The following is a 287,708-nucleotide window of genomic DNA, read 5'->3' as shown; positions in this document are numbered from 1 at the left end:
ACACAGGGGCTATTAAGTTTTTAATGACCTTACTTAGGCTGCAAAGTGATTTGTCATTGGAACAACTCGAACAGTATAAGAACACTACAAATGCCAGACCTGAACATTGCTGCGTTTATTGCCTCACCCGACATCTTGGCAGATTGTACAGCAATCTTTATTGCATGGCACAGCCTGTAATGCACAACGTGTCCTTTATAGAAGCACAAGGACCATATGTGTAAGGGCTAAAATACTGTATACAGTTCACTGCTGCTGTTCTTTAAGGCTGAAGAGACTCCCAGCATCATGTATCACTATGAAGCATGGAGTCATTTCCTTAGCACTGCCCTCTGGTCTTTGTACAACATTCAAGTGAATCCCACAAGTGTGGTGGGCGGATTTCAAACTTACCAAAGCCTATTCACTGTATAGATGTTATGTTTTACTTCATTGCAGTGTAAAGTGCGTCACCACAAGACACAAGCGTGGCACATGGATGCCCAATGGCGTCAAAAGTTAGTTTTCCATCATGTAGTCAGACTAAAGCCTCAAATGTAATGTGAACAGAGAATAAGCGGTTGATTCCAAATCTTTTTTTCTTTTAATTTGGGGAAGTAACTAAAAAAAAAGATGACTTTATGCAACCAATTTACACCTCACTTCAAAGCCAAGGATTGGGAGAGTTTGGTGCTGAAGTGAAGCTCAAGGTGATTGATATCATGGATAAAGGACAGGGAATGACTTTCTGACCACTGTGACATTATACAACTAATTTCATCTCATTTCAATGTTGATTTTTCTGGATAATACCACATTGAAACATGAGCTGTAAGGTGTTAGTCTGCTTGACCACATACTGGTAGTGGTTTATTAGGCAAGTTTCTGCTGACAGCTTCCTGATAAAAGAAAAGAGCTCTTCTTGTGCCTGTTACTTTCTTTACCCAGCAGGTTATTTTCTATCCTCCTCAGTTTAGACTGTCCCTGCCGTTATGCCGATTAGCTCTGTGAGACTGTAGATTATATAAACAAGAAATTTTTTACGGATTCTAACTACCGGAGGGGCTCCTGTTCGCTGCATAATCTGGAGGGAGGGAAGATCATGTGATGTTGTTCTGTGTAACCATCAGGGGAGTTCTGTCTGGGCAGATCTTGGGTTATTCTGTAGAAGTTTTTCTCACTGTTACACCTCAGGCTTGTGTCTTATACTCCTCTGACGCCGCTCATCACAGCCTCTATTCTCCAGACACTTTCTACACAGCATGGAAGCTGTTAACCCTTAGTGCTAAATACTTCATGCAACAATTTCACTGCTGGTTTCTACTACTCCTTAGTGACCACCCATACGGATTTCTCAGTCAGCCGCTAAGGTGCCTTTGGCTAGGCTGATTGGTTTCTCCGTCGGCCTAACCTAAGTTCTGCAAGAGCAGTGCCCCGGCTGTCATAACAGCTTGGACCAAAACTCATTCTGTTTAACCTGCTCGATCCCACGGTCAATGCTGTGACCCACCGGCTCCATGTACCTGCCGGAGACCTAATGTAGGTCTATTAACCCCTTAAGGACGCAGGGTTTTTCGGCTCATTTCTCGCTCTCCAACTTCAAAAATCCATAACTTTTTCATTTTTACGTGTACAGACCTGTGTGAGGGCTTATTTTGTGCGTAACAAATTTTCTTTCCCGTAATGTTATTTATTTTAACATGCCGTGTACTGCGAAGCTGGAAAAAAAATTCCAAATGTGGAAAAAAAAACACACGTCACATTCTTGTGGGCTCAGTTTTTACGACTTTCACTCTTCGCTCCAAATAACACGCCTACTTTATTCTTTGGTTTGGTGCGATCGCGGTGATACCAAATTTATATAGGTTTTATTGTGTTTTAATACATTTTCAAAAATTAAACGAATGTGTACGAAAAAGAAAAATTTTTTTTTACCATCTTCTGACGCTAATAACTTTTTCATACTTTGGCGCACGGAGATGTGTGAGGTGTCATTTTTTGCGAAATGAGCCGACGTTTTCATTGCTACCATTTTGAGGTCTGTGCGACATTTTGATCATTTTTTATTTCATTTTTTTATGTCGTGTAAAAGTCGCATTTTGGACATTTGGGCGCCATTTCCCGCCTCGGAGGTCACCGCCGCCCGTAACCGTTCTTATATTTTGATAGATCGGATATTTTGGGACGTGGCGATACCTAATATGTTTTTTTACTGTTTATTATGTTTTATATCCGTTCTAGGGAAATGGGGGTGATTTGAATTTTTTATATTTTATTAATTTTTTTTATTTTTAAAACTTTTTTTTCCCACTATTTCTTAGACCATCTAGGGTACATTAACCCTAGATAGTCAGATTGCTCCTACCATATACTGCAATACTTCTGTATTGCAATATATGGCATTTTTGCAGCACATTCATTACAATGAGCCACTGGCTCATTGTAACGAATCTGCGGATGCCAGATAGTCTCGGGTCAAACGAAGACCCGAGGCTACCATGGCAACCGATCGCCGTCTTTTAAGGCGTTGAAAGGGTTAATAGCCGCGGTCTGTGCAAGCACCGACCGCGGTTATTAGCGGTGGGGGTTTGCTGCAATATGCAACAACCCCCACCTCTGTATGAAGAGGACTCAGCCCGTGAGCCCTCTTCATACATCCCTTATACCTCTGCGCCGTAGAGCTATGGCGCAGAGCGTTAAGGGGTTAAACAGTACGTCCAAAACCCCTATAGAAATAAAATGGTCCCTAAAATAATTGAAATTTTCCATGGCGTCCCCCATGATGGCCCCAACTGGAGGATGGCCCTTGACCTCTGTAGGGACAGGAAGCAGAGAGGTTAAATGCCCCTCCCCCGCATACACACTTCAGTGGCTTCCTGTCCCTACACAGGGCAGGGAGTAGAGAGAAGTTTCTCTCCTCGCTTCCCATTAGTTGGGACAGTGAGGGGGGACACCATGGCGCGGGACCTATCCCTTACCCAAGCACAGTTCCGGGCCTCGATCGGGTTGCGGCCCTTTCTTCTGCCCATCGGGAACTGCGTCCTCTCCGGCTCTGCCCGCAGCTCCTGGAGCCTAGGACACCCGGAACGCGCGATCCTCGTGCTCCCACGCTCTTCCGGAAGTGACGTCAAAGCCACGCGACCCGGAAGCAGGATCGTGGGGCGGTAAGTTTAAATTGCTCCAGCGTGGTAATCGCGTTGATCTGAGGTCTAATCTTCATACCGGAGCACACCTCTAACCTGCTGCTTGCGAGCTTAAAGGTTCCTTTTGGCGCTGATTAAGGTCAGGTTTTTACCTCACATCTTTCTGAGCTATATACTCCTGTATATTATGTTTGTACATACTATGTTTGTTATACTATGTATACTACATTCTGACATGGGCCACATTTACCTTATAGACCCTGGTGGATCTCTCCTGGCTTACCCGTACCAGGTAAAATCCTACCCTTTAACCATTGCAGTGCTGATCTCCAGGCCTTCAATTGTTATTATTACATTCTAGGCTGGCTGGTTACTGTAGTTCCTCTAGGAGCATGGAACCCTGCAATTTGGAGGCCTCAGGTTTGGACCTCATATCCCCACCTCCTGTGAGTAGGGGTTAAAGGGATAGGGTGGTGCGTTGATTGGATCCCAAGGAAAAGGAAAAAGGCCGTGCTAAGGAGCAATCCTCCTCTGAGAGGAAGAAAACGGCTCATAAAAAATGCAGCATGTGTTTTGAGTGCATATAAAAAACCTGTTTGCAAAAAATGCCTGGATAATTTGATTCGTGAGGAGAGGACCTCCTTCATGGATGAGATGCGCAGCTTTATCCAGGAGGAAGTTCGATCATCTGTGTCATCATCATTGGCTGCCTTTACCCCCCAGGAACCTCCTCAAAAGCGATAGAGAATAGTGGGCTCATCTTCTGACCCCGCTTCAGACTCTGAAGGAGCTACGGTCAAGGACTCTTTGGAGTTTGATACGTCCCGCTCCACCTCTGCAAACAGGATGGAGTCAAGATATCTGCTGGCCTCTGAAGACCTAGAGCCCCTCTTAAAGGCTGTAAGAGATACCCTAAAAATAGAGGAGGTAGAAGAGACGCAGTCCATTCAGGATGAACGCTTCGGTCTGCTCAAAGTCAAGAAGAGGCGTGTGTTCCCAGTGAACAATACACTCAGAGATCTGATTCTGGAAGAATGGAGGGATCCGGAAAACAAAATTTCTCTTTCTAAAGAATTTAGGAACCGCCTTTCATTTGATGAAGAGGAAGCCAGGCTATGGAACTCAGCTCCTAAGATGGACATCCAGGTCACCAAGATGACCAAGAAGACCGACTTGCCTTTTGAGGATGCTACCCAGTTGAAGGACCCGCTAGATCCGGCAAGTCTGGGAAAAGGAGTACCTTGGCATCCTTGGCCAGTTGCAACTATACAGACGGACGCAAGTCAGTCAGCATGGGGAGCGATTGTCGCAGGTCATCCTGTTCAGGGTCTGTGGCCAGATTCAGTGAGATCCCGTTCCTCAAATTATTGGGAATTAGGAGCTGTACTGGAAACCTTGAAGTCCAGCACACAAATGCTGAGGGGTAAGCACGTCAGGATATTCTCGGACAACATCACTACGGTGGCATACTTACATCACCAAGATGGAAGCAAAAATCCGGGTCTCCTGGCACTCTCAAACAAAATCTTTGCCTGGGCAGAAGACAATCTTCAATCCCTCTCCTCCATTCACCTCAAGGGGGAAGAAAATTAGGCAGCAGACTTCCTCAGTCGGAAGAAGATCGATCAGAACGAGTGGTGTCTGCACGAGGATGTCTTCCTTCAGTTAACAAGGAGGTGTGGACATCCGTCAATAGACCTGTTTGCCTCCAGCAAGAACACGAAGCTCCCGCGTTTCTTCTCTCTGGAACCCACAGTGCCCTTCAACCAAAGGGACGCATTCAGCCAGTCCTGGGGGAGCTGTTACTGTATGCCTTTCCTCCAATACCTCTCATGTCCCGAGTCATACAAAAGATCAGGGAAGACCAGGCGGAAGTTATACTCGTAGTGCCTTGGTGGCCAAAAAGGAACTGGTTCCCTTGGCTAAAAAAGATGGCAATGGCGGATCCATTCCTGCTACCACCTCGTCCAGATCTCCTGTTCCAGGGTCCAGTCCTTCATCCCAATCCGCAGGCTCTCCAGCTCGCTGCATGGATCCTGAAAGGAAGATACTAACAGCCCAGGGGCTATCTGACAAGGTAATCTCCACGATGAAGGCCAGTCGCAAGGGGGTCACCCACAGAATTTACTCCAGAATATGGACGAAATTCGTGTCCTTTTGCGGCTCAGTTCCGCCTAACCAGTTGTCTCCCAACATCTCGCAGATACTGTATTTCCTGCAAGCAGGTTTTGATAAAGGGCTGAAGACGAGTACACTCAAGGTCCAGGTGTCAGCCCTTAGTGCATTCTTTGATACTTCCTTGGCGGAGCACAAGTGGATCCAGAGGTTCGTGAAAGCTACCTCCAGATTAAGGCCTCGCTTAAAACAAAACATCCCAAACTGGGATCTGTCTCTGGTGTTGAATCACCTGACTGGTCCTCCATTTGAGCCCTTAGAGAATACTAACCTTAGAAGCCTAACCCTTAAGCTGACCTTCCTTATAGCCATAACCTCAGCTAGACGGCTAAGGGAGATTCAGGCTCTCTCCCTTAGAGAACCTTACCTTAGAGTTCTGGAAGATAGAGTAATTCTAACTCTAGATAAAACCTTCGCTCCCAAAGTGTCTTCCAGTTTTCACCGCAATCAAGAAATTGTGTTACCTTCTTTTTGCCAGAACCCAAAGAACAGTAAGGAGTCAGCATGGCATACTCTGGATGTGAGGAGATGTCTTCTCCACTACCTGGACATCTCTAAACCTTGGAGAAAGGATGACAACATCCTCCTGCAGTACACGGGATAGAACAAAGGGAAAAAAGCTTCCAAAGCGTCTATTGCCCGTTGGATCCGAACTACCATCAAAGAGGCATACGATGCCGAAAAAATGGACATTCCTGGGACTGTCAGGGCCCACTCAACCAGGGGGGTGGCAGCCTCATGGGCTGAAAAACGTGGGGCCTCTCTAGTGGATATCTGTAAAGCAGCTACCTGGTCTAGCCAGTTAACGTTCGCTAGACACTACAGACTAGATGTCCAAGACGCCAGGGACCAGACCTTCGTTAGGAGGGTCTTGCAGGCAGTTGTCCCCCCCCTAGAAGTACTGGTAATCTGGTACATCTCCAGTTGGGGCCGTCATGGGGTACGCCATGGAAAAGGATAATTATTCACACCGTTAATTCGGTTTCCATTTGTCCACCATGACGGCCCATATATTTTCCCGTCCCCTTTTGCTTTATAAGACAGAATAGTCTTAGTATTGTTATTATTTAACCTGTTGTATCTGTGTGTGACTATAACATACAAAAAATGGGTTGCATCCACAGCCGGTGTAGTTATTTGGTAGCCACTGGAGTGTGGATGCGGGGGAGGGGCATTTACCCTCTCTGCTTCCTGTCCCTACAGAGGTCAAGGGCCATCCTCCAGTTGGGGCCGGCATGGTGGACTAATGGAAACCGAATTAACGGTGAGAATAATTCTCCTTTTTTGAAAATTTGAGAGAACTTTTTAGTGTCTTAATAAAACATAAGGACGCTTCTAAAATGGCACTGACACAAAGCTGAGATGTGGTAAATGTAAGTTAGTAGCTAATTTGGGTTGTAAACTATCAGTTTGAAAAACAGAACATTTTGAAAATAGCTAATTTTTCAAAATGTTTACCAAATTCAGCTTTTTTTCATAAATAACAAAAATTTCCCACAATTTTGAAGTACAAACTGTCGCGGAAAAACAGACTCAAAAAACACTTGGGTAAGTTAAACCCTTCTAAAGTTATAAATGGATCAAGTGACACCTGCTGGCTTTCCAAAATAGGCCTTGGTCATCGAGGAGCAAATGAGCTTGGTCACTAAGGGGTTAATCTGTGCTCCTTCATGTTAGGAAAGCTGTAGGGCTTGTCACTATAGAACCTGTATGTGTACGCTGTGCTGTGCTCAGTATATTTACTTGTCGGTTTTGCTGCTACGTGACTCTATTATTTATTCTCCCCCCAATTCACTTCTTATGAGGAAGTGAGAATCACAATGCGGTCAATGGTTCTGTTATAGCTGTCGCAACTCTTAAGTCCTTAATCACATTGTGCAGGTTTCATCTGTAGAGAAGTTAATTCCGGGGGATAACAAACTTTGAATTAACTAATGGTACAAGAATCTTCATCCAGAGGTGACCTACTACATAGAAGTCTATGGAGAGGGGAGGCAGTCTCCTCACAGCAGCTCGACCACAGGGACAACCGGGCCTATAGAGGTGAAAACTGGATAATGTTGAGTTTTTTCTCATGCACAGGACGCTGGATGATGCATTGATACAAACTTTGTTCATAAACAAGGTTCAAATTTGCTCTACAGAAAGTGGCAAAACAAAGAAACGATCTGTCTATCTAGAACGATACATTTAGGAACACTGCAACAGACACAACCACGTGCAAACTTCGTGACACGTGTCCCCTGATGGTCCCCGGATCATCAGGGGACACCCCTCTCCCCCGGTGACATCACAGGACCCATTTGATCATGTGATGTTGACCCCGGGCATTGGCAGGGCTCAGAACAGTGAACTTTAAGGGCATCTACCAGCAGGATGTAGGACTGTATGCAAATGAACCTGATGGCCTCCAGGCTCGATAGGTGTTAATGGAACCTAGAGCCCCTCAGGCTCATTTGCATATACAGTCTTTCATCCTGGTAGTAGATGTTATTTAAATTTTTCTTTTTTTTTGTGAGGACCTAATTGGTCCCTGCTTGTATCCAAACCAATCTCTATGTTGCACAACATTTTTATATACAACCCCACAGGTGAACCCCTGTCAATGCAGCAGAGATTGGGAAATATTTGGGCACAGTACTTCTTTTGGGACTGGTAAAAAAAAAAGCCAAAAATCTATGACTATTGGTGCAGAGACGTACTGTATCTCACCCCAATGTTCTGCATGACGATAAACAGGATGCCCTTTGAAGCCACACTTTTCAGTGCCGCCAGTACCTGCCCAATAGGAGGTCAAGGTCAGGGTACACTTTTAGGTTCAGGGTATATGAAGGGAAGGACTCTAGAATAATGCCCCCAGAATGCCTCTCCCTTCATGGGAATTGCTGGAAAGATAGTCTTGGATTTTGTGCACCCACTACTGGACCAGGGCTACCACCTCTATGTAGACAACTTTTACACCAGCACAACCCTGTACAAGAGCTTTGCTTCCAGAAATACTGCGGCATGCGGGACTGTACACAGAAATCAGAGAGGTCTCCTGAAGTCGATGCTAGGGGAAAAGCTCAGAAGGCACGAGAGCCAAGAACTATGCAGCGACTCTATACAGGAGAGCCAAGCACTATGCAGCGACTCTATACAGGAGAGCTGAGCACTAAGTAGCGACTCTATACAGGAGAGCCAAGAACTATGCAGCGACTCTATACAGGAGAGCTGAGCACTAAGTAGCGACTCTATACAGGAGAGCCGAGCACTAAGCAGCGACTCTATACAGGAGAGCCGAGCACTAAGCAGCGACTCTATACAGGAGAGCCGAACACTAAGCAGCGACTCTATACAGGAGAGCCGAGCACTAAGCAGCGACTCTATACAGGAGAGCTGAGCACTAAGCAGCGACTCTATACAGGAGATCAGAGCACTAAGCAGCGACTCTATACAGGAGAGCCAAGAACTATGCAGCGACTCTATACAGGAGAGCCGAGCACTAAGCAGCGACTCTATACAGGAGAGCCAAGAACTATGCAGCGACTCTATACTGGAGATCAGAGCACTAAGCAGCGACTCTATACAGGAGAGCCAAGAACTATGCAGCGACTCTATACAGGAGAGCCGAGCACTAAGCAGCGACTCTATACAGGAGAGCCGAGCACTAAGCAGCGACTCTATACAGGAGAGCCGAGCACTAAGCAGCGACTCTATACAGGAGAGCCGAGCACTAAGCAGCGACTCTATACAGGAGAGCCGAGCACTAAGCAGCGACTCTATACAGGAGAGCCGAGCACTAAGCAGCGACTCTATACAGGAGAGCCGAGCACTAAGCAGCGACTCTATACAGGAGAGCCGAGCACTAAGCAGCGACTCTATACAGGAGAGCCGAGCACTAAGCAGCGACTCTATACAGGAGAGCCGAGCACTAAGCAGCGACTCTATACAGGAGAGCCGAGCACTAAGCAGCGACTCTATACAGGAGAGCCGAGCACTAAGCAGCGACTCTATACAGGAGAGCCGAGCACTAAGCAGCGACTCTATACAGGAGAGCCGAGCACTAAGCAGCGACTCTATACAGGAGAGCGGAGCACTAAGCAGCGACTCTATACAGGAGAGCGGAGCACTAAGCAGCGACCCTATACAGGAGAGCCGAGCACTAAGCAGCGACCCTATACAGGAGAGCCGAGCACTAAGCAGCGACTCTATACAGGAGAGCCGAGCACTAAGCAGCGACCCTATACAGGAGAGCCGAGCACTAATCAGCGACTCTATACAGGAGAGCCGAGCACTAAGCAGCGACTCTATACAGGAGAGCCGAGCACTAAGCAGCGACTCTATACAGGAGAGCCGAGCACTAAGCAGCGACTCTATACAGGAGAGCCGAGCACTAAGCAGCGACTCTATACAGGAGAGCGGAGCACTAAGCAGCGACCCTATACAGGAGAGCCGAGCACTAAGCAGCGACTCTATACAGGAGAGCCGAGCACTAAGCAGCGACTCTATACAGGAGAGCCGAGCACTAAGCAGCGACTCTATACAGGAGAGCCGAGCACTAAGCAGCGACTCTATACAGGAGAGCCGAGCACTAAGCAGCGACTCTATACAGGAGAGCCGAGCACTAAGCAGCGACTCTATACAGGAGAGCCGAGCACTAAGCAGCGACTCTATACAGGAGAGCCGAGCACTAAGCAGCGACTCTATACAGGAGAGCGGAGCACTAAGCAGCGACTCTATACAGGAGAGCCGAGCACTAAGCAGCGACTCTATACAGGAGAGCCGAGCACTAAGCAGCGACTCTATACAGGAGAGCCGAGCACTAAGCAGCGACTCTATACAGGAGAGCCGAGCACTAAGCAGCGACTCTATACAGGAGAGCAGAACACTAAGCAGCGACTCTATACAGGAGAGCCGAGCACTAAGCAGCGACTCTATACAGGAGAACCGAGCAGTAAGCAGCGACTATACAGGAGAGCCGAGCACTATGCAGCGATTCTTTACAGGAGAGCCGAGCACTATGCAGCGACTCTATACAGGAGAGCTGAGCACTATGCAGCGATTCTTTACAGGAGAGCCGAGCACTAAGCAGCGACTCTATACAGGAGAGCCGAGCACTAAGCAGCGACTCTATACAGGAGAGCCGAGCACTAAGCAGCGACTCTATACAGGAGAACCGAGCACTAAGCAGCGACTCTATACAGGAGAGCCGAGCACTAAGCAGCGACTCTATACAGGAGAACCAAGCACTAAGCAGCGACTCTATACAGGAGAGCCGAGCACAAAGCAGCGACTCTATACAGGAGAGCCGAGCACTAAGCAGCGACTCTATACAGGAGAGCCGAGCACTAAGCAGCGACTCTATACAGGAGAGCCGAGCACTAAGCAGTGACTCTATACAGGAGAGCCGAGCACTAAGCAGCGACTCTATACAGGAGAACCGAGCACTAAGCAGCGACTCTATACAGGAGAACCGAGCACTAAGCAGCGACTCTATACAGGAGAGCCGAGCACTAAGCAGCGACTCTATACATTAGAGCCGAGCACTATGCAGCGACTCTATACAGGAGAGCCGAGCACTAAGCAGCGACTCTATACAGGAGAGCTGAGCACTAAGCAGCGACTCTATACAGGAGAGCCGAGCACTAAGCAGCGACTCTATACAGGAGAGCCGAGCACTAAGCAGCGACTCTATACAGGAGAGCCGAGCACTAAGCAGCGACTCTATACAGGAGAGACGAGTACTTTGCAGTGATTCTTTATAGGAGAGCCGGGCACTAAGCAGCGACTCTATACAGGAGAGCCGAGCACTATGCAGCGATTCTTTATAGGAGAGACGAGCACTAAGCAGCGACTCTATACAGGAGAGCCGAGCACTAAGCAGCGACTCTATACAGGAGAGCCGAGCACTAAGCAGCGACTCTTTACAGGAGAGCTGAGCACTAAGCAGCGACTCTATACAGGAGAGCCGAGCACTAAGCAGCGACTCTATACAGGAGAGCCGAGCACTAAGCAGCGACTCTATACAGGAGAGCCGAGCACTAAGCAGCGATTCTTTACAGGAGAGCCGAGCACTATGCAGCGATTTTTTACAGGAGAGCTGAGCACTAAGCAACGACTCTATACAGGAGAGCTGAGCACTAAGCAGCGACTCTATACAGGAGAGACGAGTACTTTGCAGTGATTCTTTATAGGAGAGCCGGGCACTATGCAGCGACTCTATACAGGAGAGCCGAGCACTATGCAGCGATTCTTTACAGGAGAGCCGAGCACTATGCAGCGACTCTATACAGGAGAGCCGAGCACTAAGCAGCGACTCTATACAGGAGAGCCGAGCACTAAGCAGCGACTCTATACAGGAGAGCCGAGCACTAAGCAGCGACTCTATACAGGAGAGCCGAGCACTAAGCAGCGACTCTATACAGGAGAGCCGAGCACTAAGCAGCGACTCTATACAGGAGAGCCGAGCACTAAGCAGCGACTCTATACAGGAGAGCCGAGCACTAAGCAGCGACTCTATACAGGAGAGCGGAGCACTAAGCAGCGACTCTATACAGGAGAGCGGAGCACTAAGCAGCGACCCTATACAGGAGAGCCGAGCACTAAGCAGCGACTCTATACAGGAGAGCCGAGCACTAAGCAGCGACTCTATACAGGAGAGCCGAGCACTAAGCAGCGACCCTATACAGAAGAGCCGAGCACTAAGCAGCGACTCTATACAGGAGAGCCGAGCACTAAGCAGCGACTCTATACAGGAGAGCCGAGCACTAAGCAGCGACTCTATACAGGAGAGCCGAGCACTAAGCAGCGACTCTATACAGGAGAGCCGAGCACTAAGCAGCGACTCTATACAGGAGAGCGGAGCACTAAGCAGCGACCCTATACAGGAGAGCCGAGCACTAAGCAGCGACTCTATACAGGAGAGCCGAGCACTAAGCAGCGACTCTATACAGGAGAGCCGAGCACTAAGCAGCGACTCTATACAGGAGAGCCGAGCACTAAGCAGCGACTCTATACAGGAGAGCCGAGCACTAAGCAGCGACTCTATACAGGAGAGCCGAGCACTAAGCAGCGACTCTATACAGGAGAGCCGAGCACTAAGCAGCGACTCTATACAGGAGAGCCGAGCACTAAGCAGCGACTCTATACAGGAGAGCCGAGCACTAAGCAGCGACTCTATACAGGAGAGCCGAGCACTAAGCAGCGACTCTATACAGGAGAGCCGAGCACTAAGCAGCGACTCTATACAGGAGAGCAGAGCACTAAGCAGCGACTCTATACAGGAGAGCCGAGCACTAAGCAGCGACTCTATACAGGAGAACCGAGCACTAAGCAGCGACTATACAGGAGAGCCGAGCACTATGCAGCGATTCTATACAGGAGAGCCGAGCACTATGCAGCGACTCTATACAGGAGAGCCGAGCACTATGCAGCGATTCTTTACAGGAGAGCCGAGCACTAAGCAGCGACTCTATACAGGAGAGCCGAGCACTAAGCAGCGACTCTATACAGGAGAACCAAGCACTAAGCAGCGACTCTATACAGGAGAGCCGAGCACAAAGCAGCGACTCTATACAGGAGAGCCGAGCACTAAGCAGCGACTCTATACAGGAGAGCCGAGCACTAAGCAGCGACTCTATACAGGAGAGCCGAGCACTAAGCAGTGACTCTATACAGGAGAGCCGAGCACTAAGCAGCGACTCTATACAGGAGAACCGAGCACTAAGCAGCGACTCTATACAGGAGAACCGAGCACTAAGCAGCGACTCTATACAGGAGAGCCGAGCACTAAGCAGCGACTCTATACAGGAGAGCCGAGCACTAAGCAGCGACTCTATACAGGAGAGCCGAGCACTAAGCAGCGACTCTATACAGGAGAGCTGAGCACTAAGCAGCGACTCTATACAGGAGAGCCGAGCACTAAGCAGCGACTCTATACAGGAGAGCCGAGCACTAAGCAGCGACTCTATACAGGAGAGCCGAGCACTAAGCAGCGACTCTATACAGGAGAGACGAGTACTTTGCAGTGATTCTTTATAGGAGAGCCGGGCACTAAGCAGCGACTCTATACAGGAGAGCCGAGCACTATGCAGCGATTCTTTATAGGAGAGACGAGCACTAAGCAGCGATTCTATACAGGAGAGCCGAGCACTAAGCAGCGACTCTATACAGGAGAGCCGAGCACTAAGCAGCGACTCTTTACAGGAGAGCTGAGCACTAAGCAGCGACTCTATACAGGAGAGCCGAGCACTAAGCAGCGACTGTATACAGGAGAGCCGAGCACTAAGCAGCGACTCTATACAGGAGAGCTGAGCACTAAGCAGCGACTCTTTACAGGAGAGCCGAGCACTATGCAGCGATTCTTTACAGGAGAGCTGAGCACTAAGCAACGACTCTATACAGGAGAGCTGAGCACTAAGCAGCGACTCTATACAGGAGAGACGAGTACTTTGCAGTGATTCTTTATAAGAGAGCCGGGCACTATGCAGCGACTCTATACAGGAGAGCCGAGCACTATGCAGCGATTCTTTACAGGAGAGCCGAGCACTATGCAGCGACTCTATACAGGAGAGCCGAGCACTAAGCAGCGACTCTATACAGGAGAGCCGAGCACTAAGCAGCGACTCTATACAGGAGAGCCGAGCACTAAGCAGCGACTCTATACAGGAGAGCCGAGCACTAAGCAGCGACTCTATACATGAGATCAGAGCACTAAGCAGCGACTCTATACAGGAGAGCCAAGAACTATGCAGCGACTCTATACAGGAGAGCCGAGCACTAAGCAGCGACTCTATACAGGAGAGCCAAGAACTCTGCAGCGACTCTATACAGGAGAGCCGAGCACTAAGCAGCGACTCTATACAGGAGAGCCGAGCACTAAGCAGCGACTCTATACAGGAGAGCCGAGCACTAAGCAGCGACTCTATACAGGAGAGCCGAGCACTAAGCAGCGACTCTATACAGGAGAGCCGAGCACTAAGCAGCGACTCTATACAGGAGAGCCGAGCACTAAGCAGCGACTCTACACAGGAGAGCCGAGCACTAAGCAGCGACTCTATACAGGAGAGCCGAGCACTAAGCAGCGACTCTATACAGAAGAGCAGAGCACTATGCAGCGATTCTTTACAGGAGAGCCGAGCACTATGCAGCGACTCTATACAGGAGAGCCGAGCACTATGCAGCGATTCTTTACAGGAGAGCCGAGCACTATGCAGCGACTCTATACAGGAGAGCCGAGCACTAAGCAGCGACTCTATACAGGAGAGCCGAGCACTAAGCAGCGACTCTATACAGGAGAGCTGAGCACAAAGCAGCGACTCTATACAGGAGAGCCGAGCACTAAGCAGCGACTCTATACAGGAGAGCCGAGCACTAAGCAGCGACTCTATACAGGAGAGCCGAGCACTAAGCAGCGACTCTATACAGGAGAGCCGAGCACTAAGCAGCGACTCTATACAGGAGAGCCGAGCACTAAGCAGCGACTCTATACAGGAGAACCGAGCACTAAGCAGCGACTCTATACAGGAGAACTGAGCACTAAGCAGCGACTCTATACAGGAGAGCCGAGCACTAAGCAGCGACTCTATACAGGAGAGCCGAGCACTAAGCAGCGACTCTATACAGGAGAGACGAGTACTATGCAGTGATTCTTTATAGGAGAGCCGGGCACTAAGCAGCGACTCTATTTAGGAGAGCCGAGCACTATGCAGCGATTCTTTATAGGAGAGACGAGCACTAAGCAGCGACTCTATACAGGAGAGCCAAGCACTATGCAGCGACTCTATACAGGAGAGCCAAGCACTAAGCAGCGACTCTATACAGGAGAGCTGAGCACTAAGCAGCGACTCTATACAGGAGATCAGAGCACTAAGCAGCGACTCTATACAGGAGAGCCGAGCACTAAGCAGCGACTCTATACAGGAGAGCCGAGCACTAAGCAGCGACTCTTTACAGGAGAGCCGAGCACTAAGCAGCGACTCTATATAGGAGAGCCGAGCACTAAGCAGCGACTCTTTACAGGAGAGCCGAGCACTAAGCAGCGACTCTTTACAGGAGAGCTGAGCACTAAGCAACGACTCTATACAGGAGAGCTGAGCACTAAGCAGCGACTCTATACAGGAGAGCCGAGCACTATGCAGCGATTCTTTACAGGAGAGCCGAGCACTATGCAGCGACTCTATACAGGAGAGCCGAGCACTAAGCAGCGACTCTATACAGGAGAGCCGAGCACTAAGCAGCGACTCTATACAGGAGAGCCGAGCACTAAGCAGCGACTCTATACAGGAGAACCGAGCACTAAGCAGCGACTCTATACAGGAGAGCCGAGCACAAAGCAGCGACTCTATACAGGAGAGCCGAGCACTAATCAGCGACTCTATACAGGAGAGCTGAGCACTAAGCAGCGACTCTATACAGGAGAGCCGAGCACTATGCAGCGACTCTATACAGGAGAGCCGAGCACTAAGCAGCGACTCTATACAGGAGAGCCGAGCACTAATCAGCGACTCTATACAGGAGAGCCGAGCACTAAGCAGCGACTCTATACAGGAGAGCTGAGCACTAAGCAGCGACTCTATACAGGAGAGCCGAGCACTAAGCAGCGACTCTATACAGGAGAGCCGAGCACTAAGCAGCGACTCTATACAGGAGAGCCGAGCACTAAGCAGCGACTCTATACAGGAGAGACGAGTACTTTGCAGTGATTCTTTATAGGAGAGCCGGGCACTAAGCAGCGACTCTATACAGGAGAGCCGAGCACTATGCAGCGATTCTTTATAGGAGAGACGAGCACTAAGCAGCGACTCTATACAGGAGAGCCGAGCACTATGCAGCGACTCTATACAGGAGAGCCGAGCACTAAGCAGCGACTCTTTACAGGAGAGCTGAGCACTAAGCAGCGACTCTATACAGGAGAGCCGAGCACTAAGCAGCGACTCTATACAGGAGAGCTGAGCACTAAGCAGCGACTCTATACAGGAGAGCCGAGCACTAAGCAGCGACTCTATACAGGAGAGCCGAGCACTAAGCAGCGACTCTATACAGGAGAGCCGAGCACTAAGCAGCGACTCTTTACAGGAGAGCCGAGCACTATGCAGCGATTCTTTACAGGAGAGCTGAGCACTAAGCAACGACTCTATACAGGAGAGCTGAGCACTAAGCAGCGACTCTATACAGGAGAGACGAGTACTTTGCAGTGATTCTTTATAGGAGAGCCGGGCACTATGCAGCGACTCTATACAGGAGAGCCGAGCACTATGCAGCGATTCTTTACAGGAGAGCCGAGCACTATGCAGCGACTCTATACAGGAGAGCCGAGCACTAAGCAGCGACTGTATACAGGAGAGCCGAGCACTAAGCAGCGACTCTATACAGGAGAGCCGAGCACTAAGCAGCGACTCTATACAGGAGAGCCGAGCACTAAGCAGCGACTCTATACATGAGATCAGAGCACTAAGCAGCGACTCTATACAGGAGAGCCAAGAACTATGCAGCGACTCTATACAGGAGAGCCGAGCACTAAGCAGCGACTCTATACAGGAGAGCCAAGAACTATGCAGCGACTCTATACAGGAGAGCCGAGCACTAAGCAGCGACTCTATACAGGAGAGCCGAGCACTAAGCAGCGACTCTATACAGGAGAGCCGAGCACTAAGCAGCGACTCTACACAGGAGAGCCGAGCACTAAGCAGCGACTCTATACAGGAGAGCCGAGCACTAAGCAGCGACTCTATACAGAAGAGCAGAGCACTATGCAGCGATTCTTTACAGGAGAGCCGAGCACTATGCAGCGACTCTATACAGGAGAGCCGAGCACTAAGCAGCGACTCTATACAGGAGAGCCGAGCACTAAGCAGCGACTCTATACAGGAGAGCTGAGCACAAAGCAGCGACTCTATACAGGAGAGCCGAGCACTAAGCAGCGACTCTATACAGGAGAACCGAGCACTAAGCAGCGACTCTATACAGGAGAGCCGAGCACAAAGCAGCGACTCTATACAGGAGAGCCGAGCACTAAGCAGCGACTCTATACAGGAGAGCCGAGCACTAAGCAGCGACTCTATACAGGAGAGCCGAGCACTAAGCAGCGACTCTATACAGGAGAGCCGAGCACTAAGCAGCGACTCTATACAGGAGAACCGAGCACTAAGCAGCGACTCTATACAGGAGAACCGAGCACTAAGCAGCGACTCTATACAGGAGAGCCGAGCACTAAGCAGCGACTCTATACAGGAGAGCCGAGCACTAAGCAGCGACTCTATACAGGAGAGACGAGTACTATGCAGTGATTCTTTATAGGAGAGCCGGGCACTAAGCAGCGACTCTATTTAGGAGAGCCGAGCACTATGCAGCGATTCTTTATAGGAGAGACGAGCACTAAGCAGCGACTCTATACAGGAGAGCCAAGCACTATGCAGCGACTCAATACAGGAGAGCCAAGCACTAAGCAGCGACTCTATACAGGAGAGCTGAGCACTAAGCAGCGACTCTATACAGGAGATCAGAGCACTAAGCAGCGACTCTATACAGGAGAGCCGAGCACAAAGCAGCGACTCTATACAGGAGAGCCGAGCACTAAGCAGCGACTCTATACAGGAGAGCCGAGCACTAAGCAGCGACTCTTTACAGGAGAGCCGAGCATTAAGCAGCGACTCTATACAGGAGAGCCGAGCACTAAGCAGCGACTCTTTACAGGAGAGCCGAGCACTAAGCAGCGACTCTTTACAGGAGAGCTGAGCACTAAGCAACGACTCTATACAGGAGAGCTGAGCACTAAGCAGCGACTCTATACAGGAGAGACGAGTACTTTGCAGTGATTCTTTATAGGAGAGCCGGGCACTATGCAGCGACTCTATACAGGAGAGCCGAGCACTATGCAGCGATTCTTTACAGGAGAGCCGAGCACTATGCAGCGACTCTATACAGGAGAGCCGAGCACTAAGCAGCGACTCTATACAGGAGAGCCGAGCACTAAGCAGCGACTCTATACAGGAGAGCCGAGCACTAAGCAGCGACTCTATACAGGAGAACCGAGCACTAAGCAGCGACTCTATACAGGAGAGCCGAGCACAAAGCAGCGACTCTATACAGGAGAGCCGAGCACTAAGCAGCGACTCTATACAGGAGAGCCGAGCACTAAGCAGCGACTCTATACAGGAGAGCCGAGCACTATGCAGCGACTCTATACAGGAGAGCCGAGCACTAAGCAGCGACTCTATACAGGAGAGCCGAGCACTAAGCAGCGACTCTATACAGGAGAGCCGAGCACTAAGCAGCGACTCTATACTGGAGAACCGAGCACTAAGCAGCGACTCTATACAGGAGAGCCGAGCACAAAGCAGCGACTCTATACAGGAGAGCCGAGCACTAAGCAGCGACTCTATACAGGAGAGCCGAGCACTAAGCAGCGACTCTATACAGGAGAGCCGAGCACTAAGCAGCGACTCTATACAGGAGAGCTGAGCACTAAGCAGCGACTCTATACAGGAGAGCCGAGCACTAAGCAGCGACTCTATACAGGAGAGCCGAGCACTAAGCAGCGACTCTATACAGGAGAGCCGAGCACTATGCAGCGACTCTATACAGGAGAGCCGAGCACTAAGCAGCGACTCTATACAGGAGAGCCGAGCACTAAGCAGCGACTCTATACAGGAGAGCCGAGCACTAAGCAGCGACTCTATACAGGAGAACCGAGCACTAAGCAGCGACTCTATACAGGAGAACCGAGCACTAAGCAGCGACTCTATACAGGAGAGCCGAGCACTAATCAGCGACTCTATACAGGAGAGCCGAGCACTAAGCAGCGACTCTATACAGGAGAGCCGAGTACTTTGCAGTGATTCTTTATAGGAGAGCCGGGCACTAAGCAGCGACTCTATACAGGAGAGACGAGTACTATGCAGTGATTCTTTATAGGAGAGCCGGGCACTAAGCAGCGACTCTATACAGGAGAGCCAAGCACTATGCAGCGACTCTATACAGGAGAGCCGAGCACTAATCAGCGACTCTATACAGGAGAGCTGAGCACTAAGCAGCGACTCTATACAGGAGATCAGAGCACTAAGCAGCGACTCTATACAGGAGAGCCGAGCACTAAGCAGCGACTCTATACAGGAGAGCTGAGCACTAAGCAGCGACTCTATACAGGAGAGCCGAGCACTAAGCAGCGACTCTATACAGGAGTGCCGAGCACTAAGCAGCGACTATATACAGGAGAGCCGAGCACTAAGCAGCGACTCTTTACAGGAGAGCTGAGCACTAAGCAGCGACTCTATACAGGAGAGCCGAGCACTAAGCAGCGACTCTATACAGGAGAGCCGAGCACTAAGCAGCGACTCTATACAGGAGAGCCGAGCACTATGCAGCGACTCTATACAGGAGAGCCGAGCACTAAGCAGCGACTCTATACAGGAGAGCCGAGCACTATGCAGCGACTCTATACAGGAGAGCCGAGCACTGAGCAGCGACTCTATACAGGAGAGCCGAGCACTAAGCAGCGACTCTATACAGGAGAGCCGAGCACTAAGCAGCGACTCTATACAGGAGAGCCGAGCACTAAGCAGCGACTCTATACAGGAGAACCGAGCACTAAGCAGCGACTCTATACAGGAGAGCCGAGCACAAAGCAGCGACTCTATACAGGAGAGCCGAGCACTAAGCAGCGACTCTATATAGGAGAGCCGAGCAATAAGCAGCGACTCTATACAGGAGAGCCGAGCACTATGCAGCGACTCTATACAGGAGAGCCGAGCACTAAGCAGCGACTCTATACAGGAGAGCCGAGCACTAAGCAGCGACTCTATACAGGAGAACCGAGCACTAAGCAGCGACTCTATACAGGAGAGCCGAGCACAAAGCAGCGACTCTATACAGGAGAGCCGAGCACTAAGCAGCGACTCTATACAGGAGAGCCGAGCACTAAGCAGCGACTCTATACAGGAGAGCCTAGCACTAAGCAGCGACTCTATACAGGAGAGCCGAGCACTAAGCAGCGACTCTATACAGGAGAGCCGAGCACTAAGCAGCGACTCTATACAGGAGAACCGAGCACTAAGCAGCGACTCTATACAAGAGAACCGAGCACTAAGCAGCGACTCTATACAGGAGAGCCGAGCACTAAGCAGCGACTCTATACAGGAGAGCCGAGCACTAAGCAGCGACTCTATACAGGAGAGCAGAGTACTTTGCAGTGATTCTTTACAGGAGAGCCGGGCACTAAGCAGCGACTCTATACAGGAGAGCCGAGCACTATGCAGCGATTCTTTATAGGAGAGACGAGCACTAAGCAGCGACTCTATACAGGAGAGCCGAGCACTATGCAGCGACTCTATACAGGAGAGCCGAGCACTAAGCAGCGACTCTATACAGGAGAGCTGAGCACTATGCAGCGACTCTATACAGGAGAGCCGAGCACTAAGCAGCGACTCTATACAGGAGAGCTGAGCACTAAGCAGCGACTCTATACAGGAGAGCTGAGCACTAAGCAGCGACTCTATACAGGAGAGCCGAGCACTAAGCAGCGACTCTATACAGGAGAGCTGAGCACTAAGCAGCGACTCTATACAGGAGAGCCGAGCACTAAGCAGCGACTCTATACAGGAGAGCCGAGCACTAAGCAGCGACTCTATACAGGAGAGCCGAGCACTAAGCAGCGACTCTTTACAGGAGAGCCGAGCACTAAGCAGCGACTCTATACAGGAGAGCCGAGCACTAAGCAGCGACTCTATACAGGAGAGCCGAGCACTAAGCAGCGACTCTATACAGGAGAGCGGAGCACTAAGCAGCGACTCTATACAGGAGAGCCGAGCACTAAGCAGCGACTCTATACAGGAGAGCCGAGCACTAAGCAGCGACTCTATACAGGAGAGCCGAGCACTATGCAGCGACTCTATACAGGAGAGCCGAGCACTAAGCAGCGACTCTATACAGGAGAGCCGAGCACTAAGCAGCGACTCTATACAGGAGAGCCGAGCACTAAGCAGCGACTCTATACAGGAGAGCCGAGCACTAAGCAGCGACTCTATACAGGAGAACCGAGCACTAAGCAGCGGCTCTATACAGGAGAGCCGAGCAGAAAGCAGCGACTCTATACAGGAGAGCCGAGCACTAAGCAGCGACTCTATACAGGAGAGCCGAGCACTAAGCAGCGACTCTATACAGGAGAGCCGAGCTCTATGCAGCGACTCTATACAGGAGAGCCGAGCACTAAGCAGCGACTCTATACAGTAGAGCCGAGCACTAAGCAGCGACTCTATACAGGAGAACCGAGCACTAAGCAGCGACTCTATACAGGAGAGCCGAGCACAAAGCAGCGACTCTATACAGGAGAGCCGAGCACTAAGCAGCGACTCTATACAGGATAGCCGAGCACTAAGCAGCGACTCTATACAGGAGAGCCGAGCTCTAAGCAGCGACTCTATACAGGAGAGCCGAGCACTAAGCAGCGACTCTATACAGGAGAGCCGAGCACTAAGCAGCGACTCTATACAGGAGAACCGAGCACTAAGCAGCGACTCTATACAGGAGAACCGAGCACTAAGCAGCGACTCTATACAGGAGAGCCGAGCACTAAGCAGCGACTCTATACAGGAGAGCCGAGCACTAAGCAGCGACTCTATACAGGAGAGCCGAGTACTTTGCAGTGATTCTTTATAGGAGAGACGAGCACTAAGCAGCGACTCTATACAGGAGAGCCGGGCACTAAGCAGCGACTCTATACAGGAGAGCCGAGCACTATGCAGCGATACTTTGTAGGAGAGACGAGCACTAAGCAGCGACTCTATACAGGAGAGCCAAGCACTATGCAGCGACTCTATACAGGAGAGCCGAGCACTAAGCAGCGACTCTATACAGGAGAGCCGAGCACTAAGCAGCGACTCTATACAGGAGATCAGAGCACTAAGCAGCGACTCTATACGGGAGAGCCGAGCACTAAGCAGCGACTCTATACAGGAGAGCTGAGCACTAAGCAGCGACTCTATACAGGAGAGCCGAGCACTAAGCAGCGACTCTATACAGGAGAGCCGAGCACTAAGCAGCGACTCTATACAGGAGAACCGAGCACTAAGCAGCGACTCTATACAGGAGAGCCGAGCACAAAGCAGCGACTCTATACAGGAGAGCCGAGCACTAAGCAGCGACTGTATACAGGAGAGCCGAGCACTAAGCAGCGACTCTATACAGGAGAGCCGAGCACTAAGCAGCGACTCTATACAGGAGAGCCGAGCACTAAGCAGCGACTCTATACAGGAGAGCCGAGCACTAAGCAGCGACTCTATACAGGAGAACCGAGCACTAAGCTGCGACTCTATACCGGAGAACCGAGCACTAAGCAGCGACTCTATACAGGAGAGCCGAGCACTAAGCAGCGACTCTATACAGGAGAGCCGAGCACTAAGCAGCGACTCTATACAGGAGAGCCGAGTACTTTGCAGTGATTCTTTATAGGAGAGCCGGGCACTATGCAGCGACTCTATACAGGAGAGACGAGTACTATGCAGTGATTCTTTATAGGAGAGACGAGCACTAAGCAGCGACTCTATACAGGAGAGCTGGGCACTAAGCAGCGACTCTATACAGGAGAGCCGAGCACTATGCAGCGATTCTTTATAGGAGAGACGAGCACTAAGCAGCGACTCTATACAGGAGAGCCAAGCACTATGCAGCGACTCTATACAGGAGAGCCAAGCACTAAGCAGCGACTCTATACAGGAGAGCCGAGCACTAAGCAGCGACTCTATACAGGAGATCAGAGCACTAAGCAGCGACTCTATACAGGAGAGCCGAGCACTAAGCAGCGACTCTATACAGGAGAGCTGAGCACTAAGCAGCGACTCTATACAGGAGAGCCGAGCACTAAGCAGCGACTCTATACAGGAGAGCCGAGCACTAAGCAGCGACTCTATACAGGAGAGCCGAGCACTAATCAGCGACTCTATACAGGAGAGCCGAGCACTAAGCAGCGACTCTATACAGGAGAACCGAGCACTAAGCAGCGACTCTATACAGGAGAACCGAGCACTAAGCAGCGACTCTATACAGGAGAGCCGAGCACTAAGCAGCGACTCTATACAGGAGAGCCGAGCACTAAGCAGCGACTCTATACAGGAGAGCCGAGCACTAAGCAGCGACCCTATACAGGAGAGCCGAGTACTTTGCAGTGATTCTTTATAGGAGAGCCGGGCACTATGCAGCGACTCTATACAGGAGAGACGTGTACTATGCAGTGATTCTTTATAGGAGAGACGAGCACTAAGCAGCGACTCTATACAGGAGAGCCGGGCACTAAGCAGCGACTCTATACAGGAGAGCCGAGCACTATGCAGCGATTCTTTAAAGGAGAGACGAGCACTAAGCAGCGACTCTATACAGGAGAGCCAAGCACTATGCAGCGACTCTATACAGGAGAGCCGAGCACTAAGCAGCGACACTATACAGGAGAGCCGAGCACTAAGCAGCGACTCTATACAGGAGATCAGAGCACTAAGCAGCGACTCTATACAGGAGAGCCGAGCACTAAGCAGCGACTCTATACAGGAGAGCTGAGCACTAAGCAGCGACTCTATACAGGAGAGCCGAGCACTAAGCAGCGACTCTATACAGGAGAGCCGAGCACTAAGCAGCGACTCTATACAGGAGAACCGAGCACTAAGCAGCGACTCTATACAGGAGAGCCGAGCACTAAGCAGCGACTCTTTACAGGAGAGCTGAGCACTAAGCAGCGACTCTATACAGGAGAGCTGAGCACTAAGCAGCGACTCTATACAGGAGAGCCGAGCACAAAGCAGCGACTCTATACAGGAGAGCCGAGCACTAAGCAGCGACCCTATACAGGAGAGCCGAGCACTAAGCAGCGACTCTATACAGGAGAGCCGAGCACTAAGCAGCGACTCTATACAGGAGAGCCGAGCACTAAGCAGCGACTCTATACAGGAGAACCGAGCACTAAGCAGCGACTCTATACAGGAGAGCCGAGCACTAAGCAGCGACTCTATACAGGAGAGCCGAGCACTAAGTAGCGACTCTATACAGGAGAGCCGAGCACTAAGCAGCGACTCTATACAGGAGAGCCGAGCACTAAGCAGCGACTCTATACAGGAGAGCCGAGCACTAAGCAGCGACTCTATACAGGAGAGCCGAGCACTAAGCAGCGACTCTATACAGGAGAGCCGAGCACTAAGCAGCGACTCTATACAGGAGAGCTGAGCACTAAGCAGCGACTCTATACAGGAGAGCCGAGCACTAAGCAGCGACTCTATACAGGAGAGCCGAGCACTAAGCAGCGACTCTTTACAGGAGAGCTGAGCACTAAGCAGCGACTCTATACAGGAGAGCCGAGCACTAAGCAGCGACTCTATACAGGAGAGCCGAGCACTAAGCAGCGACTCTATACAGGAGAGCTGAGCACTAAGCAGCGACTCTATACAGGAGAGCTGAGCACTAAGCAGCGACTCTATACAGGAGAGAAGAGCACTAATCAGCGACTCTATACAGGAGAACCGAGCACTAAGCAGCGACTCTATACAGGAGAACCGAGCACTAAGCAGCGACTCTATACAGGAGAACCGAGCACTAAGCAGCGACTCTATACAGGAGAACCGAGCACTAAGCAGCGACTCTATACAGGAGAGCCGAGCACTAAGCAGCGACTCTATACAGGAGATCAGAGCACTAAGCAGCGACTCTATACAGGAGAGCCGAGCACTAAGCAGCGACTCTATACAGGAGAGCTGAGCACTAAGCAGCGACTCTATACAGGAGAGCCGAGCACTAAGCAGCGACTCTATACAGGAGATCAGAGCACTAAGCAGCGACTCTATACAGGAGAGCTGAGCACTAAGCAGCGACTCTATACAGGAGAGCCGAGCACTAAGCAGCGACTCTATACAGGAGAGCCGTGCACTAAGCAGCGACTCTATACAGGAGAGCTGAGCACTAAGCAGCGACTCTATACAGGAGAGCCGAGCACTAAGCAGCGACTCTATACAGGAGAGCTGAGCACTAAGCAGCGACTCTATACAGGAGAGCCGAGCACTAAGCAGCGACTCTATACAGGAGAGCCGAGCACTATGCAGTGACTCTGTACAGGAGAGCCGAGCACTAAGCAGCAACTCAGTATTGTGTGTAAAGTACAAGGATAAGAGAGAAGTCCTTGTATTAACCACATTACATGGGCACACCACCACCCCTGTACCAGTACAGAAACCCCAAGCTGGACTGTATATTGGATTACAAAAGGTACATGGGAGGGGTGGATTTGTCGGACCAGGTATTTCAGCCATATAACGCATTGCAGAAGTCAATGGTGTAGTACAAGAAGCTGGTTGTGCACATCATGCAGATAGCACTATATAATGCTTACATGTTACGTGTTCCCAGAGGGGAACTTTCCTGGAATTTCAAGAGGTTGTAGTCAAGCAGTTGATGTTTAGAGACCAGGAAGGGGGGAGTGCTAGTATGTCTGGAAGCGATGCCACATCACGCATTGTACCAGGGCAGGGCCGGCGCTATGGGTAGGCAAAGTGGGCCCCCTGAAAGAGGAGAATCTCTTATTTCAAATGAATCTTGAATTTTGTCTCTAGGTGCCCTGGATCCAGATATATACAGGTTTAAAGTGAGAATATCAGGTGCGATTTTTATATATAAAAATCACTCCCGATGGCAGTTTAACAGTTAATATCTCAGTTTTCCTGAAACTTAGAAACACAAGTTTAGATTCATATAAAAGAGGAGACTCTCCTCTTTCATAGGAAAAAAGAAGTGGGGTTCTATGTGTCACAGAGCCAGAGATACAGGCCCCTGAAATGCCCCCCCCCCCCTCCAGATTCTTAACCATCAGTCTACAGGGAGAATTTGCTGCACACAGGAGCTGCTGCACCTTGCAGATAATGGAAATATTCACTTTATATGTAACTACATTTTGATAAGGAATAATATCAACTAATGTTTATGTTTTTAACCCTTCCCTATGAAGAACTACCTAAGAACACACTTTCTCTCTTATTGTCTTTTATTTTTTTTGCGAAAAGTGACTGATACAATGAACATTCGATCCTCTTTGTCTAATGTCGCTATTATATATTAACACCACGACCCAGAACATGTCCATAAAGCCATATGTAACACCAAAAACACTCACATGTTCTGGAATAAAGTTTTTATTTCCCACCATCCTCCATTATTTACACCTATGTTATGATGTTCTCACTCTCATTCTTACAAAGGGTTCTGTTATTGTGCGGATAATACAATGGTGCACATCTAAACGTGACTTTTATTATCTCATTAGCTGGGTTTATGGATATATAGTTATTTATTTGGGTCACCATTGTGTAAGGGATCATACAATGATACATCTGTGTGAAGCTCAGTGCAATTTTCTGCAAAAAATAGTTTGGTGTTCCCTGTGGATTTAACGTTCCCTTTGCTGCATATTTTGGTGAATATACTCAAGTGAGGTCTGTATGATCTCCTCACATCTTACTGTTTTAGGAAAGTATGTTTTCTTTATATAAGTATTCTGGATTTGTACATATTTTAGTGGATTTGTAGTAATTTTAATGTTAATTGCTAAATGCATCGCCTGGTTGTCTGCTTTCAAAATTCTATAGGTTTCATGACGCCTTTACTCGGTTTTTTTTGCAATATTTTGCAGGTTGGGACGGTCTTAAACTTTCTAGGTGAAAAGCAGATATCTAGTTATTACAGTTTTAGTGATGATATGATCATTTATTCTAGAACTAACGCTGTTTTGGACATGTGCTGTGCGGCAAAACAGCAGTTGACATCCACATGTCAGGTATTGCCGTACTCGGAAGAAGCACGCCCAAAATTTTGGTATTTATATTTACAGTTTAGCAGAGGTATGCACTGAGACTATACAAATCTGCACTGCAAAAATCCTACTGTTTATTGGTATAGGAGACGTGTGGGGTTATTAGGTCTTTTGAACTGTCCTGCTCCAACCGATATAGCAGGATTTCTTGAGAGATTTTTTTTCACTATTTGAATACGTTGTTTTGTGGCTTTTTGTGGAGCTCTGGATTTTAAGAAACATAGTAAAAGTTAAGTTTTAACATTTTTCACTTGTGCTGTTAATATATGTATATTTACCTCAAATTCTTTCTAAATATGTACATTTTAGGGGTAAATGAGAATATTCTTTTGAAATTTAAAAATTTCCAATCCATTTTGTTTGATTCCTGAGAAAGAATTAAAGGGTTAACAGACTTTCCAGAACGTTGATTTGAATAGTTTGAGATGTTATGTTCTCCTGCTCCTCCACGGGTTCCACCGGCTCCTCTTTGGGTCCCCCCCATGCGGCCGGCATCACAAAGGAACCCAAAGAGGAACCTGAAGACACGGAGATGGACCCGGAGCAGCCAAAGCGAGAAGAGAAGGGGGCGTTGGAAAGGTCAGTACAGTGTTAATTTTTTATAGACCTGAGTATAAGCGGAATTAGGGTTTTTCAGCAAACTCGGCTTATACTCGAGTCTACACGGTAAAACTAATTGTGGACATACATAGAAGACAAATGGCAAAAGGTTTCTACAAAAATTTGTGGTATAGCTGTGTAATTGAAAATTGTAATTTAAAAAAAAAAATTCCTAAAATATTGGACTTTTACCCCCCCCCCCCAAAAAAAATAAAAGATCAGTGAAAATATACTACTAACATAAACTACAATGTCTCACGAGAAAACAAACAATCTCAAAATCACAGGGATATGTTAAAGTGTTGATAAGTTATTAACACAGGAATACAAACTGGCTGTGTCCTTAAGGGGTTAAAAAAAAATCTACCATCAAAATCTATCATGACCAAACAGGGACGCTTACTCATAGATCCAGGCACCTTGATGGTGGTAATCTTCTTATCTGTGTCATCCAAGGCCTGCTGCTAATGGGCCAGAAGGGCTCTGGGGTGCGTTACCCTCTGTGCTCCGGCTTTTAAACTGTCCTACCCCCCTCCGCTTCTGCTCCCTCTGCCTGATGTAATCTCACGGCAGAAGAGGATGTTTCAGCACACAGTGGGAGGGGCAAGTGCTCATGTACAGTGTAACAGCCTGTGAAGCTACAGCACAAAGGGGCTCTGGTAACACCCCTGAGCGCTTATGTCTCATTAGCATAATTTTACAAGTTGATTTTAGGAAGGAGGCGGCCATGGATAACAAATATAAGTTTACCACACTCACGTGCCTGATGGTAGATTTCCTTTGAGTATTACAGTGTTATGTATTGTGTAATCATGTCTTTGAGTTATGTAGTTGCAGCAGGACTGTGAAATATGAATTTATATTCAACAATTGTAGTGTGACCTCACAATTCTGAGCTTTCTGTGGCCAATGTTAAGTATGGTCTCTGTAGATCTGTGTAGTCAGACCTTTGTGGATCTAGTTGCAGCAGGACTGGGAAATATGGATTTATATTCCAGGATTGTATAAAGGGGGGGGGGGGGTTACCTCACACTGCTTTTCTCTTAGTTCTCTGCATTGAAGTGCTGTAATGCTCCTCCCCTCTGATCTCAGTAAAATCTGCAGCAGGCTTCAGGTTGAATAGAGCTTTTTCTTAGGAGAGGGGAGGGTTAATGGAGCTGTTCAGAGCACAGCAGTGTGAGGACTTGTTTAGGTACAGTCCTGGAATAAAGATACATTTTTCACAGTCCTGCTGCTACTAACAACATGCATAAGATTACACAGATCTCCAATTACAATACCTAACACAAAAACTGCAGCGACAGGAAGCCTCCTCCATCTGGGTATGAAATGTATCTACATTTTTTTATATTTTAATCTTATCTTTTTATGTATGAAAACAAATCTTCAAGTTCATGAGAAAATGGGCAGAGAAGAGCAAGGATAGAGGCTGCAGGGGGAAGAGGCAGCACTTGAGGCTGGTGTCATATTACAGATAATAAAAGATACATTTTTCACAGTCCTGCTGCTACTAACAACATACATAAAAGGTAAGATTACACAGATCTCCAGGGACAATACCTAACACTGCTGACAGTACTGCATGCTCACACCCGCTGGCACAATCCCTTTAAATGAGATCCAGGCAATGGCTGAGAACAGAAATCAAACCTGCGCATTGTAAAAGAGACAAGAGGCCACCATCATCATCCTCTCTATGTACATTGTGGCCGCTCTTCTTACACACACATTAAAAAATAATATTTATTGAATGCATACATCGGGCGCTGGTACAGGCCATAAGTTATCACAAAGTACAGCTCAAATGTCAAAATCCTGTGAAATGCAGTGGGAGCTCCTTGGCCGAGTTCAATCCATGGGCCGAGGCTGCACGTCTGTCCCATCTCGCTGGCGAAAGAGAAGCTCGTTGGATTGGACCACCTGCTCGGCGTGCCACGTGGTCTGTGCATTGTACTGCTGATAAAGGTCTGTGTCTGCCTGAAACATGACCAGCGCCTGCGCCGTGTGCATCCGGACGTGCTCCGCCAGGCTGTTGGCATCCAGGAACTTTTCTCCGCAGGAATCACAGGCGTACAGGATCTGTGTGTTCGGGTCTGGAAGAGAGAGACTGGAGTTAGGACACAAATCACAAGGAAGGGGTTCGCTGCCCGCCAATGAGGACATCTGATATGTGGAGACTTTCAGTAACAATTTCTGCCCCCACATGACAAGTGCACCCCCTGCTGGTGGTAGTTACCTGCTTCCTGCACCTGCTTCACAGCTTTGGAGATCTCCGCTTTTAACGCTTCTGTTTCATCAGCTGTGACCGAGGCCGAGATGGGAACCACTGGAAGAAAAGGAGCAAAGCTTAGACATCAAGTCCTCCTTCTCTGACAGCTCAAATGAACCAAATTAAGGGTTCCTCGGGCTCTATGGTTTTAAAAGGGATTCCTTAGTTTACATTGGCGCGTGGCAAGGGGTGTATGGAGAGGGCTCTTGGGCTAAGCCCTCTCCATACATAATGGTGTTTGTTGCATATTGCAGCAAACACCCACCGTTAACAACCGCGATTGGTGCTGGCATCAATAGTCTGTGTTAACCCCTTACATACTGATGGCGTCTGAAGTGACACTCCACCTGCAGCATCACACCTGACTCAAAAGGTAAAATTTGACTCTTCTCTGAACATTTGCAAACAACTTTGGAGGAGATTTTTTTTCACATATATAAGGGATTTCATTCCCTACCTGGGAGCTGGTAGTTTAATGGAGTAAAATCTGATGTCAAGTTGGGGAGTAATTTAGAAAGCCGCTTGTCCTCTTCCCTTTGAAATGTATGTGCATTTGAGGCCGAGCTTAATTCATGTTTCTAGGACTGTAATCTTTCTTATGTGTCTGGGAGCATAAGTCATGGTGGCATTACAGCCCCTGGCACATACTTATAGCTGGCATCAGAATAAGCAGTCAGGAAAGCCTAATACTTCCATCATACACATCCTATCACTTCTGTATAAAATCTATATGTAATGGGTGACTCACCTGTCAGCTCTGTAACTCCTGTATTGTCAATGTCCTCTGTAGCCAGTGTCACCATCTCATCAGGTGCTACGGTTACAATGTTGATCTCTTCTTCGTCTATTTCCCCTTCTTCTCTGTCCACCATTTTCATGCCGGCTCTGCCCTTGTGAACGGTTTTCACATGAGAACGCAGGTTGTCGACGCGATTGAACCCGCGGCCACACTTGTCGCACAGGTAAGGCTTCTCCCCTGTACAATATGATAATGTTACTGCCACCGTGTTCATCAAGTGCTTATATACCCGTCAAGCAGAGAAGGTCCTCACCCGTATGGATAATGACGTGTTTTGTCAGGTCTCCCACGTTCACAAAAGCCTTGTTACAGACGTTACACTTGTGCGGCCGGATGTTATCGTGGTGACGGATGTGATTGGCCAGCTGGCTGGACTGAACAAACCTAATGGAGAGAAGACTGGTTAGATCAGCAGGTGAGGTAGCCAGGACCACCACACGTTCTCTTCCAAGACTCACCTCTTTCCACAGCGCTCACAGACATACGGCTTCTCCCCCGTGTGCTGGCGGACATGCGCTATCAAGGAGCTGGCCTGCGTGAACGCCTTTCCGCATATTACACACAGACACGGCTTCTCTCCTGCACAACACAGTGTTACGTTACAGTAGCAAAACAAGCACACAGTAATGTACAGATTGTAAACAGCGAGGGTGTAGCATTACCGGTGTGGGTCCGCACGTGCCGCTGCAATGCCCCAGGATCCGCAAATTTCCTCTTGCAATGGACACAGACATAGGGTTTCTCCCCACTGTGGATGCGCAGATGTCTCTTCAGGTTTCCTGTGGGATAGAAGTAACAATTGGGGGGTCAGATCACCCTGATGTGGGTGGGCAGATCTTAGTAACATAACCCTTCACCACTCAGCTCCTTACCTGAGGTGGTAAACTGCTTCCCGCACTCTCTGCACTTCAGGGGTCCGTCAGCAATGTGGATTTTAAGGTGAGCTTTCAGATTCCCGAGCTGTAGAGAAAGCCAAAGAACAGGGGACATGGTATCTGCTCCCCTGCCCCACACACCAGGCTCATTTACTCACTGACAACATCGCTCCCACCTGGTTAAACTTCTTGTCGCAGTGTGGACACTTGTGCTCCTTGTTGGTGTCGTGAGTCTCCAGGTGCCGCATCTTGGAGGTGGGATCAGAGAACGGCCGGTTGCAGTACTCGCACATATAGGGCTTCTCTCCGCTGTGGACCAGTTGGTGCCTCTTGAGGTTGCCCGATGTTGTGAAGAGTTTGCTGCACACCTTGCAGTAGTAGTTGGTCTCTCCGATGTGACGCTTCTTGTGGAGATTGAGCAGGCTGACCAGACGGTAACTCTTCCCACAGTCGTCACAGCCGTGGGGCTTTAATGGGCTAAATACAAGAGAAGAGGTAACACTTATACAATCATCCTACCACCTTCCATCCACAGGAGGACATCCCATGCCACCCACCTGTGCGTCTTCTCATGCGCTTTGCAGGCCGCAGGGTCAGAGAATGCTTTGTCGCACTCGTGACAGCGATACGGTTTCTCACCCGTGTGGATCCGAACGTGTCGCGTGTAGTTCCCTGTGTGGGTAAATTCCTTGCTGCAATACTGGAACAAAAGACACGTCCATAAATGACAAAAAGAGCACATCTTCAGGAGCATACAGCTTAAAGGGGTTGTCCATTTTCATTATTGATATTGTGCGAGTAATGAAGAGTTTGCCAACTTTTCAATCTAATTTATGAATAAATTCCGTTCTAGATCTATGTTTACTTTCTATGTCTAGAAACCGGTCCTTAGTCATGTGATGTCACACAAATGCATGGCTCTGTTCATGTGATGTCACATAGGTACACGGCTCATTATATATCCCTAGTCATGTGATGTCACCCAGGCGCACATCTCGTTATATCCCTGGTCATGTGACGTCACACAGGTGCACAATATTTCACCTCTAATTAGGCTCTGGTATAACGAGCCGTACACCTGTGTGACATCACATGACCAGGGACAGGTTTCTATCCATAGGAAATAAGAATTGATGCTCGCGAAAAGTATATTGGAAATTTGTAGAACTTTTCTTGACCCAAACTACATCAATTATTTGCTAAAAGTGGACAACCACTCAAATATTATTGCTGCTGAATTGACATGAAGCTCCTGTGTTTGCTTTAAAAAAAAGAGAGGTTCTGCAGCAGCTGAGGTTTTTATTATAGGGTATAGTGTTAGAAAATATTCTACCTCATGCAGCAGACTAATAAATGGAGTAGCAGTGCTGTACGGTGCACCCTCACTCACCTCACACACATGAGTTGTTGAGCTGTACGGTCGGGACTCGGTACGGTCTGTGTAGTTTGTGGCTCCTGAGCGCAGTTGTCTCTGGGGTCCTGGCATGTCGTCGGAAGATTTTGCTGCACTCTCATCACTGTCGTCTCCATTATCTTCCTGATCATCATCTGCAGTCTCATGCTCTGGCCCCTGAATCGGGGGACACAGGTCCTCGCTAACTTCTTCTGGGAGTGGAGTAGTGGTCTGTTCTAGTGAAGAGTCACTACCAGCAGCCTGGTCACTGGGCAGCTCCTCATCCGGGGCCTGAGACTCCTCCATCGGGACATCTTCAGTCTTCTCCTGAGCAGTTGGGGACCAGGCAGCAGAAGATAATAAATCGCCCAACTTCACTGCTCTGTCATCAGCATCTGTTGCCGTGGAGAGAAGCCCTCTTATAAAGATGTCATGGGAAGGGAGCACTATGGATCTACTGCGGTAGGTTAGTTAAACTGTCTCCCTAAAAAGAGCGCCACCCTTCTCTCTGACGGAGTGTGTGGCAACCTTGTGGTTGGATGGATTTTCAGGATAGGCACAGAATTTAGCACCAACACATGACAGCCCTCACCTGCCTCTGTGTTCATCAGCGATGGCTCCTCCTCAGGCTGCGGCTCCGCTCCACTCACCTCCTCAGATCGCACTTTACCAATTTCACCCCCTGCAAGTACAATTGAAAATAAACTTTCCGCAGCTTTTCTAAGAGGGTATCCACTTATCTGAATACTCTGTGGTCTTACCCTCTTGACGGGCTCCATCTGCTGCTTCACCCAGCGGGTACACAGTGGTGGTGGCGTTGCTCGTCTCCAGCTCACTCTCCCCCTCTACGGCCGGAGGGGAGTAAGTGGCAATATCTACAGGAGAGGAGGGCAAGACTGATGAGTACACGCACAATCTACCCACAGGCTGGACGCCGGCAGCCCACAGCTACCCACTACCTTGTCCGGATGTGAGGGGTCCTATGCTGTGTGGTCCCGGGGTGGAGGTTATACTCAGAGACTTCAGGGCTGTGCACGCATTCACAATCTCCTGCATCTGCAGAAATCCGGCCACAGCCAAGACGTCTTCCACATTCTCCCGAGTCAGATTCAGCCGCGCCGTGTACATGAATTCCAGCACCTGACCCAGACCTGAGACAGAAGAGACGACCTTAGAGAAGATCTACACTGCACCAGGCAAGATCCTAATACGCAGATGACTAACACATAACATTTACCAAATCTCTGCTTACTGACAGTGAATGTAAACATTCACAATTTACTTTCAAAGACTGACCTGGTGCTTCTCAGAGCTGAGGGTTTGTTACTCTTTGCACTATATTAACACATCAGCCCACATGTCTCTCTCTTGTCCTTGGTATGATAGCTCTCAACAGCACTAATACAGTGTAACAAACCCTCAGCTGTGTAAACCTACAAGGCAGATTATCAGCAGTACTGACAGAAAGCATCAGAATTAAAAGACAGAGGTGCAGCTTTTAACCCTGCGCGCTCCACACTTTGTATTTATGACACAGTGGGATGGTGAGACAGGTGAGCTGCGCTTTCATTTAACAGAATTCTGGAGTATAAACAAGATTTTGGTACATTTACATTTGGTGCCGCTAGGTGATATTACGGATTGCATTTTGCAACATTCACTGTATTGGAGAAGTTTGTGCTACTTTAAGGCCGTGGGTTTTGTTACAATGTTTCTATTTGTTTATGTGTGTAAATAATAAGATTTCTGATTACTGGTGAACCTGGTGCTGTGTGCGTCACATGTAGCCGCAGTGTGTTTGTCACCAGCCGCGTAGCAGCGATGCGTTCCTTACCTGCTGCGTTGCTGATGTCCAGGTGAACCACGTCTTTCTGCTCCACGAACAGCATGCGGAAGTACTGGCTGCAGGCCGCGAGCACTGCCTTGTGCGCTTTAAAATCTATGCCGTCCACCACAAAGGTGCAGTCACACAGGAGGCCCAGCTGTCGCTGCTGGTTCAGCTGCTCCAGGACGAGCTGACTGTGCTGAGGGAAATCCATGGCTGAACACAACAGAGATATAGGTCATGTGGGGGAGGGGCACAAAATAGAGTGTAAGCTTATATGTATGAGACAATATACACCGTATGTTACATGACACAGGCTGACGGGCATCATATACACTGGGGATCACATGACACAAGGGGGAGGGGCACCCCATACACCTCAGATCACATGACACAAGGGGGAGGGGCACCCCATACACCTCAGATCACATGACACAAGGGGGAGGGGCACCCCATACACCTCAGATCACATGACACAAGGGGGAGGGGCACCCCATACACCTCAGATCACATGACACAAGGGGGAGGGGCACCCCATACACCTCAGATCACATGACACAAGGGGGAGGGGCACCATATACAATTGGGATCACATTACACGAGGGGGAGGGGCACCATATACAATTGGGATCACATTACACGAGGGGGAGGAGCATCCTATACACCTGAGATCACATGACACATAAGGAGGTGCATCCTATACACCTGAGATCACATGACACATAAGGAGGTGCATCCTATACACCTGAGATCACATGACACATAAGGAGGTGCATTATATACACCTGAGATCACATGACACATAAGGAGGTGCATTATATACACCTGAGATCACATGACACATAAGGAGGTGCATTATATACACCTGAGATCACATGACACATAAGGAGGTGCATTATATACACCTGAGATCACATGACACATAAGGAGGTGCATTATATACACCTGAGATCACATGACACATAAGGAGGTGCATTATATACACCTGAGATCACATGACACATAAGGAGGTGCATTATATACACCTGAGATCACATGACACATAAGGAGGTGCATTATATACACCTGAGATCACATGACACATAAGGAGGTGCATTATATACACCTGAGATCACATGACACATAAGGAGGTGCATTATATACACCTGAGATCACATGACACAAGGGGGAGGAGCACCCTATACACCACAGATCACATGACACAAGGGGGAGGAGCACCCTATACACCTCAGATCACATGACACAAGGGGGAGGAGCACCCTATACACCTCAGATACATGACACAAGGGGGAGGGGCACCCTATACACCTGAGGTCACATGACACAAGGGGGAGGGGCATCCTATACTCCTGAGATCACATGACAAAGGGGGAGGTTAGCTCTGACATCACAGAATGGATGAGGTATATGACATACAGGTGATGTGACGTTATATATAAAGACGAGGCAGATGAGACACAAATGACGTCATGGCCGTGGCTCTGCTCTCACACATGGCCGTTCACACTGACATGTCCGCCGCAGTCACACACCTGGAGGCAGGACGAGGCACAGAGATGCGCCGTCACCACACACACCGACCCTCCCGGTACCTGCCATCCCTGAGCCGCGGAGAAATCACATCCTATAGCGGAGACTACAGCCGGACAAAGGGCGCCGCCATCTTGGAGAAGGTCGGAAGTCAAAAGCTTAAAGCTCGGCGCACTTCCGTATACGTCATCGTACGTCATCACCGGGATGTTACCTTACCTCGCCGCCATATTTGTTCTTGGATTGCCCTTATCCTCCTGAAGAATAAAGGATTCTTAATGGCGATTATTGGTGGAACAGATAACTAATGCACCTAACAAGTCATCTACAATATAATGCATGATACTGTACCCTTGTATCTAATCCCATCATGTGTGATACTGTCTGCTGAACCGAGTATCTAATAATCTCATCATGTGTGATACTGTCTGCAGAACCGAGTATCTAATATCATCATGTGTGATACTGTCTGCTGAACCGAGTATCTAATATCATCATGTGTGATACTGTCTGCTGAACCGAGTATCTAATATCATCATGTGTGATACTGTCTGCTGAACCGAGTATCTAATCCTATCACGTGTGATACTGTCTGCTTAACCGAGTATCTAATCCCATCATGTGTGATACTGTCTGCAGAACCGAGTATCTAATATCATCATGTGTGATACTGTCTGCTGAACCGAGTATCTAATATCATCATGTGTGATACTGTCTGCTGAACCGAGTATCTAATCCCATCACGTGTGATACTGTCTGCTGAACCGAGTATCTAATCCTATCACGTGTGATACTGTCTGCTTAACCGAGTATCTAATCCCATCACGTGTGATACTGTCTGCTTAACCGAGTATCTAATCCCATCACGTGTGATACTGTCTGCTGAACTGAGTATCTAATCCCATCACGTGTGATACTGTCTGCTGAACTGAGTATCTAATCCCATCATTTGTGATACTGTCTGCTGAACCGAGTATCTAATCCCATCATTTGTGATACTGTCTGCTGAACCGAGTATCTAATCCCATCATGTGTGATACTGTCTGCTGAACCGAGTATCTAATCCCATCATGTGTGATACTGTCTGCTGAATCTTTTTATCTAATCCTATCACACTTCTTTTGAGCTGTGTATCCAATCATATAATGTGTGATACAGTCTGTTGAACCTTTGTAACTAATCCTATCATGTGTAATATGGTTTGCTGGACCAATGTATCTAATTCTATCACGTGTGATACTGTCTGCTGAACCGAGTATCTAATCCTATCATGTGTGATACTGTCTGCTGAACCGAGTATCTAATCCCATCACGTGTGATACTGTCTGCTGAACCGAGTATCTAATCCCATCACGTGTGATACTGTCTGCTGAACCGAGTATCTAATCCCATCACGTGTGATACTGTCTGCTGAACCGAGTATCTAATCCCATCACGTGTGATACTGTCTGCTGAACCGAGTATCTAATCCCATCACGTGTGATACTGTCTGCTGAACCGAGTATCTAATCCCATCACGTGTGATACTGTCTGCTGAACCGAGTATCTAATCCCATCACGTGTGATACTGTCTGCTGAACCGAGTATCTAATCCCATCACGTGTGATACTGTCTGCTGAACCGAGTATCTAATCCCATCACGTGTGATACTGCCTGCTGAACCGAGTATCTAATCCCATCACGTGTGATACTGTCTGCTGAACCGAGTATCTAATCCCATCACGTGTGATACTGTCTGCTGAACCGAGTATCTAATCCCATCACGTGTGATACTGTCTGCTGAACCGAGTATCTAATCCCATCACGTGTGATACTGTCTGCTGAACCGAGTATCTAATCCCATCACGTGTGATACTGTCTGCTGAACCGAGTATCTAATCCCATCACGTGTGATACTGTCTGCTGAACCGAGTATCTAATCCCATCACGTGTGATACTGTCTGCAGAACCGAGTATCTAATATCATCATGTGTGATACTGTCTGCAGAACCGAGTATCTAATATCATCATGTGTGATACTGTCTGCTGAACTGAGTATCTAATCCTATCATGTGTGATACTGTCTGCTGAACCGAGTATCTAATCCCATCACGTGTGATACTGTCTGCTGAACCGAGTATCTAATCCCATCACGTGTGATACTGTCTGCTGAACCGAGTATCTAATCCCATCACGTGTGATACTGTCTGCTGAACCGAGTATCTAATCCCATCACGTGTGATACTGTCTGCTGAACCGAGTATCTAATCCCATCACGTGTGATACTGTCTGCTGAACCGAGTATCTAATCCCATCACGTGTGATACTGTCTGCTGAACCGAGTATCTAATCCCATCACGTGTGATACTGTCTGCTGAACCGAGTATCTAATCCCATCACGTGTGATACTGTCTGCTGAACCGAGTATCTAATCCCATCACGTGTGATACTGTCTGCTGAACCGAGTATCTAATCCCATCACGTGTGATACTGTCTGCTGAATCTTTTTATCTAATCCTATCACACTTCTTTTGAGCTGTGTATCCAAACATATAATGTGTGATACTGTCTGTTGAACCTTTGTAACTAATCCTATCATGTGTAATATGGTTTGCTGGACCAATGTGTCTAATTCTATCACGTGTGATACTGTCTGCTGAACCGAGTATCTAATCCTATCATGTGTGATACTGTCTGCTGAACCGAGTATCTAATCCCATCACGTGTGATACTGTCTGCTGAACCGAGTATCTAATCCCATCACGTGTGATACTGTCTGCTGAACCGAGTATCTAATCCCATCACGTGTGATACTGTCTGCTGAATCTTTTTATCTAATCCTATCACACTTCTTTTGAGCTGTGTATCCAAACATATAATGTGTGATACTGTCTGTTGAACCTTTGTAACTAATCCTATCATGTGTAATATGGTTTGCTGGACCAATGTGTCTAATTCTATCACGTTTGATGTATTTAAGGGTGATTTTGATTCCATATTGAATCGGAATTGAAGCAAACAGGGGTGGGCCACAAACGTTCGCCTATGCATTTGTATGCAAACGTATGCAATCTGCATTCATCACCCAGTGTCCTACATTTGGACAATACAAGACCCCGGGTGCTGATCGCATGCGTCTGAATACAAATGCATATGTGATCAGCCGTGACCCAACCCTGTGCGTTTTGAGGCCGTTTGACATCTATAGAACCAAAAGACCCATGGTGCCATGTTACCCTCTTGTCCTGAGCATATGAGGTCCTCTCACCTGCCAGTAAAAAAAGACAGCGGCAGGACCAGGACCTGTTTCAAAATTTTTTGCTCTGTGCGTTGCGTTTTTGATGCATTCCACTGGCTTCAGCTTTGATCACATGCTGAGGTTACATTAAGTTTCCACTGCATCTTCTAAATGTGACGCGCAACGCATCGTGTGAATGTGCCCCCAGCATTCTACCATGTGTGACTGCTCAGCTGCTGTATCTAATCCAATCATGTGCAATACCCTCTACTGAGCCGCTGTATGTAGTCCATCATGTGTGATACTGTCTGTTCAGCCACTGTATCTAATTCTATCATGTTTAAAGCTGACTGCTCAGCTAATGTATCTAATCCTATCGTGTGATACTGACTGCATAGCCACTATCTAATTCTGTCATGTGTGATACTGACTGCTCAGCTAATGTATCTAATCCTATCGTGTGATACTGACTGCATAGCCACTATCTAATTCTGTCATGTGTGATACTGACTGCTCAGGTAATGTATCTAATCCTATCGTGTGATACTGACTGCTCAGCTAATGTATCTAATCCTATCGTGTGATACTGACTGCTCAGCTAATGTATCTAATCCTATCGTGTGATACTGACTGCATAGCCACTATCTAATTCTGTCATGTGTGATACTGACTGCTCAGGTAATGTATCTAATCCTATTGTATGATACTGACTGCATAGCCACTGTATCTACCCCTATGTTGTGTGATATTGTCTGCTAAGCTGCAGTATCTAATCCTTACATGTGTGATACAGCCTCCTGAGCTAGTGTATCTACTTCTTTCATGTGTGATACAGTCTCTGGCTCATTGTTCTGTTGTGAACTTTGACAGGAGTCCTCTCCGGATCAGAATGTCACCCGGCAGCCTCCCTCCCTCCTGTAGCTTCTCTTTCTGTTTATGATACAAATAAACCCATTGAGGCCCAGAGTTTACCTGGGAGATTACCTGTGCAGAGGTGAAGGACATCAATTAACCCTTGCAATACTGAAAGCGTGTCACTAGTGGAACAGGAGAGCGTCACATTTATCTTATTATCCTGTTTCTCCATTGTATAGATTCATGACATTTTTTCACCGTGATCAGAAATGTCGTTATCTGGAAGAACCTGCTCATCCTGAGAGTCCTGATTCACAAACAGAATTTTAGACGTCAAAGGAAGACTGACACATAAGTAACAGTAAGAAGGGGTGAATTATTGATTATAGATTTTTAATGTGGCGGTTACACCCTGCCATATATATACATATGTGTGTGTATATATAATATATATATATATATATATGTGTGTGTATATATATATATATATATATATATATATATATATTACACAGAATCTTGGCACACTACTTTGGATACAATGTTTTGGTGGATTTCTTCATATTCTGCAGCATATGAAGCGCATACATCCTCATTTTATAGACCCAAATGGTCTTGCATCAATGACCATGTACAGAGGATATGTTCACACACGGCAGATTTGTTGCATGGAGATGGGGGAGGGGCAGCTGCTGCTGGAGCTTACTCTCTAATGTCACGGAGCAGCTGTACACGGGGGAGGTGACTTGCTCCATTGTCACATTCTGTTGTCATTTCAAACACAAATGTTTCATTTTTAGGTAGAAAGAAGAACTGTCTGCCTGCGACCGGCTGCGGTGACAACAAGGCCTGTACCATCCTGGGAGACCCCCATCCCCCCTCCCATCCTCATCCGCCTGCTGATTGGAGCAATCCCTGGGAGCTGGTGGATAAAAGACAGGATAACCTGGGAAAATACAGACAATGTGCCTGAAATACAACCTGCAGGACACCGCCGGTAAGAGGGGATGGGCTGTGCTATTTGTTATAGCTCTGTATGTATATAATATGGGGAGGGGGTATGTACAAGTATATATTATAGTCCTGTATATACGATTATGGGGAGGGGCTCTGCACAGGTATATATTATAGTCCTCTATATATAATATGGGGAGGGGCTATGTACAGGTATATATTAAAGTTCTGTATATATGATTATGGGGAGGGGCTATGTACAGGTATATATTATAGTCCTGTATATATGATTATGGGGAGGAACTATGTGTATGTATATGTTATAGTCCTGTATATATGTGATTATGGAGAGGCACAAAGTGGAAGTATAATATAATAATACTGTATATGTTCTTATAAGAAAGTGACTATGTATAGATTATAGTCCTGTGTAGTGTGGGGAAGGGCCATGTGTAGGTATATATTGTAGTCTTGTATATATTATTATGGGGAGGGGCAATGTGTAGGTATATATTTGATTATGGGGAAGGGTATGTAAGGACTAATTTGCCATGCTTTGTGCAGTGCTGCGTAATCTGTAGGCGCTATATAAAAGAATTATTATTATATATTACAATCTTGTGATTATGTGGGAAGGAGCTCTGCATGCAGGCCTATATACTTGGTCATGGGGATGGGTGTGTGATGTATATTGTACATGATGTATATTATACATTATAATTCTATATGTGATTATGGGGATGGTGCTGTGTGAGCAAAATAATACAGCACGCAAACAGAAACCTGGATTCTCTGCAGAGCTCAGCATGCAGTTATTTCCCAGACAGAACTGTAAATGATGAATACACAGGTGCGGCCGTCTAGACCTCCTCTCCTTTGTATAGTTAAAAAGACATCTTAGACTTCACATTTACAATCCAATGTAAATCATAAACAGACCCTGTAGTAGTTCCTTAGTCATGGTCTGAATAGACACTGAGTGTTGCCACAAGAGGGCATAGAAGTACTTCTCACCACCCGCTGTTTTATAACAATGCCGTCGGAGGCTACTTTTGGGTATTGTATCTCTTGGAGGGAGATTCTGCACCTCTATTACACATTGAAAGACATTTTCCCAGTTGGGTGCATCAGACAGTCTGGCTGTGCCCACACTTGCACTTGAATTGAATTGAGGCCTCAATGGCCCCTGTACAAAAGCAGTGCCCAAGCCTATTGTTATCCCTTATCTTATCATAGAGTCCCATTCTTATCCTTAACAGGCTATTCCTTATTGTTATCTATTAATCTATTATCATTCGCTCAGGGACATTTAATAGACAATAGGAAGATAACCACTTGCACCAATCTTGTTTCCGCCCCTGGGATACATTCCTGTAAACGGACATTTTTGTAAAAAAATGAAATAACATAAATTTAACTTTGTGCAATGAACCAGAAATTAGATCAAAATTGGACAAAAGGCTCCAGACTAATTTCTTCACTCATCCATTTGGTTTCAAACCACAAAGGCAAATGGGATCAAATAAAAGCAAATTGTGATGTCACAGACACATATAGAATGGGAAATATATATATTTTTTTAAATTTAGAATTATCTAAAATAAAAGGAGGAAATTCTACATTCATGAAGCCAATATAAGGAAACTAGTCAAAAACCGAGGCTGATTCTGTAACAGAATATAATATGGGGGAGCAGGTTGGCTTAGTGGGTAGCACTCCCGCCTTGCAGCGCTGTGGTTCTGGGTTCTAGTCCCAGGTCAACATCTGCAAAGCGTTTGTATGTTCTCTCCGTTCTTGCGTGGCTTTCCTCTGGGTCCTCCGGTTTCCTCCCACACTTCAAAACATGCGGACAGGGACCAATTTGTCATGATTTGCGCAGCGCTGCGTAATCTGTAGGCGCCATATAAATAAAGAATTATTATAATAGGGTAGTGTGAGATGGCACTGAACACAGTAACACATAAACCAACATATATACTGTATTGTGTCTTAATTTAATTACATCATAAAAGCAAAAACCTCAAACAAGTGTTACCTGTCCACACAGTGAAACTCACGTCTAGGCTGAATACAAACCAGAGATCACATATTTACTAAAAACAAAGTATTAGGTCGCCCTTCTTATAGCAGATTATTGTACAGGTGCTCTGGTTTAATCTTTTAGCCCCAGCAATCCTTCCTCCCATAATATTTGTTCATCAGTGAGCGACCTATCGCCCCCTACTGGTGTGGTGATCTGAGGAGCCATCGCATATATGATAATCCGTTACCCCTAGTTGTGATAGCATCATTGATGGGATGAGCTGGGACATTAGATTCTGCAACCTATGAGGATCAAGGGCCCCCAAAACACCATATAGACCCTGTATCCTTCATCCCCAATCATATCTTATCTTGTATGCTGGTGGAGGTGTGTATTGTGGACACTGCGGGTGGAGGTTCTGTTTGTGTATATATATTATAGTCCATTGTGATTAGAGGAGTGACTGTGCACAGGACTCGGGGTGACCCTCCCTCATTGCTTTTTCTCTTTCTCTTGTAGATTGTGTAAGCAGACAGCGTGAAGCAGCCATGTCTCTCTACCACCACACCTTCCTCATAGACTGTGATACAGGGGTGTGCGTCTGTCTTACTGGAGCCCCACAACCTCGCTATGTGCGCACATCACCTCCCCCCTCGTCCCAGACCCCTACGGCTGCCCCTAGCAGACGCCTCTTCAGGACCTGCCTCACCAGCTGTATGAAGGAGCAGAGACCCGACGCACCCTCCCAGGACCTTGGTGCCAGCCCTCAGATGGATAAGATCTATGTAAAACAGGAGACCTCAACAGGGCACCTGCCCAAGACAATGCAGAAGGCAGGGGGCAGATTTCTGCAGGACAGGTTGAAACGATGGATTCGAAGGTTGGCGTCCTGTGTGCGTTCAAATAAACCATAACGGACTGGTTATCCACGTAAACAAACGGACATCATTGGTGACAAGGACCCTAAAATGGTGCAGGACACTTAGAGCAACCTATCAGATTGCTGCTTTTATTCTCTTAGCTGCACTCAGCCTTTACCCAGTGCTGCATCATAGCAAGTAAACGCCTGCACAGAGAGACCTTACATCCCACTTGAGACCCAATCACAGCGGGATTATAACTCTGGAGTTTCAGCAAATAAAATGTAAATGATAAAAAAATTGTCTCCTTTTTTTTTTAATTGATATTGAGTGTGAGGGCAAGACAGCGGGAAACTTGTCCATCTACTCCTCACCATGTTCTCTGTCTCCTCTCAGCATGTCATGTGACCAGGGCAAAATCGCCACAGGTCCATTAGTCTTCTAACATTGGCTAATTATACATCATGCATATATCTGATCACATGAAATCACAGCAGCCTCCATGGACTTCTATTCCTCGCCACCCTTCATGGAAGCTGCTGTGATTTCATATGATCAGATGTATTCATGGGGTGGACGTTCTAGTTGTAACATGACCTTAGAGGATGTCATCCTGGGTATATGACTTTAACTTCCCAATGGGCCCAAATTCAAGGATTGTAGTTTTTTTTTATCACATAATGTATTCTCACACAGCTTATAGAGCACCTTGGCTTTGCTCTGTGTAAAAGTGGTAGCAGTCTTCTAGCTGAAAACCCTAATAAACCCTATTAAAAAAATTTTTATTAGCCCAACTTATAAGCATTAAAAATAATAAGAAAGAAATCTTAGAAGCCAATCACTTTTTCAACATTCACACTGAAGTCAGTGTAGCAAATATATACCAGCATTAAATATACCAAACACATAAATGTATACCAGCATTAGATTTACTGAACAGGTAAATATATACTAGCAATGAATAAACTGCATATTAATATATACCTGCAATTAATAAGCCACACATGTAAATGTATATATTAATGATTAATAATATTGTACACACAATTATATACAACCAATGTATATACCTCCTGCAAAAATATATACCAGAAAGTTATATATCACACATATATATATATATATATATATATATATATATATATATATATATATACCAGAATTGAACACAACATATTACCAGTAATTAATATACTGCTTCCATAAATATATAACAGCAATGAATACTCTGCACCAGTAAATGTATTTCCTTAATATGTTTTCAGATTTTGCCTATTTTGCATGCTTTTGTTGGTTTTTAGTCAGGAATTCGCAACATCTTAGGTGTATATACTGTAAACCTGAAACAAAGTAATAATACAAACATCATAAATGTTATGAGCAACATTGCACACTCCCTGAGATGTAAGAGACACCAAAATTCAATATTGGCTAACGCTTCTGCCCCCTAGTGTCAAGATGTAATGAACTGCAGCTTGTCATCTCTCATTTGAGATGCAAGGTAGAATTAATTCTATTATTCTCTGTTATCAACCATGTCAGGTAGCAGTGAGTCTGACTGCAGAATTGGTAAGGTAGTCAGTTATGTCCAGACAGAGAAAGGCTAAATTGTAGGATCCTTGCTCTCTGTTATCAGCCATTGTGGTGTGTAAAGAGGCTCCAATGTCATTCACTGGGATGAAGTAGTGTAGAAAGCTCCAGGGGAACTACTATATATCTAATATATCTTCCCAAGACATCTTATTTCATGTGTGTGCCTGGTATCAGCAACCCCTCTGATAATGTAAGAGTTTGCAGCAGCCAGTGGTAGGTATTGTCCTTGGAGATCTGTGTAATCATACATCTGTGTAAGTTGTTGGTAGCAGCAGGACTGTGAAAAAATGCTTTTATATTCCAGGATTGTAGATTCTCCAAGGGCAATGGGGGTGCATCCTCACACTGCTGTGCACTTAACGCTCTGCACGGAAGTGCTCCACAGCCCTTTATCTCTGATCTAAGTAAAAAGCTGCAGCAGGATTCTTGTTGAATGCTGCAGCAGACACTCATAGGGGAGGTAATGTAAAGCAGCTCAATGTAGAGAGCAAAGAGCACAGCAGTGTGAGGTTTCTTATACGGTCACATGAACCTTATCCAACATAAATGTTTTATGTCCTCAACGTGTTCCATCTCATCACTGTCACAAAGTGTCCCTGAACCCCCAAAATAACTCAGGAGCGGGGGCAGGGGATCAGCACTAACAGTGTCTGGATCCAGGGAAAGTTCCTAATTTGGGGTGTGAATCATCCTCTGTTCTCTCATCGCCCCTTGTGAAATGAGATCTGGATGTCCAGGGACAGCTGGGCACCGCACAAAACCTTCTATGTTAGGTCTGCAGTCTCCAATATGGGAGCAAACTGATAATATCACAATGATAGTCACTAACTGCCCCAAATATTCCCAGACTTCCCAGGTGGTTCTCAGAGACTGTATCCAACATTATAAGCTTAGATACACACAGCTGTATTAAGCAACTAAGCATATAATATTAGACATGACAAATTTATTTGCACCTTTTATCACATATAGGGATTAGATACAGTATCTCAGCAGACAGTATCCCACAGAAAGGCTTAGCTATAGCAGACGGCATTGCACATGATGGTGTTAGATTCGGTATCTCAGCAGACAGTATCACACGTGACAGGTTCAGATACAGCAGTCCGCAAGGCTTTTATACAGTAGCTTAGCAGGTTAGTATCACATATGTATAAATTATTTACAGCGGCTCAGAGGACTGTATCACACATAAAGGCTTAGATACTTGGTGGGTTTCGATGAAATAAAAATCATATCATACATGGACGGCCTAGATATAGGAGATTGCAAGATAATAGCATTAGATATAATATCACACAAAATAGGATTAGATACATGACTTTGCTGGTTGTATCAGACGTGTAAGCATTAGATACACATAATAGGACTGCATACATGACACAGCAGGCTGTATCACACATGATAGGGTTAGATACATGATGCAAACAGGCGGTATCACACATAACAGGATTCAATACATGACTCTTCAGACAGTACGTAACAAAATAGAATTAGATACATAACTCAGTACACTCTATCAAACATGGTAGGATAAGATGCATCACTCAGCAGAGAATATTATCAATGATAGGATTGGATACATAGTTCAGCAGACAGTATCACACACGATGGGATTAGATACACAGCTCAGCAGACAGTATCACGCATCATGATAGGATTTGGTAGATGAAACATAAAACAGTATCACACATAATAGGATTAGATACATGACTTGACAGACTGTATAACACATGGTAGGATTATACACATCTCAACAGAGAGTATCCTACGTGATAAGATTAGATACAGACAGTATCACATATAAAAGGCTCAGATATTAATCTTATAAGATTTTACACTTAAATTACTATAATTTAAAGTTTTTCATATGTGTTTGTTCATTGCTGTCACTTTAAGTTAAGCCCTGTCATCCCTATAGATAATTTCATAGCGGGATTATTCTGGGATGATATAAATGTGATATTATTGTGACTTCTCCCGGTTTCTTGCCGCCCTGTGAAGGTGACTTTGGTCATTTGCTGCAGGATCAGGTTTCATATCTGGGATTTTATCGCTCCCCTCTGTTTCTGTCTATTGTCTCTAAAAATAGCAGTTTCCACTGCAGGAAAGGGGAGTGATAATGACCAATATGGAGGGAGGGAGGGGGGGATATGCTTCTGCCTCCTACTGGTAGAAGGGGAAATAACACGCATACACAACTTTACACTTTCAGGAATTGCTGAGGATTTAGCACTACTTTATATTCTGCATAGACAAGTGCCATAGAGTAATCATGTAGATCTTTAGGAAGTATTAGCTTTGTCCTAGGATTTCTCCTGGAGATGTTTCCAGCCACACTCAGGATTTCAGCATTTCTGGACGATGTCTGTGGAATCTTGAATATTTGGTCAAAAATTCTTTATACATCTAAATATGCACTTCCTTACTGTATAAGGGGCATGAAGGATTATGTTATATCTATGTTATATCTGCAAAAGGCCTCCAGAGAGTGGGTCCATTCTTTGTTGGTTTCATTTCTTACCTTACTGGGATATTGGAACCTGTGGAATGATCCCTTCTCTTTCAGTAATGATCCAGTGAAAATCACATTACATGGCAGAGTGTGCATGTGTCCTTAATGTGGAGAGGGTAATAAGTCTGTGAGAGGACAAGAGAATTCGACATCTGACCCTTATATTGTTATTCTTCTGATATGAATTTGGAGGCCTTCATAGACATTATGTAGTTAAACAAAATGTATTCCTTTTATCCCCTTCCTCTCCATTGATCCCATGTTGCTACCCCAAACCCCAAAGTGCCGGGGCCCCGGGGTACTGGAGGGGCCCACTCGGGCCCTCGGATCAATTGTACCAGTGTTGCTATAAGACACTGGTACAATTGATCACCATCCGGATCGATCACGTTTCTGCCTCTATGCTGCGTTGGTCGGGAGCGCAGCATAGAGGCAGAATCTAAAACTCACCTGTCCCGGTTCCCACCATGCGGCGCTCCGCAGGGTATGCGATAGCTCTGAAGCTGGCGCACATGGTGAAGTCATCGGATCACGTGTGCCGGCTTCAGAGCCGGCGCGTACTGGAGGCCCAGGCCGAAGACAGCTGCAGGCGCTGCTCCGGGGAACCAGGAAAGGTAAATTATTTTTTCTTTTCCGGCGGGGAGTCAGTGTGTCTGCCGGGGGCGGGGGGTCAGTGTGTATACAGGGGGAGAGGGGGGGGGGGGTTAGTGTGTCAGCAGGGGGGGGGTCATTGTGTCCACAGGGGGAGGGGGGGTTCAATGTGTCTGGAGGGGATCAGTCTGTCCGCAGGGGAGAGGGGGGGGGGGTCAGTGTGTCCGCAGGGGGGGGGGGGGGGGATCAGTGTGTCCCCGGGAGGTGGGGGGGGGGGATCAGTGTGTCCCCCGGGTCAGTCTGTCTGCAGGGGGAGGGGGCGCAGTGTGGCCACTGGAGGGCGGCCCATGGAGGGGCCCACTAAGGCTCTGTCGCCCAGGGGCCCACTAAAACCTGGAGTCGGCCCTGCCCGGACTATCAGACTAATACCCAACCCCCAAAGTTTCCAACGTCCTCTTAAGCAGCTCTTGGGCAGCCGATCACACTCACTTACTGCATGAAATGTCAACTCTCTCTTTACTAATCCACCCAGTGTCCTCTTTCCGTCTGTTTCCAGATATCAAGCTCCAGGCTTCTGTGCAGTGCCATTGACTTTGGATTTTGTATATAAGATGGCGTCTGATGGCTGTTTAAGCAGCTGCCTCTTTATTTATTAAATTATTTTTTGTGTTCCCTTATAAAGAAAGGCTGGACCATTATACAAGCTCTTATACCTCTTGTGTCAAACCTCCATCATAGATTGTAAGCTCTTCTGTCACCCCCTCATAGACTGTAAGCTCTTGTGTCAACCCCTCATAGACTGTAAGCTCTTGTGTCACCCCCTCATAGACTGTAAACTCTTGTGTCACCCCCTCATAGACTGTAAGCTCTTGTGTCAACCCCTCATAGACTGTAAGCTCTTGTGTCAACCCCTCATAGACTGTAAGCTCTTGTGTCAACCCCTCATAGACTGTAAGCTCTTGTGTCACCCCCTCATAGACTGTAAGCTCTTGTGTCAACCCCTCATCCTCATAGACTGTAAGCTCTTGTGTCACCCCCTCATCCTCATAGACTGTAAGCTCTTGTGTCACCCCCTCATCCTCATAGATTGTAAGCTCTCTGTCACCCCCTCATCCTCATAGACTGTAACCTCTTGTGTCCTCCCTTCATCCTCATAGACGGTAAGCTCTTGTGTCACCCCCTCATCCTCATAGACTGTAAGCTCTTGTGTCACCCCCTCATCCTCATAGACTGTAAGCTCTTGTGTCACCCCCTCATCCTCATAGATTGTAAGCTCTTCTGTCACCCCCTCATCCTCATAGACTGTAACCTCTTGTGTCCTCCCTTCATCCTCATAGACGGTAAGCTCTTGTGTCACCTCCTCATCTTCATAGACTGTAAGCTCTTGTGTCACCCCTCATCCTCATAGACTGTAAGCTCTTGTGCCAACCCCTCATCCTCATAGACTGTAAGCTCTTGTGTCACCTACTCATCCTCATAGACTGTAAGCTCTTGTGTCACCCCCTCATCCTCATAGACTGTAAGCTCTTGTGTCACCCCCTCATCCTCATAGACAGTAAGCTCTTGTGTCACCCCCTCATCCTCATAGACTGTAAGCTCTTGTGTCACCCTCTCCTCCTCATAGACTGTAAGCTCTTGTGTCACACCCTCATCCTCATAGACTGTAAGCTCTTGTGTCACCCCCTCATCCTCATAGATTGTAAGCTCTTCTGTCACCCCCTCATCCTCATAGATTGTAAGCTCTTCTGTCACCCCCTCATCCTCATAGACTGTAACCTCTTGTGTCCTCCCTTCATCCTCATAGACGGTAAGCTCTTGTGTCACCCCCTCATCCTCATAGACTGTAAGCTCTTGTGTCACCTCCTCATCTTCATAGACTGTAAGCTCTTGTGTCACCCCTCATCCTCATAGACTGTAAGCTCTTGTATCACTCCCTCATCCTCATAGACTGTAAGCTCTTGTTTCACCCTCTCCTCCTCATAGACTGTAAGCTCTTGTGTCACCCCTTCATCCGCATAGACTGTAAGCTCTTGTGTCACCTCCTAATCCTCATAGACTGTAAGCTCTTGTGTCACCCCCTCATCCTCATAGACTGTAAGCTCTTGTGTCCACCCTCATCCCCATAGACTGTAAGCTCTTGTGTCACCCCTTATCCTCATAGACTGTAAGCTCTTGTGTCACCCCCTCATCTTCATAGACTGTAAGCTCTTGTGTCACCCCCTCATCCTCATAGACTGTAAGCTCTTGTGTCACCCCCTCATCTTCATAGACTGTAAGCTCTTGTGTCACCCCATCATCCTCATAGAATGTAAGCTCTTGTGTCACCTCCTCATCTTCATAGACTGTAAGCTCTTGTGTCAACCCCTCATCCTCATAGACTGTAAGCTCTTGTGTCACCCCCTCATCCTCATAGACTGTAAGCTCTTGTGTCACCTCCTCATCTTCATAGACTGGAAGCTCTTGTGTCAACCCCTCATCCTCATAGACTGTAAGCTCTTGTCTCACCCCCTCATCCTCATAGACTGTAAGCTCTTGTGTCCCCCCTCATCTTCATAGACTGTAAGGTCTTGTGTCATCCCCTCATCCTCATAGAATGTAAGCTCTTGTGTCACCTCCTCATCTTCATAGACTGTAAGCTCTTGTGTCACCCCCTTTATCCTCATAGACTCTAAGCTCTTGTGTCACCCTCTCATCCTCATAGACTGTAAGTTCTTGTGTCACCCCCTCATCCTCATAGACTGTAAGCTCTTGTGTCACCTCCTCATCCTCATAGACTGTAAGCTCTAGTGTCACCCCCTCATCCTCATAGACTGTAAGCTCTTGTGTCACCCCCTCATCCTCATAGACTGTAAGTTCTTGTGTCACCCCCTCATCCTCATAGACTGTAAGCTCTTGTGTCACCCCCTTATCCTCATAGACTGTAAGCTCTTTTGTCAACCCTCATCCTCATAGACTGTAAGTTCTTGTGTCACCCCCTCATCCTCATAGACTGTAAGCTCTTGTGTCACCCCTCATCCTCATAGACTGTAAGCTCTTGTGTCACCCCCTCATCCTTATAGACTGTAAGCTCTTGTGTCAAACCCTCATCCTCATAGACTGTAAGCTCTTGTGTCACCTCCTCATCCTCATAGACTGTAAGCTCTTGTGTCACCTCCTCATCCTCATAGACTGTAAGCTCTTGTGTCACCCCCTCATCCTCATAGACTCTAAGCTCTTGTGTCACCCCCTCATCCTCATAGGCCCTAAGCTCTTGTGTCACCCCCTTATCCTCATAGACTGTAAGCTCTTTTGTCAACCCCTCACCCTCATAGACTGTAAGCTCTTGTCTCACCCCCTCATCCTCATTTACTGTAAGCTCTTGTGTCACCCCCTCATCCTCATAGACTGTAAGCTCTTGTGTCACCCCCTCATCCTCATAGACTGTAAGCTCTTGTGTCACCCCCTCATCCTCGTAGACTGTAAGCTCTTGTGTCACCCCCTCATCCTCATAGACTGTAAGCTCTTGTGTCACCCCCTCATCCTCATAGACTGTAAGCTCTTGTGTCACCCCCTCATCCTCATAGACTGTTAGCTCTTGTGTCACCCCCTCATCCTCGTAGACTGTAAGCTCTTGGAACACTCCTATTGTTCCATATGACTATTTGCTACTCTATAATGTAGTATTTTATTTGTATATGTCTCCAATGAATTGTAAAGCGCTATGGAATATGATGGCGCTATAGAAATAAATATTATTATTATTGTTATTACATACACACACACACAGACAGGAAAGCATTTTGCAACGGCAACCACCAGGGGGCGCCCCATTCACACCTAGCAATAAATTAGTCCTCAGACTTGTCAGTGATACAAAGTATTTAAAATGTAACAACAAATACAATATAAATATATACAAGGCAGCGCAATGCAGGTGGGGAGGGGGCGCACAGCTCCATCACTGTGAATGTAGTCCTCCTGAGTGAAGCTGATGGGACACTAACGTGTAATTATTGGGAACTCATCTGTGTCACAAGTTACCTGATAAGGGAACCCCAATATCCTTCAATAATCTATCATAATCAAACAGACATATACCCCTAAAATTTCCATAAACTGTCAATAGCAAAAGAAATTCGGGAGGCCCCATATATACATTGTCAGGTCATCTTATCCATCCCCCTACTGCAGATCACCCCCCTGTGATGGTTGCTGAGGGTCCTGATGTAAGAAGCTGCAACTACTCTCTATGGAAATGCATCACTCAATCACTTTCAAAACTCCACAACTGTATAAAGAACACCCCGATACCAAAGATAGTGACCATCGCTATAATATATCAGGACCTCATTTATGGCCCCCAGAACCATTTTTATCTCATTCATGTCACTGATGTTTAGGAGTCTCACCAGCTTCACTCATGACAATCCCATGATCAGCTTATTGTTGGGGGACCCCTTTCCTGAACCCCATCATCTTCACTCTGTGCTCCCTATTTATGTGTCCGTAACCTACAAATTAACAATCTCCTGGAATGTCCACAGCAGAAATAGATGCTCAGTGCCCTCTACAGACTCACTACTGCCCCCTATCTGTGCATCATCACCGCTGGTGCTCTTACACTAATCATGAAATCAGGACTAATTCAGGACTGTGCTTGGGGTGCAGTGATGAGGCCATGAGCCTGGCGACCCCTCCTCCTCCTCACATGTTTCTAGATTTTAATCTCAGTCCGGAACGTTTGGTGGTCTGTGTGCTTGCTGGGGCTTCTCTCCGCCTTGACGGTCAAAATGCCATTTTCACCCAGGGCAGAGGTCACTGTAGTGGGGTCCACGTCCTCAGGCAGCTGGCATTTGTGTGTGAAGGTGTTCATGATGGTCCCGTCAGCAGCCAACTAAAGAACAAGGAGACTGAGTGTTAGGAGGAGTCTGGCTGACTACAGGATTCTCTACAGTTAGAGCAGTAAAATAACACAGTAGAACATGATATCTCACCACTGCCCCCTGCTGGATCGTTCACAGAATATATTATAAAACATTGGGGGAGATGTATCAATCTGTCTATGCCAGAAAACTGGAGTCATTTGCACATGCGCCACATTTACTGATGGTTTTAGACCATTTTTAGGATTTTTTCCAACTCAAAAACTTCTATATTGTGATGGAGCAAACTAGAGCAACTAATAGAAGGTGCAAAGTATCACTCGCCAGTCTTATACTGCACCAGATTAATTATCCAGCAGAGGACTGTCTAGTTTTACTCTGCCCTGTTTTTTTTTATTATGCAGTTGTTATAACATGGACATTTACACCACTAAGTGTAGATGACAGGACCAGGATTTCCAGGAGGTCACTTACTTTCTCAGCATGTACTTCGATCTGGTTGTTGGATGTGGTGACAATGATGTCCTCTGGGGAGAAATCTCTGACATCAACTTCAAACTGATAAGTGTTTCCTAAAGTTTTCATGTTCTGAGCAGCACCAGCTACAAAACAAAATATACATATTAGGTAAGAGAAAAGAACCTTAGATTTGTGGACTTCCTTTATTGTAAAAAGCCCCCCTTGGCCAGCTATATACTACAGAGCTGCACTCACTATTCTGCTCAGAGTCACTGTTTACATGCAGAGTAATGTAATGCATGCAAGTGTAGCAGAATAGTGAGTGTAGCTCTGGAGTATAATACAGGATGTGATTCAGGATCAGTAAAAGATAAGTAATGTCATGTATGTACACAGTGACTGCACCAGCAGCAGAATAGTGAGTGCAGCTCTGGAGTATAATACAGGATGTAACTCAGGATCAGTACAGGATCAGTAATGTCATGTATGAACACAGTGACTGCACCAGCAGCAGAATAGTGAGTGCAGCTCTGGAGTATAATACAGGATGTAACTCAGGATCAGTACAGGATCAGTAATGTCATGTATGTACACAGTGACTGCACCAGCAGCAGAATAGTGAGTGCAGCTCTGGGGTATAATACAGGATGTAACTCAGGATCAGTACAGGATAAGTAATGTCATGTATGTACACAGTGACTGCACCAGCAGCAGAATAGTGAGTGCAGGTCTGGAGTATAATACAGGATGTAACTCAGGATCAGTACAGCATAAGTAATGTCATGTATGTACACAGTGACCCCACTAGCAGAATAGTGAGTACAGGTCTAGAGTATAATTATAAGAACACCATTATGTTGAAAATACAATGCAATTAAAACTAAGAAAGGAAGAAAGGGACCCCAGATGTGTATCACGACTACAATATGATCAGAATATTGTATGTACATATTTCACATCATAGGGTAACCAGCATATTAAGCCCGCATTTCACATTTTATCTTTTATGCCATGACTAAGTTTGTTTGTTACACTTGAAGTGCAAAGGCTTGCATCCTACTGAGATACATGGAGATATCTGTTTTTATTATGTAACATTTGGATGATGAGAAAATAAAGATTTGAAGCAGAAGATTTTCAGTGCCGGAGTGATCTAGAGTATAATTCAGGATGTAGCTCAGGATCAGTACAGGATAAGTAATGTCATGTATGCACACAGTGACTGCACCAGTAGAATAGTGAGTGCAGCTCTGGAGTATAATACAGGATGTAACTCAGGATGAGTACAGGATAAGTAATGTCATGTATGTACACAGTGACTGCACCAGCAGCAGAATAGTGAGTGCAGCTCTGGGGTACAATACTGGATATAACTCAGGGTCAGTACAGGATAAGTAATGTCATGTATGTACACAGTGACTGCACCAGCAGCAGAATAGTGAGTGCAGCTCTGGGGTATAATACAGGATGTAACTCAGGATCAGTACAGGATAAGTAATGTCATGTATGTACACAGTGACTGCTCCAGCAGAATAGTGAGTGCAGCACTGGAGTATAATACAGGATGTAACTCAGGATCTGTACAGGATAAGTAATGTCATGTATGTACACAGTGACTGCACCAGCAGCAGAATAGTGAGTGCAGCTCTGGGGTATAATACAGGATGTAACTCAGGATCAGTACAGGATAAGTAATGTCATGTATGTACACAGTGACTGTACCACCAGTAGAATAGTGAGTGCAGCTCTGGGGTATAATACAGGATGTAACTCAGGATCAGTACAGGATAAGTAATGTCATGTATGTACACAGTGACTGCACCAGCAGAATAGTGAGTGCAGCTCTGGAGTATAATACAGCATGTAACTCAGGATCAGTACAAGATAAGTAATGTCATGTATGTACACAGTGACTGCACCAGCAGAATAGTGAGTGCAGCTCTAGAGTATAATGCAGACGTATGTACATAGTGACTGCACCAGCAGCAGAATAGTTAGTGCAGCTCTGGAGTCTCAATTATAAATTTGCTATTTTGTTTTTTTTTTTTTCTAGTTTATAGGTTCAGAAGTTTTTGTGGCACATTTACCTGCATTAGGCAGAGTATTCTATATTTTTTTTTCTCATAATAAAGTTCCTTAAATGTAGAATTAAAATATGTGCATCTACTCGGTTTAATATCTTTCCCATGTTCTGCTTGCTGTCAGTGAATGTAATGGTTCACTGTGTACATCCAGACACTATAAATTCATTATAACCAGATACATTTATTACAATGTATCAGTATAGACAGAGCAGGATGCCCAGGATGAAAGCTTTTGCCTACACTAGTACATTGTTACATATCCTCAGTCACAGAAAGAACCTGAAATACTAAACTTTTCAAGACAACTAGAAGAAGCAGAAATCCCAGATAAGATGCAGCAATGGAGCAATCGCTGCTCTAGATAACACTCCAACTCCTAAATAAAGGAATGTCAGGCTCTGTGTTATAACAGTCGATTATAGGATTTAGATCTGTTTTAGGTTGTTGGTACTACAACTCCCAGCAGGTCGACTGAACATTACTTTACTCGTATGATTTGCACCAATACTTTGGACACCGTTGGGGTTGAATTGTGTGACCTGATGCCATTGACTTTCTGTAATCTCTATAATCCTGGTGGCTTGAGGAGCATCACCCCATCACACAATAATATCCTCAGCTTCTTGAGGAATGACATCATGGTCACCTCCATTACCTATAATCCAACTTCCTGACAACTACTTCCCATGAATCCAACTTGCCTGTAAAGCCCAAGGGTTCATGGGGTCTCCTGAACTTGCCAAAATCCTCAGTGAAGATGCCCAATGTCTTGTCCATGAATGGTTCCCGGGGCTGCCCGCCAGTGGTGGAGGATGAAGATGATGATGTCTGTTTAAAGCTGTGCTCCGAGCGGAAGGCCGATGATGATTGCAGGTTCATTGAATTTATCCAAAAGGAAACCGAATTCCGGGACGGGTCGATACACAGAGCGGAGACAATGTGACGCTGCGACTGGAGGCTGCTCTGTTACTATTGTACATCGCTTTCATCCAGGGCTTATATAGTGACATCCCAACATATCACAGCTCCCCAGGACCCCCCCTTCACCCTTATGGCTATATTTAGCCGCCTGCAGCATCTCTCCGGCAGCTGTGGAAAGTTTCAGTGCTGAGAGGTGACGGCGTCCTGTGATCATGTGACCTCATACCTCAGCTAGTCCATAATATTCCCTCCCTGGACCTGCGCCTGCTCCAGGGGGATTTCCAGCATCACTAGATTTTATAAATCTAGGGTCATGGTGTTGATGGAAATCATAGGGCGCCACGTGCCGTGGATCTATAAACAGTGTGATAGTGACATATGCACCTAAATACAGGAAGGGAGTAGATACATTTGCAAATTGATGAAGAGGAAAATATGCAAACATTATGTTAATAGACGTGGTGCAGATGTTGCAGTTATAGGGGCACATAAAAAGACCCCCTAGTATAGGTTTGCACTGGATATGTGGACACAAGCAGTATATTGGTGACAAATTCGGTCGCTGACCTTGCGCTGACCTCTTGGGTCACTCCTCACAACTCTTTAGCCTCCTACTATTTCAGGAAGGACAATAAGCGTCTCCAGTTCTGGAATACCAGGGATACTCCGTGCATGGAAATAGTCCCAGCCGCCGCTGCCCAATGAATGTCTTGTTTTGGAAACATAAATCCTGTAATCTGGAGATCGGGAGCTTCTATTGTATAAATAGGAAATTGTATGGGATTAATGAGATCGTCGCCAAGCAACAGTGGAAAACTTCTCATCATTGCCAACCAGGATTTAGTGCACTCACCTAGAACCTGGTGCCAACCAGGATTCAGTGCATTCAACCAGAACCTGGTGCCAGGAAAGATTCAGTGCACTCACCTAGAACCTGGTGCCAGGAAAGATTCAGTGCACTCACCTAGAATCTGGTGCCAGGAAAGATTCAGTGCACTCACCCAGAACCTGGTGCCAACCAGGATTCAGTGCACTCAGCCAGAACCTGGTGCCAGGAAAGATTCAGTGCACTCACCCAGAACCTGGTGCCAAGAAAGATTCAGTGCACTCACACAGAACCTGGTGCCAACCAGGATTCAGTTCACTCACCTAGAACCTGGTGCCAGGAAAAATTCAGTGCACTCACCCAGAACCTGGTGCCAAGAAAGATTCAGTGCACTCACCCAGAACCTGGTGCCAACCAGAATTCAGTTCACTCACCTAGAACCTGGTGTCAGGAAAGATTCAGTGCACTCACCTAGAACCTGGTGTCAGGAAAGATTCAGTGCACTCACCTAAAACCTGGTGTCAGGAAAGATTCAGTGCACTCACCCAGAACCTGGTGTCAGGAAAGATTCAGTGCACGCACCTAGAACCTGGTGTCAGGAAAGATTCAGTGCACTCACCTAAAACCTGGTGTCAGGAAAGATTCAGTGCACTCACCCAGAACCTGGTGTCAGGAAAGATTCAGTGCACGCACCTAGAACCTGGTGTCAGGAAAGATTCAGTGCACTCACCTAGAACCTGGTGTCAGGAAAGATTCAGTGCACTCACCTAAAACCTGGTGTCAGGAAAGATTCAGTGCACTCACCCAGAACCTGGTGTCAGGAAAGATTCAGTGCACGCACCTAGAACCTGGTGTCAGGAAAGATTCAGTGCACTCACCTAGAACCTGGTGTCAGGAAAGATTCAGTGCACTCACCTAAAACCTGGTGTCAGGAAAGATTCAGTGCACTCACCCAGAACCTGGTGCCAGGAAAGATTCAGTGCACTCACCCAGAACCTGGTGTCAGGAAAGATTCAGTGCACGCACCTAGAACCTGGTGTCAGGAAAGATTCAGTGCACTCACCTAAAACCTGGTGTCAGGAAAGATTCAGTGCACTCACCCAGAACCTGGTGTCAGGAAAGATTCAGTGCACGCACCTAGAACCTGGTGTCAGGAAAGATTCAGTGCACTCACCTAGAACCTGGTGTCAGGAAAGATTCAGTGCACTCACCTAAAACCTGGTGTCAGGAAAGATTCAGTGCACTCACCCAGAACCTGGTGCCAGGAAAAATTTAGTGCACTCACCCAGAACCTGGTGCCAACCAGGATTCAGTGCACTCACCCAGAACCTGGTGTCAGGAAAGATTTAGTGCACTCACCTAGAACCTGGTGCCAGGAAAGATTCAGTATTGGTATCTAGAACATGGTGTCAACCAGTAGTGTATTCACCTGGAACCTGGTGCCAAACAGGACTCAATGTGGTCACCAAAAACTTGCAGCAGCAAAGATTCAGTATGCTCAAGAAAAACCAAGTGCCGGCAAAGATTCTGTACACCTGCCTAGAACCTAGCACCGATGCAAATTCAGTGCATTTAACCAAAATTCAGTCAGATTTCAGTGTACTCAGCCAGACCGTAGGGCAAACCTGGATTCAATGTGGTCACCAAAAACTTGCAGCTGCAAAGATTCAGTATGCTCAAGCAAAACCAAGTGCCGGCAAAGATTCTGTACACCTGCCTAGAACCTAGTGCCGGTGCAAATTCAGCGCATTTAACCGAAATTCAGTCAGATTTCAGTGTACTCAGCCAGACCGTAGGGCAAACCTGGATTCAGTGTACTCAAACAGAGCCTAGTGTCAGCCTGAACTACTCATTTACTCATCCAGAATTTGGCGGCAACCTGACTTAAGTCTACTCACCCAGAACCTGGTGCCCACCTAGATTTACCTATAATAATTTGTGACACAGTAATTATTTGTGTTGCATGGTCAGTTCTTTTGTCACAAAAATTGGCCTACAATTATTATAGTGTTTGCACCAGTTTTCTCTCTGACTTTGCAGCATAAACAAAGTGCACCACAAAAAAAAAAAACAAAGATGCACACATCCAGAGCAGTGCAGGTGCTTAAAGAGGACTGGTCACCCGACCAAAAGACCCCCACTAACTATGCCCCCATAATCCTCCCCCAGCCCCTTTCTATTTATGCCATTTTTAAAAAAATTTATGTTGGTGAAATTGGTTTACCAAATAAGAGGTCAGATCCTTGTATCCTGTGTGCGAGGATCCGACCTCTTATTTGGTAAGAGGTCCAATCGATTAAAACCAAGTTCACCAACATAACTGGCGCCTAAGCAAAAAATTAATAAATGCCCCTCATTGCTCTTACTGAGGACTTGGTGCCAGCCTAGATTCAGAGTTTACACCTAGCCAGGATTTTTGGTTAATAGACCTAGATGTAGTGCTGTGAATTTCTCAAATTCTTGTGTGTGTCCGGTTTAATATGGTATATGGTAAAAATAAAAATTTGAGAAAAAAAAGTAAAAAAAAAAAAGTACTGCATTAACTCTAGGGAAACCACGCAATGTTTGTGTTAGTTATCTGTCACCATAATAATAAGAGAAGCCTCCACCGGCCTGGAGGCGCCAGGGGCACATTACTGGGGATGGATATTACTACTGAAGAGCCGAGGAATCCCGGGAATGTGATTGGCCTAATCTCTGCACTAGCGACATATTCTACAGAGACTAAAGCTGCAGGCGGTTATGTGCCTGCATTACACAGGCTCCTTGTCTACATTTCTCATATTAGGGAATTGCACTAAAAGCCATTGGGGCACATTTACTAAGAACAGTGCAGTGTGTACTATGTGCAGTGTCCTGTGTAGTGTGCAGGGGGCGCCAGATTCAGGATTTCTGGCGCACTTTCTTCATGAATCTGGTGCCCGCTGCACTACCCCGACCGAGAGCACCAGTTTTTTTTTGGTGCACCTTTAACATGGCCAAACAGTCCGATTGAGCACCGGATGCCCCCTTCAGTGCAGAAATTTGTGTCATGTGATGACTTGTGCAGCTGCAACACAAATCAGTCTCATGCGACACAAATTTTGTGCAGACAATTCTTAAATACCTGTGCAAGCAGTTTGCACCTTAAAAAACGTGCAAAGTCCGACAGAAAACTGGCGCACGGCCCTTAGTGAATGTGCCCCATTGCCTAATGCTGTAAAATGTTGCTGTAAAATGTTGCAGCCAATCATCTGGATGCACGGCTGATCTCACAACAGCAATATCCCTTATCTGAGATTTGCACACAAGACAATTGCTTGTAATACAACTCCTCAATAATGACTCTTTCATCTTGCCTAAAGTTTATGTGATATCTTAGTGGACTGGCAGCTGAAGGGTTAATGCAGGGTGAGATACTATGGAAAGGCACAAGTAGCGGAGCCCCCTCCCCTGTCCCATCCTCTGTGTTAGATTGTTACCTATTATGGAAACTGTGAAATGACTGATCCCGGCTCATCCTGAGACCATGAGGAAAAGTGACCGGAAAGACTGGATGTCCGGAGAAGGGGGCTGAGTCACAGGCTCAAAACTATCTACAGGGGGCACATATTTATCTGACACAAACAGCAACCGTGGTAACATAATATAAACAACCTGGATATAATGGGCCAGATATATTAACCCCTTAAGGATGCAGCCATTTTATAGCTCAGCCCCATTTTCTGTATGCTGACTTGAGTCGCTTTATATGGTTATAACTTTTGAACTCTGTTACTTATCAAAGTGATAATGAGATTTTTTTTTCTCACATGTTGTGCTTCATTTTAGTGGTAAATTTTGGTTGATGAGTTTTGCGTTTATTTACAGAAAAAAAGAAAAAATTAGGAATTTTTAAAAAAATTTGCCATTTTCGAAATTTAAAATCATCACGTTTTCAGGAAGATAGATTTACCACCTAAATAAGTTGTTGAGTAACATTTCGCATACAACTTCTTTACATTTTCATGATTTTGGAAATGTTTGGATAATTTATTTTGATGTTGCGCAGCTTACAAATCGAATATCGCTTTTCCGTATTTTCAGAATTAACTATTTTGGGGATAAATACTGTTTTGAATCAACTTTTAAATATTTAGCATTAAAACCACCTATATAATCAACCCATTTTCAAATCTGCACCCCTCAAACTATCAGAAACAGCTTTTACGAAGATTGTTAACCCCTTGAGATTTTCATAGTAATTACATCAAAATGGAAGTGAAATTTAGAAAATGGAGGTCAAATTTTGGAGGTCAAGTTTTTTGGTTATACATTCATTCAGCTCTAAAATTTACACATTTACAAAAGAGAAAAAGAGAAAACCCACCATACAATTTGTTCTGCAATTTCTCCCAAGTGCAGAGACCCCACATGTGGCCGTTACCTGTTTTATAGGGGCACAGCGAGGCACAGAAGGGAAAGAGGGACCTGCAGCTGCCAGGATTTTAGTTTCCTCATTGGCCCCCTTTGCAGATTATACAATTTTACCTTTTTCGTTATTGGGACCATGTGACGGCATTTTTTTTGTGGGATTAGAAGCTTTTTCCAATGTTACCATTTTGGGGTTGGTATCACCTATTATTGAAAATTTATGAATTTTTTTTTTGAGGGCCGGAGTAGAAAAGCATCAATTCTGTACTGGATTTTTAACTTTTTTTTTTTGGTGTTCACTGTATAGCCGAACAATCATGTTATCTTTATTCTAGTACGATTGCCAAATAAAACCCTAATGTGGGAAAAAATGTATAATTTTTGCATCACCGTCTTCCAAGTGGTATAACATTTTTATTTTTTTGGCTACGGAGCTGGTTGATGGCTTGTTTTTTGCGGGACAAGTTGGACTTTGCAACAGTATCATTCTGGAGTAAATAAAATTTCTTGCTCACTTTTTATTGCATTTTTTGTGGGATTTAATAGGTAAAAATCATAATTTTTGGACTTTTTTAATGTTTTTTTTATGGCGTTCATCATACGGGTTCAATAAATATTTACTTTTATTCTACGGGTTGTTATGGACATGGTGATACTATATATGTGGGGTTTGTGTTATTATTTAGACTTTTTTGGGGTTATATTTTGGGGCTTTTTTATTGATTTATTAATTTATTTTTTATTAAAAAACCTTTTTTTTTACTTTTTTACTTCTTCCACCATGGGAAATGAACAAACAATCATTTGATTGCTTTTTCTTGATAATATTCTGCAATACTGATGTAGTACTTTAGTATTTTATAATTAGGTGTACTTTATTATTTTCAGCTCAACAAATTTTTGGTCTGTTACTTCATTATCTGACATATGCTCACGATCATATACAGTACACATATTGGGGCAGATTTACTTACCCGGTCCATTCGCGATCCAGCGGCACGTTCTGTGTGGAGGATTTGGGTCTTCCGGCGATTCACTAAGGCAGTTCCCCCGATGTCCACTAGGTGTCGCTGCTGTGCTGAAGTTCGTCGAAGTGCACTGAACTTCACCGTCCTACGCTGGGTGCAGGTAAGCGCGTGTCCAGCGACACTTTTTTTTTTTATATGCTGTTTTTTTCTGAATCTGTTGTTTTTTTGTAGGCCCCCCGATTTCCGTCACGTGCATGCCGGCGCTGATGCGCCACAATCCGATCGCGTGCGCCAAAATCCTGGGGCAATTCAGGGAAAATCTACGCAAATCGGCAATATTCGGATAACCTGTCGGAAAAACGCAATTCGGGCAATTTATGACCATCTAGTTTGCTTTCAACTTCTAGCATACTTACCTGTATTCCTCGTATATGTATCTGTTGCCCATACCTGTTGCCAGCACCTAAGATGGACGGGTGGCGCGCATCTCTACGGGCCCGTACTTCCGGTTTGTGGTGACGCGCTGGTATGCGTGCCACCTGCTTTCCCGGGAACTCTGGCCCGGCCCCCTGAGGCGAGTGCGATGACCGGGGCGATGCGACACTAAGCACACTTGCACTTTTTTTTACATCTTAAGTAAGATTTGTCTTATTGGCCAATTCCGGTCAACTGGCCATGTGTGTATGGGCTTATATATCCTCCACCCACCACACCACAGCACACCCCCTTGAGGAAGCAACGGGGAAACGTGCGTTGGGGTGTTGTGGTGGTGGTCTGGGGCTTATCCACTGATTGCAAGGTACTTGGTATTTGTGGTAATACCTGGACAGGTAGATACTATATTTGCACATTTTGCACAGCCCTATCCTGTATTAACTTATACGGTTACATTGTTATACATTTGGATACTCGGTGTTGTATACTATGGATTGACCACCACCATATTGTTTGTTTTTGTGGATTTTAACGTGTGTTCTTAATGTCCATTTTGATTTCCTTATGTGTATTAATAAAGATTTATATTGCATTACTTTGTGTATATTGATTATATGGTTCTATACGGTCCTGTATGCTTATGTTGGTATTTATTGTTTGATCAGTGTAGGGATCAGATACAGTAGAAGTGGGTACGGCTATTGGTATTCATTATTAGCTGTGTCAGCCTATGGCGCCATCTTAATGGCACTGCCTGATCGGACCTCAGGGCTGCCAGGGGAAAAGATTGAATGCCGTGGTTAACGCAACTGCAGCATTTAACTCGCCTGCCAGGGGTCTCTGCCCCGCGATCCCCCCCCACACTGTCGTCATCGGAGCCCACTCTGACTGCGGGTGTTACTCGGGGATGTGAGCGGTAGATTAGTGCTGACACCCCGCGACTCCCGATGCTGGGTTGGCCCCGGTGCAGAGCCAAACTGGCATCGGCTCAGCACCGTACTAGTATAAAAACCCCTGCTGGGTGAGAGCACAGGGTTCAGTCTACAGGTTCAGTCAGTAAGTCAGGAGACAGAGTGAGCAGCACACCTTCAGTACTGCTACAGCCACTAATCACAGGAACTTCTAGTGCCTTAGGCCTACTGCCTAGCACTCAGGGCGAGACTTAAGCCCAGAACTGCAGCTTCCATCAATCGGCCTCAGTTCCCCTCAGTATACAGCCAGCCTGCCCCCATGTAGTTTACAGCCAGCCTGCCCCCTCCGTATACAGCCTGCCCCCCTCAGTATACAGCCAGCCCCCTCGCTATACAGCCAGCCCCCCTCAATATGTAGTCTGCCCTCCCCATCAGTATACAGCCTGCCCTCCCCCTCAGTATACAGCCTGCCCTCCCCCTCAGTATACAGCCTGCCCTCCCCCTCAGTATACAGCCTCCCCTCTCCCTCAGTAAACAGCCCCCCCCCCCGTACACAGCCAGCCAGTCCCCTGCCCAGCACAAACATAATAAACCATGTACTCACCTTTCCAATACTCCCCTGACATCTTCGTGTGCACCGGCTGCACGCAGAATATGACATCAGCAAGCGTCCAAAAGCTGCCCCGTGTATTCATGAGGGGGAGGTCCGAGGAGGCAGTCGCCGGCAGCTTATGGAGTGGGAGGGGCTGTCCGGAGAAGAAGTAGCGCCCCCCTCATGAATATGCCGGACCGTGGTGAGCTTGGTCTGGCATTCTGAGGCTATGGCGCTGCAGTGTCTGCTAGTGTTATTGGAGGGTTTTGATAAAGTCAGTAGTTTATCACTGCTAAAAATAGGGTAGCGCTAGGAGCTGCTTACTTCAGTTAGTAGCTCCTAGTGCCTTTTTTATGGATGACAGGTCCTCATAACTATTGAGTGTAGGTTGCATTATTACATGTTAGGCCACATTTGGGGATTATTATTTGCCTTGTTTTCTGTAGCCAGAAAATGATAAGTACAGTTGTTTTTGTTGCAAGCAAAGGGGGGAAATGTACAGGAGTAGACACTAATGAAAACTGGTTCATATCCACTGGGGGACCGTGCCCTGGATCTTTTACACCCCTCGCAATGCCCCTGGTGAAGATGTCAGGAAACATGCAAAAAACAGTCAATAAATTCAACATGAAGATTCTGATATGAAGAGTCATAAAAGTTACAAGGAGAATGGAAAGCCGGAATGTAACAACCTGTTGTCATATAAACAGAGTTATCATCAGAGGACAGGTTATACAGGAGGGCAGGAGGACTACCCCCAACCACAGGGCATAGTGCCACGTCACTGGGCACACCCCACAGTGCACCACAGAATGAGCCGAGGAACCCCCCCACAGGCCTCTCATTTATTTATTTGTATTTTTTAGAATACTGATGCAAAATCCATTAAAATAAGATGGTGAGGCCTTTCTCTCCTTCAAGGGGCAGCAAGCTGGGCAGGACGTGTAACTTGTAGTGATTGAGTGTGATACAGCATCACTGTTGTCTGGACATACATGGCGCTGTCTGCCGGCAGAGCGGAACAGCTGCGAACGCTAGAGCTTAGTAATGATGAGTCACTGGCCGTCCCAACTCATGACATCAGCCATGGGCCCAAGTATCATATCTACTATCAGAGGTCAGCGGAGTAATAGTCTGCTGTATATATCACTATGTATCTGTCCGGAGGAAACAGAAGAAGAGCAATGTGCTGCATAGTTATACAGAAATATATATACAGGACAGGAGAAGTGGTACTGTGCACTGTCCATATATATACAGGACAGGAGAAGTGGTACTGTGTACTGTCCATATATATATACAGGACAGGAGAAGTGGTACTGTGCACTGTCCATATATATACAGGACAGGAGAAGTGGTACTGTGCACTGTCCATATATACAGGACAGGAGAAGTGGTACTGTGCACTGTCCATATATATACAGGACAGGAGAAGTGGTACTGTGCACTGTCCATATATACAGGACAGGAGAAGTGGTACTGTGCACTGTCCATATATATACAGGACAGGAGAAGTGGTACTGTGCACTGTCCATATATATACAGGACAGGAGAAGTGGTACTGTGCACTGTCCATATATATACAGGACAAGAGAAGTGGTACTGTGCACTGTCCATATATATACAGGACAGGAGAAGTGGTACTGTGCACTGTCCATATATATACAGGACAAGAGAAGTGGTACTGTGCACTGTCCATATATATACAGGACAGGAGAAGTGGTACTGTGCACTGTCCATATATATACAGGACAAGAGAAGTGGTACTGTGCACTGTCCATATATATACAGGACAGAAGAAGTGGTACTGTGCACTGTCCATATATACAGGACAGGAGAAGTGGTACTGTGCACTGTCCATATATATACAGGACAGGAGAAGTGGTACTGTGCACTGTCCATATATATACAGGACAGGAGAAGTGGTACTGTGCACTGTCCATATATATACAGGACAAGAGAAGTGGTACTGTGCACTGTCCATATATATACAGGACAGGAGAAGTGGTACTGTGCACTGTCCATATATATACAGGACAAGAGAAGTGGTACTGTGCACTGTCCATATATATACAGGACAGGAGAAGTGGTACTGTGCACTGTCCATATATATACAGGACAAGAGAAGTGGTACTGTGCACTGTCCATATATATACAGGACAGAAGAAGTGGTACTGTGCACTGTCCATATATATACAGGACAGGAGAAGTAGTACTGTGCACTGTGCATGTATATACAGGACAGGAGAAGTGGTACTGTGCACTGTCCATATACACTCACCGGCCACTTTATTAGGTACACCATGCTAGTAACGGGTTGGACCCCCTTTTGCCTTCAGAACTGCCTCAATTCTTCGTGGCATAGATACAACAAGGTGCTGGAAGCTCCTCAGAGATTTGGTCCATATTGACATGATGGCATCACACAGTTGCCGCAGATTTGTCGGCTGCACATCCATGATGCGAATCTCCCGTTCCACCACATCCCAAAGATGCTCTATTGGATTGAGATCTGGTGACTGTGGAGGCCATTTGAGTCCAGTGACCTCATTGTCATGTTCAAGAAACCAGTCTGAGATGATTCCAGCTTTATGACATGGTGCATTATCCTGCTGAAAGTAGCCATCAGATGTTACTGGGTACATTGTGCTCATAAAGGGATGGACATGGTCAGCAACAATACTCAGGTAGGCTGTGGAGTTGCAACGATGCTCAATTGGTACCAAGGGGCCCAAAGAGTGCCAAGAAAATATTCCCCACACCATGACACCACCACCACCAGCCTGAACCGTTGATACAAGGCAGGATGGATCCATGCTTTCATGTTGTTGACGCCAAATTCTGACCCTACCATCCGAATGTCGCAGCAGAAATCGAGACTCATCAGACCAGGCAACGTTTTTCCAATCTTCTACTGTCCAATTTCGATGAGCTTGTGCAAATTGTAGCCTCAGTTTCCTGTTCTTAGCTGAAAGGAGTGGCACCCGGTGTGGTCTTCTGCTGCTGTAGCCCATCTGCCTCAAAGTTCGACGTACTGTGCATTCAGAGATGCTCTTCTGCCTACCTTGGTTGTAACGGGTGGCGATTTGAGTCACTGTTGCCTTTCTATCAGCTCAAACCAGTCTGCCCATTCTCCTCTGACCTCTGGCATCAACAAGGCATTTCCGCCCACAGAACTGCCGCTCACTGGATGTTTTTTCTTTTTCGGACCATTCTCTGTAAACCCTAGAGATGGTTGTGCGTGAAAATCCCAGTAGATCAGCAGTTTCTGAAATACTCAGACCAGCCCTTCTGGCACCAACAACCATGCCACGTTCAAAGGCATCAAATCACCTTTCTTCCCCATTCTTATGCTCGGTTTGAACTGCAGGAGATTGTCTTGACCATGTCTACATGCCTAAATGCACTGAGTTGCCGCCATGTGATTGGCTGATTAGAAATTAAGTGTTAACGAGCAGTTGGACAGTTGTACCTAATAAAGTGGCCGGTGAGTGTATATACAGGACAGGAGAAGTGGTACTGTGCACTGTCCATATATATACAGGACAGGAGAAGTGGTACTGTGCACTGTCCATATATATACAGGACAGGAGAAGTAGTACTGTGCACTGTGCATGCATATACAGGACAGGAGAAGTGGTACTGTGCACTGTCCATATATATACAGCACAGGAGAAGTGGTACTGTGCACTATCCATATATATACAGGACAGGAGAAGTGGTACTGTGCACTGTCCATATATATACAGGACAGGAGAAGTGGTACTGTACACTGTCCCCATATACAGGACAGGAGAAGTGGTACTGTGCACTGTCCATATATATACAGGACAGGAGAAGTGGTACTGTGAACTGTCCATATATATACAGGACAGGAGAAGTGGTACTGTGCACTGTCCATATATATACAGGACAGGAGAAGTGGTACTGTGCACTGTCCATATATATACAGGACAGGAGAAGTGGTACTGTGCACTGTCCATATATATACAGGACAGGAGAAGTGGTACTGTGCACTGTCCCCATATACAGGACAGGAGAAGTGGTACTGTGCACTGTCCATATATATACAGGACAGGAGAAGTGGTACTGTGAACTGTCCATATATATACAGGACAGGAGAAGTGGTACTGTGCACTGTCCATATATATACAGGACAGGAGAAGTGGTACTGTGCACTGTCCATATATATACAGGACAGGAGAAGTGGTACTGTGCACTGTCCATATATATATACAGGACAGGAGAAGTGGTACTGTGCACTGTCCATATATATACAGGACAGGAGAAGTGGTACTGTGCACTGTCCATATATATACAGGACAGGAGAAGTGGTACTGTGAACTGTCCATATATATACAGGACAGGAGAAGTGGTACTGTGCACTGTCCATATATATACAGGACAGGAGAAGTGGTACTGTGCACTGTCCATATATATACAGGACAGGAGAAGTGGTACTGTGCACTGTCCATATATACACAGGACAGGAGAAGTGGTACTGTGCACTGTCCATATATATACAGGACAGGAGAAGTGGTACTGTGCACTGTCCAAATAGATACAGGACAGGAGAAGTGGTACTGTGCTCTGTCCATATATATACAGGACAGGAGAAGTGGTACTGTGCACTGTCCATATATATACAGGACAGGAGAAGTGGTACTGTGTACTGTCCAAATATATACAGGACAGGAGAAGTGGTACTGTGCACTGTCCATATATATATACAGGACAGGAGAAGTGGTACTGTGCACTGTCCATATATATATACAGGACAGGAGAAGTGGTACTGTGCACTGTCCATATATATATACAGGACAGGAGAAGTGGTACTGTGCACTGTCCATATATATACAGGACAGGAGAAGTGGTACTGTGCACTGTCCATATATATACAGGACAGGAGAAGTGGTACTGTGCACTGTCCATATATATATATACAGGACAGGAGAAGTGGTACTGTGCACTGTCCACATATATATACAGGACAGGAGAAGTGGTACTGTGCACTGCCCATATATATACAGGACAGGAGAAGTGGTACTGTGCACTGTCCATATATATACAGGACAGGAGAAGTGGTACTGTGCACTGTCCCCATATACAGGACAGGAGAAGTGGTACTGTGCACTGTCCATATATATACAGGACAGGAGAAGTGGTACTGTGCACTGTCCATATATATACAGGACAGGAGAAGTGGTACTGTGCACTGTCCATATATACAGGACAGGAGAAGTGGTACTGTGCACTGTCCATATATATACAGGACAGGAGAAGTGGTACTGTGCACTGTCCATATATATACAGGACAGGAGAAGTGGTACTGTGCACTGTCCATATATATACAGGACAAGAGAAGTGGTACTGTGCACTGTCCATATATATACAGGACAGGAGAAGTGGTACTGTGCACTGTCCATATATATACAGGACAAGAGAAGTGGTACTGTGCACTGTCCATATATATACAGGACAGGAGAAGTGGTACTGTGCACTGTCCATATATATACAGGACAAGAGAAGTGGTACTGTGCACTGTCCATATATATACAGGACAGAAGAAGTGGTACTGTGCACTGTCCATATATATACAGGACAGGAGAAGTAGTACTGTGCACTGTGCATGTATATACAGGACAGGAGAAGTGGTACTGTGCACTGTCCATATACACTCACCGGCCACTTTATTAGGTACACCATGCTAGTAACGGGTTGGACCCCCTTTTGCCTTCAGAACTGCCTCAATTCTTCGTGGCATAGATACAACAAGGTGCTGGAAGCTCCTCAGAGATTTGGTCCATATTGACATGATGGCATCACACAGTTGCCGCAGATTTGTCGGCTGCACATCCATGATGCGAATCTCCCGTTCCACCACATCCCAAAGATGCTCTATTGGATTGAGATCTGGTGACTGTGGAGGCCATTTGAGTCCAGTGACCTCATTGTCATGTTCAAGAAACCAGTCTGAGATGATTCCAGCTTTATGACATGGTGCATTATCCTGCTGAAAGTAGCCATCAGATGTTACTGGGTACATTGTGCTCATAAAGGGATGGACATGGTCAGCAACAATACTCAGGTAGGCTGTGGAGTTGCAACGATGCTCAATTGGTACCAAGGGGCCCAAAGAGTGCCAAGAAAATATTCCCCACACCATGACACCACCACCACCAGCCTGAACCGTTGATACAAGGCAGGATGGATCCATGCTTTCATGTTGTTGACGCCAAATTCTGACCCTACCATCCGAATGTCGCAGCAGAAATCGAGACTCATCAGACCAGGCAACGTTTTTCCAATCTTCTACTGTCCAATTTCGATGAGCTTGTGCAAATTGTAGCCTCAGTTTCCTGTTCTTAGCTGAAAGGAGTGGCACCCGGTGTGGTCTTCTGCTGCTGTAGCCCATCTGCCTCAAAGTTCGACGTACTGTGCATTCAGAGATGCTCTTCTGCCTACCTTGGTTGTAACGGGTGGCGATTTGAGTCACTGTTGCCTTTCTATCAGCTCGAACCAGTCTGCCCATTCTCCTCTGACCTCTGGCATCAACAAGGCATTTCCGCCCACAGAACTGCCGCTCACTGGATGTTTTTTCTTTTTCGGACCATTCTCTGTAAACCCTAGAGATGGTTGTGCGTGAAAATCCCAGTAGATCAGCAGTTTCTGAAATACTCAGACCAGCCCTTCTGGCACCAACAACCATGCCACGTTCAAAGGCATCAAATCACCTTTCTTCCCCATTCTTATGCTCGGTTTGAACTGCAGGAGATTGTCTTGACCATGTCTACATGCCTAAATGCACTGAGTTGCCGCCATGTGATTGGCTGATTAGAAATTAAGTGTTAACGAGCAGTTGGACAGTTGTACCTAATAAAGTGGCCGGTGAGTGTATATACAGGACAGGAGAAGTGGTACTGTGCACTGTCCATATATATACAGGACAGGAGAAGTGGTACTGTGCACTGTCCATATATATACAGGACAGGAGAAGTAGTACTGTGCACTGTGCATGCATATACAGGACAGGAGAAGTGGTACTGTGCACTGTCCATATATATACAGCACAGGAGAAGTGGTACTGTGCACTATCCATATATATACAGGACAGGAGAAGTGGTACTGTGCACTGTCCATATATATACAGGACAGGAGAAGTGGTACTGTGCACTGTCCCCATATACAGGACAGGAGAAGTGGTACTGTGCACTGTCCATATATATACAGGACAGGAGAAGTGGTACTGTGCACTGTCCATATATATACAGGACAGGAGAAGTGGTACTGTGCACTGTCCATATATATACAGGACAGGAGAAGTGGTACTGTGCACTGTCCAAATAGATACAGGACAGGAGAAGTGGTACTGTGCTCTGTCCATATATATACAGGACAGGAGAAGTGGTACTGTGCACTGTCCATATATATACAGGACAGGAGAAGTGGTACTGTGTACTGTCCAAATATATACAGGACAGGAGAAGTGGTACTGTGCACTGTCCATATATATATACAGGACAGGAGAAGTGGTACTGTGCACTGTCCATATATATATACAGGACAGGAGAAGTGGTACTGTGCACTGTCCATATATATACAGGACAGGAGAAGTGGTACTGTGCACTGTCCATATATATACAGGACAGGAGAAGTGGTACTGTGCACTGTCCATATATATATACAGGACAGGAGAAGTGGTACTGTGCACTGTCCACATATATATACAGGACAGGAGAAGTGGTACTGTGCACTGCCCATATATATACAGGACAGGAGAAGTGGTACTGTGCACTGTCCATATATATACAGGACAGGAGAAGTGGTACTGTGCACTGTCCCCATATACAGGACAGGAGAAGTGGTACTGTGCACTGTCCATATATATACAGGACAGGAGAAGTGGTACTGTGCACTGTCCATATATATACAGGACAGGAGAAGTGGTACTGTGCACTGTCCATATATACAGGACAGGAGAAGTGGTACTGTGCACTGTCCATATATATACAGGACAGGAGAAGTGGTACTGTGCACTGTCCATATATATACAGGACAGGAGAAGTGGTACTGTGCACTGTCCATATATATACAGGACAAGAGAAGTGGTACTGTGCACTGTCCATATATATACAGGACAGGAGAAGTGGTACTGTGCACTGTCCATATATATACAGGACAAGAGAAGTGGTACTGTGCACTGTCCATATATATACAGGACAGGAGAAGTGGTACTGTGCACTGTCCATATATATACAGGACAAGAGAAGTGGTACTGTGCACTGTCCATATATATACAGGACAGAAGAAGTGGTACTGTGCACTGTCCATATATATACAGGACAGGAGAAGTAGTACTGTGCACTGTGCATGTATATACAGGACAGGAGAAGTGGTACTGTGCACTGTCCATATACACTCACCGGCCACTTTATTAGGTACACCATGCTAGTAACGGGTTGGACCCCCTTTTGCCTTCAGAACTGCCTCAATTCTTCGTGGCATAGATACAACAAGGTGCTGGAAGCTCCTCAGAGATTTGGTCCATATTGACATGATGGCATCACACAGTTGCCGCAGATTTGTCGGCTGCACATCCATGATGCGAATCTCCCGTTCCACCACATCCCAAAGATGCTCTATTGGATTGAGATCTGGTGACTGTGGAGGCCATTTGAGTCCAGTGACCTCATTGTCATGTTCAAGAAACCAGTCTGAGATGATTCCAGCTTTATGACATGGTGCATTATCCTGCTGAAAGTAGCCATCAGATGTTACTGGGTACATTGTGCTCATAAAGGGATGGACATGGTCAGCAACAATACTCAGGTAGGCTGTGGAGTTGCAACGATGCTCAATTGGTACCAAGGGGCCCAAAGAGTGCCAAGAAAATATTCCCCACACCATGACACCACCACCACCAGCCTGAACCGTTGATACAAGGCAGGATGGATCCATGCTTTCATGTTGTTGACGCCAAATTCTGACCCTACCATCCGAATGTCGCAGCAGAAATCGAGACTCATCAGACCAGGCAACGTTTTTCCAATCTTCTACTGTCCAATTTCGATGAGCTTGTGCAAATTGTAGCCTCAGTTTCCTGTTCTTAGCTGAAAGGAGTGGCACCCGGTGTGGTCTTCTGCTGCTGTAGCCCATCTGCCTCAAAGTTCGACGTACTGTGCATTCAGAGATGCTCTTCTGCCTACCTTGGTTGTAACGGGTGGCGATTTGAGTCACTGTTGCCTTTCTATCAGCTCGAACCAGTCTGCCCATTCTCCTCTGACCTCTGGCATCAACAAGGCATTTCCGCCCACAGAACTGCCGCTCACTGGATGTTTTTTCTTTTTCGGACCATTCTCTGTAAACCCTAGAGATGGTTGTGCGTGAAAATCCCAGTAGATCAGCAGTTTCTGAAATACTCAGACCAGCCCTTCTGGCACCAACAACCATGCCACGTTCAAAGGCATCAAATCACCTTTCTTCCCCATTCTTATGCTCGGTTTGAACTGCAGGAGATTGTCTTGACCATGTCTACATGCCTAAATGCACTGAGTTGCCGCCATGTGATTGGCTGATTAGAAATTAAGTGTTAACGAGCAGTTGGACAGTTGTACCTAATAAAGTGGCCGGTGAGTGTATATACAGGACAGGAGAAGTGGTACTGTGCACTGTCCATATATATACAGGACAGGAGAAGTGGTACTGTGCACTGTCCATATATATACAGGACAGGAGAAGTAGTACTGTGCACTGTGCATGCATATACAGGACAGGAGAAGTGGTACTGTGCACTGTCCATATATATACAGCACAGGAGAAGTGGTACTGTGCACTATCCATATATATACAGGACAGGAGAAGTGGTACTGTGCACTGTCCATATATATACAGGACAGGAGAAGTGGTACTGTGCACTGTCCCCATATACAGGACAGGAGAAGTGGTACTGTGCACTGTCCATATATATACAGGACAGGAGAAGTGGTACTGTGAACTGTCCATATATATACAGGACAGGAGAAGTGGTACTGTGCACTGTCCATATATATACAGGACAGGAGAAGTGGTACTGTGCACTGTCCATATATATACAGGACAGGAGAAGTGGTACTGTGCACTGTCCATATATATACAGGACAGGAGAAGTGGTACTGTGCACTGTCCCCATATACAGGACAGGAGAAGTGGTACTGTGCACTGTCCATATATATACAGGACAGGAGAAGTGGTACTGTGAACTGTCCATATATATACAGGACAGGAGAAGTGGTACTGTGCACTGTCCATATATATACAGGACAGGAGAAGTGGTACTGTGCACTGTCCATATATATACAGGACAGGAGAAGTGGTACTGTGCACTGTCCATATATATACAGGACAGGAGAAGTGGTACTGTGCACTGTCCATATATATACAGGACAGGAGAAGTGGTACTGTGCACTGTCCATATATATACAGGACAGGAGAAGTGGTACTGTGAACTGTCCATATATATACAGGACAGGAGAAGTGGTACTGTGCACTGTCCATATATATACAGGACAGGAGAAGTGGTACTGTGCACTGTCCATATATATACAGGACAGGAGAAGTGGTACTGTGCACTGTCCATATATATATACAGGACAGGAGAAGTGGTACTGTGCACTGTCCATATATATACAGGACAGGAGAAGTGGTACTGTGCACTGTCCATATATATACAGGACAGGAGAAGTGGTACTGTGCACTGTCCATATATATACAGGACAGGAGAAGTGGTACTGTGCACTGTCCATATATACACAGGACAGGAGAAGTGGTACTGTGCACTGTCCATATATATACAGGACAGGAGAAGTGGTACTGTGCACTGTCCAAATAGATACAGGACAGGAGAAGTGGTACTGTGCTCTGTCCATATATATACAGGACAGGAGAAGTGGTACTGTGCACTGTCCATATATATACAGGACAGGAGAAGTGGTACTGTGTACTGTCCAAATATATACAGGACAGGAGAAGTGGTACTGTGCACTGTCCATATATATATACAGGACAGGAGAAGTGGTACTGTGCACTGTCCATATATATATACAGGACAGGAGAAGTGGTACTGTGCACTGTCCATATATATATACAGGACAGGAGAAGTGGTACTGTGCACTGTCCATATATATACAGGACAGGAGAAGTGGTACTGTGCACTGTCCATATATATACAGGACAGGAGAAGTGGTACTGTGCACTGTCCATATATATATACAGGACAGGAGAAGTGGTACTGTGCACTGTCCACATATATATACAGGACAGGAGAAGTGGTACTGTGCACTGCCCATATATATACAGGACAGGAGAAGTGGTACTGTGCACTGTCCATATATATACAGGACAGGAGAAGTGGTACTGTGCACTGTCCATATATATACAGGACAGGAGAAGTGGTACTGTGCACTGTCCATATATATACAGGACAGGAGAAGTGGTACTGTGCACTGTCCATATATATATACAGGACAGGAGAAGTGGTATTGTGCACTGCCCATATATATACAGGACAGGAGAAGTGGTACTGTGCACTGTCCATATATATACAGGACAAGAGAAGTGGTACTGTGCACTGTCCATATATACAGGACAGGAGAAGTGGTACTGTGCACTGTCCATATATATACAGGACAGGTGAAGTGGTACTGTGCACTGTACATATATACAGGACAGGAGAAGTGGTACTGTGCACTGTCCATATATATATACAGGACAGGAGAAGTGGTATTGTGCACTGCCCATATATATACAGGACAGGAGAAGTGGTACTGTGCACTGTCCATATATATACAGGACAAGAGAAGTGGTACTGTGCACTGTCCATATATACAGGACAGGAGAAGTGGTACTGTGCACTGTCCATATATATACAGGACAGGAGAAGTGGTACTGTGCACTGTACATATATACAGGACAGGAGAAGTGGTACTGTGCACTGTCCATATATACAGGACAGGAGAAGTGGTACTTTAGCTGTGAGCTTAGGGTCATTGTTGGAAGGTGAACCTTCAGCCCAGTTTTTCATACATCTTGCAGGAGAGGCTTCCACACTCTGCCATAAAGCCCCAACCATCATAAGGAATATCAGCAAAGGCTGAATACTTATGACCATGTGATAAGTATGTGTGTAAATAATTACATTACATTTTTTTTCTGCCAGGATGTGTGTGTGTGGGGGGGGGGGGGGGGGTAGAGTGCACTTTAATGAGAAAAGAAAAGAACTTTTTCAATCTTACGAATTGGCTCCAATGAAACAGAGAGTGAAACATTTCTGGACTCACTTTATAGGGATTGTGATACATTGTGACATTGTTGTTGTCTATTTTTCATCAATGTGTGTAAATAGAACCCAGCAGCAAATTTGCAATGAACAATAATGGCCAATTATTGTATATTGTGCAGTGTTAAAGATTAAAGGTAAAAGATTCAAAGGAATTGGGGCGCCTGAGGCCCAAAGTGCTTTTATTCAGTCAAAATAGAGCTTTACTTCCGCCCCTGTCCTGCGTCACCTAGTTTGTAAAGGTTAAAATCTTTATTGCAGGCATCACTTTAGTAGGTATATTAGTTGGCTGGTTCGTTTAAAAAAATAGCTTTTATTTTTATGTAAAATCGATTAAGTGCTCTGGCAGGGGCGTTACCAGAGCACTTCTACAACAACTGTTGCCTCCTCCACCTCCTGCTGTGTTCTACTCACTGCAGCTGTGCAAATCGGCGCAGGCCCTGCACCGCTTCCCAGGTGCGCCACGCATGCACCAAGCTAGCCGTCCTCTGACATGCATGAGCATGACCCGCTAGATGATGGGAGCTCCCACTGTGCACACTGTCTTGGCACATACATAAGTACTCAGGACCAAAAGTGGATGATGGGAGGAGGGGTAGCTTGACTGTACGCCGTAGCTCTCCAGCCTCCTTGACTTTATCAAGGTAGTAAGTAAAAGAACTTTTTAGAAGAAATGAATGTATAAAGACACGAATGGAAAACACTTACAGAGAGCTATATAGTACTGTGTGCGGTTTGTAGGAGTTATGGCTGATGACAGGTTCCCTTTAAGTCATAGATTCACTTTAAATGATAGTCCTTTTATTGGAATATGTGAGGAGAGACTCCTTTTGCCTTTTGGACTGTGCACCTGTGTGTCTAGAAAGATAGAGAAGGATAGGGTTAAACAATGTTCTGTAGATCTTGGGATAGGTCAGTGGTGCAATAATCTGCAGAATATATCACTGTATTTGTCATTTGGTAGACTTTGCATTGTTCTGAGGATTTGGTTATCTGCAGATCTCTTCTCTCTTCTGTCGCTGTCATGTCGCAGAGCTCTCCTCTCCTGCGGATGTCGGATGTCGGATGTCGCTTCCTTCTCACTTTGTTGTCAGTTCACTTTTATTAAATGTTGTCACAACATGAGACTTATTGCCATAACAGCCAGGGCTGGGGGCAGGTGTGTGAGGGGTGGGTGTGCATTGCATTGTGTTAGTAGAGATTTAACGTAAATTGCCTCAATTGTCTCCTCAGCTTCGGATAATGATGACAATTAATCGCTGATTCCACTTGTCTCTCTGGAGGGAAGTTTCCGCTGATGTTCATGGTCATTGTCATTGCCGTTATTGTCTCATTCTAGGAATGAGGAATGGGGGAAGTCCTAGGAACATGAACCAAAAGTATGAGATTGTAACGGGTCAGGGTCACGTCTACTGTAGAATAATTCAGAAGGTCATTGTCCACCTCCCATTTAATAATAATGACGAGGGTTGGTGCCCCCCATCTATCACAGAATAATGTAGGGTGGGTGCCTTACCTTCTCTCTATGATGAAATGTAAGGTGCGTTATTGTTAAGCTCCCCTCTTACCAATACTAAGACCCCCCACCTTCCCATTAGTGGGCTGGGTGGTGCCTGTGCCCCCTCCTGCTGCTGGGATGAAGGTGACTGAGCAGGAATTCTTGCCCAGGGCCGGTTCTGCTTGACTTGTCAAGGACGTTGTAATATTGTCTATAAACCTGGGAAAAGGGAGGGAGCACCTGGGGGGTGACAGCAGGTAGTGCCAGTCCCAGGAGGAGGAGGGGGCACCTGTAGAGCAGCGCAGGACTGTGCAGTCCCACAGAGGGCTGTGCCAATCATCACCTGGACAGATCCAGCACCCCGGTAAGTCCTGATTAAAGGGATCTACCCTAAATTACTGAAGGATGGGCTGTGACATCACATTCTGGAGTCTGGGAAAGTTGGGTGAAAACTCTTGCAAGTCCTATGATGATGTTAAGGACAGAGGGGGCTACAAATCTAGGTGGACCGGGAGATATTTCTTGATAAATACAATTTTTAATCTGGAAATGGTGATGAGATTTTGCAGCCTGGACAGAAAATCAAAACAACTGTGACCGCAGCTTTGGATGTGACTGGAGTATTACGGTATGTTCTCCATGTTTGGCTCTGATGCTTCGTTTCCCATGGGAGGCAGTGATGGGCGCTGCTGATTTTTAGGGCAAGTTTTCTATATATGTGTGTAGCGCTAGGGTCACTGTTATAACGTTCTATATTGTGCGTCTCCTATAGTGTCTGTGGAGAGAGGTAAATGGGGGGCAGATATTTGTATTCATATCTGTAGCTTCCCCTCTACAAGTGCCGCTCATCTCAGGCGCTTGTTACATTATCAGTGTCCGACGATTATTTATAGCTCTAAGCAAAGTATGTGTCAGATTAATCACAGAGCGGCGATAAAACAGGCGATGACGAAGTGCAGATCAGATACACAGACTGTGACACAAAGTCTGAGCCCCAGAACAAAGTGACCTTCACAAGTCACTGCATGTCCCACCACTATTCCTATTCTGTATATATGGGCAGTGCACAGTACCACTTCTCCTGTCCTGTATATATGGACAGTGCACAGTACCACTTCTCCTGTCCTGTATATATGGACAGTGCACAGTACCACTTCTCCTGTCCTGTATATATATGGACAGTGCACAGTACCACTTCTCCTGTCCTGTATATATATGGACAGTGCACAGTACCACTTCTCCTGTCCTGTATATATATGGACAGTGCACAGTACCACTTCTCCTGTCCTGTATATATATGGACAGTGCACAGTACCACTTCTCCTGTCCTGTATATATATATGGACAGTGCACAGTACCACTTCTCCTGTCCTGTATATATATATGGACAGTGCACAGTACCACTTCTCCTGTCCTGTATATATATATATATATATGGACAGTGCACAGTACCACTTCTCCTGTCCTGTATATATATATGGACAGTGCACAGTACCACTTCTCCTGTCCTGTATATATATGGACAGTGCACAGTACCACTTCTCATATATATATATATATATATATATATATATATATATATATATATATATATATATATGGACAGTGGACAGTACCACTTCTCCTGTCCTGTATATATATATATGGACAGTGCACAGTACCACTTCTCCTGTCCTGTATATATATATGGACAGTGCACAGTACCACTTCTCCTGTCCTGTATATATATATGGACAGTGCACAGTACCACTTCTCCTGTCCTGTATATATATATATGGACAGTGCACAGTACCACTTCTCCTGTATATATATATATATATATATATATATATATATATATATATATATATATATGGACAGTGGACAGTACCACTTCTCCTGTCCTGTATATATATATGGACAGTGTACAGTACCACTTCTCCTGTCCTGTATATATATATGGACAGTGCACAGTACCACTTCTCCTGTCCTGTATATATATGGACAGTGCACAGTACCACTTCTCCTGTCCTGTATATATATGGGCAGTGCACAGTACCACTTCTCCTGTCCTGTATATATATATATATATATATATATATATATATATATATACATATATATATATATATGTATATATATATATATGGACAGTGCACAGTATCACTTCTCCTTTCCTGTATATATATATATATGGGCAGTGCACAGTACCACTTCTCCTGTCCTGTATATATATGGACAGTGCACAGTACCACTTCTCCTGTCCTGTATATATATGGACAGTGCACAGTACCACTTCTCCTGTCCTGTATATATATGGACAGTGCACAGTATCACTTCTCCTGTCCTGTATATATATATGGACAGTGCACAGTACCACTTCTCCTGTCCTGTATATATATGGACAGTGCACAGTACCACTTCTCCTGTCCTGTATATATATATGGGCAGTGCACAGTACCACTTCCCCTGTCCTGTATATATATGGACAGTGCACAGTACCACTTCTCCTGTCCTGTGTATATATGTACAGTGCACAGTACCACTTCTCCTGTCCTGTATATATATATGGGCAGTGCACAGTACCACTTCTTCTGTCCTGTATATATATGGGCAGTGCACAGTACCACTTCTCCTGTCCTGTATATATATGGACAGTGCACAGTACCACTTCTCCTGTCCTGTGTATATATGGACAGTGCACAGTACCACTTCTCCTGTCCTGTATATTTATGGACAGTGCACAGTACCACTTCTCCTGTTCTGTATATATATGGACAGTGCACAGTACCACTTCTCCTGTCCTGTATATATATTGACAGTGCACAGTACCACTTCTCCTGTATATATGTACAGTACACAGTACCACTTCTCCTGTCCTGTATATATATGGGCAGTGCACAGTACCACTTCTCCTGTCCTGTATATCTATATGGACAGTGCACAGTACCACTTCTCCTGTCCTGTATATATATGAGCAGTGCACAGTACCACTTCTCCTGTCCTGTATATATATGTACAGTGCACAGTACCACTTCTCCTGTCCTGTATATATAAGGACAGTGCACAGTACCACTTCTCCTGTCCTGTATATATATGGGCAGTGCACAGTACCACTTCTCCTGTCCTGTATATATATGGACAGTGCACAGTACCACTTCTCCTGTCCTGTATATATATGGACAGTGCACAGTACCACTTCTCCTGTCCTGTATATATATGGGCAGTGCACAGTACCACTTCTCCTGTCCTGTATATATATGTACAGTGCACAGTACCACTTCTCCTGTCCTGTATATATAAGGACAGTACACAGTACCACTTCTCCTGTCCTGTATATATAAGGACAGTGCACAGTACCACTTCTTCTGTCCTGTGTATATATGGACAGCGCACAGTACCACTTCTCCTGTCCTGTATATATGGACAGTGCACAGTACCACTTCTCCTGTATATATGGGCAGTGCACAGTACCACTTCTCCTGCCCTGTATATATATGGACAGTGCACAGTACCACTTCTCCTGTCCTGTATATATGGACAGTGCACAGTACCACTTCTCCTGTCCTGTATATATATGGACAGTGCACAGTACCACTTCTCCTGCCCTGTATATATATGGACAGTGCACAGTACCACTTCTCCTGTCCTGTATATATATGGGCAGTGCACAGTACCACTTCTCCTGTCCTGTATATATGGACAGTGCACAGTACCACTTTTCCTGTCCTGTATATATGAACAGTGCACAGTACCACTTCTCCTGCCCTGTATATATATGGACAGTGCACAGTACCACTTCTCCTGTCCTGTATATATATGGGCAGTGCACAGTACCACTTCTCCTGTCCTGTATATATATGGACAGTGCACAGTACCGCTTCTCCTGTCCTCTGTATATATGGACAGTGCACAGTACCACTTCTCCTGTCCTGTATATATGGGCAGTGCACAGTACCACTTCTCCTGTCCTGTATATATATGGACAGTGCACAGTACCACTTCTCCTGTCCTGTATATATATGGACAGTGCACAGTACCACTTCTCCTGTCCTATATATATATGTACAGTGCACAGTACCACTTCTCCTGTCCTGTATATATGGACAGTGCACAGTACCACTTCTCCTGTATATACTGTATGGACAGTGCACAGTACCACTTCTCCTGTATATACTGTATGGACAGTGCACAGTACCACTTCTCCTGTATATATGGACAGTGCACAGTACCACTTCTCCTGTATATATGGACAGTGCACAGTACCACTTTTCCTGTCCTGTATATATGTGGACAGTGCACAGTACTATTTCTCCTGTCCTGTATATATGGACAGTGCACAGTACCACTTCTCCTGTCCTGTATATATATATATGGGCAGTGCACAGTACCACTTCTCCTGTCCTGTATATATATATGGACAGTGCACAGTACCACTTCTCCTGTCCTGTATATATACATGGACAGTGCACAGTATCACTTCTCCTGTCCTGTATATATGGGCAGTGCACAGTACCACTTCTGCTGTCCTGTATATATATATGGACAGTGCACAGTACCACTTCTCCTGTCCTGTATATATATATGGACAGTGCACAGTATCACTTCTCCTGTCCTGTATATATGGGCAGTGCACAGTACCACTTCTCCTGTCCTGTATATATATGGACAGTGCACAGTACCACTTCTCCTGTCCTGTATATATATATGGACAGTGCAAAGTACCACTTCTCCTGTCCTGTATATATATGGACAGCGCACAGTACTACTTCTCCTGTATATATGGACAGTGCACAGTACCACTTCTCCTGTATATACTGTATGGACAGTGCACAGTACCACTTCTCCTGTATATATGGACAGTGCACAGTATCACTTCTCCTGTATATACTGTATGGACAGTGCACAGTACCACTTCTCCTGTCCTGTATATATATGGGCAGTGCACAGTACCACTTCTCCTGTCCTGTATATATATGGACAGTGCACAGTACCACTTCTCCTGTCCTGTATATCTATATGGACAGTGCACAGTATCACTTCTCCTGTCCTGTATATATATGGACAGTGCACAGTACCACTTCTCCTGTCCTGTATATATATGGACAGTGCACAGTACCACTTCTCCTGTCCTGTATATATATGGACAGTGCACAGTACCACTTCTCCTGTCCTGTATATCTATATGGACAGTGCACAGTATCACTTCTCCTGTCCTGTATATATATGGACAGTGCACAGTACCACTTCTCCTGTCCTATATATATATGGACAGTGCACAGTACCACTTCTCCTGTCCTGTATATATATGGGCAGTGCACAGTACCACTTCTCCTGTCCTGTATATATATGGGCAGTGCACAGTACCACTTCTCCTGTCCTGTATATATATGGACAGTGCACAGTACCGCTTCTCCTGTCCTCTGTATATATGGACAGTGCACAGTACCACTTCTCCTGTCCTGTATATATGGGCAGTGCACAGTACCACTTCTCCTGTCCTGTATATATATGGACAGTGCACAGTACCACTTCTCCTGTCCTGTATATATATGGACAGTGCACAGTACCACTTCTCCTGTCCTATATATATATGTACAGTGCACAGTACCACTTCTCCTGTCCTGTATATATGGACAGTGCACAGTACCACTTCTCCTGTATATACTGTATGGACAGTGCACAGTACCACTTCTCCTGTATATACTGTATGGACAGTGCACAGTACCACTTCTCCTGTATATATGGACAGTGCACAGTACCACTTCTCCTGTATATATGGACAGTGCACAGTACCACTTTTCCTGTCCTGTATATATGTGGACAGTGCACAGTACTATTTCTCCTGTCCTGTATATATGGACAGTGCACAGTACCACTTCTCCTGTCCTGTATATATATATATGGGCAGTGCACAGTACCACTTCTCCTGTCCTGTATATATATATGGACAGTGCACAGTACCACTTCTCCTGTCCTGTATATATACATGGACAGTGCACAGTATCACTTCTCCTGTCCTGTATATATGGGCAGTGCACAGTACCACTTCTGCTGTCCTGTATATATATATGGACAGTGCACAGTACCACTTCTCCTGTCCTGTATATATATATATGGACAGTGCACAGTATCACTTCTCCTGTCCTGTATATATGGGCAGTGCACAGTACCACTTCTCCTGTCCTGTATATATATGGACAGTGCACAGTACCACTTCTCCTGTCCTGTATATATATATGGACAGTGCAAAGTACCACTTCTCCTGTCCTGTATATATATGGACAGCGCACAGTACTACTTCTCCTGTATATATGGACAGTGCACAGTACCACTTCTCCTGTATATACTGTATGGACAGTGCACAGTACCACTTCTCCTGTATATATGGACAGTGCACAGTATCACTTCTCCTGTATATACTGTATGGACAGTGCACAGTACCACTTCTCCTGTCCTGTATATATATGGGCAGTGCACAGTACCACTTCTCCTGTCCTGTATATATATGGACAGTGCACAGTACCACTTCTCCTGTCCTGTATATCTATATGGACAGTGCACAGTATCACTTCTCCTGTCCTGTATATATATGGACAGTGCACAGTACCACTTCTCCTGTCCTGTATATATATGGACAGTGCACAGTACCACTTCTCCTGTCCTATATATATATGGACAGTGCACAGTACCACTTCTCCTGTCCTGTATATCTATATGGACAGTGCACAGTATCACTTCTCCTGTCCTGTATATATATGGGCAGTGCACAGTACCACTTCTCCTGTCCTGTATATATATGGACAGTGCACAGTACCACTTCTCCTGTCCTGTATATCTATATGGACAGTGCACAGTATCACTTCTCCTGTCCTGTATATATATGGACAGTGCACAGTACCACTTCTCCTGTCCTGTATATATATGGACAGTGCACAGTACCACTTCTCCTCTCCTATATATATATGGACAGTGCACAGTACCACTTCTCCTGTCCTGTATATATATGGGCAGTGCACAGTACCACTTCTCCTGTCCTGTATATATATGGACAGTGCACAGTACCACTTCTCCTGTCCTGTATATATATGGACAGTGCACAGTATCACTTCTCCTGTCCTGTATATATATGGATAGTGCACAGTACCACTTCTCCTGTCCTGTATATATATGGACAGTGCACAGTACCACTTCTCCTGTCCTGTATATATATGGACAGTGCACAGTACCACTTCTCCTGTCCTGTATATATATGGACAGTGCACAGTACCACTTCTCCTGTACTGTATATATATGGATAGTGCACAGTACCACTTCTCCTGTCCTGTATATATATGGACAGTGCACAGTACCACTTCTTTTGTCCTATATATATATGGACAGTGCACAGTACCACTTCTCCTGTCCTGTATATATATGGACAGTGCACAGTACCACTTCTCCTGTATATATGGACAGTGCACAGTACCACTCCTCCTGTCCTGTATATATATGGACAGTGCACAGTACCACTTCTCCTGTCCTGTGTATATATGGACAGTGCACAGTACCACTTCTCCTGTCCTGTGTATATATGGACAGTGCACAGTACCACTTCTCCTGTCCTGTATATATATGGACAGTGCACAGTACCACTTCTCCTGTCCTATATATATATGGACAGTGCACAGTACCACTTCTCCTGTCCTGTATATATATGGACAGTGCACAGTACCACTTCTCCTGTATATATGGACAGTGCACAGTACCACTCCTCCTGTATATATGGACAGTGCACAGTACCACTCCTCCTGTATATATGGACAGTGCACAGTACCACTCCTCCTGTATATATGGAAAGTGCACAGTACCAGAGTAAAGCATTGGATGCCCAGTATCAGACACTTTCCAGCCTTTATCCTTTAGGCTCTATTGGGGTTTGTAGATCTTGTTGCTTCATCTGGTGGTAGCTTTTAGGTATTACACAATACATGACTTGTTCTATTGTGTTGTTCCTTTGGAAGAAATGATGTAAGATAAACATTTTTTTGTATTAGAACAGACTTATAGTTTGGTGATTGGCTGAATATGGTGGGACATATGGTCTCCCCCCTCTTGTCTTTCACATTTGCCTTACAACCATTTGTCAGTCATATTGAATTCTTTTTGGTGCAATGATCTCTATACAAAAGATACAGAAGACATAAGTAAATGCTGGTCCAAAGAGCTTACAATCTACATTATATTCTATTATTTTGCCACTAAACCTGTTTTTCTGTTATGTATTATACCTCACGTTAGTAACCTGTGGCCCCTGGAGGTCTCTTGCTGGGCCCAGAATTATGGACTCTCAGGTGATTGAACAGGGGGAAGCGGGGGACAAACTACTGGCACAGAAAGATGTTCTTAGGCCTTTTCCGAAGACGCGGAGGACAATGAAAGGTGAGGATGAAAGGTTCTGTGGTGACCACTAAGGGACAGCAGAATCCTCTGTAACTTCTTAAAGGTACAGAGACCATAAACATAGGGATAGAGGTTATGGGCAGAGATCCCCTTTATATAAAACAGTTGTTACCATATATTGCAGCATTCCTCCTGGGGGTTAAAGGAATCCTCTTCCGTGTGGGTGATGACTGGTACTTCCTCTTTGCACTGGGGGTCATCATGGCTCTGATCAGCTTCACCATGGACTTCACTGTCTCCAAGTTATTGAATGGTAAGTATTTTACTTTATTCCTCTACCTCTCATTGTAGGAGTAAGTTCCTCATATGCTTATCCAATATCCCCCATCGGGACATAGCCTTTTCTTCGTGGCCTTGAAGTTCCAGTCCTGGGCTTGAGTCTCTTGGGTGCCAGGCAGTAGGTCTGGGGCACTAGAAGTTCCCCTAACAGCTCTTGACCTGGAGAGGGCACTATTCGCAACTACCAGTCTACCTATGCATTGGCAGGGATGTTGCACTTGACATAAAAGCTTTCCCATGCGTCGTGTATCAAGTCTTCCTTTATACTTCTGCATTCTTCTCCTTCATGTGTCCACAGCTCATCGGTGGCTCCAGCAGGAACTGGGGAACAACACTTTTCTCCGATACCTCTCCTGGATCGTCTATCCCATTGCCCTGGTTGCCTTCTCTACTGGATTTGCTCAGAGCATCACCCCTCACTCCGGAGGTAAGATCCCACTACTGCCCCCCTTACCCCACTATCAAGATAGGTTCTGAGAATTAATAACAGGAGTCTCAACAAGGACATTGCAGAATAGGTGAGGTTTATCATGGGGTCCACTATTTCCCTTCTCCCGCATATTAAGTACCTCAGGTCACTTTTCTTAAAGGATACCTCCATGACGTCCCCTCTTAGGAACAGAGAGTTGATACCGAGGCCTGAATTTATTTTATAAACCTCTTATAAACCTCTTATTATCACAATTATCTCATGTGAAGCTTCATTTCACACAAACATTTTATAACTTATTCCCCTCCTGGGTGGAGCCTAATTATCAAATGATCTGATTTACATACAGGGAGGAGCATAGACATACTCCTGAGGTAGAGGAGGAACTATATATGATTTATACTGAATACTTCAAAATGCACAATACTAGGAGTTCTTTTATAGAACCCTCCAGTAACTGGATGTTATTAGATAGGGGTTTGGTCCTTTACAGCCTGACACTTTTTTCAAGAGGAAATTGACACTCACATGTTAATGTATTCTAGGAGGGACAGCAGGAGGGTATAGGGCAGGGCCATTGTCATCTTTACTAAATATTCTGTGTCTGGTTCATCTTTTTCCGTAGGCTCAGGAATCCCAGAGCTGAAGACAATTCTCACCGGTGTCATCCTAGAGGAATATTTAACCATCAAAAACTTTGGGGCCAAGGTAGTGGGTCTGACTTGTACCCTGTCAGCGGGTAGCACCATGTTTCTGGGTAAAGTGGTGAGTATGGGATCTGATGGGATCCTTATGGGATCTGTAAATGATAATCTGTCTATGGGGTAATTATTCTGTTAAGACTATGTCTATGCACATCTGAGGTGGCCTTTTCTATTGTTACAGGGCCCCTTTGTCCATTTGTCCAGTATGATTGCAGCTTACCTAGGTCGGATGAGGACCTCAGTCACCGGACACTATGAGGTGAGTATTACCATAAAATCAGAAAGAAATCTTCTGTAAAGTGCAACTTCAGAGTTATAAAGACTTTTACTAAATCATCAAATGCCTTTCAGAACAAATGATGCTCATATTGAGCTGCTCGCCTTTCCCTCCCTTGTATTTTTCTATTCTGAAGCTGCTTGTAAAACATCTTCCTCAGCAGCAGTGTTTTGGCCGGAGACTAACCTCTTTCTAACTTTGTCCTAAAGCTGAGTCAATCATATCCTGCCCGTAGTTCCTATGATACTTTGTGTTCTCTTTTGAAGTAAATTTACTGAGCAAAGCACATTGGGTCCCCTTATAAAAGCTTTTGCGCCAGTTTTCTGTCTGACTTTGCACTGAAAAGAATGTGCAAACTGCTTGTACATGTATTTTTAAAGTGTTGCGGCTGTGTCTGACAAGAGAGAAAAAATGTGCACCTAAAGGGCGAGTTACTACTTAGTTGCATCAAATTTATTACTGACATGCGCCATACATCTGGAGCAGTGCAGGGGGCGCCAAAATAATGGAAACTGGGCACCAGTTTTGATGAATGTGACGCACTTTACACAATCAACTGCACATAGTACTGACTGCACTAGTGTTGATTAATGTGACCCAATGTGTATATACAGGATCTGTATTTAGTAAGATAGCCTGCATGGAGTAGGGAATATGTAGACACTAACATGTTGTGAAGTCTCTGCTGTGTGAGCACTATGGGTTAACAGCTTCCCTTCTGTGAAGATGGTGTCAGGGTGACCCAGCTTGAGGTGCCGAAAGAGAGACAGAAAAAGTCATGCACAATCACAGATTGGGAATATGGGGCTGATAGGGATCAGGGGATCTTGCTTACTTCTTTGCATAAAACATCTCCATAGTGCTGCACAGACACAGAGCAGCATCACATGACCTCCCCCTCACTCCAAAGTGAGCAGGGAGCAGCAGCATAGTCTATAAAATCTACTACAGAGAGGTGACAGCAACTGCATGAACAGGAAAAACTGAGGAGGATAGCAAAGAAAACAGTGACACTTTAGCACTGGTCGTAAACTGGGTGTCCTGCTACTATAATGAGCTCAGCTGCTGGACAGCCAAAAACAAGAGGTCACTCTAGAGTAAACTGATGACCACTGGACATCTTTTTCCAGTCTGACCCATAATTATACGGCCCTGTATATTATACAGGTTCACACTCCAGGAATTTTAACCATTTATTTCCGCAGAACAAAAGTAAGGAACATGAGATGCTGGTGGCGGCTGCTGCTGTTGGCGTCTCCACTGTGTTTGGCGCACCGATTAGCGGTAGGTGGCTCCACCTTTTACTGTATAAAGTATCTCAGTCTATCGTTCATATTGATGAGTAATGTGTCATCTCCACAGGCGTCCTGTTCAGCGTGGAGGTCATGTCATCACATTTTGCTGTGAGGAATTATTGGCGCGGATTCTTTGCGGCCACTTGTGGAGCGTTCATGTTCCGTCTTTTAGCCGTCTTCAACAGTGAGCAGGGTAAATCTAAGGCCACTCTCATATACATATTTCTGGATATTATGGGGGGACTCAAAAGCTTAACGCAATACTCCAGTCAGAACTAAAAATACCAAGAGGGCGTCCTTTATATCTAGATAAAAGAGGATAGTTATAGATGGGGATTCTTCACTGTAAGAAGTGATAATATGGGACATTGTAATGGCCGATACATTGTATCAGTATGAAGGGGGCTTGGATGTCTACTTTAAAGGCTAAATATTAACATGTTATGTGAACTTGATTTTTGGAGGGGGTGTTGATCCTAGAACTTATTAAGAGGGCACCAGGTATGCCTGACTATACAGGTGTCATGAACAGGTGTATTTTTAGTTTTTATTGGAGGGTTGCTTTTACCATGTGTGAGTACAGTGTGTTGGCACAGTTTAGGGTTTGTGAGTAGAGTCTGGGGTTAGATGAGGCTAGCAGTACTATAGGAACATTTTTGGTGGAGACCAAGGGGGGCAGTTTTTTGGCAGATTTTTTTGTTACACCTAGTGCACCATATTAATGAAGTGTTGGCTCCACAATATTTCTCCTTTTCCTACACTCATGCCTTTTTTACGGCACTCAATTTTAGGTCATGCGCCAATTAACCCCTGGCGCCACAATTTAAAATTCCAGTGTAAATTACTGCACAAGTTATGTGCCAAAAACACAGACCCATTGATGAATGCCTTGGTATATGTAGAGTTCTGGATAATTGGAGGTGAATAAAGTGCAGGGTTAGTGGAGTCTGTGTGTAGAGTATAAGGTCGGAAAAGGGGATTGAGTTATAATGTGAATGTTCTCTCGTCTTAGAGACAATCTCTGCCATCTTCAAAACCAACTTTAAGATAACCTTCCCCTTCGACCTCCCAGAGACCTTCTTCTACATGATCCTGGGGTAAGTGCATCCTTCAACATCCAACACTTTTCGTACATTAGACTGACAATAATACACATATAATGCAGTAATTAATGAAGAAATAATGGAAATCTATTTCGACTTCCTCCACAGGGTGATCTGTGGGACTATAAGCTGCGCCTATTTGTTCTGCCAGCGCTGGCTCTTAGGTTACGTCAAGAGGAATCCTTACACCACTAAGTTAATGGCGAATGAGTAAGTGCAACTGGATGTGAATGGAGTATAACACAAGAAGTAACAGCAAAACTGCAGCTTTGGGGGTGTGTGGAGTATAAGACATAATCTAAATCTAGATGTTAGTTCTTTGATCTAAATGTACCCCTTTTACCTTGTTTCTAGCAAACCTGTGTACTCAGCAATACTGGCACTGCTTATGGCAACTATAACATTTCCGGATTTCCTTGGGCAGTACTTGGCATCACGGGTCAGTCTGTGCTGTAGGTCTGATATTCTGTTCATGAACCTGGAAGCTCATAATGAACACTTGTGTCCTGGGAAGGAGGTCATGGACCTTAGAGGTCCTGGGAAGGGGGCTGGGTTTATTGGAATCTATAGGAGGGATAGTCTGTAATCTGCTTGGGGTTCGGCATTAGGGGGTTTATATTCAATGCAGATTCTCGGAGTTGCTATAAACTTTGGGGGGTCTAAGGGGGAGGTGTATTATGATTTAATGTGATCCATGACTTTTAGGATCTAGAGAGGGGGCAGAGGAAGTTCTGGACAAATCTCCTTTCCTCTAACCTTGTCCATTAATGTTGCCATGTGTAGCTCAGCATGAAGGAGCTTCTCGTCTCTCTCTTTGATAACCGCACATGGTGGACGCTTTCCCAGAATATGTCTTCTCCGAGCCCCGTTGGAGTGGACCCCCAAAATCTGTGGATGGAATGGGCGAACCCACAAATCACCATCTTCGGGACGCTGTTGTTTTTCCTCATCATGAAGGTGAATTTCTGTTACATTGTATCCTGTCCTCTATGAATACCATATGAGTCAGGGGGATATGGCAGTATTATATCCGTCTTTCTCCTTTTTTTTTTAATTAGTTTTGGATGTTCACCCTCGCCACTACACTTCCCTTACCCGCCGGATACTTTATGCCAGTCTTCATATATGGTGAGAGCAATTAAAGAATGATATAATAAAGTAAAAAATATAAAGTAATAAGAAATATTATCTATCATCCCTCATTCATCATCCACAGGAGCTGCCATTGGACGATTGGTAGGAGAGACAGTAGCCTATATATTCCCAGATGGTATAACTTCTGATGGCGTAGTTAACCCCATCATTCCTGGTGGATATGCTCTGGCAGGTGAGTCTGTATTGATATTGTATATAGTAAATGCGTCTTATATAAAGTCCCTGTACCATGAATGAACCAATCCTCACCATGGTATATGATAAAGCCAGTGACTGCACTGGGAGCATATCCTCACACTGCTGTGCTCTGTGGATTAGAAATCTCCACAGCCCCTACCCTCTGCTCTGAAGGATTGCGGTAATATTCAATCTTATCACCGGATGTCTCTATTATTAGGGGCAGCAGCATATTCTGGGGCGGTGACGCACACGCTTTCTACAGCTCTCCTTGCGTTTGAAGCCACCGGTCAGATAGCGCACATCCTTCCGGTGATCTTGTCGGTGCTGATCGCCAACGCCATTGCCCAGAAATTCCAGCCGTCATTCTATGATGGAACAATCATTGTGAAGAAGCTGCCGTACCTGCCAAGGATCCGCAGCCGTCAGATAAAGTAAGGTGACGCTTACACCCTCACGTGTTGAGAGACGATCACGCTGCGTTATTACATCCTGATCACTGTTCGGCCTCCACAGCTCCTATAAGGTGAAGGTAAATGAGTTTATGAAGACGGACATCGAGGTGCTGCCCCGGGATGCCAAGTTCGACCAGATTCTTCAGGTCATTACGTCTTCTGATGACACAGAGTTCCCAGTGGTGGATAATACAGGTGTGAGAGCATATGTACTTTATGAATAGGGGAAGTATAGTCTTTGTTCATCCTGAGCTACCTGGTTCATGAGTAGATAATTCAAATAATTTCTAGGTTACTGGGAAGGTCGTGATGTCTTCTAGATCATTCGATATTGATGGTGGGGACCAGTGGCCTCAAACCTGTAGCACCTAAACTTTTACAGCTTTTATTAGAGCTCCCATCATGTGCCACCAGTCACAGGTTTTTGTTACATGCTGAGAGTTGTAGTATGTAGAGTCACAGTTAAAAGGTGTCTGGTTTAGACCCCTCATCATCATGAGCAGACATCCTATGGAGATATTTTGAATTCCCACAGAGACCCGTGTTTTGGTCGGCATAGTAAAGAGAAGTCACCTGGTCAGTTTTCTGGAGACACATGAGCACAACCAAGAGCCAAGGAGCCCAGGGCATAAGGTAAGATGCATCACAAGCATCCTTTTAGTTAGGGAATCACCCTATCAACTTTGCCCTGTGCAGACACTTTGCCAGCAGGGGGTAGTTATGTGATGGAGTTATGCAACTTGAAAGCTAATAGGAAACTGGTAGAATTGTCGATGCAGCCTTGGATGTGACTAGAGCATGATGTAAAATAGTTTTCTGGATCTGTTTACTCTGTAGACTGATGGAAGTCTAAGCGATGGATGCATTGAGCCGGTCAATTTCCAGTTGTCATCATGGACGTCCTTACACGAGGTGACATTTAGTGACTTTAAGTGATTACCAGTCATAGCAGGACTCCTATGGTGTACATTATAACTCTCATCATCTCTCCACCTCAGGCTCATCATCTCTTTGTACTGCTCAATCTTCAGCATGCCTTTGTCACAGAATATGGGAAGATTGTTGGCTGCGTCACCCGGAAGGAGGTAAGCGGCCCCATATTTGCTTGTGTAGGCTATCTACCTCCATTACCTTATGTGATGTTACCTGACCTGGCAGCAAAGTGTGATGCACCATATGGATTCAATTAATATCTGTGTCTTATTTCAGATGAGAAAGGCTATTGAGAACCTTGCAAACCCAAAATGAAGCAGATCTGGAGTCAGGAAAATGTCACTGCAACTGCCTGAAGCTTCCAGAGCACCGATCCTGCTGGACCAAAGATGTTCCCTGTCTATTTAAAGTGCATCATGGCCCCTGAGATAGTATGGAAAGTACTACAAATTTCTAATGGACTTCATGGTTAAATTTTTCACGATTTTACTTCTCTCTTCTTGCTGTCAGTGAATAGGAACATGATTTCCTATGAAAGGCTGAAAATACATCTCTATCCTGCTTTCCCAGTTGTTACATATTTACTGCTTTTGTATCAGTAAAATGTATCAGTCTGAATTCAGACTAGTGGTCTAAGCTGGATACAAGTGAAACAAACCTTCAGCTGTGACAAGTTCTGGATGTTCAAAAAGTTTCTGTATGTACAAAAAGGTTCTGGATATACAAAAAGTCACTGACATCAAGCAGAATTCCTAAAAATGGCCAGAAAGTCAGAAGTCTTCCAGGAAGTTACAGAAGCAGCAATGAGTGTGTTTATACTATGTATCATCTGATCTATGGCTAAAGATGCACAGAAGATTCTGCAGAAGCCGCTCCACCACTATAGGACTCATGGACGTCTCATGTTTAAATGTATTCATGTAAATACAATATTTTCTTGTCTATGGTAGATATAGCAATGATCGAAATAGAAATTATTTAAATGACAACGATCCTCCATACCTCACACTGCAGACGGCATAACGGTTCATATAAGAAAGCTTCTTCTTATATTTAAAATGCACTTGATTCTTCTCCTTCCCTGTGCACATTGTGTGGCCTCGTATGTCTGTGTGAGTATAGCTAGACCCCTGTCACCTGTAATTATTGACTCCTTACATTTCACGCTGATTCATGCATGTTGCAGAGATAAAGCTTTTGTATTACTTCTTGTATTGTGTTGTGGATTATCATTGTGCTGGGATGACGGTATTATATTAGGCACAGCTGCAGCTGGTGACACCTCTCTGTTACATTGCCTGAGCTGTCTCGGGTTATTGTAGCTGACAGGTTATTATCACATGGCAGAGAATCCAATTCGTTTCCGTGTCACTGAACATTTACCATGGGGAGAGTGCAGCACCAGTGACAGGTGTAATCTTCTGTCTCTGCAGTACCTATTAAAGCCACAAGATGTCAATAGTTCCCTTTGTCTTCTTCTTTGCCAAAATAAAGTGGATTTATTATACACATTGGGGGTCATTTACTAAGGGCCCGATTCACGTTTTCCCGACGTGTTACTTGAATATTTCCGATTTGCGCCGATTTCCCCTGAATTGCCCCGGGATTTTGGCGCACGCGATCGGATTGTGGCGCATCAGCGCTGGCATGCATGCAACGGAAATGGGGGGGGGGCATGGCCGAACGAAAACCCGGCGGATTCGGAAAAAACGCCGCATTTTTTTAAAAAAATGTGTCGCGAAAATTGCACTTACCTTCACTCAGCCCGGCTTGGTGTATTTCAGTGCGTTCCGATGCTCTTCAGCGCAAGGAACTACCTTAATAAATCCCGTCCGGACCCGAATCCAGTGCAGAGAACGCACCGCTGGTTCGCGAATGGGTAAGTAAATCTGCCCCATTCTCCTATCCCATGAGAATACCTGTGCAACAAAAATACTTTGCCTGTGCCGGTCCAGCAGAGCCACTCCACCTCTGCCCCTTCTGTTCCCAACACAAACCATCCAGGACCAGAAGTGACAGCGAACAGAGTGCAGTCTTCATTAATCAGGTTCCCCTCTGCATTGCTCTGGAATTGGGCACCTTTTTCCCCCTCTCACCACGACAGCACCCAACCAGAGAGAGAGGGATCCGCCCCCAGGGACAGGAAACCCAGACTTCAAATTCTGCGGTACGCCCCATCTCCTTCAGTGGTTTCCTGTCCCTGACGGGGGATCCAGTGAGTCTCGGTGAGGCTCAGGAGTCGCGGTGAAAGGGGGGAATGGGAGTCCCAGGTACCCCCAGGTGGCTGCACAGGTCCCCCGCCGAGGCTTACCGGAGGGTGGTCACTCGGCGGCGGTGGAGAGGTGAATGCTGCGAGGTGCAGCGCAGTCTGTGGGTGCGGGCGGACTCCGGCACGCCTCCGATCCGGAGTGGAGGCGTGTGTGTGGAAGGGCGGCTGAGCGCTGGCCTCTTCCTCTGCGATGGTCTTCCCCAAAATGGCGCCGGCTCCACTTCCGGTGAGGACCGGAAGTGACGCGCCGCCCAGCGTCCACATGGGAGATGACGTCAGACGCGGTAATTTTAAAAGGAGATCCCACACAGGAGTCCTGTGTGTTGTTTCTAGCACCCACAGCCAGCCACAGGAGTTGCTCCAGTCGTGGATGAAAACGGAGCTGTATCCTCACCACTGAATAAGATGAGTTCTAATGAAGGTGGTAGAGAGTCGGTGGACACCGCTACGAGGGAAGAATCTCGTAAGGGGAAAGCCACTGTAAAGTCTAAGCATCATGCATGTAGAATCTGTGGAGATAATCTGCCTGACTCTTATTTAAAACCTAACTGTGACCAGTGTGTTCAGCGCCTGTTAGCACAAGAGCAGTCGACCTTGTTTGAATCCATGCGTATGCTAATCCAGCAGGAAGTGCGTAGTTCTGTGCAAGAAATAAGGAGATCCCTCAGGTCAGAGAATTCCCCAGGCACTTCCAGGCAACTTGAAGATTCTGGCCCTAGTTCGGGAGAATCATCTGAGTCAGAGGAGGAGGACAGGTCAGGCAGACCCCTGTTTCCTATAGAGGATATTGATCATCTAGTAAAATTAGTAAGATCAACTATGGAGTTAGAAGATGAAAAAGAAGAACGCTCTGTAACAGACGTTATGTTCCAGGGTCTAGGAGAAAAGAAGAGAAAGGTTTTTCCTATCCATGAGAATATTTCCTCCCTTATCCAGGCAGAATGGCGCAAGGCAGACAAGAAGGTTTTTATCCCTAGAGCTATGAAGCGGAAGTATCCCTTTCCTGAGAAGGAGACAGAGATTTGGGACAAGGCGCCAAAAGTAGATGTTGCCGTGTCTAAAGTGTCTAGAAAGAGTGCGCTTCCAGTTGAGGATTCAGGTGTGCTTAAAGATCCTATGGATAAGAAGGCAGATGGCTTCTTAAGGCGTTCCTGGGAGGCAGCAGCGGGCGCATTCAAACCCAATGTCGCGGCTACATGCGTTTCTAGGTCTCTTTTTGTTTGGCTTTCCCAGCTGGAGGAGAAGATTAAGGCTGGTGCATCCAGGTCACATCTCATCTCGGAGGTTACCACTGCACAGAAGGCCTCTGCCTTCTTAGCCGATGCCTCGGTGGACGCCTTAAGGTTATCGGCAAGATCGGTAGCCTTATCTAATTCTGCCAGAAGGGCCTTATGGCTGAAAAACTGGACAGGTGACCTCCCATCTAAAAGTCATCTGTGTAGTATTCCCTGTGAAGGGGAATTCTTGTTTGGGTCTGCACTAGACAACATCTTGGAAAAGGCAGCTGACAGGAAGAGAGGTTTTCCTAGTACAAGGCCTCAAGAGAGGAAGTTTTTTCGCCCCTCACGGCGATTTAGATCTCCTCAGAGATCCGGAGACAAGAAGGAGGGGTGGCGACCCTCTAGGAGGTCTAAGGGATTCATGTTTTCCCGGCCTCAGGATTCCAGTAAACGTCCCGGTCAGCAATGACGCCAGGGGTCCTGTGGGGGGAAGGCTCTCCCTGTTCAAGGCGGAGTGGAGCAAGATTTCAGGGAGCAAGTGGATTTTGGGGATCATACAAGATGGCCTAAAATTACCTTTTCTATCCCCTCCCCCACAGCGTTTCAAGATAACCTCAGTGGCCGGAAGAGCAGAAAGACAGGCTCTAGAGACCGAAGTAAGATCCCTATTGGAAAAGGAGGTGCTACGGCAGGTGCCACTGCAGGATCGAGGGACAGGATTTTATTCAACCCTGTTCCTTATAAAGAAACCGGACGGAACATTCCGGACCATTATAAATTTAAAACCACTAAACTGCTACCTAAAAGTGGAAAAGTTCAAGATGGAATCGATAAAGTCAACCGTAAACCTGCTCTTTCAGGATTGTTTTATGGCTTCCATAGACTTAGCGGATGCTTATTACCACGTCCCTATTCATCCGGACAGTCAGAGATTCCTGAGAGTGGCGGTGAGGATGGACGGCAAGATAGAGCACTTCCAATTCAGAGCTCTGCCCTTTGGAGTGGCGATAGCACCGAGAGTTTTCACAAAACTAATATCGGAGGTGGGAGCCTACATACGGAAATATCAGGGCACCTTTGTGCCATATCTGGACGACTTCCTGCTGATAGCAGGTTCGGCAGAAGAGTTGCAGATCTTAATAAAGGTGGTGATGAAGATCCTACATCGCCTGGGCTGGATGGTAAATCTGAAGAAGTCCTCCCTCACTCCGGCCAGATCAAAGATATTTCTCGGCATCACATTAGATTCCACTCAGCAGAGATCTTTCCTTCCTCAGGACAAGGTGGTGAAGATAGTAGCCTCGGTGGAGAGGCTGTACAGACAGCCATCCCCTACCATAAGGGACATTATGAGGACTCTGGGTCTCTTTACAGCGGCAATCCCAGCGGTGTCTTGGGCGATGTATCACGCAAGGCCCTTACAGCTCTTCATGTTGGAGAACTGGAGGGGGGACCAGTCCTCCTTGGACCAGAGGATTACACTTCCTCAACAGATCCTGGATTCCCTGAGATGGTGGCTAAGAGAGGAGAACCTCCAGGCAGGCCGGCCTTGGAGAGAGGAGAACCCTCTATCCATGATTACGGATGCAAGCTCTACGGGTTGGGGAGCCCAGGTCAGGGGCCTCTTATTCCAGGGATCATGGAACGAAGAATCCAGGAAAAAGTCCTCAAATCACAGAGAACTAGAGGCCATCCTGCAGGCGATCAGACAAGCTCTGCCGATGATTCGGGGGACAGACCTGAAGATTGCCTCGGACAATGTCACAGCGGTGGCGTTCGTGAATCGCCAGGGAGGTACCCGAAGCGGGTCCTTAATGAACCTCTCGCATCAGATTCTAGAACTAGCGGAAGCCAATCTAAGATCAATATCGGCGGTTCATATAAGGGGCAAGGACAATCTGCAGGCAGACTTCCTAAGCCGTCATCTCTTACGTCAAGGAGAGTGGTCCCTGAATCGGAGGGTGTTCTCCAAGATAACCAGGCTTTGGGGTCAACCAGAAGTGGATTTATTCGCCACAAGAAAGAACAGACAGGTCAGGCTCTTCTGCTCCCTAGACCCGAGAGACCGATCTTTAAGTCTGGATGCCTTCTCAATCAGGTGGAACTTCAGCCTAGCATATGCATTTCCACCCCTGTCTATTCTTCCAAGGGTTCTGAAGAAGATACGGCAAGACCAAGCCAGAGTTATTCTTATAGCCCCCTTCTGGCCCAGGAGGGCATGGTTCTCAGTATTGAGAGAGCTATCGATATCAGACCCTTGGATCCTCCCAGAGAGTCACGATCTCCTCTCCCAGGGCCCAGTATTCCACCCGCAGATTACGAACCTCCATCTGACGGCCTGGAATTTGAGAGGCGCATCTTGAGGGAAAAAGGCCTCTCGGACAAGGTAATTACAACCCTGCAGAAGAGTAGAAAAGTAGTTACCTCTAAAATCTATTTCAGGGTCTGGAGAGTATTCTCAGATTTTTGTTCCCCAGATAAAATAGACTTAGCTCATCCAAATATAGCTAAGATATTAGATTTCCTGCAAGCAGGATTAGATAAGGGCCTAAAACCTGCCACCCTTAAAGTTCAGATCTCTGCCCTTAGCTCCCTGTTTGAGTCTCCTTTAGCCTCTCATCCCTGGATATCTCGGTTCATAAAAGCGGCATCTCGTATGACCCCCTTTAGGAGATGTACGGTGCCCCCCTGGGACCTCACTCTGGTATTAAATTATCTGATAAGAGATCCTTTTGAGCCCCTGGAGTCTTGTTCACTAAGATGGCTGACCATTAAAGTTGTATTTTTGGTAGCTATCACTTCAGCCCGTAGGGTTGGAGAGATATCGTCTCTGTCATGTAGAGCGCCTTTTCTCAAGATCTTGGATGACAGAGTAGTTCTGATGACAGACCCGGCCTTTTTACCAAAGGTAGTCTCTAGATTCCATAGATCCCAGGAGATCAGGCTCCCATCCTTCTGCAGTAACCCTTCTACAGATAGGGAGAGGGAGTTTAACAAATTAGATGTTAAAAGGGCCATTGAGCTATATTTGGATAGGACTAAAGATTGGAGAAAATCTGATAGTCTTTTTGTTCTTTTTGGTGGCAAGAATAGGGGGCAGAAGGCCTCAGCGGTAGTTATAGCTAGATGGATTAGGCAAGCCATTAGCTCCGCTTATTTAGCAGCCGGTCAGCCGATACCAGAAGGTCTAAAAGCCCATTCCACTAGAGCAGTTTCTTCCTCATGGGCAGAATTTAGAGAGGTGTCGGTTAATCAGATTTGTCAGGCTGCCACCTGGTCTTCTCCACATACTTTCTATAGGCACTATAGGCTAAATGTAGCAGGTGCACAGGAACTTTCCTTTGGGCGAAGGGTTCTTTCTTCGGTTATCCCTCCCTAAGGATTTCATCTATGTTATTCTCTCTGGTTGGGTGCTGTCGTGGTGAGAGGGGGAAACCGGTAATTACTCACCGGTAATTGTGTTTCCTTGAACCACGACAGCACCCTGGTTATTCCCTCCCTTGTAAATTCTTTTTCACACTTGGGTGTTCAGTGTTGTGTGTGTGTCACAGAGGTGTGAGATTCTCTCATTGAAAGTGATACTGAATGACACGGTGGTCAGAATTAATCAAGAACATTAAGTCCCATACAGTCTCTGTAATCCACTGAAGGAGATGGGGCGTACCGCAGAATTTGAAGTCTGGGTTTCCTGTCCCTGGGGGCGGATCCCTCTCTCTCTGGTTGGGTGCTGTCGTGGTTCAAGGAAACACAATTACCGGTGAGTAATTACCGGTTTTTTGGTGCACTTTGTTCATGCTGCAGAAAAGTAATAAATGTGACTCTGACTAAGCAGTAACAGCCCCTTTAGGTGCATATTTTTTTCCTGTCTTGTGCAGCCGTGACACAAAAGTGGCGCAGGAACTTTATAAATACATGTGTAAGCAGTTTGCACATTCTTTTCAGTGCAAAGTCAGATAGAAAACTGGACTTCCTAATTCTGGTGCAAGCACAACTGTCAGCATCGGAGATCAGTCTCCGGGAAGCACAGCTCGATGCTTTAAAGTGGCGCACGGCTGTAGGTAAATAATGGGTAGACTGTATTAATCAGTCTTGCGCCATAAAAATGAGATGTGCGCCAAAATCTTACATGGACTGCGCCGTAATTTTGCTCTCTCACCATTTTTTTCCTGCTCTATTGTGCGCCAAAATTTGCGCCAAAAAATGCTGACAAAATACACATAAATGTGACGGATAATGTGGAAAAGTTAAGCCACGCCCACTCCCCCCCCCAAAAAAAAAGACGGAGGAGTTGGGATAGTCGGGATAGTGTCATTATAAATGACACAATACACTTTTGCGGCAAAAAACTCACGAAACCGACAATTTTTGGGCGCAAGTACGATAAGACATGTGCCCCATTATTTTACACTTTTTAGGGGTTTGTTTAATTTTTAAAGCCTCCTTTAAAATCGAAAATTTTCCAATAGGTTTTGTGCTTGATTTCCTTTTTATGTTTAAGATCTCTGCTTGCTATCAATGAATGGGAATGTTCATTCTTTATATCTCGGTTTAAATTCATTTTAACTATACAAAACATTTAAGCTTGTGCTTGTGAATTTATATGACCATTGTTTCAGTTTTTATCTGTGTGACAGGCTCAACAACATAGGGGGACTATGGGGCATACTATTGGTTGGTGCGGTAATAGTACATTGTAGGGATCCCGTGATCACTGTGTATATTAGCACATCAGATATAACAGAAGAGGCCAATACATTCACTTACACGTCACAGACATGGACGAAACACAGCGCTGACACCCAGCGACCAACACAGAACCCACGCAACAAGTTCCTGTGTAGTAAGGCTCAAGGCCGGACCCTGGAAGGGAGCCGAACCTTTCATAGTGACAAACATATTGCTGAAAAGAGAGTTTGAGACCAGGTTCTCCTCTTTGGTCTCCTCATCTGACCAGTTCTGTCCAGTGCTGCTCAGTAATGACCATCCCATGTTATCTTCAACCTGGAGGCCAAAAGCTCTGATCTCCAACAGGTCACAGATTCGGAGCTTAGTGGACTACCCTGGGTCACCACAGGCAAAGTCTCCTCTGAGTGACAGTCCTGAAATAATGTGAGCCCAGAAGCTGACATTCACCAGTCCGTTGAGGGTCAGTAAACTCTGACCAGTGAGGCTCCGGTGTCCTGTTCAGTTGTAGAAAACCTCATCCTCGGATAATGAGCTACTGTCCACATAATGGAGAGAGCTGTTGAGTCGGGGTTTGCAGGTTCCTGGGGCGCTCTCACCCTCTGGCAGCACCGCTGCCTTGGAGTTGTCTGAGCTGCTGCTTCTCCCACCATTCAGTAAGGGGCAGGGGAACATGGACTGGTGGGATCGGGGCTCGCTCATGTCCCATCTCTCCATGGGCAACACTGGTTGGGATGCTGCGGCCAATGATACAGCAGAGGAATAGGATAGTCCAGGGAGGCTTCCCCCCAGATCGGAGCTGCAGGCCCCCTGTGCATAGCTCAACAGTCGGCTCTGCAGGTAGAGACTTTCCAGATCTGCAAGAAAAAGAGAATTATAGATAAGTTCAAGGCCAAAATACGACACTAAATCAGCAACAAAAAATGAGCTTCTCCAGCTTGAAGATTAGCAGAACTATGATCGCAGCTCTGAAGTATCATGATCTGGTGTGGGACTCCTACTAGATGTGTTCCCATTATTTCTCAGTTTTATGTATTATATCTCTGCCCTATCACAAAGGGACAGTCCCTACAGTCTAAAGAAATGCTAGACAGGGACGGTCCACGAGACCCCCAATCTGTACTCCTCTGTAGAGTGAGCAGCTGGGGGGACACATGTCCCGGATTGATGTGACCCAGATTACGCAGCCAGTGCTCAGCGTCACATATGAACTGGGTCGTTTCCATTAATCAAAGCTGCAGACCCAGAAATAGAAGCCACTCAGCCTGTTACCAGGAGGAGGCAGAGAGCTCGGGGCCCCAGGGAGATCTGCTCAGCAGATGGGGCCCTGCCATTAACCTCTGAACTAGAAGATGTCTCAGTGTATAACATGATGGTGACCAGACGTTGCAAGATCAGACAGCGACCTGAATGTCGTCTACAGCACACATCATGATGTCAATCATGACAACAGGTTAAGGTGCCACTTAGTCCCAGGGATATAAAGATTAGTACTGTAAGATGATAAGATGTGTAAGGCTTAGTCAAAAATTCCAAGATAAAACTTGCTGTCATGAAATGGAATTACTCTTTTTTAATATGTAGGTCAGCAGCGTAACTACAGCAGTAGCAGCGGCTGCTATGGGGCCCGCCGTGTCATGGGGCCCGGCGTCTGACGTGCCACACTAAAGAATGGCTAATTTGCATCATTATATACATATTATGCTGCACATTGTTCATCATATGTATATAACAGTGAAAATTTTCTACAGTACACTGGTAGGTAGGAGATGGCAGGACTAGGAATTTCTCCTCTTTAGATTCCTGCCATCGATGTCCCCAATGTGGTATGCATCTACTGGGTCAGATATGTGCCCTCAACTCCCCTGGGGTAAGAATGCTGCCTGGAGAAGGGGGCCCCAATCAGTAATGTGCTTTGGGGCCCAGCCGCTCGTATGTTATGCCCCTGATGCAGGTCCTGGCAATATTGTGCTGCTGGGGCTGTTACAATGTATCATTGCAAAAATCCAGGATATTTGAGAGATTTATGACAGAGGATACATAGTAACAAACAGTGGACTAAGTTTATTAAAAAAGTAGCAGAACATTTCCATTACCCAGTACCAACCTTCTGTAAACGGGGCTATAAGATGAGGGTAGTGGGCTCAAGGCTTTCAGTGCTCAGGATAGAGGACATCTTACATGGTATACCTGGCTGCATAGAGTTCCACAGATAAGATGCTGGAACTTACCTTGAAGCTGTCGAACCTCCTGGGAGCCGAGACCATAATGCATCTCTTCATCATCCAAGGAGGACCAGGCGCTGAGAGTGGCTTCAGTTATGGCAAACTGCTCTGCAACCCCTGAGAAGAAGACATCAGGGATCATCAGATAACAAGCAGCAGATTCACTGACAGCCATTTATATGGAGACAACTCTATATCTGGACCACAACAACTCATAGTAATGTCTGCAATGTAGAAACTGACATTCAAAGAGAAGGAAGCGATCTCATCTTTTCATATATCTGGGAAAGCTGGGTGGCAATTACCAAACCCCCTCACCCCTTACCTGCAGCAAAACGTGCTTCCTTTAACTCATCTGTCAAATCTGAATAGTGATCCTCATCGGTTAGGGAAGGGTCCCAGCCAGATTGGGGGGCACTCCAGCCTTTCCACTCGATTAGATGGGCTACACGGCCCCGGGCCATTGCTGTAGGCTTGGTGATGTGGTCTTTGATTGTTTGTACCAGACCTAAGGACGGACACAGAGGTTATAGGTCATAAGGAATGGCCACATCATACTAGAATCAAGAGGAGATTCTAGAAAGTGTATGCAGCAGGAGCTGAGCCCCCCCTATGACTGCACGGTGGTCCCATGGCTCCGTGCCCCTAACTAATGTAATCATTGAGTGTCTTCACTGGTCACATAATTGTAGGGGAGGGGGATACGGCCTCCATATACACTGACTAAATTCTACCTGGAATCGTCCTCATGAACATTCTCAGAAGTGTCAGATCCATGTGGTTTCCACAGAAACGCTCATCACGCTAATCTCAAGATCACAGTAATTACTGAACAGCGAGAGAACCTGAACCTCAGCGGTACAAAGACACGGCGCATTACAACACGACCGGATCAAATGGGGTCACCATAAATGGGAGTGATGAAAGGAGCGGGGTAGGCTGCTTACAAGCCCCCTACTTATCAGTGACTGTATTTATTGCAACTTCAGCCCCAATGTGACCCATCAGGAACTTCTATACTATTAAGGGGGGGATTTACTAATTCCGGCGCAAGTACGTCTATCGGCATCGGAGATCAGACTTCGGAAAGCACAGCCCAATGTTTTAAAGTGGCGCTCGGCTGTAAAGTAAATAATGGGTAGATGGTAATAATCAGTCGTGCGCCATAAAAATGCTGACATCAATGAGATGTGCTCCAAAATCTTACATGGACTGCGCCTTAATTTTGCCCTCTGACCAATTTTTTCCTGGCCTATTGTGCGCCAAAAATTGCACCTAAAAATGCTGACATAATACACATAGTGGGTCATTTACTAAGGGCCCGATTCGCGTTTTCCCGACGTGTTACCCGAATATTTCCGATTTGCGCCGATTGTACCTGAATTGCCCCGGGATTGTGGCGCACGCAATCGGATTGTGGCGCATCGGCGCCGGCATGCGCGCGACGGAAATCGGGGGGCGTGGCCGAACGAAAACCCGACGGATTCGGAAAAACCGCCGCATTTAAAAACCGAAAAAGTGTCGCTTGGGGAGCGCTTACCTTCACCTGGTCCGAGGTGGTGCATTCCGGCGCGATGAAATGACTTTCAGCACAGCAGCGCCACCTGGTGGACGGTGGAGGAACTACCTTCTTAAATCCCGGCCGGACCCGAATCCAGAGCAGAGAACGCGCCGCTGGATCGCGAATGGGCCGGGTAAGTAAATCTGCCCCATAATGTGGAAAAGTTAGGCCACGCCCACTTGCGTCAAAAAAAGCCAGAGGAGTCGGGATAGACGGAAACATCTGTTGTTTCTGGCGCAAACTCATTATAAATGAGCTGCAACAATTCTGCGCCCAAAAAAACGAAAGATCCCGGCATTTCTTAGGCGCACATACGATAATACATGTCCCCCTAAGTGTCAGAATAATACGGTACTTATAACCACAAATGCTCCAATAAGGTGCCACAGTTATACCGACATATGATTCCCATAATGTGTAAGGATGATACTGATAATGGTGCTGCTATATCAACGTTTAATTCCAGACACCGCCCACATAATACTGTCATAAATTGCCTAAATAATGCTAATAATAACAATAACTAAATAATATTGCCTAGCAAAGCCGACATAGCTGCCATGTAATGACCAAATGATACTGCCAGGCACAGCCAATATAATACTGCCATACATTTACCTAATAATACTGCTAAGCACTGCATTCATAATACTTCCACATAATAGCTACATTATACTGCCAGGCCCAGCCTTCATTATACTGCCATATAATGACCAAATCATGCGTCCAGGCACAGCCCACAGAATACTGCCATGAAATGACCAAATAATACTGTCAGACACAGCCAATAAAATACTGCCATGTAATGGCCTAATAATACAGGCAAGAGCTGCCTACATAACACTACTGTATAATGGCTAAATGATATTCCCTGGAACAGCCCACATAATACTGCCATATTCTGACCAAATCATACTGCCAGACATATAATAATGCCAAATAGCGACCTAATAATACTTCCAGACACAGTCCACATAAAACTGCCTAATATAATAGGCCATATAATACAACCATATAATGACCCAATCATACTGCCAGGCGCAGCCTACATAGAATACCGTAAAGTCCCATAATAATTCCGTGTATAGTACAGCTATATCACAGCCAAATTTTAGACGCAGCCCATTAATACTGACACGATGAGCAGATAATATTGCCAGATACAGCCCATCTAATACTGCCATATAATGAGCCAATTATACTTCCAAGCACAGCCTGCATGATACTGCCAGGACCAGCCTACATAACACTACCATACAATGACAAAATAATACTGCCAGGCCCAGCCTACATAACACTGCCATACAATGACAAAATAATACTGCTAGACACAGCCTACATCAGTGATGGCTAACCTATGGCACTGGTGCCAGAGGTGGCACTCCGAGCCCTTTCTGTGGGCACTCAGGCCATCACCAGAGATGACTCCAGGTATCTTCCTGCAGTCCCAGACAGCCCAGGACTTGCTGAGCACAGAGCTATTTTAAAGTGACAGCTCTACCTGGGACTAATTCTGCTTTATTGGTGTCCTCAGGAGCTGGTATCAATGAAAACTGTGACAGAGAAGGGAGTATAAATCACAAATTAAATTTCTGTGTTGGCACTTTGCGATAAATAAGCGGCCCTTTGTTGTAGTTTGGGCACTCGGTATCTAAAAGGTTTGCCATCACTGGCCTACATAATAACAACATATGTAAAATGTGGGTTTTTAACAAAAACACAAGGGACCCCCATGGTTACAGAAATGGCTCCTCTTGGTGTACTGATAATCTAATTACAGTAAATAATAAAAAATATTTCTAATAAGCTACCAAACGTTGAAGCACAGCAACAGCAACAGCTACTCACCGATCAGCGAGGAGGTCGCCAGCTCTGTAATTTCGTAACTTACTGAATTGGCCTTGGATTCACACATGAAGCCATTGGGCGACTTAAAGCATTTCTGCAGAGAGATGGCAGATAGTAGAACTGCATCATGTAATGGGGTTACTGTCCCTAACAATAAGATGAACCTTATCCACTTACCTGCCCCAACATATCATCCTCCTCCTCCTCATCTTCCTCGGGGCTGTCGGTGGGGGCAGTGCCCTCTGCTGGTGGTGGTGGTATTTCTGCAGATACTGCTGGGGGGCAGCTTGGCTTGGTATTGTTGGAAATGTGAAATTCTTTGTGTCCGCTGAAGAAAAATTCTGTAAGAAGAGAAAAAGTATAAGACAGAGACTTTGGTCTTTATGGGTCACTGGACCGTATGTCTGTACTTTTAATATGAAATGAAATAAATGTTATGATTTTTTAAGAAAAATAAGACAAAAATTGAATTTGAAAAGACAGAGACCCCAAAATTTCCAATAAAAGTAAGTTTACCACACCTCCAAGATCTGCATCCAAGATACAGGAGACAACAGATCCAGTGATGACCACCAGGTTCTATCTACTGGTCAGACTGGACTGAAAATTGTCTGTTATATGTTACACCAATCAGGAATCAGATATAGTGTGCCATAAGATTTATTGTAGTATTACATACTGTACTAGTCTAACTTTTCAATAAACTTCATTAGTGCTAATGAACTCTCCACTTTGACTCATAACCCTATCGCCAATCAGTTTAATTCTATCTTGTAAGCAAGACAGAGCAGCCTATGGAGAGGGGAGGGGGAGGAATGAGCCACAGCAGCTAGGTCTCCACCAAAATCAGAGATACCACATTTGTAAAGGTTTCTGTTCTTAAAAAATCGTATTTGCCATGTTGTGACCCTTAAGCTTTGCAGAGCAGAGCTGTGTAAGGGGCCATTTTTTGCAGGGTGAGCTATCATTGTCATTGATACCTTTTTGGGTACTGTAAAACCTTTTGCTAAAATTTTTATAGGTGTATTTTTCTGTTTGCCACATGGGATAAATATTTTCATTTTACTAGAATTAGGACACCTAATATGTTTATGTTACTTTTGTTGATTTATTTTTTTTGTATACCTCCTAGTCAGGGGGAGGTGATAACAATTTTTCAATGCTTGAAATTTTTTGTTTCATTTTCATTTGTATATCAGCAGTGACAAGCCAATGATAACCACACGTCTGCTTTAGGCGGAGTTTCAGGCTGTATGAGGTGTGTGACTGTCTAGGTGACATCACTGCCAGCCACTGCTTGTATAGACCAGACAACCCCTTTAACAGCAGGGGCTGTTACACTGAGTGTGCCTGATGTATAATACAGCTATTACAACTATTACATTGCGCCGTAATAGTATGGCACGTGCAGGTAATAAAGTATGAATTGACATGCAGATGATTTACAATCCACCTGGGAATAAGCGAGGAGAAATGTAACCGGCATATACAGGACACCCATAATCCAGCACAAGAGAGGTTATACTATCTTGTACGCTCTGGTCTGGTATATCAGGTCGTCTATAGGCTCTGGGTAGACTCCCGCAGGTTTCTTTTGCTCCTGTGCACAGTACATGGAGGAGGTGTCGGGGATGAAGGCCGGGGGTTTCCATGACAACACAGACACGCACGATGCAGAAAAACACATCAAGTACACAAACAGCTTCACATGACGAGACCCCCGAACACGTCATCAGGAGGGCATACACAGCATGGGCTGAACCTGAATTAACCCTCAGAATATACAATACATTGCCGTGGATTACACTGCTCAGCACATTGTATGAGGTCTCTCCATCCTACATTATACAAACATAAAGCAGATCAAACATAAAATATCAATTCATACTTTATATAACGCATTACAATAGACCTTCAGCATCACATCCTAAATATTACATATAAATCATATATTATACACCATAATATTATACACGACTCCACTGTACACCATACATATTACATCCACTGAAAAATATAGGGGCACATTTACTTACCCGTCCCGTTGACGCCGCCGATCCAGAATGTCCAACGAGGATTCGGGTCTGCCGTGATTCACTAAGATCGCGCGTCCAATTTCCAATGTGTTCCTTCCCCGCTGAGGTCCGCCGGAGTTCACCATCTTCTTCTCGGTGCTGATCTTGCAACACAATTTCATTCTTAAATTCCGCAGTTTGGCCAATCAGGCGGGTTGTCCGACGGCCACGCCCCCCGATTTGTGTCGCATGAAATCCGATCGCGTGTGACAAAAACCCCTGTGCAATTCAGCGCAAAACGGCCAAATTCGGGAAACCCGAAGGAAATGCGTCCGGCGGACCCTTAGTAAATGTGCCCCATAGACTACACTGTGCAGACGAGGGCTACATTCATATCTTGCTTTTATGTATATGCTCAGTATATACGCCAGGAAAGTTCAAGGCATATATATTGTATTCTGTGAAAAGCAATATGTCCACGTATACGTCCACATCCTGCTCCATCCTGCTTAGCAATGTTTGGTGAAGGCCATTGGTGGAAATGGGGGACAGATGCAACATATTGGAACCCTTCCCCCAGCCTCTGCTGAGAATACACTGTGGGCGGTCCCTGGGAAATGACTTGAACATGGACAGCCAATCACTGGCTTTTGCTGATGTTCACTCCTCCTCCCACTTTCAAGTAGGAGGGAAGGACACGACCATGTATCCCACTGTATGTACGTAGTGAAATATATCCTAGCCCTCTGTTGTTCATCAGTAATCCATGCACCATATCCTTTAATAGACTTAGCATGATGTGAACCCATTACACATAACTGTACATTTTACACCACAATTAAACACTTTTTACACTACAATATACCTCCCAACTTCCAGATGATGAAAAGTGGGGAAAAACTTGCAAACCCTTAGAAATTAACTTATGCCAAACTGACTTTGTCCCTTCAGTGTTCCCACATAATAAAGTACACAAAATTACCATAATATCAGATTTTCTTACAGAAAAATGTCATGATTCTTAGTGCCTAAAGATGCCACTAGAGGGCGCTCACTGTATATGCATGTATACAGACAGTACTGAATGCAATAGGTACTGTATAAATCAGGATGTAATTAGCACCCCCTAGTGGCAGCTGCAGAACACTGTGATATTATCACAACATGCTGAGAGTTTGTATCAGTGTCACATTCACAGTCCCTGGAGCTAAATTCCAACACGGATCAATGTTGTCATGGGAATGGTATTATTAAAGTCATCTGGATGCTCGCATGCAGAGCATTCCACAAACTACAGGGATCCAGAAACAGGTATTAAAATATATGGGTGAACCATGAATAGGGATTACCTAACTACTCCATAGGCAGAAATACCTGACTAATTTACTTTATAGGAAAACTGCACAAAATACCATATTGAAGTACTAGTTCTACGAAAGAGAGCTACTAAATACATGTATGTGGGGAAGAAGAAGATGTAGAAAATAGTAACTACTTCATTGGTTTATTCATTTTCACATTTACTGTAAAAGCCCAAAGAAGTTGTCATGGAAGTCTGGGCCTGATGAAGAAGAAAAAGTAAACTATAGCATGATACTGGATCGTACATAGAACTGTGTTGGGTGATGTGGGGGTTGTTTGGTCTCCATTTTTACTTAACTATCAATATGTTTTCTATCAACCCAAGTATTCAGTCCTGGATGGCCCTTGATCTCAAAAACTGCACCAAAAACTGATTCAAAATGGCACATGTGAAAGCATCCTAATTCCAAAGCAATTATCGTCTCCTGCGCTCACTCGCTGTTTATCACGCCATCAGCAAAACAACAGCTGCCACTCAGCAGCCGCGAACGTGGGAGGCGCTGCAGCTGCCATATGAGTGGACCACCACATTGCTTTATATTTCCTGTCCAAGCACATCGTCCCACAAGAGTTGTCTCAGAAATAGATGGAAACATGAAGGGATTCCAGCGGGAGGCTGAGCCAAGTACAGATCATGTAGTAGATGTGTCCTGCAGTCCTATGTAACACCGCAGATAACACAGTGATAAATTCCTGAGTACAGATCATGTAGTAGATGTTACCTGCAGTCCTATGTAACACCACTGATAACACAGTGATATCTCTGAGTACAGATCATGTAGAAGATGTGTCCTGCAGTCCTATGTAACAGCACAGAGAACACAGTGATATCTCTGAGTACAGATCATGTAGTAGATGTGTCCTGCAGTCCTATGTAACAGCACAGAGAACACAGTGATATCTCTGAGTACAGATCATGTAGTAGATGTGTCCCGCAGTCCTATGTAACACCGCAGATAACACAGTGATAAATTCCTGAGTACAGATCATGTAGTAGATGTTACCTGCAGTCCTATGTAACACCACTGATAACACAGTGATAAATTCCTGAGTACAAATCATGTAGTAGATGTTACCTGCAGTCCTATGTAACACCACAGATAACAGTAATAACTCTCTGTGTACAGATCATGTAGTGGATGTGCCCTGCAGTCCTATGTAACACCACAGATAACACAGTGATATCTCTCTCAGTACAGATCATGTAGTAGATGTGTCCTGCAGTCCTATGTAACACCACTGATAACACAGTGATAAATTCCTGAGTACAAATCATGTAGTAGATGTTACCTGCAGTCCTATGTAACAGCACACATAACACAGTGATATCTCTGAGTACAGATCATGTAGTAGATGTGTCCTGCAGTCCTATGTAACACCACAGATAACAGTAATAACTCTCTGTGTACAGATCATGTAGTGGATGTGCCCTGCAGTCCTATGTAACACCACAGATAAAACAGTGATATCTCAAAGTGTCAAAGTGAGTCAAAGTGGAAGAAATATTCACGGTCCAGCCAGTATCCGATGCACACTGCTTTATTAGGTAAATCACCGATACAAAGAGAGTTGGCAAGTCAACGCGTTATCCAGCGGATCAACCGCTCTCAATCATGACCAGTATATAATAAAATGCCGTTTTTCTTCACACATGGCATTGTGTTTGGAAGGTGAGCTCTATCCTTTCCTGTGTGAGATATCTCTCTGAGTACATATCATGTAGTAGATGTGACCTGCAGTCCCATGTAACACTACAGATAACAGTGATAACTCTTAAGTAGAGATAATGTAGTAGATGAAACCTGCAGTCCTATGTAACACTGCAGATAACTCCCTATGGGTCATTTACCTTTAGCCTGTAAATTTTGCATCTGTCTTTTTTTGGAGGGTTGTTGGGATTGTTTGATTTAACTTGGATGGTGATAAACCTGGCACCTGAGTCTGACTTTCAAGTGTCAAAAAAGTCAAAATTTTGAGGCAAATGGGTGGGACATTAATCATAGCGGGTCTCAGGTTCGCCTATTTTTGCGCCTGGTTTGTTCTATTTCTTGGCTTGTGATTTATGATGGATCTAGTTCTGCCTTAGTAAATGCGTTTTGGAATTGACGCATGTCCGATTCATTAGCGCCTAATTTTGCGCCAAATTTGTCTAAAATTTTTACCCTACAAAGTAGATCTCATTTGAGACTAATATTGGAATGAGATTCAAAAAAAGTGGCAGAATATTCAGGGCTTCATTTTTACACAAAACAGTCTCATTGTGATGCAAATGCAGGAACTAAAAGTTACAGATATTTAAAAAATATATAAATTCTTGCTCAAATGAGTCTTTGCCTTTTTTATTATAATGTACAGGAAATGGAGACTGATAATATTCTCAGATCTGTACAATAAGACAATAATCACTATAGAACATGATGACGTCGTTACTGGTGAAATTTTACATTTTAAAACTGCTCTGAAGTATTTTCCATGTTGCCTAGAGGTTATTTTTCATTTGGCAAACGAAAACCAATGTTTTTAGTAATGAAAAGGTTTTTTTTAAGTGCACCTGCTCAGAGTAGGTGCATTTTTGCAAAAAAAGCGCCAAATTAACTAACTCCACCAGATTATTGCGCAAAAAAAAGCTAGAAACAGTAAAATAGTAAAAAACTATGATTAATGTCCGCCATGGAGTTTGTTTCCTGCAAAGATATGCACCTTTTTTAAAAAATCAACATCTGGATTCCAAAGATGAATCAGGTGCAACACTAGAAAACTTGGTGGCCGCAAACTCTGCTGGGCAGGTGAAAAAGTTGCAGAAAAGACACAAATCCACCAATGTGCTCACAACATTGGAAGATGAAGCGCAAAAAAGAAATGTGATAAATCACCTATTCTGAGTACAGATCATGTAGTAGATGTGTCCAGCAGTCCTATGTAACACCACAGATAACACAGTGATATCTCTCTGAGTACAGATCATGTAGTAGATGTGTCCTGCAGTCCTATGTAACACAGTCATAACTCTCTTAGTACAGCTCATGCAGTAGATGTGACCTTCAGTTCTATGTAACAACACAGATAACACAGTGCTGACTGAGGGGAGATCATGTAGTAGATGTGACCTGCAGTCCTATGTAACACCATGGTGACAGACCATACAGTAGAAGTAAGCCGCAGTCCTGTGCTACATAGCACTCAGTTCTGCTACATCCATAGCCTGACATCCCTGTCCTCCATACAACAGGTTGTGTTCTCACTTTCCTGCTGCCTCGTCTTCCTCCTCCCTGACATCAAGGTTACAGTCACTTTGACTTTTCTCGGCACATTTAACCCATCTCCAGCAGTGAAAGTGTTAAATTCTCCACGTCGCTGCATTAACCCTCTGTTCCCTTCACTTACCTTTAGAGATACATGAGCCCATGGTTTTGACCTGCGTGCCATGAAACCCCCCCCTTAGATGATGAAAGTCAGCTCTGTGGGGTCACTTTTCCCCCCTGAGATCCATATCCCAACATTGTGAAAGGGTAAAGAGATTCCAGGGATTCTTCGGATCTTGATCTGGAGCGTCCGCCTCCTTCACCTGGTTAATCCACAGTGGTCTCCTGGAGGGAGCTGGCAGGGGGGTAGTTTTGGAGGGCAGACAGACATGGCAGTGCCAGGGAGCCTCTGTCTGCATACGCCTCTCCGTGTTCAGATTAGACTGGGAATAGCGAGCGAGGAAGGAGCGTCACGTTGAGGAGCGCTGTTGCTCAGCTGCAGATTCCGCCCCTCACTCCTCTTTGGGAGGGTTTGTCGTGTAACAGGGGACAGGAAGGATCTGGCCTCGTCTCTTATCTGTGGAGGTGACAGTGGCCGGTGCTCCTCCGGGAATTAACGCTACCTCTGCTGGAGAGAAAGCTCCCTGCTCCCGGCAGCAACAGGCGGCACGCTTCCATCGGCGTGATAAGATACCAAACCTCACCTGATGCATCTCACAGCGGAGAAACGTATGAGCAAGAACGGATATAAGCATGATACAACCAACGTCACTGCCTGGGGCCCGGGGATCTAGGAGCCTTATATACAGGTGATATGAAGCCGATTCTCCCAGTTTGGGAGCCAGGAAGAAGCATAAAACTGTATCAGCGTCCACAAGACCCCTCGCCCTGCTATGAACTTCTCCAAATCTGCGATCATGATGTGATCATTCAATAATGGAACACCCCGGACCACCGCGTCACAGCTAAACTCCACAATATCATTCCCCTTAGACCAAGAGATTCCCAATACAGAAGCGTCAATAGATTCAGCAGCTTTCTACGGAATCTGGGGAAAAGAGGGACAATAATAATACAATGAATGTAACTCTGGTCATGGTCTCCTTCTGAGATCATAACTGAGGCGTTGCCAAAATGCTTACATCCGATACTGATGGCGTTTCCAACAAAGACTTGGATTGTCTTTTCACCTGGATGAGTGCTGAATACTTCTTTTCTATTACTATAATACTGCCCCATATGTACAAGAATATAACTACTATAATACTGCCTCCTATGTACAGGAATATAACTACTATAATACTGCCCCTATGTACAAGAATATAACTACTATAATACTGCCCCCTATGTACAAGAATATAACTGCTATAATACTGCCCCCTATGTATAAGACTATAACTACTAAAATACTGCCCCCTATGTACAAGAATATAACTACTATAATACTGCCCCCTATATACAGGAATATAACTACTATAATACTGCCCCCTATGTACAAGAATATAACTACTATAATACTGCCCTCTATGTACAAGAATATAACTACTGCAATACTGCCCCTATGTACAAGAATGTAACTACTATAATACTGCCCCCTTTGTACAAGAATATAACTACTATACTACTGCCCCTATGTACAAGAATATAACTACTATAATACTGCTCCCATGTACAAGAATATAACTACTATAATACTGCCCCCTATGTACAAGAATATAACTACTATAATACTGCCCCCTATGTATAAGAATATAACTACTATAATACTGCCCCCTATGTACAAGAATATAACTACTATAATACTGCCCTCTATGTACAAGAATATAACTACTGTAATACTGCCCCCTATGTACAAGAATATAACTACTATAATACTGCCCCCTATGTACAAGAATATAACTACTGTAATACTGCCCCCTATGTACAAGAATATAACTACTATAATACTGCCCCCTATGTACAAGAATATAACTACTATAATACTGCCCCCTATGTACAAGAATATAACTACTATAATACTGCCCCCTATGTACAAGAATATAACTACTATAATAGTGCCTCCTATGTACAAGAATATAACTACTATAATACTGCCCCCTATGTACAAGAATATAACTACTATAATAGTGCCTCCTATGTACAAGAATATAACTACTATAATACTGCCCCCTATGTACAAGAATTTAACTACTATAATACTACCCCCTTTGTACAAGAATATAACTACTATAATACTGCCCCTATGTACAAGAATATAACTACTATAATACTGCTCCATGTACAAGAATATAACTACTATAATACTGCCCCCTATGTACAAGAATATAACTATTATAATACTGCCCCCTATGTACAAGAATATAACTACTATAATACTGCCCCCTATGTATAAGAATATAACTGCTATAATACTGCCCCCTATGTACAAGACTATAACTACTATAATACTGCCCCCTATGTACAAGACTATAACTACTATAATACTGCCCCCTATGTACAAGAATATAACTACTATAATACTGCCTCCTATGTACAAGAATATAACTACTATAATACTGCCCCTTATGTACAAGAATATAACTACTATAATACTGCCCCCTATGTACAAGAATATAACTACTATAATACTGCCTCCTATGTACAAGAATATAACTACTATAATACTGCCTCCTATGTACAAGAATATAACTACTATAATACTGACCTATATGTACAAGAATATAACTACTATAGTACTGCCTCCTATGTACAAGAATATAACTACTATAATACTGCCCCCTATGTACAAGAATATAACTACTATAATACTGCCCCCTATATACAAGAATATAACTACTATAATACTGCTCTCTATGTACAAGAATATAACTACTATAATACAGCCCCCTATGTACAGGAATATAACTACTATAATACTGCCCCCTATGTACAGGAATATAACTACTATAATACTGCCCCTATGTACAAGAATATAACTACTATAATACTGCCCCCTATGTACAGGAATATAACTACTATAATACTGCCCCGAGGGTCGAGGGGGAAAAACAATAGAAAAAAAATTATTCTGAACTTGTCCAGGTGAAGAGATGATCCATTGATTGGATGGAGGAGCCGTTATATTGACAATCTGGTGTGGGCACAGAATCGGAATTTCATGCTTCATGTCTTAAAGGGAATCTATGTATGCAAATGAGCCCGAGGGGCTCCAGGTTTGATAGTTGATAAATGAGCCTGGAGCCCCTTAGGCTAATTTGCCTACAGTCCACTCATTTGGTGGTAGATGCCCTTTAATGTAATAACAACAATTGGAACTTAAAATTGACTTATATTTTGGAGGACATGATGTTTTTTTACTAAATCTGAGGAAAATTTAGCTATAATACCATACCATAAAGATATTACAGGTAATAAATGTCTGATTAATAATTTAATCCCAGACATGCAGTCCATAATCTACCATACAGAGAATTCATTCATTCATACGGCGTAACTGCAGAGTGGACAGTGTATTCGAACGAGAAGCACATTTTCTTAAGGAAAGATTGTTGAATAGAAATGATTCCCTTTCACATAACAATAAAGCGCACAACATGTTGAAACAAATCAAACGCACAACATTGTTAGAAGATCGAGGATCATAAGAAAAAGAACAATGCAAGCATTCAAAATTGACACACATTTATACACTCATACACACACATATAGAGCAGACATATAGAGCATATACACATACAGGGTCATATACAGATGTACAGGATATATACACACATACAGTATCTATACATGCCATACACCATATACACACACATATGCAACAACCCTGCCAATGCAGTGTGTTTAGAGACCTTAATTTGCCATAGATTTAATAGGAATCTTTGAGCCAGATCAGCTCAGGGAGACCTCCAGTGCCTATAAATGGTAATGCAGCTGTATAATATCTGCCTGGGAAGGAATGCTAATTATTGTAACCAAATGAAATGTTATTCTGGTACTGTACAAAGGTGCTGGTTGGATAATAAGCTTGATAAAAGGAGGATACAAGGGGAGTTGATAAAACCCCTAGTGGTGGAAAGTTCGGGGTCTTTCTGCCTAAGATTATAAGAAGCACATGTGTCTTAGGCCTCCTGCCCAGACACACAGGGGCTCATTTACTAAGGGTCGCGGTCGGACAATCCGACTGATTCGGATTGAGCGCGGGATTTAACTTTCAAATAGTGTCGCAAGCCCAAGCACTTACATGCACCACTAAAAAGATGGTGAACTCCGGTGGACCTGAGCGGGGAAGTGACACATGCAGGACATCGGCACACGACCTCAGTGAATCCCGCCAGAACCCGAATCAGTGTCGGAGAACGCGCCACTGGATCACGACAGGACCGGGTAAGTCCTGCAGAGCAGCTCCTCACCTCCAGCCTGAAGATACCTATACCAGACTGTGAGCTACCTCTGCACCTCACCATCCAACCAGCCACCCTGAACCAGCTGAATTGTTTACTGATGTTGTGGCCGTTTCTGTGTTCCAGAATAAATGAAATGTGAGTTTTATAGTTGACATCATGGGGCTCATTTACTAAGGGTCCGAACGCCGCACTTTCGTCGGGATTGCCGAATATTTCTGTTTTGCGCCGAATTGCCCTGGGTTTTGTCGCACGCGATCGGATTGTGGTGCACGGAATTTAAAAAACGAATTGTGTCCCAAGACCAAGCACTTACATGCACCAGGAAGAAGAAGGTGAACTCCAGCGGACCTCGGCGCAGCAGCGACACCTGCAGGAACTCGGGCGCACAATCTTAGTGAATCCCGGCAGCTCCGAATCCTCGTAGGACAACACACCGCGGGATCGCGACAGGACCGGGTAAGTAAATCGGCCCCCATAAGTGGATCTGGACTCATAAGACATGTGGCGTTTTGAACCTGTTTTTAGGCCGTTTTTAAGCAGTCCGTTAAAAAACCCATGCGTTTTTTTAAAACTCATCTGTTTTTTTTTTGAAAAACATCAGTTTTTTCTGTTTGTGTCCGTTTTTTCCCAATGATCATAATTAGGGAAAAATTTACAAAACTGAAAAAAAACAGATGTATTTTTAAAATGCATGCCTTTTTTAACAGATTGCTTAAAAACGGCCCAAAAACGGGTTTAAAAACGCCACGTGTGCCACCACCCTAAGACTGACAGCATACAACACTCTTAGTGGAGTATAAGACACATGGGGGCATAGGCGCCGGCTTGCATGCGATATAAATCGGGGGTGTGGACGTCGGACAACCCGACTGATTCGGACAAACCGCGGAATTTAAAAAACAAAATTGTGTCGCAAGATCAGCACTCACATGCACCAGGAAGAAGATGCTGAACTCCGGCGGACCTCGGCGGGGGAAGCGACACATGCAGGAAATTGGACTCACGACCTTAGTGAATCGCGGCAGACCCGAATCCTCATCGGACAACGCACTTCGGGGATCACGACGGAACGGTTAAGTAAATGTGCTCCATGGGGCTCATTTACAAACAACAGTGCAGTGTGTACTATGTGCAGTTACCAGTGTAGTGTGCAGGGGCGCCAGATTCAGAATTTCTGGCGCACGTTGTTCATGAATCTGGAGCCCTTTGTACAGCTCTTACGTAGTGCACCACTTTATTTTGGTTGCACCTTTAACATGAGTCGTGCAACACACTTCTGTCAGACTTTACGAGTTAATTGTTGCGCAGGGTCTGACTGAACCCTGATACACCCCCTAATTTGTAATGGTGCCTAGTGCAGCTGCACAACAAAAGGGTTGCGTGTGAGCAGTGTAAGGGTGATACCACACATGGCGTTTTGAACACGTTTTTGGTCAGTTTTTAAGCAGTTTGTTAAAAGCGCATCAGTTTTTGTCTATTTTTAATCATGATAATTTGTAAAACCTGTCAAAAATTGATGCATTTTAAAAAAAAGGATGCGTTTTTTAAAAAACAGATGCGTTTTTAACATAGAAACGCCGATGCGATCGGGCCGAGGCCCGCCCCGGTGGGCACGACTTTGTCTGCGTTTGCATGCGCAGACAAAGCGCTACGTGTGGCACCAGCCTAAGCAGTTTGCACTAAAAAGAGCGTGAAAATCTCGTCTTCTCAGCACAAGCTAATCCACAACACCTGTGCACACCTGCCCATTAACCCCTGAGAGCCGGGGGTGCAGGTTACTGACACAAAGGGGCTCATTTACTTACCCGGTCCTGACGCGATCCCGCGGCGCGTTGTCCGTCAGGGGTTCGGGTTCTGCCGGGATTCACTAAGGCCGTGCGCCCAATATCCAGTAGATGTCGCTGCTGCGCCGAGGTCCGCCACAGTCCACCTGCTTCTCCCTGGTGCATGTAAGTGCTGATCTTGCGGCACATTTCGTTTTTTAAATTCCGCAGTTTTTCCGAATCCATCGGGTCGTCCGAAGGCCACGCCCCTGATTTCTGTCGCGTGAAAGCCTGTGCGATTGCGGCAAAATCCGATCGCGTGGGGCAAAATCCCGGTGGAATTTGGCGCAAAACGGAAAAATTTGGTAAACGCGATGAAAGTGTGGTCGCGGAGTCCTTAGTAAATGAGCCCCAAACAGTGTACACCTGAACTGACTCCATGGCTATTAACCCCTGCAGGTTATTTAGCTGCATCATTCACAGCAGCAATACAGATAAAAGGCAGCAGATAAATATGAGCTCCTTACCATGACTAGCAGAGGGGTCTCCTCTCCTGCATGTGCAACACCTTTGCAAAGGGTTAGTAGATGTTGTGGACTTACCCCTCTCCATGCTGTCTGGTGAGCCTGCGCAACTCACTAGGAAGTCTCTAGAGAGACTCATGAGAAACTTGGAAATTGCAGCTGGAAGATTCTGCCTGGGAGATCATGAGTTAACTGTACTGTCCAATTAAATGCTCTGTACGTGCTGTAAGGAAGCAGTAAGCTGGTTGGTCAAGTGCTTGCTACCTCACCAGTGGAGTTTATAAAACCCCATGTGGGTGGGAGCACATGGTCCAGTTTTAAGTTTGAAGTCTGTCTTTGGCACATGTCTTTGCCAGGAGGTTTTTGACCAAAGTGGAGTTTGACTTAGCCCTGGAAGCAGAGATGTCTTGGGAAAGATGCCTGACACCTTGGCCAGTAGGAAGAGACAAGGTCCAGAACAGAGGTCCACATCAGGTCTCTGTTCCATCTCTAACAGCCCAGCCTGTAGCTATTTTCAAGGCTGCGTTCACTCCTTCCTGAGGGCCCGCTCCAGCTAGCTACCTCCATCTAGCTGAACCGTTGCTGCTGTTAAGGACCGTTGCCTGTTTGCTGAAGGACTAAACCCCGCCCTTTCGCCCGAAGACTTCCTGCTCGAACTTGGCGCAGAAAGGAAACTCCAGTGTGCCTGGTGGAGCAAAGAAGCAGTGCTCACTATGGTGAGACCGTGTTTTTTTCCCTTGGTGAGGCGCCAGGATTCCTAGAGGCGGTGATTGTTGTGGAAGCGCACGTGAGAAGGTTCCAAGATGTACCACGAAGAGGCCCCAAGATATACGGCCGCTCCTGCAACAGAGCCCATGGCTGTTCCAGACGTGCTGTCTCCTCCCGTGGTCCCAGCCCAGGCTCCCGCTGTGATCCCACTCTGTCAAGCGACCCAATCTCCTGGAGTGACGTTAGTGCCCCGTCCATGGTGATCATGAGCGGGGTCCCCGTCGCTATCCACGTGGTCCTAGGGAACACCCCTGCCGCCTCTCCACCAGCCAGTGCTACCAGGTCCCAGGGGTCCTCTGTGGCTGAGGAAGTACCATTGGAAGAACCACCTCCAGGTTCTCCACTGAGAAGGTCCCGAACAGCAGCGCACTACGAATGGGAGATGTCCCGTCCCCAGATGAGCTAGAAGCTGCCAAAGGGTCTACAGTGCTAGCGCAGACACCCATCTTCCTATTCATGATCCCTCTGGAGACCGGAGACACCTTGGAGGAACCTGCAGTTTCAGTTGCTACCACTGGGTGTCCCCAGCCGGCTGCTGTGCTCACCGCACCCCCCAGCGGATGCGCTTCCACAAAGAGATCCTGCTGATTCTACACAAGTGGAATCATTTTCCAGCACAACGCCTGCAACCCTTTAAACAGGTACTTTTGATCTTTGTACATAAATATGACCATGCTATTTCTTTGCTATCCTTAGTTGGGCTGAGCCACGCTAGCCAGAGACTAGCGTGGACTCTTTCATTATTCCTAAGCCAGAAACTGTCTTGGACTTATCCCTAGTTGTGCTTGAGCGCACCCATCTCTGCTGAAAGCAGAGGCAACTACATCTTCAAAGAACTGTGCCTTCATAGCAGAGGAGATCCTTCACTCTTTTCCCATTATCAAGGACTGTGCCCAGAAAAAACGAATTGAGAGAAAAACGAATTGTGAACTTAAAAAAGAAGCAGGTGAACTCCGGCGGACCTCAGCGCAGCAGCGGCACCTGCAGGAACTCGGGCGCACGATCTTAGTGAATCGCGGCAGACCCGAATCCTTGTCGGACAAAGCACCGCGGGATTGCGACAGGACCGGGTAAGTATGCACTAATGCTTTTATAGGCTTTGCAGCAATTTGGAAAGGCTGTGTCAGACTGTCTCTAACTATATTAATGTGGCCTCTGTAAACCGAGGTTATTTTAGGGGCCGGGGGTGTCTAAGCAGTGACACCTTGACATCATACACAAAGGGTAAGATAGCAAGACGGCAGGTATATTGTACATTGTATGGTGACATGTCCTCATGTCCTCAGACAAAGTACATAATACCATGCCTTACCTAAGTAAACGGTTGGTTTAACCCCTTAACGACCTGCCCCTTTTTTGTTTTTTCATTTCCATTTTTCACTCCCCACCTTCAAATGTCTATGACTTTTTTATTTTTACACATAAAGAGCTCTGTGATGGCTTGTTTTCTGCATAACAAATTGCACTTGACGCTATTAACTATCCCATGCCATTTACTGGGAAGCGGGAAAAAAAATCCAAATGCTTTATAAATGGTGAAAAAACGCATTTGAGCCTTTTTCTTGTGGGCTTGGATTTTACGGCTTTCACTGTGTGATCCAAATGACATGTCTACTTGGGTCGGTGCGATCAAAAAATTTGTATAGGTTTTATAATGTTTTGATGCATTTACAAAAATTAAAACCTCCTTTTTTTTTATTTTTACCATTTCCTGGTGTAATAATAACTTTTTAATACTTCAGTGTACGCAGCTGTGGGTGATGTCCTTTTGTGCAACTTTTGATGATGTTTTCAATGCTTCCATTTTTAAGACTGTACGACCTTTTGATCACTTTTTATTGAATTTTTAAATATTTTTCGAAATGGCAAAAAAGTGCCATTTACAACTTAGGTGCTATTTTCTGTTACATGGTTAAAAAACATTATTATAATTTGATCCTAATGTGTTTAGGATTTTTGCTGTTTATTTATATGAGTTCTAGGGAAAGGGAGTGGTTTGAATTTTATGTTTTTTTATTATAATTTTTAAAGGTTTTTTTTTATTTTTACCATTTTTCAGACCCCCTAGGATACTTTAACCCTAGGTTGTCTGATTGATCCTACCATATACTGCCATACTACAGCCTCCGCTTCTGATACCAAACCCCATGATCATCGCTGGCCACAAGGCCGCTTGCCAGCCACTCCGGTAGTCAGGACCCCGGAGAAAGGTCAGGCCCCGATGGGGGATGTTGCACATCTGGCTCCCATGTTCAAGGTGCACACCCATTACACCTTCCCTGATGTGTCATACATGTACCAGAAGAGAGAGGGGGAAGAAGGTACATGTCAGATGGGGAGAGGTTAAACCTCTATAACATGTCTCATGTAAAGATTCTATTTGGGTAGAGCTGGTCCCTCTCACCCCAAAAAGGTAGGAAAACACTCACCTTACCCACCGTAGTGCCGGCATTATTCCCCTTATATTAGGAAATGTTGTTTGTTAATGGTTATGTGCACTTCCTTGTACTAGTTTTTTATTCCCTGCAACTACATGTTTTTTGTTTGTTTTTTGCATGTACACTCTATACAAACAGTGGAATATAAATACATATTTATTTAATTTATTAATTTACAAAAATATTAATATAACAGTATAAATAAATAGTATAAATACATACCACTTTTGAAGCTCTTATTGTCGTGTCTGAGTCTAGATCAGATATAACTGTGACTCAACACTGACACTTTAAGGTCTATGGGCCAATGAATGTATCTGCTTTAATTTCCTATTTGATTTTACAGAGCTCCCAATGCCTGAAGCCACCACAAGGGGGCACTCTTTGCACAGGTAGTGATACAGCTTTCCCTGTGTTGGGTCTTCTGTGCTCTCCTATTGCTGATGGCCATCACAAAGTATGACACATGATAGGATTAGATACACCTTCTCAGCAGATGGCCTCATACCTGATAAGGCGGCTCACAATGCAGTATCACAGATGAGAGGCTTGGATACAGCTACTTGTATTATACAGATTATTTATTTAGTTTATAAACCAGTTTAGCAGACTGTATCACACAGCAAACTCTTGGATACATGATCTCAGAGGGCTACTCCTACATTCTGCTTTCCACGTTTCCTCGCTGCAGGGGTTAATCCCTCGCCGTCACATGCACTTGTTTCCTCTCAGCATGCGCTGGTGACAGCACCGTCACGGATTCTTCAGGGAAGCGGACCCTGTGTCCTTGGGCAAAGTCATCTCAGTCGTACGTGTGTCAGATGCCAATTACCCGCACAGAACAGCGCCTCCGCCGGTGACCATGCTGAATACAGAACTAAAAAAAACGAATTGTGTAACCAAAAAATGTATTGTAGGACGGAATGAAAAAAAAATTTGTTTCATTTTGTTCTACAATAATTATCTCCTTGGCAAAAGACAACAAACACATTGGGGCTCATTTACTAAGGGTCCGTGTAACGCATTTTTGTCGGGTTTCCTGCCGATTTTCATTTTGCGCCGAATTGTCCCGGGATTTTGCTGCACCCGATCGGATTTTGGCGCATCAGCGGCGGCTTGCAGGCGACAGAAATCGGGGGCCGTGGCTATTTGGCAACCCGCGGATTTGGACAACTCGCGGGATTTAACATTTAGAAATGTATTGCAAGACACGCACTTACATGCACCAGGAAGAAGAAGGTGAACTCCGGCCGACCTCGGCGCAGAAGCGACGGATGCAGGAACTCGGGCGCACGACCTTAGTGAATTGGGGCAGACCCGAATCCTCGTCGGACAACGCAATGCGAGAACGCTACAGGACCGGCTAAGTAAATCTGCCCCATTCTGTGCCATCTCATTTTTTTTTTTTCACCCAAACTTTGTATTAATATGTATTTGTTGGCTTCACATACAGACAACTTCTCCATGTCTCATATTAAGTGGGTAGAGGTCATATAGAAGGAAATATGACTGCACGATTCAACCAGACTGTTTGTGGTTTATTTCCACATAGACAGATGTTCTGCATGGGAGCTGTGGACACAAAACATGTATTATAAAGTTGTTTAATTGGTATATAATCTTGTTCTGAACAATGAAGTAACTCCTATAATAATATTTATTTATTTAGCGCCATCAAATTCCGTATTGCTTTACAAATCAATGAATTCATTGTAGTTCAGTTCATGAAACAGGGAGCTCAGGATGAGCTAAGCTATATATTAGGCTGTGAGTCTAGATGCTTTGATTTTTATTACCCTTAGAAAGCTATGGGGGATAAGAGAGAGAGAGAGTATATATACATATATATATATATATATATATATATATATATATATATATATATGTATATATATATATTCACCACATATTAGATTGTTCGTATAAATTTGATCCAGTGAATAGAAAAAGTTGCGGTCCCTGAATCAACTGTGGCCAACAACAATACATTCCTATAGTCATTCCCTGGACGTGTTCTCGGGTGTTAGTTCTGTACTCCGGCCACTAGGGGGCGCACAATCATTATAGATCAGGGATAGGGAACCTTGGTGAGGGGAGACCTAACATTGTCATACAGAATTGCTACAGATCTAGCATAATAGAAATGTACATATTGATTCAAAATAAATATATAAAATACATCATAAGGTCCCAACAAGTATAATAAAGTAACATAGAAATCACAACTATCAAGAAATGCTTTTTTTCATCCTCCCACAGAAAGGGTTAATTTAAAAAAAGGAATACGTTTTATAAAACCCAAACGTGGTACCATTCAAAAACACAAGTAAAAAAAAAATCAAACCCTCATAGAGCAAAGCCAAAAGAAAAATGTAAAAGTTATTGGTTTAGGTCAAATACACAATTCATATCATAAAGACATTGCATATCACTATGGCGCTATGGAGTCCAGTTTTCTGCACTGTGCTTGGTCTGTTCTTTGGCCGACTACTGATCCAGGTCTCATGGGCCGAACACAGTAGTGGTAGCAGCTGCACCAGAGAATGTAAGGGAGAAGATTTTTAATTTTGCCGGTGTCCGTGCAGCTCATGACAGGCCCCCCTTTATAATGTTTCTATTTACTACAACAATAATGTCTCAGTACAAGGATAATGCAAACAGTGATGTCACAGTAAAGAGATATTACACACAGTGATGTCACAGTACAAAGATAATATACACATTGATGTCACAGCACAAGGATAATACACACAGTGATGTCACTGTACAGGGATAATACACACAGTGATGTCACAGTACAGGGATAATACACACAGTGATGTCACAGTACAGTGATAATACACACAGTGATGTCACAGTACAGGGATAATACACACAGTGATGTCACAGTACAAGGATAATACACACAGTGATGTCACAGTACAGGGATAATACACACAGTAATGTGACAGTACAGTGATAATACACACAGTGATGTGACAGTACAAGGATAATACACACAGTGATGTCACAGTACATGGATAATACACACAGTGATGTCACAGTACAAGGATAATACACATAGTGATGTCACAGTACAAGGATAATACACACAGTGATGTCACAGCACAGAGATAATACACAAAGTGATGTCACAGTACAGGGATAATACACAGTGATGTCACAGTACAGGGATAGTACACACAGTGATGTCACAGTACAGGGATAATACACACAGTGATGTCACAGTACAGGGATAATACACACAGTGATGTCACAGTACAAGGATAATACACACAGTGATGTCACAGTACAGGGATAATACACACAGTGATGTCACAGTGTACATGGATAATACACACAGTGATGTCACAGTACAGGTATAATACACACAGAAATGTCACAGTACAACCATAATACACAGTGATGTCACAGTACAGAGATAATACACACAGTGATGTCACAGTACAGGGATTACACACACAGTGATGTCACAGTACAGGGATTACACACACAGTGATGTCACAGTACAGGGATAACACACACAGTGACGTCACAGTACAGGGATAATACACACAGTGATGTCACAGTACAGGGATAATACATTGACGTCACAGTACAGAGATAATACACACAGTGATTTCACAGTACAGGGATAATACACACAGTGATGTCACAGTACAGGGATTACACACACAGTGATGTCACAGTACAGGAGTAATACACACAGTGATGTCAAAACACAGGGATAATACACACAGTGATGTCACAGTAAAGGGATAATACACACAGTGATGTCACAGTAAAGGGATAATACACACAGTGATGTCACAGTAAAGGGATAATACACACAGTGATGTCACAGTAAAGGGATAATACACACAGTGATGTCACAGTACAGGGATAATACACACAGTGATGACACAGTACTGGGATAATACACACAGTGATGTCACAGTACTGGGATAATACACACAGTGATGACACAGTACTGGGATAATACACACAGTGATGTCACAGTACTGGGATAATACACACAGTGATGTCACAGTACTGGGATAATACACACAGTGATGTCACTGTACAGGGATAATACACACAGTGATGTCACAGTACAGGGATAATACACACAGTGATGTCACAGTACAGTGATAATACACACAGTGATGTCACAGTACAGGGATAATACACACAGTGATGTCACAGTACAAGGATAATACACACAGTGATGTCACAGTACAGGGATAATACACACAGTAATGTGACAGTACAGTGATAATACACACAGTGATGTGACAGTACAAGGATAATACACACAGTGATGTCACAGTACATGGATAATACACACAGTGATGTCACAGTACAAGGATAATACACACAGTGATGTCACAGTACAAGGATAATACACACAGTGATGTCACAGTACAGGGATAATACACAGTGATGTCACAGTACAGGGATAGTACACACAGTGATGTCACAGTACAGGGATAATACACACAGTGATGTCACAGTACAGGGATAATACACACAGTGATGTCACAGTACAAGGATAATACACACAGTGATGTCACAGTACAGGGATAATACACACAGTGATGTCACAGTGTACATGGATAATACACACAGTGATGTCACAGTACAGGTATAATACACACAGAAATGTCACAGTACAACCATAATACACAGTGATGTCACAGTACAGAGATAATACACACAGTGATGTCACAGTACAGGGATTACACACACAGTGATGTCACAGTACAGGGATTACACACACAGTGATGTCACAGTACAGGGATAACACACACAGTGACGTCACAGTACAGGGATAATACACACAGTGATGTCACAGTACAGGGATAATACAGTGACGTCACAGTACAGAGATAATACACACAGTGATTTCACAGTACAGGGATAATACACACAGTGATGTCACAGTACAGGGATTACACACACAGTGATGTCACAGTACAGGGATAATACACACAGTGATGTCACAGTACAGGGATTACACACACAGTGATGTCACAGTACAGGAGTAATACACACAGTGATGTCAAAACACAGGGATAATACACACAGTGATGTCACAGTAAAGGGATAATACACACAGTGATGTCACAGTAAAGGGATAATACACACAGTGATGTCACAGCACAGGGATAATACCCACAGTGATGTCATAGCAGAGGGATAATACACACAGTGATATCACAGTAAAGGGATAATACACACAGTGATGTCACAGTACAGGGATAATGCACACAGTGATGTCACAGTACAGGGATAATACACACAGTGATGTCACAGTAAAGAGATATTAAACACAGCACAAGGATAATACACACAGTGATGTGACAGTACAGGGATAATACACACAGTGATGTCACAGTACAGGGATAATGCACACAGTGATGTCACAGTACAGGGATAATACACACAGTGATGTCACAGTAAAGAGATATTAAACACAGCACAAGGATAATACACACAGTGATGTGACAGTACAGGGATAATACACACAGTGATGTCACAGTACAGGGATAATACACACAGTGATGTGACAGTACAAGGATAATACACACAGTGATGTGACAGTACAAGGATAATACACACAGTGATGTCACAGTACAGGGATAAAACACAGTGATGTCACAATACAGGGATAGTACACACAGTGATGTCACAGTACAGGGATAATACACACAGTGATGTCACAGTACAGGGATACTACACACAGCGATGTCACAGTGCAGGGATAATACACACAGTGATGTCACAGTACAAGGATAATACACACAGTGATGTCACAGTACAGGGATAATACACACAGTGATGTCACAGTACAGGGATAATACACACAGTGATGTCACAGTGTACATGGATAATACACACAGTGATGTCACAGTACAGGTATAATACACACAGAAATGTCACAGTACAAACATAATACACAGTGATGTCACAGTACAGAGATAATACACACAGTAATGTCACAGTACAGGAATAATACACACAGTGATGTCACAGTACAGGGATTACACACACAGTGATGTCACAGTACAGGGATAATACACACAGTGATGTTACAGTACAGGGATAACACACACAGTGATGTCACAGTACAGGGATAATACACACAGTGATTTCACAGTACAGGGATAATACACACAGTGATGTCACAGTACAGGGATTACACACACAGTGATGTCACAGTACAGGAGTAATACACACAGTGATGTCAAAGCACAGGGATAATACACACAGTGATGTCACAGTAAAGGGATAATACACACAGTGATGTCACAGTAAAGGGATAATACACACAGTGATGTCACAGCACAGGGATAATACCCACAGTGATGTCATAGCAGAGGGATAATACACACAGTGATATCACAGTAAAGGGATAATACATACAGTGATGTCACAGTACAGGGATAATGCACACAGTGATGTCACAGTACAGGGATAATACACACAGTGATGTCACAGTAAAGAGATATTAAACACAGCACAAGGATAATACACACAGTGATGTGACAGTACAGGGATAATACACACAGTGATGTCACAGTACAAGGATAATACACACAGTGTTGTCACAGTACAGGGATAAAACACACAGTAATGTCACAGTACAGGAATAATACACACAGTGATGTCACAGTACAGGGATTACACACACAGTGATGTCACAGTAAAGGGATAACACACACAGTGATGTCACAGTACAGGGATAACACACACAGTGATGTCACAGTACAGGGATAATACACACAGTGATGTCACAGTACAGAGATAATACACACAGTGATGTTACAGTACAGGGATAATACAGTGACGTCACAGTACAGAGATAATACACACAGTGATGTCACAGTACAGATATTACACACACAGTGATGTCACAGTACAGGAGTAATACACACAGTGATGTCACAGTACAGGGATTACACACACAGTGATGTCACAGTACAGGGATAACACACACAGTGATGTCACAGTACAGGGATAACACACACAGTGATGTCACAGTACAGGGATAATACACACAGTGATGTCACAGTACAGAGATAATACACACAGTGATGTCACAGTACAGGGATAATACAGTGACGTCACAGTACAGAGATAATACACACAGTGATGTCACAGTACAGGGATTACACACACAGTGATGTCACAGTACAGGAGTAATACACACAGTGATGTCAAAGCACAGGGATAATACACACAGTGATGTCACAGTAAAGGGATAATACACACAGTGATGTCACAGTAAAGGGATAATACACACAGTGATGTCACAGTACAGGGATAAAACACAGTGATGTCACAGTACAGGGATAGTACACACAGTGATGTCACAGTACAGGGATAATACACACAGCGATGTCACAGTACAGGGATACTACACACAGCGATGTCACAGTACAGGGATAATACACACAGTGATGTCACAGTACAAGGATAATACACACAGTGATGTCACAGTACAGGGATAATACACACAGTGATGTCACAGTACAGGGATAATACACAGAGTGATGTCACAGTGTACATGGATAATACACACAGTGATGTCACAGTACAGGTATAATACACACAGAAATGTCACAGTACAACCATAATACACAGTGATGTCACAGTACAGAGATAATACACACAGTAATGTCACAGTACAGGAATAATACACACAGTGATGTCACAGTACAGGGATTACACACACAGTGATGTCACAGTACAGGAGTAATACACACAGTGATGTCACAGTACAGGGATTACACACACAGTGATGTCACAGTACAGGGATAACACACACAGTGATGTCACAATACAGGGATAACACACACAGTGATGTCACAGTACAGGGATAATACACACAGTGATGTCACAGTACAGAGATAATACACACAGTGATGTCACAGTACAGGGATAATACAGTGACGTCACAGTACAGAGATAATACACACAGTAATGTCACAGTACAGGGATTACACACACAGTGATGTCACAGTACAGGAGTAATACACACAGTGATGTCAAAGCACAGGGATAATACACACAGTGATGTCACAGTAAAGGGATAATACACACAGTGATGTCACAGTAAAGGGATAATACACACAGTGATGTCACAGTACAGGGATAAAACACAGTGATGTCACAGTAGAGGGATAGTACACACAGTGATGTCACAGTACAGGGATAATACACACAGTGATGTCACAGTACAGGGATACTACACACAGCGATGTCACAGTACAGGGATAATACACACAGTGATGTCACAGTACAAGGATAATACACACAGTGATGTCACAGTATAGGGATAATACACACAGTGATGTCACAGTACAGGGATAATACACACAGTGATGTCACAGTACAGGGATAATACAGTGACGTCACAGTACAGAGATAATACACACAGTGATGTCACAGTACAGGGATTACACACACAGTGATGTCACAGAACAGGAGTAATACACACAGTGATGTCACAGTACAGGGATTACACACACAGTGATGTCACAGTACAGGGATAACACACACAGTGATGTCACAGTACAGGGATAACACACACAGTGATGTCACAGTACAGGGATAATACACACAGTGATGTCACAGTACAGAGATAATACACACAGTAATGTCACAGTACAGGGATAATACAGTGACGTCACAGTACAGAGATAATACACACAGTGATGTCACAGTACAGGGATTACACACACAGTGATGTCACAGTACAGGAGTAATACACACAGTGATTTCAAAGCACAGGGATAATACACACAGTGATGTCACAGTAAAGGGATAATACACACAGTGATGTCACAGTAAAGGGATAATACACACAGTGATGTCACAGCACAGGGATAATACCCACAGTGATGTCATAGCACAGGGATAATACACACAGTGATATCACAGTAAAGGGATAATACATACAGTGATGTCACAGTACAGGGATAATGCACACAGTGATGTCACAGTACAGGGATAATGCACACAGTGATGTCACAGTACAGGGATAATACACACAGTGATGTCACAGTAAAGGGATAATACACACAGTGATGTCACAGTACAGGAGTAATACACACAGTGATGTCAAAGCACAGGGATAATACACACAGTGATGTCACAGTAAAGGGATAATACACACAGTGATGTCACAGTAAAGGGATAATACACACAGTGATGTCACAGCACAGGGATAATACCCACAGTGATGTCATAGCACAGGGATAATACACACAGTGATATCACAGTAAAGGGATAATACACACAGTGATGTCACAGTACAAGGATAATACACACAGTGATCTCACAGTACAGGGATAATACACAGTGATGTCACAGTAAAGGGATAATACACACAGTGATGTCACAGTAAAGGGATAATACACACAGTGATGTCACAGTACAGGGATAAAACACAGTGATGTCACAGTACAGGGATAGTACACACAGTGATGTCACAGTACAGGGATAATACACACAGTGAAGGGATAATACATACAGTGATGTCACAGTACAGGGATAATACACACAGTGATGTCACAGTAAAGAGAAATTAAACACAGCACAAGGATAATACACACAGTGATGTCACAGTACAGGGATAATGCACACAGTGATGTCACAGTACAGGGATAATACACACAGTGATGTCACAGTACAGGGATAATACACACAGTGATGTCACAGCACAGGGATAATACACACAGTGATGTCACAGTGAAGGGATAATACACACAGTGATGTCACAGTAAAGGGATAATACACACAGTGATGTCACAGTGAAGGGATAATACACACAGTGATGTCACAGTGAAGGGATAATACACACAGTGATGTCACAGCACAGGGATAATACACACAGTGATGTCACAGTACAGGGATAATACACACAGTGATGTCATAGCACAGGGATAATACACACAGTGATGTCACAGTAAAGGGATAATACACACAGTGATGTCACAGTAAAGGGATAATACACACAGTGATGTCACAGCACAGGGATAATACACACAGTGATGTCACAGCACAGGGATAATACACACAGTGATGTCACAGTAAAGGGATAATACACACAGTGATGTCACATTACAGGGATAATACACACAGTGATGTCACAGTGAAGGGATAATACACACAGTGATGTCACAGCACAGGGATAATACACACAGTGATGTCACAGTACAGGGATAATACACACAGTGATGTCATAGCACAGGGATAATACACACAGTGATGTCACAGTAAAGGGATAATACACACAGTGATGTCACAGTAAAGGGATAATACACACAGTGATGTCACAGTACAGAGATAATACACACAGTGATGTCACAGTAAAGGGATAATACACACAGTGATGTCACAGCACAGGGATAATACACACAGTGATGTCACAGTACAGGGATAATACACATAGTGATGTCACAGTACAGGGATAATACACACAGTGATGTCACAGTACAGAGATAATACACACAGTGATATCACAGTACATGGATAATACACACAGTGATGTCACAGTACAGGGATAATACACACAGTGATGTCACAGTACAAGGATAATACACACAGTGATGTCACAGTACAGAGATAATACACACAGTGATGTCGGGCTAGGGATCTAGAGTTGTTTCTTCATCCAAAGTTTATCCCAAATCCAGATGTTTTCCCTTATCCCAAACTCACCCCATAGTGAGAGATGATCCCACATACAAAGATGATTCAATAAATATAACTAATCCTCTATCCAGAACTGGAATCTACAATTTAAGATAATCCGCTACCCAGAGCTAATCTCACATACTGCATGGATTCAACACCCAAGGCAGATGCCATATCCAGCCAGCATAATATTATATGATCCCATATCCAGAGCTATGTATATATACAATTTGGTATCACCAATTCACAAAACTATTATTTTGTCAGAGTATTATCTCTACTGAGGTTTGCAGAAAGACCTGAATGAGACTGGGCTGTAACGATACTCAGGTATATAAATACCCAGCTTTTCTAGAGCCCTGACCATTGTTCAGTATAGCAGGTGGAGTAAACTAGGGCCTGGACTTTACATTATGGATGTGGAGCCTGGGCGTTCCTGGCCACAGCTGGAATGTGTCTGAGTCACATCCTGGAGAAGAAGTAGAACATTCCAGACATACCGTCCTATAATTATACCGAAGCTGCTCTACCTGACCATCAAATCCACAGCGCCCAATACTGTACAGTCTCCTATATACAGTATACACCAGGCACCTGCTCCACTAACACTAACAATCCAGGCCCCAGTGATAGATACCTAAGAATAAAATCTGCAGATTATCACACCAATGACATCTATAGGAATTTGCTCTGTCTCCTAAAAGATAAATAGTGATATATTCTGCAGATTATTACACCACTGACCTCTTTAAAAATCACATTGCTCCGTGCTCTCGAACCTCCAAAAGGTCGTAATATATTTTGCAGATTATTACACTGCTCCGTTCTATAGATCTGCAGAATGTTGCCCCATGCCCTCTGACATACAGCAATATATTCCTGCAGATTATTACACCATGGACTAGTTATAGACATGAAGCATATTGCACTATGTTGTCCACCTCCTAAAAGACGATAAGAAGGTTTTTTGGGGGTTAGTAACCTTGTACAAGAATCCACTTGAGGCACTACTTCTCACAATTAATTAATTAATTAATTAATAATAATTCCTTTATTTATATGGCGCACACAGATTACACAGCGCTGCACAGAGTTTGACAAATTAGTCCCTGTCCCCATGGGGCTTACAATCTAATCAACCTACCAGTATGTTTTGGAGTGTGGGAGGAAACTGGAGGATCCGGAGGAAACTCACAAAAACAGAATATTCCTTTATTTGCTTGTCCTTTTTCTTTCCACACTTTTTCTCCTTCTTATACTAAAAGTTGGTGGTATAATCTACAGATTATTACACTACTGACCTCTCTAGAGATCTGCAGAACATTGCTCTGTGCCCCTTACCTCCAGACAGTTACAAAGTGATATATATTCTGCAGATTATTACACCATTTACCTCTCAAGAGATATGCAGAACATTGCGTTATCCCTTGTACATTCTGAAAGATGCACAGTTATATGTTCTGCAGATTATTCCATCGCTGACCTGCAGAACATTGCTCTCTCTCTATGCAGTTAGCTCTGGTGTGTACACAGTGTATAATCCTTTTTTTGTGAGAACGCTTTTGATGTGTCTATGATCAGTACAGTATGTGGGAGTCATTATTGGGTTGGAGCATGGGTATTTGTGGTCGGGGAGTGGACCTTAATTTTGTCATCCGGTTGTCATGGAGATGAGATAAGGACCGCACTGATTGTATTGTCCCTGAACACGTAATATCGACATTTTACTCCTTGCTCTGTAAATATTCTCTATACAATGGGAGGCTGCATTACATGGCTGCTTTGTACCTATCCCTGGAGGTCAGGGGTCATTTTACCAGCCTAAACCTCACATTTTTTTCTTACTTAGCCTTTCCCCTGCTGTACCAGGACTCGCCTCATCCTGAAGAACTGTGGCCCTCTAAATTAGAAATTACTTAGTCTTTTGCTTTTGTTTGTTAATGTTCAATCTGTTTTTGCTAAAAGTGGCCAGAATGGATGTGGGGGAGATATGTCACCTAATGGAGACCATTTGCAGGTGTATGGACACCTGTAGGCCATGCTTGTTACACTATGAATTCTGGGGAAAAAAATATGCAAATACATGGAAAAATTAAAACATTTCATCCAATGCCACAGTTTAGAAAGTTACTCCCTATAATTCAACCCTACTCCTCGTCCTCCCCTATTCATGATTTCTGTAGGATTACAGAGGTTTTCTATTAAGGTCTTGGTGTGAGCCATGTGTTACTCCTCACATGTTTCATGGCTGGTTCTGCTGGGGGTTCACAAGTCGGTTGCGATGGAGACAGAGGTGTCATGACCGTCACATTTTGCTTTCACACTTTAAAAAATAGAAAGTGATGAGAAGCAACAAACATGGAGGGAGGCTTCAAGGTTTTTACCTCCAGACTTTGATCCCTCGAATCTTGTATACTGAAACCTAATCATATCATGTGTGATACTGGGGCACATTTACTAAGGGCCCAGCGGACCGCACTTTTGTCGGACATCCCAATGATTTCCATTTTGCGCTGCTGGGACAGGGATTTAAAAGGGTTTTTTTGCGCATGCGATCGGATTTTGGTGCAATCGCGCTGGCTTTCATGTGACAGAAATCAGGGGGTGGGCCGTCGGAAGATCCGACAGATTCAGACAAACCGCCGGTTTTTACTTCAAAATTGTGTCGCAAGCCAAGCACCAGGAAGAAGATGGTGAACTCTGGCAGACCTGAGCGGGGAAGCGACACATGCGGGAAATCGGGCGCACAACGCACTTTCGGGAACTCCGAGAGACCGGGTAAGTAAATGTGCACCACTGTCTGCCATGGTCTTCTCATATACTTGCAAGCTCTTCAGTAATTAGGGCTCCCAAAAATTAGGGCAAACCTCCTGGGCTAGTGGGAGAGTTGGCAAACTCCTGTCTCCCCGGCTAATGAAGCAATACTTCTTGGCCAGCAAGATCAGAAAAGGATGTCTGCCATTTCACTGGTTTCCTGCAGATGGCGTTGTGAGGACTTAGTTGGGGCATTAGGCTCCTGGGCCAAATGAGAAGGAAATGTGGCTAATTGCCCATGGAGCATAGCCTAGAGTAGACCATGTATAGTTTAAGACTGTGTTTTAAAACAGCACCATTAGCCTAACACAGGAGTATTAGGAGATAAGCAGGGCCCCACATAGACATCCTCAAAAGTGCCAATACATTTTAATGCAACGGTGGAGTAGGGAGAAGTATACCGTATGAGGTCTCTTTGCATCTTTTTGCCACCAAGTTTATCCAGTACATATGTTTGTAATTTAGGCATAAATGTGACCCCACATTGAATAATGCCGTGCCCTGAGGTTCCACAATGTATCATTTCCCCACTTCTGTTGCCCACACACTTTATAACACCCTCTACAAATGGTCACTACACCTTCCTCTTGTGCCCCCAACATTGTATAAGGCCCCTCCTGTGGTCCTCGTATTATACAATACCCCTTTTTGAGCCAATTTCCATGTAATACCCCACTCCTGCCGCCACACATAGTATAATGCTCCTATCTAATGACATCCATACTGTATAATGTCTCACTAATATAGAACTGTATATTCTACCCTTGTATTGTGCTCCACACTTTTATACTCTTAATGTGCCAAACCCCCCACCCCTTCACTATATAGTGGCAGTAATATCACCCGTCTGCGTCTACAGAGTTGGGTCCTATTCGATAAATGTATCCATACTCCATAAAAGAGGCATACCGCTGTGTGAGGGGAGACTATATTTTCTGAGGGCCACTATATTTCCTATATTTCGATGTGGGCACTTTTATACTGTGAGGGTTTCATCTACCACCATCAGACATATGGGCCCCATACAGACAGTGTGTAGGGCCCATTATGCCTGTAGACCCAGGGCATTGAGTCCAACACATAGGAGAAGTTTCTAGGTTCCAGCCAAGTGGATAATACGACACCTCCTCTGATGTCTAGTGGTGATAATCCTTTCTTACTTTTACTGTTTAGCCCAGACCCCTGTACCCTTGGCTTGTACCCTGTATACCAGATTTCTACTGCCAAGAAACAAGTTTTATAAATCCACTCCTCATGTAAAAAATTGTAATGAAGTAGGATCATGAATGCTTTTAGGTCTGACTCATTCTATTTCTATCTGTGTTCACCCGCCAGGCAGTGTCAGCTCTGGCAATTACTGCCAATTAACCTGGATTACGATCAGGTCGTTAGTGGGGCACCCTATGTTCCTGTGCGTAGTCCCCACCACCCACCATTGATCTGCAGACGTGCCAGCGCATATAAATCCTGCAGCCTGGATTGTTGGACTTGTCAGGGCATAGTCCCTGGCGCTCTCTTCACATCACTAACTTTCTCCTCCATGGGAACCCGCTCAGTCATGGAATCCTGCAGTTGATAATAATCAAAGTGGCCAGTAGATGGCACAGTCAGCTCTTCAGTGAAACCCCCTCGTGGAGGGGTCTTAGGGGTATTAGTAGATTTTGGCTGGGATCAGAGCTCTGGGTGCAGCCGCACCTGGAGGAACCATCTGCACCTTGTAATTGGCACGGAAAAGAAGGGGCTTACACTGCGGCACCTAAAAATCTCAGTTTGTGGGATCCTTTTACACACTAATAGGCACAGGATGGTTATGAATGGGTAATGTCTATATCAGATGTATGGCAAAAGTTTACAACCCTTATTCCGCATCTAAACAATTCCGCCAATGCCCCAGACTGATATCCGTCCTGTCATACAAAACCAAACACAACCCTTTTGCCTTCATATAGCATCAGCTAGCCTGTACCCCTCCAAAATATGATGCCCACTAGGAAATTCCACCATATTTAGCTGTTGGGTTGATATAGAAGGTGACATATAGAGTTTGCAGGAGCGGTAAGATCCATAGACTTCTAAAGGTGCTATAATCCAGTCATATAATGCAGAGATGGGATCCAACAACAGCAACCTCATATAATAGAGTGTGAGGACAGAGATGATGAGGTGCTACCAATCACCCCACTACATCTGCTCCTGGTATCCGTCATACATGGATCATGCAGGGCAAACATGTCTCACGCCTGTAAATCCATAGCAGAGAAGTGCACATTCCTGCTCCAGATGTGATCCCCTCCCTTCATGATTATATATGAGCTGCTGCTTCTCCACAAATCTCTTCCAGAATTGTAAACAATGGGCCTAAAGAAAGTGTTTTATCAGTAGTGGTGCCCCCCCATTCCCAACATTACAGGGCAAGACCCCCGCATAACTACACAGAAATATTATAGATCAACAGGACCACATACTGAGAAATGCTTGTGATCTTGCAACTTAGTGTCCAGAATGAATGATGTCTCACAGTATCACAGGTTTAGATGCAGCAGCTAAGCGGGCAGTATGACATATATCAGGCTTAGATACGACAGCTTACAAATGATATGATATCTCTGAGGTTCTGATTCTGACATTCTACACGCACAATGGGAAAGATTTATCATTAGACTTCTTGGGATAGTTCTATGTCTGTTTTCAGAACTCCACTGCTTTTCGGATTCATGCATTCAATGCATTTTTTTTTCAGATTATTTTTAAAAAAATCACAAGTCATAAATCTGGCTCTATATGGTGTTGCTCTTGCAGTGGTTATTACCGAATTTTTCGGACTGTAAGGCACACAAAAAATCCTTTGATTTTCTCAGAAATCAAAGGTGTGCCTTATAATCCGGTGCGCCTTACATATGAATCGTACTTACAGACAACAGCTGCCTTGAACTGTTCACAGGTCTGCCACCTGCTGGTCATTCACCCTAATAATCAGGTGCGCCTTATAATCCGGTGCGCCTTATATATGAACCTAAACGTTTTAGCAGGCATTTATTGATGGTGCGCCTTATACTCCGGTTCGCCTTATAGTCCGAAAAATGCATGTTTAATCCAGTATTTTTGAGTGGCGGGAAAAGGTCCTTGAATTTTTTTTAATTCCAAAAAATCATAAAAGAAGCTGAATTTTATTTGCCACTTTTTTGCCCCAAAATAGTCAATGATAAATAACACCCCAATAAGTTTAGGTACACATTCAAGTAAACAGTATCAAATATGACAGGCTTTTATACACAGTTTTATTGGAAATATCGCTCATTATAGGCTAAAAAACAACTGTTTAGCTGGTGGGCAGTATATACCTTATATACAGGACCCCTATAGGGTCAGGTATACGTGCGGTTTTTCACTTTCTTCAGTGCTGTAAGTCATCACGTGGATCTGTCATGTTTGGCTCTGATGTGTCGGTACAGGCTTCATATCCAGCAGGCAGGTCCTCAGGTATATCTTTCACCAACCAAATTTGTCACTGTCCTCAGTGTCGGCCCTAGACTTCTCCAGTTTCAGTAGACATTTCCGAGCTAGATCCTGCTGTCCATTTCCGGTCCTGAGAGGGGTCATTATCTTTGGATATCCTTAGATAATGAGAGTTGCTATTTTACTTCATTATTGGATATTAGGATGAGCTCAGAAGGGACAGTGACAGATGGGAATTATCATCCAGCACAGGTGGAAAGGGGTAATTGTAGTTTGATTAGGATTTGCAGGTTTACACAGAAATAATGAGTTGGTTGGCATACTTAGGCCATCATGCGGCCGCATGTAAGTCCCCATAGATGCCAATGTCAGCACAGTGGCGGTACCGATGCATGCTCTATCTATCCCCGTGTCTGCGGTTTTGCGTTCCTGTTTTCTTTGGAGGGAGGAGTGGTGTGTGAACGTTCCCCTCATGTGCACGGCTCTCTGAAGTACGGCTCTTAGTAATGAAAGGGCAGATCATGCGACTGCAGAGAGATAGGGTTTTGTGCATGTAGATGCTATAAAGAATGCAGGGGCATAATTTGAGGGTGCCCAAAAACCTTGAGGGGCCAATGAGGTGTCTCTTTCCCATACAAAAAAAAACAAATACCAGCTATGTGGTTCCTAGGGCCTGCTACAGCTATGGGCACGTTCTAGGGCCTGCTACAGCTATGGGTTCCCTTGAGAGTCTGGTACAGCTATGTGCCCTGTTTAGGGCCTGGTACAACTATAGGTGCCTTTTATGACCTACAGGTTGTTTTCTAGGCCCTGGTACAGCTTCAAGCCCATCTACAGGTACAGCTATGAGTTCCCTCTGGGGCCTGGTACAGCTATGGGCACTTTCTGGTACAACTCTGGGATCCCTGTAGGGCCAAGTAAGACTAAGGACTTCTTATAGGGCCTTCTATAGCCATCAGCTCCCTGTAGGGGCTTGTACAGCTATGGGTTGTCTCTTTTACCTGGTGCAAGTATGGACCTATTCTAGTAGCTGGTACAGCAACAGGTCCTCCTTTTGGGCCTGGTTCCGCTATAGACCTCTCCAGGGCCTGGTACAAAATAGGCTCCCTTTAGTGCTTGGTACATCTATGTACTTTTTCTAGGGCCTGGTACAGCTATGGGTTACCTCTAGGGCCTAGTGTAGCTATGGGTTACCTCTAGGACCTAGTAAAACTAAAGTCTTCTTTTAGGGCCTGGATAATCTAAGCCCCCCTGCCCCCTTGAGTCTGGTATAGCTATGAGCCCCTCTATGGACTAGCACAGCTATGGGCCCCCTTTGAGGACCTGGTACAGCTAAAGGTCCCTTCCAGGGCCTGGTACAGATATGGGCACTTTCTGGTATAACTCTGTGTCCCTGTATGGCCTAGGAAGACTAAGGTCTTCTCTAGGGCCTTCAATAACTAAGGGCTCCCTCTGAGAGCCTGTACAGCTATTGGCTGCCTCCAGTACCTGGTACAGCTTTTGTTACTTCGAGGACTTGGTATAGGTATGGGCCCCTTCTAGGTATTGGTACATCCACAAGCTCTCCTTTTGGTCCTGATATGGACCTCTTTAGAGCCTTGTTAAACTAAAGGCTCCCTCTAGGACCCGGTACAGCTATGGTCCCCTCTAGGACCCGGTACAGTTATGGTCCCCTCTAGGACTTAGTACAGGTATGGGCCCCTCCTAGGGCTACACGTCCTCCTTTTGGCCTGGTACAGCTATGGACATCTCTATGGCCTGGTACATCTATAGGCTACCTTTCGTGCCTGGTACAGCTATGGGCTTCCTCTAGGGCCTGGTACAGCTATGGGCTTTCTCTTGGGCCTGGGACAGCTATGGGCTTCCTCTAGGGCCTGGGACAGCTATGGGCTTCCTCTAGGGCCAGGGACAGCTATGGGCTTCCTCTAGGGCCTGGGACAGCTATGGGCTTCCTCTAGGGCCTGGGACAGCTATGGGCTTCCTCTAGGGCCTGGTACAGCTATGGGCTTCCTCTAGGGCCTGGTACAGCTATGGGCTTCCTCTAGGGCCTGGTACAGCTATGGGCTTCCTCTAGGGCCTGGTACAGCTATGGGCTTCCTCTAGGGCCTGGTACAGCTATGGGCTTCCTCTAGGGCCTGGTACAGCTATGGGCTTCCTCTAGGGCCTGGTACAGCTATGGGCTTCCTCTAGGGCCTGGTACAGCTATGGGCTTCCTCTAGGGCCTGGTACAGCTATGGGCTTCCTCTAGGGCCTGGGACAGCTATGGGCTTCCTCTAGGGCCTGGGACAGCTATGGGCTTCCTCTAGGGCAGTGATGGCGAACCATTTAGCGGCCGAGTGCCCAAAACGTAACCCAAAAACCCATTATTTATTGCGAGGTGCCAACCAAAAATGAAAGCCGTAACTTATTGCTCCCTGTTCTTCAACAATCATATTGGCCTTCTGAGGACAGAAACACAGTAGAGAGATGGAAAATATGCATAATTTTAGCTTCTTTCCAGTGTCCCTCTGTACACAGAGAATCGTGGGGCCAGCAGGAGGTCCTACATAGGTAATTCAGCTCTGTTTATTCATTCTCCCTCTTCCTACAGTCCCAAGTAGTGAAGTAAGTATTAAAATATAACTGGAAGCAGCATCTTTTAAGTTGCTTGGAACTGCAGGAAGATTCTTTGAGTCCTGTCTGGTGTGCTGCGGCGATGGCCCGGGTGCCCACAGAAAGGGCTCTGAGTGCCGCCTCTGGCACCCGTGCCATAGGTTCGCCACCACTGCTCTAGGGCCTGGTACAGCTATGGGCTTCCTCTAGGGCCTGGTACAGCTATGGGCTTCCTATAGGGCCTGGTACAGCTATGGGCTTCCTCTAGGGCCTGGGACAGCTATGGGCTTCCTCTAGGGCCTGGTACAGCTATGGGCTTCCTCTAGGGCCTGGTACAGCTATGGGCTTCCTCTAGGGCCTGGTACAGCTATGGGCTTCCTCTAGGGCCTGGTACAGCTATGGGCTTCCACTAGGTCCTGGTACAGCTATGGGTTCCCTCTAGGTCCTGGTACAGCTATGGATCCTCTATAGGGCTTGGTAGCACTCTGGTATCACTATAGATCTGACTCTTGTCATCAAGTGGTATGTGAACTCACCCTGTACACATGAAAAAAGCAGAGGAATTCAAGGGTTGACTTGACATCATGTAGTGAGGGAAGAGAGTGCCCCCTAGCATGTGACACAGACAGTGCCCATGTCTCCCAATCCTACAGACATTGTTCCACTTGTAGTTCTACAGGCAGAGATCAGCAGCAGGGTCCTCCAGCAGTACAGAGTATTTAAGGAGAGGAATGTGCTGATCTGTATACTTGTGATTTCAGAGGACAGAACATGTCATTAGAGCTTTACCAGCTCATCCCTTGCGCTCTCATGGTGACGGGGCCCCATGTTTTTGGCTCAGATCAGAGTTTAAATTCCTGAAGTACAAAGAGATAGCTTCTGTTACCAGTAATTGTGTGCGGTGCGAGCGGGTGGGGGTCGGAGTATGGAGCCGGTTTTATCTACATTGGGTCATTTTTGAGCTAATTGCAGTTTGTTTCGGGTTCTACTTTCCAGAAATGAGCCCTAATCACCGCTCTGGGTCCAATGAGTGACAGGATTATATTCAATTCTTTGTCATTTCTCGCAGGCAAAACTTTCTCCTCCTGACAATTTACGTTTTTTTAAATCTCCTTGGAAGCCTGCATTTTGTGGCCAGAAGATTCAGGGGCCTTGGATGGGAGAGCAGGCAGCAGAAATACACAGATTGATGCAGCCTCTTAAAGGGATATTGTCAATCACATAGGAACAACCTGAAGCTTCTAGGCCCAAATGCAAAATCTGTAACAAGACCCCCATTGTGTTTTTTACATAGTATGGGAAGAGACAACTTATGGGGTCTGGATTGAGTGGGACAGACCATGATTGTGGGGTCTGCCCCGCCAGTCTTCTAGGGGAAAAGTAAGGATAGCTATATCTGGAGCTATAGAGGTGGGGGTAATATAACTAGGGTGCTACAGAAAAGAGGGCATTATAAGGAGGGGGCTTCAGAAGTGGAAGTGATGTTATTACATGCTGGCTGTATGGAAGAATGCAAGACCACCGCAAAGGACGCCTTCCGACATGGCGTTATTCTTGCGTTTTTAAACGCATCCAAAACGAAAGTGGGAGGGGGTTTGACCAAAACGCACACGTGTTTCATTGGAAAAGCATGCGTTTCAGGCAAACCGCCCTCCCACTTGCTTTTGGATGCGTTTAAAAATGCGAGGAAAACGCCACATGGGAAGGTACCCAAAGCAGAGTAAGCCCTGTAGACTAGTTTTTGCCCCCTTGCCCTCTGCCCCCTTGCAGTGGGATTCCTGATAAACCCCTTGAAGCTATTGCTGTGTTACTCGTTGTCATAGCTGGTATTTTACAGGTGCCAATTCTAAATCCCCAAGTCACTGAATAGATTTGTCATTTAGGAATCCCAAAAAGTCGAAAGTCATATGGGTGTCTCTCTGTTTTGGCTGGTGGTCTTTGCAGCTGGTCCCATTGAGTGACTGTCACTCAGCGAATATTGGTGTGGTCTTCTTTATGGTCCGATCAGGAATGTCTGGCAGTCACTGGTATGAATGCTGTGTCCTCTAATTTTCTGGTCACATTCCTTTCAGTGATCTATACATAGCGGGCACCACCTTCTGCCATGTATACTACCAATGCCCATCCCGAGATACAGTATACCCAAGGCAGCACAGATATAACGTGCAAATACAACAAAGTGATTCGTAACATAGTAATGTACACACTTGATGCAGTTCCTGCCATCTTTACTGCCATTGTAAGATGAATAACCCTAATCCATCCGTGACACATGTGACTATGAGTGACAGGATGTACGAGCTGGTAAGTCATGAGTTAATGAAGAGTTGCTCGTCAGGTCTGGTGCCCATATGCGTCTATGTGAGGGGGAAATGTTCTTGACAACTTGTCCAAACCTTCTCAAGGACCTGTTTAGACACGACGAGGCTCTGATAGGGGAAGGATCTAGGAATGCAGGAAGGTCATGGCTGGACCTGAGCGCTGTGGTCGGGGGTGTCCGCCTGTGAGATGCAGGTGGTGGCGCAGTACTCGCCCTCACGTTTCACATGTACAGATATATGACCTTGGTTTTTAGTAACCCAGAGCCAAATACCAATTATAATTTAAATTAGAATCTTTCACCTCATTGATTGTAAGCTCTTGTGAGCAGAGCCCCGACTCTTATTGTGTCACATGACTATGTCTTATTTTATTTGTACCGAGTGTGACAAAAAAAGGTCAGGATGGCGGAATATCTAGCAATACCGGATCAAAAAACTAAAAATAGACGTGTCAAATATTTTTCAAAAATGTATCCAATCTACCAAACTCTGGCCTCTGGGGGTCGGGCGGGGAGCAACTTTAAAATCTTAAATGGAAATCCCCATTTCTACTTGCAGATTCGGATTCCTAAGGAAAAACAACATTGATTCAATCTACAATTCAAGTCATTTTCATTGACAGATAGAAAGTGGAGAAATCTCAAGAAATACACATTGAATTGGAAAAAAAATGTTTCTAAAAAAAATCTATCCAATGATACTAAAGTTGACCCTGCATTTTTCAATCCCTGGTTCATTAAGGTTCTTTAGCATAATTTCTAAAGAAGATTACCACACAGTAATAGTGCCTGTATCTGTGAGTAAATGTACCTGGTTTATCATGATGGATTTTGATGGTAGATTTTCTTTTAGTGCTCGCATTTGGTAACATTGGATAGATTTTTAAAAATATTGCATACGTATAATTTCATATTTTGAATCTGACGAGTATTAATTGAAATTTAATTTAATCGATGTAATTTTTCCTGGGAAAACCCAATCTGCAATAAAAAAAAATGGGGATTCCATTTAAGATTTTTAAATTGCTCACCATAACTAAGGGGCTGAGTTTGTTATCTTTGCAGAGTTTTTAAGAATATTTGACATGTATATTTTTCATTTTTCACCATCTCACTCTTTTTGTTACATCCTGTTACATCCCTCACAATCTGTAAACCGTGATGGAATATGATGGCCAGAGCAGAATTGGTACCCTTACAGCCACAGAGGGCTTATTCACACAGTGATGTCACAGTACAGGGATAATACACACAGTGATGTCACAGTACAGAGATAATACACATAGTGATGTCATACGGTAGTACGGGGCTAATACAGACAGTCATGTGGGATTTCTAAAACCCTGCAATTCCATAATTTTCAAATCAAAAAGAAAATCCCAAACCAAAAGTTTTTGATACTTTTAAGTTTGTTTTAAGAAAACTTTTTGACTCTTAAAGTGGGTGTGGTTTTGTTTATGTGTTTTTGTACAGCACATTAATTGAATGTGAAAATATAATTTGAGGCCAGGTAAGTGTGGATCTTTGTGTAGAGATGGGCCCCTTATATACTCTGATTACTCTTTTACCTGTCTTATTCCCTGCATGCAGTCATGTTAGCGGCCGCACGTCCCCCATCGCCCTGGGGTGCCTGTGGGCTGGACGTTGGCTGCTGAGATCAGAAGAAAGAGTCTGTCTTGTAATTTACATTCCTTGTGTTTGTGTCAGGAAGCTGCAGATTCTCTATCCTGTAATTACCCCACAATGAGGTCTCCTTCATGTACTCAGAGATGGGGTTTCCTTCTGACTGCTACATGGGGCAGTTGTAACCAGCATGAGTGTCAGCTCCTGAGCCCAGACTTATGTCCCCCTATGGCGTGCTCTCCGTACTAGGGTGCAGGTCGTGAGTCTTGTGTCAGTGGAGGAGAGATAAGGGTTATGTGGGTGCCTTGTACCAGGGCGCAGGTCATACCTCCTTAGCATCTGTCTGGCATGAGCCCTGGCATGCAGGTGGAGTAGACTAAGTGCTGCAGTAGTCAGGAAATGATCTATAATCAGATTATAGCCGGAGCGGATCAGAAACATCCGACCTCTGGAGAATGCTCACTCTAGAGTTTTCACCTAAGAGGCGCCAGAGTGAAAATACTTCAGCCTCTGCTCTCTGTTATCAGCCACATTCCGAAACTGATATCAGTTTATAGTCACTCAATTACCCGGACACATTAACTTATACGAGCGTGAGTCACTGTGCCCTGCGCCCATTTATGATCATCCAATCTAATGAAGTCCTGATCTGCCCAGGATGAGGACCCCCCCACCCTCCCCTCCAACTCGGCACAGGGTTATCCCGCACTGTCAGCACATTCCTGGCATTCTGGGCCACGTTGGCTCGGACCGCAGCGGTTTGTTAGGATAAAAGGAACCATAATTATAATTCATCACTGATTTTAACATCAGGAGGCAGAAGTCTTCCCAGTATCCTTATCCGGACATTCCAGACTCCATCGCTGGACGGGATGCTTGATGAGAAACTGCACCGTCCACTGCACATGATAATCAGGGACCACGAGCCAATGTCACCAAGGAATGTCACAGGTCACACGAGTTGCCTCAGGTTTATGATTAAGGAAATTCTTTTGTGGCTCAACTGAAGATCCTGGAGCTTTTTACAGGGATGAGGACATGCAAGCCTAAGGATCAGTTCACACCTCAGTTTCTTCATCAGTTCTTCTGCAAATCAGATAAATTATTGTGAGAGTGGTTGAACACACAAGGGCACATTTACTAAGGGTCCTGCGGCCGCGATTCCGTTGGGTTTTCCCGATTTTTCAGTTTTGCGCTGAATCGCCCCGGATTTTGGCCCATGTGATCGGATTGTGGCACATCCGCACCGGCTTGCATGCAACAGAAATCAGGGGGCATGGCCGTCAGACAACCCGACGGATTCGGACAAACCGCGGAATTTAAAAAAAAAAAATTGTGTCGCAAGATCAAGCACTCACATGCACCGGGAAGAAGAAGGTGAACTCTGACAGACCTCGGCGCAGCAGCGACACGTGCTGGATATCGGGTGCATGACCTTAGTGAATCCCGGCAGACCCGAATCCTTGTTGTGATCAAGCAGATCACAGGGTCACCGATTAAATATGTGAACAGCTATGTTCATATTCAATGACAGCTAACAGATCTAGCGGATGAAGTAGACCTTATTGTTTATATCATTATTCATATAATGGAATTGTGGGGGGTAATTTTTAAGCCGTCTCACTATACCCTGAAAGGGGATGTCCAACTACAAAGCAAATGTATCCGTGTTCAGTTCATTCCGGGACGTTCACCCGCTTGCACCTGTGCCTGGTATGACAGGGCCACCTCTATGATTTAATAGGAGTTGGCGTGTAAGATATGCGGCTGAAGATGTTGCAACAAAGACCGATCGTTCTGTATCCAGCTGAGTAAACTCCCTATGAACTCTCACATCATGTTTAAGAAAGCCTAAAATAACAAGGAGTTAAAAGGCCACTTCCTTATTCCATGACCTCCGGGCTCTGATTGTCATTTAGGATCTCCAGTTCCATTAATGACATCTGTTTCCCACGTATTATCTGACCACATCCGCCCCACACATAAAGATGCGATTGTCTTTGGGATACCAGGCAGTGGGAGGACTAGAAGTATCAGGAGAGAACTGAGTCGCAGCATGTTGTAAAGCAAACTGCAACTGTGTGTATCTGTGGTAAGTACGTACGGCAAGTTCAAATTGGATGTATCAAAGCTTAACATTTGATACAACGGTTCAGCTGACTGTATATAAGCCTTTATCTGAGGCATGTAATGAATTCGATTTTATATGACACATGGTGAGTTCTGTTTTGCTTCCTAAGGCTGCGTTAACATGGTGCGTTTACATTGCCAGGCGTTTAAAGCTTGTTAACATCAAGTTTACATAAACAGGATGTTAGCATGATGTAAACACAGCATTAACTCGACATAATCACAATTTAGGACGCTATGTCAATGCAATGTAAACTTAACATGTGAATGCAGTGGACCTGGCTTATAATTTCTGGTTTCTGCGGTGGCCGGCACAGGTCCATATTGCAAGGGTTAAATTTCAACCTTAGAATCTGCAGCAGATGTACAATTTGACAACTATTTTTATCAATTAAAACTGGTCTCTAAGCTCAAAGTTGAACCCAAATACGATAAAGAGGTCAGGATACGCAACCCATAACCTTTCACCTATACACCATGGAAGAATAATCTGTAATGTACATCCTCCATACACCGGAGCAAAGGCGGTCTCCATCATTCCTTTGCTTTATGCAAATTGACAAATAAAACACAAGACGGCGTGATGTTTTTGAAAAACTATTGTGCAGGTTTATTTCTGAGAAAAACTTATAACCAGCATTCAGAATACCTATCAATAAATATAAAAAAATAAATAATTATGAGACAACTGTACAGCATTAATACTGGAGAGAGGAGAGATGGGGGTACAAAAAGGCACATAAGAATAAGTTAGAAAACAAATAATAAATCAGGAGGCACTTCTAGAGGCGGGCGGGAGGAGACAGCGCCTCCCCCCCCCTCGCTGCACGCCATCACCCCAGACTTATGTCAGGACCGGTTCACAGCAGAGAGGCCGTAAAGATGGCACTTGTGCTGCGCTCCAGGCAGGATCAGCTCAATAAAACGCTCTGCAATTTCCTGCACAATATTAGGAAGGAGCAGCCGTGTGATCAGGATCCGGGGAGAGTGGAGCAAGGAGCATTAACATCGGCATCTGCAGTCTTTATGAGGAAATGGATGGAGGTAAAATTAACAAGCCCTGATTAGTCTTCTGAGTATCCTGGGACTGAGCACACACTGCAAACTGGCAGCCAATATCACATCTGTGGTCCTGAAATGTGGCCCCCGGCTCGTACCGTGAAAAAAATCCATTGCTCCTCTTTGTAATGTAAATTCACTTATGCCAACCAGCAATGCCCAAAGGGGTGTCCGGTGTAATATTCCAGATTGGGAGGGGGAACAGAAGGGGCCGCGGTGGAGTCTGCCCAGCATTAGAATTATCCAACAAGAGTGTAAATATATATTTATAGAACAATATGGGAAAGTGCTCTCATATTCAATAAAGTCTGCAGTCCCTGGAGCTGTGGACATTCAGCAGGGTCAGCCACCACAGGGGAGATCCTGGAGTTAGGGGTCAGCATGACAATGGGACCCAAGACATGGTGTGCCCCCGTATCAATCTGCAAAACAGCACCACAGGGCAAACGCACGAACCAAAAAAGATCAGAGAGGCCGCCTGAGCTGCACATGTAGCTCCTATTCTTGCACCATGTCCGGGCCCCTGCAGCTCTCTGCAGTAAGGAGGATCACGCTCCAACATGTTCACAAACTTCACCAGTTCTTAGCATGTCTGAGCGGCGAACACTTAGATGGGGATACCCATTTGACTGGCCTGTTCTTTCAAGCCCAGGATGCTGAAGGCGATGCGTTTCTGGTGACCCGGGAGGCGGATACCCAGCTGTTTGATATCACTATAGAAACAAAAAAAACAAACAAATAGGAAGGGGTTAAATGACATATTTCTTTTACCTGTCCTGATCTAATAAATCTTACAGAGAGTATGTAACAATGGATCACTGTTTTCTATCTGTATCATATTGAGGGATGTTGCGGATGGGGTCACTTACTCTTGGTGCATCAGGATGATTTTGTCCATGGTGTTGTACTGTGAGGACATAAAACATTCGGTGTATTGCTGCATCTTGATGGACTCTAACCACTCGGCGATGCTTCGGAAGGGCATGCCCTCAGAGCCACTGGTGCTGGGCAGACGGATGGAGATCCTATGGAGAAATGGCACAGGCTGGGATTACACTCACTGTGACAATAGGACTCATGCATTGCTTCTGCTGGGCTGAGCAGTAGTTGTATTTACCTTGGGTCAAAGTCAGCTAATGTCTTCAGGGAGTCGGGGGCTCGGATAAGCTTGTCCAGAATGCTGACTATATCTGGGAACTTGGGCCGACGGTTTCGTTCTTGCTGCCAGCATTGCATCATCAGCTGATAAATAGCAGATGGACAGTCCATAGGGGCTGGAAGACGAAATCCTTCATTTATAGCCTTCATGACCTGTGGAAAAGAGAGATGGCGAAAAACATGAGCCAACACGTCTATATGAAACCTATATTCTATAAGATCAAGTTTTAAGGACTCTGCCTACCTCCTGGTTGGACATCTCCCAGTATGGCCTTTCACCGTAAGACATCACTTCCCACATGACGATACCGTAGCTCCAAACATCACTGGCGGATGTAAACTTCCTGTAGGAGATGGCTTCAGGAGCCGTCCAGCGGATTGGGATCTTGCCACCCTATTAGAGAAGAGCAAGGTGAATCTCAGGTGACATCTCCAAGCTACATCCCCATGACCAAGCAATGAATTGTCCTCTTAAAAGTCTCCACCCTAGAAAAACACACACTGATCCTAAGACAAGCTTCATCCTAATCCTGGGAGAGTCCAAAGTATACACATGTTTACTTAAAGGATCAGCTGCATGGACTACAAAGCTTGTAATGCACCTACTACAGGATTAATGGTGGGTTACAACATTCAGGATTTGATTTAAATCTGGACAAATCGTCCAGATGGAATTTCCCCACCGGGACACTTCAAACTCTCATTCTCCACACTCTTATCCCCTAATCAGACTGGATATTGCCTTTGTATGCTAAATACTCACGCTGGTTGTATAGGTGGCCTCGGGATCATCTTCCAAGACTCGTGACAGGCCAAAGTCAGAGACCTTGCAAACCAGTTGGCTGTTCACTAGGATGTTTCGAGCCGCCAGGTCCCGATGGACATAGTTCATCTCTGAAAGGTATTTCATGCCAGCAGCGATTCCCCGCAGCATGCCCACCAACTGGATGGCGTTAAACTCCCCATCATTATCCTGAAGGAAGCAAATGTTCAATTTCATTATTTAGGTCTATACAAGCGTTACCTGTCAATGTCACTATTATACTGGATAAGATCTAAACACAATATTAAACAGGTGGGCTTCATACTATGGACGTTCTACACCAACGTACGTCATCCATTGCTTCTTACCTTAAGAAACTTGTCCAGTGCTCCGTTTTCCATGTGCTCGGTGATGATCATCATGGGTTTATCTGTAGGGAGAAAATATTTGATTCAGAAAAAATCCAACAAGCAACAAAGAGAAACCAAAATGAATATATTAATGTGAAATCTTCTTACATTTGGACACAACTCCTTCGAGGCGGATGATATTGTGGTGACAGAACTGCCCCATGATGCTGGCTTCGCTCAGGAAATCTATGCGCTGCTTCTCTGTATAACCTGCTTTCAGGGTTTTTATAGCCACAGGAATCTCCTTTCCAGACTTCTTGAGAATTCCTTTATAAACCTCTCCAAATTCCCCTGCAAGAAAAAAAAAATCACATAAATTAATACCAGCTCAACAGCTCAAAAAAAAGAGTATGCTATGTGCAGGAAAGGATTCACTGCCTCACATAGGCAGAATCTTTATATTGAATTCTGCTCCAGTCACATCCAGAGCTGCAGGCACCATTGTGCTGGACTGACCTGCTCCAATGACTTTTTGCCGGGTGACGACATTAGGAGAGATCTCGGTGGTGAACTTAAGCACAGCTTTGTTGGGGTCTTCATATGTGTGAGGGTCTACATAGGTCTTGAGAGGTTTTAGTTGTTCTGTGGAGAAATAAAGAACATGGAATATGAGGAAAAGCAGGACAGAAGGTGAAGATTTGTTAACTTTAAAAAAAAAAAAAGAAACCTTGCCACTTACCAGATTTGGAGAAATAGACGTCTTCAGGAGATTGGCGACTGCGACCATTTCTTCTGCTGGAATATGAAGAGAATTAGAGGTCACTACATGGATTGGATTGGAAGAAAGAAACACGATGGAGCGGAGAGGAGTGCGCACACTTCTTACCTGCGATGCAGAAGAATCACAAATATGATGACCATGACGATGATAACGACGCCGGTGGCGGCTCCTGCGATAATGGCCGTCTGGTTCGCACCTTCTGGCTCTGCAATTAAAAAAGGAAAAAAACAAAGGAACGTGAGACACGTGATCCGCACCTTATTCCTAAATAACATCATGAATGGGCAATTGTGCTCCTGAATCATAAGAACGGGGCTTGTCCAGATTTGTCACTATTTCCTAGACTACAGGTTGCTCTCATTCACATCTAGAAGCAGAATCACACAGCTGAGGGTTTGGAACAAACTATTAGCTTTGACAACTATCTGAGAGATAAACAAAATGGACCAAATCTCTCTCCTGTTCTGATCTGTTGTTTGTTGTATCCGTCCATGTAAATGGCTTAATAAAGTTTAGTAGTTTTTTTTCTACATGAAAGAAAATAGAAACCATTGCAGCAAAGCCTCAGCTGCGAATGGTACAATATCAGTATGAACCCATAATAATGTAATCATTAAAAAATAAAGTTATAATTACCTTCAGGGAGGGTTTCATACTCATACTCCATGCTGTAAGTCCCTGCAGCTTCGGGGGTTTGGGCCTGGACGCGGATCGTGTATGTTGTGCCCGGGGAAAGTTTGGAGAGTGTTACTGAGTTCCCCTCACATCGCTGGACAGTGTAACTTTTCTCATCATTCTGAGAAAAAAAACAACACAATTCATGAAGGTCAATAACAAACGGGTGCACAAATGGACTATGCTGGTTTCTATGGGAGGTACAGGTCACGCTACCTTTTTGTTGTACGCCACTTCGTAACGCAGAATCCGGTTTTGCTGGCGAGGAGAGACAGTCCAGGACAAGCGCAGAGAGTTCTTGCTGCTCTCTTCTAAGTTCACAGAAGTCACACGAGGGGGTTCTAAAGGCAACATCAAAATGAAATCACCCTCATACAACTTTAACATCACATTCTTCTAAATAATGCAATAAATTCAGCGGCTACTCACCAGTCTGGTTCAGGCTGACCCGTAGCGTTGTGTAGCTGCGGCCAGATTTGGTGCTAGACACTCCATTTCGGGCCTCTACAGTAAAAGTGTAGTTGAGGTGAGGCTCCAGGTCACTGACTGTCAGGGAGGTTGCTCTCAGGTGGAGTGGACTTTCAGAGTATCGTAAGCTGTAATCACACGGCTGACATTCGCCTTGGTCGGGTAAGCACTGTTCACATGTGACTACATAGATGAGATCTTCACGACCACCATCATTACTGGGGGGCAGCCAGTGCAGCATTACCTTGGACCCAGAGCCGACAACTGTGAGGTCACGGGGAGCAGATGGGGAACCTAAATTATATGAAACAATTAGATTGTATGTCTATAAAGGAGCCAATGTGTCCTGATATTAGAGCGAGATCCTTATCACTTACTTGTGCATGGAGAAGAGATGGGGTCCACATTAGCTCGATAGTAGCCATTCTGACAAGGGCAAGAAGTTGCACCTTCAGAAGAAGGTTCAGTGTGGTCCGGGCACGGTTGGCAGGGATTGTTGGAGGCATCAGCTTTGAAGAATCCCGGTTTACATGCTGCAGAGAAGAGATTTCAATGGATAAATATACTGATGCATAGAAGCTTACACCATGTAATGTCATGTATGTACACAGTGACCCAGTATAGTGAGTGCAGCTCTGGGGTATAATACAGGATGTAACTCAGGATCAGTACAGGATAAGTAATGTCATGTATGTACACAGTGACTGCACCAGCAGCAGAATAGTGAGTGCAGCTCTGGAGTATAATACAGGATGTAACTCAGGATCAGTACAGGATAAGTAATGTCATGTATGTACACAGTGACTGCACCAGCAGCAGAATAGTGAGTGCAGCTCTGGAGTATAATACAGGATGTAACTCAGCATCAGTACAGGATAAGTAATGTCATGTATGTACACAGTGACTGCACCAGCAGCAGAATAGTGAGTGCAGCTCTGGAGTATAATACAGGATGTAACTCAGGATCAGTACAGGATAAGTAATGTCATGTATGTACACAGTGACTGCACCAGCAGAATAGTGAGTGCAGCTCTGGGGTATAATACGGGATGTAATCAAGATCAGTACAGGATAAGTAATGTCATGTATGTACACAGTGACTGCACCAGCAGAATAGTGAGTGCAGCTCTGGAGTATAATACAGGATGTAACTCAGGATCAGTACAGGATAAGTAATGTCATGTATGTACACAGTGACTGCACCAGCAGAATAGTGAGTGCAGCTCTGGAGTATAATACAGGATGTAACTCAGGATCAGTACAGGATAAGTAATGTCATGTATGTACACAGTGACTGCACCAGCAGCAGAATAGTGAGTGCAGCTCTGGGGTATAATACAGGATGTAACTCAGGATCAGTACAGGATAAGTAATGTCATGTATGTACACAGTGACTGCACCAGCAGCAGAATAGTGAGTGCAGCTCTGGAGTATAATACAGGATGTAACTCAGGATCAGTACAGGATAAGTAATGCCATGTATGTACACAGTGACTGCACCAGCAGAATAGTGAGTGCAGCTCTGGGGTATAATACAGGATGTAACTCAGGATCAGTACAGGATAAGTAATGTCATGTATGTACACAGTGACTGCACCAGCAGAATAGTGAGTGCAGCTCTGGGGTATAATACGGGATGTAATCAAGATCAGTACAGGATAAGTAATGTCATGTATGTACACAGTGACTGCACCAGCAGAATAGTGAGTGCAGCTCTGGAGTATAATACAGGATGTAACTTAGGATCAGTACAGGATAAGTAATAAATTATATAAATTTATAAAGAAAATTGTTATTAACATAATATAACAGCAGTGATGTGTATAAACTATATGCATAGTATCCTATGCATGTTAAACCAAATATATATTTTTTTTGCATAGTCAACAATATTGCACCTCCCTAGAACAGCAGCGCATCGGGTCAGTAGATCAAGGGTTCTGTCTGTCATCTCAAAAAAGGCGCAGCTACCAGTCATCCGGTCCAACCAGTTCCTCCACCTGAGCCCTTCTCATGGAGTGAGGCACCGGGGGCCTGGTGTACACAGCTTTCCCTCAAACAGACAGGAGTTTTTGTAACAATCCAGCAGCAGAGAGTGGGCTCAGGGGGTCGTAAAACATAGATGTGAGGGCGCCTCGGTATTCCAGGAGTCAGCCCGGGGTTTTATGACAGGAATATAATGCGCGGCCCAGACAGGTAAATGCAATTCATATATTTTACTATGCTTTTATAGGAGCCTGACGGCTGGAAAAGGGGTAAAATATGTTTAATCGCAAATAGGAAACAGATGTAAAGCCGCGGCCGGTAAAGTCTATAGACCTTCAGCTTCTCTATGTACATGCACCCCCGGACAATTTACAGGTGTCAATTGGCCCCTATTCATAGGAATAAGGGTCAGTCACCATGTAAATACCTGCACATCCTCTCAATATGTAGCTGAGGGGGGAGATTGGGCAGATCAGAGGGAAAAGACAGAATTACACCCCCCACCCCTCCTCCACCCGGGGAGCTGCAAGTGGTTAAGTCCTTAAAATAAATGCAGGTTTCCTGCCGGGAGCTAAAAACTCAATCACAGAGGAAACCGGACGAACAAAAAGGAGGGATCCTACATGACATCTAGCAAATGTTACACTGGCTCTGCAATAGTAACAGTTATCAGGAGCCTGGGAAAGCTGAGTGATTCCACCTTTGTTAAACAGATAGAATGCAAAACTTTTGCTTTGAAAAAGTTTTACATTTGTGAAAACTTTTCAAAGCCTGTAGTAGAGGCCTATGATGATGTGGTTACCGGCCGCATACCCCCCCATCAACGTCTCCAGTCACTCAGCTTTCCCAGCGCTGATTGATAGAGGTCAATGGAAACTCTTGACCCGGCTTGTCGGCTGCATTTATATAAAGAACAATCTACACACCAGACCGAGCCGGGAATCATTGTGAAGGGCTGAATGGATGCCAGGACAATGGAAGAGGATAAATGAGGAGGGGCCAGGAGCATCTGCCAGCAGCAGGGGGCCCCCACCAAGACTCGAGCAGGGCCCGACGCAACCTCAAAAGGAGGCATTCTGATACCGAGACGTGGGAAATGGTTGGAGAGAGACGGACGCATTGTCCTAGGGGGGAAAAAAAAATCATCAAAGGATTGGAGGGTCTCGCTCCATTGCGAAGGGGGTGGGAAACCTGTATTAAACAAATACAAGCCACACACTAAGCGCCCCAACAACGGGCACCATCCCTGGCAACCGTCCCAAGACATCAACCACGGGCTCTGGACAAACACACTACCAGGCGGGTGCTCCGGAGAACCATTATCTTATAGGACACCGAGGGGGGGCTCATGACATCAGAGATCACCCATTATAAATGATAACATGGATGGAGGGGGGTAAAACGGTACAGAGGAGGGGAGGGGGCGCTAACAAGGATGACGGCCATTAACATGGAAGTGCTTAAATTCCAACTACAAGGACAGACAATGGCAGCTGCTCCTATGGAGACACTGACCAGACACCAAACTATGGGGTAAGGGGGGGTCACTGACATTGACAAACCTCGCCAAGAGCCAATCTCAATATTGATACCATTGCGGTATATTCTATATCCATCTCTTGGATGATTGACTCATCACCCGAGGGTCAGTGACAGGTTTAGAGTGTCAGCTCTGGGGGACAAACTATGTTTTGCCAAGTTCCCTTTTGTCTGGATAATCTCCCTGTGACAGGTACATTCTCTGACCTCTCCCTGCCCGAGGGGTAAGACATGGTTGATGCAGCTGGTGGGAGGTGTATAAACAGCTAGTGCCCCTGGCCCCTGACTCCTCCATCCCCCCCTCCAGTTTTCTCGTATTGACCTCTGACACCAATTTGTATTAAAGAAGACAAACACCAAGTAGAAAAGTAATCCCATCCTTTGCTGCAAACTTAGTACTGAGGCCCGGAGCCAGAACCATGGGTCAGTACTGACAACGCTCTGGAGCAAGGTCTGTAGGTAAAATCTGCAGCTGGGGGCGATGCCACTCACTGCAGATAAGCCCCAGTCCTGGCACTGATAAGCTGGCACGGGCAGGGAGTGCGCACACTGTGTGGGAGCTGAGGGCAAGGAGACGAGCGGGCCACGTTATCTGGCTCCTGGTAATAGCCAGACACTGAGCGGCCATGAAGGTCAAGACTATGGAAAGCCATTGCAGCAGAGGGCCCCATCCCACGCTTCCAGCTGGGGAGATAAGTTTATGGCCGGCTCTGCTCCTCTTCCGAGAACAAGCAGGATCTTGATCGGAATCCAAGGCATCAGCACGGGACAAGTCCTCATTTGTAAGAACAGAGAGTAGAGTTAGAGATAAGTTTTTCCAAGCCTTCATCTATTAGTAAAAGACGCCTCCGCATACCCCCCCCCCCCTCCCCACACTTATTCCAAAAACTGCCTAATACTAGCAGTATATATACTCTGCCGGTATGAAGCGTATTCATATCTATACACTCATTCAGTATGGCCTCATCAAACATTACTTATCCCCATGGTGCAGATAGTGGGGTATCCCTGCACCCCCCATAAAAACAGCAGATGATAGGAGGGGTCCTATTACATCTTACACAATTTACGGATATATTTGTCGCTATAGCGCTGGTCAGAGCCTCCACTAATAACTGTGCCGCCCTTTGCCAACATGAGGGCCGACATAGCACAAATTATAAAATCTGCCAAATTGTTGACAAAGGAGCGGTCACGAGTCCATTTCCTTATTTAATAAGCTCCATGTTCATGTTAATTTACATTGCGGAAACCTAAGATTAACCGTTTGCATACCCGCACACACAAGAAGTGCCAATTACTCTACATCTCTACTAAAAGGGGGTGGTGGGTGTTTTCTAGAGCAAACAATGGGGCGCCGGATCATTCAGGAATGTGATCTTTACTCTATTGTGAAACCTATCGATTTATTCTGGATGTGAAATCATCTCCTTTAATCTACACAACTGGAGCTTCTGATCCGGTACATATTCCAGCATATCCACATCGGATATCCCACACAATTCACGGCTTCCTGTTTGCTGGCGGGTTTGGGGGTTCCCGTCTTGACATGGATAAGAGCTGCGGCGAAGCGGCCAACCTCAGGATGTAAAGAGGAAGCTGCGTTTCCTTCCGTGATTCTCACTACTAAACATGACCCCCTCCTCAGTATGAGCCGCAGAATCTAATCAGAAGATATTCATTGGAGTCCCAGGGACTGAATCCTACAACTCTATGGAGTCTAGAGCCGCCATATGCAAAGGTTATTGGATTCTTATACATGGCCGCTGGTGATGGAGAATATAAGGCTCCGATCCCATCTACAATATGGTTTCTGCATCACAACGCAGATATTAACGGAGCTTTAACATGTGGAAACGCCATTGTCATTCGTGCGGATGAACATTTATTCTGGCAGGCAGCCAGGCCCCTCTGCAAAATCCATCCATAAATCTTCGGAAGTGAAACTCAATACGGCGGAGGCGAAGACGTTGTCTACAAATATCATTTCCTAAAGGTCTGTCACCTGCCGGCACTTTGTGATAGGAGAGGACATGGTCGTGCTGCTTAGAGGTGCGAGTCACCGCTCCCTGCCCTTAGTTTGTCACCCGGTGACAGCACCACCCTGTTCCCACGGTTCATGAGAGATTAATGGAGGCCGGAACGTATAACCTGTCCACGCTGAATCACACAGTGAGAACAATCGCTTCCTGGCTACATCCTAGCCACACACCTCGAATAGGGCGCAACATCAATGGACCTGGGTAGGGTGGAGAGCTCAGATACATCTGCTACGAGTGGCCTCCACGTATGGAAACCACAAAGGATGCACAGTGCTCGAGACGATCATAAAAGACGTGACTAGTCATAAACAAAGCCCCAGAGCATAATCATAAAATTTAAAAGAAAAAAAAAAAAGAAAGCATTCCCATCTGGGGTGAGGGAACACGATGGGAATTTGTACTGACCACAGTAAAATAAATACAAATATAACTCCAGAGCCGCGTTTCCCAGAACCCGGGGTCATCTCCCTGTGGATTATGCCAACACGTACTGACTCAGCGAGGGGGGAGGGGGCATGGACCCCAAGAGGCCTCTGAAGAAAGCGTCTTTATGAAGACTCTGAGGGTTGTGGGAATAGGGGCTGAATACAGATATGTGCAGTGTCCTGCAAGGCCAGGAGCGCTCTACAAGGCGACTTTGTTAGCAAAACTGAAAAAAAATTAGTTTTGGATTTATGATTTGATATCTTGCAATCTTTGCGTCGCCATATTGCCCCCGCCTTAACCTTAAATCATTCATGTTCCCGATATGACATGTGCCATATCTATAGCAGCTCCCCACGCCCGCTCCGGACTTTGATGTCTCAGTATGGTCGGGATCTCCTCCAGTAAGCTTCTGATTCCTAATTCCTCACATAACTGAGTATAAATCCAGCAGTCCTGGGGTGTAGCGACACCTGGGGCTCCTGTCTGCTCCTCCTACGCTGAATTCAGACAGACAACCTGGTTTTAATAAAAGCCTCATTAACTTGAGGCCTTCTGACAAATCTCTGGCTGAGGCCTTGTGTATGTGTGGAGCAGATGGCTCCTCTCATAGTCAGATCTCTACCTTGTGTAGGTTTTGGGATGATCTAAGGAAATGATGAGATCTGCCTAAGATCACAAAAGGCTCAGGAAATGATTGAACTCAAAGGCCGAGGAGACATTGGGACCCAACCGGGCGCCAGTGACCCAACATGGAGGGACATGATGTCAACGCTGGTCTCAGGTAAATCTACAGATAGATGGAATCACAGAATGTTTGATCCTTGCCTCTACTCTGTATTTGTTCAGGTGAGGGCAGGTAGTGTAGTAAGGTCACGTCTAAGCCTAGAATACATATATCCGAGAAAAGAAAATAAATAATCCACATACGGAATCTCCTAATCCATTGTGATAAATCACGTAGAGCAAAGCATACCCACTACGTGCACCCTTTCCCGAATCTTGTACAGCGCCGCCTGTGCCCTGCTCAATATCGACGTAAAACAATCCCGATCTTTGTCAATGCAGCACAAATAACAGAGGAGACATTGCCGTATCCAGCATTAGAAGTGATGATGTCGGTAAAATGGAAGCCAGGATCAGTGGGAGGAGAGTGCAGAGAATTCTCTGTTCCAAACTTTCCTCTGGAAAAGAGATCGGCTTACAGACACCGCTGCCACATTCCTCATTCCTGCTGTACTCCGGGAGCCGGCTCCATGTGTGTCAGTAACAGTAGCAGCCATTGTTCCCCGATAGAAACAGCGTGAACCTGACACAGAGACCAGGAGCTCAGCGACAAGAAGCGTCCTGGTGACAGACGAGCAGACGGAGGACGTAGGATCCAGTAGCCATTGTGTCACCCATGAAAACCTTATGTCTCAACAGCACCTTATGAAATAAAGAAGCTTCTCAATACTCAAACGAGTAAACTGAGAATCCATTACCCTGCACTGATCCAAAGTAATATGCTTCAGAGCTGCACTCACTATTCTGACTTTGTAATACATTGCCTTGCATAATTCGGAAACAATCCAGAATATCAAAGCAAATTAAGTGCAGAAAATGAACATGAAGGAACTGAGATAAAGCTGTGAAGCTGCAGAATAGTGATTGCTGCTCTGAAGTAAATGCCATTTACCACAGCAGTTTAGTCATTTCTTACCTTGACATTTGTTGTCCACTTTCTCGTATCCGGCTTCACAGACGCACCCTCCGATGAGCACCAGCCACTCCCCATCCGTATTGCAATGCATGCTGGGATCATCTCCACCAATCGGCACAGAGTTTTCCACACATTTTCCTGCGACCTTTGCCAAAGACTGGGAGTCAGCGCCCGCAACAGTCTCTGGGAACCACGCCAGTCCCTGTACAACCCCTGGGCACTTTTTGTAGTAAATACGGACGGAGAGCAGTGCCACACAGGCGCCGATATCCTGGAAGGCCAGGTAGAACCCTTTCTTGGTCAGCTTCCCTACTGATCGGACTTCAACATTCAGTTTTAGGTTGCGTGAATCAATGTCTTCTTGCAAGGTGATTTCATCAGGTGCAATTGTATCGATCTTACGGAAGAGTCTCTTCTGGAAGTTGATGCCAACGTCGGATTCCGACTCCATATAGTACAAATTGAAAGTCTCTTTACAAGCTCCAGAAACACCAGAGAAGCTGTTACAGTCCCGGACGGTAAAGTGCAGCTCGATGAAGATGCGCTGGGCCTCGCTGCGATAGATCCAGCTAGTCCGGAGCCAGTTGTCCTGTTCCCCTTCCTGCACATTGCAGACGGTATACATGAAGATGGCGCTTCCGTTTCTCCAGTCCGGTAGAAGATCCCACTGCAAGAGACAAGAAGAACGTGAGATCGGTGTCACAAGTTACGGTTGGAAGGAGATTGGGGCCAGGCCTTGCAAATTTTTATCATCTGCTGCCATAAAACTAATGTCCGTAACATTTCTAGTCCCTGTTCCAGCAACTCGGTGATGGTAATTCACGGTCAGCGCCTTTCCCACGTCCGCTGCCTCAATTACCTTAAGAGCTTCAGGCCAAACACTGTAATTATAGTCACAATAATTAATAAGACGCTTCTCATATTATCTTCAAGGATCTGGGGCAACATGTGGGAGCAACCACTTGACCCCCAAGGTCATTGCTGCTGTTAAGTGGCTCCTGATTAGGAAGCGTCCCTGGGATTAGGGCTGTCATCACCTTAATTAACCCCTTCATCTCCTTTTCCCAGAGGAAACAAGCAGGTGGTCCATTGATTTCCATGAGCTGCATAAGGCAGCACCTGTCAGGGGGGATTCTGGGTAATTTTTGGAAAGTAACAACTTAAAGGACAACCACCTAAAGGCACGTATGCGATTACCAGTGTCATCCTGTTACTTGTCAGCTAAAGGTTTATGGTGGTGTTCCCCTTTAAGAAGTAACGCACCCAAAAAGTGACTTAGTATTAGAGTTTATATAATCCCATACATGCATCATGGTCACCAGGCGAAATGGGATTAACTAACTAATGATTAAACGCAGCAAACACCTTTCATGCTGCCATCGGAAAAAAAAAAAATCCAGGTGAATGGTCAGGGCAGCTGGAAAGACAAACACCGTCCCTCCTATATACTGGAGGGTGAAGGGCGACACAAGGTTCTGGGTCTCTGTATAGAGTCACAAATGTAAACCAGACGTAATCCTGTGACTTTTTCTGCTTACCCCTTTTCCAAATGGATTGGTGAGCCAGCCACTCTCGCCCTTCATCTTCTCAAAATCCAGTAGCATCACTAAAAAAACAAGAAGCAAGCAGTCAGTGAAGAAAGTAAGAAAAGGGTTTTTTTTGGAGTAAAACTATTATTAATTAATTTTTGCATTTTTTAAGTGTTTTTAAACTTTATATAAAGTTTACAAACTTCCACTCCCTAAGACCTTTAGTACAGCAGACACTAAATCTAAGGACCTTAGTTATCACCTGCGCCAGGCAAGCACTACAAGTATCAGCACGGCTGTTAATAGAAGCCATGTGTGTATTATATAACGGCTACGTGGGACACATTCCTCCAGCGTTTAATAACTCCTAATCACTTGTCCAGACCGGCACACGACACCGAGCCAAAACCACCTCCGTGGGCACACAACTGTGTCAGCGAGGGAATATCAGGACAGGTTGTGGAGATCAACATCTGGCAGGGAGCATTAGAAAAGCTGACTCACTGGAAGAATCCCCGAGATCAAGTTTTTCCAAATGCAACAAAAATTCACTGCGGCCAGACGCTATGAAACCAAAAACTACCAACACGTCCTCATCTGTACGGACGCCATCATGCAGGGTGGGGGGAGATTTTAGGAGCACTTATGGTTGTGCACTCATACAGGTGCAGATTTCCGCTACGACCTTGTTCCAAAGCCTTGGAATGTAAGAGGTGTGTTCCCCGAACTCGTGCCAGCTCCCCCTCCTTTGATAAACACTAACAATGCAAACAGTATATTGCGCCGTAAGAGCGGGTGTGGGGCAGAGAGGCACCCTTCACTCCCCAAAACTTTAGCTTCTTATGCCATGTTTTTGACCCCCCTCCTGATCAATGGCTCCAACATCCTTGCTCCATAAAATGTATCATATGAAAAATGACTCCTAAATATTCCGGACTGTGATTCATGTGGATTACGGAGGTGGGCATTCACAAGTTGCACTAAGCAGAAACCTGGCGCGTGGGAAGGAAGAGGAAGCATCAGGCGTGTGTGTGGAAGAGCTGTGGATATCAGCACAGGATAAGAGCGTCACACTTCCGGCGCTGGAATTTCCCAAATGCTGATTATTAAAGCGCGGACCCCCTCCTGCCCCTTACTGGACATAACATTGCTCCAGTGAATGAATAGTGTCAGACCATTAAACTTATATCATCAGGAGGAAGTTGTAGTACACTGACCATGTCCACCTGTAAATTTAGGCCAAGTTCACATGAATCCATTTACAAATATAGGAGGAGCTTCTACCGAACGCAGGTGCATTTAGACCTAAACGCTTGCTTTCAGGAACAATCAGGTAGCTAGCTCTATAGCTGTGTTTAGGTCTGAACACTGCCTTAGTTTTTATAGAGGCTTTAAGTTTTCTATCTAACCTGGAGATCCCCTTAATGGATGATGTTATGAGGATCCACCTGAGGCCTAGCAATTGCATTTATCTAATTAACACTGACGGTTATGTTACTTAGGGGGACATGTAAAACTCCTATTGCGTTCTTTTTCCTTTTTTTGTGCGACTTTTTAGGCGCAGAATCAAGCAGCGTACCGAAGTTTGTTGCCTCAAGGATTTAATGCAGTGGTCGGATTTATCTTTGTAGCCCAGATCTTTGTTCAACTTGTGCAACTTTGGGCTTTGAAATTGTTCCATTCTCGCAAAACAGAACATGCTAGGCCCAGACTTACTTTTAGTGAACTACTATTTGGGACTAAAAAGTCGCACCCGACAAAAAGTCGCAAAAGTGAGACTAAACAAGCAACTCATCACATGTATCACAAAGGGAAAAAACCTAAGATACATCGCAATGATTAAGTTGGCCAACTTCAGGAAACTTGAAAAGCCGAAAAACTATGATACATGTGCCTCACAGAATTGTTTCCCCAAAATCCCTTCCTCATTCAATCCCTTCCTTCTTTTTTTTCAACCTTATAAACAATGTAACTATGTAAAGGCCTGTTCCAACAGTGGATGATGTTACTGATGATCCTCCTGAGGCCTAGCGATTGCATCTTGTGTAGCGCCATTGCACTACCACCTGACAGGTGGTATAGCCGCCAAACTTTCCATTCTCTGACCCGCCCCTACCCCCCCACATCCTCGAACTGATCCCAGAAAAAACAAATCTATCCCCACAGGAAATGTTCCGTCTTACATGCGGTAACTTTACCACAATCTCCCTGTATGCAACACAATGCAAACTCTGAGACGGGCAGGAAGAGCTAGAGCGCCGCACGCCCTGTGCAAGCCCGGTCATGTCTCATCCAAAAGCATATTTCTCTGATCAGATAATCCCAGGACGTCTTCTCATCACTTATGTTATAGCCGACCTCCTATGGAGCCACACATGGGTAGGTGGTCCCCTCCAACAAATCACTGGTTTGATGCCAATTAACCTGGATGTGGAGGATTTAATTCCCGCATCTCATTTACCCGACCTTAAACTAGAGGGTGGACGTCCTAAACTATAGTAGGTATTGGCATGGGAATGAGGGGTCTTGCTAGTCCAGGGTCATGACTATGGAAGAGGTGGCTAAACCGCCAGTCACACCTGCCGATGATCTCACCACCAGTAATGATGTAGAAGTGTAATAATCATCACCTACCCCCTCATCTCATGACACAAGGAGGAGGATGACGCCGGGAAGCATCTTTGCCTATATGTTACAATGTAGTTATAACCATGCCATATCTCACTCTATGCTATACTCCCCCCCCCAAAATCTTTCGTCAGATTAACCCCGAAATGCATAGGATTTATCACACAGTACAAATTGGATAGTGTATCTAGTCCACATTTTTCATGATTTTCACAATGACCATGAATGTGGCTGACGCATTTCACTTCACGATCATCCCAAAATTTCCAAGTCTACAGAATCACACTGAACTTTATTCCACTTGTACCGAAATATCTACATTATCTGTATCAGCCCCAAACAGCTTTGAAGACCCTGCGGCTTCACTTTCCTCTGCTCAGGTGGGAATACAAGATGCACTTTTGCCCTCTGCTTAATTATCATTAAAATGCAAAAGAGAAAAGAAGTTTTCAACCCCAAGGAAGTAACAGCAAGGACCCCCTCCCCCTCGGCAGGTAGCAGCTAGGTTGTATAAAGACATTAAAGGCCTGACCCTCCCCCCATACAGGCAGTGAAGGGCTCATCCAGGAGATAACACCCTGCTATTATACATGAATGAGGCGTCAGGAATGTGAATGAACCTCATTAGTGAATGAATACCGGACACATAAGAGAAGAGATCGTCACATGCAATAAACCAGATTCTCATGAAACCCAACGTAGTCCGGCAATGACTCAAACTCCCATCATCATCATCATCACGCCATTATCATTGCAATAACCCTTTATTTAAATGCACTAGCATATTCCTCACCACAGGCCAAAGAACCATAAGCCCACAGAGCTTGCAATCTAAAATTAAAATATCACAGGAAAATAATGTGTCAATAACGGGTTATAATGTGGTGTATACAAAGGGAAGCCTCATTGTAACACTATGGATGAGGCCTAGAAGTTAAATTCACATTTTATTGAATATACGAGGGCCTGGTTCAGGAAGATCTTTCAGTGAATATTTCGGACAGTGTAACGCATCAGCGAGCTGGCGGAGCGCAGGAATTTGAGCACCTGTAATTCTTACACCAGGTGACTCCCCCGCTCACAGCTAAACACATTCTGAAAGTGCCTGTTTTACAACATCCACATTATACTTTCATGTCCGGCCAACGCAGCGGGAACTTTTTGCCAAAAAGAAATTCAACGTGAGAGGAGAGCGGTCCATTATCTGCAATCCGAGCAGCTCTGCCATCAAACTGTCCGCGCCGGAGATGGATGGGAAGAGATTATCCTTTATTTATAAAGTGCCAATCTTACACAGCAACCTCAGACAAGTCACAGAGGAAGGAAGGGAAAACGCCTTCTCCGATATCCGTGTGATCGCTACAAGATCAGCCAAGCAGGAGAACAAACTATTAGCGCCAGTTTACCAAAAACTCTAAAAAACCTCCGTCCTGCTGAGACATGTCATATTATAAAAATTATGAACAGCGCCACCCAGTGGCCACATATTCATGAAGCACAAAAAAAGCAACGCAATTGTTTATTCTGGTTTAAAAGTATCTCTCCAACTAAAGGAAGTAAATTCACAGTAACACCAGGGGTCCACCACCTTTCCCAGACTCCTGAATGGCAGATGACAGCCTATACAGTACACAATTTATGGCTTTATGACAAGTTGTGGCCTTCGGCGGAAATATTTCTTTTTATAGTGCTAGAAATACAAAGGTTGGTTTTACACCTTTATGACCATAGGGGGGAGGCGAGACGTCACTGTCGAGGACAGAGGCTTGGCATTCCTCAACGTGAATCAGGGCCGCACCCCAATCTCTACGGTGACTTCATAAACATTTCCGGATAGAATACCATTGAAGTGGCCTCACTGGATCAGTCACCCTGGCCGTATGTATTTATATCAAAGACCCTTCCTTTTCAGTGAAAAGCTGGAAGTATCGCTTCCTGCTCTTTACAATGTATCGGTCATAACAGAGTGTCAGCTCCTGTGCTACACCAAATATTCTACATCCCCAATTTCAAATCTTCCTTTTCCCTCAAAGCTCCTGGTTCCTAAAAAGTAGTAGCTAGTAGTGGAACATTTAATAGATGGCAGAGGACAGTGACGGGTCTATTAGTAAAGAATCAGGTCCTGAAATACAGGTGACAGATCAAAGGTTGGGCTGGGGTTCAGGGAAGTGGCGCAGCGATGACAATCATATACACATGTATATGATTGGAGGGGGGACATGTGATCACGCTACCAGCGGCCAATATTTATTCAGAGATATACAACATTTACCAACCAAAATAAACAAAGAAGCCTCAGATTGTTTTACAAATTCCCTAAACTAAATAATATATATCTAATAAAGCACTCAGACGCAGCGCCACCTTACATAAGTGCTGGCGGTCCTGTCTCACGGGGTTAATTTTCCGTCTGGAGCACCACGGTTGGGTCATATGTTCGCTCTGGTCACACCGTGACAGTTTACGTTCATAATTAGTAAAGGGGCTGCAAAAAAAAATCCCAAAACCGCAGCATGAAACGCCTGATACAAGAGACTATTGTGTGCGAGAGAGGACGGAACAGAGCGGCATTAAGAGGGGACTCTGAGGCCTTACTGTATGGTGACCCCCTGTAAGGAGACGCCACCAGCGCAGATTATCATGGCAGCCGCAAATATGCCACATAAACTATGTAAATAGAGAGATAAAGACGTGATAAGGTGGTGACCACTAATCCACAGAGCTGACACTCCAGAGTCATAGAGCTCCCTCTAGCGGGTGTGCAGTTTATTCCCTCCCCAGGAGAGAAGGCCTCGGAGCGGCTTGCTGCTTGGCACTGCTGCTCCCCTGGCACAACCAACCTATAAAACCCAGGCAGCTCCTTCCCCGATCCCCGAGGGGCCTGAGTTCTATATTTGAAGCCACACATTTCACACCGTTCCAAAATACACCTTGCAGTTTGCTTTTTTCCATTAATCACTTTACACGTCTGATCTCATTGCTGCGGCTTTAATCCTCATTAAGATTACGTGTAGAAATCAACGCTGAGAAGTAATGATTTCACCCTCGCACATGGAGCTGGTGCAGAGGGGGTGGCGGGTCACTACAGGGGAATATATACCCATAGCAGGACTTGTAGTTCCTCTCATATTCTGTACACCAGACAGAACTACAAGTACCAGATGATAGCCGGAGGGGTGACATCCGCCGCAATGCACCTGACAGGTGACTACCTGACGTGTAAGTGATCCCGACACTGATCCTGCTCGGCACAATTATTACATTATGACTGACAGGGACAGTGCCAGGGAAGTCACCCCAACTCCGGAGGTGCAGCGGCCGCTCGCTCAGCCCACGGAGTGAGGGATTAGATTACTGCTTGGGTTTGGCTCAGGTAACTACTGAGTCACGGGTTTAATGTGAAGCCAAGGAAAGGGTTAAAATGAGTGATGATTAACCCTGTCACTACTATGTGGGAATGTAGAATATGCCAACGACTATCCGTTTGGTTCTACCCTGCACCCGCTCAGCAAGTACTACCACATGTTGCTCATAACAACGTCACCCACCCTGTGCCTGCTTACCAAAGACCATCACATGCCGCCCAGAATCATCTGAGACAATTTCATGGTGCCCATAAATATCCCATCAAGTGCCAGCTCACAAGAAAAAAACACCACGTGCTTCACCAAACCCTGTGCCTTCTTACCAAGACCATCACAATGTGCCCAGAATCATCCAGAGACATCTCCACGCTTTCCCATAAAAATCCCATTAAGTGCCAGCTCATTAGGGACCAGCACATGCTGCCCAGGACAATGTGCCCGCTCACCAGAGACCACCGCATGCTGCCCCAAATTATGTGCCAGCTCATCCGAGAAAAACTTCACGGTGCCCGTAAACATGACATCCCATCAAGTTACAGCTCACAAGAGACCAACGCATGCTGCCCATAATGATGAGATGAAGCCCCATCCTGTGCCAACTCACCAGAGACCACATGCTCCCTATTATGTCACCCCTACAAGAGAACACCCCAATCTCCAGCACCACAGATCTAGCTGTGCCCTAGATTCAGCACCCCAATATCCAGTGCTGCCCCACAATCCAGGGTACAGCTACCAGAAAGCTTTATACAATTCATGTCAGAGAAGGGGCACCCACCAGACACCCATGGGTGCGGGGGCACAGTGTATAATCAGGGCACTCACCTTCTGTGGTCTGCAGGGACAGGCGCACACTGCTGAGGAGCAGGAGGAGCAGGGTGCCGGCTCTGATGGGGTCCATGGTCCGCGGTGCGGCTCCTGCTCTTTCCCCTGTAAACTTCCAGGACTTTGTGTCTGCCCGTAGTCTGCAGCTCCCCTGCTCATTCATGCCCCGGCATAGCGCCGCCCCCAGAGCGCAGGGCCCGCCCCTACATCACTGACTGCCGCCCATTGTCCTCCGTATACCTAAGAGCACAGGGATTACTAGAGGAAAGCTTCCCATACTCAGGACAATCACCCCCATCATCTGTCATGACGACCTCATACAGGACAAGTCCAATTTCCTACTTCACCCACATAACTGAGCAAGGACTTTTGAAGAGTTGGGTGACACTGACAACCATTGTGGGGAAGTAGTGGTACCCATACAGGTTGTCACCCAGCTTTTCCACAGCCCTGATTGCATATTGCCGCAAAACCAGGCACATTTTCCATTCTGAACTTTTAGTAAGCTCATTTTGGGTGTCACCCAGCTTTCCCTATCGGCACTCATATAAGGGGTCACCCAGCTTTCCCTATCAGCACTCATATAAGGGGTCACCCAGCTTTCCCTATCAGCACTCATATAAGGGGTCACCCAGCTTTCCCTATCAGCACTCATATAAGGTGTTACCCAGCTTTCCCTATTGGCACTCATACTGGGTGTCACTCAGCTTTCCTTGTTGAAACTCATACAGGGCATCACCCAGCTTTCCATATTGGTACTCATATAGGGTGTCACCCAGCTTTTCCTATTGGCACTCATATATAGGGTGTCACCCAGCTTTCCCTATTGGCACTCAAATAAGGTGTCACCCAGCTTTCCCTATTGGCACTCAAATAAGGTGTCACCTGGCTTTCCATATTGGTACTCACATAAGGTGTCACCCAGCTTTCCCTATTGGCACTTATTTAGGGTGTCAACCAGCTGTCCCTATTGGTACTCATATAGGGTGTCATTCAGCTTTCCCTGCTGGCACTCATATAAGGTGTCACCCAGCTTACCCTATGGGCACTCATACTGGGTGTCACCCAGCTTTCCCTACTGGCACTCATATAGGGTGTCACCAAGCTATCCCTATTGACATATTGGTTGACTCCAAGCTTTCCTTGATTGACAGCCATTATACCTATATTGTCACTCAGCTTTCCCCTAATGACAGTAATTCCGGCCACCCAGCTTTCCTAGTTACAGACATACTAAAATTTCCCAACAACCTGACAAATAATGAAGTATAAGCCGGGCAGGGGTAAGCCGCGTTTTGATGTCCTCTTTGTGTCATATTAATCATGGACACTTTTCCTTGTCTCTGGAATAACTTGTGTCGGTCCCTGTTCATCCTTGAGGAGCTGGACTCCATACTTAAAGGGCATCTACCACCAGGATGAAAAACTGTATGCAAATGAGCCTGAGGGGCTCCCGGCTCCATTAACACCTATGGAGTCTGGAGCCCCTTAGGCTCATTTGCATACAATCCATCATCCTGGTGGTAGATGCCCTTTAAAATAAATCTATCATGAAATCCATCACAATAAACCATGGGCCCATCCAACTATCCAGGCCCTGGGACTGGGGTAATCTTCTTACATCTGCTATCCATGGCCTCCCTCCTTGTAAAACATGAAATTATTCTAATGAGCCAGGGGGGCTCTGGGGGCTTTTACAGAGCCCCTCTGTGCTGTAGCTTCACAGGCCGTTATACTGTGCAGGATCACGTCTCACCCTCCTCCTAATCCCTCACCTCTTACACCTTCGCTCTGTAAGTGCTCCTGTAAATCTGCAGCACAGAGGGGCTCTGGGGGGCATTACCAGAGCCCCTCAGGTTCATTGGCATAATTGATTTTGCCAACTTTATTTTAGAAGGTAGGAGGTCATGGAAAACAAATATAAGAAGATGACTTTGGTCACAGTGCCTGGGTCTACGTGGAAGTGTCCCTGGTTTATCATGAAGGATTTAGATGGTGGATTTCCTTTAGAGTGGGTCCCGGCTGCATCTCTTCACCATCACTTAGTGACAACTGCCCAGAAGACAAAAGGAGGATTGTGCAGTGTGAGAAGGTTACACACATGACAGTCTACAGGGGCTATGAGGTCAGTATTAGCCAAAATTTGGAAAAATAAACCTAAACTGATAAACCACAATGGACACATAGAATTTCTTCTGGATTACCCCAGGATTACAAATCACGAATCACAATGTGTAACAGAGGAAAGTGGAAACCTGTGGAACTTGTGTTCATTATGTCAGGAAGTTTGTATCTCTAAACGTAAAAATATTTCTAAAGCAAAATCATATTATGTACAAATCATAGGGTAAATGTACAAACAAAATCAGACATTACAGAGTGATAACATAGTTATATGAAAGCATAGGAATAAGGGCCTGCTCACAAGAGCTTACACTCAATGAGGAAGAAGTGACACAAGAGCTTACGCTCTATGAGGAAGAAGTGACACAAGAGCTTACACTCTATGAGGAAGGGGTGACACAAGAGCTTACACTCTATGAGGATGAGGGGGGGACACAAGAGCTTACAGTCTTTAAGGATGAGGGGGTGACACAAGAGCTTACACTTTATGAGGAAGGGGTGGCACAGGAGGTGAAGGCGCTTGTATTATGGTCAATTATATTTTCTCCACCATCATATATTACCCAGCATGCCCTCCTCCATCATATATTACCCAGCATGCCCTTCTCCATCATATATTACCCAGCATGCCCTTCTCCATCATATATTACCCAGCATGCCCTTCTCCATCATATATTACCCAGCATGCCCTCCTCCATCATATATTACCCAGCATGCCCTTCTCCATCATATATTACCCAGCATGCCCTCCTTCATCATATATTACCCAGCATGCCCTCCTCCATCATATATTACCCAGCATGCCCCCCACCATCATATATTACCCAGCTTTCCCTCCTCCTCCATCATATATTACCCAGCATGCCCTCCTCCATCCTATATTACCCAGCATGCCCCCCACCATCATATATTACCCAGCATGCTCCCCACCATCATATATTACCCAACATGCCCTCCTCCTCCATCATATATTACCCAGCATGCTCCCCACCATCATATATTACCCAACATGCTCTCCTTTATCATATATTACCCGGCATGCCCTCCTCCATCATATAATACCCAGCATGCCCTCCTCCATCATATATTACCCAGCATGCCCTCCTCCATCATATATTACCCAGCATGCCGTCCTCCATCATATATTACCCGGCATGCCCTCCACCATCATATATTACCCAGTATGCCCTCCTCCATCATATATTACCCAGCATGCCCTCCTCCATCATATATTACCCAACATGCCCTCCTCCTCCATCATATATTACCCAGCATGCCCCCCACCATCATATATTACCCAGCATGCTCTCCTCCATCATATAATACCCAGCATGCCCTCCTCCTCCATCATATATTACCCAGCATGCCCCCCACCATCATATATTACCCAGCATGCTCCCCACCATCATATATTACCCAACATGCTCTCCTTTATCATATATTACCCGGCATGCCCTCCTCCATCATATAATACCCAGCATGCCCTCCTCCATCATATATTACCCGGCATGCCCTCCACCATCATATATTACCCGGCATGCCCTCCTCCATCATATATTACCCAGCATGCCCTCCTCCGTCATATATTACCCAGCATGCCCTCCTCCTCCATCATATATTACCCAGCATGCCCCCCACCATCATATATTACCCAGCATGCTCTCCTCCATCATATAATACCCAGCATGCCCTCCTCCATCATATATTACCCAGCATGCCCTCCACCATCATATATTACCCGGCATGCCCTCCTCCATCATATATTACCCGGCATGCCCTCCTCCATCATATATTACCCAGCATGCCCTCCTCCATCATATAATACCCAGCATGCCCTCCACCATCATATTACCCGGCATGCCCTCCACCATCATATAATACCCAGCATGCCCTCCACCATCATATAATACCCAGCATGCCCTCCTCCATCATATATTACCCAGCATGCCCTCCACCATCATATAATACCCAGCATGCCCTCCACCATCATATAATACCCAGCATGCTCTCCTCCATCATATAATACCCAGCATGCCCTCCTCCATCATATATTACCCAGCATGCCCTCCACCATCATATAATACCCAGCATGCCCTCCTCCATCATATATTACCCAGCATGCCCTCCACCATCATATATTACCCGGCATGCCCTCCTCCATCATATAATACCCAGCATGCCCTCCACCATCATATATTACCCGGCATGCCCTCCACCATCATATAATACCCAGCATGCCCTCCACCATCATATAATACCCAGCATGCCCTCCTCCATCATATAATACCCAGCATGCCCTCCTCCATCATATATTACCCAGCATGCCCTCCACCATCATATATTACCCAGTATGCCCTCCTCCCTCATATATTACCCAGCATGCCCTCCTCCATCATATAATACCCAGCATGCCCTCCTCCATCATATATTACCCGGCATGCCCTCCTCCATCATATAATACCCAGCATGCCCTCCACCATCATATAATACCCAGCATGCCCTCCTCCATCATATAATACCCAGCATGCCCTCCTCCATCATATATTACCCAGCATGCCCTCCACCATCATATATTACCCAGTATGCCCTCCTCCGTCATATATTACCCAGCATGCCCTCCTCCATCATATAATACCCAGCATGCCCTCCTCCATCATATATTACCCGGCATGCCCTCCTCCATCATATAATACCCAGCATGCCCTCCACCATCATATATTACCCGGCATGCCCTCCTCCATCATATAATACCCAGCATGCCCTCCACCATCATATATTACCCGGCATGCCCTCCACCATCATATATTACCCGGCATGCCCTCCTCCATCATATATTACCCAGCATGCCCTCCTCCATCCTATATTACCCAGCATGCTCCCCACCATCATATATTACCCAGCATGCCGTCCTCCATCATATATTACCCAGCATGCCCTCCACCATCATATATTACCCGGCATGCTCTCCTCCATCATATATTACCCAGCATGCTCTCCTCCATCATATATTACCCAGCATGCCCTCCTCCATCATATAATACCCAGCATGCCCTCTACCGTCATATATTACCCAACATGCCCTCCACCATCATATAATACCCAGCATGCCCTCCTCCATAATATTACCCAGCATGCCCTCCTCCATCATATATTACCCAGCATGCTCTCCTCCATCATATATTACCCAGCGTGCCCTTCTCCATCATATATTACCCAGCATGCCCTCCTCCATCATATATTACCCAGCATGCCCTCCTCCATCATATATTACCCAGCATGCCCCCCACCATCATATATTACCCAGCATGCCCTCCTCCATCATATATTACCCGGCATGCCCTCCTCCATCATATATTACCCAGCATGCCCTCCTCCTCCATCATATATTACCCAGCATGCTCTCCACCATCATATATTACCCAGCATGCCCTCCTCCATCATATATTACCCAGTATGCCCTCCTTTATCATATATTAGCCAGCATGCCCCCCTCCATCATATATTACCCAGTATGCCCTCCTCCATCATATATTACCCAGTATGCCCTCCTCCATCATATATTACCCAGCATGCCCTCCTCCATCATATATTACCCAGCATGCCCTCCTCCATCATATATTACCCAGCATGCCCCCCTCCATCGTATATTACCCGGCATGCCCTCCTCCATCATATATTACCCAGTATGCCCTCCTTTATCATATATTACCCAGCATGCCCTCCTCCATCATATATTACCCAGCATGCCCTCCTCCATCATATAGTACCCAGCATGCCCTCCTCCATCCTATATTACCCAGCATGCCCTCCTCCATCATATAGTACCCAGCATGCCCTCCTCCATCATATATTACCCAGCATGCCCTTCTCCATCATATATTACCCAGCATGCCCTCCTCCATCATATAGTACCCAGCATGCCCTCCTCCATCCCAGCCCCCACCACGATATTACATGGCGCTTTCCCCTATTCCCCTCCTGTATGTGGCTGCTGTCACACACTTCCTATGACTAAAATCAGCTTCCATCTCCTCTGCAGGTAAGTTCACTACCACCCTGGCCTAGGCTGAATACAGATAGAGCTGTGGGTCTTAGCAGAGAATCATCCCTGGGGGCTCAGGAGAAGGGACGTTTTTTGAGCGGGAATAAACCCTCCACAGAACAGCTGTGTCCCATAACATCCAATCCGATTGCAGCTATTCAGCTTTTAACAGCTCTGGATAAATAAAACGAGATCTCTGATTGGCTGTTGTGTGTGACAGACATGATTATGTGACAGCTTGGTTATGGGTGCCAAAATTGACACTAACTTCTTCCTTATCTTGTAATCTGTTACCTGGTTCCCTGGGCTACAAATATGTGCGGATATGACTGGAATACCTATAAAATATGGATGCCTGGGATCTCAGATAACCTGTTGAAGTCATTGAAATTAAATTAACCCCTTCAGGTCTAAGCCATTTTAATTCTGGAGGACCAGGACAGATTTTTTTAAATTTACCCTGTGTCGTTATAAGAGGTCATACCTTTGTAACGCTTTAACATATCTATGGGATTTTGAGATTGTTTTCTTGTCTCACATTGTACTTCAAAGTAATAGAAATATTTTAAGGATATCTTTTGTGTTTAGTTATGAAAAAAATTTAAATTTGGCAACATTTTTCTTTTTTTAAATTATTCATTTTCAAAGTTCAAAATTTTCTGCTTTTCAGGCAGACAGTCATAGCGCCCAAGAAACTTTATAACTAACATTTCCCAAATGTCTGCATTATACAATATATTAATTTTGTCCAAAAATTAAACCATCACAAAGTATTAAATGGCTAAAAACTCCACAAAGTTTGATACCCAATTTCTACCGACTATGAGGATGCCCCATATGAGGTGGTAAATTTCTGTATGGGCGCACGGCCGGGCATAGAAAGGAAGGAGGCGCCATTCAGAGCAGATCTGCATATTCATATTTTACAAGCTATAAAATGTTTATTTTTTGGTAATTTGGGCATATGGGGGATTATTTTTTTGTGGTTGAGATCCTCTTTTCTGGTACATCATTTACCAATAGCTAATAATCAGATTTTATTAAGTCTTTCTTGGTGGTGGTTAAAAAAATCATTAATTCTTGTTTATGGTTTTTAGCATTTTTTTTCCCCGAATGTTCACCGCACCATAGAAATAATGTATTATCTTTATTCTATGAGCCATCACGATTACGGCGACACCCCATTTATATATTTTTATGGTTGACTTGTTTTGCAGAACACAAAACTCATTTTGTGAGATATTTGCTTGTTTTTGCATCGCCGTGTAACAATGGGCAGGACATTTATATTTTTTTGTTTACAGAGCTGTTTTAGAGCTTATTTTTTGCAGGACCAGCTGTACTTTTTCTTGGTATCGTGTCAGGGTAAATGTTACTTTTTGATCACATTTATGATGTTAGATGTGCAAATTTCATAATTTTTGTGAAGTTTTTTGCCGTTTTTTACGGCTTTCACTGTACAGGTTCAGTGACAATTTTATTTTATTGTACGGGTTGTTACAGACCCAATGGGGCACATTTATCAATCAGTCTGAAAGTCAGAATATTTCCAGTTGCCCATGGCAACCAATCACAGCTCAGCTTTCATTTTACCAGTGCTCATGAATATTTTAAAGGGGAGCTGTGATTGGTTTCCATGGGCAACTAGAAATATTCTGACTTTCAGACTGCTTGATAAATCTGCCCCAATATGTTGTGTTTTATGTGATTACAGCATGTGAACTTTAATTCTTTGCACTTTTTTTTTTTAAACTTTTTTTTACTGTTTTACTTTGTTCCGGGGTAGGACATGAACAAGTGATCATACCTACTTTAGAACACCCGACTTACAGACGACCCCAATTTACAAATGGACCTCTGGGTAATTTAATGTATTTTAGCCTTGGGCTACAATAAACCGCTATAACAGTTATCACAGTCTGTAATTAAGATTTATTGTTAATCCTGGTTATTATGACAACCCAACATTTTTAAAATCCAGTAGTCATACAGACCCCAAAAATTTTGCCTGGAGCTACAATTATAAAGTATACAGTTCCGACTTCCGACTACAAATTCAACTTAAGAACAAACCTGCAGAATCTATCAAGTACATAACCCGGGGATCACCTGTACTAATGTATTGCAGCATATTACATAGTCAGCCTATGCATTTTGTATAGGCTGACTGCTGCACTGTTAGATGCACTGTGCATTCAGCATGATCCTAACAGGCTGCTATTCAAGGCAGCCCTGCGGTCCTTATCGGGTTGCGCCGATGCACTATAGACGCCGTGGACACTATGACCGCTGCATCTATAGGGTTAAACAGACGGGATTGCGATAGTCGTGATCCCAGATGTGACTGCAGGATCCCGGCTACCGCGTACTGCTGGGATTCCTCGTCGATCGCACAGGCTCATCTTCTGAGCCCGGGCAATCGCCATGACGTAGAATTACGTCAGGGTGCCAGAAGGGGTTAAACTTAATGGACAGTTAGTGGATCTGTTAAACTTCCGTTATTATCGTTTTAGTGATGGAGGCCCCAACCGCAGGTGAGAACTGGGCCTAAGTTGTTCACCTTGAAAAATTATATGAACCTTTGGTTATTATACTGTATACGTTCCCATAGACGGCAATGGTGGCCCGACAGCGGTACAGTGCCACACACACACATGTTTGGCACCGATCCGCACCATACACATGGAAAAGATAGAGAATGCCTATCTTTCCCCGGGTGTGGGGCCGTGTGCCGCTTTTCTCTATGGAGAGGGGTCACCTCGTCTCCAGCGCACAGTGGTATGCCTGCCTGGCTGCGGCCTAGCGGGCATATGGCTGTATGAATGTACCCTAAGTCTACATACACAAGCATAGAATTGTTTTGTGCTATCCTATGAGTCGTAGGATCAGCTCATTTTTGGCCTGTAAACATTCTAGTTTTTGTTTCTTTCATGGCCCATTGTGGAGGCATCATCCAGAAAATCAGTGAAGTAAGATGTAAATTGGTTGTATAAAGTCAAAGAGGTGGAGATTTTAACACTGAAGTCAGGGTGAGAAGCCCTGATTGCTGCCTCCTCTGTGACTGACATTGTTCATCGGACTTCAGGAGTTCTGGTTAGTGATGTCTCTGGATGCAGGACCATCAAATACAGTGAGGGGGACTTTCTGAGGAAGAGAGATCTTGACTTCAGTGTTAAAATCTCCGCCTCCTTGACTTTATACAACCAAGTTACATCTCACTTCAAAGTCGATTTTCTGGATGATGCCTCCACACTGGGTCATGAAAGAAACCCAATTTGGAAGGTGTTCATCTGCTTGGCAACATTCTGGTAGTACTTTATTAGGTCAATATCTGCTGGCAGGTTCCCTTTAATATTAGAGATGAGTACATTTTTTGCGGCAGATTTATTGATTCAGTACAAATCTGCCATTTTTCAGGCACCAAATGTAATCTTTTCTGCTTCGCGTTAGACACATTTTTTAAATTGGCGACAAGCTACTGCACTCATTCATCCCAGAGTTTAATGAAAAACAAATTTTTATTTTCAACTAAAAATCCGTGTTTTGGAGGACAAGAGGGGGTTGTATACCAATTTCCAGCAGAATTGGAGCAGCATCAGTTTGGAACTTGAATTTTGCTAAAGATCATATAAATCGGATCTTGGATGATTCGCTCATCCCTAGTTAATATTACATAAACGATTATAGAAAATTGGTTTCCGGATCGTCGCTGATAACACAAACGGATCTGAACGCCACTTAGATTCGCTTGTCTATAGGTATGAATTGTGCTCACATTTGTCGCTATTGTCTGATCCTCTCCGCAATTAGTCATCATGGCCGCCTGCCTGCTAACACCTCTCTGGGAGCCATTTGATGTGTAAATAAACACCTCTGTCTATCTGCCCCCTGAGGCCGCCCGCGATAGCAACAGAAAATAGAGACGTCTTGTGTTGCGCCAGCCGCCCTGCACACAGAAGCCACACGTGTTTCACATTATCCTCCCGGAGGACGGTTTATGGGGCTTATACCGTGCCGCTCGGATGGGATTTTTTTCTCTATACTTATTAAAATAATTTTAGCTGTGCCTGGCAGTTGCACTCCTGGGGGCGAAGGCTTTGATTGGAGATCTTACACCTTTTTTAAAGGGCCCTCCAGTGGATTAACCCTTCACAGGCATTTAACCCCAGATCAGCAGCGCTCACCTGTAACTATTGTGGAAGGAACGGAAGTTACATGTATTCAGATCACACATGATATGATTAGATACACTGTAGATTGCCAGATAATATCATACATCATTTGCTTAGATACAGTATCATACATGGAATGCTTAGATACAGTGTGGATTAGCAGACAGTATCACACATTATACGGAATATATATAAAGCTGAGTGTATGTATGTATATCCGCTAAAGGAATCAGCATCGTTGCATTTACAGTACAGGCAGTCCCCGGGTTACTTACAAGATAGGTTCTGCAGGTTTGTTCTTAAGTTGAGTTTGTATGTAAGTCGGAACTGTATATTTTATTATTGTAACCCCAGTCAAAATTTTTTTGGTCTCTGTGTCAATTGGATTTTAAAAATGTTGGATTGTCATAAGAACCAGGAGTAACACTAAAGCTTCATTACAGACACCTGTGATAACTGTTATAGCTGATTATTGTAGCCTAGGACTAAAGTACAGTAAATTACCAACATCCAGAGGTCCGTTTGTAACTAGGGGTCGTATGTAAGTCAGGTGTTCTTAAGTAGGGGACCGTCTGTACTCGGTTTTGAGTCGAAATTTTCATCCTTCTGTTTCCAAAATCCACTTATTAACCAGCATATACCGGAGCCATTGTCTGCTGCTGCGTCAGTGATCAACTAATCACAGATCAGTTTCTATTTTGCCACAGGTCATTAATATGAGCTCTGAGCTATGATTGGTTACTATAGGCAATGAGTATAAGACAGCTTATAAGTGAGGTAATATGATAGATAGAGATAGATAAAGATACAAAGATAGATATGCAGGGATAGAGAAATGTAAATAGACGGAGATACATGCATAGATGTATATCAAATATGTTTTGTTGACCCATTCTATTTTGTTATAGAAAAGAGCAGTTTTATACTTTCCTGGGTAACGCCGGGGGATGCAGCTAGTGATTAGATATAGTGTAGATTAGCAGACAACATCATACAGTATGCTTAGATACATTGTAAATTAGGGTTATAAATCATACGATTTCATACACTGTTGATAAACAGACAGTATTGCACAGTATATGCTTGGATACAGTGTAAATTAGCAAATCATATAATTGGATACAGTGTGGATAAGCAGACAGTATCACACGTGATATGCTCGGATACAGTGTGAATTAGCAGAAAGGATCACACATCATATGATTGGATGCAGTGTAGATTATCGAACAGGATCCCACATGATATCTTTAGATACAGTGCTGATTAGCAGACAGCATCTTACATGATATGCTTAGATACGGTGGCTCAGTGGACAGTATCACACAGCGTAGTATCATCTTATTATAGTATCATAGGTTGGAAAAAGCAGCAGGTCCATCATAGCGTAGGATTAGATACAGAAGTTTGACAGAAAGCATCAAACACAATAGGCTTAGCTGAAGTGGTTCAGCAGACAGTACCACACAGCAGAGGATTAGATACAATGGTTCATTAGACATGACCACACATTGGTTTAGATACAACAGCTCACTATACAGAATCATAGACGACTAGTCACATACCGTGGTTCACCAGACAGTATAATATATGACAGGCTTAGATACGATGGTTCAGCAGATATTGTCACACAACATACAGCATAGTCTTAGATACTGTGGCTGAGGTAAGTATCACATGTGGTATACTGAGTATTGCATGTGATAGGCTTAGCTACAGAAGCTCAGCAGACAGTCTCACACATGATAGGCTAAGATACAGTGACTGTTGATACAGTATCACATGATAGGCTTTTGACATGATCAAACTTTTGAGAGCAACAAGATTACACGTCAAACCCTTAGATACAGCAGTTCGGCAGATACGGTGGTAAAAGAAAGTATTCAGACTCCTTTAATTATTTCACTCTTTGTCTCATTACAGGCAATTGGTTATATCAGAAAGGTTCTTTTGTTTATTTTTGTACACTCTGAACCCCAACCTGACAGAAAACAACTGAAATGTAGATATTTTTAGTAATTTATTAAACAAGAAAAACTAGTCATAGGTACTCAGACCCTTTGCTGTGGCACTCATATGTAGCTCACGTGTTGTCCATTTTCTTCCGATCCTTCTTAAGATGGTCCTACTTGATTAGGAAGGACACACACCTGTCTATATAAGACCTCACAGCTTACAGTGCATGTCAGAGCACTTGGGAATCATGAGGTCTAAGGAACTGCCCAAGGAGCTCAGAGACAAAAGTGTGGCAAGACACAGATCTGGCCGAGATTACAAAAGAATTTCTGCAGCACTCAAGGTTCATAAGAGCACAGAGGCCTCCATAATCCTTAAATAGAAGAAGTTTAAGTGCAAGATGCATATAGTGTGCAAAGCACCTGAAGGATCCCAGACTATGAAAAAAAAGTCTGATGAGATGAAGATTAAACTTTTTGGTGTTAATTCTAAGTACAGAGATATCCTGGATGAAAACCTATTCTAGAAGCTCTGGACGTCAGATTGGGCCGAACCTTCCAACAATTTAATGACCCTAAACACACAGCTAAAATAACACAGCAGAGGCTTCAGGACATCTCTGTGACCATTCCTGACTGTCCAGAGCGTGGACATTAACCTAATTGAGCATTTATGGAGAGACATGAAAAAGGCCTCCACCAACGTTCACCATCCAACAAGAGGAAACTGGAGATGATCTGCAGGGAAGAGGCAGAGGATACCCAAATGTTGAATACTTATCACCTTGTGATATTTCAGTTTTTCTTGTTTAATAAATATCTAGCAAAAATATCTACATTTCTGTTTTTAATGTGCAGAGTGCACATTAATGAGCAAAAAAGAACTAAATAGGGGTCTTAATATTTATGTACCCACTGTAGTATCCTGCAGGACAGGTTTAGATACAGCAGTCAATGGATAAGCTTAGATACAGCAGCAGAGTTTTCCTGACACATAATTTCATTATGTAATCCATTAATATTTTCACACACTTTGCAGTGATAATTATTTCCTCTTCATGACTCTTTGTTGGTGTTTGTGACCTGCAGGCATATGTGGGTCTAAGGACAGGTATATACAGGTACTCTACTCTTGTTTTTCTTGGTCCAGGCAGGACGCCGCCATCATTGTGTGCTCAGCCTTCCCTGTTCCTGTCCCCTGTGGTCCCCGGTGCTGATGACACAGGAAATGTATGGAGTATATAGAGGTAAGTGCTGCCATTCCCACACTAGGGACTAGAGAGGCTCTGCAGCTGCCATTGTCTGCCCTGTCACTTCTATACAAGTCTATACAATGAAAACACAATTAAGTGCTTAAACCGAGAGGGGCTGGGGGGTGGTGGTGGGGCTCTTGTGTGTTCAAAGGGGGTATTATCTTGCTTTCCATTAAAGGTGCATTTACCGTACTTCAACATATCCTGGAACCACATTCTCTGCCGCTGTATTCAGCTTCAATTGGCCCCCGGCCCCTATATGGGAAATAATCTGATAATCGTATGTGAAAGAATGATGATTGACAGCTCCGCTGACAGATGTATTATCACTGTGCTCGTGGACACTTTTTTTTAGTAATAAGATGTGGATATCAGAAATGCCGGAATTCATTTAGGAAATCGTCTTCAACTGTGTGTGGAGTCTCGGGGATTTGTTGCGGGTTACAGTAACTTTGTTATTTTTTTAGTGTGTTACTGCACACACAGAGTAACCAATAAGCAATGTTATAATTTTACTGTAATCTGCACCAAAAATGGGAGTAAAAGGACCCCTAAAAACAGAATTGGCACGCAAATGATGATGACATGCTGATATAATTCCGGAATTTCTAAGATCCGCATTAAAGTAGACATGATCTGTGGATTTTAAAATCAGAAGCAGATTCACCGCGGTTCTCTTCTTCTCCTATGGGAGAGGATAAATCATCTGAAAAAAAAAAAACTATCACAAAACCCACTTGGTCCGTTATTTGGGGGCCAGTTTGTCACCAGGGAGTGAGATTCACTCACACTCCAAAGACTCAGGCTGTCGGCTCACACACATGGGGTTTATATACTAAATCCTGTGGGCGCATTTTCGTCATGTTTCCCGACTTTTAGGGGATCGCGCCAGGGATTGTGTCGCATGCGATTGTGTTGCAATCGCGCCAGCTTTCACGCGACACAAATCAGGGGAGGGCCGTCGGATGATCCAATGGATCCGGACTAAGCGCGGTATTTAAAATTTTAATTTGTGTCGCATCCAATACACTTACATGCACCGGGAGGAATATGGTGAACTCCGGCGGACCTGATCGGGGGAAGCAACACAAGCAGGAAATCAGGCACAGGATGTACGGGAATCGTATCATCATCAGGGACTCCGGATCGGGGAACGCGACTCGGACGGGTAAGTAAATGTGCCCCATGGTGCAGGAAACCACAGCAGTGGAAGAGAAAATCTTACGTTTTGTATCCATTGAATTAACGGATAGCACATGGATATGCAGAGAGCCGACATATGTATTACACATGGCTTCACTACAGACCTTAGGTTAGATTTACATTCAGATCCATTGGCTTTTTTTTTACTAGCCAACTAAAATGTGTGATACGCTCCTGGCTATGACAAGAAGCAGCTGCGGAAAACAGCAACATTTCACATATAAATTTTCTTTAAAAAGTTTGTTATGACATTTTGATAGGGTACTGGACCTCCGCCGCCCGACCCTATAAACACAGGGCAGTTGTAGCCATGAAGAATAGCAGGCCACATTTTCCTCTCCTATAAATTTTCTTTCTTTGGCAGTCAGTATGAAAACCTGGCAGCTCTATGAATCCCACTACAAACATATCATAAGGCACTTTGGTTGTGAAAACTATTAAGGCCCCTTTTCCATTAGTGTAAGGCAGCTTTGTTCATCCTCAACCTCCTGATGCATATGTAGTACCCTTCCAAAGTGGGATGTGAAGTCAGGAGTCACATGTCGTTCACTATAGGGTCCTGTGGTTAATACTTAGTGTTAGACGATGGGGCAAATTTATGAAACGATCTTTGTCGCCCATAGAGTACAGTTACAGAGAAATATTCAGACGGGGAGAGTATTGTTCACAGCACCCGTCTTATACTTTGATCTCATCCTCAGTCTAATCTGGACTCCATCATATGCATCTGACACCCAGTCACACCCCTCCCCCATTATTTGCCTTTGATCCCATTACCTGCCCCTTCGCCCCTCCCCACGTTGAAGGAATTTGCCATTTTGAAAAATGTCCCGTTAAGGTGTATCCATAAAATTTCCACATGAACAGAACAAACTTCACTATATTTCTCCTTATAGTATCCTCATTTTTTCCGATGTCTTGTTTCCAAGGTTTGGTCACCGCTGCAGTAGTCTGTAAGTTTTCTTTCGTTTGCTGTAATAATGGCTAGCGACTACTTGCTGGATCAGTTGCACCCCTCCTCAAATAAGTTATTTTTTATTGTTTGATCATTATATATACATAACCCCTTAGGATTTATCCCTGTGTCCAGATTAAAGGGGGCTAATACTTTATTTAAAAGCGACCCCATAGGAAAAGATGCATTGGTTCTGTATTACAGGTCCAGATCCTGCCCCGCAGCTGCCAAATTTAGTTATTCTGACAATATGCTTTCACTTAGACAAACAATCCTTGGGGTTGTGGTGGAAGGGGGTGTCCCATGCTGGTGCCTCCGATTTCGTCTCCCACGTCGTTCTCTGACAATGCTGGAGACTTGGAGGCTGTGACGCTCGGCTGCAGACTCAACATCGCGGGGAATTCCTGAGCACGTTCCGTCTTGTCACCTGCACGGGACGTTGCCTTGGAGCATCCAGCAAACTGTAATGCCAGGGGAAAGGGGCTCCCGCACCATGACTATACAGACTTTATCAAAAGTGGGATCAGCTTTCTGTGCCTATATACATACAGCAAGATTATTATAAGTCACTGAACACGCCTATATATATATAATGTATACATTCTAATACAATACACAATTGTCTAATGATATCACAGCTCACGTGTTATCAGGACATGATGTGATATATGCTTCACTGATGGTATCAGGACACAAGATGATGTATTTGATACTCATGCTTGTTGGATGTGAGATTTATGCCCCTTTTTGTGTTATTTTAGTGTCTCTTCAACACTATGTGGCTTTGTTCATTGATACAGGCCTGACATGGAGCCAGGATTGATGAGCGCTCATCCATCTATCCACCATGCCATCTATGGCAGTGTGAACGGGGCTGACAGATGGATAATGGATGGGATGTAGCTTTCATGTCTGTCCCTCACCAGTGGAAGGAGCTGTAAGGGAGGCAATGATAGATCTACTTGTGTCACTCAACGTCTCGGGACCCCCGGGGAGTGTCCTGCAGTGTCCAGTCCTCTGTCACTGACACATGGGAGAAAGCTGTCACCATTTACCTGGTGAGGGGCCACTGGATTCAGCCGGCGTCCACATGTCTAGTATCAGGAGTATCCGCCTGAAATTCTGGCTGCATTCACACGTTCTGCTTGAATTGAGTTTTGATGCGCAATTGAAGCGGATACAACCCGAACGCAGATTTTGATTGAAACGCGTCTGCGTTAAGGATTCGCTCCTTCTTATTGCACCTGAATTGCACTGTGAACACGACCTCCAAAATCTACATGCATTTTTTTTTTTATCATATCATTTTTATTAACAGTTTTATATTTTGGAACAACAGAGTACATGGAAACAGCACATACATTTACACAGTTAGGCTAAATTCACACTGCCGTGAGCCCGCCGCACCGTAGTACGGCGGGCACACGGCAGCGCGGGGAGAGGAGGAGGAGGTGAGCGCAGCTCACCCCCGCCCCTCTCCATAGAAACTAATGGCGCACGGCGCCGTAGTACGGGGAAAGATAGGACATGTCCTATCTTTCCCCGGGCTACGGAGCGGTACGGTGCCGCACGTGTGCGGCACCGTACCGCTCCCGTACAGGGCCGTGAGCCCATAGGTGTGTATGGGGGACGTATATCGGCCGTATATACGTCGGCCGTATATACGTCCCCCATACTGTAGTGTGAATGCAGCCTTACACGATTGGTGCATACTGGCATAGGACAATGAGACAGCAACATAAAATCTACATAAATTAGTTATGTAAAAGTTTTGATATTAGGTGACTAGAGACCTAATCTGATCAGTCAGATCTAACACATTATCAGACTGGGTTTATACTTTTATGGGATTTTTAAACAGATGGATTAAGGAGTTACTCCTCCACCATGCGCACAAATTGTGCTGTGAACGCGGCCTCCAAGATCTACATAAATTAGTCATGCAAAAGTTCGGATATTAGGCCGACTAGAGACCTAATCCCATCAGGGTGCGGTCACACGTCGCGTTTACTGCATGCGTAAAAAAACGCATTGGAATAGCTGGAGAGTGATTTGCCTAATTAAACACCTCTTAACACTTGTGTTTACAAAACGCATGCGTTAACCGCGATGTTAACGCATGTGTTAACAATGCGTTAACGGTTGCGTTTTGTAAACACAGGTGTTAGCAGCTGTTTAATTAGGCAAATCACTCTCCAGCTATTGCAATGCGTTTTAAACGCATGCGGTAAACGCGACGTGTGACAGCACCCTCAGTCAGACCCAACACAATAACAGACTGGGCTTATACTTTTACAGGGTTTTAGCCAACACCAAATATGATCGCTCAACCATGTACGAATCCTAAAGGGTGATGCCACACATGGCGTTTTGAACCCGTTTTTGGTCCGTTTTTAAACACTCCGTTAAAAAACGCATCCGTTTTTGACAGGTTTTACCAATTATCTTAATTAAAACTGGTCACAAACAAATGGGTTTTTTAATGGACTGCTTAAAAAACGGACCAAAAACGGGTTCAAAATGCCATGTGTGGCATCTCTAAGGAGATACTTTGTACGTATCACTGCTCGTTCCGGGAAACTTTCTAGAATGTATTTACATATATTGTGGTCCAAAATAATTCCGCAAAATTGGGAAAGTTTAATACAAACTTTTTTTTTTGGGAAACGATAAAGAATAGTTGTCGCACATGTGTGTGGTCGGCTAATCCACTGCTTGTTAATAGTCGGGCAAAGGAGCCCTCTGTGTACACTGGCATCATAAATCAGGGGGTTGCTCTATAAAAACAAGCCATGGCCCCTTCACTTCCAAGCCATAAATCCCCGGCTCCTGGGGCTGGAGAAGATTTTCTGCTTTGTGGAAACAGATGGAAGGGAAATATTCCTGGAGATTATGGGGATGGCGTATCTAATGAAGACATGTGTGTCTACTACAGGAGAAAGCTTCAGCGAAGGGAAATGTCCCGTATGCTGGGGGGTGAGGAGTCTGTGGGGGGTCCGTATAGTCCATTCCTTGTGTATGGTCACTATACCCATAGCCATGGTCATTATTTATAGTTGTTGTGTCTCACTGCGTGGTCTTAGTGTTGTAGTCCACAAATAGTACAGCAGCCGGGTCTATTCTGTATACACAGTCAGTATGTATATATATACTCATGTGGTCCAGGAATAGCTGGCAGGTGTATAACACACCAGATTTTTGTGTGGTGTGCCCCATTCCCAGGCTAGACACTTTCACTTCCGCTCAGTAAACATTTTTGACACAAGAGTCATGGGATTCCAGTGCCGCGCTGTGCCACACCTGTCGTCTGCTTCCAAAGTCACCGCAGTCCTATCAGTAAAACCTGTAACCATCAACAAAGGCCAAAACACACAGCGTTCAATCATCCCAGGAAAATGCATGGAACCCTTAATACTGATGGGAAATGTAGTGACTCACTTAGTAACCAGGGTGCACAGAAAGGTGCCGGCGCAAGCCTGGCCTGGGTGTGAATCATTAGTGGGCGAACGTCTCATTAAAGTCATTCATTAAACCATCAGTATCTTATCGAATGACAGAAAAAGTGGTAAACACATAAGGTTACATCCTGCATTATACAACATAGCTGCACAGGCTGCACTCACTGTTCTACTGGTGCAGTCACTGTGTACATACATGACATTACTTATTCTGTACTGACCCTGAGCTACATCCTGTATTATACTCCAGAGCTGCACTCACTGTTCTACTGGTGCAGTCACTGTGTACATACATGACATTACTTATTCTGTACTGACCCTGAGCTACATCCTGTATTATACTCCAGAGCTGCACTCACTGTTCTGCTGCTGGTGCAGTCACTGTGTACATACATGACATTACTTATCCTGTACTGACCCTGAGTTACATCCTGTATTATACCCCAGAGCTGCACTCACTATTCTGCTGCTGGTGCAGTCACTGTGTACATACATGACATTACTTATCCTGTACTGACCCTGAGTTACATCCTGTATTATACTCCAGAGCTGCACTCACTATTCTGCTGCTGGTGCAGTCACTGTGTACATACATGACATTACTTATCCTGTACTGATCCTGAGTTACATCCTGTATTATACCCCAGAGCTGCACTCACTATTCTGCTGCTGGTGCAGTCACTGTGTACATACATGACATTACTTATCCTGAGTTACATCCTGTATTATACTCCAGAGCTGCACTCACTATTCTGCTGCTGGTGCAGTCACTGTACATAAATGACATTACTTATCCTGAGTTACATCCTGTATTATACTCCAGAGCTGCACTCACTATTCTGCTGCTGGTGCAGTCACTGTGTACATACATGACATTACTTATCCTGTACTGATCCTGAGTTACATCCTGTATTATACTCCAGAGCTGCACTCACTATTCTGCTGGTGCAGTCATTGTGTACATACATGACAATACTGATCCTGAGTTACATCCTGTATTATACACCAGAGCTGCACTCACTATTCTGCTGCTGGTGCCGGCACTGTGTACATACATGACATTACTTATCCTGAGTTACATCCTGTATTATACACCAGAGCTGCACTCACTATACTGCTGCTGGTGCCGGCACTGTGTACATACATGACATTACTTATCCTGTACGGATCCTGAGTTACATCCTGTATTCCCATGAATTTATGACCTGAACAACGTTTCATTCAACTACATGTATAATAAATCCAATCATATTAATTGTGACATCTCCCATTTTGAAACATTTATAAAGTAATTGTGGGTCTGTAATGTTCTGTCCTGGAGTTGCATTCTGCATTGTACCCAGGGGAACAGCACTACTTACAGGCCTGGGATAGATGGAGACTCTTGTCACGCGCTGGTAAGCAGCTGGATCCCTGTTGTGCCAGGTTCCCAAAGAAAAGCAGCGAGTCTGCCATACAATGTGCCTCACGTATCAGCATTGTACTATTAAACCTGGGCCCAAAGCCACTCATCAGATTCCACGTTTCAGGTCATTAACTCGGCTAGAAAATTAGCTAGACTTCCAAACAGTATTTTCAGTGTTACAATCACATGATCTGAATCCTAAGCAGTTTTTTTGATTTCCGCTGAACTATTATTTCGGAATATCACAACAATCTCCTACATTATAATCAACAGGACCTTCCTGAAAGCATTGGACCGGCAGTCCCTTCTGTTATAAAGAGCGGGCCATGTGATATGTGTGTACTGTACCGGATATTGCTTATCAGCCTCATTCATCAAAGTGACAGTAAAACGGAATGAGGCCGATCATATCCTCGGAGGTGAGAGATGCTTGTGCGTCTATATTTGATAAAAAAGCAATAATGCAGGAACGTGGATCAACAAAGAAATAACTAAAATTTTGGGACTTAAAGCCCATCAAAAAGCAAATGCAAGATTTCTGACAGATGCCAAAATAATTAGACAATGGGGCTCATTTACTAAGGGTCTGCATGGCGCATTTTGGTCGGGTTTTCCGTCGATTTTGCGGCACATTTAACAGGGGATTTTGGCGCACCCGATCGGATTTTGGCGCATCGGCTTGCATGCGATACAAACTGGGGGGCGGGCTGTCGGAGAACCCGACGGATTCTGACTATACGCGTGATTTAACATTTCAAATTGTGTCGCAAGACACGCACTTACAAGCATCGGGAAGAAGAAGGTGAACTCCGGCAGACCCCGGCGGGGAAGTGATGGATGCAGGAACTCGGGCGCACAAGCTACGTGAATCACGCTGGACTTCATCTTCGTCGGACCGTCCGAATCAGGGATTGCGACAGGACCAGGTAAGTAAATTTTCCCTAATGAGCATAGTAGACTCCTGTTATTGTTTACACATCCAGGAAGAGGTTGCCACCAGATTTTACCCCATTAAGCAGCCAGTCCTCTCAGGTCGGGTATGAAATGTCCTGTGTAGAATTTCCTTCTTTTATGTGAAATCCCATTTACCTATTAAAAATAAAAACACCTCCAAAGTCATGTGACAATGAGAAGAGAAGAGTCATATTTGCGAGATGAGATGAGTGACGTTTAGAGGGTGCTGGGGGAGGGTCACTTCAGACACCCCTACTTTCTTTTCTATAGCACCTAGAAATATTTTAGTGTCAGATGTGAAATTTCATCTTTCAGATCACACCAGGCTTGTGGTGATACAGGTAATTAAAGACATACAGGCAGTCACCTACTTAAGAACACCCAACTTACCCTTAGTTACAAACGGCCCTCTAGATAACTTACTGTACTTTAGCCTTAGGCTGCAATAAACAGCTATAACAGTTATCACATGTGTCTGTATTTAGGCTTTATTGTTAACCCTGGTTCTTATGACAACCCAACATTTTTAAAAACTGTCAAAGAGACCAAAAATATAATTATAAAGTATACAGTTCTGATTTACATACCAATTCAACTTAAGAACAAGCCTGCAGAACCAATATTTTATATAACCCAGGGACTGCCTGTATTCAAAAATGTGGGTGTAAAATTCGCAGCACCATATGCCTGATGTAATCTAAAAGATAAGATTTTCTTCTTTAATATGACACCAGAAGCATGTTTGTAGGTCCTACAAAACTGAAGATGCGTCCTCTGAATTGACACTCCCCTGCAGCCTCTAAACCTGGCTCATGTCAGTTAAATGTGACTCTTCTCTGCTAATTTTCACATGACTTTGAAGGAGATTTTTTTTATTGGTTAATGGTCAATATTTCAAATAAAAGTGTGAATTCTAGGAAGAACAATGCAGTCTTAGTAGTTTATTTGGGTAGGATCTAGTGATGGGTTCCCTTTAGGTGAGTCGATGCAGGAGTCATCCACATGAACTGAATTTGCTTCACTTTAAGCTAATGTCTACAATTAAAACTTCTTACAAGTTTAGATCTTTGTCCTTTTTGTATTAATAGGGACAGGACATACTGTATATATACACTCTTAGGAAAGTGCAGTGTGAGCCCAAAGGAGCAGCCAAAATCTGATTCAGGGAAGCCAATGCTAAAACGTAAGCGCCTACTGATCCAACACAGAATGAAGATATCAGCTGTCAACAGAACCCGGCAATCACGTATGGAATGTGGTCCTGGAAGCCGTATCATTCTGTACAAATGAGCAGAACATAAAGGGTCCATCCCATAGTCAGCTGTAGTAATATTTAGGGGTCCCTACATCTCAGCATCTCCGAACCTCAGATCTGTAACCCAATGACTGACCAATTATGAAGTCACGCATTATGGATGCTATCCCCAGTACATGGTCCCCAAAATTCCGGATCAATGAATGGTAACTTTATCCTCCATCTCTAGACATCTATTTTTTCTTATGGAAGTACAAGATAAAGAAGTTAACTCTTTGGAACGTGACCATTGTTCATCCTCAAAAGATGGAACCTGAAGGATTACAGACTGTATTGTTGGAGTTTTAAGGGGCGGATTTGGGTCAGGTGGATGTGGGAATTCCACAGATAATAGGTTTTTATGATTTTGTTACTGTTTTTGTATCTTTTCCCCCTGTGAAGATGGCGCTGGGGCGTAGCCTATAATTACAGCCTGTGGCTTACAATTGGATTAGGTGATTATTGGGTAATAGGAAATGCTAATATTCTGTGAACAAGTGTCCTCTTGTCGATCCGGCTCAGAAGTTTTCCCTGTCCCCTGCAGACACGGAGGCTTCAGCCATTTACGATCCCAGGACTGCAGAGAGAATTCCCTGTTCAGTCATTTCACACCATTTAACCCTACTAACGCCTCATTAACCTCATAATATTCCAAGGTCTGTTATGTGACATATGACATGTAGCATGGTGGTCACCGACATAACAATCCCGCCGTATGATACATGTGCAGATAATTTCTGACAATGTAGTTCACTGTTTACCACCCAGGTAAATTACAACTAACAAAACATCAGAGAAAGTCATATATATCTATACTGTATACTATACCTCCCAATGTTAAGCTTATGGAAAGAGGGTGCAACACTGTAAATTTACACATATTAAACCATGCTACCTAACCCTAGACCCTTGGGTCCCCCTCATAGTGTACTGCCCCTCTGAGTGGCCCACACCCAGCATGTTGATCATCTGTGTGACCCCATCCAGTATATTGCCCCTCTTAGTGTCCGCCACAAAGTAAATTGCCCTCTTGGGGGCTCCCACACTGTATAATACCCCTCTTAATGGCCTTCACTCTTAGTGGCCCAACACAGTATAATGCATCTCTTAGTGGCCCTCATATAGTATAATACCTTCCTAGTGGCCCTCATATAGTATAATACCTTCCGAGTGGCCCTCATATAGTATAATACCTTCCTAGTGGCCCTCATATAGTATAATACCTTCCTAGTGGCCCTCATATAGTATAATACCTTCCTAGTGGCCCTCATATAGTATAATACCTTCCCAGTGGCCCTCATATACTATAATACCTTCCCAGTGGCCCTCATATACTATAATACCTTCCTAGTGGCCCTCATATAGTATAATACCTTCCTAGTGGCCCTCATATAGTATAATACCTTCCTAGTGGCCCTCATATAGTATAATACCTTCCCAGTGGCCCTCATATAGTATAATACCTTCCCAGTGGCCCTCATATAGTATAATACCTTCCCAGTGGCCCTCATATACTATAATACCTTCCCAGTGGCCCTCATATACTATAATACCTTCCTAGTGGCCCTCATATACTATAATACCTTCCCAGTGGCCCTCATATACTATAATACCTTCCTAGTGGCCCTCATATAGTATAATACCTTCCTAGTGGCCCTCATATACTATAATACCTTCCCAGTGGCCCTCATATACTATAATACCTTCCTAGTGGCCCTCATATAGTATAATACCTTCCTAGTGGCCCTCTCATAGTGTAAGGCCTCTCTTATTGGCACTCACACAGTACAATGCCCTTCTAAATGGCCTGCACACAATGGGGCACATTTACTAAGGGTCCGAACACCCCATTTTCGTCGGGTTTTAGCGGGGACCTCAGCGGGGAAGCGACACCTGCAGGAAATTGGACGCATGATCCAACGTGCGGCAGGGATCGCGACGAGACGGGTAAATAAATGTGGCCCAATATATTGCCCTTCATAGTGGCCCTAACATGAAAAAAAAAACAAAAAAAGTGGGGCTATTCTCCACTACAGGGTTCACCGCCAGGAATAACTGTTTTTATATTTTAATAGATCAATCATTTTGGGATGTGACGATACCTAACAGGTTATGATTTTATTTATTTTTTTATTATTAGTTCTAGGGACAGGAGGGGTGATTTGAACTTTTAGCTTTTTATTTAAAAAATATATTTTTTCCACTTTTTTTTCGCTGTATACTTATACCTAGGGTACTCTCTTCTCTAATCTCAGTCTATCGCCCATCGTCTAACAACCCCTGATCTTAAATCTGCCAGTGATGTTAAATTAATCTCTACCTTTATTTGAATCTCTCACACACGACTCCAGAACTTCTCCCGAGCTGCACCAGTTCTCTGGAGTGACCTTCCCCGGACTATCAGACTGATACCCAACCCCTGACGTTTCAAACGTGCTCTTACCACCCATCTCTTTAGGCAGCCGATCACACTCACTAACTGCATGAAATGTCAGCTCTCTCTATACTAATCCATCCTATGCCCTCTTCCATACTAAACACCAGATATATACCAAGCTCCAGGCTTCTCTGCAGTCCCATTCACCTTTGACTTTGTATATAAGATGGCGGCTGATGGTTCAAGCAGCAGAATTTTTATTTATTAAATGATTTTGTTCTGTTCCCCTATAAAGAATGGCTGCACAATCATACAAGCTCTTATAGCTTATGTGTCCCCCACCCCTCATCCTCATAGATTGTAAGCTCTTGTGCCGCCCCCACATCCTCATAGACTGTAAGCTCGTGTCACCCCCTCATCCTCATAGACTGTAAGCTCTTGTGTCACCCCTCATCCTCATAGACTGTAAGCTCTTGTGTCACCCCCTCATCCTCATAGACTGTAAGCTCTTGTGTCACCCCCTCATCCTCATAGACTGTAAGCCCTTGTGTCACCCCCTCATCCTCATAGACTGTAACCTCTTGTGTCACCCCCCCATCCTCATAGACTGTAAGCTCTTGTGTCACCCCCTCATCCTCATAGACTGTAAGCTCTTGTGTCACCCCCTCATCCTCATAGACTGTAAGCTCTTGTGTCACCCCCTCCTCCTCATAGACTGTAAGCTCTTGTGTCACTCCCTCATCCTCATAGACTGTAAGCTCTTGTGTCACACCCTCATCCTCATAGACTGTAAGCTCTTGTGTCACTCCCTCATCCTCATAGACTGTAAGCTCTTGTGTCACCCCCCTCATCCTCATAGACTGTAAGCTCTTGTGTCACCTCCTCTTCCTCAAAGACTGTAAGCTCTTGTGTCACCCCCTCATCCTCATAGACTGTAAGCTCTTGTGTCACCCCCTCCTCCTCATAGACTGTAAGCTCTTGTGTCACTCCCTCATCCTCATAGACTGTAAGCTCTTGTGTCACTCCCTCATCCTCATAGACTGTAAGCTCTTGTGTCACACCCTCATCCTCATAGACTGTAAGCTCTTGTGTCACTCCCTCATCCTCATAGACTGTAAGCTCTTGTGTCACCCCCCTCATCCTCATAGACTGTAAGCTCTTGTGTCACCTCCTCTTCCTCAAAGACTGTAAGCTCTTGTGTCACCCCCTCATCCTCATAGACTGTAAGCTCTTGTGTCACCTCCTCATCCTCATAGACTGTAAGCTCTTGTGTCACCCCCTCATCCTCAAAGACTGTAAGCTCTTGTGATTAGGGCCCTCACTCCTATTGTTCCATATGACTGTTTGTACTCTGTAATGTATTTTATTTGTATATGACCCCATTGATTTGTAAAGCTACGGAATATGATGGCGCTATATAACTAAAGATTATTATTATTATAGAGGGTCTGATCGATCCTAACATATACTGCAATACTACTGTATTGCAGTATACAGGGATTTTCCTATTGATCTATAATAGTGTGCCACTGGCACATTATCATAGATCCTGCTGAATGACAAGCCTGGGAATCTTAAGTAGATATCTAGGTGGATTGGGGGGGGAGGGGAGCAGTGATCCGTACTGCGGATCGTGGTTGTTAGTGATGCGTGTTTGCTGCATTATGCAGCAAACACCCAGGGTGTTCATTCTTGGCCAGCCTGACAATGTGTCATAAACAATAGGAGAGGTGATCTGTACACCACTGCGGGATGTGACTAAATATCTACACTCACCGGCCACTTTATTAGGTACACCATGCTAGTAACGGGTTGGACCCCCTTTTGCCTTCAGAACTGCCTCAATTCTTCGTGGCATAGATACAACAAGGTGCTGGAAGCTCCTCAGAGATTTTGGTCCATATTGACATGATGGCATCACACAGTTGCCGCAGATTTGTCGGCTGCACATCCATGATACGAATCTCCCGTTCCACCACATCCCAAAGATGCTCTATTGGATTGAGATCTGGTGACTGTGGAGGCCATTTGTGTCCAGTGACCTCATTGTCATGTTCAAGAAACCAGTCTGAGATGCTTCCAGCTTTATGACATGGCGCATTATCCTGCTGAAAGTAGCCATCAGATGTTACAGGGTACATTGTGCTCATAAAGGGATGGACATGGTCAGCAACAATACTCAGGTAGGCTGTGGCGTTGCAACGATGCTCAATTGGTACCAAGGGGCCCAAAGAGTGCCAAGAAAATATTCCCCACACCATGACACCACCACCACCAGCCTGAACCGTTGATACAAGGCAGGATGGATCCATGCTTTCATGTTGTTGACGCCAAATTCTGACCCTACCATCCGAATGTCGCAGCAGAAATCGAGACTCATCAGACCAAGCAACGTTTTTCCAATCTTCTACTGTCCAATTTCGATGAGCTTGTGCAAATTGTAGCCTCAGTTTCCTGTTCTTAGCTGAAAGGAGTGGCACCCGGTGTGGTCTTCTGCTGCTGTAGCCCATCTGCCTCAAAGTTCGATGTACTGTGCGTTCAGAGATGCTCTTCTGCCTACCTTGGTTGTAACGGGTGGCGATTTGAGTCACTGTTGCCTTTCTATCAGCTCGAACCAGTCTGCCCGTTCTCCTCTGACCTCTGGCATCAACAAGGCATTTCCGCCCACAGAACTGCCGCTCACTGGATGTTTTTTCTTTTTCGGACCATTCTCTGTAAACCCTAGAGATGGTTGTGCGTGAAAATCCCAGTAGATCAGCAGTTTCTGAAATACTCAGACCAGCCCTTCTGGCACCAACAACCATGCCACGTTCAAAGGCACTCAAATCACCTTTCTTCCCCATACTGATGCTCGGTTTGAACTGCAGGAGATTGTCTTGACCATGTCTACATGCCTAAATGCACTGAGTTGCCGCCATGTGATTGGCTGATTAGAAATTAAGTGTTAACGAGCAGTTGGACAGGTGTACCTAATAAAGTGGCCGGTGAGTGTGTGTCATTAGTTTAGTTAGTAATGGGGTTTAGTTAGATGGAGAGGTAAATATGGCTCAGACATCATAGTATATTTGGTCTCTTTAAAGACCATTTATAAAAAAAAAAAAGAGTAATTTTCTACAACCAGGATGAAAGAGTGTATGCAAATGAGCCTGAGGGGCTCCAGGCTCCATTAACACCTATGGAACCTGGAGCCCCTCTGGCTCATTTGCATACAGTCCTTCATCCTGCTGGTAGATGACCTTTAAGCTTGGGCCAATGGGCCGGCACCCGAAATCTAGGACTGTTTTTTAACACAGAACACTTGGGAGACATCTGTTTACTTGCATCTGGCATCTTTTTTAGAGCCTTTCTCTGCAGCCTCTAAACTTGACTCATCTCAAAATCTGACTCTTCTCTGCTCATTCTCACATAACTGGATTTTTTTAATAGGTAAAAGAAGAGATTCCAGAAAGGACATTTTATACCCGATCTGAAAGGGCTAGTAGTCAGGTTCCCTTTAATTTGTGTCTTGTGTCATCTCTTATAGGTGTGACTTCCGGTTACTCTGGTGATGTGGTACAGTGTGGACCAAGATATTTGGTGTTGGGCACTGATAACCTCCCTGTACAAATAACTTTATCTCTTGTGATTCAGCTGATGGGGAAGCGGCTGTGGCCTCGGAGTTATTGCCACCATAAAAACCGAGATTAACTCCTCAGAAGGAAGAATTATTTGAGGTTACATCCGAGCCTCATGGACCGTGGTGCAGGGGCTGATGTTAGGTTATGTCTTATCTTCTGTGTGATTTGAGGTCATGTTCATTAGTAGGGAGTCAGTGGTTTGTAATCCTTTACTTGCCCATTTGTCATATCTGGCCTCCCTGCTGAGCCCCCCGCCCCCCCACCTTCCATTTGTAATCTGTCATTTCACACTTTCTTCCTGTCCCATTGACAAGACCTGTGAATGTAACAAGAAGGAGGAAGTGTGTGTGTTGTCTTATGTGTGTGGTGGGGGGGGGGAGGTGTTGGGGACACACAGCCCCGGGGGAGGAGGGTTACTATCATTATAATTAGGATTATCATTGCTTCCAGCTTCCGTTCTCCGCACCCGCTGTTCAGCTGGTCACACATGTAATGTTTGTTGATGACCATACGACGGGGGGAAACGACGATCATTTAACGATTATTACAATGTAACTGTAACAACCCTTATAGACTAGCGTAAACTCGTTCCATCCGTCGTGACCTGTTACAGACCGGCTTTACTCGTCAGACTCCTTGGACTGTGGAGAAATACATGTCCGGCAACACCTGTGTCATAAATCATAGCGCTAGTGGAAAGTCGTCTCGTATGGCGTACAATAACCACCAGAGACCTGGCGCAGGGACATAATGGAGACTCGTACAGTACTGGCACAGAATGACGGGGCGGGAGGATTGCTTTATGATTAATGAAGCAAAGTGTTAATGGCGCTGTGAACAACCCCAAGCCTCAATGTAATCTCATCACATTCATTACTATACTAATTATAGTACACAAGCATATATGGGTAGGTAGGTATATGTAGTACCTAGCATAGAACATATGAGGCTGAGTGGGTAGCACTTCTGCCTTGCAGCGCTGGAGTCATGGGTTCAAGTCCCAACCAGGTCAACATCCGCAAAGAGTTTGTATGTTCTCTCCGTGTTTGTGTGGTTTTCCTCAGGGTCCTCCGGTTTCCTCCCACACTCCAAAAAAAAAAACATACTTGGGGGACTCTGTTCTGTGCAGCGCTGCATAATCTTTGTGCACTATATAAATAAAGGAATTATTATTATCTTTGATCAGGGGAGACATTGCTGATAGCATAGAATCACTTAGAATCTCATGACACCTTCCTCATTGTTCCGAACTCTTCAACCCAGCAATGTAAAACTTTGCTCTTTACCCTCAGTTATACTCATTTAGCCTCAAAAGGCATCAGCCTCTTGTAATTCCTGTCCTGACTTTAGCCGCTTCAGAGACAAAGAGGTGAATGCTAGTATCTCCATACTAAGGTATTGGGTGCCCCCAGACTATCGACACTTACACTCCAATTGGCTGGACCTAAGGCATGTTAGAGCCTGGACCCACTGAAAGGTCATATGTTGGGCTACATAGATACTTCGGGGTTAGATATGACCCCCATCACTGCACCCATAGAGTTTGTCACACAATTTTCCATTTTTCTGTTCTCTTTTGTACAAGACTGAACATACACAAGATTCTTTATACAATGTGACAGATTTTCCTTTCAGGATACTAATAGAGTTGTGTGACAACCACTATGCGGACACAAGTAGATAATAAGACTGAGAGTTCCCATCTCCAGAGGTGGATGACTGATCACACATTAGTCAGGTAGTAGCTTTGTGACCCTCAGAGCAGCGCTCTGTCCTATTATCCTCCTTCATCCACTTAGGTTCCCTGTGGGGAACACGAGGGGCTCAGACTTGACACCTGTGGCCGCTCTCTGGGGTCTGCTGCTCACTATTCAGGTTATCAGGGTATTGCAGGACCCAGCAGTGATGTGTGAGTGAAGCCTGTTACATGCTGGGATTAGGGCTGGATAATTGGCGCAGCCTCTGGTACCAGTGCCGCCACACGTCCTGCCGTATTATGTACTCCGCTCTTCCTGTGCGGTTTACAGGTGTCAGGAAATCTGATCTTTCACCATAGAGCCCAAACACAGGATCCCTTTGTAGTGAGCTCAGCCGACTGTAGCTTAATTCTAGCTTCCGATGACAAGTGACAAGCAGCTGCCCTAGGAATGCACCCCAGGAAACACACCTGTATTTTGGGGGGCACGATTGTTTCAGACAAGGAGCCTGAAGGTCCTGGGCTCAGGTGTCCGACCATCAATTGTGTCCCAGCCCACGCTGTAGAAAGAAGACCACACAGTGTGTAGGGTAATGATGTCACATGGAGTAAGATGATGATGTCACAGTGTACAGGAAATAATATACAATGTAGTATCTTCATGTAACAATGTATATGATGTCACAGTGTACAGGAAATAATATACAATATAGTATCTTCATGTAACAATGTATATGATGTCACAGTGTACAGGAAATAATATACAATATAGTATCTTCATGTAACAATGTATATGATGTCACAGTGTACAGGAAATAATATGCAGTATAGAATCATCATGTAACAATGTATATGATGTCACAGTGTACAGGAAATAATATGCAGTATAGAATCATCATGTAACAATGTATATGATGTCACAGTGTACAGGAAATAATATGCAGTATAGAATCATCATGTAACAATGTATATGATGTCACAGTGTACAGCAAATAATATGCAGTATAGTATCTTCATGTAACAATGTATATGATGTCACAGTGTACAGGACATAATATGCAGTATAGAATCATCATGTAACAATGTATATGATGTCACAGTGTACAGGAAATAATATACAATATAGTATCTTCATGTAACAATGTATATGATGTCACAGTGTACAGGAAATAATATGCAGTATAGAATCATCATGTAACAATGTATATGATTTCACAGTGTACAGGAAATAATATACAATGTAGTATATTCATGTAACAAGGTATATGATGTCACAGTGTACAGCAAATAATATACAATATAGTATCTTCATGTAACAATGTATATGATGTCACAGTGTACAGGAAATAATATGCAGTATAGAATCATGTAACAATGTATATGATGTCACAGTGTACAGGAAATAATATACAATATAGTATCTTCATGTAACAATGTATATGATGTCACAGTGTACAGGAAATAATATACAATATAGTATCTTCATGTAACAATGTATATGATGTCACAGTGTACAGGAAATAATATGCAGTATAGAATCATGTAACAATGTATATGATGATGTCACATAGTACAGGAAATAACATACAATATAGCATCTTCATGTAACAATGTATATGATGTCACAGTACATGGAATAATACACAGCACAGAATAATGATGTAACAATGTATATGATGATGTCACCGTACAGGAAATAATATACAGCATAGAACAATGATGTAACAATATATATGATGTCACAGTGTACATAAAATTATAATATACAGTATAGAATCATTGTGTAACAATGTGTATGATATCACGCTGTATAGAATGATGAAATAAGATTGATTTAATGTGTATAAAAATAATTATGTCACAACAGATTATACTGTATATGATGATGACATCACAGTGTATTAAATGGTGACCTCACAATGGCCCGGTGTGAGGTCACACAATCTCTGTATGATTATTACTCTCCATACATACTATATGGTAATGTAGCTCTCTATAATGATTTGTAAGGGGACGTCCCTGCCACACGAGAACCTGATATGTTTAACATTTGCTCTTCTGCCCTTTTATATGGCAGATCTGGAAATCGTAAGAAATGCAACCTCTACATGACACCATGGGGCAAAAGGCTTCAGACTGCAACTTTGTGTAAGTTTTCTCTACAGCTTGATATTTACATAGCTGGAGACAATCTTCCCTGTCATGCTTCGGCCCTTTCCCTTCATTGATGGCAACTACCTCCATGTATATACAACGGGATCATTTTACTTACACGTCTCTAGGCCATAAGTTTACGTTCGGCCTGGTCCAGGTCATCACCCACTGTTACCAAATGGCCAAATATTTATCTTGGTGACCCTGCAGTCCGGGCGGATGGAGGGGGCTCTGTAATGTATGGACATTGGTATAAGGAGATGCAGCTGGTTTATCATTCAACTTTTATTTCTGGCCGTTCTGATCAAATTTTCCCTAATCCCATTTCTATTTTCTGACATTTAGGGATTGACAGCCTCTGTGCTGTGATACTGAAACAAGCCATGGATCTACTTATAGTGAGCTCAGTGTAAACCAGGTAAGAATGTTTCCAATGGGGTTTGTTTTCCAACGTACGTAGATGTGTTAATGGTCAAAGTGGATACATGGGGCTCCAAAAACAAGTGTAGTAAATTATCCCATACATATTTAGTTTAGAATCCATGTGTTTCCACTTTAACCATTGAATAAATGCCTCTTTGGAAACACTGTAAAAAAATAACGTGAATAAAATAACATGTGCATGCTGCGTAAATGTGTGCATTGCAATGTTTTGTTGCAATATCATGGCTAACGCTGTATATTTTGTGGTTCTAGAGCAAGAAATGTCCCTTTTCATGTTCTATATTAGTGATATAGTTTCCCGTCCTCCATGTGGGTAAGTATAAATGTCACCCGCTATCTGACATACAGGTCCACTTGTTGGCGCCATACTGAAGGCTGCAGGTAAGAACATTGTGATTAGCTCCTCAAACGCTGATAACACAAGCGGCTATTGTTGTGTCAGGAAGTCTGAAGTGACCTCCACACTAAGAACAGGTAACACGACCTTCAGGGGAGGAGGCAGGACGCGCTTCCACGCACTCCCATACATACACTATTCAGGGGAAAGCTCAGTGATGATTATCACAAGATCTGCAACAATTGTCTGCTGTACCGATAGTCACGGACAGTGCAGATCATTATACACAGGAAGATCTCTATCTGGCAGATGCTTTCAGGATGAGGCTCATTCATGAGGTTCACATTAGACAAAAAACTGAGCAATTTCACCCATGGTCGGGGGATGTTATCAACCAACAATTATCTGCAAAGCTTTTAAGTTTTTGTCCTGAACTTAAAGCATCATAAGGGCCTTTGATTCTATTCACTCAGTTGATGAAGCCCGTGGTAGAGCCAGGATTTTCGAGATATTAGAATAATTTTCATCAAAATTGGAAACACACTGTACATCATGGTCTGTCGAGAATTAGGGATGACACTAAACTTGTCTTGCCAGCCTGTATAGAGGAGGAAGCAAATACAGCTTTATATCAAAGGGCCCCAAGACTTGCTATAGTTTTATAGAAGTTGAGTGTTGGTGAACCAGACACCTAAGCACTAGAAATTGTATCTGAAGTAGATCAGGGGAAGTTGTACCTGCACCAACCACTGAGCTCTACAAAGAAGTTAATTTGGGTTTTGTTCTAGCAGAACCCCAGATAAAGTGAGGAATCAGTACATTTTACCAATTTAGGGTCTGCATATTCCAGTAGATTAAAGGTTTTAGGAAGGATTATGATATTTTGTAGGCTAATCCTTCGACAGACGGTAGATACAGGGGTGTAACTACAGCCATAGCAGCTGCTATGGGGCCCACATTGTTAGCGGGCCCCGGCATCCGACCTGACACACTGAAGAATGGAGAATGTGCACCATTATACACATATTATGCTGTACAATGTACATATATAACAGGTCACATCTTCCACAGTACACAGCATGAATCAGCAGCTCAAATAAGAAATGTCTGTGGAGAGGAAGGGAACAGCATTACGACAGGACCAGGGATCTCTCATCTCTAATTCCTGTTGTGTACTATTCCCAAGTGGCCATCAGCTACTGAGGCAGATCTGTGCAAGTGTGTGAATGTGTGATGATACAAATATGTATATTTTTTAGGGGGTAGAGGGGCCCCCATTCAGCCTGCTGTGGGGCCCTGCCTCTCCTAGTTACACCCCTGGGTAGACAACTCCAAATTGCAAATATGTCCTTATAAGTGGGGGTATAGGTCAATATCATAAGAGGTGGATTAGTTCCTATGGGGATAGTACTGAGGGCATCCAGTAGCTGCATCTAAACATATTCCTCTGAGACAGAAGGGAATTGTATCAGAATTAATCAACTAACAAGAAACATACACACCTGCCGGTAACTTTTGCGCAGTGTTGTATATTAAAGTCCATAAAAGCTTTCAGACCAGCTACAGTGGATAAGGGGGTATGAGAAATGACCAAATTAGGCTATAATGGACATTACACAAGGGAATGGGGCCAAAAAACCATATACCATATAACCAGAATAGGGGCCAGTGCAATATACACTTTTATTGACATATACTGTAAGCTTTATCTGGGCAAGATGTGCTATAGGCACCACAAAAGGCAATGAATTATGGATAGTAAAAATATTCAGCTTTTATTCATTCACTGAGAAAAAAAAAATATTAAAAATGGTCAATAACTGAAGCACAAAGTCGGTTTTCAAGTATCGGACTGTTTCATTGTAACAGGTATTTCGGTAAGTTCAGGAGAGGTGAGGCTACATTTGAAAAGTTGAGGTGGATACAAAGGTGCGACTGATCATAAGTCTACAACCTGCACATTGTTACCGAGAGGCTTTGAAGTCCTTGTGTAGAATGGTACATTATCCGGGACAAATATTACCACTCGTGTTCTGTGTGACCTGCACCATCTCCGGAGGAACGTGACATTCTGAGCAGCTTAGATCTTCATCCATCTTCAGGTGTCAACGCCTGCGATGAGAACAGCTTTGAACTTCCATCCTCCCTAGCACAACTTTGGTATTTTAGGGCCAGGAGGCACCAACTCAACACCTGGATTAGAGGCTCGGGGAGCTGCGGCGTTCACCGCTTAACCAGTAGAACCGGGTTATCTTGTAGATATTTACCAAGGTGAACATTTCTCTTAGAGGGGGGTATAGAAACTGCAGTTGCCCCTCCTGTGTTTGCAGATCATTGCTCGTAATCCTGTAAATTCACACAGTAGACAGGTTAAGGCGACATGAGACTTGTTTATATAGAGGCCGCTGCAGGCGCGGGTCGTAAACGTGGGTTTTTATTTTTTATTCTTGATACTATAAGCCGTGTATTTGAAGGATGGATTTACAGCTCTGTAGATGGGGGCCATCCATTCCCAGCCGCACAGTCACCAGTGACTTCCCGGCAGAGTCACCCAGGTCACCCCTCCGCACAGTAACCTGGGCATTCATTACCGGTGACGAGGTGCAGACGCTACTGCTGCTTTGTGTTACTTGTTTGTCACCTGGGAACGTTGTAAATGGTCTGACACATGAAACACCTGGTAAATTACTACCTGCACAAAGGCTGCGGCCCACGGACGTTCATTGTAAACTCCTGTGACGACTAAGGAGGCGATATAACACTTGTCAGGTCTTCGTATTATAAGGAAAGATATAACAACTGCTTAGCCTCTAAGACGTGAATTATCGCTGGTCGGTCTTATGAAATTGACAAATTTAAGAGTGAAACAAAGAATTATTTCAGTATAATGGCACATCTGCCCTCACATAACATAAAGTTCTAAGCATTTGGGCACATGGTCCATATTTCAGTTCCATATCTCAGTACCAGTCTCTTTTGTGGCATCTACTTAAAATGTGGGCATATTAGTTGCCATCCAGATTTTCTAGGAGCAGTGATCATTAATAAATTGTTTGGATTTCTAAATAATCCAGTTTTAAGTGTATAGGGGATAACTTAAAAGGAAATTTACAGGGAACCATTGCAGGAATGTTTATTAGAAGGGTTAATAAAATAGATTACTTCTAAAATTAACTTTCAACTTCATTTTAATTAAACACAAGCTTCAGAGGGGGGCGTCATCAGAGCCACTCCGGGATATTGTTAATGTCTCCCTCTGCGCTGCCCTTCCCCCTCTGTGCCAGAAATCCTGCGGCAACAGTATATAATATATATGTATATATATATATATACTCACTGCTGCCGCAAGATTTCAGCAGACAGTGGATCGGGGGGAAGTGCAGAGGAAGGCAGTTACAAGTGCTTTGGGGGGTAGGGCTGTATGAGCCCAGGAGACTGTATGGGCTCTGGTGACCGCCCCCTGATGCACTTGTTCTTCTTTGAAAAAACTGAATATTAGAAGTAATCTTTTTTATACACTAATAAACATATGCTCATATTCACGCGACTGGGACCTACAATGCAGCTTGAATGGTTAATAAAGTTCAAACGCCTTGATAGATTTAAAGGGGTTGTCCAGAGGTTGAAAAACATGGCTAACTTCTTCCATTAATAGCACCACAACTGACCATAGTTTGTGTCAGTATTGCAACTCAGCTCTATAAAGATGAAAGGATTGGAGTATCAATACCGGCACAAACCATGGTCAGGTGTGGTGCCGTTTTGGAAGAAACCTCCGAACAACCTCTTTAAGTTATCCTTGAGTGGGGGTCAACTGCTTACGAGAACTGGAGTCCCTTTCTCAATAATTGGTGGAGTAGCAGGACAAGTATGGCAAGGCATCTACCATCCCGGCACTCATATGGGAGTGCTGGAGATAGCTGAGCGCTGTGCTCTGCAATTGTAGACACTACCATGCAATTCAATAGAGCAGCAGGACGCATATTATCGCTCCATCAATTAGTGATAACGGGACCCCATTTTCTGGATTGCTGGGGGTCACATTTTTGTGATCAGTGCTGGTCCTAGCAGTCGGAAAAAAATGTATGCATCATGAAAAATGTATGTTAAGTGGAATTTCTGTGTAACCTTCTCAGTAGTAAATCAGTGACTTCATCTCTAGTTGTAGGACGTGTGATGTCACAGCAACTTTTATGCTTCCATGTCTGGTGGTTTGGCCTGGAGCATTTTTGCAGTCATCTTGTAGGCCCTGCTGATGTTTTACTTAAGATGTCAGTGTCAGGCTGGGGCCTTTTTATTCAGGTTATTTGCAGTTTGGTGCAATGCAGTCGTAGGGCCATGGCAAGAGCCAATACACCTGGGGGCTCCAGGACATTTTACACCATCTTGTCATTTTTCTGTCCTGGGTAACATAAAAAGCCCTGGGATGGGGTATTTTACTGCATTGTACAGTATCCACAAGGTCCTTTTATCCGCAGAGGTCAGTTTCCATGTGAGCGTGTATTGTGCGGGTAGACGTGATGGCGCAGTGACACGCTGGCGGCCTGGATATTATTTTAAATTGAATGTCAGAGTTGAGATTAAGCAAATGTCAAGATAACAGAATAAGGAAAGAGGAGGAACTGAGGGCGGCAGACATCAAAAGGCAGAGGAAGAAGCGTTATCTAAAGCAAATAAGCCCAAACCACAACAGAGGCAGAGCGCAAGGAACAAGGGCACCTGAGCAAAGGAAGGACTTATTTATAACATCCTGAGGGGGACAACGCAAACTCCCCATCATGGAAAGTCGCCTACTTCTCACAGGAGAGACCGCCGCCTCGTCCCCAGCCCTTGTGTCATGGCGGATAAAGAATCCCAGGCTACTTCCAGACTTCCTTCCTGACCTCTTGTTTTATCACTTTGGATCTTTTACATTTGATGTTCCACTTGTGGTCCCCGCACACAAGACTTCTGGTTCACATTACTAGAGACTTTACCAAAAACTGTGACCTACAAGCCTGGTATATATGTAAGAAGCTGTCTCATTCATACATTATCGGATGTGTCCTCAATTGTGGGACCAGCAGGGTTTGCTGGAGCTTGTAGTTACTTGTTGTAGGACTTATCCGCTTGTAGTAAATGAGGCTCTCAGGGCCCTTTTCTTCTCTCTTAAGACAAGCAGTTTTCTTTCTCCTGCTGCTCTCCATTGACCTCAATACCCCAAAGGCGTCTTAGTCTGATTGTGACTTGAATGTCATTTAAAGGATCAGAGCATCCCCTCCATGAACAAGCCACTCGACAATGGCGGATTTATTAATCCCCAGTGTCACAACACCCTGACAATCCGCTCATGTCACACCCGGGGACTGCAGGGGGCTCATCCCACCACAAAGAGTTAAATCATCAGTAATCCTCGCTCTCCATGGCAGGGGGCCTCTTATAGATTATTTCTATAATAGAAGCCAGTGCCACCTAATAAAGGCTGCCATTATATAAATACTGCTTTATGGGTCTCCGGAAACGCCTTCAGATTAGAAATTAAACTGCGGTCACATTCTGTAGGTATTTATTAATAAAGTCACAGCACGAAAAAGAGCAGATTATACCCCACATATCGCATTATACCCCACCTGGAATGTAGTTACTGTTAACACAACTAGCCTGGAAAGTATCCAAGAAGGCGAGGAAAGTATATCCTGCGACCAGAGACCCACCAAGACGACAAGTGCTGGGCCCTTGTGTACATTATTCCCTATCTGTAGGAGATGATAAAGCCATCGGTAAGAGTCCGACTGCTGGGATCCCCACAATCAGTATCAGAATGTCAGAAAATGCCAAATACTGCCTTTAGTTATCTTACGGTTATCAAATGTGACAGTGAATAGGAGTGCGGGAGATTCCCATACTATTGAATGGAGCAGCAGGACTCATCCTCCACCTGCTGCACCAATTATTGAGCAAGGACCCCCAGTCCTGAAGATCACTGGGGGTCCTTTCTCGTGATCAGTGGTGGTTCCAATCAGTCAGACCCCCACAATCAGATTGTTATCCCCTATTCCAGTAATGGCTAACCTATGGCACTGGTGCCAGAGGTGGCACTCAGAGCCCTTTCTGTGGGCACTCAGGCCATCATCAGAGATGACTCCAGGTATCTTTCTGCAGTCCCAGACAGCCCAGGACTTGCTGTGCACAGAGCTATTTTAAAGTGACAGCTCTACCTGGGACTATTTTCTGCTTTATTGGTGTCCTCAGGGTGCTGGTATCAATGTAAGCTGTGACAGAGAAGGGAGTATAAATCACAAATTACATTTCTGTGTTGGCACTTTGCGATAAATAAGTGGGTCTTTGTTGTAGTTTGGGCACTCAGTCTCTAAAAGGTTCGCCATCACTGCCCTATGCTATAACATAGATACCATACAGTCACAAAATGGGTGACAGCAATAGAGCTAATTGGAAATCAATCTAACTAGTAAATTAAAAGTCAGAGGGAGGACCAACCTAGAAGATAGGTGCCAGACATAGATACACTGATTTGCACTATGTAGATACAGCTAGGTTGGTAAGTGTTAGACAAAGATGCAACTGGGAAGGTATATTTACCAGGCAGACACCTAATGGTGAAGGTAGGTTGCGTGTATAAATTCAGTCATGAAGGTGAATACTATGTACACTTCAAATCTGGAAGGTATCAGAACCAGTACCATAATTAAAGACTCAATGAGGAAGACAAGTGCCAGGCAGAAGGTAGATGCCAACCAACCGAGGAAGATATGCTATGTGTATGGAGCCAAGGACTGTAGATTAGTATATATGTATTATTAGGTGACTTAACCTTCAAATTAGGAACCACCATGTTGTCATTCAGAAATTGTATAGTAGAACAATACACTGGTGTCAGCATTTGTTTTAGAACCCTCTGCGGATCATTCACCTGCTGAGCCCCGTGACAGAAGCCCAATCCCCGTCTCATCCCAACTGACCCCTGAACTTCCTGTTTGTGCTACCGGGGCGGGTGCAATGAAATGGCTGACACTGTAAAACGCCTGGCTCAGGGTGGAGAGTCAGCCAGATCCTCTGTGCCGGTCCATTCATACAATAAGCCTCGGCTTCCAGATCATTGTCTCTAAACAAAACAGATGTTTAGCTCATTCCAGCGTGCATACCGGCGTCCATTACTCCAGAACGCTGGCCCAGCGGACGGCTAACCCTGTGTGTGCCGGACATAGCAGACCACCTGAAATATCCCATCTCCATTGGTGTGTTCTTATTAGATTGTGCTGCGGCACTTATGTCATAACCCATTGACAGCTCGTACAATTTTTTGTGACTGTTGATTTATACTTTGTGCATTGTCTGCTTTGTGTTCCAGGGGGGTCTGCTGAGGATATTGGGTGCAGCAGAGCGTCTCTGTCACTGCTGCGTTCTCCATGGACGGTTAAAGCCTTGTGTGGTACTATTCACAGCCATATTGTCCTGGCTCTCTTCCAGCACGGATTCTATATAATCACATGGAATTCGACCCAGGGAATTTTTCTGCTTTTGTTGTTTTCCGCCTGGAAGCTCATAAAAATGTCCTCTGAAAAACACTGGGTGGAGCGACAAGCCGAGCTTAAAAGTGACTGTCAAATAGGTGCCCCAGTCACCCTCAGCAGGGGGCCCCTAGAAGAAGGAAAGGCTGCGCCTGTGGCCCTGAGCTATGAATCTAATGCATCAATGTCTGGGATAAACGAAGAAAAGTTGAATAAAACTTTAATAAACGTTTAGCATTAATTCCTGTTCAGCTGGAAACCATATGACAAGGCTGTATTAGGCTGGCGGCACACGTCCATATTGACCACCATGTTAAACTAAGTATGGACCACGGCTGGAAGAATCACTCACATGAAACTCCATGTTATTGAGCCTCAAAGTTGAGTGACCCACTAAGAGCTGTAGTCGTGACTTTCCCAAGAACCCCTCTGCCCTTATAGTTGGCCCCAATGATTTATAGACACCTTAAGGGGTAGGTGTCCAATGTAAGGAAAAGTTCTGCAACTTTCCAATACACTCGGAGGGTAATTTATCTTGTAGTCATTTCTATTGTTCAAAATGTTGTAAAGTTTTGTGACAACATGATCGGAATGTTGCACAAGTGTTGATACATTTGTTGCATCATGAAATATTTTTACAAATGTTTTCTCCACTTTTTATTGCAATTTATCTATCTATTGTAGTGAAATTGCATGTGATACAATGGGGCTCATTTACTAAGGGTCCGAACGGTTTTCCAAATTTTCCCATTTGCACCGAATTACCTCGGGATTTTGGCGCACACGATCAGATTGTGCCGCATCGGCACTGGCTTTCATGCGACAGAAATGGGTGGGGGCATGTGGCTGTCAGACAACCCGACGGATTCGGAAAAACCGCGGAATTAAAAAAAAAAAAATGTTTTGTTTCGCAAGATCACGCACTTACATACACCGGAAAGAAGAAGGTGAACTCCGGCGGACCTCGGCACAGCAGCGACACCTGCTGGATATCGGGCTCACCATCTTAGTGAATCCTGGCAGACCCGGGATCACGACTGGACCGGGTAAGTAAATGTGCCCCAATATGTCAAAACCTCGTCCAAGGGCCAGACACTCACATTTTTAACTCCCAAAACGCACATATAGGCAGTCTCTGGGTTACGTACAAGATAGATTCTGTAGGTTTGTTCTTAAGTTGAATGTGTATGTAAGTCGGAACGGTATAGTTTATAATTGTAACCCCAGTCAACATTTTTTTGGTCTCTATGACAATTGGATTTTAAAAATGTTTTGTTGTCATAAGAACCAGGATTAATAAATAATCTTAAATGCAGACGCCTTTGATAACTGCTATAGCTGATCATTGTAACCTAGGGCTAAAGTACAGTAACCTTTTGTAACTAGGGGTCGTCTGTAAGTCAGGTGTTCTTAAGTTGGGGACCGCCTGTATATGCTGCAAATGGTTAAAGGGGTCGGCCAAAAGATTAATTGTAGATTATTCATTGGTCATTCAATGGAGATTATCTAAGGTCTAAGAATCAGACCAAATTGTCCGGATCCGGAAGTAGACAGCGCCATAGGCTTTTGCAGTGGCAGTGCTAAAGAACTGCAGCTCATCTACCATTCATCTCGATTCATCAGCTTAATAGTTGCTTCAATTTCTGTACGCCATGAAGCAAGTAATCAATGCCAGAACCCTGTGACATACCTCCATTATGGATTTCCATCCTGGATCCCCAGACTATGGCTTAATTGGTCCCCAAAACTGTCCCGCAGCAGATTAGCCACTATTTTGATATAAAATACCCTAAAAAAGGAAAAATGAATAGACGATAGCCAAAGCCGCTGTTTACTGTCAGTGAATGGAAACCTTTTTATTAGCTCCGAAAGCTGAAAAATAACCCTGATTACTTCTCACAGCACTGCACTGATACACTGTAACAAATGTTTCCAAAACTGCAGAACCTCTAACGATAATGAAAAAGTTTTATTTGCACCAGACAGGAGCTTTTGATGTCCTGAGAACGCTCCTTAAGCAGTAATAAGACTGGGGTGGGCGGCCATCTTTTCTTCCAGTTTTCCATAAGAAATCCCCGGCACTAGTCTCCTGCCTCTTATTGACCCCCGACCTGAGGAATGTGCAGATCTCCATGACAATGGGCCATTATAGCCGTTCCTGCTGTGTTGCCGTCGTTTTCTTCTGCCATTGACATTACTTAATAAATTTTTCTTTTTTACTTCAGCCGTTTCCTGTGTCTGCAGCTCTCTGGGTTATTCGAGCTCAGGAAAGAAGGTTCAGAATCCGATCTTATTATTAAGACCCCCGTTACTAGGAGTCGGGCCCACTGCCAGCGACCTCCATATGGAGGCAAGGCCTAGCAGCAGGTTTCCATGACGAGTAAAATGCAGAGCAGGAAGGGCAGAGGCCTAGGCCGCAGCCGCCGTGTCCCCCTCATTCCTAACATAGTAAATCATCTCTATGGTGGAGAGCCGCGGCCTGATGGCTTTTCCAGACTTTCCTCACACTTCATTATCAGTCTGCTCGCTGTGATTCCCACATAAATGGCTTCACAAGACCCCAATTAAATATGTCTGCTGCATGTGAACTGAAGTGAATCAACGAGCATCAACCAGAGGCAGGGGCCGAATCAGACGGCGGGGGATATTAGATGACGGCGTGAAACGCTGATCCGCTGCTAATTAGAGCTGATCCTCTGCGGCATAATGAGAAATCTACCTCTTCTAATACATGTGAAAATATAAAAGGTTGCAGGCATCGTAGCTGCAGGGTCTCTGCTCCTGCGTCCCCTTCATTCAGTCTTATTGCGGGGCGAAATTGGCAATGATATTTACTGTTCCCATCAAGAATATGGCTTATTATAAGCTGTACCAACTATTTGATGAATCCACTATCCATAGTATGGGGATTACAAGATGATTGGTGGGGGTCTGAATGCTGCAGAGCCCACCAGGCACAAGAACAGGACCCCCAGAAATCCAGAGAATAGGGTGGTTGTTCTCAGTAACTCAGTAATGAATGGAGTGGAAAGCCAAGCATCCTGGTGCCTCAGTCAATTGCTAGAGAGCATAGGAAATTGCTGAGCATAGCGCTCGGATATCACCTATGGACAGTGGGTAGTTTAAAAGGAACTTGTCACCATACTTCATTAAACAACTAGCCCTCAGGAAGGGTATACAGTCTTCCTAGAATTCCATCTTATGTGAAATATAAAGTCATCTGAAAATGAGCAGAGAAGATGAGATGAGTCAAGTTTAGAGGCTGCAAAAAATTGTCATTGCAGACACCCAGGTCTTCAGTTTTGTAACACCTAGAAACATGCTTTTGTTGTGATATTAAAGAGAAGAATCTCATCTTACAGATCACAGACAAGATGATGTACAGAAGTGGAGATACAAACCGTTAAAGGCATAGGAAATGCGATCTCCAGATTAAGATCCCGTTCCCATCTTTTAGTTTAACTTCCCCTATCTTTGGTTCTGTTGAACATAGAACTACAAGCCTTATGTCATCTGAAAGATGTGATTCTCAAGAGGACACTAGCAGCATGTTTCTAGATCCTAGAAAACCAAATGACACTTCTCGTGCAGCCTCTAAACTTGTCTCATCTGAGGCAAAATCTGACATCACATGATTTTGGAGGAGATATTTTTTTTAAAGAGATGAAATGTCTCATAAAAAAGGGAATTGTATAAAGTACATTTCATACCAGACCTTAGGGGTCCAGTTGTTTAATGGGGTAAAATATGGCGACGGGTTCCCTTTAAAGAGTCGGTACCATGCCTTTAACTGATGCTTTTCTTAACAAACAGATGACAGAAAGTGACATCCGTGATCCAACATTGAAAGACAATATTGTAAGTGATATTCCAGTGTTTATTTATTGATCATCTACCCTTTGGCGATCAATACGAATCGGCAGGAGACTGACGCCCATCACTGCAGTGGGCGCTGCTTCTACTTCAGAGGCTGGTGACATCATGTCCATTTAACACAATTGATTTGCAGCTCCTGCTAATGAATTGGGCTAAGCTGCAGTATCAAGCTTGACCACTGTGCAATATACAGTGCTGTGCTTGATGGAATGTAAAGAGGATGCAGTACACTGTCGTGTAATCTGTGGATTAGCTGTCTGCCCCTACTGATCACCTATCCTAAACATAGAATAAAATAACATATCTACACTTGATATACAATGAAGACAATAACATAACTCTATGGACTGGATTAACTTCTCAGGACAGATAGAGAACCTCTGGCGTTAATGGTGGCTACCTACATTGGTTGTCCATTCTACGAACAGATCTAAGGAATTGGCTACAGTCTTTGATAATTCGACAGAGACTTGCTGACTGATGGATGATGAACTAGCCGGAGTATTAATTACTGCTCCTTGGAGATTCCACCTTCTGCCTGTAAAGATCACTTTGCTGTGATTGCCTCCTGTCCAGACGGGAAGCACAGCAGATGGACAGGCCTCCGGGGGCAGGGATCAACCTTGTTAAACAAGACTCAACCATAAAACCAGTGTATGGTGCGACTGCTTGTAGGATGAAGATGGCGCCCATACTACCAAATCCTTGGTTATGCATTGTTGTCTTGTATAATTTAAGGGCTGCCCTCATTCATACGGGTTTGGTAATAACCAAACAAGTAGATGTAAATCCATAATTATACTCAGTCGCATAATCTTGTAGTTTTTTTCCTACATGGTTCTAGACTCAAGACACGTCACACCTGTGTCAGGTGACTAATGCCGCCATTAACACGATTGGAACGTTCAGTAGAGAGGTTTTTTTTACATGACGCAGACATAATTACAGGTTCATTATAGTTTATTTCTTCTTCCTGAAGAATAGAAAGATCAGACAGGACATTAATAACCGTGGCCCTGGGCCCCTGAGGCGATGCTGACCGTGGGAATCGCTTATTTTTTTTTCCAACATACCATACATAATGATAATCTGAAGCAACGTGATGCCGGAACGAGCACTGGATCAGAGAAGCTGTAAGGGTGTGTTCACATTCTGTAGTCATATTGCAGTATTTACCACCTTTCTGGCCTCTAATCGTAAATCTTAATTGCTCAGCGATACAGTGGGCATCGTATAGCGCATCCAGCTTTCCCAGGATCTGATAGAACTGAAAATAAGTGACTTTTGAACTACTAAACAGAACAAGATGACTCAATGAGATAATAGATAGCTGTGCTCTGGCCAATATCCTCCTAATCTTGTCGTCTGGGGATGTCATGTGTCAACTTCAGCTGATGCCAGGGAAAATTTCAACATGTGAAGAAGGATTTTTTCATCCGACCAATGTTCTCTTTTTGAAGGAGAATTGCCTGTATGTCCTCTATAGGTTTCATCTACATATTGACTATGGATCTTTTAACACTCCCTAACTCATTAACCGCATCCCTTTTACTGCCCGATAGCAAGCGCTGCTCATCCGGAGATTTAATGTTCATGTATATAATACCAGATCTGCAGTTAGGACTGACACCCGCCATATAGAACAACATAAGCAACGTCCTGGGCAGCAGCTCACTATCATGGTCACATTTGTAACATCACTAGGAAACACTGTTCAAGAAGAGAAAGAAAAAGTTCTCGTCTGACAGGTTTCTGTAAATGAGGTGGAACTGGGAGGCCAAGTGCGAGAGACGAGGCGCCGCCGCTATGTGCCGACTGTCCTACATGCACAAGGGGTGGTGGGGAAAATCCGCAGACATAATCTAGAAAGTAAATACATTATATAACATAACAGAGAGGGGTGCAAAAGAAAAAAAAAAAATACCTGGAGGGCAAATGCTTAACATCCCAGAATAAGGGCAAATCTCACGCAGCTACAGCCCTGCCTTATGGGGGACAATGAAAAGAGATTGTGGGTTGTAGATGGATACAACCCTCCTCCCCTCATCCTGATCGGGACAGTATAATACTTGTCACTCCATGATGATGTCCTTATGGCCAGGCAATTTGTGGACAGTTTTATGAGCCCAGCACAATGGTCTGAGGAAGTGGCCACATGCCCGGCTGTTATACAGAAGCTTCAATGAGTCCGGCTAGTAACAGGTCCCTGTGAACGGCACAACTTGTGTTTCTTTATGGTTCCTATAAGGTGCGGGGGGGGGGGGGGGGGAGGCGCTCCCCCCTACCCACATCTCTATTCAGTAATTACCCCACCACCATTATCTCCTATGATCTTCTCGTCTTGATCTCTTTGATGAAAGGTTTTTATGGGGGGTTTTGTACCTTTTATCTCAATCCTTCAGATACAAGAACCTGCATTACTAGGATGCAGCTCCTGTAGTAATTGCTTTCCAATCTGTTTTCTCCATAAAATCCTGATTCCTCTATTGACTATTTAGATATCTGATAGAGCGAAGTGTGACACAGGCGGCTGGAGATGTGCTAGAGGTCACATAATGTGCAGGTAGATGTTACCATCGGGGGGACCAGTCGTTCCCAAGATGTGCGTCGCAACCCCTGCAGATCTGGGACAAAACACGGCTCACATTTACCACCAAGGTTCTCCAGTATTTCAGCTCTATGTTCACAATTCGACCACTAATGAAGGGTCACGTGAATCGGAGGACTTCATCGGAAAGTTTAGAAACTACTGCCTTGGCCCATATGTATGTTCTGACACAAAAGGTTTTCTACTCTAATCAAATTGGCCATTGAAAAGTTTGGCGACAACCCACGTGGGAGCTGTAATTGTGGAAGTATTGTTGCATTAAGGGTTTAGAAAGGAAATATAAACCCCCCTCTTCCCCCAAGCTCCTGCATTCCACAACAGCTCGGAGATTTTAGGGGTGTACGATTTCCCATAAGACCCTCAGGGTGGGGAGAAAGAAGTCCTCGGCCCGAGTTGTGCAGCTGACATTGGGCTGATTGAAGAGGCATAACCTACAGAGAAAGGAGAATTCATTCCAGAACAGAGAAATGGGAGAGTGATGGATAGGACAGGTGGACGCTGCTCAATCACCGATGTGACGCCCCCTGCAGTGTACAGCTTACAACTCGCACATGAAAGGGAGATGCGGCCCTTGTGCCAATAGCAAAAAGAGAGCTCTCTATTATTGTGCAAGATGTGTCCAGTCCTAGTCACGGAATGATTATTGATAGTTATTGCTTGTACCGTCCTGCAACTTTTGCACTTTTTCATCTTTGTGATTTTATCATAGCCACTATACATTGCCCACCTTACAATGTAGTTAGCACAGTTCTGTGCAGAACTGGGGCGAACAGAATAACTCATGTTGAAAAGGAGAAAACTAATTTTCAGGACATTATTAAAGGCGACAGTCTAGCAGGACACAATTTCGCTTCCGCAATGTCCTCCAGCTCACGCAGTGTTTACACGAGGAGGAAACAGCCGTGTAATGAGACATTTCATCAAACTATCCAAAAATCGAGCCAAGAACAAGCAAAAGCCAGTGACGTGGCTGCCAGCATAAGAGTTGGGACTTGTAGTACTACAGATTGGCGCCTGTATCTATACCGCGCTTATGAGGTTATTGCGCCATTTTTTCCTATGTAGCCTCAAACCAAGTGGTGTGATCTGTGACAGGTTATTTGCATTGAAACAATGGACTGGCAAAGTGAATCATACTAAATTCCTTGGCTTCGTGTTGTGACCTGACGATAATTCGAATAATTTACAGAACTTTTGGAAAGATCAGATTGGAAAAAAAAAAAAAAGTTTTGCAGCAATTACACTGTAGGTGCCAGAGAATTAATAATGAAGGCAGCTTTGATGCAGATCTATGTACAACACGGTAGAATAGGTTGTTGCCATACTATGAAGTAGGAACCAGTGGTGTAACTTGACGCCGATGGGCCCAAGTGCAAAGTCTGTGCCCCCCCCCCCCCCCCGACTATAATGTATGGTTTATAGTACTAGTCTTCTCATATGGGAAAGTGAGACCTTATGGGCCCTCTAAGCCTCCTGGGCCCGGTTGCGACTGCATCCTCTGCACCCCCTCAAGTTACGCCCCTGGTAGGAACAGTATATATGTATGTACACGAGTACAGTAAATCCAATGCATCGAAATGGAATTCAAGTACAGCACTGCCCCTAGTGGCAAATGGCAAACAACACACCCTGGTCATGCTCCGACAAAGCTCTTTACTGTTTCCCCCCCTCAGGGATCGGCTCACATCATATTTTCCAGTTTCAAAAATCATAAAGATGACCTCCTTCTCCTCCCAGGAATAACAAATCCATCATTCAGTTTAAAAGGTTAATGTCAATGAAGACTCCTATAGGATCGCTGCTGCCACCTGCTGCAAGTATCCGGCTATACAGAAACTTCAAAGTTTCACTGATCACCTTGTCTCATACCTACAACTTCCACCAGTCGCCAAGTCAGAAGGAAAAAGTCTCACAATCATCAATAAAACAGACATTTATTCATCACGTAAACAAGACATATATAAAACAAGAACAGAAGCTCTAACGCTACATATAAAGTCTCAGATACAATAAGAACAGTCTTTCTTGGTCCGGTGGATACATCCAGGTCTCCGTACTAGATATGTACAAAGTCACCATATCCAAGCTGCGAATTTATATAGAGATATTAAAAAGCTAAAAATAAATAAAGATGGGACCCCTGGCTGTGTGCCTCCTTGCATATTAACCCCTCCAGGGTTCCCTCCGTGGATCAGGAGCAGAAGCTGCAGCGTGAAGGTGTTTTCCATGTAAAATTCACATTGGCTCAGGTCCCAGGGTCAATTTCCGGGATTGTCTCTTAAATCCTGCAAAGCAAAAGCAAACGTGGCATTGATGGTGGTAAATGTCACTGACCCCCGGCCTCTACCGATCAATGGGTCAGAACAATCCTATAATGTCACATCCATCACTGTAACTATACAGTATAGTGCAGATACTGTATAGGGGCAGATTTACCAATACTGTAGTAAGTACTGTATATAGACAGTTTCACAATGCGCCAGATTTGGTTGATGCTGGATAATACATTTGGTATGAGTTGGTTTAAGTTTATACCATCTGTCAGTAGCTTAGATTGAGATGCAAAATGCACCAGTCAGGATTCAAGCCTTTCCCAAAAATTTTTACAATGTGTTATAAACTGTATATTTTTGGTGCACGTAACAGTAATTTTTTTGCCAACAAATACGGTCGATGCGGCGAATTTATGTGACGCCAACAGATACATGAATGAAAGGCTCCGCAGATTACAACCTTAAGAAATCTGCTCCTGTGGGTTGAACTGGTCTCCATGTGTCCAGTTTTTTTGCTTTATATTAAGGGGCCCACAAGTAAAGAGAAGGACACAGACTTTATTGTACCTTACCAGTATCCAGAGGACCAATACATTCCTCTATATCATAGACCTATTGTACAGGGCGGTCCACCTGCTCTCCCAGTATACAGCTGCCTGAGAAAGGGTCAGGTGCATATAACAGGGGCCGGTCTGAAATAACCCTGGGAACGAGGAGATCTGCTGTTTACACAGGACGTCACCAGTTGTCTTTAGAAATATTACTGGGTGAGGAAGGAGAAGTTGGAGGAATCCGGCATCAATGGAACTTATGTTGTTTAGTACAAAGTATGCATGGTTATTAGAAAGGGGGAAACAGATGAGTTCTAAAACGTGTGTGATATTAGAGGGAGGTGCGCCATATTATGAAATTACCTTGTCTTCATCACTTGAAATTAGCAGCTGGTTTCCTGCGACATCTGTTGTGTAATTTGGGAGATCCAATGTGCCTTCTCCAATCTAGATGGATACAAGATGAAACACCAGATTATAACGAGTCCCCAATGAAGACCTCAACCCTACATGTTCTCTATACTAGAATTAGTTGTGAACAGGGGCATCTCTCTTCATGATAAATACATTTCTCTATAGATGTTTAGCATGGATGGACATCTGACAGCTACCCCCACTTAGATAAAATAGGTTAAGACCCATCCTATCTTTGGATATTCATGCTGTTCCCTTAAGAGGGCCAAACCCCGAAGCTCTTCGAAAAGCTTCCACTAGTCATAATGGTCTCCATTAGTGAAATGTGACCCAAACTCACTCGCTGGGGGCCTGTAAGACAATCTCACAGCTCAGACCACTGTGGTTTTGTGTTAAGCGGAGTAAGAAGACCAGCGTCGGGAGGCCCAGGGCCTTGGCTTTGACATAGTCTGCTTTTACTTGTCCTCGGCGGGCATAGTCAGTCACCAGGAAACGACCAGTGCTGGAAGAGAAGACCAGAGAAGACCAAAGTACCATCCATAGGGAAGAGACCTTAGCATCAAGAAAGTAATTAGGTATATCAAGTAAACCGTAATACTTATGGAATTACATCTTTTATAAACACTATATAAGGCTTTTTCCTGTTACTCCTCGAGCAAGTAGGATTTACCGGGCTGATCATAGAATAACTCAACATACGCCGTTCTAGATTTGGTCCAGAAAGTCCCATACATTTTGGAACAAACTTGCTTATGAGCAATGGGCCTTCATACGACTCTGCTCTTAGTAGCATGCCACAATATATACTATTAACATGTTCCCAAAAGCCCACCAATGATGTAAAGAACTTATGTGACTTTACAAGCTCCATGTGTTTTACCTCAAGACTAGGAGTCATTTATTCCCCTTCCCATAACACACTTACTCTGTTTTGCTGGACAAAAGCAACAAATCACTGAAAAGATGGAGATAGACGGGTTTGCTGGCAAGACGTGGTCTATGACCGATGCCCAATTCCTGAAAGAATATCCTCACCAGTTCCCCGTGCTGAACAAGTACACGGCCCCTGGAGATGAGTGGAACAGACTGAAAAGAGAAGGATTCATCTATGAGAAGATAGCAGAGGTTTTAGACCAGGAAGCTGACTGGTTCATGGAGGCAAAGGATAGTATCAGCCCAGCAAAGAGTGTTATGAACCTTCATAAGGTTCTGGATAATCTGCCATAGTATTGGGGGAAGGGAGTGATGGCACAATCCAGGAGAAACCCTTCATGCACACCTCCAATCTGAGACATTGGGGCTCATTTACTAAGGGCTCCGCGGCCGCACTTTCGTCGGGTTTCTCAAATTTTTCCGTTTTGCGCTGAATTCCGCCAGGATTTTAGTGCACGTGATTGGATTTTGGCACAATTGCACGCAACAGAAATCGGGGGCGTGGCCTTCGGAAAACCCGACGGATTAGGAAAAAAAATGCGGAATTTAAAAAACTAAATGGGGGTCATTTACTAAGGGCCCGATTCGCGTTTTCCCGACGTGTTACCCGAATATTTCCGATTTGCGCCGATTGTACCTGAATTGCCCCGGGATTGTGGCGCACGCGATCGGATTGTGGCGCATCGCCGCCGGCATGCACGCGACGGAAATCGGGGGGCGTGGCCGAACGAAAACCCGACGTATTCGGAAAAAACGCCGCATTTAAAAACCGAAAAAGTGTCGCTTGGGGAGCGCTTACCTTCACCTGGTCCGAGGTGGTGCATTCCGGCGCGATGAGATGACTTTCAGCGCCACCTGGTGGACGGCGGAAGAACTGCCTTCATAAATCCCGGCCGGACCCGAATCCATAGCAGAGAACGCGCCGCTGGATCGGGAATGGACCGGGTAAGTAAATCTGCCCCAATGTGTCGCAATATCAAGCACTTACATGCACCGAGAAGAAGCAGGTGAACTCTGGCGGCCCTCGGCGCAGCAGCGGCACCTGCTGGATATCGGGTGCAACCGGCAGAACCCGAATCCACTTCGGACAACGCGCCGCGTGATCGCAACAGGACCAGGTAAGTAAATGTGCCCCAATGTGTATGACCTTGGCAGGAGTTCTGTGAAGAGTAGCAGGCCCATGTACAGCAGTACGAGAAGATGCATTTTGTTGTCATTCCCCACTAGGCAAAGGCATTTAGAGGTACGATATCAGCCTTTTTTTTTTTTTTTTTTTTTTTTAAACTAAAATTATGAGAAGATGAGGTTTTTACCTTGGTGTGGTGGAAATCCATCTTCTTCTCTAACAAGACCAGTTCTTCTGTCTGCATCATACATCTTACTCCGTCATTACACTGAGAAACAATCTGTGGACATAACAGACAGCCAGGTTTGTGGAGAGCTTCACCTTGGATATTTTGAAGGTTGTGATGTATTATACTTAAACCAAGGCAAAAGGGAAGATAATTTTTCAGTAAAAGAACTCGCTTATTCTTCATTCCACCTCAATGAACATGTTTGGTCAATAGTCACTAAAATATGTGTGGCTGCATTAGGGGAACAATTTATCATTTTCCAGGAGATCGTTCATACTTCTATAGAGCGCTGCGGAATTTGATGGCGTTATACGAGATTATTATCAAATGTATATCACTACTTTAGAGAGGTTAGTCCCTCCTAACTGGAGGCTGGACCAACACTCACCTCTCCAACAACAGATACTGCATTTCGAACAGATGACGACAACTCTGCGTTGTTTTGTGACATTTTCAGGATATTCTGCAACGAAGAGTCATTGGTTGGAAACCAAATAGGCTTTAATTGTTAATTGTTCAATACAGATGCCTGTCTACCTCCAGCAGGATCTTCAGACGTGTGATACGTTGAAACGGGAGAACTAGAAAAGATTTCAGGGGTTGTCTCTTACACACCGGTTGTTCCTCCAACTTCTGCAGAACGTGCAGGAATCTGCCATTCTCTCGACTAGTGGAAGGAAAGAGAAGATTCGAAGATTAGTACAACCAGTCTGTTTTGATCATATTAATAAACTACCATCATGCAGCTTTCCTTATTTTGGTCTCATGACATATAAGGTATGAATCTGAGTAGATACAGGCATAACAAACAACAACAAGGGCATAACAAACCATTCAGATTATGACTGAATACCAGGATAACCAAGTTCTGAAGGCTTACCTGCTCCATTTCACTATACAACTATGGGAATTCTAAGATTTAGTTCAGTATCAAGTGGCCATGTTGGTTTATTATCCCAACTGGTCTCACTTTCCAAAAAAGATCAAACCAAGAAACAGCAAAAAAGTGATCATATCAACTTCTAACTAGACAGCTCCAATATATCCACTAAGTTTTGAAGGACCTTTCCTAAACTAAAAGACTTACATAAGTTGTTTCATCAACTTTTCCTGGTACATCTGATTGGTCACATAGGGAATGTAAACCCTTTGGAATTCAGGACAATGCCTTAGGACCCGATCCCCAATATCATACAGGTGTATGTCCTTCTCCAAGCCTTCTTCTAGATCCAGAAGAAATCTGAAAACATACATGCAGGTGTAAATCCCCTAAGGTAAAACTGCCAATATGGAAGTATACAAGCACCAGTGACATAACAATACATTACTACGGACCTCTCACTGACCTCCCTAACATTAGGAAGATTGGAGAACAGGGTGTGCTTGTCTGAGGTGGCCAAACACTCCAATAGTCTCCGTGATTTCTGGAATTGACCGATGGCTACAGACAGACTACGCTGATAAGAGGCCTCTGAAGTCACCACCTCGAAAATAGCCTGTAAACAAAGACCCAAAATAAGAACTTCACAGAGGCGAAAGCTAGAAATATAGACAAGTCTTTCCATCAATTACATTTTAAACAGTACGGATGAGACAGAGAGGGATTTCACACTGTATAAGGATACGCATAATTTCAGATTCTTATGCCATATCATATATGAGCGACAAGGCCAGAGTCTATAATCTAGCCTAGCGTTTCAAATATCCCTCCTATATCTAGATCAAATAAGCAGTGGTCACCTACCTCCTGGAGTTGCCTCATTTGGGGGCTCATTGTCTCAGCAATACCCTTCCCTTTAACTTCCGGGAGTTCCTGCCACAAGGATGAGGTGTAATGTGGGGGGCTTCCATTATTCACATAATTTGCAAGCAAAGAGGAAGAGATGAGACCCGTAAAAGAAAGGGAGGTGTCTAAGGAGAAGATCGAGGGGGACAAGCCTGGAGCCCCCTTTGTGTAATAGATGCAATAGTCTTGATATAGCGGTTCTGAACAAGAGAAAAGACAAATTATGAGCAATCGTGGAGATTTACATCATCAATAGGAGGTGACCTCCAAAAACACAAGCTCTACTAACGTGTGTGCACAAATTTCGACTCCTTCCGCTTCCACCGCCGAGACTCCATGAGTCTTCCAATCAGGCTAAGTAGAAAGACATCATTATCAAACACAGAGGTCCAGGTCAATGAATCAATCACATTCAGCGGTCTCAAAGGAGCCCTGAACTAGCATCCTCTCATCACACATTATGGAGATTTGACGATTGCCGGGTTATAGGGCCGGATCAATAATAATGATGATTAATGTATGTGACCCCCTTAGTGACTCTTATGTCTGGTCAGTGTAACTTAAAGAATTTGACGAACCACTTAGAGAAATGGGCTCCTCAGCCTTACAGCGCTAATGGGCGTCAATTACCCAACCTACACCCAGAGTGCACGGCATTCATTTCTCTGCTGACCATACATTCCTACAAACATTTGCTTCATCGCTCATCCCCGGGGTAAACCTTCCTTATATCCAGCTGTTGCTCTTATCATGGTCTATGGTGGAACGTACCTGGGTTGTGGGAGGCTTGCGGCCATGCTTGGCTCCTCAGGTATTTTCATCTCTGGACATGGAATATGGGAAACAGTGTTTGGAGAAGCATCATGTACATCATTCATTGATCCCTCTTGATCTTGAGGTCCCATAGAGGAAACACAAGCCGGCATGTTACTGGCAGGAGGCTGGTAGATGGGATTGTCGTAGACTTTATTATTCGATTTATTAATTTCTTCCTCTGGAATAAAAATGACAAATACATTGGACACTACCAGCTTTTTCTACCCTACAGTCTACGAGGAGACTATAAAGAAACCTTTAGCCTCCATATAAGCCTATAACTAGCCAAAGACAATTCAAGCTACTAAGAAGAAATTCACTACTCTAGATGTTAACCCACTCCAGTCAAAACTCTTGCACTAAAAAGGATTAAAACACCAAAATCCTAAAATATGAAAACTATTAATTTGTAGAAAAACGACAAAAAATAAATAAAAAATTTGGAGTAAAAAAAAAGAAAACTCACAGAAGCATTCTGGTGTAGAATTGCGCTATAACCTCCTACTATGCCAGGTGAGCAGGTGAGGCTAGTGCACAGGTGAAGGGCAGGAATGTCCCATGATGCCCCACTCCTCTGCCAGGCATGGTATCCTCCACTGTCTAACATATTAAATGTGATAAAAAACCTATGCAGAGTTTTCTGTACATTAGAGTTTTCTGTGAATTGTGGCAAATATAGCTTAGTAACCCAAATAGTATCACCAAATATACCAAGTCCAATTGAGTGTAGGCTGCTGCCCTCTATGGACATAAATGTGAGCAGAGTATTACATGTACAGAAGTATGGAGTGCTGCTCTAGATGTGAGCAGAGTATTACATGTACAGAAGTATGGAGTGCTGCTCTAGAAAGGAGCAGAGTATTACAGGTTCAGAAGTATGGAGTGCTGCTCTAGATATGAGCAGAGTATTACAGGTTCAGAAGTATGGAGTGCTGCTCTAGATAGGAGCAGAGTATTACATGTACAGAAGTATGGAGTGCTGCTCTAGGTAGGAGCAGAGTATTACATGTACAGAAGTATGGAGTGCTGCTCTAGGTAGGAGCAGAGGCAGAGTATTACAGGTTCAGAAGTATGGAGTGCTGCTCTAGATAGGAGCAGAGTATTACAGGTTCAGAAGTATGGCGTGCTGCTCTAGATAGGAGCAGAGTATTACATGTACAGAAGTATGGAGTGCTGCTCTAGGTAGGAGCAGAGTATTACATGTACAGAAGTATGGAGTGCTGCTCTAGGTAGGAGCAGAGGCAGAGTATTACAGGTACAGAAGTATGGAGTGCTGCTCTAGATAGGAGCAAAGTATTAGATGTACAGAAGTATGGAGTGCTGCTCTAGATAGGAGCAGAGTATTACAGGTTCAGAAGTATGGAGTGCTGCTCTAGATAGGAGCAGAGCATTAGATGTACAGAAGTATGGAGTCCTGCTCTAGATAGGAGCAGAGTATTACAGGTTCAGAAGTATGGCGTGTTGCTCTAGATAGGAGCAGAGTATTACAGGTTCAGAAGTATGGAGTGCTGCTCTAGATAGGAGCAGAGTATTACATGTACAGAAGTATGGAGTGCTGCTCTAGGTGTGAGCAGAGTATTACAGGTACAGAAGTATGGAGTGCTGCTCTAGATAGAAGCAGAGTATTACATGTACAGAAGTATGGAGTGCTGCTCTAGATGTGAGCAGAGTATTACAGGTTTAGAAGAATGGAGTGCTGCTCTAGATGTGAGCAGAGTATTACACGTACAGAAGTATGGAGTGCTGCTCTAGAAAGGAGCAGAATATTACATGTACAGAAGTATGGAGTGCTGCTCTAGATGTGAGCAGAGTATTACATGTACAGAAGTATGGAGTGCTGCTCTAGATGTGAGCAGAGTATTACATGTACAGAAGTATGGAGTGCTGCTCTAGCTGTGAGCAGAGTATTACATGTACAGAAGTATGGAGTGCTGCTCTAGATAGGAGCAGAGTATTACATGTACAGAAGTATGGAGTGCTGCTCTAGATGTGAGCAGAGTATTACATGTACAGAAGTATCTAGTGCTGCTCTAGATAGGAGCAGAGTATTACATGTACAGAAGTATGGAGTGCTGCTCTAGATAGGAGCCGAGTATTACATGTACAGAAGTATGGAGTGCTGCTCTAGATAGGAGCCGAGTATTACATGTACAGAAGTATGGAATGCTGCTCTAGATGTGACCAGAGTATTACAGGTACAGAAGTATGGAGTGCTGCTCTAGATGTGAGCAGAGTATTACAGGTACAGAAGTATGGAGTGCTGCTCTAGATGTGACCAGAGTATTAGATGTGATGTAGCTAAGGAACATAACATTAGATTTGCTTATCTTATGATGTAAAATGGAGTTAAACTTCTACTTTATCAACTTAAGGAATCGCAGACATTTCAGGGCGTGAAAAGTAAAGAATGGAGAGAATAAGAAAATTCTTGTGAACTTCCCTGAATCCGGGTGTCTAGCGCGGCGGTGTGTCAGTGGATAAGTGTGACCTTTGTGTAATACCTTGAAGGACGTTCCTGGGGGCATTGTCCATGGAGCACTGGGACATTGTTATACATTAGTTAATCGCTTTGTGCCATGGTTCCTTCGAGTATTTGCTTACTGGCGCCCCCCACCTATAGAGAAGGGAGTATAGCATCCTTCACCTCTTCATTGTTAACTCCTGGTGAGAAACATCACAGCCGCGCTAATCCCTACTAATCCATTATATACACCGTGCAACAAAGGAACATCTCCGTGTAACCCTGAGGGTTAGGGGGTGTCCATGAACTCAAAAGGACCCTTAATTCTGTGAGGGGAGCAGCGGCCATCGGGATTTCCCATATAATAGATAACTGACGTCTATCGCACCAGCACGTGCAATGGGTGATACATGTTATCCATGTTATAGATGGTACATTCCATTCTAAGAATTCTTACTAAAGTATGTTTCCTCACAAATTGATAAAAAAGTTAGTTATTTTGACTGAACGTATTTTCCATCCTACGAACCTCTGGTACTTTCCGTGTGACTCTGAACTTTGTGCTGTGAGATCATCGACCTCATAGTGACATCATCGTAGGATTTCCATTTTCCACCAGTGACACGTTTCCTGGACTTCCTGTGACGAAACCATCTTGGAAGCAGTCCCAACTCCTCCCTGCATCTTTCCAGGCTCACCAGGGGCTTGCAGGCCTCGGGACAGGAGGCGCACCGCTTCACCGTCACCTCCACCGAGGGAGGAGAGTCCGTGTAGGAGCGCTTTCTGCAGAACAACTCCATATCTGGGACAGAAAGCATTGATTTCATGAGGCAGCCTGGAATTCATTATACCACAGATTCACAAAGGGTCACATATCATATCCCTGTAGAGCACAACCTTTTTCGGGCCGAATTGCAGACTGCAAAACATCCCCTATGTACAAGACTATAACTACTATAATACTGCCCCCTATGTACAAGAATATAACTACTATAATACTGCCCCTATGTACATGAATATAACTACTATAATACTGCCCCCTATGTACAAGAATATAACTACTATAATACTGCCCCCTATGTGCAAGAATATAACTACTATAATACTGCCCCCTATGTACAAGAATATAACTACTATAATACTGCCCCCTATGTGCAAGAATATAACTGCTATAATACTGACCCCTATGTGCAAGAATATAACTGCTATAATACTGCCCCCTATGTACAAGAATATAACTACTATAATACTGCCCCCTATGTACAAGAATATAACTACTATAATACTGCCCCCTATGTACAAGAATATAACTACTATAATACTGCTCCGTATGTACAAGAATATAACTACTATAATACTGCTCCCTATGTACAAGAATATAACTACTATAATACTGCCCCCTATGTACAAGAATATAACTACTATAATACTGCTCCCTATGTACAAGAATATAACTACTATAATACTGCTCCCTATGTACAAGAATATAACTACTATAATACTGCCCCCTATGTACAGGAATATAACTACTATAATACTGCTCCCTATGTACAAGAATATAACTACTATAATACTGCTCCCTATGTACAAGAATATAACTACTATAATACTGCTCCCTATGTACAAGAATATAACTACTATAATACTGCTCCCTATGTACAAGAATATAACTACTATAATACTGCTCCCTATGTACAAGAATATAACTACTATAATACTGCCCCCTATGTACAAGAATATAACTACTATAATACTGCTCCCTATGTACAAGAATATAACTACTATAATACTGCCCCCTATGTACAGGAATATAACTACTATAATACTGCTCCCTATGTACAAGAATATAACTACTATACTACTGCTCCCTATGTACAAGAATATAACTACTAAAATACTGCCCCCTATGTACAAGAATATAACTACTATAATACTGCCCCCTATGTACAAGAATATAACTACTATAATACTGCCCCCTATGTACAAGAATATAACTACTATAATACTGCTCCCTATGTACAAGAATATAACTACTATAATACTGCTCCCTATGTACAAGAATATAACTACTATAATACTGCCCCCTATGTACAAGAATATAACTACTATAATACTGCCCCCTATGTACAAGAATATAACTACTATAATACTGCTCCCTATGTACAAGAATATAACTACTATAATACTGCCCCCTATGTACAAGAATATAACTACTATAATACTGCCCCCTATGTACAAGAATATAACTACTATAATACTGCCCCCTATGTACAAGAATATAACTACTATAATACTGCCCCCTATGTACAAGAATATAACTACTATAATAATGCCCCCTATGTACAGGAATATAACTACTATAATACTGCCCCCCATGTACAAGAATATAGCTACTATAATACTGCCCGCTATGTACAAGAATATAACTTCTATAATACTGCCCCCTATGTACAAGAATATAACTACTATAATACTGCCCCCTATGTACAAGACTATAACTACTATAATACTGCCCCCTATGTACAAGACTATAACTACTATAATACTGCCCCCTATGTACAAGAATATAACTACTATAATACTGCCCCCTATGTGCAAGAATATAACTGCTATAATACTGCCCCCTATGTGCAAGAATATAACTACTATAATACTGATCCTTATGTGCAAGAATATAACTACTATAATACTGCTCCCTGTGTACAAGTATATAACTACTATAATATTGCTATGTACAAGAATATAACTACTATAATACTGCCCCCTATGTACAGGAATATAACTACTATAAAACTGCCCCCTATGTACAAGAATATAACTAATATAATACTGCCCCCTATGTACAAGAATATAACTACTACAATACTGCCCCCTATGTACAAGAATATAACTACTATAATACTGCCCCCTTTGTACAAGAATATAACTACTATAATACTGCCCCCTTTGTACAAGAATATAACTACTATAATACTGCCCCCTATGTACAAGAATATAACTACTATAATACTGCTCCCTGTGTACAAGTATATAACTACTATAATATTGCTATGTACAAGAATATAACTACTATAATACTGCCCCCTATGTACAGGAATATAACTACTATAAAACTGCCCCCTATGTACAAGAATATAACTAATATAATACTGCCCCCTATGTACAAGAATATAACTACTATAATACTGCCCCCTATGTACAAGAATATAACTACTATAATACTGCCCCCTTTGTACAAGAATATAACTACTATAATACTGCCCCCTATGTACAAGAATATAACTACTATAAAACTGCTCCCTATGTACAAGAATATAACTACCATAATACTGACCCCTATGTACAGGAATATATACAGAACAGGAGAAGTGGTACTGTGCACTGTCCATATATATACAGAACAGGAGAAGTGGTACTGTGCACTGTCCATATATATACAGGACAGGAGAAGTGGTACTGTGCACTGTCCATATATATACAGGACAGGAGAAGTGGTACTGTGCACTGTCTATATATATGCAGGACAGGAGAAGTGGTACTGTGCACTGTCCATATATATACAGGACAGGAGAAGTGGTACTGTGCACTGTCCATATATATACAGGACAGGAGAAGTGGTACTGTGCACTGTCCATATATATACAGGACAGGAGAAGTGGTACTGTGCACTGTCCATATATATACAGGACAGGAGAAGTGGTACTGTGCACTGTCCATATATATACAGGACAGGAGAAGTGGTACTGTGCACTGTCCATATATATACAGGACAGGAGAAGTGGTACTGTGCACTGTCCATATATATACAGGACAGGAGAAGTGGTACTGTGCACTGTCCATATATATACAGGACAGGAGAAGTGGTACTGTGCACTGTCCATATATATACAGGACAGGAGAAGTGGTACTGTGCACTGTCCATATATATACAGGACAGGAGAAGTGGTACTGTGCACTGTCCATATATATACAGGACGGGAGAAGTGGTACTGTGCACTGTCCATATATATACAGGACAGGAGAAGTGGTACTGTGCACTGTCCATATATATACAGGACAGGAGAAGTGGTACTGTGCACTGTCCTTATATATACAGGACAGGAGAAGTGGTACTGTGCACTGTCCATATATATACAGGACAGGAGAAGTGGCACTGTGCACTGTCCATATATATACAGGACAGGAGAAGTGGTACTGTGCACTGTCCATATATATACAGGACAGGAGAAGTGGTACTGCGCACTGTCCATATATATACAGGACAGGAGAAGTGGTACTGCGCACTGTCCATATATATACAGGACAGGAGAAGTGGTACTGCGCACTGTCCTTATATATACAGGACAGGAGAAGTGGTACTGTGCACTGTCCATATATATATACAGGACAGGAGAAGTGGTACTGTGCACTGTCCATATATATACAGGACAGGAGAAGTGGTACTGTGCACTGTCCATATATATACAGGACAGGAGAAGTGGTACTGTGCGCTGTCCATATATATACAGGACAGGAGAAGTGGTACTGTGCGCTGCCCATATATATACAGGACAGGAGAAGTGCTACTGTGCACTGTACATATATACACAGGACAGGAGAAGTGGTACTGTGCACTGTCCATATATATACAGGACAGGAGAAGTGGTATTGTGCACTGTGCATGTATATACAGGAAAGGAGAAGTGGTACTGTGCACTGTCCATATATATACAGGACAGGAGAAGTGGTACTGTGCACTGTCCATATATATACAGAACAGGAGAAGTGGTACTGTGCACTGTCCTTATATATACAGGACAGGAGAAGTGGTACTGTGCACTGTCCATATATATACAGGACAGGAGAAGTGGTACTATGCACTGTCCATATATATATACAGGACAGGAGAAGTGGTCCTGTGTACTGTCCATGTATATACAGGACAGGAGAAGTGGTACTGTGTACTGTCCATGTATATACAGTAAGCAGATAGTGAGAATTACACCCAGTATACAGGATAGTATGTAGCATGCTGGTTTGGATGTGTGAGTCTATGGTTCCCTCTTGTGGACAAAGTGATTCATAGACCTGAGCTATAGATGCACAGAATCTATTACAAGCTTTTCAGGCTTAGGTTATTTGAGATACAGTGACAGTAATTTACACTGCATACATAAAAATCTTCCAGACATTTTAATCTCCCGTCATCAATAATCATAACATTTTATTTATATAGCGTCATCTCATTCTGCATCACTGTACAATGATTTACTTTAGAAGGGGCCATAACCATTAAAAATATATATCTGTGACTGAACGTACATGGATATATAAGTAATAACAATGTGCACAATGTTCATGGACTGGCAGCTCCTGTAACTTTCCCCTTTCTCTAGGGTCATTGTGCAGTTTTCGGATTGTTACTACCAGGATTGGATCTATGGTTGCCATTTACCTGTAGCTGTGCTTTAGCAGTGACTGGATCCCAGCATGGTCCCTACACCAGTTACCTGTATTCCAGGTGGGAAAGCCACACCTCAGCTCTGAATTAAGTAACCTCAGGTTCTCAGCTCAGGGGAAGACCCGGGATGGTACCACAGGCAGCTGGATCCGGGTTGTGACCTGTTCTTATAGAAAGTGTAAATTACTAGGAAGAATTATGTAAGTTCTGGTCTTTTTAAGGTGATACATGTATGTATGGTGCTTGTTACTATATCTTGTACTGCCCCCTAGTGTTTAAAACTGGTTACATAAAGAGATCCCTACTATGTTTGGAGTCTTCGGTGGTTACACACAACTATTTTATATTTTGCGCTATTTAGGACACTAAAAGCAGAACATAGATGACTTTTTACAAAGTCCAAATATTAGAACTCCAAAGGTTTGGAATAGACCTTATTTATGTATAAAATGTAACTTTTTCTTTATTTGTTTAAAAATCTAAATTATGAAAAGTGTTTATGCTAGACAACCAGCAGGACCACTGTCCCGGGCGCAGACCGATCTTGTCTCTAGAGACGCTACACAAAAGGATGAGGGACAAACACGTTACACCAGCTAGAAGCTATTATTACACCAGGCCCTATTTGGGGGTCTTACCAGTTCTTGATACAGTCAGGGATTAGGTGTTAATCCAAATCCTGTCCCTGGGTTATGTCCACACCTGGATTGGAATCAATAGGCTTCAAGGTTTAGGGCGCGTTCACACGTTGCGTTTTGGTTGCGTTTTCATTGCGTTTGAAACGCATTAGAACAGCTGATGAGAGGTAATTTGCCTAATTACATTACCATTTATGTTTATTAACGCAATGTTAACGCATGCGTTAACGTGTTGTTAACACGTACGTTAACATCGCGTTTACGATGCGTTTTGTAAACGGAAATGTTAACAGTCATATAATTAGGCAAATCAGCTGTTGTATATGTGTTTCAAACGCGATGAAAACGCAGGTCAAAACGCAACGTGTGAACGCGCCCTTACAGGGAGGAAGCGAGGGAAGGTTACATGTGGGTTGGGGTAAGTCAAGCCCTAATTGCAAGGGTGTGCCTATGTTGTGGTGTACTTGTTGATGTCTAGTAGCTACACCAGGACCATCATCTATCCCTACTTTGGAGTGACCTTCCCACCCCCAACCAGAACCTTGTCCTAAATAAGATGCCCTGTTGTGCCACTACTGCACCATTTGTGGTCCAAGAGAGCTGGTACCATTGGAGGTGCATTCACATCTGAGAAGAGGAGATTTACCTGATTACATTGGGGGACATTTACTATGGTGTTTCTGCCAGTTTTGTGGCGCACTCACCACATGTTCTGTTCTCAGACCTATTTATTAGCTGGCGGCGCCAGAAAAAATTACTTTTTCCGCCTGCTCCGACTCTTCTCCGAAAAGGGGCGTGGCTTTGGCGGAGTGGAAACTCAGACACAATTAATATGTGTCGCAGCCCTTTTTGGGCGCTGTAAACTGGCGGAAAGTAGACCAAAAGAAAACTGGTCTAGCAGGGACTGTTGGACACATTTCTGGTGCTCGGGACAGATTTTGGTCCCAGGGACAGAAAATGGTCTCGGCGCCAGAATGTGTGTCTTCTTTCCCAGAGCAGGTCGGTAACAAAGCCAATGCAGACACCGACACTTTATGTAAATGTCCCCCATTGTGTTTACAAAACGCATGCGTTAATGCCTTGTGAGGGCGCATTCACACGATGCGTTGCGTTGTGTTCCTGTCGCATTCCACTGGCTTCAGCCTTCATTACATGATAAGGTAACATTGCATTTTAGCAGATGCAGTGGAAACGCAATGTAACCTAAGGCTGGTGCCACACGTGACGCTTTGTCTGCATTTGCAAACGCAGACAAAGCCGCACCCGCCGGGGCGGGCCACGGCCCGATTGCGCTGGCGTTTCTATGCCGATGCCATCGGGCCGTGGCCCACCCCGGTGGGTGCGGCTTTTTTTGCATTTGCAAATGCAGACAAAGCGTCACGTGTGGCACCAGCCTTAGGGCGCGTTCACATGTTCCGCTATCGTCGTGTTCATAACACGACGCTAGCGCACAGTGGGCGGGGCTCGGGCCGATCGCATATGCGTTTCCCGGGAAACGCTTGCGATTAATAACCCGATCACACGCGTTTCTCTGGAAACGCATATGCGATCGCCCCAAACTCCGCCCCCTGTGCGCTAGCATCGCGTTAAGAACGCGGCGCTAGCGGAACGTGTGAACGCGCCCAAAATGTAAAAACGCAAGTAAAAGTCTGTGTGCTTTTTAATAACACAACGCAAAAACGCAACATAAAGGAGGGCCCCAAACACATGCATTAAAATGGAACAGGAACATGAGTGTCTTTCCAAATGCGTAAAAAAATGCAACAAAAACCACGCCGCAACGCATCGTTTGAATGAGGCCTTAACGCAAGTGTTTTTGAATGTAATGTTTACAGCAATTTAATCGGGAAAATCTCTTCTCAGCTGTTGTGATGCATTTGATGCGCTTTACGTGTGAATGCACCCAAATGGTTAATTCTTATAGATTAGGGCACTGTACTTGATGCCTATAATTGGTACGGTGCTGGTTTGCACGGTTTTTCAGCCAGTGGGTAGAGGGGAAATCATGAAGTGTCTACTATTCACCATATTTACAATCATTAGGAAGCAAAGTTACACCAGCTCTGCCGTTATTCACACATTAGTGAGTAACCTGGAGACTATAAATAAGGTATGTGAAATCTTAAATCTATTCACACAGTAAAAGAAGAAGTTCTCCGTTAAAGGGGCTGTGTGCATGTTATATCCCTATACACAGATAACAATGGGGGACATTTACATAAAGTGTCGGTGTCTGCAATGGCTTTGTTACCGACCTGCTCTCGGAAAGAAGACACACATTTAATATTGTAGAGCTGTGCAGAGACATTTCTGGCGCCGAGACCATTTTCTGTCCCTGGGACCAAAATCTGTCCCGGTCACCAGAAATGTGTCCAACAGTCCCTACTAGACCAGTTTTCTTTTGGTCTACTTTCCGCCAGTTTACAGCGCCCAAAAATGGCTGCAACTCATATTAATTGTGTCTGAGTTTCCACTCCGCCAAAGCCACGCCCCTTTTCGGAGAAGAGTCGGAGCAGACGGAAAAAGTCATTTTTTCTGTCCCCGACAGCTAATAAATAGGTAGGAGAGCAGAACATGTGGTGAGAGCGCCACAAAACTGGCGGAAACACCATAGTAAATGTCCCCCATTGTGTCTGAGTTTCCACTCCGCCAAAGCCACGCCCCTTTTCACAGAAGAGTCGGAGCAGACGGAAAAAGTAATTTTTTCTGTCTCCGACAGCTAATAAATAGGTAGGAGAGCAGAAGATGCGGTGAGAGCGCCACAAAACTGGCGGAAACACCATAGTAAATGTCCCCCAATCTGTTTTGGGAGGGTTTGGCTGTTGGGAGCCCCAGAGATGAAGCAGCCAGTCGAGCATGAGTCCTGCTGCTCCATTCCATATTAAAGGAGTGTCAGGATCCCCAATACTCCCATTCACTGTCAATACCCCAGCACTGTACTCATCAACACTTCCATACTATTGAATGGGGCGGCAGGACACTCGCTAGACCTGCTGCACTATCAGGTAGTAAGAACAGAACTCCCATAATCTGGATCCCTGGGGTTCCACTCTCCTGATTAGTTTAGAGCCTCACTGATCTCCAATAACATGTAGACCTGGTGCAAACCCAAAGCTGTAGCCACTGTTAGGGTGAAGACACACGTGGCGTTTTTTGGTAGTTTTTGGGCCGTTTTTTGAAAACACATGCATTTTTGTCCGTTTTTCCGAAATTGTGCAATTAAAAACAGGAGAAGTGGTACTGTGCACTGTCCATATATATATACAGGACAGGAGAAGTGGTACTGTGCACTGTCCATATATATACAGGACAGGAGAAGTGGTACTGTGCACTGTCCATATATATACAGGACAGGAGAAGTGGTACTGTGCACTGTCCATATATATATACAGGACAGGAGAAGTGGTACTGTGCACTGTCCATATATATACAGGACAGGAGAAGTGGTACTGTGCGCTGTCCATATATATACAGGACAGGAGAAGTGGTACTGTGCACTGTCCATATATATACAGGACAGGAGAAGTGGTACTGTGCCCTGTCCATATATATATACAGGACAGGAGAAGTGGTACTGTGCACTGTCCCCATATATATAGGACAGGAGAAGTGGTACTGTGCACTATCCATATATATACAGGACAGGAGAAGTGGTACTGTGCACTGTCCGTATATATATACAGGACAGGAGAAGTGGTACTGTGCACTGTCCATATATATATACAGGACAGGAGAAGTGGTACTGTGCACTGTCCATATTGTGAGACACTGAAGGGGTTAACTGTGGATGGGCGGTATGTTTCCCCTAGGTTTTGGTATTATGCAAGGCCTTAGTGCTGAGGTTGGGTGTCCAGCACCTTGGACACAGGTGATGGGAGCAGCCCAATCAGTCTTTTTTTTAAACCGCTCAGCAGAGCTGGAAGGGTTGTCTCTCTCTGGAAGGAGGCTGGAGAGCACACAGCCCTGACCTCTGTGCCTGGAGCAGCCAAGTGATTTTGTATAGTGGTGAGTTAGTGAACACCTGTATAGTTAGCACCCTGACGGGTAGGATTTTTTTGTTTGTTTAATGCCTGAATGAAAAGGCTGTTTTATTTTGCTGCTACAATAAACGCAGGCGAGACCTGTTTTGGACTGTACTTTGGTGTCACTGTCTTGAACTGCATCACAGCACCCCGCTACCACGGTCTCTACTGGGCCAAATCTCCCACATATGGTGGAGGATGCGGGCAGTTCAAAAAGACACACACCTGAAAGGCTCGCTACATCCTGCAACATTGCATGGCCTGGGTGAAAGCAGCAGGCAAATTGCAGGATAAAGCCAAGATGGAGGACTTTATTAAAGCCATGCTCCAGCAACAGGAGGAGAGATCCCGCCAGCAGCAGGAGGAGGCCAGAGCTAATCGGCAGCAGCAGCAGGAAGAGTCCCAGGCTAATCGACAGCTGCAGCAAGCCATGCTCCAGCAGCAGGAGGAGAGGTCCCGACAGCAGCAAGCCATGCTCCAGCAGCAGGAGGAGAGGTCCCGACAGCAGCAAGCCATGCTCCAGCAGCAGGAGGAGAGGTCCCGACAGCAACAAGCCATGCTCCAGCAACAGCAGGCAGAGTCCCGAGCCATGTTCCAGCTGATGATGGAAAAGTTTTCTGGCGTTATGGCAGCACCGCAAGCGACGACTACTGAGGGGTCCCATACTGGTTTGCAAGGGTACCCGGTTGTCCAGCATTCCGCACGGGCTGCAGTGCAGAAGGCTTTACAAAAGATGACGGCGACCGACGACGTGGAGGCTTATCTCACTGTGTTCGAGCGAGTAGCTGAGCGAGAGGAGTTACCAGCTGAGCAGTGGGCAGATGTCCTGGCACCGTTCCTGACCGGCGAATCGCAGAAGGCCTACTACGACCTGAGTGAAACGGAGGCCCGTGAGTACCCCCAGCTAAAGGCGGAGATTCTGGCTCGTCTTGGGGTCACCGTTCAAGTTCGTTCCAGCCGGGTCCACCAGTGGGCATACTCTGAAAAACTACCCCCGCGCTCCCAAATGCATGACCTGATCCATCTTGTCCGGAAGTGGCTACAACCCGATGACTGCACCCCAGCACAGATGGTCGAGAGAGTGGTTCTTGACAAGTTCACCTGTTCTCGGCCCTCTCGGCTCCAGCGGTGGGTTGGACAGGCCGGTCCCACAAATGCTGAGGAACTCGTGTCCCTAGTAGAGAGATATCGGGCTACGGAGGATCTTCTACTTATCCCTCCCACACGAAGCAGTGCCAGTGACAAGGCCATTAAACCATCTGGTAGGACTGCTACTGCAGAAAAAGGGAAACAGGTCAGGTTGGGAGGGGGTACACTGGGGGGCTTGGATACACAGAAACCCAGTGAGGCTCGTGACCGAGGTCATAGCCGTATCCAGTGCTGGCGATGCCATGAAATGGGCCATATTGCTGCCAACTGTCCCCTGTCAGTGGAGCCAATGGACTGCAACCAGACCCGGCGAATGTCACTGTTTGCCCGGCCGGTTCTGGCTGCCGAGTCAGTCACGGATGCAGAACCCCAAGTGTGTATGGTCACAATCGGTGGTCACACGGTGGAAGCCTTGCTAGACTCAGGGAGTCTGGTTACCCTGGTGCGGGGAACTTTGGTTGATCCTGGACTGTACAGTGGGCGTAAAGTGGGAGTGTTGTGTATACATGGGGACACTCGTGAATATCCCACTGCTGTCATCAACCTACATACACCTTGTGGTACTATTACCCATGAAGTGGGGGTGGTGGGGACCCTGTTTCATGAGGCTATTATCGGTAGAGACTTACCGGTGTTTTGGGACCTCTGGAGACGAAGACCCACCTCAGGTGCTGTTGCAGATAATGGACGTCAGGTATGTCCGGCCTTGGCCCCTGAACCCTTTGAGGCCGATGTACCCACACCAGCAGTAGGGGTGACCCCATGTGATGAATTCTCTCCCCTAGAGGTCCTAGCTGGTGAGGTCGAGGGCCACGAGGAGGTGGCCGACATGCCGGACCTTGAGTTTTCCCGTGAGAATTTTGGGGCTGCACAGCTACAGGACCCTACCTTGTTTAAAGCACGGGAGAATGTTAAGGTGATAAATGGGGTACTCCAAATACCAGGGGCTGACAAAATATACCCCCGAATGGTGATTGTTGGGGAGCTGTTATACAGGGTCGACCAGATACAGGGTGAGGAGGTTGAGCAACTTGTAGTACCCCAATCTCACCGTAGGCTGGTGCTAGAGTTGGCACACAAACATGTGCTGGGAGGGCACTTAGGTGCTGAGAAGACCCGGGAGAGGATCCTGCAGAGATTTTTCTGGCCCGGGGTGTGGGAGGAGGTTAACCGGTATTGTAGCTCCTGCCCTGAGTGTCAACTTACTGCCCCGGTGTCCCACTTCAGGAGTCCTTTGGTCCCGCTACCAATCATAGAGGTGCCATTTGAACGGATTGTAATGGATCTGGTTGGCCCCATAGTCAAATCCTCAAGGGGGCACCAATACATCCTGGTTATCCTGGACTACGCTACGCGGTATCCCGAGGCGATTCCATTAAGGAACACCTCCTCCAAAAATATTGCTAGGGAGCTGTTCCAGGTATTCTCACGCACAGGCCTCCCCAAGGAAATCTTGACTGACCAGGGTACCCCATTCATGTCTAGGGTAATGTGGATGTGTTCTCTAAGTTACCGGGACGTACTTCAGTCATCAAGCATGACATCGTAACCGAACCCCACATCCGGGTACACCAAAAACCCTACCGGGTCCCGGAAGCGCACCGGAAAGCCATATCCGAAGAAGTCAGGCAGATGTTAGACCTGGGGGTTATCGAGGAGTCTAAAAGTGACTGGTAGAGTCCTATTGTGTTGATTCCCAAACCTGATGGTTCCCTACGGTTCTGCAATGACTTTAGGAAGTTGAACGAGGTGTCCAAATTTGATTCTTATCCCATGCCCAGGGTTGACGAATTGATAGAACGACTTGGACAGGCTAGGTTCTTCTCCACCCTTGACCTGACGAAAGGGTATTGGCAGGTACCCCTTACTGACAGGGCCAAAGAGAAGACCGCTTTTGTTACCCCTGATGGGCTTTTTCAGTACGTGGTACTCCCCTTTGGGCTACATGGGGCTCCCGCCACATTCCAGAGGTTAATGGATCTCGTGCTAAAACCTCACCGGAGATATGCCTCGGCCTATCTGGATGACATCATAGTTTATAGTAACGATTGGGAGAGTCACCTGGCCAAGGTGCAAGCAGTGGTAGACTCCCTGAGGGCAGCAGGGTTGACAGCGAACCCAAAAAATGTGCTCTGGGTCTGGAAGAGGCCCGTTACCTGGGGTACCGTATTGGGCGAGGTGTCATCAAACCCCAAGTAAATAAAGTGGAGGCGATCCAGCAGTGGCCACGACCTATGAGCAAGAAGCAAGTGAGGGCTTTCCTAGGCATAGTGGGCTATTATCGCCGATTTATCCCCGATTTTGCTACCATAGCGGCACCCCTGACTGACCTGACCAAGGGTAGCAGGGCGGTGATGGTAAAGTGGAGTGAAGAGGCTGAGGGGGCGTTTCAGCGACTTAAGACGGTTTTGTGCGAGGGACCGGTACTGATCACCCCTGACTTCACCAAGACCTTTATTGTGCAGACTGACGCTTCTGACGTGGGCTTGGGGGCTGTCTTGTCCCAAGGAGTGGAGGGTGAGGAACATCCCGTGACATTCCTGAGCCGCAAGCTCACACCTCCTGAGAAGAACTACAGTATAGTTGAGAGGGAGTGCTTGGCGATCAAATGGGCTCTGGAGGTATTACTTGATAGGGCGACAGTTTACTCTAGTGACCGATCACTCTCCCCTCACCTGGATGAGTCAGGCCAAAGAGAGGAACGCCAGGGTCACAAGGTGGTTCCTAATGTTGCAGAATTTCAAATTCACGGTAGAACATCGAGCGGGAAAGCTGCATGGGAATGCCGATGCCCTATCTCGTACCCACTGTCTTATGGCCAAAAGTGTTCGCCCCCACAGGGTCAAACAGAGGGGGAGGGTATGTGAGACACTGAAGGGGTTAACTGTGGATGGGCGGTATGTTTCCCCTAGGTTTTGCTATTATGCAAGGCCTTAGTGCTGAGGTTGGGTGTCCAGCACCTTGGACACAGGTGATGGGAGCAGCCCAATCAGTCTTTTTTTTAAACCGCTCAGCAGAGCTGGAAGGGTTGTCTCTCTCTGGAAGGAGGCTGGAGAGCACACAGCCCTGACCTCTGTGCCTGGAGCAGCCAAGTGATTTTGTATAGTGGTGAGTTAGTGAACACCTGTATAGTTAGCACCCTGACGGGTAGGATTTTTTTGTTTGTTTAATGCCTGAATGAAAAGGCTGTTTTATTTTGCTGCTACAATAAACGCAGGCGAGACCTGTTTTGGACTGTACTTTGGTGTCACTGTCTTGAACTGCATCACAGCACCCCGCTACCACGGTCTCTACTGGGCCAAATCTCCCACAATATATACAGGACAGGAGAAGTGGTACTGTGCACTGTCCATATATATACAGGACAGGAGAAGTGGTACTGTGCACTGTCCATATATATATACAGGACAGGAGAAGTGGTACTGTGCACTGTCCATATATATACAGGACAGGAGAAGTGGTACTGTGCACTGTCCATATATATATACAGGACAGGAGAAGTGGTACTGTGCACTGTCCATATATATATACAGGACAGGAGAAGTGGTACTGTGCACTGTCCATATATATACAGCACAGGAGAAGTGGTACTGTGCACTGTCCATATATATATACAGGACAGGAGAAGTGGTACTGTGCACTGTCCATATATACAGGACAGGAGAAGTGGTACTGTGCACTGTCCATATACACTCACCGGCCACTTTATTAGGTACACCATGCTAGTAACGGGTTGGACCCCCTTTTGCCTTCAGAACTGCCTCAATTCTTCGTGGCATAGATACAACAAGGTGCTGGAAGCTCCTCAGAGATTTTGGTCCATATTGACATGATGGCATCACACAGTTGCCGCAGATTTGTCGGCTGCACATCCATGATGCGAATCTCCCGTTCCACCACATCCCAAAGATGCTCTATTGGATTGAGATCTGGTGACTGTGGAGGCCATTTGTGTCCAGTGACCTCATTGTCATGTTCAAGAAACCAGTCTGAGATGATTCCAGCTTTATGACATGGCGCATTATCCTGCTGAAAGTAGCCATCAGATGTTACAGGGTACATTGTGCTCATAAAGGGATGGACATGGTCAGCAACAATACTCAGGTAGGCTGTGGTGTTGCAACGATGCTCAATTGGTACCAATGAAGTGTCTACTATTCACCATATTTACAATCATTAGGAAGCAAAGTTACACCAGCTCTGCCGTTATTCACACATTAGTGAGAAACTAGGAGCGGAGACTATAAATAAGGTATGTGAAATCTTAAATCTATTTACACAGTAAAAGAAGAAGTTCTGCATTAAAGGGGCTGTGTGCGTGTTATATCCCTATACATATATAACAATCTGTTTGGGGAGGGTTTGGCTGTTGGGAGCCCCAGGGCGCGTTCACACGTTGCGTTTTGACCTGCGTTTTCATTATACAACATCTGAGGAGAGGTGATTTGCCTAATTTCATCACTGTTAACGCAGCGTTAACACATACGTTTTGTTAACATATATGTTAACATTGTGTTTACAAACGTAAACAGTAATGTAATTAGGCAAATTACCTCATATCAGCTGTTGTATATGCGTTCCAAACGCAATGAAAACGCAACATGTGAACGCGCCCCCAGAGATGAAGCAGCCAGTCGAGCATGAGTCCTGCTGCTCCATTCCATATTAAAGGAGTGTCAGGATCTCCAATACTCCCATTCACTGTCAATACCCCAGCACTGTACTCATCAACACTTCCATACTATTGAATGGGGCGGCAGGACACTCGCTAGACCTGCTGCACTATCAGGTAGTAAGAACGGAACTCCCATAATCTGGATCCCTGGGGTTCCACTCTCCTGATTAGTGGAGAGCCTCACTGATCTCCAATAACATGTAGACCTGGTGCAAACCTTGGTACAAAAGTAGGGAAACCCACTGGGGGACATTTACTATGGCGTTTCCGCCAGTTTTGTGGCGCTCTCACCACATGTTCTGCTCTCAGACCTATTTATTAGCTGGTGGCGCCAGAAGGGGCGTGGCTTTGGCGGAGTGGAAACTCAGACACAATTAATATGTGTCGCAGCCTTTTTTGGGCGCTGTAAACTGGCGGAAAGTAGACCAAAAGAAAACTGTTCTCGCAGGGACTGTTGGACACATTTCTAGTGCTAGGGACAGATTTTGGTCCCAGGACAGAAAATGGGCTCGGGGACAGAAATGTCTCTGCACAGCTCCACAATATTAAATGTGTGTCTTCTTTCCCAGAGCAGGTCGGTAACAAAGCCAATGCAGACACCGACACTTTAAGTAAATGTCCCCCACTGGGTTTTGCTGTAATTAAGAAAGTTTGACCATCTAAAGCTGTAGCCACTGTTAGGGTGAAGACAGACGTGGCGTTTTTAGGCCGTTTTGGGCCGTTTTTAGTTAGTGTGTTTTCAGATCGTTAAAAACGCATCAGTTTTTTGAAAATGCATGCGTTTTTGTCTGTTTTTCCGAAATTGCGCAATTAAAAACGGACAAAAACGCATGCGTTTTTATAAAACGGATGCGTTTTTTAACTATGTGAAAACACACTAACTAAAAACGGCCCAAAAACGGCCTAAAAACGCCACATGTGTCTTCACCCTTAGGTAATGTGTAACCATTCCTTTGTGTGTGTTGTTACTACCATTTACTACACACACACATACAGACGGTCCCCTACTTAAGGACACCCGACTTACAGACAACCCATAGTTACAGACGGACCCTTCTGCCCACTGTGACCTCTGGTGAAGCTCTCTGGGTGCTTAAGGCCCCTTCCACACTAGCGAGTGTGATGCGATGAACTCGCATCACACTCGCAACGCAAGCTGCCGGGAACGCACGGCCCGAACGCTGCACCGCGGGAGTGAACTGACATGCTGAGTTCACTCCCGCGGTGCAGCGTTCGGGCCGTGCGTTCCCGGCAGCTTGCGTTGCGAGTGTGATGCGAGTTCATCGCATCACACTCGCTAGTGTGGAAGGGGCCTTACTATAGCCCCAGACTGCAATGATCAGCTGTAAGGTGTCTGTAATGAAGCTTTATTGATCATCCTTGGTCCAATTACAGCAAAAATTTGGAAACTCCAATTGTCACTGGGACAAAAGAAAAAAATTTGTCTAGAACTTCAATTATAAAATATACAGTTTCGACTTACATACAAATTCAACTTAAGAACAAACCTTCGGACCCTATCTTGTATGTAACCCGGGGACTGCCTGTATATATATACTGCATTCATGTTCCAGCTTTGTATCTGGACTTGGGAGAGTCCAGTTTTTTTGATCTGTGCATTAAAACTGCTCCCAGCCCTCCCCTCTGCTGTAATGTCTAAGCAGAGAGCAGACGGAAAAGGCTGTGCTGTGTTCAGTTAAACCAACACAGGCATACACAAAGTCCAGCTACAATCATGGAATATAAATGCACTTTTCAGTCCTGCTGCTATGAACACACACACACCTTTCTTGGGAAAACAGCACCACACCTGTCTATGGTTTGTGCTGGTAGTGCAGTTCTTTTGTATAGAAATTAATGAATGGAGCTTGGTTGCAATACCATGCACGTCCCATTGTCAGGGGTGGAGCTGGAGGTTTTTCAACCTTCAGACAACCCCTTTAAGTTTTTACAGGTTGGTAATGATTGAGATATGTTTTTATTGAATTTACTATGTTACTATTATTGTTTACTATATTGTGATCTTGGTGTCACAGGAACAAAGTTGCCATGTAACATTAGCCGCATAGAAATTCCCCATGAATCATCTGTTATTATTGAGCATTATGTATAATTATCCATAGGGATTTCAGTGCTTTATAATATCTGCACATTCTGCAGAATTTTTCCACATCTTGTCAAACTGAGGGTGTCTTGTCAGTCAGGTATCCGTCCATGTCTCCATGGAGTAGTGAGTGTACTTCTGGCATTACAGTATTGGCATTTCAAGGTAAAAATTAGAACTTTACTGTATGTACACAGTGATTCCACCAGCAGAATAGTGAGTGCAGCTCTGGAGTATAATACAGGATGTAACTCAGGATCAGTACAGGATAAGTAATGTCATGTATGTACACAGTGACTGCACCAGCAGCAGAATAGTGAGTGCAGCTCTGGAGTATAATACAGGATGTAACTCAGGATCAGTACAGGATAAGTAATGTCATGTATATACACAGTGACTGCACCAGCAGCAGAATAGTGAGTGCAGCTCTGGAGTATAATACAGGATGTAACTCAGGATCAGTACAGGATAAGTAATGTCATGTATGTACACAGTAACTGCACCAGCAGCAGAATAGTCAGTGCAGCTCTGGAGTATAATACAGGATGTAACTCAGGATCAGTACAGGATAAGTAATGTCATGTATGTACACAGTGACTGCACCAGCAGCAGAATAGTGAGTGCAGCTCTGGAGTATAATACAAGATGTAACTCAGGATCAGTACAGGATAAGTAATGTCATGTATGTACACAGTGACTGCACCAGCAGCAGAATAGTGAGTGCAGCTCTGGAGTATAATACAGGATGTAACTCAGGATCAGTACAGGATAAGTAATGTCATGTATGTACACAGTGACTGCACCAGCAGCAGAATAGTGAGTGCAGCTCTGGAGTATAATACAGGATATAACTGAGGATCAGTACAGGATAAGTAATGTCATGTATGTACACAGTGACTGCACCAGCAGCAGAATAGTGAGTGCAGCTCTGGGGTATAATACAGGATGTAACTCAGGATCAGTTCAGGATAAGTAATGTCATGTATGTACACAGTGACTGCACCAGCAGCAGAATAGTGAGTGCAGCTCTGGGGTATAATACAGGATGTAACTCAGGATCAGTTCAGGATAAGTAATGTCATGTATGTACACAGTGACTGCACCAGCAGCAGAATAGTGAGTGCAGCTCTGGAGTATATTACAGGATGTAACTCAGGATCAGTACAGGATAAGTAATGTCATGTATGTACACAGTGACTGCACCAGCAGAATAGTGAGTGCAGCTCTGGAGTATAATACAGGAGGTAACTCAGGATCAGTACAGGGTAGGTAATGTCATGTATGTATACAGGGACTGCACCAGCAGCAGAATAGTGAGTACAGCTCTGGAGTATAATACAGGATGTAACTTAGATCAGTTCACAATATCATATATCTACATAGTGACACGTTACGTTATATATAAATATTTGTGGAGTTGATTCACATGGAAACCCATGTACCATGCACACTGATATAATTTCAGTATGTTGCCTGGTATAACATGAAAATCAGTCATACAGCAGGGCTGTAATCCGTAAATGAAACTAAATGAATGTTGTTCCAAGAGCTCTGCTGTATAGACTGTATAGGCCAGGACTGCACTACTAGTCTACTCGTAAATCCACTGTTGGGCCTGATACTTGCTGACTCCTAGTTTTCAGACAGAAGTGGTCAATGAGCGTGGAGTCTCACAGTGATCCATCAGCAGGTTGTACCAGAGATACAGAGAATGGAGGAGTCACAGAGAGACATCAGCAGGTTGTACCAGAGATACAGAGACTGGAAGAGTCACAGAGAGACATCAGCAGGTTGTACCAGAGATACAGAGACTGGAAGAGTCACAGAGAGACATCAGCAGGTTGTACCAGAGATACAGAGACTGGAGGAGTCACAGAGAGACATCAGCAGGTTGTACCAGAGATACAGAGACTGGAGGAGTCACAGAGAGACATCAGCAGGTTGTACCAGAGATACAGAGACTGGAAGAGTCACAGAGAGACATCAGCAGGTTGTACCAGAGATACAGAGACTGGAGGAGTCACAGAGAGACATCAGCAGGTTGTACAAGAGATACAGAGACTGGAAGAGTCACAGAGAGACATCAGCAGGTTGTACCAGAGATACAGAGACTGGAAGACTCACAGAGAGACATCAGCAGGTTGTACCAGAGATACAGAGACTGGAAGAGTCACAGAGAGACATCAGCAGGTTGTATCAGAGATACAGAGATGGAAGAGTCACAGAGAGACATCAGCAGGTTGTACCAGATATACAGAGACTGGAAGAGTCACAGAGAGGCATCAGCAGGTTGTACCAGAGATACAGAGACTGGAAGAGTCACAGAGAGACATCAGCAGGTTGTACCAGAGATACAGAGATGGAAGAGTCACAGAGAGACATCAGCAGATTGTACCAGAGATACAGAGATGGAAGAGTCACAGAGAGACATCAGCAGGTTGTACCAGAGATACAGAGACTGGAAGAGTCACAGAGAGACATCAGCAGGTTGTACCAGAGATACAGAGACTGGAAGAGTCACAGAGAGACATCAGCAGGTTGTACCAGAGATACAGAGACTGGAGGAGTCACAGAGAGACATCAGCAGGTTGTACCAGAGATACAGAGACTGGAAGAGTCACAGAGAGACATCAGCAGGTTGTACCAGAGATACAGAGACTGGAGGAGTCAAAGAAAGGCAGAGAAGTGAACATCCTCTGGCTAAGTCGCACAATGATGACAATGCCCTAATGAGAGCAGATAATGATACCACACAACTCCAGGCACAGGGAGGTGAGAGGCACCAAGACCGTCAGACCGTTCTGACATCATGATAATCTGCTCACTAGATAACCTGCAAGGAACCTGACCACCGAGCACTGGCATCATTGTCTTGTATGGGCCAGGCATCTAGGTGGACGAGGGACCTGTGGCCTCAGCGCTTTCTGAGAAAACATGATGGCCTCCACCACGAAGAGCCTTAGGTGGTGTTTTTGTTAAAGTATGTGCAAGTGCGTCTAGTGTGCTGGAGACTGGGGACCCCACATGGAGGGACTTCCACTTTCTCCAGATCTGAATCCCATTAAAATGAGTGAGGTGATGTGTAGAGGCCTGTTACTCTTCTGTGAACAGCACAAGACGTTGTCGTTGGAGGAAATGGATGCTCAAGGCCACATGGCAAGTTATTGGGACAGTGACATCCTGGAGAAGTTATACCCAGCGCTGCTCCTGGCCTTTGTGGCTTTGGTTTCAAATAACTGTTTGAGATGAGGAAATCCCAATTTCATGCTGTTACTTACACGTCCAACTATCATCATTGTAATTCCAGTGCAACGGGAACCTTTTCCGTTTTTCCAAAATTTCACCCGAAAACCAACTATTTTTGTGTATGGTGTATTTTTCATTTTACTATAGATTTATGTAGATGTAGGGTGATTGTAGCATAACTAAAGACTCGTTTTCTTTTCTTTGGGCCTAATGTATCTTTCCCACCATGAAGGTGCGCTCTCGTTGTGAGATGGTAGGCTACACTCCAACCTCCAGCCTCTAGGTCACCAATGATATACATGAAGATTTACACAAATTTTAGTTTTCCCCAACCTACATTCTACCTTCAGAGGTCCCTAATTATTTTGTGAATTGCACAGCTAGGAGAGGAACTGTAAAAAAAAAAAAGGAAACACCATAAAAATCTTCTTTTTTTTTTTTTTTTGCATCGCACCTCCCGAAGCCTGAGAAATAAAACTTGAGACTGTGATCTGAGAGATTTAATTACACGGCAATGTAGAGCTATTTACAGAGTTGTGTGTGCCTGTTCCACGTCTTGTGGTGTAATATGGAGACTTGTGATTTTATTCTTATTATATTACACTTTCATGTCATCTCTTGGGGGTTCAGCCCACCCAACATGGGTACGATTGGCCGAAAAATATTTCTCCCGTTGTGGTACTGGCACTGGTGTCACTATCGTGCTGCAGGATTTTCCATCTAGTGATCTCGAACAAGTGATGTCCAGCTCACTTGTAGGGAAGATAATGAGAAAGTCGTCCTCAGGTACTATAACATGGTGACTTCTAGCAGGACCAGGTTACTGTTTCCTTCCTTGGATCAAGATAACCGCAGCAGTCCTGTGTGACCGGTCTGAAGACCGCTTGTCTATCCACACAAGGGTGTAAGAGACCACACACATCGGAGGCCCAACAAGCACAAATATTAAAGTCCAACTACAAGTAGGCTGCTGAAATGTACAGGACATTGAAATGTTCTATGTGTGGACCATGATCCCCATGGGGAGAGGTTAGTGAGCAGTCTGCGGGCTATGGAGGTTTCATCTCTAGTTTGCTGGTGGCATGTTTGATTCTCTTGTTCTCCCGCAGATTGCGGAGCCGAGCGTTCTTGCTAGTGATCTCCTCCACATGAGTCGCTGGTACCCAGCCCCTCTCTCCGTCTGACAGCCGAATACCTTCCATCCACCCTGCCAAAGAAGAAGGCACACGTTATGTGATCGCCCTGGGCAAGGAGACACAGTCATCTAAATGTCACCCTAGTACAGCGGCTAAACTGCAGCTTCCTAATATTCATGGAAATTAAATGTCAATATCAACATGTCTAAAGTTGTAGCACATATTATATATTTTCATAACCATGGGAAGAACGTTATCCACTGCTCTTTGTCATCTACATTAGAAGAAAAAATTATAATTCTACAATATAAAATAGATTGATAAAATAGTGTCCCCCTATACAGTGTGAACGGAAAATATTCAGGCCCCTTTAAATTTTTCACTCTTTGTTTCATTGGAGCCAACTGGTAATATAAAAAAAGTAGATATTTTTGCTAATTTATCAACCGAGAAAAACTGAAATATCACATGATCTTAAGTATTTAGACCCTTTGCTGTGACACTCATTTACACTCACATGTTGTCCATTTCCTTCTGATCCACCTTGAGATGGTTCTACTCCATCTTTGGAGTCCAGCTCAATTTAACTAAACTGATTGGACTTGATTAGGAAAGCTACACACCTGTCTATATAAGTCCTCACAGTGCATGTCAGAGCAGATGAGAATCATGAGGTCTTAGGAACTGCCCAAGGAGCTCAGAGACAGAATTGTGGCAAGGTACAGATCTGGTTCAGGTTACAAAAGAATTTCTGCAGCACTCAAGATTCCTAAGAGCACATTGGCCTCCATAATTCTTAAATGGAACTCTTCCTCTACCTGGGCGTCCAGCCAAACTAAACAATCACGGGAGAAGAGCCTTGGTGAGAGAGGTAAAGAAGAACTCCAAGATCATAGTGGCTGAGCTCCAGAGATGCAGTAGGGAGATGGGTGACTTTGTGGAACTTTCTCCCCTCGCTGCAGCCTCCAGCAGCCGGGGCTTTATGGCACAGTCTACTGATGGAAGCCTCTCTTCAGTGCGAGACATATGAAGTGTGCAAAACACATGAAGGACTCCCAGACATCAAAGAATAAGATTCTCTGATGAAAAGAAGATTGAACTTTTTGGTGTTAATTCTAAACAGTGGAGAAAACCAGGCTCATCACTTGCCAAATACAATCCCAGCAGTGACACATGGTGGGGGCAGCATCAGGGTATGGGGGGGGGGGGGGAACAGGACAGGACCACTGGGTGTAATGAAAGGAAAGATGAATGTGGCCAAGTACAGAGATATCCTGGATGAGAACTTCTTCTAGAAGCTCTGGACCTCAGACTGGGCCGAACCTTCCAACAAGACAATGACCCTAAGCTCAAAGCAGAGGCTTCAGAACATCTCTGTGACCATTCCTGACTGACCCAGCCAGAGCCCAGACCTAAACCCAATGGAGCTTCTCTGGAGAGACATGAAAATGGCCTCGACCAGCGTTCCCATCCAACCAGAGGGAACTGGAGAGGATCTGCAAGGAAGACTGGCACTAGCTCAAAATCTGCTCCTACCCAATACTGTGCAAAGGAGCTGAATTCTTATGACCATGTGATATTTCTTTTTTTCTTGTTTAATAAATCAGCAAAAATATCTACATTTCTGTTTTTTCTGTCAGGATGGGGGACAGGGCGTACATAATGGGCAAAAAAAAATAACTTTTTTGATGTGGCCAATTGGCTGCAATAAAACAGAGTGAAAAATGTAAAGAATACTTTCTGTACCCACTGTATGTACAAGCATATAGCAATTATAATACAGTCCCCAATGTTCAAGCATATAACTGCTATAATGCTCCCTTGTGTGTCTGAAAAAATGCCTTTTTATGTCTGTTTTTTTTATGAAAGTAGATCTTGTAATACAGTAAGTCTTCACACCGTGTATAGTGTGCTCTCTTACCATCGCTGGTCTTGGCAGTGAGACGTAGTATGTCCGCTTTCTCCAGGGTCAGCTCGTCGTGCTCCTGCGCTGTGTAACCCTTGATGCACTGAACTTGTGGGGCGTCTAGAAGATAAGAAATTTGGTAGGAATTAAGAAAGAATTTTAATCGCAATTTAGCTTTTATCTGATAAACAGAGAATGAAACGGGAACCAGACAGCTCCATTCCTTATGTAGTGGTCAGAGCAGGTTATTGCAGTTTTATGTTTTGTTGAGAACTAAGATGCAGTGACTCAGTTCAGCCACTACGCAAGAAGGGAGCTGTCTGTTTCCTCTCTATTCTGTGATTATCAGGGGGCTGGGTGGTGGACCTCCACCAATCTGATATTGGAGATACTTTTAGCTGGAAAACCTCTTTTAACCCCTTAAGGACACAGCCAGTTTGCACGTTAAGGCTCAGTCTGATGTTTTTTTTACATCTGACCACTGTGTCCTCGTGTCGTAATAACTTTTTAACACTTTAACTTATTTTGAGATTGCAGTCTCGTGACACATTGTAGTTGATATTAGTAGTATAATTTTGGTGATTGGTCGGGAGTTTTGGGGGAAAAAATTTCAACATATTAGGAAAAAGGTGCAAAAGATCACAATATTCTATCTTTCAAATGTTCTATTATTTTGTCATACCACAATTTTTTTTTTTGTAGAAAACTTTTGCCATTTGTTTCTATTTTCATCATTTTGTCTTATGTTTGCTTATTTTTTACAATTTTAAAAGGTTTATAGTAAGGTTTTTAGTAGAAAGTTCTCAAATTGAGCGCACTTCTACCTGCTCCAAACATGCGTGCACTACTATATCCACTGCACACCGCATGCACTGCTACATCCACCACACACCGCTTGCACTACTGCCTCCTCCGCACACGGCGTGCACTACTGCCTCCTCCGCACACGGCGTGCACTACTGCCTCCTCCGCACACGGCGTGCACTACTGCCTCCTCCGCACACGGCGTGCACTACTGCCTCCTCCGCACACGGCGTGCACTACTGCCTCCTCCGCACACGGCGTGCACTACTGCCTCCTCCGCACACGGCGTGCACTACTACCTCCTCCGCACACGGTGTGCACTACTACCTCCTCCGCACACGGCGTGCACTACTACCTCCTCTGCACACGGCGTGCACTACTACCTCCTCCGCACACGGCGTGCACTACTACATCCTGCGCACACGGCGTGCACTACTACATCCTGCGCACACGGCGTGCACTACTACATCCTCCGCACACGGCGTGCCCTACTACATCCTCCGCACACGGCGTGCACTTCTACATCCACCGCACACGGCGTGCACGTCTACATCCTCCGCACACGGCGTGCACGTCTACATCCTCCGCACACGGCGTGCACTACTTCTACATCCTCCGCACATGGCGTGCACTACTACATCCTCCGCACACGGCGTGCCCTACTACATCCTCCGCACACGGCGTGCACTTCTACATCCACCGCACACGGCGTGCACGTCTACATCCTCCGCACACGGCGTGCACGTCTACATCCTCCGCACACGGCGTGCACGTCTACATCCTCCGCACACGGCGTGCACTACTTCTACATCCTCCGCACACGGCATGCACTACTACATCCTCCGCACACGGCGTGCACTTCTACATCCACCGCACACGGCGTGCACGTCTACATCCTCCGCACACGGCGTGCACGTCTACATCCTCCGCACACGGCGTGCACTTCTACATCCTCCGCACACGGCGTGCACTTCTACATCCTCCGCACACGGCGTGCACTACTTCTACATCCTCCGCACACGGCGTGCACTACTTCTACATCCTCCGCACACGGCGTGCACTACTTCTACATCCTCCGCACACGGCGTGCACTACTTCTACATCCTCCGCACACGGCGTGCACTACTTCTACATCCTCCGCACACGGCGTGCACTACTTCTACATCCTCCGCACACGGCGTGCACTACTTCTACATCCTCCGCACACAGCGTGCACTACTTCTACATCCTCCGCACACGGCGTGCACTACTTCTTCCTCCTATCACAACGCCCTTACAAGTGCGGCTGGGGGGCACATGGAAACAGACAATAGGGGGCATAACACAAGTCAAAACGAACGATGGAGGGGTGTAATAGTGATTGTGCAACAGTACCTACAGAACAGATCACGCGCATCTCTCCAACATCACCAAACGCAGAATGGTGTCGTTGGAGAGTGGAGGGTCTGACCTGATTTATATGATCTGTCATGACTGAGATCACTGTCACTGGCCAGTCTGCATTGACTGGCCAGTGTCAGCGATCAACATTCGAGGACCAATCAGCTTAAGCCAATGAAGCACCAAAATCGAATTGTGTAGTTGCATATATACATATATATATTCATATTTAGGCCATGGATTTTGTCAAGTGTTAGTGTCCTCACCTTCACTTTCGGACAGGTTCTCCAGGTCACTTAGCGGGTTTGAAGGACACATGGCTGAGATCCAACGTTGCTTCTGACTCCTGTGTGGAGTGACATTGTGGTCAGTGGAGTCCTATATCTAGTGATGGGAATTTTGGCTCTTTTTGTGAGGTTATCTGCCTATTATCCGTGCAGGTAGAGGTTCTGGCATCATCTGATGAACATAATAATCGTGTCTGTACCCCAGTGCTCCCCGATACTCACTCGCTCTGTGCTCGCAGGAGGATCTGGTGCTTTGGTTTCTGCTCGTGGCACAGCTGGACATGGAACACTTCCCCGGGAACCTCCTGCAGCTTCCAGCTCAGGTCTGTCACTTTTAGGTCACACACCTGAGCATGAGCAAAGACAGCAAAACGACCCAACCTGCGCAAGTGAAAAGACAATAGATCAATGGTAAAAACATAAAACTGCTTACTTTAAATAACACAACGGAGAGGAAGTACTGGAGAAGCAAACCTAAGAGTGGCCCCAGGTCAGTGATCCATGCTAGACGGTGGGGGCACTTTGTAAAAAGATATCCCAGGTTTATGCTGCATAAATTTTCCCCAGGCCATCAATTTTCCATAGACGGTCTTTGAATTGATTATATTAACATTTTTGGGGTATTTTTAGCAGTTACTTAGCAACCAGGGCCTGCGGAGGACACGGAGGCCGAGCACCGACGTCATTGGGTACGGCTTTTGCTATTTTTGGCTCCTCACCTATTTATGAACCTGAGCAAATGAGTAAGCTGAAATTTATAAATGTCTCGTCCCCATCCATATGAAGGCCCCATACTGGGGCAACACGTCATGGTGTGAATCATGTCATAAAATGGGGGTAAAGTGGAACTAATTTTACCGGAGTCCTATTCATCTTTCCTACGTCATTCCCTATGTAGAAAGCAGGACACTGACCTCACACACCTGAAGTTGCAGCATCGGTCTGACTTCTACAGATCGCACTAATAATGTGACGCTTAAAGGGATTTTCCATTGCAATGATGATGTCACGTTGCTGACTATATGTACAATGGGTTCTGCTATTTTAGATCTTTTTTATGTATTTATTTCCTGCTGAGCTTTACAACAGCCAATTGTTGCAATATGAAGTATGGGACAAGAATTGTATTTTTAGACTACCGCAGAATAGGCAATGTAACTAAGCTGGAGTCACCGGGCAGCACGGTGGCTGAGTGGGTAGCACTTCTGCTGGGGTCCCACCCAGGTTAACATCTGCAGAGAGTTTGTAGGTTCTCTCCGTGTTTGCGTGGGTTTCCTCCGGGTCCTCTGGTTTCCTCCCACACTCCAAAAAACATACTGGTCATTTGATTAGATTGTGAGCCCCATTGGGGACAGGGGGCAATTTGTCATGCTTTGTGCAGCGCTGTGTAATCTGTAGGCGCTATATAAATAAATTATTATAATAACTGTACATTATTGGAAAAAAGTTTAGAAGCTCCTCAGTTCTTCAAAATCGCTCTGGAGATATTTTTAGACCTTGATTTCAAAATATAAACACTGCAAGTCACTTACTCCTTCTTCCTGGAGAGCAGGAGACAGTCATTAAAGAGATGTAGGTACACTGGTTTTGGGCAGAGCTTGAAGCGGGATCCAGCTGAGTTTGGGATCTGCATGTCCAGTTCTGTCAGTTCCCCGTGCTTCACCAGCCAGCGAGACTGAGAGATCAGAGGGAAAATCTGCAGAGAGACAAAGACATGAACTTCTGGTGACACTACTGATAAGTGCAGAGCGATACAACTCATCATATATAGGAGGTCTCTGCTCTATGACATCCCAGACCACAAGATGGAGAGTTACGCATATGACTCGAGTACCGTATTTTTCGGACTATGAGGCGCACCAGATTATAAGGCACACCATCAATAAATGCCTGCTAAAACATCTAGGTTCATATATAAGGCGTTCCGGATTATAATGATGAATGACCAGCAGGTGGCAGACCTGTGCACAGTTCAAGGCGCTTGTTGTCTGTAAGTATGGTTCAATGCGGTTATATAAGGCGCGCCTTTGATTTCTGAGAAAATCAAAGGATTTTTTGTACGCCTTATAGTCTGAAAAATATGGTACTAGTGAAGTGAAGGCGTTAACTATCAACAACCTAGTAGGATACATGAAGATGACCTTTACGAGGGAGGAGACCGCATCGGCCAACAATGTGAATAGGAACCAAAAGAAGAAATTTACTCCTCCAGCACACAAAAAATATAGTAAAAAAATCTTGGTTCCTTTATTTAATCCATACTGGTATAAAGATAAAATCTGATTATAGCATAAAAAGTAGGCAAACCTACATGTTTCAGGCCTTTACATGTGGTCTATGTGCCCTTTGCTTAACACACCTAAATGACACACCTGAATTGGTCCAAAATTTGTGACTTTTGGGTTATAAAGGTTTTTTTTACCATATGTTTGTGTGAGTAAATTTCTTCCCTTGGATCATAAATATACACTGGAGATCAAAATTAGAGAACAATGTACTTATTTATTTTTTAAGAAATAATGTAATCTCCATTGATCAAAATTTGATGAATTTTTGTAAGGGTACACCATGCCACTAGAACAGTGTTTTACTAAATAACTAAAGTATTAACATCAAACCTTTATTTTTCAAAAGACATGATGATCATAATTAGACAACATCAAATGACAGAGAAAGATTATAATTAAAATTTTTCTGATGGTGACAACAGCCCCCAATTAGTAGGCCTTTGCTTGGAATGACTGCGGTACATCTGCGGCCACAGGACATCACTAGTCTCATGGCTCTGCTGGGAGCTGATCCACTCTTTTTCCAGTCTCTCCCTTGTTGCTATGTTAGACAATTCCTGGTGCAGAAAACACTCCCCAAACTATGACACTTCCCCCACCACCTTTCACTGACTTTTTTACACACCTTGGACTTTCCCCAGTTTGTCAACCAGCATAATGTTTCCCTTCAGATTCAAAAAAATAAACATTCTTTCATCACTAAAACTTTGGAGCACTTCTCTGTCCACACAACCTGCTCCTTAGGTAATTCTAGCCTTTTGATTCTTTCTGCCAATGAGGGTTTTGGTCACTGCAGAGTGGGCTTTTAGTCCAAATGCTCATAAACGTCAAGATACTGTATGATGAGACAGATCTTTACTATGTTCAGTGCTGAACTGGCTAGCGATTCCAACTGCATTGATGAAACAATTACCCATGGAGATTCTCCGCATTATCCTGTCCTCTCTTGCCTTTTGAGGGAGAGCAGCCTTCTTGGGGGACTTGAATGAGTTTGTGATGTTGTAAAGATGCAATTTGCTACAAGTCACAGACTTGGAACAACCAACTTCTCTTGCTATGGCTGATAGGGTCCTCCATCTGGACAACTTGCTGCCAGTGGGTTTCAGTCACTGTGGAACATATGTCTCCCTACACTCACGTGAATGCGGCCTTACATCTGATTTTAGTTTCACAAACTGCATCTGAAGAGCTGGACGTGTGAACGTACCCTGAAAGTATTCTCTAATTTTGATCAATGTTCTTTTGCAATTATCTAATTTCCATTTTTATTCAGCACTTTTGAATATATTCAATTTATGTATTCAACTTAAAATACTGCTACTTTACTCATGTTTGGATATAGTCACTTAGGACTGCACAATGACCTTGACAATTAGGAAAGTGTGTGTTGTTCTCTAATGTTGATCTCCAGTGTATATACTTATCTGATCAATACATTCTAAGTGGAACACAGGCTTTAGTGGGAATCCAAAACACTGGGGCTACATTTACTGATTCATCTCTTACCTTACTTTCAAAGTGAATCTTCTTATTGAGATGAATGAGCTCCTCCGTTCTCTTCATGGACTGGACACTTGAATTACACTCCTTCACCAGCTGCACAAGAAGTCATCATTACATATACTACAGTCATAAGATACCAAGGCTTCTAGAGCATCTTCTTGTAGAAAGATAAACCCATCCAAAACCTATTTTTCTACTCATGTCATAAATATAAATTAAGGGGAATTGCCAAGTTTGCAAGTTACCCCATCTTATTCACATTATGGGGGATAACAAGCTGGTCAGTGACTCGCCAACTTTTTGGACCCCACCGATCACTAGAACAAGTGTCCAGTTCACGCTAATGGGTGGTGCACTAGGATGAGCATATGCTCTGCCACTCCATTCAATAGTATGGGATTTTCAGAAATTGCTGAGTACAGCGCTTGGTATTTCTGGCACTCATATTCACTGTCTAAGAAGTGCTGTACTTGGCAATTTTCGTGACTCCCATACTATTGAATAGAGAGGCAGGACACATGCTCGTCCTGCCTCTCCACCCATTACTGAGAATTGGATTGCCGGGGGTCCTGTCCTTGTGATCAATGAGTCTGACCCTTACCGATTATCTAGTTATCTCCTATTCTATGCATAAGGGATAGCTTGCAAATTTGGTAAAACCCTTGGGAAACATATGCACTGTCAATCAAGGCTGAGTGGGAGGTGTTTAGTGGTGAAATTTGGCACACCCATAGTGCACTGAAAGACTAATTTGCATATACATATAAAACATAGGCATAGAGTCCCTTGGCAACGGGATAGTAAAACACTGCTATATGCTTTATACTGTACAGTACAGAATGACTCCCATCTGCTGCCCCCTGATGTCCAAGTGGGCTCCACATGTTCAGTAAAACTACCCCCTCCCCAAATACAGTCACACCCAGGTGTCACATCTCAGTCACCTGCCACCTCCAGCTTAGCCATCAAGTCTACCCTACACATGCTGTGTACACAAAGACAGATGCTGTAGCCATGACACATCTTACTAGCATGTTCCTCCTGTGTTTGTATGAGAATATAGACTGTGAGCTCCGGGATCAGGAATAAGAAGAGCGATACATAATGTGTGAGATAGATAGATTAGACTGTGAGCTCCGGGGATCAGGAATAAGAAGAGCGATACATTATGTGTGAGATCGGAAGATTAGACTGTGAGCTCTGGGGATCAGGAATAAGAAGAGCGCTTCCCCGCTCAGGTCCGCCGGAGTTCACCTTCTTCTTCCTGGTGCATGTAAGTGCTTGATCTTGCGACACAAAGTTAAATCCGGCGCTCAGTCCAAATCAGTCGGATCGTCCGGCGGCCCACCCCCGATTTCTGTCGCATAAAAGCCAGCGCAGCTGCGCCAAAATCCGTTCACGTGCTACAGAATCCTCAGTTAAATATCTGTCACAGCCGCGCAAAACCTGAAAACGTTGGGAAGTCCAATGAAAATGCATCCGCAGACCCTTAGTAAATAAGCCCCATTATGTATGAGATAGGAAGATTAGACTGTGAGTTCATCAGAAGAGGCAATGATGTATTATGTGTAAAATAGCAGTAACCATTAATATCCCGGAGTTTATTTCCCATGTAACACCCTTCTTTGTGGTCTGGTTACCTTTTTGAGCTCGGTGAAAGCTTGACTCGCTGTCTCTTCATTTTGGGAGCCGGGGGCCGTGTGTTTCAAGATGTTCTGCAGAGGAACAGGAATATGGGAACTCAGATACTGAATGCTACCATTTCACTACCATATGTATCAGACTTTTCACAGCCTGGAATGGCTGATAGCAGAGAGAACAAAATTGACACTCTTCTTTATGATCTAAATCCATTTCAGGACATTAAAGGAGAGGGCATAGCACATACCCAGACACTTACCTCTACCAACATCTTCAGACGCATGATCCTCTGAAAGGGAAGGATGAGGAAGGACGTCAGGGGCAGGCGCTGGCAGACTTGATCCTCTTCCAATTTGGCCAAGACTCCACGGAAGCGAGTGTTCTCCTGTCTATATGGGCGATATATACTGTATTATTATACACTGTATATAGGACCTGGCAATCCTCACATTCCATCTTTTGTGACTACATTGTCTACATAATTCATGAAGATAAATTACAGGTGGTCACTGCTCCGCCCTATCGTTCATGTAGTCCTGTTCTACTTTCACGAAGACTGGAGGTGACACTTACAGCAGCCGCTGGTAGGTTTGTTCTTGATAGGCCTGGTTGGTAACATACGGAAGGTAAACTCTACGCAACTCTGGGCAGTGACGTAACACAATGTCACATACGTCAAATCTCAAGATGTCTTCCTCCAGCCTTTCTTCCAGGTCTTCCAGGAACCTGTTATGCATAGACACAAGCTTCAATCATCTAGATTTCATCTCCTCCACCCCCCAATATAATGCTGTCCTCACCTCTCACTGATTTCCTTCACTTCCGGAAGTTTGGAAAAAAGCCATTGCTTCTCCTGAGCCCCCAGACACTCGTTCAGCTCTGGAGAGTTTAGGAAATGATCCACAACTATGGACAAACTGTTGACGTATGAAGCTTCTGAGGTCACTAACTCGAATTTAGCCTGAGGAGAAATGAAGTGGATAAATGGCAAGGAGAGATGGGAGAAAGAGCCTGGAGAAGTGGCAGGCAGATGTTGGCCTTCAATGGGACTATCAAAAAATCTAGTAATCTAACAGTAATGGCGGTATCCTCTATGTGGGACAATGGATAGTGGATAGGACAAGATATAGTACCTCTTGGAGTTTCCTTTCCTGAAGGGTCAATGTGTTGAGCAGGCCACTGCCCCTGACATCCGGGATATCCTGCCAAAGAGAGAATGTGGAACCTCTGGATGAACGCTGGGAGCGGAAGGAGCTGCTGGGGGACAGGTTGCTCTTGGGACTGGTGGACACATCGTCTTCCTCTCCGGTAGTGTCCTCTCGCTTCTGCCTCTGTAGCTCTCGGTTTATGGCCACATCGCTGTACTCCTGATACAGGATTGCTGAAGACAAGATAGCACCAGCAATATTACTGGGGAGCACACAAGGGGGTGTATTATCAGCCAGAGGGTGAAGATGGAGTTAAAAGACAGCTATGGCTGCTCAGGATGAGGAGTCTTAGAGGCCATGCTGGCAAAATTATACAGTAGGTTTTCAGAGCTGTCCCAACACTACCCAGTCTTCTTACTTCCTTTCTATAGCTGCTCTGCTCAGAGAGTAACATCTTGAAGTCACAGTTAACTATGCTGTTATATACACCAGAGCTGCACTCACTATTCTGCTGTTGGTGGAATCACTGTGTACCTACATCACATTACTTATCCTGTACTGATCCTGAGTTACATCCTGTATTATACTCCAGAGCTGCACTCACTATTCTGCTGTTGGTGGAATCACTGTGTACATACATGACATTACTTATCCTGTAATGATCCTGAGTAACATCCTGTATTATACCCCAGAGCTGCACTCACTATTCTGCTACTGGTGCAGTCACTGTGTACATACATGACATTACTTATCCTGTACTGATCCTGAGTTACATCCTGTATTATACTCCAGAGCTGCACTCATTATTCTGCTGCTGGTGCAGTCACTGTGTACATACATGACATTACTTATCCTGTACTGATCCTGAGTTACATCCTGTATTATACTCCAGAGCTGTACTCACTATTCTGCTGTTGGTGGAATCACTGTATACCTACATCACATTACTTATCCTGTAATGATCCTGAGTTACATCCTGTATTATACCCCAGAGCTGCACTCACTATTCTGCTGTTGGAGGAATCACTGTGTACCTACATCACATTACTTATCCTGTACTGATCCTGAGTTACATCCTGTATTATACTCCAGAGCTGCACTCACTATTCTGCTGCTGGTGCAGTCACTGTGTACATACATGACATTACTTATCCTGTACTGATCCTGAGTTACATCCTGTATTATACCCCAGAGCTGCACTCACTATTCTGCTGCTGGTGCAGTCACTGTGTACATACATGACATTACTTACCCTGTACTGATCCTGAGTTACATCCTGTATTATACCCCAGAGCTGCACTCACTATTCTGCTGCTGGTGCAGTCACTGTGTACATGCATGACATTACTTATCCTGTACTGATCCTGAGTTACATCCTGTATTATACTCCAGAGCTGCACTCATTATTCTGCTGCTGGTGCAGTCACTGTGTACATACATGACATTACTTATCCTGTACTGATCCTGAGTTACATCCTGTATTATACTCCAGAGCTGTACTCACTATTCTGCTGTTGGTGGAATCACTGTATACCTACATCACATTACTTATCCTGTAATGATCCTGAGTTACATCCTGTATTATACCCCAGAGCTGCACTCACTATTCTGCTGTTGGAGGAATCACTGTGTACCTACATCACATTACTTATCCTGTAATGATCCTGAGTTACATCCTGTATTATACCCCAGAGCTGCACTCACTATTCTGCTGCTGGTGCAGTCACTGTGTACATACATGAAAATACTTATCCTGTACTGATCCTGAGTTACATCCTGTATTATACTCCAGAGCTGCACTCATTATTCTGCTGCTGGTGCAGTCACTGGGTACATACATGACATTACTTATCCTGTACTGATCCTGAGTTACATCCTGCATTACACTACAGAGCTGCACTCACTATTCTGCTGCTGGTGCAGTCACTGTGTACATACATGACATTACTTATCCTGTACTGATCCTGAGTAACATCCAGTATTATACTCCAGAGCTGCACTCACTATTCTGCTGCTGGTGCAGTCACTGTGTACATACATGACATTACTTATCCTGTACTGATCCTGAGTAACATCCAGTATTATACCCCAGAGCTGCACTCACTATTCTGCTGCTGGTGCAGTCACTGTGTACATACATGACATTACTTATCCTGTACTGATCCTGAGTTACATCCTGTATTATACCCCAGAGCTGCACTCACTATTCTGCTGCTGGTGCAGTCACTGTGTACATACATGACATTACTTATCCTGTACTGATCCTGAGTTACATCCTGTATTATACCCCAGAGCTGCACTCACTATTCTGCTGCTGGTGCAGTCACTGTGTACATACATGACATTACTTACCCTGTACTGATCCTGAGTTACATCCTGTATTATACCCCAGAGCTGCACTCACTATTCTGCTGCTGGTGCAGTCACTGTGTACATGCATGACATTACTTATCCTGTACTGATCCTGAGTTACATCCTGTATTATACTCCAGAGCTGCACTCACTATTCTGCTGCCGCTGGTGCAGTCACTGTGTACATACATGACATTACTTATCCTGTACTGATCCTGAGTTACATCCTGTATTATACCCCAGAGCTGCACTCACTATTCTGCTGCCGCTGGTGCAGTCACTGTGTACATACATGACATTACTTATCCTGTACTGATCCTGAGTTACATCCTGTATTATACCCCAGAGCTGCACTCACTATTCTGCTGCCGCTGGTGCAGTCACTGTGTACATACATGACATTACTTATCCTGTACTGATCCTGAGTTACATCCTGTATTATACTCCAGAGCTGCACTCTCTTGTACGTAACCCGGGGACTGCCTGTATATGCTTATATAATACATCATTTCAGATTTTTATGACAGTGGTATTTTTTATCTGTCTGCCTCATTAATTGACAAGTAATGTTAAGAGACTGCAGAAGCTGCATTCACATCTGGGCCCAGGAGCCAGTACTATATACAATATATCATAGTTGGGGGACCTGGTACAGATTTTTTTATTGGAGTCCCACAGCTTTAAGCTGCGTCTTTCATACAGAATGTTTTTAATCATCTACAGATTTTCCCTCTGAACATGAAAACAAATAATAATGAACCCTTACAGCTCAGCAGGAAGCGTGACTGTCTCCTCTCACAGTATGACTGCCTTCTGTCTGTCTTTTCCGCATCACTGGGACTTCTGGGTCGTCTTTCTATACAAGGTGACTGTTTCATGTGGCTGTGACTCTCACCCTCCTGGCTGGGTGGTCTTGCAGGACTGGTCTCTCCACCATCTGTCAATTTGTTCCTGAAAGGGTAAAAGAAGATTTGGTGAGGCAGCCTTCATCCCCTCTGCAGCCTTAGTGGCCGGGGGAGGCAGCTTCGAGACAATTGAAGGGCAAGTGCGAAAAATTCCTTAAAATGGAGCAAACAAAAGATAAGTGAAGAGAGTGAAGGTCGGATGGGACCGAAGGCACATTACTGAAAGAGGAAATGGAAGAAAAGTGTCTCTTCTGATAAGACCTCAGTAAATGCCAAAGAAAATCCACCACCAAAATAGGAGATACCCCCATTTGACAAAAGAAAAGATGAACTCTAGGCATCTATTGATGGTTACCGGGAATCCATTACTCAATTGATAAAAAAAACCAGAGCTGAATATTACCTGAGCCACGAGGTGTCCGTGTCCACCACTGCTGGTTGGAGAAGACTGGCCACCCCTGCACTGTTACACCTCCTTTCCCTTCGTCCAGATTTTCCTATGAATAGAGAAGTAATGTGTGTTATTATCAAAGAAACACAAAACATTACCGTCCCCATCATGTGCATCATTATTGAAAAGATCTTCAAGAAACTTACAAGTCACTATTCCTTATTGCGCACTAACTGCTGGAAAATCTTAGCCTTGTCATGTATATAGTGGGGTCACATGCTTCCATTTGAGGCATGGTATGATGTGTTAGGCGTATCATCAGGCTGTGTACGTACCCTCCTGTCCGGCAGACGCTCCACGCTCTCTTAAGGTGATCTTGGTGGACAGGGATTTGCCAAGCCTAGCAGTGAAGTTATTCCTTCGCTGAGAGAGCTGTAGTTTGGAGATGAGTTCTGTGGCTGAGAATCTCCACCTGTCCTGCTCCACTTTACCAGGAGGTGACGTGACCTCCAGAACCTCTGCAACCTCTTTCACTTCAGCTACTGGAGGATTGGGGTCTTCAGGTTCAGGAAACACAGCATCATCCTCTACTGATGGAGAAGGTAGAGAGCTACTCGCATCGGGAAGGTACAAACGAAGCTTACGCCCTGTGGGGAAAGAAGTGAAATGATTCCTTTAGACACCTCATGCTATGTATCTGGCATGGGTAAAATAGGCACAATACCAGCAATGTGGGTATAGACTAATGGTTTGTAAATATACAAAAGGCTGTAGTACTTCATGTGACATGTCCGTGCCATGCAGACAGTTATTGCCCCGTCTGTCTAAACCACTCTCATATTAGTAGTTGGCGATTGCAAATGTATCCTCAGATGGGAAGAGTTATGACGGAGGAGGCCTGCAGACAGTAATGGCTGCATGGCTCCCTCCATCTAGTAGAGGTCGGCAGGACACTGTACTTCACAGGAAGTCCCGAGTCCTGCTGTAGGGGTCGTATGACTCGCAACTTCCAGCAAACTTTAACAGGGTGAGTATGATATGGGTTTATACTTGCGCTGTTCACATTTTCTATATGTGTCCAACTTATGACCAAACCATGTTTGGGTTTTTACCCCCAACACTTTTTTTTTATTATTCCATCAATTTAGAATATAAATTTTCATTCTTTTTTTACTTTCTTGGAATAGAAAGATAAAGCTTATTTCCTTAGACTTTTATGTTGCACCAAAGACTACATTTGTTTTCCTGTAGCTAAGTCATGGTGGTAGGAAGCTCAACCAGGCAGTCTAGCTTCCTCCCCATTCTCAATGCTGCTCTGCTTCCTAACATTGCCTCTCAGCACCAACGTCACGCTGACTCTCCCGAGTTCCTACACATGCGCAGTGCACCTGATATCTTGGCGCCAGCCCACACATCTCCAGGTGTGCTGATAGCCGGTCCGAAACTCCTACATTACTTGAGTGCACACACTCTCAAGCATGGTCAGCCAGCTAAACTCTGCACCCGTGGTGCACATGTAAAACTGACCTATGCCTGCAGGAGAAGCCCTGGACCCCACCTTCCATAAGCCATAACTTTTTATTTTTCTGTATTACAAAGCTATATTAGGGCGTATTTTCTGTGGGATAATTGTACTTCCTAGTATCAGTATAATATTTCATGTTTTGTACTGGGAAGCTGAAAAAATTCCAAATGCAGACAGTCATTGCCATCACATAAATATCAAATTTATATAGTGTAGGATATGTTTTAATACCTGTAAAAAATAAAAACCTTTCAAGAAAAATGTTCCTGTATCACCATATCCAATAGTTTTTTCATACCTAAGGTATAATGTATAGTAGGTATCGGTATAATAGTGTAAGGTATAATTCTTTTGCGATGTAAGCTGACATTTTAATTGATACCATTTTGGGGGACTTTGGATGTTTTTATCCGTTACAGGGTTTAACACCAGGAATAATCGTTGTTAGATTTTGGGGCCTTGCAATACCTAACATGTTTATGATTGTGTTTGTTTATTTTTATTTATTATAGCAAAATTATAGTGATTTTTTTTCATTATTTTTTTAAAGGAAATCTACCATCAAATCCATCATGATAAACCACATACACTTACTTATAGTTCCAGGCACCGTGACTGTGGTAATCTTCTTATATTTGTTATCCATGGCCTCCTTCCTTCTAAAATCAACTTTTAGAATTATGTTGATGAGCCTGAAGGGCTATTCTACCCCCTTGGTGCTCTGGCTTTAGAAACTGTTGTTACACTGTGCAGTACCACGTCGTCTGAGTTTCATTCTTCAACCGGCACTTCCGGTAATCTCTGAAGCATTAAGCACAGTGCACCTTGACATTAGCAGCCTGTGTAGCTAAGATAAAGCCCCACAAGGGGCTAGGGTAGCCTGTCTGGCTCATTAGCAAAGTTGTGAAAGTTGATTTTAGAACAAAGGAGGCCATGGATATGTAAGTAAATTCCCACAGTCTCGGTGCCTGGATCTATGCCCCCGGTGCCCCTGGTTTATCATGATGGATTTTGATGGTTGATTTTCTTTAAACCTTTTTAGGTTATTGTACCTTTTATTAAATAGAGTTGGTGGTATAAGTTTATACTGTACTGTTATATTTATCAAACATTTTCAAATAAATGTGTGAAACTAAACTTGGTAAAAATAACAAGTCATTTTCTGGAGACGTATTACCTGAAATGTTTTTAAGCTTATTTTTAGGCCCCCCTGCCTTTAGGACTTATATATGTGATCTCTTACATAACACATTACACTGCATAAAAAGCTAAGTTTAGGCTTTTTTTCATTGCATTATAGGCACATCCTAACTCCATAGTCCTCATTAACCCTTCTTAGGCTACCACCTACAGATATAGCTACCTTGTGTGCAATGGGAGTGGTGCCATTGCCTAAAAGAGGACGTCCCCTCCCTTAAAGTAATTTAGATGCCTAGTTAATTGCCTCATTAATGATCACAGCATCTAAAGGATCAGAGCTACACAGTCATCCTCATCCCACTTCCACTCTGTATGAGGGGACAAGGTACAAACTGATTGGAGACCAATGACACATCACACTGGAATAGTGGGGGAGTAGTGAGGTAAATATGGCTTTTTAAGTTTTATTCTAAAATTTCAACCAGTAACCTCCACTAATCTACTCCTTTTTCATCGAAACACTCCAGCCCCCCACAATTGGTATCCTTGCGATCGCACCGACCCAAAGAATAAGTTAGACATGTCATTTGGGGCGCATAGTGAAAGCCGTAAAATCCAAGCCCACAACAAAATGGTACAAATGTGTTTTTTCACCAATTTCACTGCATTGGTATTTAATATTCCATGTACAATCACTATGAAGTGCAATTTGTTACGCAGAAAACAAGCCCTCAAAAAAAATGAAACTCAAAAATGAAAAAGGGTCTGGTCGTATGGCCCAAGGAACAATAAATGTTGTTGACCCCTGGCCTAAATCCATAGGTCATGAATAGAATTGACATTTAAAGGAAATTTAATAATTTGTATGATTTATTATATGTCTGTGGAGTCGGAGTCAATTTATTTTATCTGGAATCCAACTCCACAGCCCCGGTTGGTGATCATGGCCACTTACAGGCTGATTTGGCTCGGTCCGAACTTGATGTCCTACATAGAGGTCTCAAATTTTCCTGGCTAGAGACAGATGGAGTTTCAGGATGGTCACTCTCATGCTCTGGACTGCTGTTTCCCTTTAGGGTTAGGTCCTCTACAAAATGATGATGGTCTCTCAAAGGGGTTTGCTCCATAACGTGGTCTACACTTTTGTTGTGGTAGCTCATGATCCAGTGATCCTGTATATGGTCTGTAACTCCAGGGATTGCAGTGTTGAGAGGACTCTGCACACTACTGTACCCCAACTGTCTCTCAGTGCAAATCGGTGGGGCACCTCCAAAAGCCAAGCTTTCCTGCTGGTACATTACCACCCGATGCCTCTCTCTGGGAGGTGGATCTCCAATGCCGGGCACCATGCTGCCTTCATGCCCATAGGGTATCGGGCTGCGGTGTGGCTGGAAGTCAGGGAGGGCTTGATAATCCATAAATATCGTGTTAGGGAGACCAGGCCTGTGGATGAGATAAAAATGTAGGAGTCAAAAGGTGGCAATCATAGTAACTCACATTGTGAACTATTTGAATAATCTTCTACTATATATAGGATATTGTAATGCTGGGCTACTAAGGAGTAGCGCACCTACCCCTACAATATTCTGACCCCTGTAATATTGAATCGCCCTGGTGTTACATAAGACATTTTCTATAGCTCATTTTCACAGTCAAGGTTGGGGTGAATCTTCTGAAACCATTGTGAAATTTGTCTGGGTGGGTGAAGCCGGCCCCATATTCTCCTCACGCTGCCACAGCCATCACCCCGAAAGAAGCATTATTATAAAGTTATATAAATTTAGTGGATCCTCTCCTGATGCCATCACGGCCCTACTAAGCGATGGGAGTTGGTAGAGCTTTCCTTCTCTGCAATCCCTTTCCATTCGCCTTCGTAGCCCTCACTGAGCGCTCATCCAACCATTGAATCTTACATGGTCCGAGATCTCTCTCCCCCATTGATCACCATCTTGCAAAATCCAGCATTTCCTGGCTGCCCCCAGGTTTGCTCAAAAGGTTGAAAGCCATTTATCCAAATATTTTAGAACTCGAGGTCCATGGCAGTCTTATACGGACCTGTTGGGTATTATGGATTCTTCTTTTGGAGAACTCTTAAATTTTTACACATTCTTTCATCTTTATGTTCTACTGTCACGTTTGATCGGTCTCTGACTTCATTTCAAGTTCTGTTCAACACTATCTGAATTCTATTCCCTACTGTATAGTCCCTCGGTATTTCTGGCCTCCATTTTCTCCAAAATGAGTTTTGACTTGGGACTCGCTCTTTCTGCAACATCTCTATATCCCAGGGTGAAGGCTATTCCATCCCTCCAAATTTCACCAGATTTGAGGATTTGCGGCACTCGGCAATCTTTGTTAGCTCCATGGAGATGAATGGGGCAGCACGGACACGCGCAACTGTCTGCTCTGCTCATATCGGGGAACGACGAGGGGTCCGACAGAGGTACATCGGACCCCATGTACTCATTGTCTGTGGGGGTCTCATCACTCAGAACAACAAAATCAGTAAGTTATGCCCTATTTTATTTCATGGAAAAAGCTCTTTAATTTTTGTAAGTTATTTAGTTAAAATGATATAGAAATGATTTTAAAAAATCTGATATTTGACAATGTAATGCCAAGCATCGGATTATATAATATGTGACTATATAATAATTTGGGCACTTTTCAATGTGTCTGTAATAATAAAAGCGGCATCATGCCCCAGAATGCAGCACTGGATATTAAACTGTAAGAAGGTGTATGGATTATGTAAGAAGAACCCCGCAGCTGCTCTTGAGTGTAAAATATTAAATTCTTACAATATGAGGACCAGCTGTCTGTCACTGCCTGGACCTGCAAAGCCCAGAGCTTATAACACTGCGCAACTGTCAGACACAATTACCACTACATGTCCGCTACGTCTGCGTATAGTAAGAATACAAGATCAGGTGTAATGTACTTGTATAACCATACCGAGATAAATAATCACTGACCTAACAAACAGGTGCTTCATTCTGCAACTACTAGCCAGGTATGTCAACTTGAAGCTACCACCTAGTAATAGGAAACCTCTCTTTACATTAAGAAGGCCTGAAAATTAGGTATACACAACCTGAGATGTACAACAGCATAGGTACAAAACCTGGTAGAAGTACTGTGTAAGAAAATAATAACATTTCCATAATAATTGATCATCAGCAAGTGAGGCCACCTTTGTAAAAACATATGCTACACAAATTGCTTACTTAACAGAAATAAGATTATAGTGTAAAAACTATGGGGCAGATTTACTTACCCGGTCCATTCGCGATCCAGCGGCGCGTCCTCTGCGGAGGATTCGGGTTCTGCCGGGATTCACTAAGGTAGTTTCTCCGACGTCCACCAGGTGTCGCTGCTGCGCTGAAGTTCATCGGAATGCATTGAAGTTCACCGTCCTATCGTGGGTGCAGGTAAGCGCATGTTTTTTCGGATAACCCCTCGGAAAAACGCGTTTCGGGCCCTTAGTAAATGACCCCCTATATATGCAAAACGAGTCGTCAATAGATTGTAAAAACAACTCAAGCTACAATAACTTGTTGCCTTGATTTTCTGTATTTTTTTACAGTCTGACATCATTTAAAATGTCAAATCAGGTAATTGAGGTATATTTATGCTCCACCACAGCATTTTATTTGGTTGGGGCCTAGACTATGTTACTCCAAATTACTCTAGTATTTACCTGTAGACAGGGTGATACGTATCTTTTAATTACTGCAAGGTCTTTTGGCAAAACAAGCCAAAATCATACCCCCTCCCCCACCATGATGGAAAGTTGGTATGAGGTATTTGTGCTGATATGCTTTGTTTGCTCTTCACAATAGGTGCTGCAGCTCTCTGACCAAATAACTTTGGTTTCGTCTCTCCATAGGACATGGTTTCAGGATTTTTTTTTGTGAGAGAAAAGGCTTTCACCTGAAAAGACTTACATGTTCTGTCTTTCAAATTGTGCTAACATGAACTTGAACATTTAATGTGCTTACTGAGGCTTATAGAGATCTATAGCTCTTGGGGTTTTTTTGTAATTTCTCTGAGCATTGTGCAATCTGACTTTGGGGTGAATTTGCTGGGACATCCACACCCATGTAGATTGTCAACTTTCCTCAACCTTCTACCTTTAAAAAGTAACCCTTTACAGATTTATTGTCAGCAACCATTGGTTCTCTACTATCATTGCTGATCAATCCCTGCCATTTGTGTACACACGCCTCAGTGTTCTAAACCAGCAAGGTGCCAGAACTTCTGCTTTTATAGGTCAGACTTGCTGATGGTCAATTAATCTAGGTCATCCTATTAGTAGCACCTGGTTGCTAATCACACTCTCTATTCATATGAAGCCATTTTGGCCTAGTTTTTGTTAAATAAACACTAGCACTGTGTAATTTGTCATGTGTTGTTCATGTCAAATTCTGTACTTAGGTTTAAGAACTTTTAAAATGCCTGATTTATTTTTATTGTATCAAAGAGGATGTGCTATCTTTTACCTAGATACATCATCCTGCATCTAATGTGCCTAATATAGTAACTGGATTCAGGAAATCACATACAGTTGAAACCAAAAGTTTACAAAGTCTACAGTCAGTCCCCGGGTTACATACAAGATAGGGTCCGGAGGTTTGTTCTTAAGTTGAATTTGTATATTTTATAATTGTAGATCCAGACAAAAATTTTTTTGTCCCCAGTGACAATTGGAGTTTAAACATTTTTTGCTGTAATGGGACCAAGGATTATCCATAAAGCTTCATTACAGACACCTTACAGCTGATCATTGCAGCCTGGGCAGGGCCGCATCTGCCATGAGGCGAGATGAAAATCTCGCCTCGGGCGGCAGAATGCGACCCTCTTTAAAAGCGGCATTTTGCAGCTCCAATGTGGGCCCGCCGGCGCCCGAATCTCCCTTCAGGTAAATCGCACCTGTCTCTTTAAGAAACAGGTGCGATTTACATGCGGAGCGGCGCAGCGCCTTTACGGCTGCTGGCGTCGCTCCTTACAGTGCAGTGACACAGGCGGCGGATGATGACGTCACGCGCCTGTGTCACTCAGCGGAGCCGCGGCTGCCAGTAGAGTAGATTCTGTTTATTGTGGGGGGCTGTATATATTTTATATGGGGGGCCATACTCTGTTTATTCTGGGGGGCTGTATATATTTATATGGGGGGGGGCATACTCTGTTTATTCTGTGGGGCTGTGTATATTTATATGGAGGGGCAGATTTTGATTATACTGGGGGGGGGGGGCTGTATATATTTACATGGGGGGCCAGATTCTGTTTATTTGGGGGGGGGGGGGCTGTATATATGTATATGGGACCAGATTCTGTTTATTCTGGGGGGGGGGCTGTATATATTTATATGGGGCCAGATTCTGTTTATTCTGGGGGGGCTGGATATATTTATATGGGGCTGGATACTGTTTATACTGGGGGGCCTATAAAAATAAATTATATATATATATATATATATATATATATTCATTAGGGGGTGCTATATATTTACATTAATCAGGGTAGTACTCTATATAAATTCACATGTAACATAATAACTGGGTGGGATATATTATTCATAAGATACAATAGATTACTTTGCATCATGTAAAACAAATGTTTGGGGGGGGGGGTCTGTATTAATAAATTGGGGGTGTTGTATATTGATTGGTGCTGTACACGCTATAATTCCAGTAGAATATTTATATATAATGAAGGGATGTGTTATATGTGGGGAGAGTGCAGTCAGTTGTGTTGTGAGTGGTATATAATATTTAGGAGCACAGTGTTGTTATCCAGAAGACTTTATACTGTAAGTGACTGTGGTATTTTTAGGGACGCCGGGTGGAGATGCTGCACGGAGCTGAAGATATCTGGCTGTGAATTCAGCAGTGATATGTAATGGATTGGAGAACCTGGAATAAAGTTCTACTGATGGAAGAGATTGTCATCTATAAGGTACTAGATGTCACTAATGCCTCTCAGATCCTGTAGTCAGTCACACAGTGTCAGGGAGCTGCCTGTGGGGATGTTACTTGTTAGTAAAGTTTTCAGCATTTTCTGAACAGGGGGGCGGGCAGCATTTTAATATTTGCCTCAGGCAGCAAATATGCTAGAATCGGCCCTGAGCCTGGGACTATAGTAAAGCATCCAGAGAGCTTCACCAGAGGTCAGAGGGGTCTGTCTGTAACTATGGGTTGTCTGTAAGTCGGGTGTCCTTAAGTAGGGGACCGCCTGTATTTAAAAAGACATATATTTTTCTCACTCTCTTACATGAAATCAGAATAAACCTTTCCTATTTTAGGTCAATTTAGCATTACCAAAATTATTTATAATTTTTAAGGCATTATAATGACTTTGAAGAAAGTCAAAAGTTGACATACATTTCATTAGTATTTGGTTTGTTAGTCTCAGTTCTGTGTCAAATGCTGATTTTTTTTTTAGGTTCAAATTTCATACCATTGTCTTTTCTACGCATGGTCAAGGCTGAAGAGTTTTCGCTCAATTATTTGCGCCTTTTCAGGCACAAATGTTAAATTATTCGCAAACATCTGGAAGTGGCTGAAATACTAAGTCTTAAAAAAAAGTTGTAAAAATTGTGCAAATAACCCAGTGCATCCAAAAAGTCAGCAAAATACAACCAAAAACATACATCCAACTAAGATGAATCTGCCCCATAATGTTCTTTCCTCATGATGCATCTATTTTGGGAACTGCACCAGTCCCTCCACAACATGATGCTGTATCACAGGCATCTCCTTCTTTCCTCCAAACGCAACAATGATCATTATGGCCATTCAGTTACATTTTAGTTTTATCAGACAACAGGACGTGTCTCCAAAATTAAGGTCTTTGCTCCCGTCGGCATTTACAATCATTAATTTGTTTTTTTTATGTTTCTTTTTGAGTACTGGCTTCTTCTTGGCAGAATGGCCTTTTAGCCCATGTGGATACAGGACTCGTATCACTGTGGATAGTGGCCTTAACAGCTTCAGCATCTTTAAATTTCAGGTCTTTAAATTTTGTTCTTGGCTTGATGTGCACATTTCGGATCAAAGCACATTCATCTCCTTCCTGAGCGGTATAATCACTGGACATTCCCTTCCTGTTTGTACTTGCATATAATTGTTTGTACAGATGAACAAGGAACCTTCAGGTTTCTGGAAAGTTCACCCAAGGATGAACCAGACTTGTGCAAGTCCTCAATTCTCTTCCTGATATCTTGGCTGAAGCAGTGTGTTTCAGGTGTGTCTTCAAATACATTCACAGGTGTGCCTCTAATTAATTCAGATGTTGCCAATAAACCAGAAATTAAAAGCTTTTAAAGACATGACATCATCATATGAGCTGTTTCAAGGATATCTACCATCAGAATCAATCATGATAAACCAGGGACATTACTCATAGATCCAGGTACTGTGACTGTGGTAATCATCTTATATTTGTCATCCAAGGCCTCTCTCTCTCTGTCTTATTATTCTGGCATATGGCAGATATAAAAAATTTTGGTAAGCATGATTGACCTAAAACTTGAAAGGTTTATTCTGCTTTCATGACAGATAGTGATAAAATCATGCATATTGTGTCTTTTTATATAGTGTATGTAAACGTCTGATTTCAATATGGATGAATCAAATGGAAACTACCATCCGACATAACATCCAGAACCCAACACCTAAATATGCCACACAATTTGATTACATAGAGCACAAATAACCTCACAGTTATACATTTACACAGTGGGGCTTACTTACTAAGGGTTGCAGAACGCACTTTCGTTGGGCTGTTCGCCGTTTGCAGAGAATTGCATGGCTTTGCGCAGGTATTTAGCAGGGATCTGCGTTGGGATTGTATCGCACGTGATAGGTTTCTGGCGTAGCTGCGCTGCTTCCATGCGACAGAAATCGGTAGGCGTGCCGTCGGACGATCCGACTGATTCGGACGAAGCACGGGATTTAACTTTCAAATTGTGTCGCAAGCCAATGCACTTACCTGCACCAGGAAGAAGAAGGTGAACTCTGTCGGACCTGAGCGGGGAAGAGACACATGCAGGATACCGGGCCAATGATCTTAGTGAATTCCGTCGGACAGGTAAGTAAATGTGCCCCAGTGTCTATAGTATTGGTGCAATGCAGAATTGATACATTTGATAGGTGTTTGCATATGGCTTAGTCCCCTTAAGGGCTCATTCACGCGGACGTACATGCGGCCGCAAATTTTCGGCCGCATATACGTCCCCATAGAGGGCAATGGCAGCCCGGTGGTGGTACGGTGCCACACGTGTGTGGCAACGATTCGTGCCACACACAGCAAAAAGATAGAGCATGCTCTATCTTTCTGCGGGTGTGCGGCCGTGCGCCGCTGTTTTTTATGGAGGGAGGAAGGGTCACCTCCTCTTCTTCTCCAGAACACAGTGGTATGACCGCATGGCGGGCATACCACGTGTGAATGAACCCGGAAGTGTGCTGTATCCTTTTATTAGCATTGCATCAACAGAAAAGTGAATTATTTTACTTTGGCGTTTTTTCTGAACTTCTTCTGGTGCATTGTACATTTAGGGCTTCCTCTATTTTGGATTTGCACTCCTCCCATCTCTACAGGGCTTTAGTTAGAACAGATTATAGATAGATCCTAACTGTCCTGAGTTCACTCTGTAGGCTGCGGCCCAGAAGAGGTATGTCCTATTAGAGGTATGTATTATTCGTTATCTTAATGAGGTCATCTTTTTATGACAGATTGGCTTTCACAATGTGATCACATAGCGCACCAATTACCTCACATGTATGAACAATGACTAGGCAGGCATGCCATTTAATCCGTCTTATAGCTAAACATATCTAGATATTTCATCTTGAACCTACCACCTAGATAAGTCATCCTGAAGCATTGGCAGCAATTTATCATCCTGAACCTACAACCTAGAGAGATTATCCTGGGTCATCACATCAAGTCATCAAGGCCAGTTTTATGGCATGAAAAATGCTAAACTTGGTGGGGTCCCTCGTTTCACTGCCCTCACATCAATTTCTTCCTTTAAAGTAATGAGGGCAGCGAGTGTAAACTCGGGTGTAAATTCTTCAAAAGCCACCGGTAACCGGCTTGTACCGGTGGGCAGGGGAGCACAACCCATGAGGTGACTTGTAAGGTTGTCTCGGACATTGCCCTTTGCTGGGTAACAGGGTGGCAGCATCTTGGTGCAGTACTGCCCCAACTCCCTTGCCAATAAAATACCCCTGGGACACGACTCAAGACCAGGCATGGAACACTCTGTCCGGGGCTGCAGCCAAAAAGTGTAAATTAAAAAAAAACTATATACTTGCCTCTGGCATCTTTTCCCCACATTTCATGAAAGGGGGGCTCTGCTGTGGGCATTCCATGAAAGGGGTCTCTGTTGTGGGCATTTCATGAAAGAGGGGCTCTGCTGTGGACATTTCATGACAGGGGGGTGCTGCTGTGGACATTTCATTAAGTGGGGGCTCTGCTGTAGACATTTCATTAAATGGGGCTCTGCTGTTGATATTTCATTAAAGGTTGGCACTGCTGTGGACATATTATTAAAGGGGGTTGCTGCTGTGGACATTTCTTTAAAGGGGGGCTCTGCTGTGAATATTTTAACAAAGGGGGCTGCATTTCCCACCCTAGGCTTCTTCTCCAGTCAGTAAGTATTCCAAGTTTTTTTGTGGTAAAATTTGGTGCCTTTGCCTATACATCACGAGGAGCCCTCAGATAAGGGGCAGCTGTAGGAAAGGTGGCATTTTAGAGCGGGGGCTGCTGGAAATGGCACATTACACGGCAGGGAGCATTTGTGATTGGCTTCTCTATCAATTTCGTGATCCATGGGTACCCCGATTGATTTCCACTAACCACAGTATAAAGTGCTGGAGGCGGCATCTTTCTATAATTTGCTCCAAGCAGCAGAGAGGCAGGGTTCACACTATGCCGGTGAGGGTTAGCCGAACTACAGCTACCCGAACCTCCCTACCGCTCATCCCTATTCATCACAATAACATAACAACCAGGATCGGCCTCCAGAACACAACCACCATATAAATCATCTACTGTAGTGGAATAATGAAAGGCACTATTGGTCTATATTATTTAAGCTCATAGCCTCAGTGGTGTCCAGTTGATTGCAGGCTGCAGCAGTCATGTCATTCATGTTAGTGCTGCAGCCTCTGTAGCTTTGATGTCAGCTGTGGCCTTTTCCTGCTCCTAGCCATAACTTTTTTCCTCTCCAATATGTTGATGAACCTTCCCCACACTATATAGATGCCACATGCTGGAGGGCCACCTCGGCCGGGATCCTCTGCACTTGTCATGCTGAGGTCAGGGTGCAGGAAGTGAGGTCACTACCTCCTCCAGGTCATGGTCATTAACAAGACAGGAAAATGTCAGCTATAGAAGGTCAGATTAGAAAAATACTAGAAGTCCTGGAGCCTGAGGCTGCGCTGACTCACTGACACTATGAGCAGCATCAGCTCCATGACAGCCCTAAGGAGCCAAACAGGATTCCTCAGGATGCAGCGGCTTCTTCACAACACAGGGATTCTGGGAAGATGCCATCTGCAGTGCAACAAGTGCTGCGCCACATCAAGGTTTTAGACTTTTTTCATGACTAGTGTGACAAGTGGGCGTGACTTGATAAAGGAGCCATTACTTGATGATGCAAATGCCCAAGAATTTTGGTGCATTTTTCTGGCATAAATGACGTTGTCTTGAATCATTTGTTATTAGGTTTTTTTATGCCAAAATTAAACACTTCTTGAATGACCTCAGCTAATATACAACGGGGGCACGCAATGTGTGTTATTCTGGCACAAGGCGCCCACCCTGCTCCGGTGGGCCACTTCCATGTCAGGTCTGTTGACAGCGCCCCCCACTTGGTATGGAGGTGTAAGTTTTTTTTAATAACTTTATTTTTATTATTTTTAAAGTAAAATAAAGATTTGTATAGTACATGTGATATAAGGGGTCAATTATCCGGGCTTGTACGTCTAAAATCTGGCACTGTGCTGGGAATTGTGCCTATTTTAGGGCTTGAACACCAGATTTCAGGTGTACAAGCCCTGATATATCTGCCCTAACATGTACTTTGCATATTACCATAAAACACATACGTTTTTGCATGTTTACCATGCGTTTGGCTGGTCTGAATCTATTTTACTTCATTTCAGGGAGTGTTAGCAGCTGTATTAACAAATTCACAGCTGCTTAAACCAGCCAAACGTATGGTAAACATTAAAATTTTAGTGTGTTTAAAAACACAACACCCTAAAGCTGCCTAAGGCTACATTCAGAAAGCTCCTGTTATATACGTTGAACGTATCCATAAGCTTATATTTAACCTGCTGGAGAGCGTAGTATATGGTCAATGTCACCATTAGAGCCAATAGGGGACGGATGCAACAGTATTGCCTCCATCCCCGGCCTCTGCTAAGTGTTTCCCTGGTAATGTAACTTCCATATAAGGACTGGGACAGTTAGGTAACTTGGGAGACACCCAGGATATCTCCAGTAGCAAATCACTTTCAGGGGAGAAGGCAAGCAGGTGGATGTATCCCCCACAGTATAAGCATACAGTGGGATACGATACTGCCCTCTTACAATGGAAACAGTGGTATAGCGTTCAACTAATTTTTGACAAGGCCTCCACAGTGATAAAAGTACTACAATACATTGTATTATCTTTGTAGCACAATCATAGATTATGATATTAATTGTAAACTTTTATATTTTAGCAAAATCCAAAGACAGATCGATATAACTAGAACTGGTGACATGAGGAATGATGACTATGCACGCCTCGGAGCGGGCCGTAGCTGGCTCCAGGCCTGAGTCTTGTGCTCACATTTTCCACCCTTGGGTTTGCAGGGTATGGCCGCTAGCCCAGTACATAGTAATCTCTCTGGCTCCTGCTCCTAGTAAAGTGGCCCGGACCCCACAGCAAATCCCATAATTATCGGGACAGATGACTTTCCTGGTAATTATATATACCCAGCTGAAATGTGTCAGCAGACACTTACATACGAAAACACATTATATAAGATGCAGCAGCCACAGAACATACAACAACATGGCCAGGCATAGCATGGTCACACGTGTGATAATACACCGGGAATCATGTATTACAATAGGGACTGGCTGTATTACATGTGTGATAGTGAAATTATAGGGGGCATTTATCTTATGTTTGCTAATTTGTGTCTAGTTTTAGGGATTTTTTGTAAGGTTTTGGGCTTGCCTGTTTTATTTTGTAGTTGATAAATTAGATAAAAATCGATTTTTTTTGTCTGATAAGTTGCATAAAAGTCTTATATGTTTAAGCAACTTCTTGCCTGCTTTGAATGGAGGTTATCTGCACAAAAATGGTGACTTTTTACCACGATTGTGTTGCAGTGTAACATTCTGTGGTGGAAAACTTTGCGCAACTAAAAGTTGCAAAAAAGAGAGGACACAAAACTAAAAAGTTTTACAAATGACCCCCCTAGTAACACTTTTGTGATATGACACTAGAGAAATCTGTCATCCGCTATGAGTTGACTGCACTTATGAAGCAGGGAGTCGTCAGCTCCCCGCTCTACCATTGAGCCTCTTGTGTCTGGCTGAAGGGGGAACTCTGCAGGGATAAGGTGATCATCCATTTCAAAAGGAAAGAAAGGATGATAAGGGGGCTATATAAAGGGGCGCATGGGTGGTACAGCTCTAGGCTACAGAAAGGAAGGCAAAGGTTTGGGGGCTACAAAAAGGGTGCATAATAAAATATATTGATTTGGGGGGGCTACATAAAAGGACCAATATAAGTAAGGGAATGCTACAGAAAATGGGCAATATAAATGTGGGGGTCTACTGAAAGTGTGGGCATTATACATTGGTAAGGAAGAGGGAATTTACACATGACATACTAAAATTGTGGGTGGGGGGCAGGCAAAAGTTTGCTTTCTAACTTGGCCCCTGTTAGGGAACATCTGTATTACATGTGTAAAATTGTTATAGTGGAGTGTTATGTTAGATATTACACAAGGGATATCTGTATAACGTGTGATGATACACATTTGTATTACATGGGAAGTGCCTGTATTACATGTGTGATATTGCACATCTGTATTACATGATGTTACATGGGCAGCATCTATATTATGTGTAATATTCTATATTACCGTATTGTATCATAGTGATATTTCTCTGTTACATGACTGTGTTGTTTACATCTTTCCATCTATTGTTCCCTTATATAAACTATATTAATCCCAGGCTTTTTCGCTGCTGTCATCTGAATCGCTTTCTGGCAGGGAAGTCTAGTGTGCGCAGATGAAATGCTTCCCCCTAAAATGTCCCTCATATGCTCCTTGTATGTGTTTTAGGTATGTTAAGAGAAAGTTTTAAAACACATTAACTATTTAAATGCCCAATAATCATCTAAAAGGCTGTAATTGGGGCGACTGTCAGCGACATGTTTACGAGAGACTCACTGAAACATGGATAATGATTGTGAATGTGGAGGATTTACAGGGGCTGAAGCTTCTGAGGTTACATGCATTGCTGCCCCAGGACAAGATAAAAGCACAACCTCCGGCACGTTATACACTCTGAAGAATGTGTGGCCCCCACCCCAAAACGTGTCAGGTGACAAGTCCCTCACCTGCGCATAACTAGATGTATGGAGAAGGCCTCTGGAATATGTGGATTAATAGAGAATGAGCAACTAGGCCGTATATATTATATGATAAGACAATTATCATCAGACAATATCACACATGATAGGATTAGATACAGCAGACAGTATCACATATGATAGGATTAGATACAGCAGACAGTATCGCATATGATGTGATAAGATATACAGATCAGCAGACTGTATCACACAAGATAGGATTAGATACACTGCTTAACACACATCTTAACAGATGATAGGATTAGATACACAGCTCAGCAGACAGTATCACACATAATATGATTAGATACATGACTCAGCAGATGGTATCACACATTATAGGATTAGATACACAGCTATACAGACAGTATTACACATAATATGGTTAGATATAGACACTCAGCTGACTATCACTCATGACAGTCTTAGATAAAGCAGCTTAGGGTTACATACATGACTTAGTAGATGGTATCACACATGATAGGATTAGGTACACAGCTATACGGACACTATTACACAATACGTTTAGATATAGAGGCTCATCTGACAGTATCACACATGACAGTTTTAGATACAGCAGATTACAGTGTCACACATGATAGGATTAGATACATAACTAAGCAGTCAGTATCACACATGATAGATTTAGATACCTTAACGCAGCAGATAGTATTGCCCATAATAGGCTTAGATACAGCTGTACAGAACACAGTATCACACAAATACAGTGAATGGGTGATATAGCATGAACCTTAGAGGCATCTGAAGATCAGGGATCTCCCAATTATGTATACAGAACACATTTACATATTTCCTGCTCTGGGGTCCATGAGTCACAGCGGGTACAGTACTGGTGTCTGGCCTCCATGTGGTAACCCTTATTACTCATCCTATCTGCCTCCAGCGCCAAAATCTACAGCAACGGCTGGGGAAGAGTTTCCAGGTGTCAGCGCCAAGTCATTCCCCAGGAGGACGTACCAGTTCTATATAGTGATCCCTAAATCATGTGCAGATGTGATGTATGGATACATTTATACAGGCAGATATATAGATGGAGATGACATATATAAATGTACATATAGAAGGACGAGATTGATACACATAGATGAAACACATACAAATGTAGATTTTAGGAAACATAGATATATTATAAAACTAGAGATTAGACACATTCATATTGGATAGTTAGGAACTAGATAGATAGGTAGATAGACGGTGGACCTGAGAGATCAGTAAAATAGATACATATAAAAGGATGTTATAGATATAAGATAGGTAGTTGTAGATTATAGATAATAGATAGATGTAGATACATAGATTGCCAGCTCTTGTTAGCGGGGCCCTATTTCCTTCCTATTTCATGTAACTGGTTATTCTGTAATGTCTTCTTTTCTTTGTATAAGTACCCAATGATCTGTACAGCGCTGCGGTATATAATAGCGCTACAGAAATCAAGATAGAATAAAAATAGTTGATCCAAGATAGATCTTATATAGATATGCTGATAGATAGCGATGAAGTAGTATTTGTTAGATAATAGGTAAACTGATTATTACATGGATAATCAGTAGTCATGAGAAATATTTAACTTAAATAAAAAGATAAATGATTGAGAATACATGTACTAGATATGAGACGTAAGATATATGAGATATAAGAAGATAGATAACTATGAGATAGATAATATATGTTCGCTATATGAAATAGATACACAGATAATCAGTAGTTATGAGAATTATGGATAGATAATTATGGGATAAAAAAGATAATATATGTGCTTTATATGAGATAGATACAAATAATTAGTAGTTATGAGAACATTGAGAGATAGAAAGATATAGATAACTACAGATACTGAGTAGTTATGATAGAGATAGATGCTAAACATAGATGTGAGATGGAAAAATAAGCATTTCTAGCACTGAAATCCTTGTGTAAGGGGTAAATTCAAGTAATACAGAGATATTGCTAATGGTAACCAATCAGCAAGCTGCTTTTAATTTGTATTCCATGCTGGAGAGATGAGTTCTGGATTCTGATTGGTGGCTGTCTAGCCTAGGCCAAAAGCCCTTTGCCATAAGGAAGTGACAACCATATTATGTTTCTTCTGTGCAGATACCAGTTAATGGAAAAATCACATGTTTTTATAGATATCCAAACCCTTTTTTTTGAGAAATTTCTTACATATTTGTAGTCCGTGAATGCAGTCTATTTATCATCCATTTGAGGCCATGAAAGGCCTGACTGTAGTATTCTTTTCATGGATGAGAGACAATTAGTCACAAGTGTCACTGCCTGATATCCACCACTTTCACACTGGTGTCACATCTGGACGATAGGGTCGTTGACCTTTCAATGACAACTTGCCCTGGACAGTGACACCTGCTGCCAATGACATCACACATTGTGCGCCCAGTGATGTCATCATGTGCGGCACAACAATTCTACTCCTTATACATAATCCGCTTTATAAGGACATTATTCACTGACAGCAAGCAGAGGTCTTAATGGCAAGAAAATGCAATACAAAGTCATATAAATATACGATTATGAAGCTTTATTTAGAGTAGGCAAGACACCGGCCCTTTAATATTCTGTTCAGTAAAGATTTTCCCCCTGGCTGAGCGTGTATAAACTATGTATAGTTGTGGAGTCCCCTCCAGGGCAGATATATTGTACAGACATCTACAACACAAAATATAGAATCTGGACCCCATTCTTATAACACCGGATCATCACATTGTCAGTATTTATCATTCCCGGTTAGCTGTCGAAACTTCTGCAGAGTTTTTCTCCCCCAGTAACGTGAGCGGAGAGCCTCCTATTCATTGTCCAAGCAGCAGCGGGGAACAAAAGGATTAGCAGAGAATAACAGTGACAAGTTTGTCAGGCAGCGCTTTCACTGCAACTCACAAGCAAACAAAAGTAATGGACCCCCCCCCCCCCCCAACCACCCTTCATTGCCCCCCACAATTATTCTTAGTGCACCCCGCTCCCCACCCCCTCTATCTGCCTGGGGCACCAAACAGATCTTACCGACTAACTGGCTAAAAGTTTTTCGGATCAACAAGTGGAGGGGTGGGGGGTGAGTGTGGGAATCCAGTGCACTGCATCGGGGCCCTGCAAACAACAAAAGTATCATTGATGGAGCCCGACTAATGTTCTAGCAGATATGAACAGTACCTCATTGTGCGAGTCCTTCCTCAGCTCCATCTGCTTGTGGGTTTTGGGTCTTCAGAAGAAACATGACACGGGGGCTGCAGGAGGCCACAATCCCAGGATCTATGGCACTGAGCCCCCGCCTGATCCGGCCTTACTTGTTGCCTTGGCTGTCCCTCGTTTTGGCTTTTCTTTTCCAACAGGTGCTTTCCAGTATCTCCCTCTCCATGTAAGTCCCTCTCACATCCCCTTTGTCTCTTTCCCTCCCACCGGATGGTTATGTAGTTGACCCCTTTTCTTTCATCCTTGCTGCAGAACTGCTGCACAATCTGAGTTTTCTGTGTTTTGCAGTGTAGCCCCCCAGCATCTCCTGCGTCCCCCTTCGGCGCTCGGTTATCCTCAGCACCTGTCGCTCATCCTTGGCCTGTGTGTACCGGCCTGGGTGCTGCTGTGTACAGAGTGTGAGTCTGAGAGTGTGTGTACACTGGGGACACAGTGTGGGGGGGAGGAGGGAGACCTGACTCCTAGTGTTGTGCTGACATGTCCCAGCCACACGCCCCAGCCCCCTCCCTTCTTCTCCCAGTCCCTCCAGACATGTCTCTGCTCACAAGCTCAGAACTGGTTTGGCAGCTCCCGAAATAACAGGGAGATTCTGGGAGGAAGAAACGTCTCATCACACAAGAGACGGAGAGCTGTGCCAGGCGGAAAACAAGGGAGGGGGCACCAAGAATGGGTTAAGGAGGGTCACACTGCCAGGAAACCCCACACACTGGCTAAAACTTTCCTTATATTTTCAAGCCAAACTGGTTAGACACAAACACTGTTACTAAGACCCCCATCCCCAGAGCCGCCGCCGTGTCCTCCTATTACTAAACCACATAAGGAATAGGACACTAGCACCAGTAGAACCAGTTAATGTTATGGTGTATAGGGAATGATAAAATGTATAAAATTATTTAGTGATCAAGCACCCCTTTAAAGGCATGGTTCCTTTATCAGAAATTATTGTTCCTACAAATGGTCGATCCCCAGAATTTCCCCATGTAAATGTGCAAATAACAGTTTCATGAAGAATCCAAGTAAACCCCATGTAAACAGCTCCCACATCCCCACCAATCATTACTGCAATAAATGCATTAGAAGAATAGACAGCGATCAGGAGCAAACACTTCTAGGAATGTCTGGTCCCACTGCCAAAGTCTTATTACCATCAGTCTATCTGTGGCAATCCGCCAATCAGGAACCGTCAAGTAAGCCATCCAGAGACGAGGCCTGCAGATCCTTCCATGCAATAAGGAGACGATTGTACAGACTTAAACCTCCGGTGACAGCATCATATCCCTATCCTTCTGTTTGTCAGTGAGGTCTTAGGTCTACACACATACCCAGACTGGTCAAGGTGTGACTCCAGTTTAACCAAAATATTTCACCTTGAGTTCTGCAAATACCTTCTCCAAGTCCATCGGAG

The 287,708-nt window shown here is 44.6% G+C and overlaps 7 protein-coding genes and 2 long non-coding RNA genes across 16 annotated transcripts; 3 read left to right on the top strand and 6 right to left on the bottom strand.

The window, feature by feature from the left end:
* Positions 1-29,440: 29,440 nt before the first annotated feature.
* Positions 29,441-36,600, bottom strand: ZBTB17 (zinc finger and BTB domain containing 17). Of its 2 annotated transcripts, none has more exons than XM_072155304.1 (15): positions 36,465-36,600; positions 34,882-35,088; positions 34,007-34,198; positions 33,809-33,922; positions 33,640-33,729; positions 33,045-33,442; positions 32,212-32,354; positions 31,831-32,131; positions 31,652-31,739; positions 31,442-31,558; positions 31,238-31,358; positions 31,033-31,163; positions 30,729-30,956; positions 29,948-30,037; positions 29,441-29,804 (listed from the first exon to the last, which is right to left on the bottom strand). In XM_072155304.1, the coding sequence occupies exons 1-15, from the start codon at positions 36,469-36,471 to the stop codon at positions 29,560-29,562; spliced, it is 2,472 nt and encodes an 823-aa protein (XP_072011405.1). In that variant the 5' UTR covers positions 36,472-36,600; the 3' UTR covers positions 29,441-29,559. The 2 variants fall into 2 exon arrangements, with proteins under 2 accessions (XP_072011405.1, XP_072011404.1); XM_072155303.1 differs by having other exon boundaries at positions 36,405-36,564.
* Positions 36,601-40,209: 3,609 nt separating this feature from the next.
* LOC140134747 (uncharacterized) lies at positions 40,210-44,597 on the top strand. The gene is made up of 4 exons (XR_011856397.1): positions 40,210-40,613; positions 40,714-40,835; positions 41,275-41,471; positions 43,971-44,597. It is a non-coding gene; the product is annotated as an uncharacterized lncRNA (long non-coding RNA).
* An 8,253-nt stretch (positions 44,598-52,850) lies between these two features.
* HSPB7 (heat shock protein family B (small) member 7) lies at positions 52,851-57,402 on the bottom strand. Its single transcript, XM_072155302.1, has 3 exons — positions 57,117-57,402; positions 54,347-54,474; positions 52,851-53,883 (listed from the first exon to the last, which is right to left on the bottom strand). Exons 1-3 carry the CDS (start codon positions 57,292-57,294, stop codon positions 53,704-53,706), a joined length of 486 nt encoding a protein of 161 aa, XP_072011403.1. The 5' UTR covers positions 57,295-57,402; the 3' UTR covers positions 52,851-53,703.
* Positions 57,403-79,457: 22,055 nt separating this feature from the next.
* CLCNKA (chloride voltage-gated channel Ka) lies at positions 79,458-95,979 on the top strand. The gene is made up of 20 exons (XM_072155299.1): positions 79,458-79,635; positions 87,531-87,671; positions 87,817-87,945; positions 88,270-88,398; positions 89,027-89,166; positions 89,287-89,364; positions 90,588-90,666; positions 90,745-90,870; positions 91,690-91,774; positions 91,889-91,990; positions 92,135-92,219; positions 92,564-92,737; positions 92,839-92,908; positions 92,997-93,107; positions 93,333-93,546; positions 93,629-93,762; positions 94,103-94,200; positions 94,405-94,479; positions 94,566-94,652; positions 94,777-95,979. Exons 2-20 carry the CDS (start codon positions 87,572-87,574, stop codon positions 94,813-94,815), a joined length of 2,055 nt encoding a protein of 684 aa, XP_072011400.1. The 5' UTR covers positions 79,458-79,635; positions 87,531-87,571; the 3' UTR covers positions 94,816-95,979.
* Positions 95,980-101,514: 5,535 nt separating this feature from the next.
* Positions 101,515-115,647, bottom strand: FAM131C (family with sequence similarity 131 member C). Of its 2 annotated transcripts, none has more exons than XM_072155300.1 (6): positions 109,760-110,183; positions 108,484-108,647; positions 108,307-108,400; positions 105,223-105,405; positions 104,904-105,014; positions 101,515-103,529 (listed from the first exon to the last, which is right to left on the bottom strand). In XM_072155300.1, exons 1-6 carry the CDS (start codon positions 110,037-110,039, stop codon positions 103,174-103,176), a joined length of 1,188 nt encoding a protein of 395 aa, XP_072011401.1. In that variant the 5' UTR covers positions 110,040-110,183; the 3' UTR covers positions 101,515-103,173. The 2 variants fall into 2 exon arrangements, with proteins under 2 accessions (XP_072011401.1, XP_072011402.1); XM_072155301.1 differs by lacking the exon at positions 109,760-110,183 and adding an exon at positions 115,068-115,647 and having other exon boundaries at positions 102,506-103,529.
* Positions 115,648-151,023: 35,376 nt separating this feature from the next.
* Positions 151,024-172,339, bottom strand: EPHA2 (EPH receptor A2). The gene is made up of 17 exons (XM_072155297.1): positions 171,733-172,339; positions 164,924-164,991; positions 163,386-164,052; positions 156,071-156,226; positions 155,655-155,987; positions 155,442-155,566; positions 155,187-155,346; positions 154,656-154,755; positions 154,509-154,564; positions 154,286-154,411; positions 153,938-154,120; positions 153,788-153,849; positions 153,420-153,629; positions 152,901-153,050; positions 152,616-152,809; positions 152,368-152,523; positions 151,024-152,211 (listed from the first exon to the last, which is right to left on the bottom strand). Exons 1-17 carry the CDS (start codon positions 171,893-171,895, stop codon positions 152,106-152,108), a joined length of 3,015 nt encoding a protein of 1,004 aa, XP_072011398.1. The 5' UTR covers positions 171,896-172,339; the 3' UTR covers positions 151,024-152,105.
* A 5,367-nt stretch (positions 172,340-177,706) lies between these two features.
* On the top strand, positions 177,707-213,210 carry LOC140134741 (uncharacterized). 4 transcript variants are annotated; one of them, XR_011856394.1, is made up of 7 exons: positions 177,707-177,895; positions 185,173-185,269; positions 204,312-204,382; positions 204,734-204,806; positions 205,085-205,145; positions 207,339-207,440; positions 212,518-213,210. It is a non-coding gene; the product is annotated as an uncharacterized lncRNA (long non-coding RNA). The 4 variants fall into 4 exon arrangements; XR_011856396.1 differs by lacking the exon at positions 207,339-207,440; XR_011856393.1 differs by having other exon boundaries at positions 205,085-207,440.
* Positions 213,211-221,078: 7,868 nt separating this feature from the next.
* LOC140065626 (rho guanine nucleotide exchange factor 19-like) lies at positions 221,079-235,851 on the bottom strand. Of its 2 annotated transcripts, none has more exons than XM_072113207.1 (14): positions 235,829-235,851; positions 230,280-230,552; positions 227,245-227,467; positions 226,763-226,827; positions 226,432-226,673; positions 226,023-226,183; positions 225,775-225,927; positions 225,225-225,354; positions 225,076-225,150; positions 224,646-224,738; positions 223,325-223,485; positions 222,740-222,901; positions 222,349-222,432; positions 221,079-221,446 (listed from the first exon to the last, which is right to left on the bottom strand). In XM_072113207.1, the coding sequence occupies exons 2-13, from the start codon at positions 230,548-230,550 to the stop codon at positions 222,369-222,371; spliced, it is 1,800 nt and encodes a 599-aa protein (XP_071969308.1). In that variant the 5' UTR covers positions 230,551-230,552; positions 235,829-235,851; the 3' UTR covers positions 221,079-221,446; positions 222,349-222,368. The 2 variants fall into 2 exon arrangements, with proteins under 2 accessions (XP_071969308.1, XP_071969307.1); XM_072113206.1 differs by lacking the exon at positions 235,829-235,851 and adding an exon at positions 235,185-235,325.
* A 15,658-nt stretch (positions 235,852-251,509) lies between these two features.
* On the bottom strand, positions 251,510-286,801 carry ARHGEF19 (Rho guanine nucleotide exchange factor 19). Of its 2 annotated transcripts, none has more exons than XM_072155295.1 (16): positions 286,265-286,801; positions 270,386-270,873; positions 267,101-267,412; positions 266,778-266,871; positions 266,236-266,420; positions 263,103-263,350; positions 262,770-262,930; positions 262,543-262,695; positions 262,229-262,358; positions 261,969-262,043; positions 260,332-260,421; positions 258,070-258,233; positions 256,760-256,918; positions 256,517-256,596; positions 254,082-254,186; positions 251,510-252,231 (listed from the first exon to the last, which is right to left on the bottom strand). In XM_072155295.1, exons 1-16 carry the CDS (start codon positions 286,267-286,269, stop codon positions 252,074-252,076), a joined length of 2,607 nt encoding a protein of 868 aa, XP_072011396.1. In that variant the 5' UTR covers positions 286,270-286,801; the 3' UTR covers positions 251,510-252,073. The 2 variants fall into 2 exon arrangements, with proteins under 2 accessions (XP_072011396.1, XP_072011397.1); XM_072155296.1 differs by lacking the exon at positions 286,265-286,801 and adding an exon at positions 286,118-286,136.
* Positions 286,802-287,708: the final 907 nt, after the last annotated feature.

This window comes from Engystomops pustulosus, chromosome 6, assembly GCF_040894005.1.
Source record: "Engystomops pustulosus chromosome 6, aEngPut4.maternal, whole genome shotgun sequence".
Classification (NCBI taxonomy): domain Eukaryota; kingdom Metazoa; phylum Chordata; class Amphibia; order Anura; family Leptodactylidae; genus Engystomops; species Engystomops pustulosus.
The sequence above is the reverse complement of the archived record's forward strand: the minus strand, read 5'-3'. Positions and strand labels throughout refer to the sequence as shown.

Bases quoted from the DNA above. Each gene is read 5' to 3' on its own strand.
- LOC140065626 (XM_072113207.1), bottom strand. From the start codon at position 230,550: ATGGAGTTGTTCTGCAGAAAGCGCTCCTACACGGACTCTCCTCCCTCG. The intron at 226,674-226,762 runs GTTAGTAGAGCT...TCTCTTGTTCAG, and splicing joins GTCGAAATTTGTGCACACAC to AACCGCTATATCAAGACTAT. The intron at 226,184-226,431 runs GTAGGTGACCAC...CTTTGTTTACAG, and splicing joins AAATGAGGCAACTCCAGGAG to GCTATTTTCGAGGTGGTGAC.
- HSPB7 (XM_072155302.1), bottom strand. From the start codon at position 57,294: ATGAACCTGCAATCATCATCGGCCTTCCGCTCGGAGCACAGCTTTAAA. The intron at 54,475-57,116 runs GCAAGTTGGATT...TTTGTTTTGTAG, and splicing joins TGAACCCTTGGGCTTTACAG to CTGGTGCTGCTCAGAACATG. The intron at 53,884-54,346 runs GTAAGTGACCTC...CTTGTTCTTTAG, and splicing joins TCGAAGTACATGCTGAGAAA to TTGGCTGCTGACGGGACCAT.
- CLCNKA (XM_072155299.1), top strand. From the start codon at position 87,572: ATGGACTCTCAGGTGATTGAACAGGGGGAAGCGGGGGACAAACTACTG. The intron at 91,775-91,888 runs GTAAGTGCATCC...CTTCCTCCACAG, and splicing joins TTCTTCTACATGATCCTGGG to GGTGATCTGTGGGACTATAA. The intron at 91,991-92,134 runs GTAAGTGCAACT...CCTTGTTTCTAG, and splicing joins ACTAAGTTAATGGCGAATGA to CAAACCTGTGTACTCAGCAA.
- FAM131C (XM_072155300.1), bottom strand. From the start codon at position 110,039: ATGACGTGTTCGGGGGTCTCGTCATGTGAAGCTGTTTGTGTACTTGAT. The intron at 105,406-108,306 runs GTGAGTAGCTGT...GTCCGTCCTTAG, and splicing joins GGCGACCTCCTCGCTGATCG to GTCTGGTACAAACAATCAAA. The intron at 105,015-105,222 runs GTAAGGGGTGAG...TCTTCTTCTCAG, and splicing joins GGAAGCACGTTTTGCTGCAG to GGGTTGCAGAGCAGTTTGCC.
- EPHA2 (XM_072155297.1), bottom strand. From the start codon at position 171,895: ATGAATGAGCAGGGGAGCTGCAGACTACGGGCAGACACAAAGTCCTGG. The intron at 154,412-154,508 runs GTAAGTGGCAAG...ATTTCTCCACAG, and splicing joins CGTCTATTTCTCCAAATCTG to AACAACTAAAACCTCTCAAG. The intron at 152,524-152,615 runs GTAAATACAACT...ATTTCTCCATAG, and splicing joins TTAGCTGACTTTGACCCAAG to GATCTCCATCCGTCTGCCCA.
- ZBTB17 (XM_072155303.1), bottom strand. From the start codon at position 36,471: ATGGCAGGTACCGGGAGGGTCGGTGTGTGTGGTGACGGCGCATCTCTG. The intron at 35,089-36,404 runs GTGTGTGACTGC...TGTTGTGTTCAG, and splicing joins GTGCCTCGTCCTGCCTCCAG to CCATGGATTTCCCTCAGCAC. The intron at 32,355-33,044 runs GTGAGTGAGGGT...CTTTTGTTCCAG, and splicing joins CAACAACTCATGTGTGTGAG to TATTGCAGCAAGGAATTTAC.
- ARHGEF19 (XM_072155295.1), bottom strand. The intron at 262,044-262,228 runs GTAAGTGTCTGG...GTTCCTCTGCAG, and splicing joins GTCTGAAGATGTTGGTAGAG to AACATCTTGAAACACACGGC. The intron at 256,919-258,069 runs GTAAGTGACTTG...TCACTTGCGCAG, and splicing joins CTGCTCTCCAGGAAGAAGGA to GTTGGGTCGTTTTGCTGTCT.